The 288358-nt window shown below is 48.0% G+C and overlaps 4 protein-coding genes across 7 annotated transcripts; 2 read left to right on the top strand and 2 right to left on the bottom strand.

The window, feature by feature from the left end:
- Window positions 1-62002: 62002 nt before the first annotated feature.
- On the bottom strand, window positions 62003-142978 carry RGS9 (regulator of G protein signaling 9; the record flags this gene model as incomplete). The annotated part of the gene is made up of 17 exons (XM_079725139.1): window positions 62003-62177; window positions 64631-64716; window positions 66309-66447; window positions 66931-67018; window positions 70411-70526; window positions 73824-73937; window positions 75761-75822; window positions 76554-76583; window positions 85887-85949; window positions 92646-92727; window positions 98572-98648; window positions 100258-100316; window positions 100571-100622; window positions 100819-100925; window positions 102274-102324; window positions 105855-105951; window positions 142922-142978. 17 exons carry the CDS (start codon window positions 142976-142978, stop codon window positions 62003-62005), a joined length of 1455 nt encoding a protein of 484 aa, XP_079581265.1.
- Window positions 142979-168178: 25200 nt separating this feature from the next.
- Window positions 168179-205370, top strand: GNA13 (G protein subunit alpha 13; the record flags this gene model as incomplete). Of its 2 annotated transcripts, XM_079724959.1 has the most annotated exons (4): window positions 168179-168461; window positions 171097-171323; window positions 199596-199646; window positions 204735-205370. In XM_079724959.1, the coding sequence occupies 4 exons, from the start codon at window positions 168179-168181 to the stop codon at window positions 205305-205307; spliced, it is 1134 nt and encodes a 377-aa protein (XP_079581085.1). In that variant the 3' UTR covers window positions 205308-205370. The 2 variants fall into 2 exon arrangements, with proteins under 2 accessions (XP_079581085.1, XP_079581086.1); XM_079724960.1 differs by lacking the exon at window positions 199596-199646.
- A 30847-nt stretch (window positions 205371-236217) lies between these two features.
- On the top strand, window positions 236218-244408 carry AMZ2 (archaelysin family metallopeptidase 2). Of its 2 annotated transcripts, XM_079725241.1 has the most exons (8): window positions 236218-236306; window positions 236597-236686; window positions 237228-237510; window positions 237821-237994; window positions 238150-238278; window positions 241241-241404; window positions 242726-242902; window positions 244157-244408. In XM_079725241.1, the coding sequence occupies exons 3-8, from the start codon at window positions 237228-237230 to the stop codon at window positions 244310-244312; spliced, it is 1083 nt and encodes a 360-aa protein (XP_079581367.1). In that variant the 5' UTR covers window positions 236218-236306; window positions 236597-236686; the 3' UTR covers window positions 244313-244408. The 2 variants fall into 2 exon arrangements, with proteins under 2 accessions (XP_079581367.1, XP_079581368.1); XM_079725242.1 differs by lacking the exon at window positions 236218-236306 and having other exon boundaries at window positions 236514-236686.
- A 19042-nt stretch (window positions 244409-263450) lies between these two features.
- SLC16A6 (solute carrier family 16 member 6) lies at window positions 263451-278011 on the bottom strand (the record flags this gene model as incomplete). Of its 2 annotated transcripts, XM_079725982.1 has the most annotated exons (6): window positions 263451-263701; window positions 264894-265709; window positions 267978-268106; window positions 268950-269093; window positions 271467-271705; window positions 277968-278011. In XM_079725982.1, the coding sequence occupies 6 exons, from the start codon at window positions 278009-278011 to the stop codon at window positions 263451-263453; spliced, it is 1623 nt and encodes a 540-aa protein (XP_079582108.1). The 2 variants fall into 2 exon arrangements, with proteins under 2 accessions (XP_079582108.1, XP_079582107.1); XM_079725981.1 differs by lacking the exon at window positions 277968-278011.
- Between the last annotated feature and the right edge of the window lie 10347 nt (window positions 278012-288358).

Genomic DNA, 288358 nt, shown 5'->3' with positions numbered 1-288358 from the left:
CCCAATTTCCTCTTCTTAGAAGGACACCAGTTATGTTGGGTTAGGACCCACACTAATGACCTCCTTTTAACTTAATGACTTTTTAAAGGAGCCGTCTCCAAATACAGTGATGATCTGAGGTCCTGGGGGTTAGGACCTCAACGTACAAATTGCGGGCGGGAGGACGGGGGCACAATTCGGCCTGCAACTCCAGATGTAATATAGGGGGGCATGGTTGTATTTATCACGTGGTTGTATAGCATGCATTGTTGAAACCGAATCTGGTGACAGCCCAGTACCTTCTGTCATTTCGCAAGTTTTCCTTGCTAGCAGTCAGCCACACGTTTCATGCCATACAACGTGAGATGAGGATGTTCTCGTAAAGGGCACCAGAAAGAACCTTTGCTGTTGGAAGATCGTCTGAAACAGCATGAGACTGACTGCTGGAGCTGGAGCCCAGCAAGAACTGAAGCGGGTTACATAACTTCTGTGCTGGACCTCATTTGCAGGCAGGGCTGTCATAGGACTGTGGTGATGATGAAATGGGAGGATGACGATGCAGAGCTCTTAACAGAAAGCTTGGAGCATCCTACGTGCAGGACCAGGAGCTCTAGTCATGGGATTACCTGGGATGAGGGGCACTTGGGATTGCTTCTGGCCAGGCCCTTGGATGAGAGCCATCGATGCAAGACAGTCAGGCTAACGTGGGGTTTGTGCGGTTTGTTTGTGGAGTTGAGCTCTTCAGACTCTCCCTGGCTTTTTCCATGAGAAATGGTTCCAATTCCTTTACCCGTGCCTCACAGGCCCTTGTTTCCACTGCTTTGATCATTTCTGTGACTCCTGCTAGACACCCTCCAGCCTCCCCCACCCCTTTCAGGAGGGTGACACAGACCCAGCGCAGCGGCCTAATGAGGAGCTGACGAATGCGGACCCGAGAAGCTGGCTAACTTGGGGGCCGGGGCATGTCACGGGCCTTTTATGCGTGTGGAATCCAGCTGGCTTTGAAGAAGGCGAGGCGCTCTGTTGACTACGACCAGATGCCCCGGAGTTTCCAGGACGGGCTTTTTGGAGATGGTTCAGATTTCAAATATTCTATTTGATGGTCCCCATAAACCTGTAAAATGTCCCAGAACTTCTAAATTTTCTGTCCACACTGCAGGCCCCAGAGTGCCTCCTACACAGGGATGTGACACTAAAGTGTCCCCCAGCTTGGCAGGGGACAGATGACATCCTCATGTGGCGAGGTCACATGATGGCGGTACTAGATTTCAAAGACCCTTCCCTGGAGCAAACCGAGAGTTATTCTTCATGCCAGACCACTCTGTGAGGAGTCTGTATTCAGAAAGTGTGGTCACTTGGACAGCGATCACCACTGGGCCTTTTTCTCCATCCCCGTGTCTGGCCCTGATCCGTAGCTCAGGGTAAAGCACCTAGTGGGTGCTCACCTGGTGTCGGTGACCCACTGGGAGCTGGTCCTGTCTTTCATCCTCCACATATGGTGGCTGCTTTCAGCCTGAAATAGATCCCTGTCTAATTGTACTGTTGAGTTTCATCCGGTTTTTGTAGGGTCGTGTTTTCAATTTGTCGTGGTTGTTTTGAATTTTATTCTTGGCTTTCTGAGCTGGAGCCAGTCCACCAAGTTTAGCATCATGTGAGGATCTGATGAGTACAACCTCCATCCTTTTGTTTAAGTCATTAGTAAAGAGAGGCCCGGCACTTAATCCCCAGAGGGGCGGCATCCTTTCAAGCCGATGCCGTAGTACTGATTATGCAATAAAGCATGGCTTTCCTTGCTGGCCCTAGAAAGTGCGTTCATTGTAGAACATTTACAAAGTGCAGATAAGCATAAGAAGGAAATAAAAATAACCTGTAATCCCACCATGCAAGTGTAAGTGCTGTCTTTTGGTGTGAGTCCTTCTTGTTTTATATATATGTATACACACACACATTAATCAACGGGGATTAAACGATACACATTTGTGTTTATTTGCGAACTTGATCGTATAGCATGACCTGAGAGCTAGTTACTATTCATACTCAGCTACTACACAGACATGCCCAAATCAAAAGCTTTTCTATGTAATGTGTACACAAGCACACATGCGAGTGCAACCCAAACTACAGCTGACCCCTGAACAACACGGGTTTGAACTGCATGGGTCCACTTAGACAAGGATTTTTTTCAGTAGTAAACAGTACAGTACTATATGATCCGTGGTTGGTTGACTCTGCGGATGGGAGGACCCCGGGATGCAGAGGAGCCGTCGACACGGAGGAGACACAGATAGGGAGGGCGAACTATAAATTATACTCCAATTTTTAACTGCATCGTGGGTTGGCACCCCGTAAACCCTGCCTTGTTCAAGAGTTAACTGTATACTCCATGAATACCTCCATGAAATGGTCCAAGAAAACAAGGGTAGCATTGTTAATTCCTTTGAGAACGGCTTTTCACTATACTGGCCTCTAGGAGATTCCCAATGTGTGTACACATAGTAAAGGCTCTGAGAAGTCCTGTAGTAAAAAAAAAGAAAGAAAAATCTATGTAATTTTTTCAAACTCAGCATTCCCCAAATTTAATAATCTATAAAACCCTGTTTCTAGACACACCTATTACTATTTCTTCAAGAAACATTTGTAGAGATGCTGTTATCGATTAGGTCTTGACATCAGGATGAAGAGTAATAATAATTCTTTAAAGCACTTGCCTTAAGGTCAGGAGACCAGGTCCCACCTTTGCCTTTAATGAGCTTATGACCTTGGATAAGTTACTTTTGTCTGAGCCTTGGTTTAGCAAAATGCTTGGATTTCCCTGTTAACCCCAATGTGCCCTGTTTTTGCCTTAAAGCGAAGATGAATTAAGTTAAATCGGTCTGGGATCATGTGCTCTTCACAGCGTCATCTGGTTATTTCCTCCATCTCATAGTAACAGGCATCCTTTATTTAGCACTTCGTAGGTTAGCTCACTGGGTCCTTAGGGCAGGTAGAAGGAACTGGAGGGGTTAATGCACTTGCCCGGTGGCCATGTAATCAGTGCGGGAATTAGGATTTGAAACCTAGGGCCCCTGCTCTTGTCACTAAGCCGTGCCACTCCATTCCTCCTGCCCAGATGGTGGTTGATCAGTTCTAGCATCTTCCCAGGAAAGCTTCAGCCTGCTGGTCACTGGGTAACAGGGCTTCTCTGCTCTTTTCCTTCTTCAGAGGTGAGTAGTCATTTGCCACATCCCACTCTTGGGCCCCCCCGTCCTCCGTGATGCCACTAGGATAACAGGCCCACCCAGGCATGCACCAGTCCCTCGGGGATCTCTCAGCTGCACCTCCACAGGTCCTGCTGGTTTGAATAAATCTGGCCTCCAAGTTCTCCACTGTTTTCTCCCATCTCCAGGGGAGCCTTCCTTTATCACGGAGACTTCATCTAATCCCCTGGTGGTATCAGCTCTCTGTACTGCCAAAGGGAAAGGATCATTCCTGTTCACTGCCCTATTTTCTTGCCTTCCTCTTCCTGTCTTTAAAGGGAGTGTGTGTGTGTGTGTGTGTGTGTGTGTGTGTGTGTGTGTGTGTGGTGGGGGGAGGGTAAGTTTGCACCAGCCTCTCCAGCCTGCCTATTCTATTTAATAATAAATAGCTAAGGGGGCTTCCCTGGTGGCGCAGTGGTTGAGAGTCCGCCTGCTGATGCAGGGGACACAGGTTCGTGCCCCGGTCCGGGAAGATCCCACATGCCGCGGAGCGGCTGGGCCCGTGAGCCATGGCCGCTCAGCCTGCGCGTCTGGAGCCTGTGCTCCACAGCAGGAGAGGCCACAGCAGGAGAGTCCACAACAGTGAGAGGTCCGTGTACCGCAAAAAAAAAAAAAAAAGAAATAGCTAAGGGACTTCTCTGGCTGTCCAGTGGTTAAGACTCTGTGCTTCCAATGCAGGGGGCCGTGGGTTCAATCCCCGGTTGTGGATTGAACACAAGCCGCGTGGTGTGGCCAAAAAGAAAAAAAATAAGAAAAAAAAGCAATAGCTAAGATTCACTGAGTGCTTACTGCATGACAGGCACTGTTCATGTGGGCTCTCATCTCAAGAACCCTATGAGGTGGCGTGTCTTAAATTTATGGATGAATCCATGGAAACAGAGAGGTTGAATCATTTACCTAAAACCACACAGCTTGTAGGAATTCGAGCAGAGACAAACCCAGACTCAGCCCTTCCTCCAGGGGCTGTGCGATTAACGCCTCTGTAATAGCACCCCGTTTCCGCCAGGCCCCTCCCCTCCTCCCCCACGTCCTGCCCGCCTGGTGCTGAGGGTGCGCCCACTGCCCCCAGCTTCTCCTCCACTCTGCACAAACCTCACTCTCCCCGGTCTCTCCTTCGAGTCACACTTGCTCTAGTCCTCCCAGCCTTCTCCTAGTCCCTAAAATGCCCTCTCCTGCTTCCTGCCAAGAAGGGAGGACCTGAGGAACCCCCAGAACATCCCTGGGCAAGGTGGGTGATGCAGTTTGGGCCAAGGGGGAGGAAGGCCTCTCAGCATCCGCTTTCTGGTGCCCATCCTCCTGCAGGACCCGAGGGGACGTGATCAGTGTGTCACAGAGCCACCTACCGGCGGCTCTGAGAACAGGCCCTGGAACAGGCTCAGGCCTAAGGCAGGTGGACACAGCTACTTGGCAGGGTTTTCTGTCTGTCCTGCCCCTTCTCGGGCCAGGCTAGACTCCCCGAGAAGGCCCGGGAAGACCCAGCTCTCTTCCTCTTGTCCTGCTCTGAGGACAAAGCCAAAGGGAAGGGGTAACTCTTATGGCAAAGCATCAGCCCCTGATGATGAGAGGCTGCTCACAGCTTAGGTGTCAGGAAGAAGAGGGCAGGGCCATTTAGAGCCAGATAAACAAAGGGTGGTTCTTCCGTCATATAAATGGCGGGACAGTAACCGCTCTCGCAGGTCGACTGTACATGAAGTGCGCTATTCAGGAAGGACCGTCCTCCTCGGCTGGCCGTCTCGCTTTGAGTCAGGTTTATAACCCCACCTCCAGGGCCCGGCACTATTTGATGCAGAGAAAAGAGGCCCACCATTCTGGTTAATTGCCATAATTTGCCAGTTCAGATATTGAGCTGTAAGGTGGCTGTAAGGAGGAGAGGATCGCCACTTCCAAGGAAATCACTGACTGAGAAGACAGCCAGGGAGATTGCCCCTCAGATGCTGTGTCAAAGAACGCGGGACGCCGCTGCCAGCCACACCCCCTGACCCTCTCCCTGCTCAGAGAAGAGCATCAGAGGTGGGGCGATTACACACGCATATCTGAGTCATAGCAAAGAGGTGGCAATACATGTACCCAAAGCATCTCCAAGGTTCTCTCCTGCCTGAACCCCTCCCAACTGATTTGTTCTTCTGAATGGGGGCCTTATTCTCCGGCCAACATTTGTGAATACTCAGAGGCACCTTGCACAGTATTGGGGTTTTAGGAAATGGCAAGGGGCTTCAACGCGATCACCATCCATCTCCAATGTAAGAGGGAGAGCCCTCATATTTAAATATCGGGTCTAGTTATTCTCATGAGTATATTCCTAGAAGGCAAGTCCAAGGAATTTACAAACTCTGTGCGTAAAGAAGATCTAAACCCAGGAAAAGCTAAAGAGGGATACAGTCATTTAAGAATAGATACCAGAGTTTCCACAAGACAATCAGATGACTGTTCCCAAGTACTTGGTGCAGATGTGGTCTGATAGTTGGAAAGGTGACCATGGATTGTGTAGACGTGGAAGGCTTCTTAGAGGAGGAGAGATTGAAAAGGGTCTTAAAGGATGAATAGGCTTTGGCAGGAGGAGACAATGCCAAGGGCAGAGGACATACGAGGAAGTAAACCCATTTGTTTGGAACAGGAAGGAAACCCTGTGACCGAAAGTCCCAACCCCTGAAGTGGATCATGGCCAGTTTGCAACAGGTTTTGAACACCCAGCTAAGGGGTCTGGGCTATCTCGGTGTCATGAGGCAGCCATGTTAGGTTCCTAAACGGGGGAATCAATAGGATCAGAGCAATGCATCTGGAAGACTGCAGCAGGAAAAGCGTTAAGAAACTTTGGAATGGTTCCAGAATGGCAAAAACAGTAGAACCCCATGACTGGGGCACACAAGAATGCAGATGCTTTTGAGGGCAGGGGGAGGTCCCTGCATGCCCAGCTGGGACAGAGGAGCAGGCCTATTGGGTCCTTCTTCCCTGGAGCTATTGACGGGGTGAGGTTTCAAGCTCGGGGTGTTTGGTTTTGTTTTGTTTTTTTAACATCTTTATTGGAGTATAATTGTTTTACAATGGTGTGTTAGTTTCTGCTGTATAACAAAGTGAATCAGCCATATGCATACAAATATCCCCATATCTCCTCCCTCTTGCATCTCCCTCCCTCCCACCCTCCCTATCCCACCCCTCCAGGTGGTCACAAAGCACCGAGCTGATCTCCCTGTGCTATGCCGGTGCTTCCCACTAGCTATCTATTTCACGTTTGGTAGTGTATATATGTCCATGCCACTCTCTCACTTCGTCCATCGGGTGTTTTTAAAGGGGCTGGGCCTGAGCATGATCTTTGGGTGTTCAGATGCAGCAGGGCTTTCCCTGGGATGGGGCAGGAGGGGGGCCAGCGTAAGACAGAGGCAGGCCCAGGACATCCATTCCATAGTGTTACCTCGAGTCCTGGATGATGGGGGGACAGCTAGCCTCGCGCTCTCCAGCAGAAAGCGCAGTCAAGACTCACGTGTCAATTTTAAATTTTCTAGGGGTCACATTAAAAAAAAAAAAAGTAAAAAGATGAAAAGAATGTTATATTTGGGCTTCCCTCGTGGAGCAGTGGTTGAGAGTCCGCCTGCCGATGCAAGGGACACGGGTTCATGCCCCGGTCCGGGAAGATCCCACATGCCGCGGAGCGGCTGGGCCCGTGAGCCATGGCCGCTGAGCCTGCGCGTCCGGAGCCTGTGCTCCGCAACGGGAGAGGCCACAGCAGTGAGAGGGGCCCGCGTACCGCAAAAAAAAAAAAAAAAAAAAAAAAGAATGTTATATTTTAACCCTACCTATCCAGAATATTGTCATTTTAATGTGTAAACAAGGCTTTAAAATTGTTATGGAGATTTTTGACACTCTTTTCAGTTTGTTTTGTTTTGTTTTGTAACGGGTTGGCCTAAAAGTTCGTTCGGGATTGTCCGTAAGCTGTGTTAGAAAAACCCAAACTAACTTTCTGGCCAACCCAATACCAGCTCTTTGAAATCTGGTGTGTATTTTACATGCAGAGCACATCTCAGTGTGGACCGGTCCCATTCCGAGTGCTTGAGAGCCACGGCTGCTACCATCTAGACAACACTGAGTTAACCTCGAAAGCATTGCTTTGCAAATCCCAGGTGATCTTCTTCCCCAGGGGACATTTGCTAATGTCTAGGGACAGTTTTGGTTGTATCTGGGGGTAGAGACCAAAGATGTGTTAAACATCCTTCAAGACACCAGGCAGCACGCCCACAGCAAAGAATGACCCGGCCCAACCCGTTGATATGAGCCACAGGACACTGGGCGGAAGTGGGCACTCAGGGCCAGGTTGTCAGGGCGATGCCACTGCAGACACTCCCGCTAGAGCTCAGGCCTCGCCTCAGACCGGGCAGGCTTCCAGGCGCCAGTGTCAGGCCTTCCTGGTGCTTTGTGATATGGCATGGACTACACCCTGAGCCACTCAGATAAGACAGATTGTGTGTGGAATGATTATAGTCCTGCAATTACCCTCACCCCACCCCACCCAAACCTCAGCATTGTGGTTGCTGGATTGTGTGCTTCCCGCTCAGGGCAACCGTGCGATGGACAATCATGGGAATGGCCACCCCTACAGTTGTGCAGTGTGCAACCTATACAACTGTACGAGGCAGCTCCACTTCCAGAAGCCAGGGAACTGTGTCTCATTATTGCAGCAGCCTCTTCTGTTTTTCTTCTCTGCCATCCCCACGTTTAGAAGCCACAAAGTAGTAGAGCAACTGATGATGGTGTATGTAGTAGAAGAAGACTCTTTCCATGTGGGAGCCACAGTTGAGAATCGAAAGTACCACTGAATTTCTGTCCAGGGTTCCTGCTCTTAAGACAGGGATCCTGCTTTTTTTTATAAAGACAACTTTCCCTCCTTTTTTCCTTCCTTCCCTACCTACAAACATTTATTACAGGGCAAAGTTGTGAGCTCATGGGGGTTGGGGTAGGTCTCTGAGCAGATCAGGGCAGAAGGATCACTGCTGGCTGCAACGACATTTCTGCGGGAAATTAAGGTAAACTTGGAGCCAACTGTTTTCGATGGAACCGGCTCAGTCGATGTTCGTAGGTGATACGATTTTTTTTTAAATCCATCATCCAAAAACAAAGGCAATTTTGACTGAAAGCAAGAGTATATACAGCATTATGACTATGCATAGGCTCTCGGGCCAGGCTTCTCTACTGGCTCACTGTGCTACATTAGACAATTACTTACATGCTCTGTGCCTCAGTTTCCCTGTTTGTAAAATGGAAAGATAATAATACCTACCTCAGAGGGTGGCCATGGGAATTTTAACAAGTCAATATATGTAAAATGCTTAGAATCATGTTTACCACAGAGTAAGTGTTCAATAAATGTTAGCCTGGAAGATAAACAGATTTTTTGTTTTTTTTTGTTTTTTTACTGCAGAATTGCTCAGTCTTTGACATGCTTACGTGCTTACGTGACTCCGGAAGCAGGGAGTGGGGTAAAATAGGTAGCATTTCCTAATCTTATTTGACCACTGTTTTAGACTGGGCCCTCTAGGAGACAAAGAAGAAAGTGCTGATGCTTTATTTGTGAGGATGAAGGCAGTAGGGATGAAGGGAGGAGAAAGGGGGCAAGGAGAGGTGCAAAGCATCATCACACGATGCGTCATCTCCCTGGGTACCACTTGACCACGAGGCTGCCCAGCAGGCGTGCTTGCTGGGCACACAGGATTTCTCCAGACCCCTCAGCAGTGATTCCAGATTCCATATCTGGAGGTGTGAGTTTCCCTCTCAGTCTTCAAGAAGAGCAAGGACGCCAGCCCAGAGCGGGGAAGAAGACAGGCAAGGCGATCTGAGAGCGCCCGTGGCTTCATGGCAAGGACAACCACAGAGCCCATTCAAGGGGAGTCTTCTTTTGGTAGACGCTCTGGGAAACAGGCTGCAACCTGCCTGCAATGGCTCCGAGACCCACGGTCCTGAATCTGTCCCTCCAGGGACCACAAGGAAATTGCTCCAATAGGAAAAATACATGATGCGTTTTGGGAGGACCCCACCTGGTGAGGTCGGAAAGTGAGGTGTGATGCAGGAGGGGAGAGGCCGTGTCCACGCAGCAAGTACTAGTTCCCTAGGGCCACTGTCACAAAGCACCACAAACGGACGGCTGGGAACAACAGAAATGTATTCTCTCACAGTCCTGAAGTCCAAACTCAAGGTGTTGGCAGGGCCAGGCTCGAAGGGAGGAGACTTCCTCGCCCTTATCCTCACTTCTCGTGGTGGCAGGAGAGCCTTCAAGGTCCTGGGCTTGCAGCCGCCTCACGCCAACCTCTGCCTGCGTCTTCCCTGGCTTCTCCTCTGCGTGTTTCTGAGTCTCCTTGGGGCCCTCCCTCCTCCAGTAGGCCTACAGCTTAACAAATCACATCGGCAACAACCCTACTTCCAAAGAAGTTCACATTCTGTGGTTCTGGGAAGGACACAAGTCTGGGGGAACACGGCCCACAGGAGGGACAGCACGCACAAAGGGCAGGAAGAAGAAAGGGAAAGCCAGGCCACAGAAAGTGGCTGGAGCGGCGACGTGCCTCCAGATATCAGGAAAAGCAAAGATGAGGCTGGGGAGACAGGCAGGCGGGAGTGCCAGAAGCTTGGAATGCCCGGGGCTTAGCCTGACCCAGGAGTGAGCCTTCTCATCAGAACTTTGCTCTAGAGAGAACCTGGGCCCCCATGTGGCCTGCAGTTTGAAGGGATCTGAGTTGAGCAACGTGATATGATGATTTATAATAAGAAATGTATATTTGCTCTTTGTCCCTCATCTGGCCCGGAGCTCCTAAAACCCTTGGAATTTCCTAAGTGATGAGAGCAATCAAGGTGTCTTTTGTTATGTTAATGAAATGACTTTTGGACCCGCACCTAAGGATCGGGGCTGGTTGCCAGGAGACCCAACCGAGTTATTAGACTGTTGGAACTTTCCATCCCATCCCTCCACCCCCTACCCCAAGAGGAGAGGGGCTGGAGGTTGAATCCGTCGCCAGTGGCCAATGATTTAATCAATCCTGCCTAGGTAATGAAACCTCCATAAAAACCCCAAAAAGGACGGGTTCGGAGGGCACATGGAGGTCTGAGGAGAGTGTCGTGCCTGGAATGGGCGCGCAAGCTTTCCCCATACCTTGCACCGTGCATCTCTTCCATCCGTCTGCTCATAAATCATATCCTTTTACAATAAACGGGTAATCTAGTGAGTAAAATGTCTCTCTGAGTTCTGTGAGCCATCCTAGCAAATTAGTTGAACCCAAGGAGGGGGCTGTTGGACCCTCGGATCTGTAGCAATTCGGTCAGACACGTGGGCGACAATTTGACAATTTGAACTTCAGCTGGTGTCTGAAGGGCAAGGGGCCGTCTTGTAGGACTGAGTCCTTCGCCTGTGGGATCTGATGCTGTTTCCGGGTAGACAGTGTCAGAGCTGAGTTGAGCTGTAGGACACCCTGCTGGTGTCGCAGAGAATTGCTTGGTTGTGGTTGGGGGAAAACCCCACATTACTGGAATGGTGTCAAAATCTGGAGCAGGTTAAGCTGGGGAGTCTTCAGGATGGTTGTGAGATCTGGGCTAGGTCTTGAGCAGGCGATGGATGGGCAGGGAAGGTGGGCACAGAAGGCCCAGAGCCCCAAACAAGGTGTACGTTGGTGCCATACGCATTTTCGATTCAGTCCTGATGGAGACACTGTGGCGGGAAGGGAGCCGTGCGGGGTGGCCTCGGAGGTCAGGGTGCGGGGTCCTGCTGTCTGAGGACGACTCTGCCGGCCCATGCAGAGCCACAGTCCCATGGCCCCTGGCCCCAGACATCCCCTGGAGGACCCCAGCCTCTCATGGCAGCTTCTGGAGCCTTTCCTAGAGATGGGCTTTCGGAGGCACAGCCCCAGAGGACCTGCTGCTCCCCGGCCCGTCCCCCATGAGGGCGGGGCGCTAAAGTCTGGTCCCTCCCGGCCTTCACCCCTCCTTCCCCGACGCACCAGTAACCACGGAGGGGAGAAAGCAGAGGAGAGCAGTGCTGGAGAATGCTGGGGTCAGGAACTCGGGGAAAGAATGTCAAATATGAGAGGCTCTGCTGACATGACTTAAGATGTGGGTGGCTGGAAGCTGCAGGGGATTTTAGATTAAAAGAGTTTCTGAAGACACTTCTTCAAGGTCAGTGACAGGAGGGTCCAGGCACATCTCCTGCCTCCTGCCAAAAATTCCAGAGGCCAGGACCCTCTTCTGGGAGCCGAGGTTGGAGACTTTCCCAGGGAGCCCCCTCTCAGGGGCAGATTCCATCTTTCCCCATTTTCTTCCTCTAGAATCAAAAGCTGAGGGACACCTCAGCTTGAGGGACCGGGGGCAGGAAAGAGGTAGACACGGGTATGAATTCCATCTCTCCACTGATGAACTGTGTGATCTCAGGCAACTGACTTAACCTCTCTGATCCTGTTTCTTCACCTATAAGAGTAGATGTGAGGTGAATTGAGACACTGAGTATAGTGCCTGGAGTAGGTGGTAGATGTTCAATGTCATTTTCCTCTTCAAAAGATGGCTAGTGGGGCAAGATTGCATACGTGAATTACACTACCAACTGGGCTGCCCAATCAGATTTCATGCATGCATGTCACGGATAGATTGAGAGCTAGTACCTGTCAATCACTGTCATGGGCACTAGGGATTTGGCAGTGAACAAAACAGGATCCCTAAAAGCTTGCATTCTGGTGGAGGAAGACAGAAATAAATAATCTGATAAATAAATCCAATAGACCCTTGAACAACACAGGTTTGAACTTTGCGGGTCCACTTGTATGCAGGGTTTTTTTTTCCGTCAATACTACGGTACAACACAGTCCACGGTTGGCTGAGTCAGCAAATAAGGAACCTAGGATATGGAGAGTCGACTGCAAAGTTATACACGGTGGCACCCCTAAACCCCGCGTTGTTCAAGGGTCAACAGTATTTAATACATCAATTAATGTTAAGTGCTAAGAAGAAAGAAAGCAGCCCACAGGGGCCAGAGTGCTGGAAATGGGGACACATAGGAGGACCAGGGTGGAATTTGATTGATTGATTGATTGATTGATTGGTTAGCATTTTAAATAAGGACACCAGGGCAGGTCTCAGATCAGATGACCTTTAAAGAGAGACCAGACTCAAGCCAGGCAGAAGCAGCTACAGATGCAAAGCCCCTGGGCAGATGCAGGGGACAGCCATGAGGTCAGAACAGCTGAAATGCCAAGAACAGAGGGGTGAGGGGTCAGAAGTGAGGTCGGAAAGAACTGGGCCCGTATCATGGAAGGTCTTGTTGACCACGGCAAAGACTTCGGGCTTCATTTGCAGCGAAACAGGAGCCATCTTATCAATCCTATTTTTTTCATAACTCGCATTCGTTGGTGCCAGGCCTGGGGCGAAGCACTTTGCATACAATTAACTCTTACAAGAGCCCCTGAGGTGTGAGACCACTAGCCTCATGTTACAGGTGAGGCAGGAGGCTCAGGCGTGGAAGCATGAGTTGATTGCCCAGGCCTAGATGTCCCTGACTCCATACCCTCCTTCCGTCTTGGACTACCTTTCCCACTGGGCCTCCAACTCTCCAACTTATTTCCTTGTTATCCAAAGGAGAAGGTCATGTCAAGACCCGTGTGAAGAAAAACACAGACTGAAGCGAGGCACCCACAAGCCATCGAACGCCACAAGCTTGGAGAGAGACGTGGAATCTCCTTCTGGAAGGAACCTACCTTGCCAGCACCTTGATTTTGGACTTCTGACTTCCAGGACCGTAGAAAGAATAAATTCCTGTTGCTTTCAGCCACCAGTTTCGAGATAATTTTCATGGTGGCCGCAGGAAACAGATACAGGTGTGCAGCATAATGGAACGAACCCTGAATTTAGAACAAGAAGACCTGGGTTTGAGCCCGGGCTCTACACCTCCTAGCTGTGTATCTTCGCTCAACTCCTTTACTTTCACCCAGGCCTCAGTGTCTTCCTCTGTAGAATGGGTATACTAATACCTGGCTTCCAGAGTTGTAGTGAGAATAACACGAGATCTAAGACAACATGGGTAAGACCTGACAGACTCGGCAGAGCTCCTATGGCATAGAAGGGTGGGCTTGGGCAGATGAGATGATGAGCTGAATCCCTGCTGCTCAAGACAGCACTCGGGGCAATGCCTAGAAGCAGGAACGCCTGAGCACTTGCTTCCAAACGATCTAGCATGTTGTTGGCAACGTGGCTTCTCCCTGACGTCACCTCCTGAAGAGGAAGAGTGCCAACGCCCTGGCACTGGATCCTCAGCCGGTGCTTCCTGCCAGGAATCTGGGTGTGTGCGGGGGGCAGGAGTCCCGTGCCAAAAGGGGAGTCTTAGGGCTTCAAAGCCCAAGAAAAGACAGTTAAGTTTATGGCGGACTTAGTCAGGAAACTGTAAACCTAGGACATGGCCCCCGTACAGAAGATCCTTTTAGCACCGTCTCAGAACACACAGAACAGTCTAGGACCTGGTTCCAACAAAACTGTCTCTTAAAAATAAATTCAGAGTCTAGACAGGGTCATCAGGACATCTTTGCCACCCCTGGGTCTTCATACGTCAGCAGGTTGGGGATCGTGCCCAGTGATAAACCAAGAAATTCCAAGTCCTGGGCCCCCAGCCCTAACCCAACCCCACCCTGGGTCTGGCTTTCACGAAGCCCCTCCCGGTGGAGAAACACGGGAAGGAAACTGGAAATGGTACCTCGCATAGCCCATCAAGGCGGGCCAAGTATAAAGCTGAATCAGCCTCCCATCAGGGGCTGACTCAGTCACTGCAGCCTTGATTGGTGAAACCAAGTTTATGCAACAAAAATGTTGCCTTCTGGGCCATGCACCAGAGATAAACAAAATCGTTTCATAATGATAAATGGATCAGTGAATCAAGAGGACATAACGGTCCTGAACATTTATGCTTCTAATAACAGTGCTTCAAAATCCATGAAGCAAAACCTGATAGACCTGAGAGCAGAAGTAGACACATTCCCATTATAGTTGGAGATCCCAGCACTCCTCTCTATATCATTGATAAATCATGTAGACAGAAAATAAGCAAAAATGTAGTAGATTTGGACAACACTATCAACCAACTTGACCTAATTAACTGGAAGTAACCCAAATGCTCATCCACAGGGAATGAAAAAACAAATTGTGCTATACGCCTAGAGTGAAATGCTATCAGCAACAAAAAACAATAAACTATGAATCATTCAACGAAATGGATGAACCTCAGAATTATTATGCTTAGCAAAAGAAGTGAACCAAAAAGGAGTACATACTTTATGAATCCTTTTTCTTTTTAAATCTTTTGGCTACGCCGCATGGCATGTGGGATCTTAGTTCCCCGACCAGGGATTGAACCCGTGCCCCTTGCAGTGGAAGTGCAGAGTCTTAACCACTGGACCGCCAGGGAAGTCCATGAACCCATTTACATAAAGCTCCAGAAAATGCAAATTAATCTATAAAGACAGAAGGCAGATCATGGTTACTTGGAGAGAAAGGTGTGGGGAGGAGAGAGAGGGAATATTAACAAGGGGCATGGAGAAACTTTAGGGGAACAGAGAGCTGCTCACTCTCTTGGTTGTGATGATGGCTCATGGATATAGATGTACGTCGAAATTTGTCCAATTGTACATTTTATGTGCAGCCTATTATATGTCCATTACACCTTAAGAAAGCTGTTGTTTAAAATGTCTTAAGGCTTTCCAGAAGGCAGAGGAGAAAGTCTCCCCTTGGAACCTTGTTTTCCCAGCTGCACAATCTGCCTGGTGCCCAGGCTCCTGTGTTCTGCTCCTGAGACATTCCTGGTTTAGAGAGAGCATCTCTTAAGAGGCCTAGTCCGGGGGCCGAGTATCCCAGGTGAAACCCCTCCCAAGAAGAGAAAACAGACAGGTACACTTTGCAAGAAATGACAAAGATTTCACTGGGACAGAGTGACTTAGGGTTCTTGTTTGGGCCAGTGCTGGGCATCAGGTTCTCCTGGCATCTGGAGCTACAACACCCAACTCCACAGCTGTCTATTTCCATCTGGGACCTGAGGGACTGAGGGTCTCTTGGGGAAAATCTTCTTGTACACAACTGTCGTTCAGTCATTGGCAGATGTATTTGGCAAACATGGGGCAGTGGTACTGAGAAGGACTGGGTCATCTGAGAATCAGTCGCGTTGGGAAAAGGACTTTAGCCAGAGGGTGGCAGACGTGGCCACAGAACCTGAAGATCAGGGCTGAGCGTGGCTCGGGACGGAGCGTGCTGGCCGGGCCTTGACCATGTGAGCCTGGGAGGGAAGTTTTTTGTGTGAGCTCAATCATCCCACTAACCTGTGATCTCAATGAGATACCATATTGACTCCCAGAACAGGTGTCTATAAACCACAGGCCAAATCCGCCCTATTGCCTGCCTTTGTAAATAAAGTTTTATTGGAACACAAACCACCCCATTCGTTTCTGCTTGGTCCATGGTGGTCATACCACCACGGCAGTTATATAGTCGCGTGATTGTGGTAGAGAACATAATGGCCTATAAAGCCTAAAATATTTACTATCTGGCCTGTTAAGGAAACATCTGCTAACCCCTGGCCCTATTTGCCAGGCTTTATTACGGTGCGAATAATCTGTTTAACCAGTAAGTAAGTTTAAGACATTTTATTTGAAAGAAACAGGTATAGATGAATGGATAACACGTAGTGTGTACACACACACACACACTGGAATGTTCTTCAGCTTTAAAAAAGAAGGAAATTCTGACACATGCTACAACATTGATGAAACTTCAAGACATTACGTGAAAAAGCCAGTCACAAAAGGACACATACCATATGATTCCACTTATGTGAAGTACTTAGAGGGGTCAAATTCATAGGGACAGAAAGTAGCAGGTGGTTGTCAGGACCTGGGGGGAGGGGGTATGGGGAGAGTTAGTGTTTAATGGGGGCAGAGTTGCAATTTGGGAAGAGAGGAAAGTTCTGGAGGTGAGTGATGGTGATGGTTTCCCAGCAGTGTGAATGTACTTAATGCCACTGAAGCTAAAAACGGCTAAGATGGTCAACTTTACGTTATGTGCGTTTTATTACAATTTTTTTAAAACAAGAAAGAAAAAAGAGAAGCAGGTGATGAAGTTGAATGTAATTTTCCAGGAAATTTCTTCTTTAGATAAAATAGAACACTTCAAAGAACTTTGGGACATCTTCCTTTTCCTCTGCTGTTCAGGACACACAGGTGGGCGGAAGCTGTCCCCAAGCACTGCACGTCCAGGGTCACGTGGTAGCTGTCCCAGGTGCTCTGAGGGAGTCATGTCCTCTCCTTCCTCTTTGGTCGAGGCGGGTCCCCTCAGTTCATGGGGCCCACAAAGGCCACTGCGCCCAAGCGGGCTTCTCAGGGGAGGGCGCCGGGGAGCAGGCTGCCCGACACGGTGGGTGGGGTCCCTTGGGGGACAGGTCAGCAGGGAAGAGAGGCAGTGCCAGGACTGTCGTCTCCCCCAACCACGGCATCAGAGATATCCGGGGAGAAGCACACAAGATAACGGAAGTAGATGTGGAAAGGCTCTCACGGGTTGAAAGCACGTGACGATGGTTGGCTGTTTCCTCTGCCTCCAAAGGGTCACGTCTGTTTGTACAGGTGGGGCAGGGGGACAGACCTGGGCCGAGAGCTCAGAGGGCCTCCAGTCGGGCCCAGCTCCGAGACCTCCTGGTTTTGTGACCTCTGGCGAAGAACCTCGTGAATCTGAGCCTGTCTTCGGGGGTGTAGATGAGAAAACTAACACCTCGAGGGCCGCCACGATGAATCGATGGAGGGTTTATGGAAAGCAGGCACGCGCTCTCCCGAAACTGGACTGGACGCCATGGCCCCCCCAGCCTCAGCTCAAGTTCCCATTCCCCACAGCCAGCCCACAGCACAAGGCAGCAGATGGGTCGCCCCAAGTCTTCTCCAAAGACCGGCCTCTCCTCCCTCCAGCACAAGGGGGCTCTCCACTGGGAGGGTAGTGAATGAGGTTATCGGACACCTGCTTGGGCGCCGGAGAGGCTCACGTCTGTGTCAACCTGCCCATCCTGGGCCCCCAGGCCTGTCAGGGTGTTGAATGAAGCTGAGAAACCTACCGCTGGGCCGACTTCTAAGTCCAACTGGGCGGCGTGGCCTGGGGCAGCGCTGATTATTTTGACAAGCTGATGGACGGGCAGAGCCGTGCGGTGGCCGCCACTTCTGTCAAGATGGAGCCTTCTGTGCATGAAAGGCAGAGGGAATAACAGCTAGAGAGCCGGGGACCATGGCCCTGAAGGAGGACCTTCCGAAGCACAAGATGCCCTCCTCCTGGCCACCCGGGGGACTGCGCCTGTCACAGCCCCTGCGGGGCTCCCTGTCTGGGGGTGGCCAGAGCCGACCACTCTGAGTGGGAACCCCCCACCCCGTCACCATCCTTTAGGGGCAGCGCTAGAGAGAGCTCAGCCAGCCGGATTCTTGCAGGACTCGTGCAACGTTGCCCTTGGACACAATCTAGACCTGGGGATTTGGCTGCGATCGGCTTCCCCTCCTGCTGGAGCTGGGGAGAGGGTGCGTGGCAGGGGGCTGGGCGTGAGGGCGGTGATGGAGACCCAGGAGAAAGGGCTTGACTTGCTGCTCTTGTGTTAGGAACTGCAGACACCTCGGTCTTCTTAAAAAAACTCGCGTTGACCCCCTTCACCAAAACAGCAGTTAAAACCTAGAAATGAAAACAATAATGCTTCTGTGCAGGTTTTTTAAATTAAATAAAGGGTGAAAGCAAAAGATAAAATCAAGTAGGTGGCTCTGGGCTAATTCTTCTCGTCTGACTCTCAAGTCAGGCTACACGTGTATGAAAGGACATTCACTTTTCTCCTCTTTCTGAGCGCGGTGGCATTGTCAAATGACACTTTGTTGAAAATATTAAAACCTAGAGGTCACGCCAAACCCAGCTTGAAAGCGGGAAGACATTCTTTCGTCTGAGCACCAGTGCATATTTGGAACTGTAGATGCAAATTCTTTGGAGACAGACTTGCTTTCCTGGCGGCAAGCACAGACAGCACGTTTGAAAGCAGGTCTCACTTTAATTTTTGACAAGCGTTAGGAAGACATACCCTTCGCAGCTTGAGAGAGATGGAGAATGAAAACCAGCTTGCGGGTCAGAGAGTGGGGAGGGAGGGCGGGGAGAGGCGGAAGTGGCTTCTGGAACGAACCATCTGACTCAGTTTCCACGTCCACCGAAGGCTCTCTCTGGTGTTAAGGAGGGGGTGGCAGGGAGGTCACGAGGGCAACTCCAGTGACATCATGGCAGCCGTTGCAGTGGTGCAGGTACCTGGGAACCTGACAAGGAATCTGAATTTTTCTAGGGGGGTGGGGAGAGGGGGCAATAGAAGCTTGGATTCCTGAAAACTCATGGGTGTTACCTAGTTTATAGTGGTTTGCATCCAGCCCTGAGCCTTGTGGTCCAGCTGAATCCTTGTAGGGCTCATGGGAAGTTGCCCTCAAAGTCTACACCTGAGGGATTTGGAATGGGATTGTTCACCATCCTTTGGGGGCAGCCCTAGAGAGAGAGCACAGTCAGCCGAATTCTGACATTGCCCTCAGACAAAATGTAGACCTGGAGGATTTGGCTGTAATCAGCTTCCCCTCCTGTTCAAGAGGAGGGGGGATTATAACTTGTCCCTTCACCCAGCCTTCCTGTACTCATGCTCGGTCACATATAAACAAGGCCCTGGGAAGATAAAGAGGAGGGACAAGCAAGGCATTTTGGATACGCACCAGGTGCCCGGAGCTGCCATTGTATCTTCCCACCAACCCACGATGGAGATGAGAAAATGCAGGTGAGGGCAGCCACGTAACCTGCTGAAGGTCCCCCAGCGAGCAAAGGGCAGAACCAAGATGCAACACAACCTTGCCTGGCTTTGAAGCTCTAGTTCCTTCTTCTGTACGGAGCCACCTACGTGTATAAGAGAAAATCAGGAGATGTCCAATGACCAGATTAAAGTCCCTTAGCAGTGGAAGAAATGAGACCAAAGCATGCATGTCTCAGTCACTTAGTTTGGGCCGCTGTCACTACGCATGAGTGACCCCTTGCATGCCTCACTGATATTTGATAGTTAAGGAAAAACCCTAGTGTGGCCAAGAGAAATGAGTCTTGTTACCTCCTAGGCTCTCACGTGCCCTCTTAGCTTTCCTAAGCCATTCCCCAAATTCATCCCCATGGCCTTTAAAAAAAATTGAGGTATAATTCATGTACCACAAAATTCACTCTTAAAAGTAGACAATTCATGGGCTTCCCTGGTGGCACAGTGGTTGAGAGTCCGCCTGCCGATGCAGGGGACACGGGTTCGTGCCCCAGTCCGGGAAGATCCCACATGCCGCGGAGCGGCTGGGCCCGTGAGGCATGGCTGTTGAGCCTGCGCGTCTGGAGCCTGTGCTCCGCAACGGGAGAGGCCACAGCAGTGAGAGGCCCGCGTACCGCAAAAAAATAAATAAATAAAATAAAATAAAATAAAAGTAGACAATTCAGTGGTTTTAGTATGTTAACAAAGTTGTGTAACCATCACCACTATATAATTCCTCTAAAATTATAGAGGAATTTCATCACCTCTAAAAGAAACCTTGTACCCATTGTCCTTTCTACGCCATCTCCAGCCCTCGGGCCTTGGCAATCACCAGTCTACTTTCTGTCTCTATGGATTTGCCTATTCTGGGCATTTCATATAGATGGACTCGTATAATATGTGGCCTGCTGTGTCTGGCTTCTTTCAGATAGCATAATGTTTTCAGAGTTCATCTTTGTTGTAGCATGTATTAGTACTTCATTCCTTTTTATGGCTGAAAAATATTCCCTTGTAGGAATAACTTGTATCTATTCATCAATTTGTCCACATCTTTGCCAACATCTGTTACTGTCTGTCTTTTTTATTGTAGCCGTCCTAGTGAGTGTGAAGTGCTACCTCACTGTGGTTTTTACTTGCATTTCTCTAAAGGCTAGTGATGTTGAGGGTCAATCATATGCTTATTGGCTGCTTGCACATCTTCTTTGGAGAAATGTCCAAATCCTTTGTCCATTTTTAAAATTGGTTAGTTGTCTTTTTGTTTTTGAGTTACAAGAGCTCTGGATATGAAGCCCTTATTAGATATATGATTTGCAAACATTTTCTCCCATTCGGTGGGTGGTCTTTTCACTTTCTTGATTGCGTCCTTTGAAGCAATTAATTTTGATGAAGTTCAATTTATCAATTTTGGGGGGATTTCTTTGCCTTTGGTGTTATATCTAAGAAGCTGTTGCCCAATCCAAGGTCATAAAGACTTACACCTATGTTTTCTTCTAAAAGTTTTAGCTCTTACATTTAGGTCTTTGACCATGCTGAGGTAATATGTGTATATGGTATGAGGGAGGGGTCCAACTTCATTGTTTTGCATGTGGATGTCCCATTGTCCCAGCACCACTGGTTGAAAAGACTATTCATTCCCCACCAAATTGTCTTGACACATTTGTCTAAAATCAATTGATCATAAGTATATGGATTTATTTCTAGACTCTCTATTCTATTCCATTGATCCACAGGTCTATCCTCATGCCAGGACCAAGCAGTCCTGATTCCTATAGCTTTGTATACATTTTTGACTCTATGTTTTGAAATCGAGAAAGCATGAGTCTTCCAACTTAGGTCTGTTTTTTATTTTATTTTATTTATTTATTTTTGGCTGTGTTGGGTCTTCGTTGCTGTGCGCAGGCTTTCTCTAGTTGCGGCGAGCAGGGGTTGCTCTTCGCTGTGGTGTGCGGGCTTCTCATTGTGGTGGCTTCTCTTGTTGCGGAGCACAGGCTCTAGGCGTGCGGGCTTCAGTAGTTGTGGCATGTGGGTTCAGTAGTTGTGGCACACAGGCTCAGTAGTTGTGACATGTGGGCTCAGTAGTTGTGGCACACGGGCTTAGTTGCTCCATGGCATGTGGGATCTTCCCGGACCAGAGCTGGAACCTGTGTCCCCTGCATTGGCAGGTGGATCCTTAACCAGTGCGCCCCCAGGGAAGCCCCTAGGTCTACTTTTTAAAGATTGTTTTGTCCATCAAGCCCCTGACCTCGGCCGCCTTTACAACCACGCGGGTAAGAAACCAAGAGCTACCTCCTCGCCCCAACCTCAAACCAAATCCTATTCAGTTGCCTTGACAAGCCAGGCCAGCCAGACACATCCGTCCCCTTTCCAAACTGACAAGCGTGGTGCGTTCACGCTGGATCACCGTGGACCAAGGGGGTGACCAGCCAAATCTTGAAGGCTCATCCCTCTTCTGATCATAAATCCTTCCAGGCTTTGAATTTGTATCAAAAAAAAAAAAAAAAAAAAGGAAAATACATTGCCCAAATCCAAGCATCTTGTGTCTCCTTTATACCTTGCCTCTGCAGTGTAAGAGCTGCCCAGAAAGCCCACCTCTACCCGCTTCCTTCCTTCCCCTCCTCCCCTTTTCCCACTACTCCCCCCACCACCCCCACCCTTTTGAGCTGGGTTGAGTCAGCCTCGCCTGTGTCCCGCCCCTGCGGTCTCCGGCCCAAGCTGCCCGCCACCCCCTGGGCAGTTCCTTGGCAGAGATTTGAAACGTTTCTATTGAAATGACATTTGAACAAACGCGGAGGGGTTCAGTTGTACTTCAATCAAATTCCGTCAGATCCAGTTGGGAGCCGGGTCCCTGTGGACAGTGCACACGGAGTTCCCTCTGTTTTCTGATTTGAATTGCTTTGTTCTTGGTCCAGGAAGGGGGAAAGAGGGGGATGCATTTGGCCTAAAATGAAACATTTCCCTTTTAAGTCAAAAACTTGAACGTGGCTTGAAGGAGAGAGTTTAAGCTCCATAATCCCCGGTCCTGAGCAAAGCAGTAACAAGCCTGCCGTTTCCTTTCTGAAGGAGGGGCGTCAGGGCAACAGCTATTGGGTAGAGCAGCCTGGCATCCCCGCGAGCCTGCCCGGAGTGGCATTTCACATGCTCCCGGGGCCACCGCTCAGAAATCGTGTCCCGCAAGGCAGCTGGGCCTGTTTCCTTTCCCAGTCTAGGCAGAGATGCTCTGTGTTTCAACTGCTGGGGGAAGGAACCCCAAGGCAGCTTTTCTGTGGCTCCCAGCTCTTTTCTTCCACTTTGGCTGCCTGGGCGGGTTCCCCCCGCCCCCCCCCCCTGCACCATCACAACAGCAGCTGCCACTGGTCTTTAACCAGCCCTGCTGCCTGTAACCAGCAGCGGTTCTGGCACAGTCTTTCTTCTCTCCCCGCCCACCAGCCATCAGCCAGTGATGAAGTCATGAGGGAGTGGAGTGGGTGTCAGGTCTTTGGGTACCAAAAGTTTGGTTGTTCTCACCCCAGACGTGAGAAAATCGGACCAGATAACACTCTAAATTATCATCCATTTTGAAAACCATTTGAATCGTCATGGAATAGCCTCAAAGGGATGTGAGCAAGTAGCTAGTTAGATTTTCTCATTTTTCTAATGAAAAAGAGGGCATCTGCCTGAGTCCCAGCCTCCAGGCACGGAAGGCTTATTTGACTGTGACTTAGTGCTTCAAGCCCTCTCCCTCGTGACACCTTGTGCCGGTTATTTATTTTTTAATTTAATTATTTTAATTTAATTTTTATTTTATATGGGAGTACAGTTGATTTACAATGTTATGTTAGTTTCAGGTGTACAGCAAAATGATTCCGTTATACATACACATATATATCCATTCTTTTTCAGATTCTTTTCCCATATAGGTTATTACAGAATACTGAGTAGAGTTCCCTGTGCTATACAATAGGATCTTATTGTTTATCTATTTTATATATAGTAGTGTGTGTATGTTAATTCCAAACTCCTAATTTATCCCTCCCCTAACTTTCCCTTTTGGTAACCATAAATCTGTTTTCTATGTCTGTGAGTCTATTTCTGTTTTGTAAATAAGTTCATTTGTATCATTTTGGTTAGATTCCACGTATAAGTGAGATCATATGATATTTGTCTTTCTCTGTCTGACTTACTTTCTTGTGTCAGTTATTTAAACTCAATTGATATTTGTTTAAATAATGGGCAAATGCAGAGATGGATGGATGAATAGATGAACGGATGGATGGAGATGCTATCAGACTAACAGATGCTTTCTCTCCTGCCCAGGGTTCCATATCACAATAAACATGCTGAGGAGCGTGTTTAGAAACACAGCAGAACCAGCCCAATGTGCCCCATCTTTCTTTTCTTTTTTTTTTTTTTTTTTTTTTTTTTTTTTTTTTGCGGTACGCAGCCCTCTCACTGTTGTGGCCTCTCCCGTTCCGGAGCACAGGCTCAGTGGCCATGGCTCATGGGCCCAGCCGCTCCGCGGCATGTGGGATCTTCCCGGACCGGGGCACAAACCCGTGTCCCCTGCATCGGCAGGCGGACTCTCAACCACTGCGCCACCAGGGAAGCCCCGCCCCATCTTTCTTTAGCCATCCAAGTCTCACTTAGCTGCAGGTTCCTTTCTTCCAGGCCCCAGCCTTGCCTCTGTTTTGTCCATTCGGAGGAGGAGGAGGTGATTTGATTTCCTTGGAACCTTGAATCTTTTTCCAAGGAGCATCTTGCAAACTTCTGATCCAATTTCTTCATGTTAATACTTATGTACAAAGCTTACTATGTTAATGGAACACTTTGGGTTACAAGTGCCAGAAACTCAACCCAACCCGGCTTAAGGCCTGAGGGGAATTATTGGTGTATGTAAACCAAAACTCCAGAGGTGAATTTGCCTCTGCCTATAGCTGAAACCAGGTCCATAAACGATGTGATCAGAAATCTTTCTCTCACTTCATCTCTCAGCCTTGCTTTCCTCAGTTCTGGCTTCCTTCTTAGGCAGGCTCTTACACATGGAGCCTTCAAAAAACATGCTGCCCAAGTAGCTGCAAGCCTGCTTGGTCCTTAGAGCCAATGATCACAGTGAAAAGAGTAGGACTCGGCCAGTAGTTCTAGCTAAGTTCCCAGGGCTGACTCTGCTAGGCCTGCCTTGGGTCCCTTGACTGTTCCTGAACCAATCACTGCGATGGCGGTGGGGTGGGGAATGGAATAAACCCTCTGATTGGTCAGGCCAGGTTAAGCAGCTGAGGCTGAGGATAAGCAGAATGGAAAGGTGGCTTCTATGTCCAGAGGGAGAGATGTGGAGAATACAGAAATGCCAGCTGGCCGCTACACCCACTCACCTGCTCTGTCTCAGGCTGCAGCTGTATTTTTCTCCACTTCTCCCTCCGATACGTTTACCTTCATGAAAGCCCTAGGACTTGCGAAGTAGTTCTGAGGCCCAGGGTAAAGGATTCTGGCCGATGGCATTTTCCAAAGATGGCTGCAATAATGTCTTCTTTCCCCACATGCTCTTCTAGAACCTTGGCATCCCCCTGCCCTTGAACCAGGGTGGGCCTGAGGGCTGCCTGACCAGTAGAGGATGTAGAAGTGACACCATGTGGTGTCAAAGGCTAAGTCATAGAAATGCCGTGCAGCTCTGCCTTGCTCTTTTGGGGTGCTCCTTCTCTCCCCTCCCCCACCCCACACTTCTCTAACACATCTGTTTATGCTGCGGGGTTCACCTCAAAAATTTCCTCCCCAAGAAGGTTTCCGTGATCTGTCCCACCTTCGACACCCACCTCCTTTCTCCACATCCTCAGCCCTCTGCACGTCTGGGACATGTCCTGCTCCCAGGTGTACACTGCCTGACAGTGGCTGAAGGGATCTGATCATCCTGCCCAAGAAAAAATCCAGGGGGACGTGCTTCTGGGATTGGCACAGCATTTCTACGAGGCCCTCTAGGAATCAGGTTCTCTCTTTCCACGTTGTGAAACCCAGCATTTGACTTTCCATCCTTGGTTTGATCCCAATCTAGCTGCTACCTCTCCAAATGTCGTCTCTATACACAACCATTCTCAAGTCACAAAGACGTGCGAGCGCTCTGCACGAAATTCTCCTAGTGTCTCATTGGCCAAATCTGGTCACATGACCACCCCCTAAACCAATCCGTAGAACTGGGGATTACACTTGGCTTGTCCAATCACGGTTTCTCCCTTGGGTCTGAGAGAGGCCCATCTATCCTGACCATGTGGTCACAAGAGAGTTTTTTGTCTGTTATCACTTAATGTGAGACAAATATCACTATCTTCCGGCCAGACTGAGTTTTTCAAGGATAAGAACGATATCTGATTTACCCCTTTGTTCGGAGCAGCACAACCAGGGCCTGATATTTTAAGGAACTCAATGAATATTGCCTGAGTATAGACCAAGTTCATCTTGGAGTCAAATCCCTTGTGACTCCCATTTTCTTATTACTCCTGGCTACTCAGGGGGGCCCCTCTGAGGCACCTGGGGAACTAGCTTTTGTCTTCTCAGCATCGCTCCCTGCCTGCAACTTCTCACGAAAAATGCCAGCTCCCTGGTTGCTGGGATGGACACATTTGCTAGGATGATCTAATCATACACCCCATACCATGGTGATGAACGGGACCCCAGAGCTACCAGCAGTCATGCTCTCTGCTTGAGAGAAAGGAGGTGCCCCCCCCAGGAAGAAGCAGACATGGGAGCAGAGTGAGAGTCTGTGACTCTGAGGTCCTCAGAGCGGCCCTGTTACCCGCTCGGTATCCTTCGAATCAAGACCCACTTTCCCTTAAGCTGGTTCGAGTTGGCTTCTGTCACTTACGATGCTGACTAATACAGCCCCCTGCCTAGACTTGGCCTCCTCCGCAGGGCTCAGTTCTTTGAAAACGGTAGGTCAGCTTTGTCCACTGATGTGTCTAGTTCCCAGAAAGGTGCCCATGCCATTGGCAAGGATGCCATAGAATGAATGATGACAACACGACAGAGGTGGGTTCAAATCCCAGATCTACCGTTTATAAGATGCAAATTACAGGAGCCACTGAAATGTACCGGAATTTAGCCCCCTCCTTTTTAAAATGGAAATAACACACTGTCTGTTTCTCTCCTGTAAATGTTATTAGAAATAACATAAACATATATGAAAAGTCTCCCAGCCTCAAGTGCCTCACAAGAATTCTTTCTGCCATGTCTTTCTCCCTGTGGGCCCAGCTGATCTGACTAACTGGAACAGCACCCATGCCTTGTGATGTCTTGGCCTATGGGAGAGGCATCTGTGTGTATCGGATCTTCTGCCACCATCTCCTTCCAAGCAGAGTGATCAGAAGTGGTGCCTATGCGTGTGTTGCTGTGTTTTGAACCAACTGATGCTGGCACAGCCAACTGACATGAGCAGTGGTCTTGGCTGGCCAGTGGCCCTTGCGGAGCTTTGGTGGAAGAGCTCTACTCACCAGGAGTGACCTACAGTGGCCGTCCAATCAGATTCTCTCACTGAAAAATGAGGCTTGTAGAGAAAAAGAGAGAGAGGTATGATTATAGGGTGGGGGAAGCCACTGAAAGACACACAGAGAGAAGAACACAGGAGATGTCATAGATGGTCTGAGACTTAGAAACTTAACATGGCAACATCCAGGAAACGGGAAGAAAGAAATCTGATGCCACTATGTCAATAGCAGCAGGGACCTACTGGCCAGGCAGCAAACAGATGCCTTCTGCTCAAAGGGCAATAGTATGACCAAGTCACTCTGCTGGATGACTGGCGTTGCCATGGAAATACCCTAACTCTTGAAATGCCCTATTGAAAAACCTGGCTATCAAAATCCCATAACTCCTGTTATGGTATAAGATGTTCCCGTTCTTTGTGGGGCATGGCTATGCAGCTGGTAAGATGTTTGCTATCTTTCTAGATTCCCTGGGTCCCCTTATCATAAACCCCATTAACACAGCCTGAACACACCCCTGTTCCATACAGTTTAAAAGAACCTATCATACCTTTCTCTCTGCCTAACATGTGCAGGTCTTACCTCAAAAGAAAGTTTGATGTAGACATTCCAGGCATTAGTGAAAAGACTAGCTGGTACATATATTTTAAGTAAGGAAACATAAAAAATCATACCACACAGACCACAGTGTCCAACTTAATCGACAGAACCAGAATTATACCACAAAGGACTGTAGTAATTATTCTTTAAAATAGCACTCTCTACAAAAGACTTGAACAGGACTTCACACACACAAAAAAAGATATCCAAATGGCCAATAAACACATGAAGAGGTATTCAGGTACTCAGCTTCAGTAAGGCAATGACATACCACTACGTGCCCACTGAAATAGAAAATACCAAGTGTTGGCAAAGAAGCAGAGAACAAGAAGCTCTTACACACTGTGAGATGGGATGTAACCTGGTACAACCACTTTGGAAAACTGTTTGGTGGATTCTACCAAAGCGGAACACACATAGACCCTATGACCCAACAATTCCACTCCTAGGTATATGCCCCAAAGAAACACATTCACCAAACAACATGGAAAAAATTAGAAACAATCAAATGCCCATCGGCAGGAGAACGGGTAAAATCTACCGTGTAGACTCACAGTTGATAAATGTAGTTACTCGGTGGATACTGTATGTCAATGAGCTTAAACAAACTTTAGATAAACGTCATGGACAAATCTCATAAACATACTGTATGATCCATTTATATAATGTTCAGAAAGTTCCATCCACATAAAGTTTAAATCAGGCAAAACTAACCTAAGGTGTTAGAAGTCAGGGTGGTTATTTTCTTTATCAAGGGGAAGGAAACTGGAAGGGGGTACCAGGGAGGCTCCTGGGGTTCTTGAAATGCTTGTGAAAATCCATCAAGCTGTACCCTGGTTCGCTGTGTGAGCCTCTCTATTTATGTCAAACTTCAATAAGAATGTACCTTAAAAAAGAAAAAGACTGCCTGGTTCAAAAATTACACTGAATAGATCAATGTTGATGTGATTCATGTGCCTTTGTCTTTTAAAAACAGTTCAATTCTTTCAAAAACGATTCTTTCATTGTTGCATCAATATAATTCATCATGGCAAGCTTTCCTTTCACACTGTACAGACAGCTGTGTCCTCAGGCCCCATGCTGGCCGGCCCTTTGTGCGGACTCATCTCGTTTATTGGCAAGGCCAGCTCTGCTCAGCACCTGTGCTCTCTTGGAACCTCTAACCCCATCCCAGATGCTTTGGCTAATTTTGCGTTCAGCAGGGAAAAAAGTTGTCTGATAGACAACAGGGTAAGATGTAAAGAGCAGAGAACCAGATCTGCTTCTGTGGAGCCAGGTCTGGCCGATTAACACATTTCTGCTGCTTCAGGTAAGTTGCTTAACCTCTCTGAGCCTCAGGTTGCTCATCTGTAGAATGTGATGATGGCAGTTGTGAGGAATGAATGGGGTGATATAAAGTAGTCAGCCCCATGCCTGGCGTATTGAACTTCCTGAGTAAATGGGAACCCTTACTGCTGTTGTTGGAGAAAGATCTGAAATAAGTTTTTTTCTAATTTCAAAATTAAGGACGTTCTATTGCCAAAGACACGAAAACCACAGGAAAGCACCCAGAAGGAGACAGAAATCGCTCAGCGAAAACCCCCGAATCGTAATTTTATTTTTATTTTTTTATTTTTATTTTTTGCGGTACGCGGGCCTCTCACTGCTGTGGCCTCTCCCGTTGCGGAGCACAGGCTCCGGACACGCAGGCCCAGAGGCCATGGCTCACGGGCCCAGCCGCTCCGCGGCTTGTGGGATCTTCCCAGACCAGGGCACGAACCCGCGTCCCCTGCATTGCAGGCAGACTCTCAACCACTGCACCACCAGGGAAGCCCCCGAATCGTAATTTTGTGGTGTGTCCTCTTACTCCTTTCCTGTCCATACACCCTGGTCCCCAGCTTCAGGTGGGCAAGAAACAGATGTTGATTTCCTCTCGTTCAGCTTGAATTCTGTAATAAGCCCATCCCCCTGCAGGCAGGAATTCACCTCATCAGTTCAATCCCCTTCTTGTCCCTGGCGTCGTATCCAAATTCTCAGGGTGGGTGGAGGAGAGAAGGAGGAAGATGAGGAAGACCTGGGGGCCGGGGGATCTGGTCCATGGGTCTGGGCATCCATCTATGTGCTTTGCTGCCCACTGCCCCTCACTCCCATCTGCAGGCCCCGCAGGTTCCCTAGAGTTGGGGGCAAGCCGGGGCATGCCATAGAGGTGGTCTGAGGTCCCATCACAGGAGCCTCTCCACAAAGCACCCTCTCTCTGGGGTCAAAGGCCTCAGAGGAATTGCCTCCGATGCCCTTGGTTCTCAGAGCCTTTGAAGGATCCTCCACCTCTGCAGCCCCCGGCAGCCTGGGCCTAAGTGATGAGCAAGGCTCAGGGTTTTTTCTTTTTCTTTTTTTTGGCCGCGTCTCTCAGCGGGATCTTAGTTCCCCCACCAGGGATCGAACCCGTGCCCACGGCAGGGGAAGCACGGAGTCTTAACCACTGGACCACTGCGGAAGTCCCAAGACTTTTTCTCAGGAGCCCTCCAGCCTCTAAACTCTCAACCTCTCCCCCTCCCCAACATCCCTCTGTCCCTCCCCCACGCCAATCTTAACCCCAGAGGACATTTTCTGGGGTGGAGCTGGGGGAAAGTTTATCCATCATGCCTTCTGTTGTTGCAGCCCTCAAGACCCTTCTGTTTTTCAAGCCCCAAACCCTGAGACTCTCCTTTTCCACTGCTTCCTGTTTTACATCCCTTCCCTGAGGCAATAAGCACCAAAGAGCTGAACTTTAATTCTGAGATAGTGGTCTGGGAGGAGGTTCAGCAAAGGGTAAAAGGAAATGGAGATACAAAATTATCCCTTAATGCTTAAAAGATATTGTCTACACACACACGGGCGCGCACACATGCACCCCAGGAGGACGCAGCTTTGTGGCCTAATTTTTCCATTTAGCGATGACTTATGGACCCATGCCTGTGTCATGATGGCATTTTTATTGACTTCATGCTGTGCCATTATATGGGGTGCAGTCACTTACCTTAGTGCACCAATGTTGGAGAAATACATGACACATCTTCCTTGAGTTATGATGGGTTTACATCCCAATAAACCCGCTGTAAATTGAAAACATCTTAAGTCAAAAATGCATTTAAATCACCTCACCTACCAAACATCATAGCTTAGCCCAGCCCACCTTAAAAGTGCTTAGAACACTTAACGTTAGCCTGCAGTTGGGCAAAATCATCTAACACAAAGCCTATTTTATAATAAAGTGTTCAATATCTCATGTAATTTATTGAATCCTGAACTGAAAGCAAAAACCAGAATGGTTGTCCGGATCCAGTGTGGTTGTCAGTGTGTTGGCTGTTTACCCTTGTGATCGCCTGGGCGCCGCAGTGGCTGCCTCTGCGCAGCTTCAAAAGGGAGGATCGGACCTCATATCGCCAGCCCAGGAAAAGATCCAAAGGCACACCACCTTAAAGTTGAGAAATCATAAGTCAAACCACTGTAAGTCGGGGACTGTCTGAATCTCCAAATCTTTATTACCGTAAATAACATTGCCACGTTCGTCCCATGGGCAGACCACTCTCAGCTGTGGGTTCTAAGACAAGGGTCATTATCTCTCTAAGCCTTAGTGTCTTGATTTATAAAACACTGGCACTACCTCACAGAGTCGTTGGAAGAATTAAATAAGACAGTAGATATAAAGTGCCCAGCAAAAACGTGTTCATTCAAGGATGATGAAGATGGTGATGATGGTGAAGATGACAGTCACACAACTTCTTACAAATCTCTATTTTTCTCAGGATAAAAACCTAAAAACAAAACTGCTGGGTGAGAGGTTCCTTAAAAAACTAAAAATAGAGTTACCATATGATCCAGCAATCCCACTCCTGGGCATATATCCATAGAAAACTCTAATTCAAAAAGATACATGCATCCCAGTGTTCACAGCAGCATTATTCACGATAGCCAAGACATGCAAGCAACCTAAATGTCCATCAGCAGAGGAATAAAGAAGATGTAGTATATAGATACAATTGAATATTACTCAGCCATAAAGAAGAATGAAATAATGCCTTTGCAGCAACATGGATGGACCTAGAGATTATCATACTAAGTGAAGTAAGTCAGACTGAGAAAGACAAATATCATATGATATCACTTATACGTGGAATCTAAAAAGAATGTTACAAATTAACTTATTTACAAAACAGAAATAGATCCACATAGAAAACAAACTTATGGGGCTTCCCTGGTGGCGCAGTGGTTGAGAATCCGCCTGCCAGTGCAGGGGACACGGGTTCGATATCTGGTCCAGGAAGATCTCAGGTGCCGCGGAGCAGCTAAGCCCGTGAGCCACAACTACTGAGCCCCCGCGCCACAACTACTGAAGCTCGCACACCTAGAGCCCATGCTCCACAACAAAGAGTAGCCCCCGCTCGCCGCAACTAGAGAAAGCCCGCGCACAGCAACGAAGACCCAACGCAGCCAAAAATAAGTAAATTTTTTAAAAAAGAAAACAAACTTAAGGTTACCAAAGGGGAAAGAGAGGGGAGGAGGGATAGATTAGGAGTCTGGGATCAGCAGACACACACTACTATATGTAAAATAGATAAACAAGGGCCAAGAAAACAAAACCGCTGGGTTAAACGATAGGTACGTTTTCTAAAATCTTCTGAGAACTATTTTGATTTACCCTCCATGGCCCCTGCCCAGAACCCCGTTGCCAGCCTGGTGCACCTGTCTCCCACCTGTTGGGTGCGTTGACTGCACAGGGCTCACAGCTGCACTGTCATTTGGAGCGTCGCCCTCTGGCCTATGGGAGCCACCCACGTGAGAAGTGCCTGGCATGTTAGCCCGCCCCCAGGGCAGGCCGCAAACAGTGGCTGACTGACACGGGGTGCAAAGGCCAGCTCCCTGGCCTCAAGGTGGGACAAGCCGTGGTTCCATTCCTGCTCCCAAGCTCCCCACGGGATCAGGTTAAGACCGGACTTCAGCTGAACCACTTCGTGGCTGAGTTTCTTCCTCTAGCCCACTTACTTCACTTCCTTAAAGGCTTTTCTCCTAAGAGCCTTCCTCGATCAGTAGATCATTTCCCTGGGAATCCCTTCCAAAGAATCCATCTTGAAACACCCATCCAATAGCAGTGGGGGCCGTCAGGTGGGGGATCTTAGGTGCATTGTGTGGTTGTCACTCTTTAAAGCGCGTGACCACACTCACAGCTAGGCAGCATGAGCGTGTGTGCTGGTAGAATGGGGGTCTCCATCCCAGGACACCCTGCTCTGAATGGACACATCTCCCCAAACACACATGCACGGGCTGCCTGCACCCAACGAGCCAGTGAGTCTCGAGGCGAAGTAGGAACAGACAAGCCGTGCAATAACAAACAAGCCAGCGCTACGAGAAGGCGGCGTGGAGCTTCACTGTCCTTCACGGAGAAAGGTCGAGGAAGCCGGCAAACAGAACCTGGGGGTCCAGGAGCGGTGAGGGAGTGGGCAGGCTGAGGCAGCTGAGACAAAGTCCAGAATGGGGCCAAGGTGAGAAACAGGCACTGACCTCGTTCAAGTACACCCGTGCAACAAAGATGCTCATTGAATAAGCAAACCACCTGATGCTTGCGTGGTAGGAAAAATAATAATAAAACACCTGGCACTGCCTTTGGGTTGATCAGCCAATATCTTTATTCTCTCTCTCTGTCTCTCTCTCTGTCTCTCTCTCTGTCTTGGTTTCTCTCTCTGTCTCTCTCTGTCTCGGTCTCTTTCTGTCTCTCTCTCTCTGTCTCTCTTTCTGTCTCTCTCTCTGTCTTGGTTTCTCTCTCTGTCTCTCTCTGTCTCTCTCCCCCTTGATGACTGAAGTACCCACTCCGTACGGCCTTCTGCTCAATCCACACTGGTAATAGTGACAAGACTTTGATGTACTCCTTATTCAACAGAATGTTGTTTAGTTCAAAGTGAGGAACAGAGGCAATTCTTTGCTTTTAAATTATTAGCTCTCTAAGTCTTCTGTAATGATGTAGTTTGACTGAAGTGTGCAGTTTATTAACTACATAAAGACGACATTATCAGAGCGGAGAAAGGCGGCGGCGAGCCCTGCCATTCAGCCCAGCAGCAGGGGTTCTAGGTGCTTTGATCTCAATCAATGCTAAATGTCTTTGTGAGATAGAGAGCGAGCTGAAATTATCTTTGGCATGGCAGCAGCATCAATTATTCAAGTCCTTTTCCTTATGAATTAAAGTGTTCAACTTCCACCCCATTTGTGGGTTTGGGGCATTTTTTTTTTCTTTTATTGTTGTTTTTCCAGTCAGGAAAGGCTCTTGGAATAAACCTCCGAGCGTCTGCTAATCATACCCCAGCTGATGACCTTTGAAAGGTCACATCTCCTCCTCCTCACTAATTGCTTCCCCACCCTCACTCCGAGCCCTGGTCCTCTTCGAGGTGACCCAGAGGACTGCAGAGAAAACAGGGGCATTGTTTCTATCTGGCTTCGTGCCAGGATGGTCAGCAGAGGCCAATGAAGTAGCCCCTTGACAAGAAGTGTTGGTTTGAAATCTGATGAAACGGAGGCGTCCCCAGTCTGTTAGAACACCCCCGCCCCGCCTGACCTCAGCTGCCCACTGTACCCCCCAAGGAAGAGGTCAGCTATCAAACCGCCCTTCTGATCAAGACCCAGTTCCTTTGAATACACCCGCCCTCTGGGATGGTGATTTTTCCATCTGCAGGCTGAGACCCATGAGTGAGTCATCTAATCAATGTAGTGGATTGTGTCCAGCAGAACTGAAGAGAAAAGAAAAGGAAAGATCAGAATGCATTGGATGTATTAGGCTAAGTATTGTTCCTTGAAACTCTATTTCAGATCTGCGTGCCCTGGGTCAACATACAGCATCACCACCACCACTTCCTCACCGGAGAAACCCTGAGACAAGGATCTGGGGGCAAGTCGCTTATTTGGGGGGGGTGATTTCAGAAAGTTCTGTGCTAGGCAGGGTAAATGAGAGAAGAAGGAAGAAAGCCAATGAACTGCATGTTCATTACTGGGCTGCCACCATGGGCCACTGGAGCTCCGTCCCTCTGGGGACATTCTGAGTTGTCCCACCAAAAATGAGGGAGCTGAAACCTTGGTCCACAAGTGCTTGTCCTCCATCGGTCAGGGTCTCGCCTGGGTATTAGCTCCCTGTCGCTTCTAGGATGTTCCATATGTAGACCAAACATGCCCCCGTGGTCAGAGAACGCCTTCAGGCGGAGGGATGGGACAGAGTGGAGAGAAACTGCCTGTGATGACGCTGGGGGAGACCAAGGGAATGTACATGGAGCACAGCAGCATCTGCTCCACCACATAAGATGTATTTTGTACCATGGATGTACCTGTCACGACTGTTATCATTACCATTAAATGATTATTTAGCTGAATGAAGAATAAGTCGAGAGTAGTTTCCTCTCTGCATTTCAGATATTATTTCATCCTTCCGCCCTGTCTTGCTGCTGATGAGAAGTCCAATTGTTGTTATTTTATAGATTTTCTTCTCCATTTCACTTCCAAGAAGAGGTCTTTATCTTGAGGGTCCTGCAGCTTCCCTGCCGTGTGTCTAGAGGTGGGCGTGCTTCTGTGTGTCTTGCTCAGGATGGTGTTTCTTCAATCTGAGGAGTCGTGTCTTGTTTCCATTCTCAAAATTCTCATCCACTGTCCTTTGAATAACGTTCCTCTGTCCTCTTTCGGCAGCTCCTATTATATGTTTGTTATACCTTAGGGAGAAGTCTTGTCTTTTATCTGAGCCCCCTTTTCCTGTCCTGGGCAGCCCTTCAGGTATTCCAGCTTGATGGAGGGGACCTAGGTCTGATCCGCCAAGTCTCTGAACCTCCTGTTGTTCTCCCCCAGGGCCTATGTAATTGTTATCTTCATTTAGTATTATTTCTGCATTTTATAACAGAAGGGTGTCCGTGTTAGCTCAGCTGTCCTGTTGCTGGAACTGGAAGTTCATCCGGGGTCTTCTTTTCCACTGCAGCACAGCTGTCTGACATATATATATATATATACATACACACACACATATATATAGATAGATATGTATATATATTATATATATGTATATATACAATATAACATATATAATATATATTATTATACACATATATTTATAAGTATACATTTCATATAAATTCTCAAATTATACTATTTCCCTCTCTATTGTAGCTCCATTTAAACAGGGATCTCTGGCTCAAGAAAATGCATCTCCAAACTTAGAACTGTAGGCACCTCAGCAAGCTGTGGATGTAATTTGGTGGCAGGGAGATTTATACGGAGCGTCTTGTGAGGCTGACTGTGTCTCTGGCCCTGCCGTAAAATGCTTCTTTACTCTCCACCCCAAATGCACAGATGAGTTTATACCATCCACTTTCATCATTCCATCCACCCATCCACCCACCCGCCGCCCATCCATCCACCCACCAATCCACTCATCCATCCATCTATCCAACCATCCATCTGATAGTATCCACTTGGACCCACCAATGTGATATGAAGCCTATTTTAAGCTGAAAATATCTGAACAAACAGCAGTAGCAGCAAAAACCTTACCTGATTTTTTTTTCTTTCTGACTTAAACAAAGCCTGAAAAATACAGCTGCCATAAATCCCCTCTCTGGGAGGTTTACAGCCAGAAAGGAGATGGACCACTTGCACCTGCATGAGAAATTACATAAACAAAGACTTATCAAAACTTTCCATACCCTGTGCTTGTTTCTCCTATTTGTTTCTCATTAGTTTCCCACCATTTGCTTTCCCTTGAAGTCCTAACCTCCCTTTTGATTAAGATGACATATAGACCCTTAACTAGTTGTTCAGGAGCCATTTCTTTGTGTGCTCTCATGCTCATGAATAAACTTTGTCTTTTCTCTGTCAATCTGAGAATTAACCTCCCTTAATTAATCTGTTAATCTGTTCTTTTGTCAGTTAATTTGCAGGCCCCCAAGCAATGGACATAAATTGGTAGAGGGAAAAGGTTTTTCCTTCCTATCATTTCCATCCATCCATTCATCCATCCATCTATCCATCCATCCATCCATCCAATTTCATAGAAGGCCAACTAGGCATTTGGTATGTTGCCATGAATAAAATTAGGTCCTGCTCTCAAGAATTTATAGTTTAGTTGGGAAACGTACTTTCAAACTAAGAATTAGAATACACTCTATTAAGAGGTGGGGCAGAGAGCACACTGCCTGGTGCACAGCACCTCAGGGCAGATCCAGGTTCTACCCTTTCCTAGCTGAGTGACCTTAAACATTTAATAAAACTCTCCAAACTTGGTTCTCCCATCTATAAAATTGGGATCTGTGTAATACCTGCCTCATACAGGGGTATGAAAATTATGGGAAATTTTATGTTAAAAAAACCTCCGTTCAGTGCCTGGTACCTAGTGAATGCTCGATGACTATTTGCAATTTTTACAGGCAAGTTTGTACTGATGCAAAGAAGAGCCTTCATAAAGTGTTTCTGGCCCCAGAATGTGGCTCTCTGTGAGTTGGGCTTCGATGGGGAAGGATTTTGTCCCCTTGAGGAACATGTGAAACATATCAAAATAATCTCAGAGCACTGACCTTCAATAAAATGCAAAACAACATGGTGAGATGCTATCCATATAAAATGAGAAGGCATAGAATGAAGGAGACACCCATCTCGGTGAAGAGCTGGCCTAAGACACCTTCTGGGATCCAGTTTCTAGAAGCCCAGGGAAGGAGGACAGACCAGAGCCTATTTCAGCCAGCAAGGAAGCATGGCTACCTCTTCTGGGAGGAGAGCAAGCTTCATTCCCAGTAGGGCGCAAACCTTTGACCCAAGCAGTTAGCTTCTATTATGTATTGATATGTTATTAATTAGATGTTAGAGAGACCTGGGTTATGGGTTTCTACTTTCCTTGCAGCATCCCTGGTGCTGGTCCTTCCCTGTATGAATCCTTTATACTCTCTCATTCTTGGGCTGTGAGGTCAGGAGAACTGGAAGCATCATTACTCTCACCTCAATCAGTTTCAACAAAGGGAACTTCTCCAGGGCAGGAGTCACGTCTATAACCTCATCTTTGTACAGACCCCAAGGCAGTACCACGCTTAGTTTGGGGTTTAGGGGGTTGAGGATGTCGGCTCACCTATTGAAATAAAAATCTCCTGATGACACAGCAAATGTCCAGATATGTCACTACACATTGAGACTAATACTGTGCATTGAGACTAATACTGTGAATTGGTGGCCCTATTATTACCTCACTTTTACATCTCATATTACTTTCTATTATTTTTGTTGAAATAGGTGAAAAGTCAATGACTTCACAGCAGTTACGAGTGTCCAAATTTTTGTGTCTTTAAAAAAAAAAAAATCCCGGGACTTCCCTGGTGGTCCAGTGGTTAAGACTCCATGCTTCCAATGCAGGGGGCACTGGTTCGATCCTGGTCAGGGAACTAAGATCCCAAATGCTGTGCCGTGCAGTCAAAAAAACAAAAAAATTCCTAATGGTGAATTTACTGAAACGTTAGTCATGCTGGATTCAGTTGGGCCCTAAATCCAATGAATGGAATCCTAAGAAGAGGAGATGAAACAGAGACACACTGAGGGAACATGAAGACAGAGGCAGAGACTGGAGCGATGCAGCGACAAGCCAAGGGATGCTGTGAATTGCCAGGGCAATCAGAAACTGGAAGAGGCAAACAAGGACACTCCCCAGAGCCTTCAGAGGGACACTCTGCTCTGAAAAAAGGACACTGACCTGCCTGCACCTTGATTCCAGACTTCTAGCCTCCAGAACTATGAGAGAATGCATTTCTGTTATTTTAAGGCCCCTAGTTTGTAGTACTTTGTCACAGCAGCACTGGGAAACCAATACATTTAGTTTGTATCATGGTTTGATTATTCTCCTGTAGAAGAACTTTAAGTTGTTTCCAAGTTTTCATGAAAACAAACAATGTTGCAACCAACACCCTGGTGCATTCCTCTCTGGGCACATCTGCAAGTACCTCTCCAGGACAGAAACAAAAAAAGAATCCCTGGGTTAAAAAGTATGCATATTTTAAAGACCAGTCCACCATAACAAATTGCCTTTTATTTTTATTTTTTTTGGCTGCAGTGGGTCTTCATTGTGGTGCACGGGCTTCTCATTGTGGTGGTTTCTCTTGTGGAACACGGGCTCTAGGCACGCGGGCTTCAGTAGTTGGGGCGCGCATGGGCTTAGTTGCTCCGCAGCATGTGGGCTCTTCCTGGACCAGGGATCAAACCTGTGTCCTGTGCATTGGCAGGTGGATTCTTAACCACTGTGCCACCAGGGAAGTCCCCAAACTGGCTTTTTAAAACTATACTAATTCAGATTTCTACCGACCTGAAGGTCTGCGGGCAATCATTTCCTTGCATGCTAGCCAGAGCTGATATTGACACTGTTACATTGTCTGTGCTGCATCTACTCAGCGCTGAGACCACCTGGGCTCGGGCACTTTTTTCTAGAGTCTAGGGCACGAGGCCAAGTGTGCTGGGGCCTCAGTCTCTCTGAGCACCCCTGACCCTTGGAGGACAGGACAGTGGGGACGGTCACAGAGACTGAAGGACATGTGCCTCCCTGCCTGTCCTCTGGGGCATCCCAGCCTCGCTGGGGCTGTGGGTGTTTGTTGTTTGGTGTGACTGTCACCCGGGGTCCCAGCCTACAGCTTAACAGGAAGTGGAAGAGCCTTTATTATGACCTCAGTTACAACGCATTTTGTGTTGTTTCAATATGTGGTTTATTTTCCCTAGAAGCGGTGACGTCCTTGGGATCACGTACACATCAGTCATCTTTGCATGGATGCAAAAGATACAGAAAAGTCCGGTTCCTGGAGTGTAGAGGAGTGAGAATTTGTTTTCAGCCTGCTTTTGGGTGTTTTTCTTCCCTTGAGGCTGCTGGTGCCTCCACATTTTCCCCAGCAACAAACTCTATGTCTGGAGACGTGAGTGTGATCCAGACGTCACACTTAACAGGTTCCAGGATATCAATTACCAGGTTGGGCCGTCCTGACCCCAGAAAGTGACTCAGGTCCCTCAAGTGCACCCAGCATGCTCATAGTGGGAAGACCCACCCAGGAGAGGCTGGCTTCAGGGTTGTTGAAATAGGAGAGGCGGGTTCTGCCAATGACTGCTTAAAATTCATGTTGCCATGGCAGCGTGGCATTAGGCCACGGGTGATCCGGCTGCACAGAGCTTTCATCTCGGGGAAGGCAGGGTTTCTTTTGCTCTCGAGCTGGTTCCGAAGGGACTCTGCCTTGGGGTCAAGCTTTGGCTTTGCTCTTGTGCCTGGGGGTTGTTCCAGAAGTGAAAAGCTGGGGACGAGAAGACAAAGAAAGAGGCCCTAAGAAGTCATCTAAGCCCTGAGACTGAGATTCTAGTCTGTGGGTGTTGGCTGGAAACCCTCAGAGCAAGAGATCTGGGTCTGAAGAGAGAGCAGTTGGGCGGGTCTGTAATGAGGGATGCGTCTGCGCTGCTTGACTTGTGAGGAAACGCCAGTGAGATGGCGTGTGTGTGTGTGCAAACGCCAATGAGATGGTGTGTGTGTGTGCTTAGCAGCAGAGCCAAGGAAGAGAGTTCTTTATCCACACATGTGGCCTGGCTCAGCAAGTCTCAACAGCCTGAGTAATTTAAGGGTTCACTGAACACCCGTTATGAGGATTTACTGCATGGCTGTTGCTGGAAGATGCAAGAATGGATCGCATGGCCTCAGCTCTCAAGGACTTTCTGGGTAGTCAGAGTGCTAAAACCTTCATTAAAATGATACAAAGCAGAATGGGATCAATTGCCTAGAGAGTACAGAGCTTCAGAGAAGGGAGAATCACCCCACTGGTGCCATCAGCGTTTTCATAGATGAGCTTAGGTTGAAACTTAAATGATGGGAAGAGGAGAAGGAAAGGGTTCCAGTTTTGGAGGGACCCACAAGGACAATGCGGTGGCCAGAGGATAGAGGGGGGAAGCCTTCCAGAACAGTGAGGAGCCCCGTTTACTAAAGGGCCAGGAGGAGATGATATTGTAACTTAGGTTGACCCCAGAGCTGAGCTCAGAAGGATGGACTTAACTTGATAGATGACAGGAGAGTCACAGGAAGCTTCTGAGCCTGACAGTGGCTGATCAGAGCCACATTTTGGAAGAATAAATCTGGGGACAGGGTTTGGGATGGATAGAGCCACAGCAAGCTTGTGAAATCTCCATAGGGCTGGAGAGGTAAGGGGACTGCACAAGGGTGACAGCAATGGGACTAGAAAGGAAAGAGCAGCCCAGAGGTCAAACAGGCATGGAACATGTCATCAGGGGAAAGGAGAGGGTGAAGGCAAAGGCTCTGAGACTGGGGAACCCGGTGAGTTAGAGAACGGAGCTGCCTTTGACAGGACCAGGAAACCAAGAGGAGGAAGTGGTTTGGGGGAGATAAATTCATGGCGTTGAGTCTGAAGATGCCGAATGGGTTCCTGGGAGAGGAGACGGGAAGGGTGATGTAGCTTTTGTGGGCTTCCTCAGAGACATGATGGGAGCATCGAAGGCCTGGAGGATATTGAGGGACAGAGCAGAGGGAGAGAAGAGAAGAGATTCAAGCACAGAATCTGGAGGAGAGTGAAGTGAGAAAGGACCAGAGGAATGCGGAGGGTGCCTGGCAGCGTTGAGGACCCCCTGGTGGTTAGAGACCATGAGTGCACGTTGATGGCGCCCAGGGAGGATGTGTGTTGTGTGGCCACTCGACATCACAAGAGTTTTCATAGGCAAATGCCTCAGCCCCACCACTTACTTATGTGTCTGAATATGTGTTCTTTAGTCCTTTCTCCCTGTAGGCTGACTCTACACATTTGACCTCATAAGCCACATTTTTGGTGACTTTCAACTCTTTCTTCTTTTTCCCAAGACATAGTTGAAATTCCCTGGTGTTATCACTCCTATGTAGAATACAGAAAAAAATGCTTAGTCCTCAGACAACTTTTTCTTTCACCTTTCTCTTCACCCACGTGACCCACCATGTATGATGTATACAGGTATACAGGTAATAATATTATTTTTTCCTTCCCTCATTGGTATTTATGATCATCTATGTTCTGTGTGTTTCTCAGTGGTTCTTAAACTTGGCACTAAAGACCTTTTTATTATTCCACCGACATCCTGGTGTCCATCAACAGGAGAATGAATAAACAAACTTTGGTATATTCATACAGTAGAATGCAATAAAAAAGCAATAAAAAGAAATGAACTATTGATATATGCAACAGCATTTCTAAATCTTCATATGAATTTAGAGCTTAAAAAATTTCTTACAAAGTAATTCCACACCTAGGAGTCTAGTTGGAGGAAATTATCTGAAATGCAGTGTTATTTCCTAAAGTAAAAACAAACAAAAATCCCCAAACAAACAAATAAAAACTCCCTAGCACTTTAAGTACTTCTGTAATGTTGCCATTAAAATTATTTTCATAGGTGACATTTAATGGTGTTAGAAAATGCTTGTGATAAATGAAAATAGAAGATAAAGCTGACTGTACAATATGCTTTTAGCAATAGAAAAATGCAGTTAAAAGGTAAATTGTGCGAGGTAGTTTTTTGGTTGGCTTATTTAAAGAACATGCCTTATTTTTCCCTTTCTCTGCATTATTTCCCCCCATACAACAGTGGTTGCAAATTGTTAGTCATGGGTTGAATTTGGCCCACAATCATATTTGTTTGGCCTGGTGTTTTAAAAACAAAAAAGATTTCCAGTATTTAAAAATTGAGATATTTTACATATAAATTCTGATTTTCAGGTCCTCTTGAAGATCTGGCAACCATGTTCCCACATGGCAGCTCCTCATTAGAGCTGTGTAGTGGCTCCTACAGGAAATGCGCCCTCCGATCATTTTTGTTCTCACTGGTGCCTCGTTTACACCACCTTGCCTCCACAGGCATCTGCTTGTGCAATCCCTGATTACATGCTGAATTTAAACCTTGGATTTTATCAGAGCATCTTTTCCTCAACCACACCATTTCAGCTCTTTGCCTTCAGCTTATGGACTTTGTTACTGTAATCACTGCAGGCAGTTGTTGAGAAGGTGGCTCTCTGCAAGTCACAGGGTAAATGTTTCTCTGCATTCAATGCTAGAACATGCCTCTGCTTCTCTCCAGCTGTTTTTTTTTTTTTTTTTTTAATCCCATGGATGCCTTGAATCATGTGACCAATCATGGCTCTCTCAGCACTGGCTTCTAGGAAGATTAGAGCCAAGTTGTCCATAAAGTACAGCATGTCAGAGCCGTGCAACACATGTTGTATGTATAGAGAAAAAAAGGGAAGGAAATGCATTTGAGCATCAACAACAACGACATAGCTGTTTTCCTAAAAGCAGACCCTGAGATGGAGATTCGTGTGCAGGTGATTTTCTACGGAAGTGCTTCCAGGAGAACCTGGTCAGGGAGGGGGAAGCAAGATAGGGATGGGGAGGAAGCCAAGTCAGAATGCAGTCTCAGTATAGTTAAGAGTAGCTCCAGTCTCCTCCCACAGGGAAACTCAGGAGTGTAAATTATGCCTCACCGCATGTTCTACTCCTTCGCGTGTAGTCTGCCCAGCCACCTCTCCCTCTCTGCACATTTGGGCAAAGCAGCTCCAGGATCCTGAAGGCAGCCCTTCAAAGAGAGTCACAGGTGCTTGTGGTGAGAAGCAAAGCCACACTGGACCCAGGAGAGGAGCTCCAGAAATGATCGAAGGAATCTGTGGGCTCTCAGTGGAGCACCAGAGTCCACTCCCCAGTAATCATTTCTGAGAAGCAGGCTTATGTGTGATGATTGCACTTTTTGTACATTTTAGTAATGTTCAGATTTCTACATGATTAGAATATATTATTTTAGAATTGGAATAAAGACTAAAATAAAATGTTAAACCATTTCTTGATACTGTTTTCCTCTAGCCACTGGTCTTTCTTCTTTCCCTCTTTGATAAGCTCCCTTTAAAGAACATTTAAGATAAATTTAAGAAAATTTAAGATAAACTTTATTTTTCTTATTAAAAGCACGACAAAAGTACTCCACAGTCATTGTAGAAAAGATAGAAAATACAGTTAAGTAAAAAGAAGAAAATAAGTGCCCCTGATCCTACTACACAGAATAACCACTATGATCACCTTCAAATATATTCTTCAGTGTGTATGTCAAATATCAGTACAAATAAAACAGTACTGTAAATATCTGTTTTTTAAGGTATTTAGACAAACTTTTACATTTGAGAATAGTTTTAGATTTACAGAAAAGTTGTGAAGTAGTACAGAGAGTTTCCACGTACCTTTCACCCAGTTTAATACCTACTTTTTTCACTTAATTTGTCATGAACACTTTCCCATGACAATAAATATTCATCTCAACATCATTTTAAATAATCAGATTGTATTCAATTGTAGGGAATATAGCATATTTATTGAACTAATCCCATTTTGTTGGCTATTTGGGATATTTCTAATTTTTCACTTTTACAGGCGTTTCTTACCAAAAAATTCCTAGAAGTATTGCTTGTCAAGTGAGCGGAAAAATTTGAATGCTCTTCATACCTGTTGGTCATTTGTCTTCCAGGAAAATACTCTCAGCAGAATATGTAAGCACCCATTTCCCCTACTGTGGGCACTACAATTTTAAATGTACATTTTTTAAAAACACCACTTTAAATAGAGTTTGGTTCCCTAAACCCATCATGCCACTTCCTTCTTCCAGAAATTTTCTCACACTCTTTTATCATCCTGTCTGGTAAACACTCATCCATTTTTCCAAGACTCATTTCCAGCAGTACCTTCTCTAGGAAGATCTTATGTACCTCTCTTCTCTCCTCTTCCAGCCCCCTACTTGGCCTTCTTCTCCTTTGTGCTCAGCTCTTAAAGTCACCTTAGGCAAGGTCAAGTTCTCAGCTTCCAGTCTGCCAACATTTAACACATGTGCCATAGGTCCCTAAGGTGGTGGGAAGACAGAGTCTGGTTATGTGTTGAGTGCAGTGATCCAGGTAAGAAGATGGCATGGATGGGATGGTGTGGGTGGGAAAGAGGGATTGATTCTGGAGATAATAAAGAGGTGAAACCAAAGAGTTTGGTGACTGGGTTGTTGGGGGTTGGGGGTGAGTGAAAAGGGAGAATCTAGGTGTTATTAATCAGTGTTCTCCAGAGAAACAGAACCAAAAGGAGATACACAGATAGGTATGTAGGTAGGTAGGTGATAGACAGATATCGAGAGAGAGATTTTAAGGAATTGGCTCACATGATAGTGGAGACTTGGTGAGTCTAACATCTGATGGGGGAGGAAGGCTGGGGAGAGCTGCAGTTTGAGTCCAAAAGCTGTCTTCTGGCAGATTTCCTTCTTGCTCGGGGGGAGGTCAGTCTGTTCTTCTGAGGTCTTTGATTGGATGAGGCTTATCCACATTATAGAGGGCAATCTGCTTTACTCAAAATCCACTCATTTACATGTTCATCTAATCCCCAAACACCTTCACAGAAACATTTAGAATAATGCTTGACCAAATACCCAGTTACCGCGATCCGAACCATCACACAGGGACAAGTCCTACTTCCTGACTCAGTCTTTGACTGCCTGTATGATGTTTTCCAGCTGGTGCTTTTTGCTGAGCTTTGTCTTCTGATCAGATCCTCAGTACCTCAATGCCCTGATTGCCCACAGCACCAAGCACCATGTCAAGCATTCAGTAGGTACTCAGTGATCCACCCCCGTGGTTCATAAACTGGTTTCAAATTCAACTGACCCTTTGTTGAGTAGCCATTCCAGGCCAGCACTCTGCTGGGCTCATTGACCTACATGGGCTTCTGCTGTGCCAACATCACTAACTTGTAAGGTAAATGTAGTAAGTTAGTGAATGTAGTTGATACAGAGCTTTCAAGAAAAGTCTAGGGCTTCCCTGGTGGCGCAGTGGTTGGGAGTCCACCTGCTGATGCAGGGGGTGCGGGTTCGTGCCCCAGTCCAGGATGATCCCACGTGCCGCGGAGCGGCTGGGCCCGTGAGCCATGGCCGCTGAGCCTGCGCGTCTGGGGCCTGTGCTCCGCAATGGGAGAGGCCGCAGCAGTGAGAGGCCCGCGTACAGCAAAAAAAGAAAAAAAAAAAAAAAAAAGAAAGTGGACCTGGACAGAGGAAGTGGGATCCTAGGGTGACGGTGAGCAAAGAGCTGGGTAAACATGTGGTTGAAGCTAAATCAGCATTGACTATAATAAACAATAACAACAATCACAATGACTCATTTGTTTAAAACCGTAATGGTACTAATAATAACATCAAGGTTGGCAAACTTTGACCCCGGAGCTAAGTCCAGTCAGCAGCCTGTTTTCATATGGTCCTTGTGGTAAAAATGGTTTTTCCATTTTTTTGTGTGGTGGTAAAATACATGACATAAAAATTACCATTTTAACAATTTTTAACAGTTCAGTGGCGTTAGGTATATTCACGTTGTTGTACAACCATCACCACCATCCATCTCCAGAACTTTCTTCATCTTCCCACACTGGAACTCTATCCCATTCCCCTCTGACCCTCAGGCCCTGGCAACTACCACTCTGCTTTCTGTTTCTATGAATTTGAAGACTCCAGGGACCACATATAATTGGAATCACACCGTATTTGTTCTTTTGTGACTGGCTTACTTCACTCAGTGTAATATCCTCAAGGTTCATCCATGTTGTGACCTGTGTCAGCGTCTTCTTCCTTCATAAGGCTGAATCATATTCCACTGTATGGATAGACCACATTTCAGTTATCCATTCTTCCACTGATGGACACTTGAGTTGTTTCCACCTTTTGGGTCTTGTGGATAAAGATGCTATGAGCATGAATATGCAAATATCTGTCCAAATCCATGGTCTCAATTCTTTGGGGTATAGACCAAGAAATTGAATTGCTGGATCATATGGCAATTCTGTTTTTGATTTTTTGAGGAACAACCATACTGTTTTCCAGAGCGGCTGCACCATTTTACGTTTCCACCAACATCACCTGCTCAACGGAGGAGCTGACAAATCACTCAGGCTGAGGAGGGGGAGATGAAGGGGGCTTAATCAGGTTGCGTTGCCAGTAGTTGGAGCTGGACACGGAGAGATGACCCTCAAGGGGAGGAATTCTCTTGGCCATGGTCCACAGGCCAGCGAGGGAGTTTTCTTTCTGCACGAGGTTTTCGGCAGAGTCTCAACACTTATCCGAAGCCACTAGAAACAGGGCACAGGCCCCTCATCCCCTCAGGGCACAGCAGCCAGGAGACCCTGCGGCGACCCGCCCCCAGGCACCCCCCACCCCCAGCCACCATCAGCTCCCACCTCGCCGGCTCCGGGGTCTCTGGGGCTGAGGACGGGGTGCGTGGGGAAGCCCAGTCCCCTTTGCTCCCCACGCCACCCCAACCCAGCTTTCCAATAAGGAAAGGACTTTCTCCGCAACAGGTCCCTGAATCCCTAAGGGGAAAGCCCAGCCGCCTCTCTTTGGGGAGCCATGAGCCTGGGACGCCCCCTTCTGGTGAAGTGTGGGGAGGGGACTGTCCCCAGAGCGGAGGGCGGGGCCTCTGAGGCTGAGGGGAGGGAGGCCCCGTGTCCCCAGACACACAGACCCCCGGCTCGCCTTCTCTGCACCCTGGGACCCCAGAGCCCTCGGCTGACGCAGACGTCACGATCCTTCTTCCGTTTCCTAAAACTAGCAACGGGCAGCACTGTCTCCTCTAAGGATAAACGACTTCACAGCCTCCAGGGGGCCACTAAGGGTCCCCTCCCCAGAGGGCCAAGGGACGGACGCCTGAGGACTCCTGGAGAAATGGCCCTGATGGTCAGTTTTCAAAAGGAGGAAAATAAGCACATTCCCAAAACTCTGACAAAGGTAACGGGATTCTGTCTCTGTTTCTGCTGTGGCCCCAAAGACTGAGAATAAACTGGTAGGTGCCCACCACTCGCCCAGGTCCAGACAAGGTGCTGGACAGGTGTGCCCACCTGGTGGACCAAAAGGCATCCTTGCAGTCCAGCCTGTTGGGGAAGACGGGTTGTGCCCTCTCTTCAGTTAAGTGAGGGGGTGTCACAGGGCCATTTGGGGGGGCTTGGCTTGTGCTCCAGAGTGAGAAGGGCAGGACTGGAGGAAAGTGAAGCTCAGCTGAGGCCACGAAACAGAGGGGACGGAGGGAGGACCAGGTGCCTGTTGGGGCAAGGATGCTGGCGTCGGAGGGGCTGCACTGAAGGGAGTGGCTGCAGCCATTTGAATCTCGCCCCAGGCAACTGGAGATGTGACCACAACTAAGATGTGGACCAGGGGACGCTCAAGGGCCCAGAGAGGTCCTCATGCAACGAGCAAGGGGACTTGTGGTCCCTTCTGACTATGGAAGCCGAAGCCAGAAAGCCCTCAAGAATGGAGGAAACTCCCCACCTAAGTAAGAGTCAGCAGGACCGGTGGTCTCTGCGTCCGTCAACTAAGCGCTTCCCTGTTCTCCCACCTCCCCGCTCCAGGGGCCAGAGGCTCCACAATGAGTGGGAAAGGAAGAAAAGAAGAGCAAGGCAGACAAGAGAGAAGAAGCTGACCCCTGTCTCCGCAGCCCGGGCAACCGAGGCGGTCCAGTATGGAGCAGTGCAGGCTGCAGGAAGGAAGGGGCTTGACCTCTGGATGAAGTTCTGAGTTCGCTCATTACGCTAACATTTGAACTGCAAACAGAATTAGATCGGGGTGGTTTTTGTCACCGACAGTGCTTGGAGGATTTGTTTTCTGAAAGGGACCAGAAAAGATACGGGACTTGCCAGAGCTTTCATTCAGGGTTAGGAAAAGAAAGAATGCACAGTGTAGGTTTAAAGGGAGAATGGGGTGTGTGTGTGTTGGGGGGGAAATACAGTTGTTTTCTTCTTGCACCCTATAAAGTTCTGAACAGACAAAAAGTTACATATGTATCACCTCATTTTATGTATCTCCAAATAACCCTAGGAAGAAGGTCAAATGATCACCTTGGGTTCACAGAAATCAAGGAGCTGTCCCAAGCTGGAAAGGGGCAGGGGGAGCTCAAGCATCTCACAACGCTACGATCCACCAAGGACCCACAGACCCAACTTCCCCACCTTCTTCTGAGCAAGAACAGAGCTCCATAGATAAGCAGCTTTCCTACCCCCTTTCTTGGTGTATGGCACCTCACAGGCATTCCATCTGAATGAATGAAAAGCCACCTGGCCATGGAATAGAGCATGGCTGCATTTCATAGATATTTACAAACTATTTGGCTACATAAAAACTAATCAGCACTCCAATCCTCTCCTGCCCCACCTCCTGCATCCTCCCATTTTCCCATCCCCCAACCAAGACAGTGTAACCATTCCAGTGTGGGAGTGCCTATGTGGCCACCAATATCCATTCTCCCCACCTTCCTTCCCAGTATTAGAACCTCCAGAAGTTCAGCTAGTCACAAGCTGGACTAACGAAAGACTACAATTCCCAGCCTCCTTTGCACCCAGGTGTTGCCACGTGACCAAGTACAGGCCAATGGGAGGTGGGTGGAAATGACACCCACCCCTTCCTCTCTTCCCACTGTCTTCCCAGGCATGACCATGGACATGGGGCTGGTGAATCAGCTTCAGTCACTACCCCAGGGCAGTGGTTGTCCACCTTGTCTGGACCTTGGGATCACCTGGGCAAAGTCTCTAAAAAAGCCCTCTGATGCCAGGGCTCCACCTCCAGATTCTGCCTTGATTGGACCAGAAGATTCTAATGTCCAGACAAGACAGAGAATAATCATACCAGAGCCGAGGGGAGGGGTGGAGCAGCAAGATGAAAACATCTCGGTCCCTGGATTTCCACTCTTCCTTGGAGCCCACTCACCCTGGGCCGCCTCCTGCCTTTGAGCAAGGATGTGACAGAGGCAGAAACTCCTCCACGTGTGAACCACTGCCTCCCTTCCAGGGTTCTTTGTTACTGCTCTTTGGCCTGGACCTCACCTAGTCCAACCAGGGAATCCTCCAGTCTCCCATAATTGATGCTGGGAGCCATGTGGGCTTGGTTTCTCCGTAGGACCCTGGGGGCCTAGGAGTACAGCCCCCTAACACAAGTATGCAAGTCCAGGGTTGAAATTCTTCTCATTTCCAGACACACTGGCTGCTGGTAGGGTATGGATTTGCCTTTAATCTCATTGTAGACGAGCTTTGCAAGTAAAGGCATCAAATTAATTGGCCTGCTCGCCTTCCAAGAAAGATCTGGCAGATTTTGCTTACTTTCTGGGAGAAATGTTTCCTTTCCCCTAGACGAGGGGCTCTTGTGAGCCCCAAAGAGTGGATTCTGTAGAATCTAAGATGAGATACTCTTTCAGTGGTGAAGCATCTGTGTTCCCTGCAGGGGCAGGGAGTCCGGGTCTTGGGCACACACCTACCTGCGTTCATCTTTAGAGGCGTGCAGAGAGATGGCTCAGCGGCCCCAGTACTTATGGGCTAAATAAGGTAAGTTGTCTGAGGTTAAAAGCAAGTGAGGGGCTCCTACCTGCTAGTTGGATTCTGATGAAGCTGAGGATTAAATGTGAAGAGCATAATGAGTGTTCGGCAAATCACTTACTATCTTTTTTCCTATGAGGACTTTCCAGGCAACTTTTAAGAAATGTTTTATTCGCCATGTAACCCTTAAGCTCAACCCACTGTCCAATCCAAGTATGAGCCCAGCGGGACCCTTTGGGGCAACACTTCAGGGCTTTGGGCAGAAACCAATGACAATATCGAGCAGCACAGGGCGTAAAACCCGCAACTTCTATTCCAGGGCTTCTCCACAGCGGCACTGAAATTTTAGACCAGATCATCTTCTGTCGTGGGGCGTGGGCTGCCCCGTTCACTGTAGGACATTTAGCAGCATCCCTGGCCTCTGCCCACTCGATGCCAGGATCACTCCCCGCCCTAGTCATGGCGTCTGCAAATGTCTCCAGGCCCTGCTCAACGCCCCCTGCGGGCAGAGCTGGACCCTGGTTGAGAACCGTCGCTCTAGATGAATTCCACGAATTGAGAAGTCACAGCTGCATCCACGAGGGCTCAGCGCAGACTGCACTCATAGGGGGTGCTCCGTCAATGCTTGTTGGGGCTCCATCAAGGCGTGTTGAGTTAATAACTGGAGAAGAGGTGGGCGGGGTGCATCGAGGCCCAAACCTCCGGAAGTGCCTCCTACGTTCGTGCAGCGGACGTGAAAATGTGCGCTCAGGGGGCAAATGGACTGAGGGTCCCCAGCACGTCCACACCAGGGCCAGGCTGCCCACAGGGGCTCCCAGCCAATGACCTTGCTTGGTGGGGGTCCTAAGGCAGAACCATTCTCACAAGACACAGGCTCAAGGACACCCGGGCAGCCTGGCCAAAACTTTCTTGGAAATGCTGCGCCATCTGAGACTCCCTGCCCACCGCCTCCCCAGAGGTCAGCCCCGCGCCGTGGTCCGAGAGCCCTCACCCTGCTCTCCAGCCTCCACCCATCATCCTTCACAGGCGTCTCCCCCAGCAACCCCCTTGCCCGCCTCATCCCATCTTGGCCTCTGCTTCTGGGTGGATCGGAGCACACCTGGCATTCTAGAAGGACGCCTTTCCCCAGCCCCCTCTTCCTGTGTGATGCCAGAGCCAGGGGCTTCCTCCCGGGGGGCTCCGTTGATGAGAGCATCACATAAAAACCAGTTTAGACAGGGAGGGAGTTCTTTGAAGTGATTCAGTTCCCTTTGTCCAGAAAACCAAAGAAGACGAGATTATCTCATAAATAGCTAATAAAACCAGACACACACTAACACTGCAATCCAAAAACACTTTGACAAGGTAACCTTTTATCGGTTTTAAGGCAGCAAGTCAAGTCCTCTGGTCCACATGCCTTTCTTCTGACCAAGGGTCAGGGTCGAGGGAAGGGGTTGGCCAGGGGGAGCCCAGCCAGCCTACTCTTCTCCATCATCCATCCATCTTGTCTCTCCAATCCCCAAATACGATCTTAATGCACTTTGGTTTAGAGCAAGCATGTCCCGCGGCCCCATCCAGCCGAGTGTGCAGGAGCGACTGCCTAGCCCGGGGCCCCGGGCTCAGCTAGCTTTGCCCTCGGCCAGGCTCTCCCAGGGGCAGATGACCTCCTTTTCTATGGCCTGGTCGCTCCGTTCTCCCGTCCTCGTGTCCTCCGAGTCCATCAGGCAGGTCCCGCTCCCCATAGGCACATCCATTTTGATCTGGAAGAAGCTTCAGGCACAAGAGGAAAGCAGGTGTGTGGGGATAGGAGGTCACCAAATTCCCAACTCACCCTGACATCCCTGAAGGAGCGTGGACACAGGTGCATTTGCCAAAAGCTGTGTGTGCAGGGATTGGCTCGGTGGACCCCTTTCATTGGGGAAGGAGGGAGGCTCCTATTTTCCTGCTGAATGAAGGATAATTCAGAAAATGCTTTACTTTCATTTTCAAGGGGCTTGAGTTTTTATGGTTTTGATGAATTCAGGATGTTCCTATAGGACATGCCAGGACTTAATCCTCAGCCCCTTTAAACTGCCTTCTGATGAAGTGGTGGCCACTGAGAACAGAGGTTTTAAAAGCCCCAAGCCTGTATGTGTGGCCTGGCTGTGGCCACAAAGCTAGAACATTCCCTCAGCAGAGCCAGTTGGGAGGAATCAACAGATATGTTCACCCTGGATCCTGACCCCTCCCCTCCCCCATCCCCGGATGCACAGTGCACCGCAGAAGCCAGATACTTGGGTATCCATGGCAACCTAAGACCGCAGCAGGCGCCTTCTTTCAACAAGACCTGGCAGGGCCAGACGCAGGAGCCTGTTGGTTGGTGCAAGGTTGCCCCCCCACCTGCTGTCTCCCCCCGAAACCAAATAAAGATGGGGGCTGATTCTTTGTTTTGCATTGTCTGCAACTTTTCTTTCTGCCCTGGTCCAAGAGTGATCAAGCGCCCCTCAGAGCCTCTGTTCTGCACCCAGAGAGCTGCTTCGGGGCAGGGAGTTCTCAGAGGTGTGAGCAGCACCACCCACGATGGGGTTTAGAGGGGCCACCCCTGCGCAGAGACTGGACACTGCCAGCACCCCTGCAGCCACCGGGCAGGTGTGCGCAGGAAGGGGTGGGGGAGGGGAGGGAGTGCGGGGCCCCAGCACCACCTGTGGGTCCCACTGCTGCCACTGAGCTTTCCAGCCCTTTTAAAAATGCGATGGATTCATTAGATTAACGTTTTGGGGGTGGAGCAGGGTGTGTGGAAGAGTATAAAAAGGGGAAAAGAAGATGGAAAAGAAAGACACTCTTCTCCTTTTCCTCAGAAAGACAGGAGAGGGCAGCACTGAGTGTCTGGAAACTACCCAGAGGCCGAGGGATTTAATGGGCCTGTGGGTTGTGTCTGTTCTCCCAGAATCCTCCTTACCCAGCCCCCTACTGCCCCCCTAGCCCAGCCCCCAGACCACAGAGCCTCGGTCCTCACCAGACATCCACGCAGGCCCGCGCGTGTGCACACACACACACACGCCTCCATCACACACACACACACCTCCATCACACACACACACACCTCCATCACACACACACACACACACACACGCCCGCGCGCGCGCACACACACACACACCTCCATCACACACACACACAAGCCCGCGCGTGCACACACACACACACACCCCTCCATCACACACACACACGCACGCACACACACACACACACACACACACACCCCTCCATCCTTACTTGGCTGCTCTCCGGGACCTCGGTCGTGGCAGCTGCCGGCCCGCGTCCCCCAGCGGCTGCACCTTCCCGTGGGGCACAGGGGGGCACCTGGGGGAGAGCCTGGCAAAGACCGGGGAGGCCAAACAGCCTCGTCTCAGGAACCGGCCGAGGGACAGGGTCACGCGGGCCTTGGGAGGGGCCCGGGGCCGGGGCTGGTCCGCGGAGGCCCCGCCGGTCTCAGCGTCCGAGCGCCCGCGGGCGGCCTCCCGCTTCGGCTCCTCGCCCGGGGAGCCCTCCAAGGCCACCTCGATGGGCGAGGGGCAGACGGTGCTGCTGGGCCGCCGGAGGAAGCGGCCGGGCGAGGGGAAGGGCCTCCGCGGCGAGCGGCAGCGCGGGGAGCGGGGGCTGGACGGAGAGGGCGGCAGGTGGGCCCCGGTGTACACGGCCAGGTGAGGGCTGGGGGCCGCGCGCTGGCCCGGCTGCAGAGAAGGAGGGAGAGAGCGCCGAGTGAGCGGCGTGGCTGGTCCACGGCCCGCGGGCCGCGCTCGGCTGACTCAGCCACCTGAGCCGAGGGCACGCCGCACACAGACCTCCCACCAAGGGGCCTGACCGTCCCCAAGCCCTGGCCACGTCTCCAGGGCTGGGGGATTGCATCCCAGGGCACAGACGGCCCTTCTTCCAGGCCTGGGACACGGGGTGTGGCCAGGCTGGATTTCCAGTCGGCCTTGGACTCCGCCCCCAACGAGCAACGCCTGCACCCACGGTCCGTCCCGCCCTCCCTTCTCCATCCACGGTACCGCCTAAAGTCTGGAGTTATCTAAGACCCTTTTCACAGAGCAGCGGAGGTGCCAGGGGGAGAGCTGATCCTTCCAGGCCTGAGACCACCCGTCTTGTCCTGAGCCCCGACCCATGTCCACGGGTCACCCCTGGGGATGACCGGGCCCACCCTTTCCCATGCCCTTCCCCGCAGGCAGCGCAGCAGGACCTGGACCTTCCGCGGAGAAGGAGCCTGGAAACACAGACAAGGAGGTTATCGGTGGGGAAGGGGGAAGTAGGTCAGCAGGTCAGCAGGTCAGCCTCCCTGGGCCACGGGGGCCGACCAGGGGGCAGCAGCATGGGTTCAGGCACGCTGTCGGGAAGGCGCCCGAGAGAGCTTCCTCTGAGCTAACGGCGGAAGTGAGGATCCGGATCCTCAGCAGGAAGGCTCTCTGCTCTCACCTCTCCTCGGCCTGCTTTGTGTCCCCCCACGTCGCCCCGAAGGCCTGCCCTGGCCACGTGCCACATCAAAGCCCAGTGTGGATGGAGCTGGGGGCTGTGCTGGTCCTGGCGGGGAGAGGGCTCCTGGGACAGCTGGACCAGCACTGCCTCCAAGAGAGAAATGCCTTCAGGGAGGAAAAACCCTTTGAAACTGTCACAGCCACACAGATGTCCCGCTTAGAGGGGGCCACCTGCCCCCAGGGGCCTGGGCACTGCCCTGGAGCCCAAGGAGGGCAGCTCCGGGCGCTGAGCTGGAGTCTGCTGGCTTCTGAGGAGGGTGCTGGTCCCGACCTGAAGAGGGAAGGGCACATCCGAGAACAGCCCTGAGAGGAAAAGCAAGGCCAGGGGGCCACAGGGAGCTTTGCTGCCGGGGTGGGGGAGGGCGGTCTCTACTCTCTTCCACCAGCTCCCTGAAGCTCAAGCAACACTCGGTTCTGAAACAGCAGCTTGGAGGCACTGATGCTGTTCCACTGCTCAGACAGGCCGACAAACCAGAGCCAAGGCCCAGAGCCGAGGCCACTGGGTTATCATACTAATCATCATTGTGATTATTGTTAATATTCAGTGACAACTTAGCAAATGTGAGCTTCTGGGCTGAGCACTTTATGTGGACTATTGCATTTATCTCCCAGAGCCACTCGGTGAGGCAGTCAACTCTTATTATGCCCATTTTACAGATGAGAAAACTAAGGCTTCCAGAAGCCAAGCCCCAGGAACGCGGGGAACGGTGAGCAGATTTTGCAAAACGAGGCTCACTGGCTCCGTAGTTTGCATCGCGCAGGGTGCCCATTACAAATGCAGATCCCAGGCCCACCCCAGACCCACTGGAGGAGAACCTCACGGGGGGCACTCAGGGAAAGCAAAGTCTCACAAACTTTGCTTGTGAGAAGGAGATGCTTTGCAAGTAAGCAAGACCCAGTAAGTTCGGGGAGCTGTGCACTGCGCTTCCGACACCTGTCTCCTACAGGGCACAGTCTGCAAAGGAGAATAACAAGAGGGACGGCTGGGCCCTGATGAAGGGTTTGGGAGATGACTGTCAGGTGTACGGCCCTGCAGTTTATGAAGCACTTAAGATGTGCCAGGTGCACAACGCATCTATTACCACCCCATTTTAGAGACCAGAATACTGAGGACCAGAGGGGTTCAGTACCATCCCCAGGCTCCCACCACAGACCAGTGACTGTGGAACACAGAACTCTAAGGTGGCACCAAGATGCCTGCCCCTGCCCTTCGGATGGGTGTGAGCTGTGGGTGTCACGGGGCAGTCATCCCCCAAGGTCAGGCTATGGCATACGGCATAGGCGACTCTAAAAAGGGATTATCCCGGCGACCCTGATCTCATCACCTGTTCCCTTCAAATCTGAGTCTAGAAGCCAGAGAGACAGACGTCAGAGAGGTTCGGAGCATGATTAGGAATTCAACGAGGGAGGTGTTCTCCATGGTTGGCTTTGAAGATGGAGGGTGTGGAGCACACAGCAAGGAGTTCGGGCGGCTTCTGGAAGCTGAGAGCAGCCCTCAGCCGACAGCTGGCAAAAAAAATGGGGCCCTCAGTCCCACGACAAGAGACGGAATCCTTCCAACGTGGAAGAGCCTCCAGATGAGAACACACACAGCCTCGCGACACCTTGACTGTGTACCCTGAACAGAGAGTCCTGCCCAGTCCCACCTGGCCAACTATGAGCTGGTAAATGGTGCTTGTCGGTGCTAATTTGTCCCTGGGGGATCGCTAACTAATCCAGTGACCAAATGAGACTCTGACTCCAGGTCCTTGTAACCCCAAAGCCTTTGTTTTTCCTACTGATCCACGCTGCCAGCCCATTGCCTGGGGGCTTTGTACAGGACTTGGGGTCCTGGGCCAAAACGCCAAACTAGAAACCAGGCTTTATTCAGAGAGATGGAGAGGCCTCAAGTTAAGCGAGGACACACCCACCCCCAGTTCGTTACCTTAAATCCCACTCACTCAGAATTTGCGGTCAACTCCTGCTATAATCCTCACTTTACAGATAAAAAAACAGAGGCTCATGGAGATGATGCAGCTTGACCAAGACGATATAGCTTAGCACAGCCAAGCCCCGCCAAGCCCCGCCACATCCCCCCGCCCAATTCTGGCCCTTCCTCTCCACCCCACTCCTCCCCCCAGCACCTGCTTTTTTCCAGGATGAATGACAGGACACGTTAGGAAGGTGGCTACTGTCCTGCTTCACTTACCTGGCCTGAGAAAGTCCCTTCTTCTGGGCAAACAGGCATCAGCCCAACTGGCCCTGGACACTCTGAGCAAGATGCCTTTTGCTACCCACTCCCACCACGACCCTGGCCCCTCCCATACCCACCACGGGTGTGAAGCAGCAAAGCAGCGGCGTGCGAGGCACGTGGCAAAGAAATGACACAACAGAGACACAGTGAAGGAATGCTTGGCTTTGTTTTATGCTGCTGTTTTATTCTGCTGCAGAAGGAGCATGACATGGAGTGCGTTCAGTGGCACGAGAACATGAGCACAGGCTTTTAATGAAAGGCAGAGCAGATGATGCAGAGACGCAACTCACTTTCCGTACAGAAACTGGCTGAGAATTTGCAGGAGACCCTGTGGCCACTTCCTGGGAGCAGGTAGGCGGAGAGGGCCGCCTTCCGGGGGCCGCATGCCATGCACCAGTCCCCCCTTCCCAGCCCCTCTCACTCACCCTCTCCCTGCTGCCCCCAAAAGCAAATGAGCACAGTTGGCCCCGTGGGGAAAAATCCACGTGGGCGAACACCCCATTTCTCCTACTGCTCAGCTCATCTGCCACCGCCCAGCGCAAGACCTTCCCATCTTGAACAGACGAAACTGGGGACCCACAGACTGACCAGTCACTACACTGCTGCTGGTCAGCCCTCTCCTAGGAACTGTGGACATACAACATGACATCAATTCCCCACTCTCTTCCCCTCAAATATATCCTAATGGTCCCTGGAGAGCTAGACTCTGAGAGAGAAGAGAAAGTAAGACGGTTTGGGTCAACAAGGCTTTCAATACACCTCAGGAAATGCCCTAAATAATAAAGAATAACGAACCACTGTACTGGGCAACACTGACAAATGCAAGGAAGAACAAGATTACTTTAAGACCATGAAGCTACTAGGGTTGGTGATGATGATACTGATGACAACAATGACGACAGTGATGGCGATGATGGTGATGATGGTGATGATGATGGTGGTGATGATGGTGATGATGGTGGTGATGGTGATGGTGATGATGGTGAGGATGATGATGATGGTGGTGATGGTGATAATGATGGTGATGGTGATGGTGAGGATGATGATGGTGATGATGGTGGTGATGATGGTGAGGAAGATGATGATGGTGGTGATGGTGAGGATGATGATGGTGATGATGGTGGTGGTGATGATGGTGAGGATGATGATGGTGGTGATGGTGATGGTGATAATGATGGTGATGGTGATGGTGAGGATGATGATGGTGATGGTGAGGAAGATGATGGTGGTGATGGTGATGATGGTGATAATGATGGTGATGGTGAGGATGATGATGGTGATGATGGTGAGGAAGATGATGATGGTGGTGATGGTGATGATGGTGGTGATGGTGATGGTGATGGTAAGGATGATGGGGATGATGGTGGTGATGGTGATGGTGATAATGATGGTGATGGTGATGGTGAGGATGATGATGGTGATGATGGTGAGGATGATGATGATGGTGGTGATGGTGATGGTGATAATGATGGTGATGGTGATGGTGAGGATGATGATGATGGTGAGGAAGATGATGATGCTGGTGATGGTGATGATGGTGATGATGATGGTGGTGATGGTGATGGTGATGGTAAGGATGATGGGGATGATGGTGGTGATGGTGATAATAATGATGGCTGTGATGACGATCACGGCAGCTAGCATTTACTGAGCACTTACATGCCAGGCATTTTCCTAAGCACTCTACTCTACTCCCTAGCCCTTGTATTTCCACTCAACCCTCACAACAAAAGCAGTCTTTTCTCTAAAAGCCAAGCCTGAAAATGAATTCTGGTACCTTATGGCATAACTTATATTCTAGCATCAGATATACACCACATGGGTAGAGAAACTCAAGCTGTTTGCAATATGGCATTAATGGAATTAAGATGGTGCCTAAGTACGTGGCAGAATAGAGAATATCATAGTAATTTAAATGTATCAATACTATTGTCCAAATAAATACTATTTTCACACCATTTGAGATTCAAATGGACCCTGTGGGGCTACTGTTAGTGCATCAAAGCTGGCAGGAGCAGGTACCAGTGGCTGGAGTCTAGAAGCAGACACACTTCCAAAACTTCAAAACTGGGTAGGGCTCCTTTCTACCAAACATGAGAATTTCCTGGTGGATCCCCCTCGACCCCCCAGGCCAGACAATACTCCCCCATCTCTGTGCTCCGCTAGTGTGTTGTACACCACCCAGCCTAGATCGCCTCCATGCACCCTTGTCAGCCCCTTGAGGGCAGAGAACACCTCGTCCATTTTTGCATCTGTGCCATAGCACCCACCATGGGCTCTCACACAAAACAGGTGTCTAGGGCTTCCCTGGTGGCGCAGTGGTTGAGAGTCCGCCTGCCGATGCAGGGGACACGGGTTCGTGCCCCGGTCCGGGAAGATCCCACATGCCGCGGAGCGGCTGGGCCCGTGAGCCATGGCCGCTGAGCCTGCGCGTCCAGAGCCTGTGCTCCGCAGCGGGAGAGGCCACAACAGTGAGAGGCCCGCGTACCGCAAAAAAAAAAAAAAAAAAAAAAAAAACAACAACAAAACAGGTGTCTAAAATACATTTGTGGATGGAGATTAAGAGGTACAAACTACTAGGTATAAAATAAATGATACCAGGACGTAACGTACAGCACAGGGAATATAGCCAACGTTTTATAATAAGTTTAAACGGGGTATAAGCTATAAAAATATTGAATCACTATGTTGTACACCTGAAACTAATATAATATTGTAAACCAACTATACTTTAATAATAAAAAATATATAGAATACACTTGTGGAATGCATCCAGAAGTGAAGCCATGTGTCATCTCCCTTCCTTCAGATGGGTAATGTGGTAGCACTCATCCGTCCAATAAGGAACGATAACCTACTTTGTTGACATGTCTGTGCCTCTCCTTTGACTGGGGATTCTTGTGTGTCTGACACTGAGAAGGTTTCCATCAATGTGTGCGCCACACCTACTATGCGTCTGACACAGAGCACTGGGTACTCTGCAGGAGGATGACAGGCACATGAAGCAGACATGTCTCATGAGTGAGGAGTGGGCTGGTGAATCGCTGAGTCAAAGATGAACAAGACATACTCTGTGTCCTGAAGAATTCAAGGTGCATTTCAACTCTCCCACCACCCTACCACCATTTTGCTAGGTGTGTAACCTCAGCTCATACAGGGGTAACTAGGATGGAGGGCAAATACCTGGAGTTCCATGCTTCTCAAACTTTCCCACAGAAGTAAGCCAAACAGCAGAGAACTGGGCAACCATGCTCTCCCAGGAGTCTGAGGGCAAAAGCCTGAATCTGCCACAGCCAGGCATGAGATATCTTTGATGTCTCAGCTTTTATCTTAAAAAATTCATGTACATCTTGCAATCTAATTCATAATATATTCATGATTATTTTAGTGTGAAAATTTTAAAATTATCTAACTTCCCTCCCATTGCAAATCTTCAAGTAAAATTGATGCCCCAGGCTGGGTATGCTCCTGGAATTCACTGAGTCTGGTTTGAGAAACATGGATCTGGTCCCAACCCCTCATTTCAAAAATTAAGAAGCAGAGAGGTGAAGTGACTTGCTCAAGACCACGTGGCTAGCGACAGAATGAGGACAAGAGCCTAAGAGGCCTTCTCCAATCCCAGGGCTCTTTCCACCCATCCATCCATCCATCCATCCATCCATGTAATATGTTTATGCAGAATTCACTAGATCTAAAGCATCAGATTCCAAATAGTGAGTGAGATACGGTCCCTTCCCTCATGTCACTCAGTTTACAATGGTTCATCACCTGAAATTTCTGCTTGAGGCGCTCCCCTTGAGTTGGAGGACTCCAACATTCTTCAAAAGAGAGATGAACAAAGCATCTCTCTAGCTGCTCTTCCAGAGTGTAAACTAGTCTATGACTGGGGAAGACGGGGAGAGTAATAGAATCCCTTTGCTAACATGAAACCAAGAGCCTCAAACCTCTTACAATGGCCTGGAAAGCCCTCGATGGCCTGCCCTGCCCACCTCTTGTACCACTGCCCCTTTGTCTACCAGCCTCCTTTCACCTGGCCTTTCAGTCTGAGCCATTTCCCACCTCTGGGCCTTGGCTCATGCAGCTCCCTCTGCCTGGAAAGTTCTTCCTGCCTCACCTGCACTCCTTCTATGGCCAAATCTTTTTCATCCTCTGCTTATCCGCCGCCACCACAGAGAGACCCCCTGAGTCTACACACGCCGCATCCTCCCTACTACGGCACCATATGCATTAAAGCACATTCTATGGGTTTTATCATAATTTTGTTTGAGTTGCCGATTGCAAGGATGGCCTCAGTTCTTCAGCCCTCCACATCTCCCCGTCTTTTGCCAGGAGACTTTGAAATTTCTCTCACTGAAGAGGTAGAATCGATTTCCCCAGCCCTTGATTCTAGGCTGGATTTGTGACTTGCTTTGGTTATTAAGATGAGGCACCAGTTCCAGGCCTTCATCTCAAGAATCTTACGTGCTTCCACTGACTCCCCTGCAATTTTGCCATCCTCATAGGATCATGCCCAGGCCAGGCTGTTGAAGGATAAGAAACATGTGAGCAGAATCCTTCAACTCATCCCGGCCTAGGCTGCCACAGACCAACCCTCACCAGGCATGGGAATGAGCCCCACCAAGATCAACAGAACCACAGAGATGACCCTTTATGCATAAGCCATGAACACTTATTCTTCTATACCACTCTAGTTGTGTGCTTGTTTGTTACACAGCAGCAGCTACCTGATACACTTGGCTTCCTTATTTTTTTGTCAGTCCTGGACTATAAGCTCCATGAGGCAGGGACCATGTCTATTTTATTCACCAATGCCTGGCACATAATAGGTGCTCAGTTAATTTGCTGAGTGAGTCTTCTTGATGTAGAAGGTCGGTACCTTGCTCATCCACTTGCTTTATCTCTTTTGCATTCTTACACAGGTGTACAGGAGCAAACCCAACTTCAAGAATTACCTTTAGGCCTCCAAGGTCAGAGCTGGAACTGTCCTGACCACCCCCACCCCCACCCCTGACCACAGGCTGGCCTAATCTAAAGCTACGGAGGAGGGAAGGACCAACATCTAGATAATATCCCAAAGAGTACTATCTTTGACCCTGACTCATTTAGAAAATGTCACAGACCTCTAACCATCCCTCCTCCCATGAATGAAGACATCGGCACCTTCGTCCTTTAACCAAAAAGAGGCTCCATTTTACCTGGACTTCTCTGGAGGCCTCTGGCCTAAGTCCTTCATTCCTACAAGCTACCAATCCTCCTAGCATCATGTAAAAGGGGGATGGGGAGGCAAAAGCGAAGAAGACAGCCCACCAACCCTCAAAACTTAGGACTAAGAACAAGCTCAAAAGAAATGTCTCAGCAGAGCTTCTCCAGGCAGGTGTGACAGAGGGGCCCCAGGAAAGGGCATCTACAGGGGAGCCCTGCAGCCAGCCCCTGGTTGGGGGGCCCGTCCCCGGCTGCTTTAGAGGCAGAGTCTAAATTGGAGAGACGGGAGGAGGAGCTTCTGGAAGCTACTGGAAACAAACATGCGGAACGACGCCCTGGGGGTAGTTAACCACGCCCTTCTCGCCAATGGGGGTTCACGAAGCAGCTTTTCTCTCTGGTTCTCACCCCCAAGGACTCCGGGGGGTAAGACAGGCGATGTCACAGCAACGGAGCCAGGTGCAGCCCCCCTCTCTCCCCCTCCCCCGTGCCCGCCCGGCCCCTTGGCGATCTGGAGGGGTAGGAGGAAGCCCAAGACAGGGGTCCGAGGAATTGGGGGTGAACCCGACTGGCCCACCGCCCCATGAATGGGGAGCAGAACCCTCTAGACTCTCCCCCACCCCCAGGAATAAATAAGTAACTGTGGATTTATTTGGGAGGCAGCTCTTTTCTGAGTTGGCTCCTGCGGTCCAGCCTGCTCATGACCTGCGTGATGTCCACCATGTTGGCCGCTTCCCGAGCCTTGGCTTCTTCTTCCAGCTGCCTGAGGACGACGGGGCTTGGGCTGGAGCGCAGGGTACGCCGCATGAACGGGAGGTTCGAGCTGAAAGGGAGGAGAGAACGGTGGTCGGTGGAGGGTCACGCGCTCCCCGAAGCGACACTGGCACATCTGGCGGGAGGTGAGGCCGGACTCCGGATCGGCCCCTTATCCCCGCGGGAACCTCAAGGGGGGCCCTCAGAGGCACGTCCAGCCGTGGCTCTTTTCTCCCCGCTGGGAGGATGGGACCAGACTGAGGACCAGCTGCCATCAGATCTTAGTCTTAGACGCGGCCAGTAAGACTCAGATGGTGCCAAGTACAGACCACCTTTCATGAGGTTTAGAAATCAACGAGGCATCTTATCTTCCTGGAGGCCCTTCCAGAAAGAAGCGGACAAGGAGGGTCTGGATACTGGAAACCCAGGAGTTCTTGCCTCCAGGGAGAATTGGAACGCTTGTTTTCAAAAGCCAAGGTTCTGGGGCTTCCCTGGTGGCGCAGTGGTTGAGAGTCCGCCTGCCGATTCAGGGGACGCGGGTTCGTGCCCCGGTCCGGGAAGATCCCACATGCCGCGGAGCGGCTGGGCCCGTGAGCCATGGCCGCTGAGCCTGCGCGTCCGGAGCCTGTGCTCCACAACGGGAGAGGCCACAACAGTGAGAGGTCCGTGTACCGTAAAAAAAAAAACCAAACAAACCACAAAAGCCAAGGTTCTGCAAAGGAAGGAAAGAGCGGGGCCATCGAAGAGCGAGCCTGCACGGGCAGAGCAAGGGGAAGGGTCCTGAAGAGGGTTGATGAGCAGGCGAGCGCTGTGCGTCTGCGCCAGACCCGGCGGACCCTTCCTCCAAAGCACTGTGCGCATGCGCGAGCCGTCAGCCCCTTCCACAAAAGCCAATCGTGGATCCCCGACCCCAAACTCTCCACCAAGACCTCGGGAGCCACGACAAAGCTCCAGGTATCTGAGTGAGGCAGGCGATGGAGAGCAGGCTTGGAAAATAAGCATTTCAGCAGCAAGGGGAGACTTAAAACCTAGGACCTCCCCAAATTTCAGGACCACGTCAGCCCCTGGAACTCTAGCATCCACCCTAGGGAGGAAGAGGGCTCCCCTACCCGTAAGTCAGGGCTCCCACCAGCCCTGCCTGCCTGGAGCTCCATTTAACTTGTTCTGGAAAAAATTAAGTTTTGTGCACTGTCTCACGCCTGAGAGTCACGGGACAAACTCATACCCGCCCTGCCATCCCCACATAGCTCCGGGCCGGGCTTCCCACGTCCCACGGGGGTGTTCTCACTCCCGGTAGCGATGACAGCATCACCGGACCGTGGTACCCGACCTCACAGACGAGCACTGCACCTGTGGTCTAGTGCCGCCCCAGCCAAGCACCCGGATGCCCCACAAAAGATCTCAGCTGATTTCTCAGGTCTGTGCCAACTTAAAAAACATCTGGAGAGAGACGTACGAAGCTCTCCTCCCTTCCCCACTACTTTCTGGCAGAACTTCTGGAACTATTATGGCCCTTTCTTGTGGCTTAAAGAAAAGCTTTCAAGTCCCCAGGGACACTGAACTCCCTTCCTTACGCCGTGAACCTAGAAGAATAGCACCACAAAGACCTCCTTTCTCTCCTTTTCATAACAGGGCCATTATCCTCAAGAATGAAACCAAGTTGGGTTTTTTTTTAAGCTTCTTTGACAAAGGCTCTGGTCCAACCACCCCTCTTTTGAATTGACTGGAGACTCTGGAAAAAGAGCCCAGCGTGGGCTGAGCTGGCAAACGGGGTGGGGGAACATCTACTAAGGGGGGGCCGGAGGAGGGGGGGACAGGACATGCGCTGGCGCTGGGAAAACCTCCGCCAAAGTCCTGCGCCTTTGTTCAAGCTGCGTTTGGCTACTCTTTTGAATCTTCAGTCCCTGTAGAGTTTTCTTTTTCCCCCAAATAAGGAGTTCAAACTGCCCCGCAGAACATTTCATCCTTTGCCCAAGGGCTTTGCCAGATGGGATGCTCCATATCTCCAATGAGGAAGGTGAGAATGAATAAAGAAGGCAGTCCCCCGGGGTCAGCAAGAATACTTAGAGTTTCCCTGTACATTTTCCCTAAGAGTCTATATTTTTCTTGGGGGGCAATCTGCTCTTCTCTCCACGGTCTTAGGCCATTACAAAGGACATTACCAGGATGTAGCTAAATTAATTCTTACACATCAGTTTGGAGGTGGAGAAGTGTAGCAATTAAAAAGCCAATGAGATGCTTCCATTTGTAATAAAGGTCATTATCCCAGCTCATCATCAAAACTCTTTGAAACCAGTGTTAGGGAAACAAAACTTACTGGCAGCAATTACTATGTACATCTTGCCAGCGTGATTTCAGAGCACGGTGAAGACAATAAGGCGGTCAGTCCCTAAGAAATACTTCCCCGTCCCCAATATTTTCATCCAGCAAATATCTTGATAATAGCCATTTGGCTGAAAGAGACCCTCCTTCCCCTGTAAACAAAGCAGCAGGCAATGAGTGATTGCAACCCATTCCACTTGCCTTCTCTTGGTGGTTCCCTGAGGTTCAACTGCTTTGGCCAGCATTTCCTTATAGACTGGGGATTTTAAGTAGCGGGCATAAGAGTCCTAGCGGGAACAAGAGAAAAACAGTTATTATGAGAGGGAAAGTGTCACATCAAACGAATACACTTGCCGTTTCCCCAGCCTTCCCTCGGCAGTGAGATTGCAAAGTTAAGAGGATTTGTATCCTTGTGTGCAAGGCATTCAGATGTGTGTCTAAAGCCATGGTGCTCAAGTGTGGTCCCCATGCCGGCAGCATCCATTTCACCTGGCCACTTGCTAGAAATGCACATTCTCAGAGATCCGGGGTGTGGGACATGCTGAGTCTTGGCCAGATGCTGCTGCCTTTCACACTAGAGAACCCTGGTCCATAGCCGCCCCTGAAGAATCTCGAGGGCTCTTCAGCGAAGTACGCATGGAACAGCAGACCCTTGCTTCCAACCTTGCCCACCCGCTACCTCCACTTCAAAGCCCATTCACAACCCCTTCTCCCCTGAATTTCAGTAGAAAGGCAAGAGGATACCAAACCCAACCCAACCAAAAAAAGCCCCAGGCTCAGACTCCTCTTGTGTGGCTATTTGCTGGGACCCTCGTCAGGTTCAGGGAAGTTGCTTCCTGAACGCTTGCTCCCCTCAAGCCGACTGCAAACTCTAGTCATAACATACACGGGACAAAGCCCACAGAAAACATGTAGGAGAATTTCTCAACAACCAACTGAGAATTTTAAAAGATTTATTGAAACGGTACCATTCTAAAGACTAAGTCGTAGCAGTCAAAGTCATGAGAACTGCGGGCAGAAGACCTAAATAGACATTTCTCCAAAGAAGACATACAGATGGCCAACAGGAACGTGAAAAGATGCTCCACATCGCTAATCATTATAGAAATGCAAATCAGGACTACCGTGAGTTATCACCTTACACTGGTCAGAATGGCCATCATCAAAAAGTCTACAGATTACAAATGCTGGAGAGGGTGTGGAGAAAAGGGAACCCTCCTACACGGTGGGGGGAATGTAAATTGGTGCAGCCACTATGTCATGATGGTCTATACGACGACTGCAGAGTGAGAAGCCTTAAGAAGGCACGCAGGGGCTTCCCTGGTGGCACAGTGGTTAAGAATCTGCCTGCCAATGCAGGGGGCACGTGTTCGAGCCCTGGTCCGGGAAGATCCCACATGCCGCGGAGCAACTAAGCCCGTGCACCACAACTACTGAGCCTGCGCTCTAGAGCCCGCGAGCCACAACTACTGAGCCCATGTGCCTAGAGCCCGTGCTCCGCAACAGAGAAGCCACCGCAATGAGAAGCCCGCGCACTGCAACAAAGAGTAGCCCCCGCTCGCAGCAACTAGAGAAAGCCCGCGTGCAGTAACAAAGACCCAACACAGCCAAAAATAATAAATAAATAAAAATAAATAGATTTAAAAAAACAGGGCACACAGCCTCTGCAGGCAGCCCTCCCTGGCCAGAGGGCCCAGGAGCACAAGGAGGGGCTAGCCCAGCGGGCAGGAGGAAGAGACAGCTGACAGCCCTGCATCTAACACCGCAAAGCAGTAACCACGCATTCTCTCCCTTTTCCCCACATCTAAAGAACCCTCCTGGTACCTGGGGAGGGAAGCGCTTCCAGGCCTCCGTGCACCCTCACCACGGCCGCGCCTACCTTCTTCATGAGCATGTAGATGTGGGTCTGCGCGGCGTCCAGCACGTAGCGGTGGGGATGCTTCAGCCCCTTGACTGTGATGTCCATGGTTTTGCCGTCTATGTTTATCCACCGCCTCGCCCCTGGGGCCAGGAACAGCCTGAGACGGGGAGGAAGATGTCAGCAAAAGTAGCCAGACCAGGTCAGTGAATGAGAAGTTCACAGCTGCTTGGGAGCGAGGGGTTGACAGTCGTGGGTTGGGTCCCCCGGGGTGAAAGTCGGCCTTTTTAAGGAGACACTAAAGCAGTTGAACAGGCCGTCAAGCAACGTTTCCTAGAAGCAAGAAAACAGCCCTGCCAGCATCGGGAATGTGAACTTGTGTTTGACTTTGGAATTCCCAACCTCTGGCAGAGAGAGAGCAAAAAGTGGGTGGGGTGACCCTCCCCCAGCTTTCTCCCAGGACCTCCAGCCTCCCGGAGCAGGGGTGAGGTGTCCACAGCGCGAGGTGAGGTGACTGATGGGGACCAGAGGCGTGGGGGGCCTCCATCCAGTCTCTGACCTCAAGCGTAACCGGGGGGTGGGGGGTGGGGGGGCAGCTGGGATGCCGGGGGGAGGCCTCCCCACCAATCTGGCTCATCCTCACTTGTAAATCTCCTCCGCTTTCTCCTTGACCTTGGACTGATCTCCGTACTTCAGATCCTCACAGGCTTCCCAGAATCCCAGATTCTCCCCTGCGCGGGGTGGGGGGGGGGAGGGTCCACGGGGACAGCCGGACAGGAGACCAGATGGGAGGGGAAGGGAGGAAAGAAGAGAAACGGGTCAGCTGGGGTACATCCCATCCTGGAGCAGCGACCACGTCGGGGGCGGGACCACACGTCCTCCGTCCAGAGCCCGGAGAGGCTTGTTACCCCAGTGAGCGCACCTACGTGCTCCGGGGGGACACGTGCCGTGTGTGCAGCCTACGTGTCTGCAGGAAACCTGCGCTTTCCCCCAGGGCACACAAGTCAGAGTTCAGATGAACCCCCAGAGGCGGTCTCATTCCTCTTCATCCAGGATGTCGCACACCTCGCTTGGACAAGTGACATCTGATTAGCCTGGGACGCATGCGTCGCTGCTCTGTAGGTTTGCTCCTTGAAGGGTCCTGGTGACTTTGCTCCTGGTCGATGACGCACGTGACTGCCACCTCCTTTGTGCACAGAGAGCCTGTCTCTTAGGGCTCCTTGCAGGGCGTATTTCAGCCAAAGACCCTCACGGAGACGCTGCCGAAGCGGCGATGCTGACGGGCTGGCTCTCAGGAAGGCCTGGTCACCTGAGCTGGAGAGTCTGCACCTCTGGGCCCAGGAGGAAAGCCAGCTGCTGCCCCACCCCGTTTCCTTCCAAATTCTCTAACTGGAAGGGGGGTTCTCCCAGCCCCCAGTAGTGGGAACACCTAGGTGCACCATCCCAGGTGGCCAGTTTTCGCCTGAGAAAATAAACGGGGTCACTCCAGTGGGAGAGCAAGAGCTTTTGTGTGCATGTGTATGTGTGTACATTGTGCGTGCGCATGTGTCTGTGTATTCGCGTCTGTGCATGTGTGTGTGCCTGTGTGTGCATGTGGGGCAGGGGGGAGGTGAGTCATGGAATGCCACAGTGGGCGGAAATGGACCAGACCATCCCCTCCTCTCCATTCCCAGTATTCTCTGGAAGGCTCCCAGGTATTTTAGACTGGAAAAGTTTGCACGATCCTAAGCTAGTTGACCTCTGTCCCATAACTCTATAGAGATCCTTCCTCTTCAGCATAAAATTCAGGGTGTTCTTGGGACCGAGATCACAAGCATGAGTAAACAGGCCAGCAGTGCTCTTAAGTGACAGCCATTGGTCTTACAGCAAGTGCCCTGTAGACCACCTTGCCCAGGGCAAGACAGTTAATTGCTTAAGGGTAAAATTAAATGAGCAATTATTCACGCTAGTCAAAAGGCAGAAACAACCCACACGTTCCTCAGCAGATGAATGGATAAACAAAATGTGGTGCATACATACAATGAGTATTATTCAGCCTTAAAAAGGAAGGAAATTCTGACATAGCTACAATGTGGATGAACCTTGAAGAGAGCATGCACAGTGAAACAAGCCAGACACAGAAGGACAAATACAGTCTGATTCCATTTATATGTGGTCCCCAGAGTAGTCAAGTTCACAGAAACAGAAAGTAGAATGGTTCCCAGGAGCTGGCGGGGAGTGCAGGGGTGGGGAGTTAGTGTTTAATGGGGATAGAGTTTTGGTTTGGGAAGGTAAAAAAGTTCCGGAGACCGATGGTGGTGACAGGTGCACAGTGATGTTAATTTCACTGAACTCTACACTTAGAATGGTTAAAATGGTAAGTCTTACCTTATGAATATTTTACCAGGGTAAAAAAAAAATTAAATGAGCACAGAAAAATGTGTATGTGAATGTTCATAGCAGTACTACCCATAATAGCCAAAAAGTTGAAACAACCCAAATGTCCACCACCTGAGTAGATAAACAAAATGTGGTATCTTCACAGAATGGAATATTATTTGATCATGAAAAGGAATGAGGCACCGTTACATGCTCCAACGTGGACGGACTTTGAAAATACTATGCTAAGTGAAAGAGGACAGAAAGCCACATGTGGTGTGCTTCCATTTATAGGAAATGTCCAGAATAGGCAAATCCATGAAAATAGAAAGTAGACTAGTGGTTGCCTAGGGCGGGGAGTGTGGGCCGGGGAGTTGGAAGCAGAGGAATACAGAGAAATAGGGAGGGACTTCTATGGGTCAGGGGTTTCTTTCTGAGGTGGTGAAAAGGTTCTAGAATTATATAGTGGTGATCGTTGTGCAACTCTGTGAATCTACTACACGGCACCGAACGGCACACTTTAAAAGGGCATGCGAATGATACGGTCTGTGAATTTATAGCATGTGAAGCATATCTCAATTTTTAAATTTTAATTAAATGAACTGATTATTTACGTGTTCTGTTCATACTGGAAGCCTCGGGAATCTCATCCCGAGATCACCAATAGCGCTCTTTTAATAACGCAGGGAAATCTTGGGGATGGATTCTTAACCAACACTAAGGAACGCCTGGGTGGGATAAGCTCAGGGTGTAGTTTGTTAACTGACCACTAGATGGCGCCAGATCCACTTATTCACCAGTTGCTTCCGGCCTGTTCTAAAAGCAACTCCCTTTCCCATCCAACTATTCTGGGTTTTATTACCTCATGGCAATTAGGCTTAATCAGAAAAAGCGATTTTCAAGAATCCATCTTAGCATGTAATGTGTGCGGCCGGCAGTCAAACAGGCTCATGGCAAGTCCCGTGGGATACTTTCAGGTGCAACCTCACACGCCAGTGGGTCTTGAGGAGCCAGGCTGTGTCAAGGCTCAAATGCAATGCTCCCCACGACTGGGGACTTGAAGAGAAATAAAGGAACCTCATAAAAGTAAATTTTTCAGGGAAGGTGGTGAAGCCCATGGAATGCTCCGCCTAGGGAAGTTGGTCCTGATCTGGGCTTTGCTTTTCCCAGGTGTCTCCCACTGCAGTGTATTTACGAGGCTGCAGGGGCCTCCCATGATGAGCCGTCCAGAGCTGGGGTATAGAATATGGCCCCCTCCATTCCATTCAAATCCTCCAAGGAAGCAGACCAGGAGCTGAGACAGTGGCTCTCGATCATGGCCACATGTCAGAATCACCTGCGGGGGTTTCAAGACTTCAGAGATTCCGCCCCAAACCAATTAAAAAGGAATCTCTGGGGATGAGATCCAGGTGAACTGAACGGGCGGCCATGGCAGAGGAGCCCTGAGCTGAAGAAAACCAGGCACATGGCGGCAGCAGACCTGGGAGCTTGGGGGTGGGAGACCCAGGGATCAGGGTGAGCCAGTGAGGGCAGCCAGAGGGGATGGAGCCTTGGAAACCTGAGTCATGTCCACGTGGATTCTGTGAGCAAAGCAATTCCCCCGACTGTGGGGCACCTGGGAGCCAATGGAGAGACTGGGTCCAGGATGAGAGTCAGCCCGAGCAGAGCTATGGAAACACCGGCCAAGCATCCTCGGAGCCCTAGGCTAGACATTCAGGAATATTTCTAAAAGCAAATACTTTATTAAAAAAACTCAGAGACCCACCACTGAATTCTTTCTTGAGAAAGTACTGGAAGCTCTGTCGACCCTTGGGGTCTCGGATCAGCTCGCTGAAGTTGAAGGCCCATCGTTCCACCCGCATCTTGGTTGGGATTTCCACCCTGCAAGGACCACGATGTGTAAGTGCTCCAGACACTCAGGCCGCACCCAGGGGGCCTGCGTGCGGCGAGGGGGCTTCAGACCCTGCTAACCTCCACGAGTCCCCCGGCCCAGGGCACGACCCAACCTTCCCCTCCCCCATACCCGCACAAACAAGCCGAGTAACCCCCTTGCTTGGAAAATGCAGCCTCAGACATGTCCCCTGGGCCTCGTCTCAGGATCTGGCCTCCCCAGCGGGGGGAAGGAGGCCCCCGGCAGAGAGCCTCACACTAACCCTTCAGGGCAGAGGGACATGCACGCCTCCTCCAAGGCCTGTGGAGACCAGGGGGCCAGCCTGCCACACCAGACCAGAGAGAATCCCAGAATGGCCCCCGTGATGGGTGCTGTGGCCACTGCCACCCCCTCGACACCTCTTTCCCATGGGAACGTCTGGTGACCCTTCCTGCCCTGCTTCAGGCCCCGTGCCCCCAGGCAGACACCCCACAGGCCCTGCCGGCCGTGCACCCTCTCCCAGAGCCTCCCCTATGATGCCAGGCCCGCTCCACCCCCGCTCATTCTGAACATGCTTCCATCTCAGGAAGGACACGCGAGCCCAGCTTGCATGGGATGGGCCTCACGGGCTAAAAAATCCAGAAAACTGTTGGCTTTTCTCCTATTCCTATGGAATTCTCCGTAACCCAACACAGCCCCTGGGAAACAGGGGTTCCCAAGTCCCAGACACCACGTTGCCCACTGGTGCAACAGCTGAAACCATGACTGGGTACAAGTGATGTCTGTGGGATCTCAAGTCGGTCAGGCGAGCTTACACTTCCCTAACATCAGCGTGGAAACAATAAGAATCCCAGAATAACAGCTACCACTTAAGGAGTCACCATCTGTGATGCGCTGTGCTTTACACACACACCCAACGCTGCGTCCCTAAGGGAACACGGCCAGCTGGATAGCATCATCCCCACTGTATTTCCAAGATGACGGAGGCTCAGAGAGGGTAAACCCTTGCCCAGGCCCACACAGTAAGAAGCAGGGCCCGGCGTCAAACAGGTGTGCCAACTTCAGCGGACATCAGAATCCCCAGGGAGACTCATTAAAACACGGACTGCTGGGTGCCATCCCCCAACTTCCTGATTCAGTCTCAGGTGCGGCCCAAGAACTTGCATTTCCCATGAGTTCCTGGAGGATGCTGATGCAGCTGGTCCATGGCCAACCCTGGGAGCGGATGCTCCGAGCCAGGCTTGTGAACCCTCGCTGCTCACTGAAATCAGTGGGCTGATGGGGCTCGGGAGGTAAGCCAGGCCAGCTAACAAGAGGCTTTGGAGATAAGGGCTGGATACTGGGGTTTTGTCTGCTTTGTTTTGTTTGTTTGGCCGCACTGCGCGGCACATGGGATCTGAGCTCCCAGACCAAGGTTTGAACCCGCGTCCCCAGCATTGGAAGCGTGGAGTCTTTACCACTGGACCACCAGGGAAGTCCCTGGTTTTTTTTTTTTTTTTTAAGCTTCCCATGTTAATATCATTCTAAAATCTAAACCATTAAGAAGAAGGCCTCCCATTTTTGGGGGTGAGGTTCATCTGGCATCCAGCCAGTACCCTCTGATCAAGGGCTCCTACATAAGCATCACCTCTTTTCTTCACCAGCAAATCTCTACCTCAAGCTTCCATACTCCACTCTCCATTTCACGTAGCATCTGGCAGCATCCACGCCTCCTTCCCAAACCCTCTCAGGACAGTCCCTGTCCTGGCCAGGTGGCCCTGCCTTTTCCCCCACCAGAGCCGACTTCTGCACATCCTTGTGTACAGGGAGGTGCCGGCTGCCTCTCCCTTCTGATAACTGTGAGAGAGACACAAGCTCCAGAAAACCGTCCTAATAACTGGAGGCCGTGGAAGACTCCCCAGAAGATGGTTCTAGAGTCTTGGGCTCTGCGGTTGACCCCCGACTCCAGATGAGCGCCCTCCTTCACCTGTCCGCTGCCCATAGCAGGCTACACAGAGGGGGTGAAAGGCCTCTGCAGCTACGCCCGCTCACCTGGCCGGATCTGTGCCACCTGGGTGTTCCTCATGCCTTAGGTGGTGATGGCCTTGGCGTTGACCCAGCTGTGGCATGCACCTGACGCTCTCTGTTTTTCCAGTCCCCCCACCCACCTCACACGCTCCTTCCAGCCCCTTCTGCCCTCTCCTGCTCCGGCTTTCCCTCTGAGTTTGCCCTCCTCTTCCTCCTCCCTATGTTAGCTTGGGCTTTTCCCTTCTGCATCTTGGCCTTTGCCCCCTCTTCCAGACGACAGATTTATGCAAGCACAGGTAGCAGCAACAGCTGTTCAAATTTCATAAACAGCAAAGGAGTGAGTGGTGTAACTCCCCAAGGCAGGTTTAGGGCTCTGCCTTCCAGGAACTTATTTTTACTCTAATCAGAAGTCAAAAATGCAAAGCCATAAAGATGATTGTTTTCTTTTCAAAAACGATCTATGGGCTTCCCTGGTGGCGCAGTGGTTGAGAGTCCGCCTGCCGATGCAGGAGACGCGGGTTCGTGCCCCGGTCCGGAAAGATCCCACGTGCCGTGGAGCGGCTGGGCCTGTGAGCCATGGCCGCTGAGCCTGTGCGTCCGGAGCCTGTGCTCCACAACGGGAGAGACCACAGCAGTAAGAGGCCCGCGTACCGCAAAAAAAAAAAAAAAAAAAAAAAAAAGTGATCTATGTATTGTTAAAGCAGAGTTACCACTTGACCCAGCAGTTCCATTCCTAGGTACATACTCCAGAGAAATGAAAAACATATGTCCACATAAAAACTAGCACACGAATGTTCACAGCAGCATTATTCACAATCGCTAAATGGCAGAGACAACCCAAATGTCCATCAACTGATGAATGGATAAACAAAATGTGGCATATGCATATCAATTAATGTTTTTCAGCCATAAATCGGGATTGAGTATGAATACCTGCTTCAGCATGGATAAACTTTGAAGGCATTATGCTAAGTAAAAAAAGCTAATCACAAAAGACCACATATTGTATGATTCCATTGATATGAATGTCCAGAATAGGCAAACCTATAGAGACAGAAGGTTTAGTGGTTGCCTAGGACTGGAGGGTTTGGGGGGAGGGGGATTTGGAGGGTAATAGCTAAAGGGTAGGGGGTTCTTACTTGGGTGATGAGAATATTTTAAAATTGTCGTGATGGCTGCACAATTCTATGAATATAGTAAAAACTGTTGAATTGTACACTTTAAATGGGTGAATTATACGGTGTGTGAATTCTAACTCAAAAAGTTACTTTTAAAAGGACCCCGATATCTCGAATACATACAGTTTGGCATTTAAGTCCCAGAACTGGGTGTCATCTGTTACCCAAGGATTGCTAGGAAGGCAGCCCGACATGATGGCGTCGTTGGACGAGAACTGCTCACTGTACTTGACGATCCTGAAAAGCAAACGGAAAGCCATTTCCTAGAAGTTCAACAGCCCAGAGACCAAATCAACACTCAGGTTGATCGACCAGCCTGCCCTCCTTCAACGTGATGGATTTAGTTACATACTTGTTACTGACTTCTTAGAAAAACGCTCTAACAGCCCTCAGGATTGGCAGGTGTTAAACAAGATCTGTCCTATTCTAGTTGTGAAATGAAACGTCGTCTCCCAAACCAGTTCTTTGTGACTAATCTGTACGTATTTCATTAAAATACAGCCTCTTTACATTTGATCATGAGTTTTCAAAATGCAAAGCTGACTCTGTTTGCACGTGTTCAAACAGGTGTCTTGGCACCATCTTGGAAGCACAAGGTCGCCACGGACTCGGTGAAATTCTGTTGCCACCCTGGGGTCTACCCTTGGTCAAATAATGCGTGCATTTGGGAACTCAGACCCAGTATTCAAAACGGTGGTCTCACTGAGACAAGTGTGGGCAAGAGCTAATTCCTCCTAGTCGGGTTAGACCTTCTGAGTCAACACGTGTCCTGGTATCTGGCAGTTTGGAAAAAACCTGGCATGCCTTCACCCTATAGGTGGGGATTGCATCCGGAGTATACACGTAAGGCACCTGCCATGAAGTCTGCCCACAGCCATGAGAGTTTGATAGAACAGGACCATGCCTGAGAGATACACCAGAGCTCCCGGTTTACAGTTCTGTGCAGAACTCAAGCCCCTGGGCTCCATTTCCCCCACGACCTTCTTATTTTTATCAGACCTTTACAGTGGAGCAGCTGAAGGGAAGTGGAAAAAATGCATCCACAGGTCCAAACACTATAATGATGTCAAAATTATGGTAATGAGGCTCTGAGACAAATAAAAATTGGAAAGTGGGCCTACGAAGCCTCCAGTGTAGCCTTTGAACCTCCTCTAATGGACTTTCTATTTGGTTTCATGAAGATGGGTTTCTGGAACATCAGAGTAGATGGGTCTGACTTTATCACAGAACAATGAGCATTATTATAACCCAAAGTGAGCGCCCACTGAGCACCCGGGTGCAGACCCATCTGTGACTCAGCAGCCACAGACAGAAGTCACTGCAAAAGGTGGGTGAGGTCAGGGCATGTATCTTCGGGCAGGTGGTAGTTTTGCAAACTACGGGTTTGGGAGGATGTCAAAAGATATTTGAAGATTTTTACAAGGGCCTAACCCTAACCACACTGGAAGAAAAAGGCACTGGACAAAACACAGCATCTCTCACTCCAATCGGTACCTGTGGTCAGAATAAATGACTAGTCATGTCGTGTGTCCCCAGAAATCAGCCAAGTCCATTTTCAAGTGTGCAGAAAAATCGCAGAGCTAGAAAGGTGAGCCTCCAAGGAATTCCACATTTTGAAAGGGTAATTGCTTACATTTGGGGGGCACTAAACCTTTTCATGTCTTCCAAATAATGCCCTCTGGGAGACTGGATCAAAGTAGCCTGAACATTCAAGAATCAAACATAAATTTCCAGTTTCTCCCAATGGGATTTTTAATCAAACATTAACAAGGGATACTTATCAGTACATTGAACACAGAATCCAGCCGGTGAACTTCTGACTCTTCCCACCTTCCCATCCACACAGACAGGCTTGTCTAGGACCTCACCCAACCCTGATTTTGCCTAGCCCGAGACCTGGAGACTGAGTGAAGAACCAGGAACTAAACCCCCAAGAGACTGCTTTTGTCCCTGTGAGTCCTTCAGGCTCTTACGTCAACCTATGACTTGTCAAGTTCGCCTTGAAGCAGTTCCCCTCCTATTGTGTAAACCTCACCAAGACCAACAAAGCAGGGACATACCCGCCAAGGGACACAGAAGACTTCACCGTGGACCTCATTAAGGCCTGTCGGTAATACATGATCTGGAAGAGACACAGTTGTTAGATGTCCATCTGCCCCATGGGGGTGTCGCCAATGCCGACACATATATATGGCTCCAAACCAGAAGCCATGTCCCCATCAAAGCACCCCATTCCGTTCCCTCAAGCCAGCCACCCCAAGACCAGCAGGGCTCAGGTCTGCAGCAGATGGGTGGCCCCCAACTCCAAATAAGGAGCCTCCTTCACTCATCTCATCGTGTGTTAGTCTCAGAAAAGGCACCAACTGGGAAAAAAAAAAGTTCTAAGGTGCGTTAAAGTGAGACATGGGATAGACACAGAAGCTTAGCTTTTCCCCCAAATGCCTCTGACTCACAGAAGCAGATCTAACTAACCTCACGGCCAGCACTTCCCAGGGCTCTCTGTCTTGCACCCCGGATACAAGATTTGCCAACAAAGGTCGCTTGTCACCCTGGACAGATGCTGAGCGGCCCTGTAACTGTAGCAGCAGGAACCAGGGTGGATGCAACCGCTCCACGCCCCTCCGTTCTGTGCCTACGGAGGGCATTTCACATCCTGAGCCTCAGCATCAGCCCCAGCCAGATCTTACATGAGATGCTTTGGCATTCTGTGCCGTCCGTTAATTGGGAAACAACTCTTTGAACGTTACATATGGTTTTCATTTCATCACTGAGTGCAGAGCAAGAAGCCAAAGTACATATGATTTGTTAGAGGATTAAAAATCAGACTTCCCTTGAAACTGGGAGACTAATTACCTCTTTCCTGACAGAAACCACTGTTTGTTTCTGTAAAACAAAGAAGCAAAAACCATTAAACAGATGTCATGAAATTATTAAGGTCCAATTACCCATTTGAAAAACAAAAACCCTTCCCCAAGAGAAAACTGCCCGTCTCTTTTGACTTAAAAGATAGAATTTCCCCATCACCACCCCTTCCACCCTGTTCTACACAACTTCTAGAGAATAAGATCAGCTAAGAGGTTTGCTGAGGGAGGGGATGCTTTACCACTGTAACTTTATCCTACTCTCCTAAAAGCCGAGATGAATTGAAGACTAGGTTTGGGATTGCTCCCAACCCACCGTAGAGCCTACAGAAGGTCTGAAATGGAATGGGGGGCTGGGGGGAGAAACTAGCAACTTGACCAATACCATGTTGTGGGGGGAAAGCCACGCTGTCAAAGCACACAATTAAAAGACCCAAGAGAAGTCTCCACTGCAAGCTGAGTCCAAGAGCTGAGCTGTAACATGGAAGCGCTCACACCGGGCCCTAACCTCTCTGAAGCCGCTGAAGCAAGTTCGCGTCCTCTCTCTGGACTTTTCGACTCATAGCCGAGGAAGGATGGCTCCAAGAGGGGTGCCATGTTTAGGGTCTTGGAAGCTCCTGGAAACCATTCAGACCTGTCTCCTACTAAACTCTCCTACCATCCGACATGCTTCCCTGGTACCACTTGTCTGCCCCATGCAAATCTTGGAGGCTGGGCACGGTGGGTGATTCCAGTTCAGTTTTCCTAGGTCTGGTCCAGGGGCTGCCTGGTGCTGACTCTTATACTTCAAGCTGAGCATCTAATTGCTGGCTGCTAAAACCCATGCTGCTGAGTGCAGCCAGGTTTGCGCTTGAAATAGAGTCAGAAGTCCAAGGAGGACACGATCTCCCTTAGCCAGTTAGTAAAGTAAGTACTGGACCAGAGCCCATTAATGAGGAATGAAGGAAGGTCTGATCTGGAACGTCATACGCAAGTCTCTCCTTTCTAATCCACACTGGGTTTCATTTTGCATCATTAGATTTTTTTTTTTTTTTTTTTTTTGCGGTAGGCGGGCCTCTCACTGTCGTGGCCTCTCCCGTCGCGGAGCACAGGCTCCGGATGCGCAGGCTCAGCGGCCATGGCTCACGGGCCCAGCCGCTCCGCGGCATGTGGGATCCTCCCGGACCAGGGCATGAACCCGCGTCCCCTGCATCGGCAGGCGGACTCTCAACCACTGTGCCACCAGAGAAGCCCTAGATTATTTTTATGTGCTTGCTTTTTGCAGGAAATCCTTCCTCCTGGGTGGGGTAGGGAGAGTTAACTCAGAAAGGTAATGCTCAGGTAGGCCTCTCTTAACTGCCGCCCCCCCACAAACTTCCTTCTTCATAGCACTGATCACAAGTATAATTAGATATTTGTTTGTGTGACTCTTTGTTTAATCTATGTATCACCCATTAAGCACCATTAAGAGCAGGAAGACCATGTTTATCTTCCTGAGCATAATGTATGGCACAGAGTAGATGCTCATTAAATGTCAAACAAATGATGACTGCAGTGTGCTTGGAGGCCCAGAAAAATGGAGATGTATTTTAAGGTTGACAGAATATTTTTCCACTTAAAAAATTGAGAACACTCCCCAAATATTTTGGCAATCACACTGATTATCTGTTCCAATTCTCTAACAGCCCTAACATAGGGCTGTTTTAGAAGACACATGTTTCAGGTAGAAAAGAACCCTGGGGTCAGAGTAGGGAAGCTGGACTTTTGTGTAATAATAACCACCAAGCAATAGTACAAAGCAATTTACACCTCTCTGAGCCCTTACAGAGTCTGAGGGAGGAAGGTTTTATTTTTCTGATTTTCAGCTGAGGAAACCAAGGCCCTGACATCTCCTGGTCAGTAACTGGCTGAGGCTGGATTCAAACCCAGATCTGCCCTTTGCAAAGCTGAGGAGTGATCCAGGAAAGACAGAAAATGATCTGCTCTCTCCACCAATGCCTTCCTCCTTGCCCTGAAGCTGAGGATACCGCCGAATGAAATGTCTTCTCTGTCCGGCCATTTAGTTTAAAATTAAAACAAAAAAAGAGTGCTAGGGTCCCAATCACAAGAGGAAGCACACACACAGAAGACACTCTGTAATTAACACTACTGATGGTAAAACACACTCCCAGCTAGAAGGGAAATAAGATCTGGGGACCTAAAGCACAGCATGGTGACTATAATTAACGATACTTGTGAGTTGGTCAGAAAGTAAAGCTTAACTGTTATCGCCACAAAAATCGCAATTACGTCAGGGGATGGAGGTGTTACCTCACCTCGTTGGCAGTAATCATTCTGCAATATCTACACGCATCCAATCACACATTGTACACCTGAAACCTACATATGTGATACGCCAATGATACTTCAATGAAGCTGGAGTCCGGAAGCACGAACACTGGTATGAAGATGGCAACTGTACTATCAAGCAGACACCATCCTAAACACCCTCTTTTGAAGCGCCCAGGCCCCAGGATGAGCCGTCCTGGGGGGCCACTGTCCTCTGGCCTCGGGGACCCTGCGTGGACGAACACAGACAAGACAGGCAGACTCTCAGCCTGTCCGATGGTCTCTGGGCTCCCCGGGGAGCTGTCCTTGCAAACCGGTCACCAGCACACCCATTTCTAGTCTACTTAGCGTGGTCTGACTTCGGCTTAATACCTTTATTTCTGGGGTCATTATCTCAAGCTTCAGGGTTTTAAAATTTTTATATGTTAACTCCCTCCTTGACTTTGCTATCCTTTTAGGGCTCTGTGTCGAAGGTGTGGTTTGCTGTGGGTTTTCTGAGTCACCAAATTATCAGCTATCTCCTGGGAATCAGACTGCAGTGGATTTGATTGAGTCTAAGAGTTTGCCCACCTCCACCCTGGATGGTCCGTGTGGATTTCAGCATTTCTAGCTTTAAAAACAGCTGTCCAGGGACTTCCCTGGTGGTGCGGCGGTTAAGACTCTGCACTCCCAATGAAGGGGGCCTGGGTTCGATCCCTGGTCAGGGAACTAGATCCCACATGCATGCCTCAACTAAGAGTTCGCATGCTACAACTAAGGAGCCCGCGAGCCATGACTAAGGAGCCCACCTGCTGCAACTAAAGACCCAGTGCAACCAAATAAATAAATAAATACTAAAAAAAAAAAAAGCTGTACATAGGATCTGCCTCCTGTGGATTGACATACAGGGTATCTCTGTGCTTTTAGGAGTGCATGTGTATCTGGGCAGTGAGGGAGAGGGTTCTGGACTTTTCTGAAAGACGGAGAGAGAATTTGATGGGGTGGGAGTCGTTAGAAGAAAGAGTATCGACTTTGGGCTCAGAAAGGTCAAAATCCCTGCTCTGTCACTAATCGGGGACCTGACTTTGGATGACTTATTTGGCATCTCAAAGCCTCTGTTTTCTCATTCGTAAAAGGGAATAGAAAAGGGGGGGATTAAATGACAGAATCCTTAAGTGACTGGCATAAGGCGGGGACTCAATGTACCCTGGCTACTGATCAGGGTTCAGATACTGCTGCTGAGAAGATACAGGGTACGGCATTAGTCCCGATTACGAGATAAAATACAGGATGCCCAGGCAATATTGGGGACATATTCACGCCAACAAAAGTTATTTGCTGCTTATGTGAAATTTAAATTTAACTGGGCATCCTGTATCTTACTTGCTAAACCTCACAAACCTACTTTCAATATGATTATTACCTAGCCAAAGGCCATAACATTAAAGTGCAGTTATTTAAAAATACACACACACACACACACACACACACACACACACACACTTCTAAGCAATTCAGAGAAAGCCACCTCATGGTAAAATAAGAAATAAACATTTGTCGCACCTTGGAAGGCATGCACAAACCCCGGCTTTCTCAGCAGCTGGTCCACCTGGGATGAAGTCACTTCTTTATCCTTCATCCCAGTGACACATTTCGCTATAACAGGAACCCTCCGCCTAAGGAATTGTCAAATACTCTGCATTCTTGAGATTCTGACTTAGGATTTTTCGCTTGCAGAGTTGCCCAAATAGGGACGCATCCAGATCTTGTTTACACAGCTCTGCAGCCAGCTTGCTGGCCCTGAAACCCAGATGCAGGCTGCAGACGACTGTCACAGGGCAGGAGGGGTCAAGGCCGTGCCCTGGGAGACCCTGGGGTGACAGTGGACAGAGGCGCGAGAGCCTCAGAGAGGGGTGGGCAGGGACCCTGGGGTCAGGCAGCCAGGCAGGAATCTGTGCAAACAGGGCTGAGAGCCGGGCAAGCCATGGAGTGAAACGCAAGGCGGGGAGAACCACAGGGAATCGGGGAACACAGGCCTTGAGAGCAGAGAAAGGGTCAAAAGCCAGAAACCAGGAAATCCGGGAACTGAGGCCGTTAATGCAAAGCAGACAGGAAAGAGATGGGGGCAGCCGGCCAGCCAAGGAGCCGAGAATCCGAGGCTGTGAGCATCCGAAGGAGGTCTGTCCTGCCATGTCCTTCCCTATCAGGCCGGGGGGGGAATGACCACACAGCTTCTAGGGCCCAAGGCAAGATGAAAATGCCCGGCCCCGGTCCGAAAAAGTAGTAAGAATTCTAAGACAGCAGAACATCAAGGCAGGTGCGGACCTGCTGAGCGTGGAGCTGGGGGCCTGAGCACAGGCCGTCTGCTCCTGAAAGGGGCCCTGGGTGCAGGACCGAAGGGTGCAGTCGGGGAGCAGAGGTGGTACCCGGAGGACCTAAATGTCCCCCTGGCTGGCCCAGCCTGGGCAAACGGCTCAATCTGTCTGTTTCCGTTTTTGACCTCTGAAAAAGGGAACTTATATAAGCCTCACTTCCCAAGCTGCTGGGAGAAGGTAATAAAATCCAGCAAAGCTTCTAGAAGCTGTGTGACAGACATCAGGGCACGTCAGCAGGACGCGGAGTGGGCTCAGGGGCCTGTCCGCTGGGGCCCAAACCCCAGCTTCACCGTCTCCGAGACGTGTGACTCGGATACGTTGCCTGGTCTCTCGGCCTGTCTCAACTGTGGAGCAGAGATGCTAAAGCTTCTACCTCGTGAGCTGCTGAATCTGCACAGAGCCCTGACCAGGGGTGAAGCAGCCGGCCCCGTGGCCGGCACACAGAGAGCTGTGGGCAAGCCTCAGCCCTCCCCCTGCTACCATCGGTCACGCATGAGCCCCAGGAAGACAGCCGTTTGTCCCCAGCTGGGGGAATACATGGCGGGAGGGGTTATAGCTCACGGAGGGCTCCAGGCCGGGGGCTCTGCAGAGCACAGGACTTCCTGCTGTGCAGCCACACTTCTCTCCTTCGCCCAAAGGCCGGTGTGGCCGCCAGTGTAAACAGTGCTGTTCTCAGCAGCCGTTCGAGGCACCAGGCAGGGGTGTGGACACTGGTGTGTACCTGCCTCCCCCCAACCCTCAGCCAGGGCAGAAGGATGAGAAGAGACAAGGACAAGAAGGAAACTGGCGAGGGACAGTCCCCCAAGCAGGGTCGAGGGCCTCCAGACCCCATAAATGCTCTCTGGCAGCAGGGAGACAGTTGTAATGACAGTGAAAGCTGCAGTGTACACATCGGATCCCGTTCTAGACGCTTCACATAAATGACCTCACTGAGGCCCCTGAAGAAGGAACTATTCTTATTCCCATTTTATAGATGAGGAAACTGAGACTTTGAGCTCAAGAGCTTGTCCAAGGTCACAGGTCCAGGGGGTGGCGGAGCTGTACTCACTCTGGTGTCAGAGCTCCCTCGAGCACACGGCACTGGCCCTCGTCACAAAACGACCCTGGTGACCCTGTCGGGGTCAGGGAGGGAGGGCCTGCCCCAGGCACTGCTTCCCACAGCAGGCTGGGGCCCGGCCACCACTCAGTCCCTCCCTGCAGGGCCAAATCCTCTCTGAGATAATGGGAAGGTGGCCCCCCACCTCCAGGCATCAGGACTGAGAGAGGACACGCTCCCTATGTGTCACCCTGGCTCTGGCTGGCTCCTCCCAGGGCTGGGTGCCCCAGTGGCCAGCGGCCATCAGCTTGAGGAAGCGGGTCACCCAGGGTCGTGGACACCTGCCAAGCCCACAGCCTCCTTCCTGTGCTCAATGGTGTTTATGGCTCTTGGATCATTTGCCCCGTTTAAGGAAAAAAGAGATCTTTTCAAGAATTTACGAATTCTTGGAAATGGGTCATCTCTTCAAACCGGCACCGAGAGATCTTCTCTAAACGAGGCAGCAATCCGACACCTCTGCACCCCCAAGGCCTCCTGGACACACGCCCCGTCCTCTGGACCTTCTCCTCTCAGGCCAGATAAACAGGGGACACTGGGTCCCACTGTGGGGAAGGTCACACAGGTAAAGCCCAGCCCCTAACAGCTGGCTGTGACCCGCACTGGCCAAGGGGAGGACGGAGGGGCCCCGTGCGCGGGAGGATTACGGTTCTTTGTTCTTCTTAATGCACCAGGGCAGCCAGAGTGCAGACAGGAGAAAGAGAGCTGGTGGGAGAGAGACACAGAAGACAGAGGTTAAACGGCAGTGACAGCAGCCTGGTCACACAGCACCGCGGCCGCAGCCTCACCCCGCGCCCGTGCGCAGACTCCAGGCTGAGAGCATCGCCCGCGTCTGCCAAGAAAGGGGCTCGGAGAGCAGGAGGCATCTCGGCCCCAAGCCTGCCCGCCAGGGAGCCTGGATACACTTCCACAGCGGCGGGGCCTGGCCGCCCTCCTGGGAAGGCTCCTCAGATAGCGCCCGAGAGGAAGTGGCTCACTCAGCATCTGCACTGTCGTGCCAGGGCTGAAGCTAGAGATCCCGCCCCACGCACACTTGTGCACACACATGTGCACAGGCGCGCACACAGACACATGCATACAGCACACATACACACACAGACGCGCGCACACAGACACACACATATACACAGACACATACACACACGTACACAGACACATACACATACATACACACAGATGTGCACACACAGACACATACAAACACATACACACAGACGCACACACAGACACACACACATACAGACACACACACAGACACACACAGAGACACATACACACATGTACACAGACGCATACACATACACATACACACACAGACACGTGCACACAGACACACACAAACACATACATACACACACACACATAGATACATACACAGACGTACATACACAGACACATACACACACGTACATACACACACACAGAGACACATACACACACAGATGCACACACAGAGACACATACACACACACATACACACATAGACACATACATACACAGACACACACACAGACATATACATACACACACAAATGGACACATACACACAGACGCACAGACACATACACAGACGTACACAGATGCATACACATACATACACACATATGCGTGCACACACACAGACACACAGACACACACAGAGACACAGACACACACATATGCAGATACACATACACACGCATATACACACACAAACACATACACACAGACACATACACACGTACACAAATGCACAGATACATACACACATATGCACACACATACGTACACATACACATACACATGCACATACACGCACAGGCACACACATACACAGACACACACACACACAGCAGCACCTGGTCCGAGCGAGCGCCGGGCCTCCTCCTCCCCCTCCCCCCGCCACCACAGAGGTTCCCACAGCTGCCTTATCTATAATAACTGCAAATCTTCCAGCTGGTTCAGTATTTTCCTCGATGACTCTGTTTCCTTGGTAACCAAGCCTGACAAGGCCCTGGCAATTATCTGTTATCTGACGAGGGGGACGTAGGAAAGGCCGCTGAAGGCTGACAGTGCCAAGCGTGCATCAGTGGAAGGGTGACTGAATTACGGACGAGGGTCCCAGCAACGTCCCCGGGGGGGGGATGCCCTCTGGGGACGCGACGTCCCCTCCAGGTGGACTCCAGCCGAAACCAGGGCCTCTGGCCCACACACTGGGGGGTCCCCAAAGCCATCCTGAGTTCCAGGTCCCGGTGGGCAGCATACCCAAGTCAGAGCCTCCTGGCCAGCTTTCGCCTGCTCTTTCCTCTTGCCCCTCGACTTCCTTCCTCCTCCCTTCCGGGCTCACCCCCCACCCCCCGGCGCCCGCCCAGGGCATAGGCACTGGCTCACGGATGACACGCTAGGCTAACAAGGCCCCCGACCCCTTGCTGCCCAAAGACAACGGTAGACAGAAAGCAAGGAAACCGTCTACCGCTAGTTTACATGGGTTTAGGCTGGTTTACTGGCATCTGTGGTTCTCAGCTGGGGCCATCTCGGCCCCCCGGGGGGCACCGGACAAAGTCTGGAGACAGTTTTGATGGTTGGGACTGAGGGGCAGGCAGGGAAAGGCTCGGAGCTACTGGCTTCCAGGGGGTGGAGGCCAAGGGAGGCTGCTGAACTCTCCACAATGCACAGGACAGCCCCCAGACCACGGTCTGGCCCCAGGTAACAGCGCCATGGTCGGGAAGCCCTAACCGGGGTGCCCACTCTTTCAGCAGCTTCTGCACCATCTTCCTTTTTTTTTTTTTTTGCAGTACGCGGGCCTCTCACTGTTGTGGCCTCTCCCGTTGCGGAGCACAGGCTCCGGACGCGCAGGCTCAGCGGCCATGGCTCACGGGCCCAGCCGCTCCGCGGCATGTGGGATCCTCCCGGACCGGGGCACGAACCCGTGTCCCCTGCATCGGCAGGCGGACTCTCAACCACTGCGCCACCAGGGAAGCCCTGCACCGTCTTTCTTCAAATAAAAACCCATCTTAGGAAATCGGCCACCCATCATCAGTGGTGGCCTACTGGGGGGAAAGGGTCCTTTTAAAATAAAAAGCGCAGGAGAATCTTTGCAAAGATCCCACCCAACGAGATGCAAAAGAAAGTGGGACAGTCCAGGTCCTGTCACGCGGATTAAGGTTTAAACCCAAAGTTGATTCAAGGGTTGTGAGCCTGGAGCCTATAGACTTTGGGGCGGGGGAGGGGGACTGGAGGAAATTGTGGGCGAAATGCCTGTCTGTGCACCTCTGGGTGAAACGGGTTCATAACTTTCATCAGGTTTTCAAAGGGGGAAGTGACTCAGAAAAGTCTGAAAACCAACCATCTAGATCCCATTGGCTCTGCCCTGCACGCGGCCGACTCCGGCCTCTCTTGCCCAGAACCCCTGCCATGGCCTCCCTGCTCTGACACCACACAGCCCACAGGCCTCCCCTCTTCGGCAGTCTCCAAGGGGAGGTACCAGTGCCCCACAGACACAAACAGACAACAGACATGTGGACACCTTCCCAGCCTGACACCCTGACCTAGGCCCCTCCCAGCGTATGCAGCAGAGACCTACCTGTTTTACCTCAGCGTCACTTGGATCGGTCACTCGGTCCAGGCCATAGTCCAGCACGTCATTCATTCCCGGCTTAGTGGGAAAACAAAAAGAAAAACAACATAAGAACCGCTGCTGGGAGAGTCTCCAGTTTCTGATTAACTTTGGATCTTGGTCAAGCTGCCAACCGTGAGACCAAGCTGAGGGTCGTGGCCCAGCCTGTGGGGAGCTACAGGGGTGTGTGCGATTCTCCAGGTGAGCTGGTGAGTTTCATGGGGCTATTCCACCACCACAGCATCCCCAGAACCTAAAACAGAGGGATGGAGGGAGGGAGGATGGATGGATGGATGGAGGGTGGGTAGGTGAATGGATGGATGGATGGATAAGTGATGGATGGATGGATGGATGGATGGATGGATGGATGGATGAGAGGGTGGGTGCACAGATGGATAAACAAAATGCAAACTCAATCAGAGTTCACTGGCATTAGCACGTGGGACCCCCGACTCCCTTCCCGCTCTACAGTTCATTGTGTTGGAGAGTCCAGGCTTCCGTCAGGCACGCAGAGGTTCCAATCCCGGTTCTGCCACTTCCCAGCTGTGAGGAAGATCTTGGAAACTACTCCTCTCCGCCTTCCCACCCCTGAGAACTGCAGACGAGCCCTCCTGCCTGTCAGGTTCTTGTGAGGATTTAGCACGATGGAGTGTGAAGCTCTCAGCAGAGCATCACTGTTACCAAGCAAAGGCTGTGTTCATCGTAAGGGCGCGTGTGTGAACACCTGGCCCAAAGCTGGCCTTGGTGTCTGCCTGTCTCCATCAGGCCTCCCCAGCCAGCCCCGCTCGGTCTCTCAGCCCCTCGAGGCCAGCAATTCGGGTCTTCCACCTCCTCTGTGTGGTGTGGGCACCCATCTGGTACAAAGAAATCCCCCCAGGGTGACGGAAGACAGACATCACACACACACACTCGCATATTCCCACACTACTCACATGTACACACTTACTCTCACACTCAAAGACTCGCTCACGTGCACACACCCCCTCCCACTCACAGCTCACATCATCACTCTTTCGCACTCTCACAGGTATGCATTCACACCCGAACGCAGCCACACGTGCTCACATTTGCAGCTCACACACGTACGTACCGGCACAGCCACACACACACACACACACACATGCACACACACACGCTGCCCCCCTCGGGGCTCCTGCCCCTCAGCAGGCCCTCCAGCCTCAGGGGCTTCTGTGCAGTCGTCTGCTCGCGTCTTGGACCCCTTCTCCAACTCTTGGCTCTGAACTTGATCCACACTCTGATGTGAATTCAGCTGCTCCACAGTGCGCCTGTGTAATCGGTGCAGGACCCTGAGCTGGAGCCACCCGGGGGCCTTGTCCTGCCGGCCGGTCCCCGCCGGCCCCTCCAGCCTCCTCTGGCTGCCCCGTTGCCCCTCCTCACCTCTCAGCTGCTCCCATGGAGCTGCAGTCCCACCCCGGGGCCCTCCCTTGAGACCACTCCACGGGGCTGCCTTTCTCCTGTTGCTGTTTTGGGAAACTCCCAGGCTGCATTCGCTCATGCACTCATTCATTCATTCTCTCATTCCCTTATCCACTCATTCATTCACTCACGCACTCCTTCATTCATTCACTCATTCCCTTATCCACTCATTCATTCACTCATGTACTCATTCATCATTCACTCATTCATTCATGCATGCATGCATTCACCCACTCACTCACTCATTCACTCATGCACTCATTCATTCATCCACTCATTCACCAGGTAGCATGGGGGTCTCTGTTCTCCACCACAGTCACCAGAGCCACCGCTGACACAGTTTCTGGGATGCAAGAGGCAGCTGGAACGCAGATACTGCAGAGCTGACGGTCAGCGCACAGGACACAAGGGCCACGGTGGCCTGGCGGTGGGCTGTCAGCAGACAGGGAGCTGTGCAGCCGCGTGCAGCCCAGGCCAAGTGCAGGAAGCCCCGCCTTCCCAGAGACGCCAAGCCCACCACCACCCCCTCCAGCCGGAGGAAGTGTGAACGCCAAGGCATGGTGCCCGAGAACATCCCTGACGCAGAAGCCGAAGAGACAATTTGCTAACGGCTCCTTAACTCAGGTTAGGAAAGGACCCTCATACCCCCAAGGGCTGCCCACGAGGAGGGGACAGTCCCAGAGCCGGCATCCAGAGCAGGGCCAGGGTGGGCGCTAGTGCCACGTCCCGGTGACATATGGCTGCACCGCATCCCTCCCGTCCCTTGTCTTGTTCTCTCCTCTTCTCACCATGACTCTCTCCCCTAACGTACAGTTTGGACCTTTTTGGTGTGCGGCACAGAAAACAAAGAACAAATAAAACACCAGATGGTTTTAAAAACAAAACAAAACAGGGGACAGAGAGAGAGATGAGGTTGACGCAGGGAGAGACAGAATTAGAGGGAAGGGTTGGAGGAGCCTGATCTTGGCGTGAACGTTACTTCCGCGGAGAGCTGGTCCCAGACCCCTGATCTGAAGCAGGACCCCCGCCCCTCACAGCTGTCCCCTCATCTGTACAGGGCACATCCATCCGTGCAGTAGTTCTAGTCTCAGTCCCTCCACCAGACTGTAAGCTCCCCGAGGGCCACGTCTGTCTCGGCTCCCAGTGCAAAGACCCCCATTGCCTCCTAAAGCCCATGGCACAGAGTGGAAATTCACAAAACAGATGTTCGGGGTTTTTTTTCTTAATTTGGATCAGGTCAATGGACTCTCCCATCCTGTTTTAATGGTAAAACGTTATATGTCAGACCACTTTCCTAGGTTCATAAATGGCCTTTGAAAATATTATTTTCAGGGCTTCCCTGGTGGCGCAGTGGTTGAGACTCTGCCTGCTGATGCAGGGGACACGGGTTCGTGCCGCGGTCCGGGAAGATCCCACATGCCGCAGAGCGGCTGGGCCTGTGAGCCATGGCCGCTGAGCCTGCGTGTCCGGAGCCTGTGCTCCGCAACGGGAGAGGCCACAACAGTGAGAGGCCCGCGTACCAAAAAAAAAAAAAAAAAAGAAAATATCACTTTCATATTGTCCCAGTGTTCAGTCATGGAGCTATAACTTAATTTACTTTGCCCCTCTCTGGACATTCAGTCCAACCTCAGCAGGAAGTGTAGGACAGTCATCCTCTCGGGTGAGTGTCTGCACTTGTGGTTGAAACAGAGACCGTTTAGCTCGACGCTCAGGCCAGCAACCGCCTGACTCAGAGCACACGCGCCACAGGCCGCCTCTGTTCCCAGACCACATCCTTCTTGTACTCATGGTCCACGTGTCAGCGGCCTGTACCCTGGGGAGACACAGATGCCACAGATGGCACAGCAACAATGCACGGGAGGCCCCAAGACGACTTTTCTAAAGGAACCATTTCTCCTTCCATTCGTTTACACGATGAACCTTTGTTTGCATTGTGCCCAGATCTGTACCCTGTTCCACTGGGGAAAAATGTGAGAGGAACATCGTCTTTCTTCATGACAGGATGCCTCCCACGCCCTGAATCCATCCCCCCTCGCTGTGCCCCTCACACTGAGGTCTCAGCTCCAGGAGGGCATGGCTCACCAGTGTCAGCAGTTTGGACTTGGAGCTGCTTGAGCTGAGAGAGGGGCCCACCCATGGGTGCACCTTCCACGGCAGCAGCATGTCAGACAGAGGTGTGTTCACGTCCCAGCACTGCCCAGGCCGCTGTGACTTCCTGAACCTCGATGTCCCCACCTGAACGACGGGGCAATGACACCCCTATGTCACAGCATTTTCGTCAGGTCCATGGGACCAGCCAGGCCCAGAGCTCAACCCAGGCACGTGGCAGGTGCTCAGCGGCCTTCGGCTGTTACATCACGCCCAGCTCCCGGCTCCCCGGCTGGTGCAGACTCGGGGCCCCAGGAAGGTTTCGTGGATCCAGGGACAGAGAAACGAACAGGGGATGAATCTGCTCAGTAAGTAGGGCACCTGGCTACAGTCACCTCCCCCAGCCAAGTGCTTTGTCTGCCCGGCTGGCTCCTTCCCACCCAGCTGACAGTGTGTCTGGGGCCCCTGACGGTCTGACAGCCCCCAAGCGCCTGGGCTGCTGCGTTGTCAGTCAGATTGCTCAGTTTCCAGCCAAGACAGACTTCAAACCGGATGCTCTTCAAACAGGACGCGTCCCTCATCCTGACGCTCTTGGGCCACCGAGAGGCTGAAGGCTTTACGAAAGTCAGGGAGAGAAGGAGCCAGGGCCACCCGGCCCCGTCCCCGACTCCTGGTCCAGTTTTGGGCTAGGGGATTGGCAGTGAGTGGCCCGGGGCGGGGAGAGAGGTCTTGTGTCCGGGGAGCTTCGTGTCTGCTCCAAGCACAGCAGGCTTCCTTCTGCACATGCCCCACCCCCCGTGCCACCACTGAGGGACAGGCACCTCTGAACCCGGCACCATGTGCATGAGAGTGGCAGCGACCACGTGATGCTCTAGTGACCAAGGAGGTGACCAAAGGCCTTAAACACACAATAACATCCTGTGACACTGTCACCGGAGGCAAAGGAGCATGGAGACCAGGAGGGAAGGCTCTGCAGTCTGTGGGTCCAGGTGCCCCGGTGCTCACTCACTGGCTGTCACTGGCAAGTCAGCAGCAGCCCTGGGCCTCTGCTTCCTCATCAGCAAAACGGGACTAATTACGTAGCCTCTCAGGGAGGGCCGCAGAGGTGGAACAAGGAAGCGCGTGCAGAACGATGCTTGGTGCACAGCCCGGGGCACCGTAAGTTCTCCACTCAGGTCTGCGGTGACGGTGACCATGACAACGCAGGTGATGGAGGTGGGGGAAGTGGGGACCGTGCGGGAGGTGGTGGTAGAAGCCACTGTCAGGGACACACTGTTGAACGTCTGTGCTTCTGTATCACACAGGGAAGAGCCACTCGGCCACCTGCCCGGCGTCGGGGCCGAGAGCTGCCCCAGGAGGCCTGGGAACAACGCGGATAATCTGCTTCTCGTCGTGTCCCTGTAGACCTCCTGGCTGCAGGGACAGAGGGGAGGATAGGGTCCCAGGGCAGCTCGCGTGCACAGTCAGACTCTGTCGCCTGGCAAGGGATGCAGGCACATGGGTGTCCCACAGCACGGAGCCTCCACAGGTGATACGGAGGCCGTTTTCCACCCTACAAGGAGGAGGACCGCCTCGGTCATGGGTGCCACAGGGCACCAGTGCCTCTTACCACCTGAGAGGCTTATCCACCATTCGCCATTCTCCTCACCAAGGGTCCCCACCCCGCCGGCTTCAGGATGATCAGATGACAATATGGGCTGAGCAAGGCCTGCCTCCCTCTCACACAAAGATCTCACTCCTGCGCTACCAGCGGGACAGCGGGTGTGGGCTCTGACCTCCAGGACCCTGTGCTCGGTCAAGCAGCCTTCCGCTCAGGCCCCCAGGGACCTGGGTCGGCATCGGCCAAGTGGTCTAGCTGGAGGAGGTGCCCTGAAACAAAACAAAACCAAACACGCCTCAACCCCAGGGCCTTAACCTCAGCAACAAGGCATCCAAACCAATGCCCTCGCAGCTGGAACACCTTACGGGCTGCCTGTCTTGAATGCAGAAAGTAGCAAAACGGCCCAAATCTGATGGGCCCCAAGTTCAAAACTCCAGAAGCTTTGGCCCCGTGAGGGACGCAGTTCGCTCTCTGGTTCTGAGAACTTGGTTCCCGGTCAGGCAAGACAACTAAAGGGGGAAGATGAGGAACGTGTGTTCCGAATGCTCCACTTTGCAGAATTCCTTCCACTTCTCCCACCTCCAGTGCCCGGTAGGCAGCACACGGGTCTGACGCGGGAGGGAACCGAGGTGGCAGAGGCCCCCGCGGTGGGTGGCGGTTACAGCCTGCTTCTCCGCGCTGGGGATGTGGCTTCCCTCCCAAGTAATGAGCTGCTACAAGTCGCATCTCGTATGTCCAGTTTGTGCCTCTAGGCCACCTAACGTCCCAAAGCCAGAGACGCCACGTGTTCTAAGCCATGAGGCTGAGCACACGTTTATCCCCTGGCCCCCATCTCTGCCGGGGACCGGATCCAGAGAGGAAAAGGAGGGCAGCAAGAGACACACGGCATGGCCGTGGCGAGGCCGGCTTCCGGTTCCCTACACGTGTGATTTTTCCTGCCGTGGAGCTTGTGTCCTACTTTTTTCTTCTTACATTCTCTTCTAAGGCATCGAGTCCTAGGCCTCACTCACACAAGGCAGACTTATTCAGGCTCCTCCACTATGGAAATGCACTCAGTCCTAACAGCAATGGATGGGCCACGGGCGAACTCCATCCAGATGGTGAATTTCCTCTTCCAGCCAGAGGCCCTTGGATGTTAATCAACAGTGAGCAGTGGGCTTCCCTGGTGGCGCAGTGGTTGAGAATCCGCCTGCCGGTGCGGGTGACATGGGTTCGTGCCCCAGTCTGGGAAGATCCCACATGCCGCGGAGCGACTGGGCCCATGGGCCACAACTGCTGAGCCTGCGAGTCTGGAGCGTGTGCTCCACAACAGGAGAGCCCACAACAGTGAGAGGCTCGCGCACCGCGATGAAGAGTGGCCCCCGCTCGCCGCAACTAGAGAAAGCCCTCGCACAGACATGAAGACCCAACACACCCAAAAATAAATAAATAAACAAATAATTTAAACTGACATGTCATTTAAAAAAACAAAACAAAACCGTGAGCAGCAACTCCTGCAGATTCAATTCTAGCTCCAGGCAGAGATGAGCCACAAAAGGCGGATGGGGAGCAAGGTTGGGAGTGGTCGGGCGCAAGAAGAGATGGGTGAGACCAGGGAGGACGGCACTCACGGGGCATCGGTGGACCAGCCAATACGCCTTCTCCTGGCAATCCAGTGCGTACCTGTCCGCTTTATTCCTTTCCTTTCCAGCCCTGAAAAGCCAAAAGCCACGTTAAAGGCCAGTAAGGTTTTGCATCTTTTGCTCACTGACGGACCCCCTTCCTGCTGGACCCCGTTCCGGACCACTCTCCCAATCTGCCCAAATAATCTGTGCTTTTGCCATAATGAGAATCATGAAACTAGCGAACATTAATATCATACTTATGTGCTAAATACCCTGCTAAATACTTTTATACATATTAACTCGAACCCGCCCAGTGAGCAATTCTCAATTTGCAGTTCAGGGGCTGAAGCAAAGAGAGGTTGAATGTCCCACTGAGGGTCGTGCTGTCACCAGGGGGCAGAGGTGGGACCTGAACCAGGGATCTGGTCCCAGAGTGAAGCTCCCCGTGAGAGCACCAGCGTGTGATGCGATCGTGCCACCATGACCAGCCCGAGGATCAGACCATCTCCACCAGCATCTCCACTGGAGTGAGCGTGAATGACATTCTGGGCCCACCTGGCTTCCGGATCTTTCCCTGCTCTGATAAACAACATAATCAACACCTGAGTCAGGAGGCAACAGCAATGCCAGAGCCTGGGATGGGGAAAACGCGGGCCCTGGGGAGTTCCGGTTTCTCTCTAGCCGTCAGTTCCACTCTGTCACTTCAAAGAGTTTGCACCAAGTCAGGGTTTCTCTGAGCCCAGCTGATTACCGTGAAAGGTTATTCACGCTCCCTCTCGTCTCTCAGTCTCCCTCTTTCCCATTACAGGTAGGAAATGACAGGGGTGAGGGAGTGCTCATTACCATACCCCATCCAGCACCATTGCCACGGCGACCTGCGCTCTGCTCGGTGATGCCCAGGCAACGCAGGATGACGCACACGCCCTCCTCGAGACAGGGTCGGCGGATTTATATGCCAGCTCATGTATTGTGAATAACATAATATCCAGAGAGCCAGGTGGGTGGAGAGTGCCCTTCCGGAGGGGTGTTTTGCAACCTCCTCTGGAAATTAACTATAAACACTGTCACTCCAACTTCCCCCTTGCCAACTGAAATGGATTTTCTACCGGGTTAACTACCCCGTGTCCTCAGGAAGATGGGCTGCAGATGGCCTGAGGCACTGTGGACTTTCCATAATGCTGGACCACCTTGGCAATAGAGTTGATCGCTAATTTACTGCAATGCCCTTTCTGGCTTTGCTCTGTGCTCTTGTGTGACAGAGGTTATTGGAGGAGAGTGGTGATGGACGGCGTTCAAGAGAACCAGTAAACAAAGAATTATCTTAGTTTGTCATGTTGTGATCTTTATAGCAACAGTATCCCTTAGCCAATGACACTTTGATTCAATCATGTATTTACTGATCTCCACTATGTTGCAAACACTGGGAGAATTCGGGCGAACCAAATAGACTGTAATGGACTGAACATTTGCGTCCCCCCAAAACTCATACGTTGAAGCCCTAACTCCCAATGCGACAGTATCTGGAGATGGGGCCTTTAAGAAGGAATTAGGGTTTAGAAGTAATTAGATGAGGTCATGAGAGTGGGGCCCTTATGACAGGAGTAGTGCCCTGGTAATAGGAGATAACAGAAGAGTCTCTCTGTCTGTCCATCTCTCTCCTCCACTTGAGAGCACAACAAAAAGGCAGCTGTCTGCAAGCTGAGAAGACAGTCCTCATCAGAAACCAAACCCTGCCAGAACCTTGATCTTGAACTTCCCCCGCTCCAGACCTGTGAGAAAATATATGTCTGTTGTTTAAGACACCCAGTCTATGAGACTCTGATACGGCAGCCTGAGCAGACTGACACACAGACATATTTCCTGCCCTTCCTTGAGTACCTTTAGGTCTAAACATTCCACAAATAGTCAAGAAATAAATATAAAATTACAAATTGTGTTGTGAGCCGTGAGGACACATTCAGTGTCCTATAGTGCAGAATCAGGGATGGCCAGTGTGGTACTTTTTAAATAGTTATGTCTACAGTCCTGTGACCCTCCTTCCATTGCCAGGTGGGTCTATGTCTTCCCCCACTGAGACCAGGTGGGGTTTGTGGCTGTGTTGACCAACAGAGTATATCACAAATGGCACTGTGTGATTTCTGAGGCTGGGCCATCGAAGGTGGGGAAGCTGCCACCCTCCTCAGTGAAGTATTTGCCCTTGGGGCTTCCAACCACCTGTAGGCAGTGTTATATGCCTGGTGCTGTGAGGAAGCCCAAGGCAGACCTTCCAGCCCTGTGGCTGCAAGCACTTGAGAGGCTCTGATCCACAACTGCGCAGCCCAGCCGTCCCAAACTCCAGACCCACAGAACCCTTGAGAGATAATAAAATACTGTTGCCACTCTGAGCCATGGAGTTTCAGGATGATTATGTGCAGAATAACAGCTAATCAGAAAAGCTTATTTGATTGGGGTTGATATACACACACTTCCGTATATAAACTAGATAACTAATAAAGCCCTACTGTACAGCACAGGGAACTCTGCTCAGTACTCTGTAATGACCTGAATGGGAAAAGAACCTAAAAAGAGTGTATATGTGTCTATGTCTAACTGATTCACTTTGCTATACACCCAAAACTAACAAAAGATTGTACCAACTATACCCCAATAAAAATTAAACAAAAAAAAAAAGAAAGAAAAGCTTCTTTGAGCACATGACATTTGAACTGAGGGTTCTCTCTCGAAAGGGTGAGACAGGATCCTGTTTGTGTTTCAAAACTGGGGGCATGTGGGAGCAGAGGATGCTGCCATGGCCCAGCTGACAGCGAGGTTGGCTCCAGGGTGATGGAAGCAGACAGAGGGGGACAGGTGTGGCAGAAGGGATTCTGCCAGCAGTACCAGCGGGACTGGATGACTGAACACAGGACACGGGTTGGGGAGAGGTGAATGGGGGTTCGTTGTACGGACACGCGTTAACGCTGAAGGGAGAGAAGGCTTGGGGAGAGAGGGGAAAGCATTCAAGTTTGGACAAAGTCAGGCTGAGGTGTGACGTCAACGTGAGATGTCGAGTTTATAGCTGAGATGCTGAGTCTGGGATTCAGGAGAGAGGTCTGTGTGCAGAGACTCAGGGGAACGAAATGGGTGCCTCATGAGCCAGACTACACGGCCAACCTGATTTTGTGGTGAGATCTTGTACTTGCATTAGCTAGGCTTCTCCAGAGAAACAGAAGCAGTAGGAGAATACATAGAGAGAGACAGAGACAGAATTTATTTATCTCAAGGAATTCCCTCACACGATTGAGGAGGTTAGCAAGTCCAAATTCTGCAGGACACGCCAGCAGGCTGGAGGACTTAGGGAAGAGCTGATGCGGCAACTCAAGTCCAAGCCCGTCTAGAGGCCGAATTGCTTCTTCCTCTGGGAACCTCAGGCTTGTAACGCTTTCAACTGTCTGGATGAGGCCCGCCCACATTGGGGAGAGTCACCTGCTTTACTTAAAGTCTATTGATTCAATACTAATCTCATCTAAAAAACACCTGCACAGTGACATCTGAGATGGGTATTGGACCAACTCTCTAGGCACCGTGGCCCAGCCAAGCGGACACATAAAATTAACCATCACAGATCCTAAACCTGAAATGTGAGGCAGCCTTTGAGTGAAGCAACAGAATCCGTGGGGAAAAGCCAGCATCTCAGGAGGAGAGTGGCTTTTAGGAAGTGCTAATCCCAAGGTGTCTAGAAGCGAATGGCCAAGGGGCTGCCCCATGATGTGGGCAGCTCAGAGCTTTACCCAGGCTGGGGCCAAGGCCTGAGTGGTGGGGCTTGTGGGGGCCACTGGAGGTACCTCTGTGCTGCAAGGCAGCTCGGGAGTCCACAGTCCTCTGGGTCATGGGTTCATCCCGCTTGGAGCAGAAAGGCAGAGGAAGATGGAGAGGGTTCAGGGGTGGGGCGGGGGCACACCCCAGTCAACTCTGTGTCCCTGGGGCCCGGCCCAGTGCTGGAGCCCAGTAGGCACTAAAAACCGCCCACTGAGTGGGAGTAACACTAGGCCAGGCTGGACCACGACCTCACCAAGTGACCTTGGCCAAGTATTCTGACCCCTCTAAGCCTCCGTTTCCCCAGTTGCAGATGTGAGGGGCGACAAGAAGTACTGCTCCAGGCATTTCCTCTCCCCAGTGTGGGACGAGACAGTGCACAGAACCCACCCCGTGGAGCCTCACACACAAATGCACGTGACAAAAGATTAGCAAACTGCCCCCCCTCTGCTCTGTCGCAAAAACACCCAGGCAGAGGCACGTTCACGGTGAAAGGGCAGGGCCAGCTCTCCCCACAATGCCCCTCCGCATGAGTTCAGGCCTGAGAACAAATTTTCCCCACGTGAGCAATAGAGCCATCCTGCCTTCCGGATTCCTGTTTTGCCCGGATGGCACTCCTGTGTAACAGTGCTCACCATTGGGTATGGTTAATTTTATGGGCCCGGGGTGCCCAGGTGATTGGTCAACATTATTCTGGGGGTGTCTGTGAGGATGTCTTCGGATGAGGGTGCTTTTAGTTGAAGACCTGAATAGAACAAAAAGGTTGATCCTCCTGCAAATAAGAGGAAGTGCCTCCTGCCTGGTGGCCTCGAGCTGGGACATCGGTCTCTTCCTGCCTTCAGGTTCCAGCTGAAACATCAGCTCTCCTGGGGGTCCAGCTGGCTGACTGCAGGTACTGGGACGGCTCAGCCTCCATAACTGTGTGACCGAATTCCTTGTAATAAATCTCCATCTCAATCTCTCTACTCTCTCTCCCCCCGCTCCTTCCCCTCTCCACCTCCTCCCTAGCTAGATCAATACACAGAGATTCTGTTTCTCTGGAGAAGCTTGACTCACCCACCACTACTCTTCTTCCAGGGCTGCTTCAGGAGGACGGGGTCTCCACCATCCAGCCCAACCATGTGCCAGCCACTCTAGACCTCCCGAGGTCTGGACCTGCCAGGGTGAGTGAGGCCAGGCCAGCTGGAGTCACGGTTCTGGTGGTCACTGGTATTGGTCCCCAGATATTCCTGACTCTCCTGCATCTCAGACACACAGGAGTACTGCACACCCCGTGCACCCTCCTTTGAAGCAGGCATAACCACACAAGTTGCCTTGGCTAGTGAATTGTGAGCAGAAGTGATGTGAGTCCTGGAGTGGCTGCAAGCATGTCAGGGCCCCAGCTGACCCACGCTGGACACGTGACACGAGAAAGAAATGAGCCTTGTGGTTTCATGCCTCTGATTGCTGGGTGACGTTTGTTACGACAGCCTAACCTCGTCCTGACTGATACACGCTCCCCAACATGTACAGCTGGCCCTTACAGACAAGGCAGGGCCCCCAGGGGGAACTTCAGGTCCAGTTTTGAACGGGCAAATGAGGGCGAGCAGTGAGTGGGCTCTAACAGGTGACTCTGATGACAGCTCTCCCATGTTTAAGATCCTTCCATGGCTCCCCACGGCCCTGAGCACAAAACCTTCTCCCAATCTGCTCCTGCTAACACATCCAGCCTCACTTCCGCCAGTTTGGGGCTTTGCACTCTCTGTGCCAGCTCCAAGGGACGGCATCAGGTGGGCACTCCCATGCCCCCAGACTCTGGATGTCTGCTTAGAGCACCCTCCCTCCCACGTCTCCTCTCCTCTCCTCTCCTCTCCATCCACCACCACCATCCCTCACCTGGATACACCCTCTGCAGCCTCCAGATTCAATGCTGTTTCTGCAGCTCCTTCTCCAAACCCCGACGTGGGGCTCTCAACTCACTGAGGCAACATGGCCTGTCTGCTTGTCTGCCGGGCTCCCTAGACGATGCCTCTACCTTCCCTATGCCTCACCCACTGTTTAACATGTAAACACCCAATAAAAGTTTATTTTATTAAAAAAGAAACAAAGAAGGAAGGGAGGAGGAAAGGCAACCAGGGGACCAACAAGACCTCTGACTCACCGGTACTGCTCTTTGGCCTGCATGATGACAAAGTCCCACTTGTAGTTAATTTTTTTGTTCAAGAAATTATAATTTTCCTAGAGGAGGAAAACAAAATGAGAACACTGAGCCCCACAACCTATGCTGTGTGCAGAGGGCAGGAAGCCTTAAGTCAACGACGAGACCCAGCCAAACGGTTTCCCAGCCCAGCTGTGCAAAGGCAGTCATTCAAAGGGTAGCACCGAATTCTCGACAAGCCTTCACAACAGAAGCCACAAGTTGGCTTGGTTTTTTTTTTTTTAATAAATGTATCCCAAATCTGATAAGGAAGAGGGGGGTAGTGTGGAGGAGAATATGAGAACTTAATATTCAACAACAGAGCACAACAAATCCACAAAGCTAAGCCCTAACATTGGTGTGATGCTGGCTTTCTGAAAACATGTCTGTAAAAAGCAAAAAAACAGCAAGATTGTTGCTGTCTGCCCAGAAATCTAGCCTTTTGAGGGTTAGGGTGTGTTCTTTGAGAAATATAACTCATCCTGCCTAAAACAAAAGTCTGCACTCTTGTTTTCCCATCTCAAACTCAAGTTAAATTTGTCCATCCTGTAATATGCATTATCACACATATTAATTAAGTCCTATTATTTTGGGACAGCAGAAGGAAAGTGGCAGCTACTGTGTGCCCAGTAGTTACTGAGGCAAGGGCTTACGTTACAGCAGGAGAAACTGAACCTCAACATGGAGGAGAATTTACTTCAGCCGGCTGCTTCTAAATATATGGATGGATGGATGGATGAGGGATGGATGAGGGATGGATGGATGGATGAGGGATGGATGGATGAGGGATGGATGGATGAGGGATGGATGGATGGATGGATGGATGAGGGATGGATGGATGAGGGATGGATGGATGAGGGATGGATGGATGAGGGATCAACAGACAGACGACAGATGGATGGATGAGGGATGGATGGATGGATGAGGGATGGATGGATGAGGGATGGATGGATGAGGGATGGATGGATGAGGGATCAACAGACAGACGACAGATGGATGGATGAGGGATGGAGGGATGGATGAGGCATGGATGGATGAGGGATGGATGGATGGATGGATGGATGGATGGATGAGGGATGGATGGATGGATGAGGGATGGATGGATGAGGGATGGATGGATGAGGGATGGATGGATGAGGGATGGATGGATGGATGAGGGATGGATGGATGGATGGATGGATGGGTGGTTGAGAAATGGATGGATGAGGGATGGATGGATGAGGGATGGATGGATGGATGGATGAGGAATGGATGGATGAGGGATCAACAGACAGATGACAGATGGATGGATGAGGGATGGAGGGATGGATGAGGCATGGATGGATGAGGGATGGATGGATGGATGGATGAGGGATGGATGGATGGATGGATGAGGGATGGATGGATGGATGAGGGATGGATGGATGAGGGATGGATGGATGAGTGATGGATGGATGGATGGATGGATGGGTGGTTGAGAAATGGATGGATGAGGGATGGATGGATGAGGGATGGATGGATGGATGAGACATGGATGGATGAGGGGTGGAGGGAGGGATGGATGGATGATGAGGGTACATATGAATCGATTAATGGGGGGAACAGCGGAAAACAGCTCAAGACTATATTCCACTCAATTATAAGAACCTATACTTGAAAGCATCTCTATACCTTTTCATATTCTTCTAAAATCCCTTTCTTCTTGATATTTCTCTTGGCCAGATAGATGGCTGGAAAAGAAGAAAATGACATTTTCCATCATCATCATATTTCAAAACCCCTGTTTGTGTGAGACTGATGTGCTCAGCTTAGTGAAGAGAACACTCAGCACACCCAGTCCCTCCCCTGGGAATCACTCCTAATACAGAGGAGAACTGACATAAAGGTGGTGATGACAGCAAGACAAATGTCACCAAAATGCAGCAAGTAAATAAGCAGCATGGTAAGCCCTCCCCAAGGCACAGGAGGAGGGGCGGAGTTTTACCATAGTCTGTGTCTTCAGCCGGCCACTGCTGGGTGGGCCAGAAATACGGTGTCTACAAGAGAAACCAGGGAACCAGGCTTACACACTGGGCTGTGAACCCCTGGCCCCCAGCCCTCTAGCTTAAAACGTAAAGCTGCCTTAGCTCCCTCCACTGTTTCTAAAGATCTGTGAGGATGTGAAGCCAACCAATCATCTTTTCAGATGACACTAACCCCCTGTTAACACCCAAGGTCAAGGCCAAGGCTCACCTGAAATCGATAGAGGCTGCTGTCAGGCTTGAGAACGAGGTTCTTGGGGTCTTGCAGGGGGTAAATGTAGCCGTACTTGACAATTAAGTTGCCCAAGTTCTGTGCCTCTGGGGAGAAGCGGTTGAGACAAGGAAGTTAAGAGCAGGGGGCCAAGGGCAGCAGCTCACGGCCCCACCCCCACAGAGCACCCCAAACTCAGGGCAGGTACCCCCATCCTAACAGCACTTCAGCCAAGAAGTGGGGACAGTGGTTCCTGAACTTAGCTGTGGACAGGTATCAGCTGGGTAGCCAAGGCTAAAAGGAGGGTCCCCCAGCCCAACTCCCAAATGACAACTCAGTAAGTCTGGAGGGCAGTCAGTGACCCCAGTGTTGACGGTGCCACAGGTCATCCACTGCAGGCGTTTGGGGTGACAGGTGGGGAAATCCTGGAGGAGCATCGCTGGGCCCTTTGGGTCTGGAGAAGTCCAGAGGAGCAGGGAGAGAACGTCTCTGCTTGACCAACAGACACCTCTTCATCCCGAGAGGGGCAGGAAGGTGAGGCTGTGTTTATGGTCAACTTCTACCCCAAGCTCAGCTCTGTCTGCACCCTGGGTCCAGATCCCTGGCTCCTCCCCACGTCCCTTCAACTCCCACCCCCCTCCAGTCTGCTCAGAAACCCAGTCTTGGTTCTGGATTTGCACCGATTAAAGGAAAACTGTCCTGGTTCATTCTCAGAGGCACCAGTGAGAGCAGGTGTCTTTCTACTATCAAGAGAGAATCCCAGCCCTCCCATCCTGCAGGCCCAACGACCCAACCCACATCCTATCCCACAGCTCAGCCTCCCAGGAGCGGGGAGGCTTCCTCCCCACCCTCCCTCCTCATATCTCCCTCCCTCTATCAGAGACCAGACCCTCGTACCAACAGCCTTTTCGCTAGTGGCAAGTCAGGTCCCCGAGTCTTTCTGCTCCAATCCATCCTTCAGACTTCTACCTAACATCCCAGCTTAAATCTGATGACTGTACACACCGCCACGCTGCAAAACCCTCCATGGGTTACACTGTCTCTCTCCCAGATAAAATTTGGAATCCGAGAATGTACCAGGTGCACCCCACCCGTCCACTGCCCTGCACACCCAGCTGAAGTCACTACTCCCCATCTCCCCTGTTACCGCTCCATTCCTCGTTCATTCCACGTTTACGTCTTTGCTAATTTCCCCGCTGGGAAGACAGGCCCTCTGAGCTTCTTCCCTCCAGGATTCACAGGCATCACTTGTTTCGGGACCAAGGGTATGTATGCATCACCCCCTCCAGGAAGTCCTTCTTGATTACCCATGAAGTTCTCATCTCTCCAATTAAAATGTCAATTCCTCAGAGACGCGGGCTGAGCCCCCCGTTTAGCTTCTACCCTCCAGAGATGCCCCCAGGGTGACGCGCATACAGCAGCCCTTGGTCTCAGAGGAAAAAGACGAGCTCTCACCCAGACTGGAGACCCACAGCCGCTGGGCGATCCACTGGAGAACATCACTCCCTGCAAAGCAGAAGCATTTGGCCACCGTCAGAGCCTCCCCGACCTCCACGCCCTCCTCCACACGGTCGCCCAGCTGGCCTCCTCCCTGTTCAGCTGTGATCTCGTCCTTCTTCTGCTCAAAAGCTTCAGGGATGCCCCTACCCACCTCCCCACAACAAAGTTCAGTCCGAACCCTGCAGCCCATAATTCAGGGCCGTCCATGATCCGACTCTGGCCAGATTTCCAGCCTAACGTCCGCTACACCCTTCAGGCTTCACCTCTCTTGTGATACTTATTCTCTTTCCTTGCAATAATTGGTGCCTGGACTGTCATTCACCGAGCAGGAAGTAAACAGACTAAGACTTAACAATGAAAAAAAAAAAAAACAGACCCAAAGCAAGCTGTCCATGGAACTCTGGATGGAGCCTGGACCCAGGGGAGTAAATCAGAGCCAGGGATGAGAGGGGAAAGGGGTGTGCCAAGGGCAGGGCTGGTTCTCCCACACCCCCAAGTTCCCAGGCAGAACTCTGAGGGGTCAGAGAATTCTAAATCCAAACCTGGCTTTCCAGGTCATTGTAAAGATGCTTTTGTCAAAGCAGGAAGATGAGACACGTTTTTAGGAACACTTTGGGGGTTGATTTACAACTTCAGACCATGGATCGCGGGCTCCGTGTGCCCTCTTGCCCTGGGCCCTGCGAGGCCGAGGGGCTGGCCTGGGAACGACGCAGACTGCAGGCCGGCGTGGAAGAAATCAGGGGAGGCACACGGGGACGAGATCAGGAGGGGATGTGCACCCCTCCGCCCCTAACAAGTGTTCAGATTGATCTAAGGGCCAAGGAAAGCCGGGTCCCACCAAGTCCAGAGCTGACGCAGGACCCCAGGGAAGCTGCGGCCTCCTCCTCGGCCCGGGCCCTCTGGCCCCATCGGGAGAACACACTCCTCATAGGAGGCGGGCGGGATCATCTCGGGAGAAGGATGCACCCCAACTCCGACGTCATCTTGCAAATGCCAACAACTATATTTTCCAGCCACCCCGGCCTGCTTTCCAGAGGTCGAGCTGGGTCCCCTGCCTGCGTGGAAACCGGCCCACGAAACACACCAAGGAGGAGGGTCAGGGTCTGAAACCCCGCTGCCTGTGTCCTTGTAGCTGGACTGTCGCAAAGGTCACTTCCTCGCTTGCTTGGGGGTGGCGAAGGGGCGTTTCTTCTGACGCCCGCGGAGGGGTGGGAGGGCTTAGGGCCCCTCCCCCACTCTCTGGGCTGAAGGCGCTGCCCGCAGCGTGGCTGGGGGTGGACCCCCTGTACCTGCCCTTCCTGCGCACGCCCCGGGCCACAGATATCCAGCTATCAGCTCTCCGCACCCACGTGCCCACCGCAATGGCTTTCAGAGGCTCCCCTGTGGCTCCTGGCTTTAGTCAGCGCTTTGCTTATTCAAAAGCAAAATTCTTCACCTAAACCCCTACGTAAAAATCCCAGGACTGGGTGTTTTAGACTTTCCACGCCACCCCAAGCCTCTACACGGTGGTGTGCAGACCAGGAAAGAGAGCCCCCGGCGGAGAGCAGACAGGTTAGCGCTCCCCACCAAGGGGCTGAAGGTTTTCTCATCCACTTGACCGCTTCCTGAAATAGATCGAATGAGATTACGGCCCCCCCACCACTGTGTCCACCAAGTGATGTGTGCTGACAGCACCACAGGCTGCTCAGAGCCCACGTGGGCCAACGTCGTCCCCTTAAGTCCTGAGTCACCTGCCCTCTGAGGAGTCGGGTGGCACTGATTCAGTTTGCTTTGATTAGTGCTGATACTGCAGGACAGGGCTCCTCCTGGGTTCTGACTGCAGCTGGGACCAGGGGCCCCATGTGCCAGGAAGGAAAGCAGCTTGCAAACCCGGACGGGGGATGAGAGCACGGACGCTGGAGCAGTGTAGCCGGGCTCAAGCCCAGGCTCAGCCCTGGATGCGTTTAGTGACCTGGGGACAAGAGGCTGGAACTCTGTGTCTCCGTGTCCCCAGCTGCAAGAAAGGGCTGGGGGGGTCACATCTCTCCCTACGCTCATCGTGGGTGACACAGTGTGGGACACTGCCAGCTATGGGCCCCGTAGAGCGTCACTGAGCACCGGCCACGTGCACACTAGAGCCTTGTCTGGTTCCTGCGGGCATCCCCTGGGGCAGGGATCACTACTTCTGCTTGTCAAATGAGGAAATGGAGACTAGGGTTACACAGCAAAAAAAAAAAAGAAAAAAAAAAGAAAAGGCACCCAAAGGATTCAATCCCAGGGTGTCTGACTCAACATCCAGCGCCCTTTGGACAGTTCGAGACCAGGATGGATTCATGCACTCGATAAACTTTTATTAAACTTCCACCCTGACCCCCAGCTGCCCTAAGCGTAGGGGTTACTCAGATGAGCTAGACGAGATCTCTCCCCTCGAGGGTTGCCCAATCCAGTGGAGAATTCAACCAGAATTCTGACGACCAGGAACTGAGAGGGGGTGGGGTCAGGGGTCAGAGACAGCCTGCAACGTCTTGGGGCACCCAGGCTCCTCTGGGCCCTATTCTTTCCCAAGTCTAGACCATTGGAGTTTTCTTTTCTTCTGTGAGCTAGCCTATCGCAGGCCAACCCCTTCCTCTACTGCTCCCACCAGCCAGAGCTGGCCTCCTGTCGCTCACACTCAGGGAACCCAAGAGACGCTGCACTGGCTGGGACACGCCTCCTTCATGCCGGCTCGCCTCTGCAGAGACCCCAGTACCTCGAGTGACAAATACTCAGGTCATGGATGAGGTCAAGCGTGAGGGCTCACAGGGGACTCAGCACAGCGCGAGTCCCAGGCACGCGCTCTGAGAAGCTGCCCCCCTCTGCCAACAGCACGACTTGGTGGAAAAGGGACTCTTTACCGCAAAACCAAAATCACAAAACAAACGCAACGCACTGATCAAAATGCATTCTCATTTGGGGGTCCAGCCCCTTCTGCCGATATCCTGAAATGACGCCCTTTATCCCACCCCCAGAGAAAGGAGACTAAGGTGCCCTGCCCTTGGGGGAGTCTAGAAGGGTCTGAATGTTAATTAGAAGACAGGGAAGGATGGAGAAAACAAAGGCCAATTCTTTTTTTTTTTCTTTTGCCAAATAGTATTTTTTCTGCTACTTGATTTTATTAAAACAAATCAAACAAGACAATCAAATAAAAAACAACAGTAAAGGTTTTTAAAATGACCTCCTGGGGAGGGGGAATGGCTTCACAAGGTGACCTACTGGATTCTTTTCTCTTTCCTTTCTGACTCCTTGCCCAGAAGGAGCCTGTGGTGCATGAATCGGCAAGTAAGCAGTAAGTATATTCGGCTGTGTGGGCCACGTCACAGTCTCTGCACAGCTATTTAACTCTGCCATTGCACAGTAAAAGCAGCCACAGACAATACATAAATGAGGACGTGTATCTGTTCCAATAAAACTTTATTCACACATACAAAACCCGGGGCACATTTGGCCCACGAGCTATAGTTTGCCAACCTCTGTGTAAGGTCTGTTCCAGGCCAAGACCAAATCACAAGATACATTACCTGTCATGGCGTGAGGGACGCTGATGACCGTGACCTTCTGGTTCTGCATTCTGACCCCCATTTCTGGGTCCTGCATGTCCTTGACAAGGGCTTCAATCTGCAAGACAGAACCGCCAAAGCTGGCTAAGCAGAACCATCTCGAAGGCTGAGTGAGGCCCTTCTGGCAGCACCGAGGGAGCAAAAAGGACCACAGGGCACTTATAACCAGGAGCCCACTGCCTAGATGGGCAGTGCGCAGCTGTCAGGCAACCAGAACTAAACGCGCGCATCGGAGGCGCAAACACCTCCCCAGGTGTGAGAGCTCGGACGGATTCATTCTGACAAGGAGATGCTGCAGAGGCTTTTAGGAGAAGATGGGACTTAGCAAAAAAGGGTTTTGTTGGATAGAAAGTGAGAGAGCTACAAGTCACGGGAGAACAACAGCGCCCAGGGTGGGAGCGGGACGGGAGTAGGGGAGGGGCCGGGTCTCAGGGGGCCTCGGATGCCCCCTCCCCCCACAGAGGGTGGGCTCTGTCCCAGCAGCTCTGGCTGGGGAGCAGTGTCATCGGGCCCGCACCTGAGAGAGGCGCATCGAAGCATGAAGAAACCCGCCCCAACAGAGAAAAGCAGGGGCCTGTTCAACACTATTGCGATGGTCCGGGCACAAGATGATGGGGCTTCCACCCCTCCCACTTCCGCCCCTCGGTCTGTCCTCAGCAGGGCAGCCCATGCGAGACTTTCAATTATTTTAGGCTGTATCTCTCCTCCACTTGAAACTCCGCAAGGGCCATTCCACTCAGTCAGTGGCCAAGTTCTCCTACTGGTCTACATGGCTGGGATCACTTCCCCCCGACTCTTCCCCTAATAGGCTCAGGAGCCACACCCAGCTGCATCCTACTTCGTGCTGCAACCTCGAACTCCCTCCAGCCCCCCGCATTCCTATAGCACTCACCTTCCAACGTACGAAATAATCTACCTGCTAATTATAACGTTTGCCATGTGTCTCCCTCGCTCCTAGAAAGTAAGGTCTTCAAGAGCAAATCTTCTTTTTTTTTTTTTTTTAATTTTTTGGCCGCGCTGCACAGCATGTGAGTTCTTAGTTCCCTGACCAGGGATCAAACCCGTGTCCCCTGCAGCAGAAGCACAGAATCTTGACCACTGGACCGCCAGGGAAGTCCCAAGGGCAAATCTTTTGTCTGTTGCTGTTTGCTGCTGTATTCTGACTGCCTGGAACAGTGCCCAGCGCATGGACAGTACCCAGTAAACAGCCAGCGCATGAATTAATAAATAAATAAAGGCAGGGGCAGAGAAGATGATAAGAAGGCATGGCTTTTAGAGCCCTTGTTCTGACTCTAATTACCTAGAATTAACTGTACATACGAGTGACTGACTGGTTCAGTAAGGGTGGTGAAGAATCACGGCAAAGTTTATAACTTATACGATCGGAGTTGCCAGTTACCAAAATAGAAATTTCAAAAGGAGGAGCACTTTGGGAGAGCAAACACTTTTGCTTTTGGAATGCTGACTGTGAAGGGCTGCTGAGATAGCCACAACGTCTGGAAGGTGATTGGAAACGAATGTCCCAACTTCAAAGGACACGACGGTCAGAGATCAGAACTCGACTCACGAACATCGACGAGAGAGTTGACACCAGAGAGAATCCATGAACCATCGGAGGAAGCTGAACTGCAGGAAGACACCCACAAGGACAGCCCTGATTGTCTTTAGATTATTTTTTTTAACATTGACGAATACAAAATATTTTTCCACTTGAAAAAATTAATAGGAGTAAAATTAACTGAAGGATATTTTAAAACAAACTGGATGGGTTGGCACAATTGAAAAAAGACACCCAAGCACTTCTCTGGCCAATGCTGATGACAGGCATCGACAAAGCCTCACATGCAGACGCTTCAAAGTTCATGCTCCTCCAGGAAACTCCTCGCGAGGGGGATACCGTGCACACCCCCAGCCCCCCAGGTGCTTGCAAATGATCAGTCCGTCATTCAACAGCCAGGCAGCCATGGTGGACTCAGGGAACCAAAGATAAAGAGATCTGGTCCCTGAGCTTAAGGAGTTCACCGTCTAGTGCAAGGATATTACAGGACGATATGGGAAGTACAGTGACCAGGGTGAGGCCATGGTGTCCTGACAACACACCTGTGCCAGGCAGGAGGTGGCCGGGAGAGGCACTCCTGGAGTGGTCATAAAAAGACGAATAGGAATTAGGAGGCAGAAAGGGCAAAGGATGGCAGGCGAGGACCCTAAGGCTCAGTGAGCAGCAAAAGCAGAAACACAGAATACAAACGAGTAAGTGGAAACAAAGACCTCTCCTGTCCTCCTCCGGCTGGAAGCCCTCTCCTGAGGTCAGGGCAGCTGCGCACGGCTGGACAGATGCTCATGGAGGGTCGCCCCTCACACCCAACCTGTCCACGTCCCGACCACGACCCAAAGCAAAACGGCTCACTGAGCCACTGCTTCCCCCAGTTTAACTAGCTTGGTTACATGATCCTTTTTCTCCTGCTGCTTCATAAAATAACTCATCCTCACACTGTACAGGCCTTTACCATTTCCAAAGTCCTTTTAGAGTTTGTGTGTGCTTGTGGCCCAGAGAAAAGGAACCCAAGATTCTCATGACCTCAAAGTTCTCTCCTAACTGCAGGAGTCCACTCAACCTCTCTGAATTCCCTTCCTCTACCATAAAACAACAGTATATTCACAATTGATAGCATTTTGTTACCTCTTAGAATCTAAGTAATTGTGTAAAAACGCTTTGTAAGGGGCTTCCGGGGTGGCGCAGTGGTTGAGAGTCTGCCTGCCGACGCAGGAGACGCGGGTTCGTGCCCTGGTCCGGGAAGATCCCACACGCCGCAGAGCGGCTGGGCCCGTGAGCCATGGCCGCTGAGCCTGTGCGTCCGGAGCCTGTGCTCCGCAACGGGAGGGGCCACAACAGTGAGAGGCCCGCGTACCGCAAAAAAAAAAAAAAAAATGCTTTGTAAGGACAGATATATAAAGATATATAAGCAGGGGCTTCCCTGGTGGCGCAGTGGTTGAGAGTCCGCCTGCCGATGCAGGGGACACGGGTTCGTGCCCCGGTCCAGGAGGATCCCACGTGCTGCGGAGCGGCTGGGCCCGTGAGCCATGGCCGCTGGGCCTGAACGTCCGGAGCCTGTGCTCCGCAACGGGAGAGGCCACAACAGTGAGAGGCCCGCGTACCGCAAAAAAAAAAAAAGATATATAAGCATAAAGATATATACTTTATAAGGAGAGATATTTGTTAGTGTTTGTGGGTTAGAATCATTAACATCAGTAGTGTTCGTATACTCAGTGCATCTTTAAAATTTTGCATGCAGAGCTGTCTTTAGATGCCTGGGAATAAAAATCCTGCTCTACCAATCATCCAAATATATAGATATTTATTGAGCATGTATTAGGTGCCCAGCCCTGGCAGGGGGGTTGGTACAGTAAGGTAAAAGACAGCCTCCCAGTCCTCAGAGAGTTGGGAAGATATTGGTATGAAGATAAACAAATGAACTAAGATAAACACTAGGGATCTGGGTGCGAAGAAAGTTCAGTTCAAATCCCCCTCCGATGAGTAGGCGAGGTAAATCACTAAACTTCACTAAGGCTCATCCTCTGTAAAGCAGAGATGAGCACAGTACCTACATCATCAGACGGATATTGTGAAGGTCAAAGGAGATGAAGCATTGAAAGCACCTAATACCATGCTATGCACAGAGAATTTATTAGACAGCAACTGCAGACTGAATTATGCACCAAAAAATAGGGAAAGCAGTGATGGGAGTAAGAGCCGGGAGAAGAAGAGGATGGCTGAGATGATCCCCAAAAATCACACACAGAGAGTGAGAAGGAGTCTCCCGGCCGGCCGCTGTACTGCAAGGGACGGACGGTGCGAGGGGCCCCGCGCTGCCTGACGCAGGAAAGTGAAAGGCTGAGCTTGGAACCCTCAGGCACGGTTGGTGGGAATGCAAAATGTATGCAGGTTCCTCCCAAAATGAAAAATAGAACTGAGACAGGCTGGGACCTGGGGCCCTTTGCTGCAGCACCCGCACCTGGACACACGTCGCCTCAAGCAACAAAATACAAAGAAACTATAAGGGACGAGAAATGACTGTGTGCATGCCCAGTTGGGGCAAATTCTGGACAACAAGATACAAAAAAGGCCCAAAGAACCCAACTGCCACTTCCAAAGAGCCGGGAGCAACAGCAGGGTGCTGCGCAGGCCCCCTGCACTCAGCACCACCAAGGGGTGGGCAAAGCACGTCAGCCACCACTCCCGCCCGACCCCCAGACGCACCCCTACTCTCACCCCATGTAAGGAGCCAGCTGCCCCCCGCCTCAGTGAACGAGCAAGGGGACCTGTTGTTTGTTCTCACTCCCCCTGCTGCAGCAGGGGCCCCAGTAAAGCCTCGCCTGAATTTCTTGTCTGGTCTCTAGTCAATTTCTATTGCTCAAGGAGGCCAAGAACCCTGGTCAGCGACAGAACTACCAGATGATCCAGCAATCCTATTTCTGGGTATTTATCGAAAAGAATCAAAATCAGGATCTCAAAGAGATATGAACACTCCCAGGTTCACAGCAGCACCGTGGTCAACAGCCAAGGTGTGGAACCACCTGAGTGTCCACGGGTGGATGAAGAGGTAAAGAAAATGTGGCACATCCAGGGATTATTACTCAGCCCTAGAAAGGCAGGAAATTCTGGAATCTATGACAGCCTGGATGAACCTGAAGAACGTTATGCTAAGTGAATAAGCCAGTCTCGGAAGGACCGCACGATTCCACTACCTAAAATCGGCTAATTCACAGAACCAGTGGAAGGGCGGTTGCCAGGGCCTGGGGGAGGGGGAGACGGGGAGATGCAGTCACTGGGCATGAGGTTACAGTCAAGAAGATGAAGTAAGTTCTAGAAACCTGCCCTGCAACATTGTTTCTATCATTAACAACATTGTGAATTATACACTTAAAAAAATGTAGGAGGGTAGTTTCTTGTGTGATGTGTTCTCACCACAATGAAACAGAATTTTTTTAAAAAAGAGAGAGAGTGAGAGAGAGAGAGAGAGAGAGAGAGAGAGAGAGATGGCCAGGCTGCGCTGGAGGTGAAAGGTCATGCAGGGAGCCCTGAACTGGAGACACTCCACCCGCCACCCCGGACGCTGGCAGGCCCCCCACGTCCCCAGGACGGGAGGCGGGGTGGGGACACACGACGCCCTAGGTCAGCGCCAAGGGCTGGGCTGTCCTATTTCCACCTGCTGCTAAACCAGCACCGGCAGCAGAACCACAATCCTGAGAAGCGGCCGAGATCAGGGGCAAGGTCACGGCCGCTCCGGGCCCAGCGCCAGCCCCTCAGCTGCCCGCGGGACCGGCTGGGGCCCAGGGGCACCCGGGGCTCCTCGTGCGAGACCCACCACGAGCCCCGTCCGCACAGACGCGCTCTTGGCTCGCGGGATCCTTCTGGAACGGAAATGATGCGTTTCCGCTCCACTCAGAGCTGCAGTGCTTGGCCTCCTGCAAGGTCGGGGCCTGGGGGCATCTCGGGCCACGGGGGCACCGAGCGGCTCCCAGCGGAGAAGGGGGCACGGGGACACCCCAGGAGGTGGCCGGAGGGCGGCTGCTTCCCCCGGACGCGGGCGGGGACCGAGGGGCCACGGGCGGCAGGGGCCCCCTTTTCTGGAGTTGTTTTTTCTAACTGAAGCGCAGTTGATTTGCAGTGTTGTGCCGGTCTCTCCTGTACAGCAAAGTGACTCAGTTACACACATACAGACATTCTTTTTTATACACATCCTCTCCCGTTATGCTCTTCTGGAATTCTGGGCTGACCGTGAGCCTCGGATTCACCTGCTCCTCCAAGAAGTGCCCGCCATTCTGACGCGGAGGCCCGGGCCTCCCCTTTCCCGGGGTAACTGCCAGAGGAAAGTCCACATTTGCTCCAAAACTTTTATCAGCTGAAACAGCAGCATTTCATGGCGTCAGGGCGCCCATATATTGGAGAAGAAAGAGAAACCCCCGTTATGAGTTAGAAACCTGAGCTTCTCCAATAGAAAGTCAGGGGATTTGATTCCTTCTCTCTGCGTTAGAAAAAAAAAAAATCTAGTTATAAAGAGTTTGAAAATAACCTTCAGAGGAGGAATAATGAGAGTTATTTTAAAAACACAATGAGGGGAGTCAGATTTCTTTCTGGCAGGTGTGTCACCTTCACAGAAGAGAAGGGCTGGGGGCAGCAGGGAACATCACAGGGGCCTCGAGGACAGTTTGAGGGAGTTCGGCCCATTGGGTTTTGGATCCATTGTCTCCAGAACTTTCCCTGTATCAGTTCCTCTGAGGGGTCTCCCCAGGCACCCAACAAGGAAACCGTAGGACTCTGGCCGCCGGTCCCGTCTCTGAGAGGCTCTGTTATGGGCTGGATGGCGCCCACCCCTCACATTCATAGGTTGGGGTCCTACCTAACCCCCAGGACCTCAGAATGTGACTGGATTGGGAGGGAGTGTCCTTGACAAGGTAACTGAGTTAAAAGGAGGTCACCAGGGTGGCCCTGTGACAGTGTCACTGGCGTCCTTTGAAGAACAGGAGGTGAGGACACAGACGCCACGGGGGGGCGAGCAGGTGAGGAGGACACGCGGAGAAGACGGCATCTGCAGGCCACGGAGAGGGGCCGCCAGAAGGCACGCCGCGCACACCTTGCCTGGGCCCGGCGGTGCTCAGCCGTGGCGGCCCCAGCCCAGTCATACAGGCTCTGGGCTCCAGCTTTGCTTCCAGCAGAAGAGCCCCTCTGCCCATCACAGACAGGGGACAATCCGCGTTGTGTCCCCAGGTCCCCAGAGGGTGAGAAGCCCTTGCCTTTCTGCTCCCAAGTGCTGCCAACCCTCACGCCCTCGTCCTCGTGCCTGGTGGGCATCCCCCAGAGACAGGGAGGCACGGCCACCCCCGCCCCAAACGTCAGGCCCTTCCCGCCTCCCACACTCAGCTCCCTGCGATCCTGGGCCGCACGAGGACGGCGGGGTAACCGGGCGGTGCTGAGCCCCGGGTGACCCCGAGCTGGGGGCGGGATGGGGGCGTCGGATGCCACGTGCTCCGCGTGACCGCAGGCGTGTCACCAAGGAACAGGAACGCCGGCTCCGAAGGCCTCGACGTCCCACCTTCCACGCCCACGCTGCCCCTCGCTGTCACTCCCTGCACAAGATCTCGGGCTGGGATTTTCCTCTGAGCTGGAGAAGGTTCCCCGGGGGATGATAATAATCAGTACTTTTCTGTACAGAGAGGGAGCAAGTGACCTGGAACCACGGGGTTGTCTGGCAAACAGAAGGGGTTTCCCACTAAGGGGTCTGTCCGCCCAGAGGCCAGCGGAACCCTGGGCCATCTCACCCCAAAGCCTCTCGGACCCTCGCGGGCACCACACACGCTCTGATCGGTGCTTAGGCCACCCCAGCCAGAAGCCCAAGAAGCATCCTCCATGACCCTGGCCAGCTTCTGCGGACTCTGCTTTTGTTTCTGACCTGTCTCCTAAGAGGCCTCTGTGGCACGTCTCACCTCCCTCCTGGACTGTCAGGCCCGGCTCTCCCGGCCTCTGCCTTGGGCCTGGCAGGTCCCCCGCCTCCAGGGCGCCCTCCAGTGGTGGTGCTGTTGACATTTGGGGCCGGCTGTCCTGTGCACTGTAGGTGTCTAGCAGCGTTCCTGCCTCTTCCCTCCAGCTGCCAGGGGCAGCCCCCTCCCCAGCTGGGACACCCCCAAATGTCTCCAGATGTCGTCAAATGTTCTGGGGCTTTCCTCTGGGCTGTGCATTCAAATCACCTGGGAAGATTTTCTGTATTTGATTTCATATATAAATATATATATATGTTTTTTTTGGTCGCACCGCACAGCATGCAGGATCTTAGTTCACTGACCAGGGATGGAAACTTTGCCCCCTGCAGTGGAAGTGTGGAGTCTTAACTACTGGACCGCCAGGGAAGTCCGTGGGAAGCTTTTCTTTGAAAACACCAATGTTTTGGGACTTCCCTGGTGGCCCAGTGGTTAAGACTCCACACTCCCAATGCAGGGGGTTCGATCCCTGGTCAGGGAACTAGAGCCCGCAAGCCGCAACTAAGACCCGGTGTGGCCAAATAAATAAATAAATATGTTTTTTAAAAAAAACCAATGTTTGGACTCCATCTGACTTGACTACTTAATTATCTCCTAAGTAAATCAGAAACTCTAAGGATGGTGACCTGATAACAATGTTTTTTAAAGTGCAGCCAGGGTAGAGAAGCACTCCTACCCTCTAATCAGAATCATCTTTCTAACATGGGAACCAACTCGTTTTATTCATCCCCTATTTTAAAACGTCAAATGGCTTCTCAGCGAACACAGAAAGCGTCAGACCCCCGGCTGGACGTGCGAAGCCCCCAGTTCTGGAGCCTCGTTCACTAGCAGCCTTTCCATCACCAACTTCCTGCCCACCCCTGCCCCCCAGCCAGCTACGCCAACCCCTGAAGACTCTCCCACGGCACAGCGCTATTCCACACTGCCAAGCTTTGCATTCCCCCAAATGCCACTCATCTTCCCATCCTCCTGGCAAAAAAAAAAAACACCTACTAACTTTACACACCCCCACTCAGTTACAAGCCCCCCTATGAAGGCTGCTGGTCCCCACCCCAGATGGCACTGACCACTCCCTGCTCTGTGCTTTATTTTATTTTATTTTTTTTTGCGGTACGCGGGCCTCTCACTGTTGTGGCCTCTCCCGTTGCAGAGCACAGGCTCCGGAAGCGCAGGCTCAGCGGCCATGGCTCACGGGCCCAGCCACTCCGTGGCATGTGGGATCTTCCCGGACTGGGGCACGAACCCGTGTCCCCTGCATTGGCAGGCAGACTCTCAACCACTGCGCCACCAAGGAAACCCCTGCTCTGTGTTTTATATACGTGCATCTCCTCTAACGACGTCTCCCACGACCTACAGAACATTCTTCTTACTTATACAGCGGTCCTCCTCTATTAGATCCTAAGCTCCAGGAGGAAGGGGCCGTGTCCTAATCCCACAGTGTCCCCAGCATCAGGCACAGCGCCCAGCACAAACGCGCACGATTCTGTGCACGTGTTGAATGAAAGAATGATACAAGCGAAAGATCCCGTGCTCTGCCCGGGTCTCCTCACTTTTGTTTCTGCACTCCCTTGCCCCGCAGCAAAAGGAGACGCCAGACGCCACACAGGAAAGCAAAGCAGTCGAGGCTTCTCCATGAGGCACCGAGACAGTCAGACCTGAGGTGCATCCCAAGGGCAGCAACTGCTGCTCCAGGCTGGTATGGAGATCTGGACATCACGGGGGAGGGGGGGATGGAGAGGGGACGGGCCAGCACTAGGACAGGAGCTCACAGGGGCCACAGGAGGCAGTCCACTGGGCGGCATCCCACACACACACACACGCACGCACATGCACTTAGCACACGCCGTTCCTCTGCCTGGAACAGCCTTCTTTCTCTCTGCCTAGAACCCCCCTTTATCCTTCAGTTCTCAGCTCCACGTCCCCCAGGCACCTTCGGTCAGGCCTTCCCACAGCCTCTCCTGCCCCCAACATCACAGGAAAGCTCACAGCACTGGATCACGTTTGGCGACAACCTGTATTTTTCCTGGTTCCACCACTTAGCAGCTACGACTGGAGCGAGTGACTTTATCTCTCTGAGCTTCCTGCTCTGTAAAATGGTGATGATAACTCTGTTGCATGGAATAGATGAGAACACGCATGTAAGGGCCCCACTGGGGACACAGCCTACTTCAAAAATATCCATTGAGTGTGGTGGGTGACAGTTGCACCCAAGTCCACATTCCTTAGGTCTGGGTCCCTCTCCAAAGGCTGGGCACCTCGTTCAGCTGCTTCACGGTCGTTGGCCCCTGGCACAGGCTCTTGGGACCTGCTCTGTGATCTGACCGAGGACCTCGGAAGACACAGACAGACGGGGGTCTCCCCCCATCTAACAAGGCAAAGGGAAAGAGCAGTGCTGAGGTGCGGGCAGGGTCTGCAGGGCAGAGGGGGTGGGGAGAGCCGGCCAACACAGCGGAGGGGCCCCCGAGCGGGGCCTGGGGGTGGGGGGGATGGGCGCTCGGCCGGTGAGGAGGGGAAGAAGGGCTTTCCCAGTGGAGGAATCTGAGGCTTGAAGGGCACAGGGTTCCTGGAAAGACGAGGAGGTCGTTGAGGCCAGACCCCCCTGAGTGAGGGGGGCTGCTCTGTTCTGTGTCCCTGCAGGGCAGGTGTGGGAGGCCGGCGGGAGGTCAAGCCAGAGGGGTGGGTGGGAGCAGGGATCCTCAGTGGCCGGGCTGGGAAGGCTGGACGTCACCCGGTGCACGGGGGAAACCAGCGGAGGGTTTCAGGGCGAGGGGATCCGTGTCGGTTTGGGAAACAAACCCAGCATGTCGGTGAATGGTATTGTGGAGGCCGGCAGGTGGGATGGAAGACAGGAGGCTGGGGTGGAAAAGAGGAGGCAGGGGTGGAGAACGGGAGGCTGGAGTGGAAAAGAGGAGGCAGCGGTGGAAGACAGGAGGCTGGGGTGGAAAAGAGGAGGCAGGGGTGGAGGACAGGAGGCTGGGGTGGAGGATGGGAGGCTGGGGTGGAAAAGAGGAGTCAGGGGTGGAGGACAGGAGGCTGGGGTGGAGGACAGGAGGCTGGGGTGGAGGATGGAAGGCTGGGGTGGAAAAGAGGCTGGGGTGGAGGAGGATGGGCTGGAGACCAAGACACCAGTCAGAAGGCCCAGGTAAAGACAGGAATGTCTACCACATCACAGTCATGATGAAACACAATGTCTGAGGCTCAAAAACAAACAGAATGTCTCCAGACAATTGCTCTCAGAGCCTCAGCACCAGAGCTGCCCTGTCTGGGAGAAGAAGGCAGTCCCGGGAAATCCTGGAAGATGACTGATGGCTCTCAGAGATCCAGTCTGGGCAGTTTTCTCTGATTTTAGGAGGTGGTGTCTGCAGTAGAGGCTCTCAGGGTTCTTTCCGAGCGAGACAACACTCCACCTCTGTTTTATATCCTCACACCTCTACCACCTGGAATACGCACAAGCTTATTGAAGTAGGTGGACCGAGGGTGACCAACTGTCCCAGTGTGCCCAGGACTGTCCAGGTTTTAGCGTTGAAAGTCTTAGACAAATCAGGACAGTTCTGACTATGCCAATTTGCTGAGCTCCAAGGGCTCAGGGCAGGGCTCTTACTGTCACAAAGCATTCAGCTAATTCTACTCAAGACAAGCCTAAGACGGTGGACACCACCTGTGAAAAGTGGCTGCAAATGGGAGGAAGGGCGGGCAAGTGACCCAGGACCTAATCCTCTGCTGACCTCTTCTGATACTGATCATCTCAAAAGCCCAGAACAAAATGAGTCATTTCATCCCCAAATACATCACCACACAAAGTGCGTTCCACCCCGCACAAGTCCCCAGTATGGACACCCCCTGTGCCCAGCCACTTGCTCTGAGAACGCCTTTGTGTGGGGAGGGTCCTGACTTCCGCTGCGCACAGAGAGACCTGAGATCCACAAATACACACACTTGAATAAGGAATCTAGGGGCGCTGCAAGTGGGGTGTCCCTTTAGCCTGCAAATCACACCGTTTTCACGGTCTATGTGTACACACTCACCACACACACACGCTTTAAAATACTGCAGTGTTGAATCAGGAAAAACAGCAAACATGTTAATTTAACATCTGGGAGCCTCTAATAGTATCAGGAGACTGTCTCAAATCTGACCCAGCCTCGCTGAACTGCCTTCCTGCGCCTGCTCTCCCAAGTTAACAGGTTGTTTTCAGCCTCCAGCCGGCAGTCGCCCTCGGCTGCAGATTCTACACTATAAACAGGTAACAGAAAACCTAATCATTGGAGTCTTTAAAAGACGGACAGACAGAAACACAAGGCAAATAAGTCACTTAATGACTTAATCAAGCGGCTGTCCCCCCGGGACGGCTGTCCCCCCGCCCTTCCCCGCATCGCCGCCGGCACTTCCCGGAGTTGGTCCCCGCGCCGCTCCCGGTTCCAAGTGATGGGACCGCGCTCACCTTCCGCAGAAATGCCATCCTCGGCCTGTGCTGCTGGCCTTGGTGTCCGATTGTCATCCTGGACCCTGGCGGACGCAGAACCTGGACACAAACGGAGGGAAGAGGAAGCCCCCGGAGAGCGCGCCGGCGTCCCCGTGCCCGGGCTGGGTGGTGCTGCTCGCAGCGCCCGCGACCCGCGCGCCCGCGCCCTCGGGAAGCTGCCCGAATCCGCGCCGACCAATCAGCGCGCCGCCCCGCGGGCCGGGCGTGCTCTGCGCCGGCGCCCACCTGCCGCCAGGGGGCGGTGTCAGGCCCCGCCGGGGCCCGAGGAGCCGCAGGTGAGCCCCGCGCGACGGGGACCCGCGTGGGAGGCCCTGTGGCCGAGGGCGAGCCCTTAAGGAGGATGGGACTTCGGTCAGGAAGGGCGACAAGGCACGGGAAAGGGGGGGAAGGGATAGATTCAGCGTTTGGGATTAACATATATACACCACTATATTTAAAATAGATAAAACGACTATACTCCAGTAAAAATTATTTTTTAGGAAAAGGATATTTATGGCAAAATAAAAAGATAATCCTGAAAGACCCACTGTACAGCACAGGGAACTCTGCTCAATATTCTGTAATAACCTAAATGGGAAGAGAATTTGAAAAAGAATAGGTACATGTATATGTATAACTGAATCACTTTGCTGTACATCTGAAACTAACACAACATTGTAACTCAACTATACTCCAATAAAAAAATTAAAAATTTTTTAAATGTTTAGAAGTGTTTAGGGGAAAAGCAAATTCTACGTGGAACTGGTAAGATGTTGGTTAACAAAAGAAAGGACGTGAAGAATAAAGAAGGAAAGGTGAAGTCCCTGCTGGGCCAGCTGCCTGGTCTATTTTTTCAGTTTCTTTTCTGTTATAGGTTATTACAAGAGATTGAATATAGTTCCCTGTGCTATACAGTAAATCCTTGTTGTTTAAGATGCTCTATATCTGGATGGGAGTGATGGTTATACACAGGTAATCATGATTGTCAAAACTCATCCAACTGTACTCTTAAAATTGGAGCATGACATTGTCTGTAAACTATACCTCAATAAAAAGACTGACCCAAAAAAGCAAGTATTATCTTGCAAGACGGCAGAGGGACATCGTGCTAAAATGAAATTCTCCTGTGACTCGGTCAGGTAAGTGGACATCTAATCATCATCACCACCATCACCACCATCACCATTGTCATCACTATAGTCATCCACAGCCTCCTCTTCATCAACACAGAGGTGTGATTCGGGACCTATATTGGGGTCCTGCTGCCCTGGATACCATACAATGGGATCTCCATGAGCCTGGCCCCTGTAGGACAAACCTCATCCAAGCACAATGATATGGTCATTTACACAGCAGTGCCCTTTAAACCCCAGTTCCAAGGTCACCTCCCAGGAAAATGTCCCAACACCTCTGGTCAACTCAACAATTAAGTTCAGTCCACTGTGCTTAGTGCTCAGGAGATAAAACTTAAAACGTCCTGCTCTCAGCCCTTGTGCCCTCCTCCCAGACTGGGAGGAGGGGCAGAATCACCCACAGTTCATCTCTCCATGATGGATGCCTCAGACTGCCTGCAGGCAGAGACTTTCTTAGAGGGGTCAGGGTTAGAGCAACCGTGGGACACCACTGCCCTCACCCAGGCCCGAGGGATGGCGAGCCGGAGCCCTGGTGGGGGGCTGCCATGCAGGGGCTCTCATCCTGGAGGGACACAGCCATGGCTAGAAAGGGTGATGGTGGAATAAATACCCCGACTCTCTCTCCTCTAAGTGCTCCCCATTTGTCAGTCCTGACGGGAAGCCAGAGGGTGATAGAGGCCCGGGGATGCGGCCGGTCAAGACCAGCCTCCCAGGGCACACAGCCAGGCAGAGAAGGGCAAAGGATTGGGGGTGGCAAGGACTTAGGGGAGGCAAATCGTGAAGAAGCAGCACCATGGGTTAAATGTCTTCGATAGCGTGGAAGCCCAGAGCACAGATCTTGGAGTTGATTCTGTGTCCCCAAGCACTCTGGACAGCTCGGTGACAGCACCACCCAGCCCGCACAGATGTCTCCCTGACTCAGACAGAAGTCATGTTGAATTCACCTGACTCCCTGGGCCACTGCCCGTGCTCTGGGCCATGTTTGCACTTCATATAATTCTGTCTCGTTTGCATTTTGTCACAAGTGTGTATTACACTGGCGATTCTAAAAAATCATATATATATAAAAAAATCTTAGATGCATGAATGTTTCTTCCTAGCTCCCCTGAGGGAGGCAATAGCTCATGAAAACATATTCTGGGAGGGAACTCAGAGGGCCTTAATTTCCACGCAGTGAGCACACTGGGCCCGCGGACAGACCCTCTCTGCACACCCACTGGTCAGCGCCAGTTCAGCAATAAAGGGAAGGAAGTGTGGGTGGAGCCCTACGCAGCCCACACCTACGTTTCTCCCTGCCTTTCACCTTCTCCACAAGAAGCTACTTGAGACCCTCAGAAGCTGACCACACCTGGTGTGGCTCTGAGTGCTTGACCCGGGAGAGAGGGAGAAAAAGAAGAACTTTGGGGAACTTTTCTGGAAGGTTTCCTGCTTCTTCATCAACTGGGGATTGTTCGGAAACTATTTTGGCCCAGCAGGGGCTACCAGGTACCACCACCAAGTACAGTCCTAGACTAAAAATCCCATCCTTATCTTTTTCCTCCTAAATGAAATGAATTGGATGCATCCAGAGGTGATACTTTTCCCAAGCATGGCTAGAGATAAACACAGGAAAACAGAACAAGATCACGCCTCCCTCTGTCCCCACCCTCTTCCCAACTCCGTGGGGTGCACTTCTGTCTACCTGTGGAGCAGGTCAGGTTGGAACTAGTAAATGGCATCTGCAACTTTTTTTGTTACCTTAACAGTACTGTTTTTCATTATAGCAGCACTGTTTTTCATTATAGAAAATTTGGAGCTATGGTTCTTTTAAAAATGACAATTATGTAAATTGGTACAGCTACCATGGAAAATAGTATAGAGGTTTCTCAAGAAACTAAAAACAGAACTACCATAGGACCCAGCAATTCTACTCCTGGGTATTTATCCAAAAAAGAAAAACAAAGAAACTCCCCCAAAAAACCCTAATTCTAAAAGATACATGCATCCTATGTTCATAGCAGCACTATTTACAATAACCAAGACAGATGAATGGACAAAGAAGATGTGGTTTATATATTCAATGGAGTACTACTCAGCCATTAAAAAGAATGAAATGCCATTTGTAGCAACATGGATGGACCTAGAGATTATCATACTAAGGCAGAAAGAAAAAGACAAATACCATATGATATCACTTATACGTGGAATCTAAAATATGACACAAATGAACCTATCTACAAGACAGAAACAAACTCACAGACAGAGAGGACAGACTTGTGGTTGCCAAGGGGGAGGGGGGAGGGAGAGGGATGGACTGGGAGTTTGGGATTGGTAGATGCAAACTATTACGTTTAGAATGGAGAACAAGGTCCTACTATATAACACAGGGAACTACACCCAATCTCCTGGGATAAACCATAATGGGAAAGAATATTTAAATAAAGAATGTAGATATGTGTATAACTGAGTCACTTTACTGTACAGCAGAGATTGCCGCAACTTTGTAAATCAACTCTACTTCAATTTTAAAAAAACTAAAAACAGAACTACCATATGACCCAACAATTCCACTCCTGGGTATTTATCCAAAAGAAAAAAAACCCACTAATTCGAAAAGATACAAGCACCCCTATGTTCAGAGCAGCACTATTTACAATAGCCAAGATATGGAAGCAACCTAAATGTCCATCAACAGATGAATGGATAAAGATGATGTGGTACATATATACAATGGAATATTACTCAGCCATTAAAAATGAATGAAATTTTGTCATCGGAAGCGACATGGATGGGCATGGAGGGCATTATGCTTAGTGAAATAAGCCAGACAAAGAAAGAAAAATACTGTATGATATCACTTATATGTGGAATCTGAAAACTACAACAAACTAGTAAATGTAACAAAAGAGAAGCAGACTCACAGATACCGAGAACAAATTAGTGATTCCTAGTGGGGAGGGGTGTGAGGGGAGGGGCAATATGGGTAGGGGATTAAGAGGCACAAATTATTAGGTATCAAACAAGCTACAAGGATATATCATACAATATGGGGAATACTTTATAATAGCCAAAATGCTATAATAACTACCAATGGTGTATAACCTTTAAAAATTGTGAGTCACTATATTGTACACCTGTAACTTATATAATATTGTACAGCAACTATACTTCAATTTTTTTAAATTTTAATTCAAAAAAGGAAAAAATGGCATTACTGGAAAAGGCATTTTCACAACTTGAAATAGGCTTTCGTTTTCAGACAGCTGAGGGCTCCGGGGGAAGTGTGAAGGCCTCCAGGCTGTGCTGCGGTCTCTGCTCAGCCTCTCACCGGATGTGAGACTTTTTTCTAACAGCTTTATTGAGGGGTAACGGACATACACTACACTGCATGTATCTGAAGTGCACGCTTTGATGAGTTTCGATATATGTATACCTCCATGAACCTACACCCACGGTCAAGATGGGGAGCACATCTGTCACCCCCCCAAGTTTCCTTATGCCCTTTGTGATCCCTCCCCCCGCTGTCCCCAGGCAACCCCTGACCTGCTTTCTGTCACCGTGAATTAGTGGGAGGGGTGAATCTGATCACGTTACCTAATCTCTCCAAGTCTCTACTTTCTCAGTAGTAATAAGAAAGAGCCCGACTCGATGAATTCAAAATTCCCCTCCAATCTGAAAGTCACATGACTTTAATAAGTGAAGGTAAATAAATACACAGCTCAATCAGCCTGAAGGCTGGCAGAGTGGGATTTAGCGCTCCGTGCAAAGCGAGGCCTCTCTGGACTTAGACCAGCCACCACAAAACGGGATTCCACGTGGCAGACATTCAAAAGAGCCGAAGAGCTGAGTGCCACCATGGACGTGCCCCCAACCATTCCTGCCCCACGTGATCGGGGAGGGTTGGGGGAGAGGGGCAAGAGGGACCCACCTTAGGAGAAGAGACCCCAAGAAAATGTATTACTTGGTGCACCCCATCTGTATCAATCTTACCGAAATCCTTCTCTTTTGTCAAACATGCCCATCCTGCGAAGGATTTTTAAACCCAAAGCATGCCAGCGAGGGTCCTCTACTGGTGCTCAGATGCTCCCCCTGCCGGTGGGGTGGCTCAGCCTCCAAAACCCTGGGGTCCCAGCCCCTCATCCTGCCCCCAGCAGCCACCTCTGTCCACGGAGAGCAGGTGTCTTTCTTAGGGCTTTCCAAAGCAAGGGATTTTCCAAAGTTCCTGCACATTCTGCTCTTTCCCTTGGTTTCCCCAGGAACAGCAATGTCTGGAAGGGTACAGGAAGATGATGCTACAGGAGATGCCAAGGAAATAAAAATATTAGCCCATGCAAGAATTTTCTTCTAAGACTATTCTTTCAGGGATCATTTCTATAGTTCGTTACTAGGGAAGTTTCTCTGAAAGAGATATGGGAACATATGTATATGTATAACTGATTCACTTTGTTATAAAGCAGAAACTAACACACCATTGTAAAGCAATTAGACTCCAATAAAGATGTAAAAAAAAAAAAAGAATTTTCTTCTGACATCCATTGCTTCCACGTCACCCAGATGCTGCATTTGAAGATCAACTTCACCCGTGCTCTTTGCTCCCACGTGTGGGTCTAATATTGCTTTCTCTCTCTTCTCTCTCTCTTCTCTTTCTAGGTAGGTAGGTAGATAGATGATAGATAGATAGATAGATAGATAGATAGATAGATAGATAGATAAATAGATAGATAGATAGATAATGTCTGGTTACATCACCTGAACCTTGGAAAAGCCAGTTCTGCTCTTTCCCTTTCCCTCTTTATGTTTGGTACACAGCCCTCCTGGGTTCAAGCTCAAGTCACTTTACAGACAACCATATTTGGTGTTTTGTAAAAAGTGCAAAACTTTAGGGGAGGAAGGAGTGACTGCTAATGAGTATGGAGTTTCTTCTTGGGGATAATGAAAATGTTCTGGAATTAGACAGTGGTGATGGTTGCGTGACCTTTTGAATAGACTAAAAGGGCTGAACTGTACACTTGAAAACAGGGAGTTGTAATGGTATGGAAATTATACCTCAAGTTTTTAAAGTGCAAGCTCAGAGAAATCATTTTCCCCAGGTTTTGCTATTACAAGGCCCCCTCTCTTTCTCAAAAATCTTCAGCGGCTCCCCATCACCTCCCTAAAAAATTCATTCTCTCCCACTCTGGCCCGATCTAAACTGTCTCCTGTAGTGTCACTACCCCTCGACATGGAGTTTCTTTCTCTCGCCAGCCTTCAAGTCTGCTTTTTCACCAGCCTGTGGTGGATTTTCGCCCCCCAGGTCTTTCCCACCAGGTGTTCTGCTGACACCTCCCTCCTCCCCATTCCTTCACCACTGAGTTGGTGCCATCCCTGTGGCATTTTTCCACGCACAAATTTGGGTGGGACATCATTGGTGTTCATCTTACATCCCCTGCTAATCGATGAGTTTCACCAAGAATAAGGTCAGCCAGCAGCTTGTGAGCAGCGGTCTCTGGGTTTTGGTTTTGGTTCTGGCGGGGTGTAGATCTGATTGTGGCACTGCCAATTTCTGAGGTGTAAATACTCCTGTTAATATGACATCAGTGACCACAGAATCACTGGACGGGAGGTGAAGGTCCTTCTGTATCTGTTGGATTCATTTTGCAGCAGCAAAAACTGCTAAGGATTAGCAAAACCTGAGCTGGAGCATCGTTACATAAAGACTGAGCAGAAAATTTTATAGCAACTAGAACTGTTCCAGAAACTTCAGAGGTGATCTCATGGACCAGGGAACTGGGAGTCATTGTAATATTCGCAGCTTAAGAGGCCATGGTCTAGGATGTTGTAGACAAGATCTACACTACACTCAATGGTTGCATCTCTTCCAACTCTGAGAATTATTGAGTCTCAGATGGGTGTGGCTCCAAGGGAGTCTTGTATGGCTGGTATCACTCAACCAATATCACCTTCAGAGGCTGGGCAATCACCCCTTAGAAAGGGTTTTCTGGCTGCCCCGATCCACCTCTTCCATGCATCTAAGGAAGCCTGCCCTTTTAAGCCCACTCTTCACTCTGCATCGTATGTGTGAAGTTTTGCACATGAACGTTGGGCTTGCAGGGCGGTATCTGATATGTTGCGGGTAGATTTGATTTCCTTGAAGGCGGTGGTTATTTCGCCTGCCAGTCCCCAAGGGAAGAAATAGGTTCTAAGGCAGAAAAAAGAAGCAGGAATTCAGAAAGTCAGTCTTGGGTACCAGTCTATTGCTGGAACTCACCTGCCCACCATAAGAGAGCAAGTCCAGGGCCAGGAAGAAACGGAGTCTGCAATCTCCAGGGATCACACCATTTTTGTTAAGAAAATTGTTCTAGTTTCATGTGGTTTTTGCCATTTCCCTTTTGTGTCTCCTCTAGGATTCATGACATTTTCATTCATTGTTCCAGCGTTCTCTACTCTGTGTCAGGGAGTATTCAGTTTTGTTCAACAAACCTTGACAGAGCACCGTTTCTGGGCTGGGAACCATGTCAAGCACCCATGGTATAAAGGTGACTAAGACACAGTCCTGCCTTGAAGATGTCTCCAGTAGAAAAGAAAGACATAAAATATAATTCTGGGATAGTGCAGTGGATGGTGTGGGAGTATGTGGAAGGCAAAAAAGAAAAGGAAAGAACAGAAACGTGGTAAGAGCCTGCTCAGATGAAATCATAATGGTTTCACATAACAGGCCTTAGTGTACCTGCCCATTCACTGAGGGCTCACAACAACCTAGTAGTTGTCTATTATTAAGACCCCCAGTCAACAAATGAGTAAAGAGAGGGGAAAGGTTGGGAGGGAGATAAATTAGGAGATTGGGATTAACACACACACACTACTGTATATAAAATAGATAAGCAACAAGGACCTACAGTATAGCACAGGGAACACTACTCAATACTCTGTAATAACCTGTATGGGAAAAGAATCTGAAAAAGAATAGATGTACACATATGAATCACTTGTTAAGTCAACTCTACTCCAATATAAAATTAAAAAAAATTTTTAAATGAGTAAAGAGAAAAAATAACAAGCTGAAGTTTTTGCCCCTATTAAGAGCAGAGCCAGGACTGGGACCCAGGCAGCCTGGCCTCTGACTTCACACCTCACCTCCATGCAATGCCAGGGTCCTCGGATCGGCCAGGAACTGTGTCCTGTGCCCGCCTCAGTCGTGAACTGAGAGCTAGCTGGTTTCCCACAGAAAAATCATGGTGTTAAAACCAGAAAGAGAGAAAACTGGGTGCTGGGCAAGCAAAATCAACAGCTGTCCATGGTAGAGTCACTTCAGAAATGCAGCTTTTCCTCTCTCTCGGATTGTTGGTCTGGGATGAGCTTTCCACAGATGGTTATCTCACGTGTCAGAGTCTGAACTTACTTCTTCAATGGCTTCTGACACAGAGCGCCAGGTAGTTTTTCTTCAATGGCTTCTGACACAGAGCGCCAAGTAGTTTTTCAGCAGGATTGCATATTTACATTCCATTTGCCCAGAATGAACTAATTTCACCACGCCCTTGTTTGTGTTGGGTGCTATTACGTTTCTTATACCTAGACAATTCTAATTTTTCTAGATTCTGTATTTGCACGTGCATAGTTTTCCCTTTTTAGACCAGAAAATCCATATAAGAGGGTACTATCTCAAAGTTGTTAACGTGAGGCTCTGAATCCACAGGTCAGCCAGAGGGGGCCCAGTGGGAGGGAAGGACAGGTGTGCCCGTTCATCCTTGCCGTTTTAGGGGTGAAGAGGGCTGCGTTTGGGAGAAAAAAACAAAAGCAGCAGGTCCAGCACCCAGGCTGGGGTTCACGTTCAAAAGGCACTTCAGTGTAAATCCGTTTTTAAAAAAAAATTATTTAGCGTCATTTCAGCTGTGTGATTGCATAAAAGCTAGACTTTACGTCATTAAAAAACGGATGTGCGCCTGCACTGGTAAAAACCGGCTAGAAAACTGATAGGGAGTTTGGGGGTACCCTACTGTGTTCCTGCATCTCCATTTTTAAACATCGTGATGCGGAGAATTTCCGCCGCTCTGCTAGCACTGCTGCCAGGTGCGCACAAACACGAAAGGACAGGGAAAGGTTCCGCGGTCCCCAGCCCCCCTCCCTTCCCGCAGAGGGGCCGGGCCCGGCCCCAGACCATAGAGGCGCGGATACCTCCAAAGTCCTAGGGAGGAAACGCAGGCTCCCGGAGGCGGTCTTCCGCCGGCAGCCATGTCCGGCCCCGCCCCTCCGGGCCCTGGCGCCTGCTGTGTGTGGGTCTGCTACGGGGAGCTGGTGGGGGAGTGCGGACCCCGGAAGATTGGGGCCCCTTCCCCGAAGTGGGGGGTCGGGGTCGGCCCCTGAACCCCCAGCGCTGTGGACTTGTTTCCTCGTTATAACTCCTCGAGCCGTGGTGAAACCCGCCCTAAAAATATGTGATTTAGGCTTGTCTTGGTGTATCTGAGAGAACGACCGGCTGCCTGTGTGAAAAACAGTCAAGTAGCTAAAACAAACAAGTGTGTCTTCGTGTTTTGTCGTGTGCAGATGCGGGGGGAGGACTTGGGGCGCAAGACGAGGCCCTGCGCCCTGGAAGGAGCGGGGCGCCGGGGGACAAGGCGGCCCGGAAGATCGGCACGGCCTCCCCCGGGCGGGGGGCGGGGAGGGTGAGGCGCAGAACTGAGCTCTCGCCCGGAAGTGGGCCTGGCTATTAGATCCCTGCGGAGCACTGGCCGCGGTTCTTCCTCTTCAGTACCGCGCTCGCTACAGGTGCTGACTGCCTAGACTTTTGTACTTCCGTGTCCTCGATTTTATTTTATTTTATTTTATTTTATTTATTTCTTTTTTTTTTTTTTGCGGTACGCGGGCCTCTCACTGTTGTGGCCTCTCCCGTTGCGGAGCACAGGCTCCGGACGCGCAGGCTCAGCGGCCATGGCTCACGGGCCCAGCCGCTCCGCGGTATGTGGGATGTTCCCGGACCGGGGCACGAACCCGTGTCCCCTGCATCGGCAGGTGGACTCTCAACCACTGCGCCACCAGGGAAGCCCCCGTGTCCTCGATTGTAAAGTGAGGATGGCATCGGCCATCCTGTCCTACTGTGGGATCCTGTCCTACTATGTATCATCTTATCCTACTGTGTGTGATTGTACTGTGGCATATATTCTTTAGTGAACCGGATTTACCTTCTCTGACACTATAAGATTGTGTTGGAGGAATGTTGCATAGAAAGAAACTTTCCTGAGGGGAAAATAAAAGATGGACAAGTTTGGGATTTGAACTGCGGTCTCTTGCCACAGTTACTGACAGAATATTAAATTGTTCTGAGAAGCTTTGCAATAATGGAACTCACCTAACTCTGTTTAGCCGGGCGTTTCTCAAGCATTTGACCACAGAAACTTGAGTAACACCCTATTAATAGCTCCCCAACGCGGTTTTGACCAGAACACATTTTTGGGAGACGCTGACATAAAGAAATCATTCACGTGAGCACAGACCTGTGCAAGAGTCACTCTCACTTCTCAAAAGACATTTCAGAACTACTTTTTGAAAATCACCTGACTGGATTTCAGTAAGGATAGTTTCAGTTTTACAGACATTGGAGAAATTGGTCCATAAATAATGAAGTACTACAAGCTGTTAACATTTGGAAAAGGAAGTGAACCTTCCTCACCCTTCCTCCTTTGTACATCATGGACAGTAAATAACATCTTAACATCACTGCGCCAGTATTATCAGCGTATTATCAGCATATTATTCATAAAGCAATAGGAATAATTACTTTGAAAAACACGGATCGTTCCAAGTGGAAATTCTACAATTCAGGGCTTCTGAATGACAAACCTTGGACATTTGTTCAAGGACCTACTTTAGTAAAACATGATTAACATTTCCTGCTATAAATAGAATGTAGCTAAGAAACGCTTAAGTATGTTGTATGTATATATGAAGGGACATTCACTCGAAACTTGCCCTAACATTATAGAATAAAATTTAGTACACGGACTGTCTTCAGCTTTACTCACGATGACTTACTTAGCTGCTGAAGTAACAATAGAAGCTCTTAAGGCAATTTCATGTGTTTGGTGCAAACCTCTATCAAGGGGAGCTTTGAAGTGACTTACTAGTATGTTACTAAACTTGCAGTTTCAAGCAGGACCTGCCTAAGGATGACAGTAACAAGACGTTACAGTGTCCTTGTTCCAGTGTCTGGTCCTCCATCCTGTTGGGCCAGAAACCTACACCGTTCGCACAGAGATAACCAGGCTCCAGAGGACACACTAACGCTAACCAAACTCAAAAGGGACCAATGTATAAACCCGGAGTGTAAGGTAATTCATTTCTAGTGAAAAATGTAACTATCAGGCAGCTGGCAAACTTTATTCACCAACAGTGTGTTCCTTCTTGAAAGAAGATCTACATGGGAGTCCAGATTCATATACTATGGGTATATCATATAGGAGACACATGGCATGGAATCAGAACAAGAATGATACCGAAGTTTAATGGCATTGGGTGTCTTCACCCTACAGGTGTACCTGTCAGGTTAGCTAGATCATTTTCCTGGGTAAAAGCACTCTCATCCATGGTGCTAGAGACAAGATAAGCCATTTTGTCTCTTTGAACATCTCTTTCAGAGATGCTTTCCCATATTCTTTCTTGATCTGGAGTACAATGCAATTGACTTGGTTCAATCTTTTCTGTTTACAGCCCCCATCCAGCTGGACCTCCGTGAAGTTGCACCTGGGGCAGAAAGATAGGCTACTGTGTGGTCACACAGAGACTTTCCTCCCTGGGGGCAGAGAAAGCCAGAAGCCTGCTTGGGAGACCCTGTCTCTGTCTGCCTGAAGCACAGGTGAACTGGATTGTGGAGGGCACCTTGACAAGAAGAAAGATCACAGCTGGGGCAGTCAGGGAGGTCTGATGGAGAGGGCCACATAGTGCAAAGTCACACAGGTTTCTTCAGGAAGCCATCTGCTTGAACAGTGAGTAACGTGTGCCTGCGATGCAAAATTCTGCTTCTTTAAACAGAATTTAATGATTTAAAGTATATGCACCACATTCTGTTTGTGAAAATCATGGTTGTGAAAACATGTTCGAAAGATCTGTATATGTTGTCTTTTCTAAGTGAACATTTTATTTCGATTAAAATATACGTACATATAACATGCTAATCAAAATGCGTTTTACTTAGTTCTCCCTCACCTTCAATCTATTGATATATTCTAAATTGATGTTTTTCAGGCCCTTGACCTTCACCCCATAAGAGGCATTACAGTGTTCCCCAATTTTATGATTGAGAATGGTCTGAATAGGGAAGGGGCATAAGAGAAAGGCCAAATATAACTTTTCTGCTAATTAATTTCATAGAACAACCAGCAAAGATTTTAAAAATAATTTCCTGGTCACAACAGGAAAGAGAGAATTCATTGTCAATAGGTCTGCAGAATGAAAATGAATCATCCTTGGGACTTCCCTGCTGGCGCAGTGGTTAAGAATCCGCCTACCAACACAGGGGACACATGTTCGATCCCTGGTCCGGGAAGATCCCACCTGCTGTGGAACAACTAAGCCCATGCGCCACAACTATTGAGCCCGTGTGCTGCAACTACTGAGCCTGCATGTCTAGAGCCCGTGCTCCGCAACAAGAGAAGACACCACAATAAGAAGCCCATGCACCGCAACAAAGAGTAGCCCCTGTTCACCGCAACTAGAGAAAGCCCACACGTAGCAACGAAGACCCAACACAACCAAAAATAAATAAAATCATTAAAAAAAAAAAAAAAAGAATCATCCTAGTCAGAAACATGGAAATGCAGGAAGGAATGAAAAATACCAGAAAGGATAAAAATATGGGGAATTAGTAATAAATATTAAATGTCAACCTAACAATTATCATGTCTTATGGAGATAAATTTATGTGTAGAACTAAAAATGTATGAAACAACACAAAAAGAGGAAAGGGATAAACTTTTAGGAAAGCTAAAGTTGTCTAAGGTTCTAGCAGTACTGGGAAACTGGTAAAAGTAATAAATTGTATTAGACAGAAATAAGACAAGAGTACATATTGTCTAATCTCTAGGATAACAACTAAAAGAAAATAATGTATAATAACAGAACATATAACCTACAAGTTTGGGGTGGGGAATAAAGTAAGAGATAATATTGTATTAATCCACAAGAAGGCAAGAAAAAAGAAAAATGGAACATAAAACAGATTAGCCAAATAGAAAAAAAAATAGAAAGTAGGAATAAATCCAACTATATCAGCAGTTGCTTTATATGTAAACGGACTAAATAATACAAGAAAAAGACTAAGATTGTCAGATGGGATAAAGAAAACAAAACATGTAACTTCTAAGAGAGACACTTTAAATATACAGAGACAGAATGATTAAAGTAGAAGGATGGGAAAAGATAGATTACACAAACCCTAGCAAAAAGAAATCAAGTGTATCTGTATCAGTATCAAATAAGACTTTAAGGCAAGAAGCATTACTAGAACTAAAGAAATATCATAATGGGTCAATCCAACAAGAAGATAACAAGTCACAAATCTGTACATAGTCAATGACATAACTTCAAAATACATACAGCAAAAATTAAACAAAGAAGAAAGAGACAAATCCACAATCATAGCGAAAAACTAACACACTTTCCTCAATAGTTTATACAACCAGCAGATAAAAGACCAATCAGGATATAGAAGATAAAACACACAATTAACAAACTTGACCTGGTGGCTATACGTAGAATTCTGTACTCAACAATGACAGAATTTACATTTTTAAGTGTAAGTGAAACATATACCAGAATTGACCATATAGTGGATTATAAAGAAAGCCTCAACCAATTTCAAAACATTGAAATCATTCAGAGAATTTTTTTTTTTTTTTTTTTTTTTTTTGCGGTTCACAGGCCTCTCACTGTTGTGGCCTCTCCCGTTGCGGAGCACAGGTTCTGGATGCTCAGGCTTAGCGGCCATGGCTCACGGGCCCAGCCGCTTTGCAGCACGTGGGATCCTCCCGGACCGGGGCACGAACCCGTGTCCCCTGCATCGGCAGGCGGACTCTCAACCACTGCGCCACCAGGGAAGCCCCAGAGAATGTTATGTGACCACAGTGGAATTAAGCTTAGAAATCAGTAAAAAAAAGATTATATGCATTGTCTGGAAATTTAAAAATATATTCCTAAATAATTCATAAACTAAAGAAAACCCCCAGATATTAGAAAATATTTTTAATTGAATGATAATAAAGACATAACATATAAAAACTCACAGGATTCAGCTAATGCAGGGCACAGAGAGAAACTTATAACCTTAAAAATGTACACATTAGAGGGACTTCCCTGGTGGCGCAGTGGATAAGACTCCGCGCTCCCAATGTAGGGGGCCCAGGTTCCATCCCTGGCCAGGGAACTAGATCTCACATGCATGCCGCAACTAAGAGTTCACATGCCGCAACTAAGAGTTCACATGCCACAACTAAGGAGCCCACGAGCTGCAACTAAGACCCAGTGCAACCAAATAAATATTAAAAAAAAAAAAAAGAATTCAATGGAAGAAAGACATCCAAAAAAATGTACACATTAGAAAAATGGTAGGCTGAAAATCAGTGATTTATTCTTCTATTTCAAGAATATTAAAAGAACAGCAAGTTAAATATAAGGAAAATAGAAGGAAGTAAATGAGAAAAATGATAAACAGTGAAGTAGAACACAAATATACAACAGAGAAAATCAAAAGTTGGCTCTTTGAAAATATCTTTAAATGGTAAACTCCAAACAATACTGTCCTACAAAAACAAAACAAATGCCCAGTATTAGAAATGAAAAAGAATGTCACTACAGAGCCTACAGACATCAAAAGGATTAATAAACATATTACTTTTTAAACTTTACACTAAAATTTTGAAATTTCAGATGAAATGGGAAATTTTCTTGAAAAGTGCAGCTTTCCAAAGCCCACTGAAGAAAATGAAAATTTTAATATCTAATATCTAATAAATAAATTGAAGTTATTCAAGAACTTCCCACAAAGAAAACTCCAAGCGTATCTGGCTTCACCACCAGTTAATTCTTGCAAATATTTAAATAACACGAATCTTGCACAAACTCTTCCCGAGAGTAGAAAAGCAGAGTATACTTCCCAACTCTTTATGTGGCCAACATAACCTTGATAGAAAATTGGACTAGAATCTTACAAGAAGGAAAAATCACTGGCCAGCCACTCACGTTGTGATATAATAAAAATGAATATTTGGCCTTTGTCCAGGTTCCTGGCACACAGCTCTGAACCCCTTGGAATCTCAGGGTAACACAAGTGTCTCTTGTATGCTGATGAGGTGGCTGGTGCCTGGAGGCCCTTCGGGCTGGTCACCAGAAAGAGAGGCCTGATTAGAGGATTGAAACTTCCAGCCCAGCCCCCTAAACTGTAGGGAGGGAAGAGGGATGGAGATTGAGCTAATCACCGCCGGCCAATGAGTCAATCGATCGTGTCTACATAATGAAACCGCCATAAAAACTCCTAAACGGCAGGGTTCAGAGCGCTTCTGGGTTGGTGAGCACATCAAGGCACCAGCAGGGTGACTTGCCTGGAGACAGCATGGAGGCTCCAAGCATGCCCTCACCCCCGTATCTTGCTCTATGCCTCTCTTCCATCTGCCTATTACAGAACCCTGTCATTTACAATAAACCGGTAGCAGTAAGTAAAGCACTTCCCTGAGTTCCGTGAGTCGTTTAACGAAATATCTAAACTTGGTGGGTGGGGTGGGGGGCAGGTATGTGGAAGCCCCCAGTTTACAGCCAGTTGGTCAGAAGCACTGGCGACCTGAGCCTTGGGACTGGTGTCTGAAGTGGGGGTGTTCTTGTGGGACTGAGCCCCCTACACCTAACTCCAGGTAGTTAGTATTTCAGACCAAAAAAAGTGGCCGGCCATTTCAGCAAGCAAAGAATGGTGCCCAGGGCCAAGTCATCAGCGACTGCGGCCACTTCGGCCACCCCGGTGGTTTGCCCTGAGGGGAACGCTGGATGCAGAAAAACAGGCTACTGGCCCCAGAGGGTTAAGATGCAGATCTAAGGAATTTCGATGAGCTCAGACCCTTGCATCTTCCCATACACAGAAAAGGACTAAAATCACTTACTTGACGTGTCTGTTTTTTGTGATTAGCAGTAATCTTTTGACTTTCGACTACACAATTTTTTTTCAGCAAAAACTCCTCTATATCCTGACTCCTTCCTTGCCTCTTTGGAATGTTCTCCAGAGCTATGTGAGAGGCTGTCTCCCAGGCCATAGTCCTCAGTAAGGTCCCAGAATAAAACATAACTCACAACTTTTAGGTTGTGCGTTTTTTCCTTTCAGTCGACAGTGTCAAAATTGAGTTGAATTGTTAGCCACCCAGTTGGTGTCAGAGAATTAGAGAACTGGTTGGTGTCAGGAGAGGGAAAAAACCTCACTTGTGAATATTAGATGCAAAATCCTAAATAAATTACTAGCAAATAAAATCAAGCATCCAGCTAGGGTTTATTTCAGGAATGCAAGTGATGCAATATACTAAAGTCAATCAAGGTAAGTCATCACATTAGTAGAAAAAAAAATCATAAACCATGTTGGTGCACACCTAAAAATGATGACGTCAGGGAAAGTGGTTTCAAGAAGTAAGATCAGATGCATCTTTCCTTCCTCCCTCTGAGTCCTACCCCTCCAGTCTGAGTTAATTTGTAGGAGAAAACTGCAGTCTGTTCCAGGCCTGGCCTGGCCTGAACTACAGGCTGTATCACCTGTTAAGTCACAAGGACCCCTGATTACAGGACCCTCTGGCTTTGCATTTTGACCCCCATCTCTGGTTCTGCATGTCTTTTACTGATGCTTCAATCTGCAAGACAAAACAGAAGGAGGCTAGCAAGCCGGTACTATTGAACAATTAATTATTGTACCAGGTGCTCTGGCAGGTCCTAGAAAAACAAACATGAATCGAGGTCCTGGAAGATTAAGTAACTCATCAAAGGTCCCACTGCTGATACATGGCAGGGCTGAGATATGAACGCAGTCAGTCTGGTTCCCGAATTCATAGTCTTATTCATTCTGTGTCACTAACTCTATGTGTGGATCACTAGGCATAATACTAAGCTTTAAGTGTCAAATTGACATGTTACACATGCTGTGAAAGTGTAAAGGAAAGAGATTAATTTGACTGGGGGTAGGTTGGTTTAGAAGAGCTTTAAAGAAAGAAGCAGCATTTAAACTGGAACTTAGAAGATGACAATTTTAAACAGCAGAGAAAGTGTGTTAGTCAGGACAGACTGGGTTATGCTGCAGTAACAAAGGTTAAACACAACAAAGATTTGTTTCTCTTATGCAAATGCTAATTCATTGTCCTGGCAATGTCCAGGGCACTCCCTCAATGCCATGACTCAGGGATGCAGGCTGTTACCATCTATGGTCCACATGCCTTCACGAGCGCTGTGCAGGGAAGACACCAAAAGTGGAGAATTTGCACCTGCCTTTCAATGCTTTCAGCCTGGAAACCACACGTATCACTACTGCTTGTAGCCTGTTGGTTCTAAGACAGCACATGGGATATAGGGTGAGAATTTTTTGCCTCTGCCACTGAGAAAAGGGGCGTTCCAGACTGAGGAGCGAACATGTGCAAAGGTATGAGAGGATAAAAATGCATGGTATGCAACGTAAGAGCAAAGAGACCTAGGACCCAATAGGCCTTGACGATCATTTCATAGGTGTATTAGTTTGCTCGGGCTGCCGTAACAAAATACCACAGACTGTGGGGCTTAAACTTCAGAAATGTATGTTCTCACAGTTCTGGAGGCCGGAAAGTCTGAGGTCGGGGTACCAGCAATGTTGTTTTCTCCTGAGGCCTCTCTCCTTGGCTTGCAGACGGCCCTCTGCCCACGTGCCCCTGGTGTCTCTCCGTGTGTCTTAATCTCCTCTCATTAGGACACCAGACAAATTGGATTAGGGCCCAAATGAGTGGCATCACTTGACCTTAATCACCTCTTTACAGGCTTTACCTCTGTTACAGACTGAATGCTGGCATCTTCCCCAAATTCATATATTGAAGCCCTAACACCCGGTGTGACTGTATTTGGAGGTGGAGCCTCTCAGAAGTTATTAATGTGAAATGAGGTCATAAGGATGGGGCCTGGATCTGGTAGGATTAGAGCTCATGAGGACAGAGACCAGCGAGCTTGCTCTCTGGGAACTTTCTCTCTCTGGGAACTCACAGAGAGGTGGCAGCTGCCTACAAGCCAAAGAGAGATGCCTCAGAATGAGACCCACCTTGCCGGCCCCTTGATCTTGAACTTCCAGAACGGCGAGAAAATAGATTTCTGTCATTTAAGCCGCCCAGCACATAGCTATCCTGAACGGACTAAGACAGTCTCGGAATACAGTCACAGTCTGAGAAGCTGGGGGTTAGGGCTTTGACACGTGAAGCTGGGGGACACAATTCAGCGCATGGCAATGGGCACGTGGAAGCTGTCGGGGAGGAACGTCATAGTTTGCCTTGATTCACAAGATCACAGAAGGCAACAAAAAGGGGGGCACGCAGAGGTGGGAGCCCAGAGAGCGGGTGAGTGCGATAGTTCAGGCGGCAGCCCAAGGACTGGGAGGATGGAGACTGGGGGGATGCTACTCCCTGGAGACTGGATTCGCCTTGGGGAGGGGAAGAGAACCTAACTGCAAGGTGTCCAGGCTCCAGCGCAGGAAGCACAAAAGCAGGAGCCTGGGACTTCCCTGGTGGTGCAGTGGTTGAGAGTCCGCCTGCCGATGCAGGGGACACGGGTTCGTGCCCCGGTCCGGGAAGATCCCACATGCCACGGAGTGGCTGGGCCCGTGAGCCATGGCCACTGAGCCTGCACATCCGGAGCCTGTGCTCCGCAAGGGAGAGGCTACAACAGTGAGAGGCCCGCGTACCGCAATTGAAAAAAAAAAAAAAAAAAAGCAGCAGCCTGTTTTGGAAGAGGAAGATTTCCGTTTGTGCTGTGCTGCTGGATCGGCTTCAGAATGCCTAGGGGACGACTGGAGACAGTGCCCCCAGCTCCGGGGGAGGAGGAGGGCAGATGGGCAGCCAGGGGGAGGGCAGAGCAGAAGCAGAGGGACGGGGCTGGAGGTGTCAGCGCGTGTGCAGACGACCGCCCTCGGAACTCGGGTCTCCCTTCCCACCCCCCCTCACACCACTACCTCCTGCTGCTACACGTCCACCGGGGGCCCCCAAATGTGACCAACGCCCTGACTCCTGCCCACCTGGTCCAAAGCCGTCCAGACAGATTGCTCATCTCACTGTCTCACTCTAGCGATTTTCCTGCAGTTCATCCGATTCCATGTCACCTTGTATAAACCCTCAGTTCACAAAGCCCTTTTACAGGCATGAAGGTACCCGTGGTCTGAACGGGGCAGTGGTCTTCCCAGCCTCGCGGAAGCTTCTATGTCAGCTCCGGGACCCTGGGCCTGTCATCTAACCTCTCTGGACCTCAGGGTTTTCATCCACTGCAGAAAAAATGCACTACCCGCTTCCTCTACTTAAAAAAGCAGTTGTGAAGATCAAATGAAAATACTGAATGTGGAACAGCTTTATCATCTCTAAGGCAACATAGGAACAGTGACATCTGGGGTGGGAGTGGCAGTGATAGAAGTTATTGTCACATGATGCCCTTTAGGGGTCAACAAATAAGGTTACATGAGAAAAGCTCAGCCAGACAACCAAATCCAAAGAGAGCGACTGAACTGAATGCTTCCTCTGGAGCCAACTGTATGATTGCTACAAATAAACAACATAATCCTCGTCCTCTGGGAGCCAGGGCAGCAGAATACGGAGACAGGGAGAGATGAACACACAGCACAGGATAAAGCGTGTCGCAGCTGGGCGTACGGGTCCTGCACAGGAGCTCAGAGGGAGCGGAGATCTTCTGGATGGTCAAGGGGTGCTTCCTGGAGGGAGTGGACTTTGAAGGGAGCCCACGATGTGGCCAGGCCGGGGTGGGTGCACACTGACCTGGCTGCGCTGGAGGTGAAATGTCATGCAGGGAGCCCTGAACTGGAGACACTCCACCCGCCACCCCGGACGCTGGCAGGCCCCCCACGTCCCCAGGACGGGAGGTGGGGTGGGGACACACGACGCCCTAGGTCAGCGCCAAGGGCTGGGCTGTCCTATTTCCACCTGCTGCTAAACCAGCACTGGCAGCAGAACCACAATCCTGAGAAGCGGCCGAGATCAGGGGCAAGGTCACGGCCGCTCTGGGCCCAGCGCTGGCCCCTCAGCTGCCCGCGGGACTGGCCGGGGCCCAGGGGCGCCTGGGGGTCCTCGTGCAAGACCCACCATGAGCTCGTCTGCACAGACGCGCTCTCAGCTCGCAGGATCCTCGTGGAACGGAAATGATGCATTTCCACTCCACTCGGAGCTGCAGTGCTTGGCCTCCTGCAAGGTCAGGGTCTGGGGGCGTCTCGGGCCACGGGGGCACCGAGCGGCTCCCAGCGGAGAAGGGGGCACGGGGACACCCCAGGAGGTGGCCGGAGGGCTGCTTCCCCCGGAAGCGGGCGGGGACCGAGGGGCGGCAGGGGTCACTCCTTCCCCAACAAACACACACACACACACACACACACCTGTTACGCTCATTTCTGATGGCAGGGCTTAGAGCTCCATCCTGTCCCTCACAGCTTTGCAAGTTATACACAACTCTTCCTGAAAATACTGTACTTCGCTGGGTGAAGCCACCAGCTTCTTAGTAGAGAATCTGGGGGAGCTAGTTAGGCATTTTACCTGCTTTGCCAGTTAGAAATGTAAACTCCTCTGATGAAAAAAAAAAAATCAGCAGGCTCATTCCTTTCCCTTTGTGTTGAAAAAAATCAATCTACAAAGAATTTGAAACCCTTCAAAGGGGATTAACAAGAGCTATTTTCAAAAACCCAACAGAGACAAATTTCTTTCCAGCGGGGAGGGCCCACTTTGCACAAAGGGTTTGCCAGGAAGAGGGAGACATGTGTGCACCATGTATGCTCTTAGGGAGTTACCATGGTCTGAATGTTTGTGTCACCCCCCAGATTCAACCTAGCCCCCAAAGCAATCATCTCCCACAGCAGGTGGGGTGACGAGGGTGGAATCCTCATGTGTGGGATTAGTGCCCGTATAAAGGAGACCCGGAAGCTCCCTCGCCCCTTCTACCATGTGAGAACACAGCCAGAAGTCTGCGACCAGGAAGAGGGTCCTCACCAGAGCCCAACCCTGCTTGCTGGCACCCTGATCTCAGACCTCCAGCCTCCAGAAGAGGGAGAAATAAATTTCTGTTGTTTGGAAGCTACCCAGGCTGTGGTATTTTGTTATAGCAGCCCCAATGGACTCAGACAGGAGTCTTCCCATTAGGTCAGAGAATAATTTTCCTCTGTAAATTCACTTAAGTGGTTCCCTTTTAAAAAGTTATAATAAATGTAAAGTGCAAACAAAAAATACGAAAAAAAAAAATACGACTGACCCCTAGGATCTCAGAGAGGCAACCTCAGCCATCTCCTTTTCTTAAGCAGAAACTCTGTCCACCAACCACAGAAAATCTGCCTTGATTTTAAAGCTCTTCAGAAAGGATGCTGCTGTGGCCTTTCTCCGAGCCCCCGATCATCTCTGTGTTCTGTGTGCATCCCTCTGCGGGTCTCCTTTCATCAGACACAGGGAAGACCCCCTGGCCCTTTCCCAACACACAGACAGACAGACACACACACACACACACACACAGAGAGAGTTGACCAGACCACAGCTTCCCGGCTATAACAAGAGGTCATCGTTGGCCTGTCAGACCCCACAGTAGGCCTAGCGTCTCCACTCTCACATTCCAGCTCACTGAGGTATGACATCAAGCGTTTCAAGGAATCCAGTCACTAAAAGTATCAGAAGCCATGGCTTCAACATCCGTCTGCCCACACTCATGGTTTCTTCTCACATTACGTGGCTGTCACTCTCCACGAGATCTCAGCGAGTGGTTCTCCCATAAACCAGAGAGGGCTCCCTGCCAACAGGACTCATCACGTCCTTTGCTGTGCAAAGCTGTAAATAGTGATCTTTCTTTCCTCATAAGGGCTCGTGTCCCAACTACAGTGCTGCCGTCCACAGCCCAAATGCCCAAGCCCCCCACCATGTGGCCTCCTAGCTGCATCCAGCCTCGATATAATTTTTGTTACATCCCCAATAACCACTGAGAACCACTGTCAAGTCTTCCAGAGCCTCCCTCTAGAAAAAGAGCTGCCTGTTGGCCATCGTCATTGGGCTCCAGCCAACAACAGACAGGCAATAGATCCACGGCTCTATGCACGTCCCTCCTCCTGTGTCCTGGTCCTCTTCCGGCGCCCCATCGGCCTCAAGAACGTCCTCCAAGCTCCAGCTAAACCACCACCAAATCTTCCAGAACCCTTCTGTGACACTCCACCCAGGATAAAGTGAATGCCTGCAAGGGCGCTTCCTCTACCCTCCAGGCATTTGCCATTGCACCTGTGATGTGCCATAGGGTTGGTGTACATGACCACCTCCCACTACTAGACTAGAAGCCACTTGAGGACAGGGACCACAGCCCCACTGTCTTTGTTATCCAGCATCTAACGATGTCTGACACATAGTAGGTGCTTAATAAATGCTTGTTGTGGGAAGATTGTATACATGATACTAGCAATTCTAAATCAGCCTAACCCTATACTATAATTTGAAAAGATACATGCACACCAATGTCCATAGGAGCACTATTCACAACAGCCAAGACATGGACGCAACCTAAATGCTCATCGACATAGGAACAGATAAAGAAGATGTGGTGCATATATACATATGTATATGTATATACAATGGACTATTACTCAGCCATAAAAACGAATGAAATAATGCCATTTTCAGCAACATGGATGGACCTAGAGATGATCATACTAAGTGAAGTAAGTCAGAAAGAGAAAGACAAGTATCATATGGTATCGCTTATATGTGGAATCTTAAAAAAAGAAAAAGATGCAAATGAACTTATTTACAAAACAGAAATAGACCCACAGACATAGAAAACAAACTTGTGGTTACCAAAGGGGAAGGGGAGGAAGGATAAATTAGGAGTCTAGGATTAACATATACACACTACTGTATATAAAATAGATAAACAACAAGGACCTACTGTACAGCACAGGGAACTCTACTCAGTATTTTGTAGAGTAAGGGAAAAGAATCTGAAAAAGAATCTGAAGAAGCAGGGTCAATTCGGTGTGTGTCTGTGTGTGTGTGTGTGTCTGTGTGTTGGGAAAGGGCCAGGGGGTCTTCCCTGTGTCTGATGAAAGGAGACCCGCAAGAGGGATGCACACAGAACACAGAGATGATGGGGGGCTCGGAGAAAGGTCACATGTGTATATATATGTGTATATATATACACATATATATTATATGTATGTATCACTGTTCTGTACACCTGAAACTAACACAACATTATAAATCACCTACACTTCAATAAGTAAATAAATAAATCAGCCCAAGCCTCATTATGATGCCTATTCCTTGCAGTCCTCGCTGAGGACCACCTGTTTCCCTAAATCAAGAGGAAAGCTTTTCAGAGGGCTGCAGCAAGTTTTTTCCCACCTCCCCCTAGATGGTCAGGGCTGCCGGGACACAGGAAATGACAGCCTGGACCGGGAACAGAGCCCTGCGGGTGCCGGAGGCCACATTCTTCAGACCAGTGTGTCATCAGCTAACTCCAACAGGTGAAGCTCCTGGCTTTGGATGCTCCACCTCTTTCTGCCACATCTTAAGCCCAGGACCCTCCGTGGTGCGCGCCCATCACCAGGCTGTGCAAAAAGAAACCAGACGTGGGGCTGGTGGTCACGACCATGTAGGGGTGGCACTGGGCCCGAGATGGCAGCCTGCGAGCCACAGGAGAAAGAAGGGCCCTTCTGACCAGCACCGTTCCCCCCAGTCCTGTCACAAGCCTGTCATTTCCTAAGCAGCTGGACTTGGTTGGAGTGGACACCGGAGGACGCTGAGCAAACTCTCTAAGCTCAGGGAAAAGTCACCCCATCCATTGCTCTGGCTCAAAGCCGAATGGTCTTTTGAACTTGAATCTGACATTGCTTGCCTGCTCCAAATTCCTCCGTGGCTTCTTTTGGGAAAAATCAGACCACCTTTGAAAAGCACAGGAGATTTTTACCATGTATCTTTGCCTGCCTGTCTGACCTCACACTCCCCGTGTATAAAAATCTCAGCAACAAGGAACAACTTGCCTTAAACACACCAGACTCGCACACACCTCTGCTCTGATGCACGCTGCTCCCGCTGCCTGGGTCCTCCTTTCGCCTCTTCTGGGCCCAGCAGAAGCCCCTATGCAGCATCCTTCAGTCTTAGATTCAAGGGTCTTCCTCTGCTGGCTCCTGGAGTAGAATCCGAAGCCCCTGCCCACTAGACTCTGTACTTTATGTTCCTAGCATTGTAGCGAGACCAGCTTCACTGTATCGCACCGACCGTTCTTCCAGTACTGGTCCTTACTCGCCTCAGTTTCCTTACCTGTAAAATGGGGATAATTGTCAAACCTATCGCTGTAGTGTCAGTGGGAGGAGACTGACGCCCGGAAGTGGCCGTAGGGGTTGGAAAGGGAGCCGGGGAAAGAAAGAAGGGCAATACCCACTGCATTCCTGTGCAGGTGTGCAGGTCCCCCCCCCCTCCGTGGGTCACTGGGGTTACGGGGAGCCTCTGGGAGCAAGGGCATGGAGGGCAGAACACCCCCAGGACAGTACGGCCCCAGTGGGGAGGAAGCTTCTGGTAACGGGCTCCTCACCGCCCTACATGGACCAAAAGGCAGCCTGGAAACCGAGATCCTGTGGTTATTAAGACCACAAGGGCTGCCCCCCGCCCCTGCCCACATCGCCGCCGGCACTTCCCGGAGTTGGTCCCCGCGCCTCTCCCGGGCCCAGGTGATGGGACCGCGCTCACCTTCCGCAGAAATGCCATCCTCGGCCTGTACTGCTGACCTTGGTGTCGGATTGTCATCCTGGACCCTGGCGGACGCAGAACCTGGACACAACCGGAGGTAAGAGGAAGCCCCCGGAGAGCGCGCCGGCTTCCCCATGCGCAGGCTGGGTGGCGCGGCCTGCGGCGACCCCGGGAAGCTGCCCGAATCCGCGCTGGCCAATCAGCGCGCCGCGCCGCGGGCCGGGCGTGCTCTGCGCCGGCGCCCACCTGCCGCCAGGGGGCGGTGTCGGGCTCCTCCGGGACCCCCGGAGCCGCAGGTGAGCCCCGCGCTACCGGGACCCGCGTGGGAGGCTCTGCGGCAGGGGGTGAGCTTGGACCGCAGCACCAAAGCCCGGGGAGCGAAAACAGTGCATCACGGGCCTTGGACCCCTGGCTGAGCTGCCACCAGCTCCCTGCGTGGGCCTTAGCAAATTGCTTAGGAGCATCAGTCTCCTCATCTCACGGGGGAAAAGCAAGTGAGTGGGTGGGAAGTGACACCTGTGTGTCAGGTGCTCTGAGGACGGAATGAGTAACCGGGCTAACCGGCAGTGTGGTTGGCGGTGAAGAACGCTGCCCCGCCCTCTCAGACGGGCTGGCTCCGGACCCGGAATCTCCACTGGCTGTGCGGTCTCAAGCCAGTTACGGAACCTTTTCCCCATCTTGTCAATGAGGATGGTGTATAGTCCCTGTGCTCTTTCTTTGTGTGTGTGTGGGGGGTTGATTTGGGTTTAACATTATTGAGCTAATACATGTAAAAAGCACTTAGACAATATCATATGATCTCACTTATAGGTGGAATCTAAAAAAAATGATACAAATGAACTTATTTACAAAACAGAAACAGACGCAGAAAACAAACTTACGGTTACCAAAGGGAAAGGGGTGGGGATAAATTAAGAGGTTGGGATTAACATATACACACTGCTATATATATTAACAAAAGAGATGATCAACAAAGACCTACTGTAGAGCACAGGGAACTGTACTCAATATTCTGTAATAACCTATATGGGAAAAGAATCTGAAAAAGAATGGATATAAGTATCTGTATAACTGAATCACTTTGTTGTACACCTGAAACTAACACAACGTTGTAAATCAACTATACTCCAATATAAAATAAAAATTAAAATAAAAAAAAACAGAACCGTGACTGACACATGGTGAATGTCAAATAAACCATAGTTTCTCTTATGTCTCTTGGGAATCTTAAAAATTACCATCCCTAGTGTCTTCTTTATCCCCATAGTCCGAGTCCTATATTATCTCAGAATAATACAAGAAGTCTTGGAGTAGTCAGTGGAGGTAAGAGTACACGCTCTGGAGTCAGATTACGTAGGATCAAATCTCAACTCTGCTATTTACTAATGAACAAACTGTGTGACTTTGGGCAAGTTACTTAACCCCTCTGTGCTTCAGTTTCTGTAAAATGGGAATGGCACAATGACCACCTACATAACAGGGTTGTTAAGGGGAGATAAAGGAGTACACAAATCAATAGATATCAGTTGTTACTATTATTAATATTAGTATCATTAAAGATAGTGTAGGGCTTCCCTGGTGGCGCAGTGGTTGAGAGTCCGCCTGCCGATGTAGGGGACACGGGTTCGTGCCCTGGTCCGGGAAGATCCCACATGTCGTGGAGCGGCTGGGCCCGTGAGCCATGGCCGCTGGGCCTGCGCCTCCGGAGCCTGTGCTCCGCAACGGGAGAGGCCACAACAGTGAGAGGCCCGCGTACCGCAAAAAAAAAAAAAAAAAAAAAAAAAAAAAAAAAAAAAGATAGTGTAATAGAAAGAGCACAAAATGAATGAAAATAGTCTCAACTTGACAACTACATCATTCCCCTTGTCCTCAATTTATTCATCTATAAAGGAGAGACTAGAGCTAACCAGTCTCCCACAGGGTGAGACCTCCCAGGTCTAACAGGCAGGATTCTCAGGACCAGGGACTTGCCTGTTTTTCCTTCTAGAGCTGGGCGCCCAAGCGTGGCAGATAACGCTGACGTCAGAAGAGGGCGGGTGGGCAGTTGCCGTCAGAGGGGCAGTCAGCAAACAAGTCTTCTGATAATCTGGTTCCCACCCCAGCGGAAGAGCCGAGTTCCTGCCACGCCACTCTGACATCTTAGCTCTGGGTTAAAGTGCTAGAATAAGCGTTTCAGAAACCAGACTCTGAGGTCCGGTCGATTCACAGGGAAATGACTTGCCAGAAAGCAATGAGATGCAGCGCCAGCCCCGGCGAGGAGACCGCGATGGCGCGTGACAGAGGGCGAGAAACCGCCCATTTCATCCAGGTTCCCAAATTCATCAGGACGGGCAAAGTAATTTCAGAATAATTTTAAATTGGTGTGTGTCTGTAATTGTTTCCCCGGTCTCTTATCTTGTTGATTTGGGCTTTCTCTCTTTTTTCTTAGTTAGGTTAGACGGTGATTTGTCTATTATGAGATTGTGTGTGTGTGTGTATGTGTGTGTGTGTGTGTGTGTATGTGTATTTACTTAAGAATCAGATTTTATTGAAAAGCTAGAGCTTTAAGATCATCTAGTCATTGGATATTTATGCTGTGTAAGTTACTTAACAGATGTGAGAGGGCTCTGTAAACTAGAAAAGAACTTTAGGTATCTAGAGTGGCCACCTGTATCACTTTGTGTCACCTGTGCCTTGCCTGATGTCCCCCAGTGGATCAGCAATGGGATCAGAATCCAGGTGTCCCGAGTCCCAGTCATATTCGTGTCCCCCACCCTACAATGTCTCCCTCATCTAGGACACTTGTCAGTCATGGTTCTAAGTGCTTTTTTTTTAATTTTTATTTTATGTTGGAGAAGAGTTGATTTACAATGTTGTGTTAGTTTCAGGTGTACAGCAAAGTGATTCAGTTATACATAGACATATAGCCATTCTTTTTCAGATTCTCTTCCCAAATAGGTTATTACAGAATATCAAGTAGAGTTCCCTGTGCTATCCAGTAGGTCCTGGTTGATTGTCTATTTTATATATAGTGTTGTGTATCTGTTAATCCCAAACTCCTAATTTATCCCCACCCCTTTCCCCTTTGGTAACCACAAGTTTGTTTTCTGTGTCTGTGAGTCTGTTTCTGTTCTCTAAATAAGTTCATTTGTGTCACGTTTTTAGATTCCACCTATAAGTGAGATCATATGTAGTAGCTCAGTAATCTTAAGACCAAAACCAAAACCAACTCCCCCCAAAGAAGAAGCACAAGGAGGGTGAGGTATCCTCATTGATAAGATGGGGAAAAGGTTCCACGACTGGCTGGAGATGGAAGAACGAGTGGCGAATCCAAGTTCAGAGCCAGCTCACCTGGCGGGTCTTTGATTGCTTGCAGGACTTGAACCTCGTCGCGAGGAAAATGGTTTCACCTACAGGTCCCTCCACAACCCTTCCCCCCACTCCCTGGCTCATATTTTGGACCATGTGACTTGACCCATGGCTAACTGGACCAGGGGCATGGGAGCACCTGACCCAGGCCACCAGTCCATAGAAAGGCCAACAACCTGTAACATGGCCAAATGTCAAATGATGAACTGGACCAACCAGATTATCACTCTTGGAGGAACCACGTGAGCCAGTAGTAGAGGCGGCCAGATGTGAAAAGAAGCCCCGAGGTGGAATCAGGCCCATGGTGGGGCAAAGCCATAGGTGAGCTAAAGTTAGGAGGGGGACAAAGTCTGAGCAGTGGAAGGCAGTGGAAGCCTGGGGTAGAAATGAGAATGGAACAGCAGCACAGAGCAAGACAGAGAGACCCCAAGAGCTCTTACAAACATAAGTGAAGGCCCCTGGGGACCCTTGTTGGCAAAGAGCAAATTGCACTGTCTCTAGTTAGTTTTTCGTGGAGGTAATGGGCTACAGCTCAGGAGAATGATGGAGATACAGTATAGTTGTGTTTCAGCAAGACATTTGTGGTCCACAGGGGAAAAGTGGACTTTATCACTGCCCGACCCCCAAAGCCCAAAACAAATTTGCAACCAATCTGTAGCAACAGTAGGATTGTATTGCCTTCATATCTGCACTCTGTCCAACCTCACCCTATACCCACCCTGGTCTTGACTCCATAGTTAATGTTTTCCTTGCCCTGATTTTTAATTTATAGCTGACCATTTTATATTATGCATCTCCTGTATGCCCCATTGGTCCAACTGTGAAAAGAGACATGGTATAAATGAATACATCGTTCAGATGAGAACTAGCTTAAGTGGACTCGTGTCTGAATGACCAAATCTCCAGTTCTTCCTGAATCATGGAGATAGGTCTATAGTTGCAGGTCACAGGATTTACCCAAAATTGCATCCTATTAAAAATCATAATGATTTGGATGACAACACTGGTGACATAATGTTTACATTTTCAAAGTTGCAAAATAAAAGAATGGCTAATACATTAGAAAATAGCCTTTGTCTCCAAAAATTCTTGCCAGTCTGAGCTTCCTCCAGTGTGCTTTCAAACGCCCACACTGAATCAGCATCTCTGGGCAAATCTGCAGCGTTAGGGTTTTTGACTATTACCAAAAGTCATTATTGGAATAAGTCATATGAATTTCTTTTTGAAAAAATTCTGACTTGACCCCAAACAGTTGTCAAGATAGTGTCCATTCTGTCTCTCTACCAGGTAGTGTAGGAGAAATTTCTTTCCAAGCTTAGCACCAAGAAAAGCTAAGTCTTCCCTGAAAAAGAAAATCACAATGTATCCTTTTCTCTGATCAAGAGAGATGTGTATCCAGTTTCCTTTTTCACCCTGATCAGCAAAACACTTCAAATCTGGCATTAGGGTTCCTTGGAGCAACTGGAATGAACTTTTGATTTTTAATTTTTTTCTCCAATCTGTTTTCCCATTTGAGTTCATATATCATCGGTTTTATTACCTGGGTTTTGTCATTTGGTAAGCCACAACAACTCCTTTTTGGAATGACTTGGGATATAAATTAATTACATAAATTATATCTGAGTAATGAGTGGAAGAGACAAGGTGGGGGAGAAAGGAAAAAAGTGTGCAATCTCAAGGATCTTCAAGATATGTGACTGTATTTATCCAAATATTTGTCCAATCTACACTGTTTAATTAGAGCCCAAGATAACGTGTGAGAGGGAGAACAGTGTGGTGAAAACGTATTCGAATTTGATGAACACCTTGCTTTCCTTACGAGACAATTGATTAGATCACGCCTGTCCATCTAAACTGATCAGCTCAGCTGGGAAGTAAAAGGATGTCTCATTCCTGCAACTTGAGATCTCCTCTCTCGCCCCTGCATCCACATAACTTCCAGGTGAGATGCCTGAGCAAGTGAGGGAGGGAGGAAGCGGGGAGGAATGGAGCGAGGTGGCTGGCTGCCAGGACTTCAGGGATTTCACACAGAATCATCTGAGCTAAGTGAGACCTCCTAGTCACCCCCAGTTCGTACCCCCCCCAATAAGGAATGTTTCCCTCCATCCTCGCCATCCTAAGGAGTAGAGTCCCTGCAGTGAGTCCAGGGCGGAAATTTCCCAGAAACACTTGCTAGACGCTAACAAAGACAAATAGGGCCATACTGTCCCAGCCTCTGTCCCCCATAAGAAATCACATTCTACCTCCTTCAAACAGGAGTCAGGTGGATTCTGCTTCATAATATTGATGCCTTTGCTTTTACAAGTCTCTTTCTCCCGCTATAAATATATGCTCACTACTGAAAATCTGGGAATAGAGAGAAGTGAATTTTTTAAATTTTGATAATAGCTAATCTGGGAAAAGAAGTGTGAGTGACTGGGGAGGTAGGACGGAAAGGGCGGACTGGGGCCATCAGTGCTGCTTGCCTGGGCAACTAGGATGCTGTCTAAGGGGGATGATGCTCTCTCCTGACCCCCTACCCGGCCAAACTCCAATCCACTCCTCCCACTGTGACAGGAGCCATTTTTTGTTTTAACTCCATATCTGGACATTTTACTCTTCTGCTTCGAGGGCTTCTGTTTCTTAGGAAAAAGCCCATCTGTAATGAGTGCTGCAAGACCCCTCAGGTGCGCCCCGTCGCCCCCTTCATCACTATGCCCCTGTCACACCAGCCCCCTTTCCATTCCTAGAACAGCCCGAGCCTCTTTCTGTCCTAGGGCTGTCACGTGTGGCCAAAACGCTTCTTCATTTACTTTTTCACCTGGCTAACTTCTCATGTTTGGTGTTCCAGCCAAAATGTCACTTCCTCAGCCGAAAACCTTCCCTGATTCCCTCCCCAGACTGGGTTAGGTCCTTCCACACTGCCTCTTCTTGGTCCACTTTCCACAACTATAATTCTTTTCACTTGTAAAAGGAAAACGTTGGATTTGCACACCCAACTTTTTTTTTTTTAAGGAATCCCTTTATTTTTATTATTTATTTATTTATTTATTTATTTTTGGCTGTGTTGGGTCTTCGTTTCTGTGCGAGGGCTTTCTCTAGTTGCGGCAAGCGGGGGCCACTCTTCATCGTGGTGCACAGGCCTCTCACTATCGCGGCCTCTCTTGTTGAAGAGCACAGGCTCCAGACGCGCAGGCTCAGTAGTTGTGGCTCACGGGCCCAGTTGCTCCGCGGCACGTGGGATCTTCCCAGACCAGGGGTCGAACCCGTGTCCCCTGCATTGGCAGGCAGACTCTCAACCGTTGCGCCACCAGGGAAGCCCCCACACCCAACTTTCATAGTAGTGTCAGTCAGAGTAGCCCAAAGGTGGAAACAACCCAAACGTCCATCAATGGATGAATGGGTAAATAAAATGTAATACATGCATATAATGGAATAGTATTCAGCCTTCAAAAGGAAGAAAATCTGGCAAGTGCTCCAACATGGTTGATCCTATGTGAGTTTCTCGGTACTGTCTGTCTGTCTGTCTTCCTAACAGGACCCTCAGCCCCATGAGGGCAGGGACCTGATTCTCTTATCCACATGCTATTTCCAGCACTTGGGGTAGAGGAGGCTTTTAGTCAATATATGAGAGAAGAAGGAGATTCAGAAAGACTCGCAGAGAACAGAAATGAGGGAACCCAGGGCCCAGGAGTCTCAGTTTCTGTCTCTTCAGCTCTCAAAGGCCCCGCTGTCCATTGATTTTGCTGCCTGTCCTTGGATGCACGGACATGTCATTGCAATCACTTTACGTAAGGTGGCACAAGGGCCTTTCTGTTCCTGCAGTGCCGGAAACCCCCCTGGAAACCTTCCAGATGGTAATAATGATAATGACAACAAAACTCATAGGGCCAAGCTATCAGGAGCCCGGCACTGGTGTGTTTTTTAAAGACAATCTTCATGTCAACTGGATACCCTGCCCACCATTCAGGGGAGAACCTAGAGGCCCCGTGAGGCCTGGCACAGAACCAGGAAGTAGCAGACGTAGGATTCCGGCCTAGCAGTGCAGCACCAAAGTCCACAGAGTAACTGCTATACTGCATTGCAACTCCCCCACCCCCACCCCGTGAAGTGTGGCGTAAATGTTTGTGGAATAAAGATGCAGGAGTAGCTGAACAGAGAAGGCTCCTCTCCCCTCCAGGCTGCTGCTCCCCGGCACCCCCCTTCCCATCCCGGCTCCACCCCTTCACTCCCTCTGCCCTGGAGGAGGTGGGGTGACTCGTCTGATGGGCAAGCCCTTTCCTCCTAAGCCCTGAGCTTCCTGCAGGCGGCATCTCTTTTGCGTTGCCCACCCTGAGGAGCCCTGCCCTGGACCAGGCGGGAGATCCTGTCTCGCTGTGGCTTCCGCGGGCCCGTTTGACCCTCAGACGAAGCTCAGGTCTCCAACTTAGCCCCTATCAGAAAGAAAAGGCGTTATTTCCACGTCCTTCTAACTGTGACTTTCCCAAGTCAGGGATTTTCCAAAGTTCCCACCCGGCTGCCTTCTGGCTCTGATTTTCCTGGGAAGAGCCCCTCTGGAAGGGCTCAGGAAGCTGACTGATGCAGGAGAGCGAAGGAAATGAAACCAGAGGCACCTGCGAGGATTCTGTTCAACATCCACAAGTTTCACTTTCTTTCTTTAGACGGGGAGTTTCAACCCCCATCTCCCTCGCCCTTCTCTTTGCTCCCCGTGTGGATCTCAGCACCGCTTCTCTCCCTCCCTCCTGTTCCTGCCCTCCCCACCCCTTCTCTCTCTTTCCCCAGTGACAGTAGTGGGCACCTTGACCTTGGAAGCAGCAGTCCTACCCTTTGGTCTCCTTTCTCTTCTTGGGTAGGCAGCTTTTCCAGGATCAACGCCAAGGCTGCCCTGCAGACACCAAACTTTTTTCTCTTTTTCAATCCAAACTCAGAAGTTATCTTCCGCGGGGACTGCTAGCATCCCGTGCCTCCGGGAGGAAGCCGGCGCCCCCTCGTGGCCGGCCCGGGATCTGCGCTAGTTTTCCAGCCATTGATGCTCCCTAACCCTCCCGAACACACTGTTCTTTGGTCATTTCAGGCGGCCGCCTTTGTCCTGGGCACTCGTCGAACCAGTTGCCTGGCTGAACTGGTTTCCTCCTCCTCGGCCTGAATCCCCGCCCGCACGTCCACATCTTTGACCGCTGCTGCGGCCCCGAAGCCCCCTGCGCCCCGGTCGGAGCCACGCTTCCTTCCTCTTCGCTGGGCTGGCTCGTGCCTGCATGTGACACACAGCTTCCCGGGGCACCCTGTCCCCTCTGGGACAGCTTCCCGAGACCCCTCGTCCTGCCCCGGCATCGCACACTCTCCACCCGCGCCCCCATGGGACCCCCTTCCTAAGCAGACTGCCCTCCGCCCCCCAGAACTCCACCTTGAAAGGCAGCAGCCCTCGAGGGGCCACTCCCTAGCTGCTCCCCACCTGCCCGGCCCAGCCCAGCCCGGCCCAGAGGCCCCTCCTAGCTTCCCCGGACACGCCCGCGCTCAGACGTACAGGCCCCGCTCCTCGGGGGCGCGCGCCACCCAGCTCCGCCTCTTTCCAGCCACGCAGGTACCAGCATGGCCGCCAGGTGTCTTCCCTGTGTTCAGCGTCTTGTGCTCAGGCCCCTGGGTGACCCATCGCACTTCCCCACCTCACAGACCCCCAAGGACCCCTGCTGCCCCTTCGCTCCGGCCACCCACCCACCCCCAAAGCCACACCCTGGACCCTGTCCTTACCCAGAAATGTGCTGCCTCCAAATCCTGGATTCCAGCTTCTGGCCCTGCGAACCGGCTTCCGGGCCCTCCGGCTCTCCCTCCCTCGCTCCCCTCGCCAGGCCCAGAGAGGCCAGGGCATGCCCCGCCCAGCCCCTTGGGGCACCGGGCCCCGGCGGCCACGCTTCCCACCTCCTTCACGGGACCCCAGGTCAGCAGGTGAACTGACTTCTCAGAGCCTCGTGGGCCCTGCCGCCCACATTCGTGCCTGTACATCCCCCAGGAGAGCGGAAACCTACATGCAAGAGCATAAGGGAACCTGAGGAAAGCCCGGCTGTGACACCCGTCAGCCTTGTCACCGAGGCTACCAGCTCACTTGAGTCCTCAAACTTACACGTCCCCCCTTGAACTTGGCGGATCCCTCTGCTGCCCTTTCCCACGCTAGAGCTCTTCCCCAGTGCCCGACCAGACCTCCACCCCTCCCGTTTCTGTAGGCAACGGGGCTGGAGGATTCTGCCAGAGGGTAAGGGGTCATTTCTCCTGTTCAAGGCCACCACATCCAGCTGTGTGTGCTCTTTTTTTTTAATTAATTTTTATTGGAGTAGAGTTGATTTACAGTGTTGCATCAGTTTCTGCTGTACAGCACAGTGAATCAGCTATGCATGTACATATATATCCACTCTCTTTTAGATTCTATTCCCATGTAGGTCATGTGTGTGCTCTTGAGTCTGTTTCCTGCTATCTCCTTCTTGACCCTGCTCCATCCTGTCTCTCTGTCTCTGTCCCTGTCTCCCTGTCTCCTTCTCCCTTGGCTACTGGGCTTGCCAAGAATAGCCTGGTGAGACCAGTGATATGAGTCCAATTGTGTCCCCAAAAAAGCTATGCCCAAGGGCTTCCCTGGTGGCGCAGTGGTTAAGAATCCGCCTGCCAACGCAGGGGACACGGGTTCAAGCGCTGGTTCAGGAAGATCCCACATGCCGCGGAGCAGCTAAGCCCGTGCGCCACAACTACTAAGCCTGTGCTCTAGAGCCTGCGAGCCACAACTACTGAGCCCGCATGCCGCAACTACTGAAGCCTGCGCGCCTAGAGCCTGTGCTCCCAATGAGAGAAGCCACCGCAGTGAGAAGCCTGTGCACTGCATCGAAGAGTAGCCCCTGCTCGCCGCAACTAGAGAAAAAAAAAAAGCTCGCGCGCAGCAACGAACACCTAACACAGCCAAAAATAAATAAAATTAATTAATTTTTAAAAAAAGAATCACATTGAGCATATTAAAAAAAAAAAAAAAAAAAAAAGAAATGCCCAAGTCCTGACACCCACTACTTGAGAATGTGACCTTATTAGGAAACAGGCTCTGTACAGAGAAAATCAAATTAAAATGAGGTCAGATGGACCCTAACCCAATATGACTGGCATCTTTATAAAAAGAGGAAATTTGGACGGAAGGAAGATGATGGCCATGGGAGCGGAGTGATGCGTGTACAAGCAAGGGGTGCCCAGAGTGCTGGCAAACACCAGATGCTGGAAGAAGCAAAGGATCCTCCCCTAGAGCTGTCACAGAGAGCGTGGCCCTGGCCACACTTGAATTAGGACGCGTAGCCCCCAGAATGGAGACAGTGCATTTCCATTGTTTTAAGTCACCCAGTGTTGGTACTTTGTTACAGCAGCAGCCCTGGGAAGGTCAGACAGCTGGGGAGGCCATGCCACGGTCAAGACCATCAAGTAAAGGTTCGGGATGCTCTGGTGGGCTCTTCAGACTACTTCCCAAGGGTGACTCACAGCTCCCTGGAGAGAAGCAGGCTGGGACTCAAGGGCCTGGGCTTTCTTTTCCTTTCTTCTGTGTTTCCAGGAAGCCCTTGGAACAGATGTAGAAACAGCTCTTTCCATCCAGCCTGGCATCTTGCTTCCAGAGGCAAGAGGCTGAGCAGGCCAGCAGGTTAACATTTAAGCAGCCCTGAGCACGGTGTTCTCATGGGAAAACTGGGGCCTGGCAACTGGCCTCCTCCCCATCCCAATTCCCCATCCCCCTATCCCCCCACCATCTCCCCATCGCCCCTCCCCGCCAGGCCTTGAAAGAGGTCTGAATTATATATTCAGTCAGTATTCGTCGCTTGCTGTTAGCACTTGGGAAGCAGGGACCCTGTCGTATTCATCTTTCTGGTCTGGGGCTCTGCTCCGAGGAGGAGCTCCCCCGGTGTTTGGTAAAATGAATTTGTAAAGCAGTTGTTGAGTCATCCGTCAGGTCCACACTGGAGCAACACGACACAAAGGACCTTTACTCTGGGGAGGGTTTCTAGCCACCTGTTCTAACAGGCTCCTTCCAGCAGCCCCTGGCAGTAGCCGTGTGGTAACAAGGATCCCACAGTTTTGCAGGAGACCCACACCCTCTTTTCTCCCAAGCTCTCACCTCCCGGACTCCCAGACCCAAGGCAGGGCCCGAGGGGGCGGATGTTGATGTGGGACATGAGCAACTGCACTTTCAAGTGACCTGTGGCTGTCGGAGCATCTCCAAGCCAGCGTCTGACAGGTAAATGCAAGGTGCTTTCCATGTTCCCAGGGCCACAGTCGGGGCAAAGTACCCCGATGGGAGGGACAGAAGCGTGGAGGGTCGAGGAACATGAGTGGCCTCAGGTCACATCCCCACACGGGCCATACAGAGTCCTTGTCTTGGTCTCTCCGTGTGACAGCAGTTCTGCTCCCGCCTGGAAAAAGCTTTACCGTATTTACATGTGATAAGGACATTACCGTATTTACATGTGATAAGGTCGTTGCCGTATTTACAAGTGGTAAGTGCCACCCCGACTGGTTGAATGACTGAGGGCTGAGTGGGGATCCCATAGATCCTTAAGCATTTATTGAGCCCTTATTATCTGCACACTGTGGTGGGGAATCAAAGGCAAAAGGCACAGTCACTAAAAAAAGAGTCAGCTTGTATCAGGGAGCCAAGGCTCACGCAGACCAGCACAAACAGTGTAGGGAAGAGGGGTTGGGGGTGCAGGCTTTAGAGCCAGACTGGGTTCCAGTCCCAGCTCTGCCACATCCAAGCTGTGTGCGCCCTGGACACATGACTCAACCTCTCTGTGTCTCAAGTTCTTTAAAAGTAAGATGGGAATGATACTAATCACCATACCCACTTCGTTGACTGAATAGAATATGCGTGCAGCACTTAGTTTCTGGCACTTTACCAGTGTTAACTGTGGTGGTGATGATTATGATTGACTATACTGTTAAGTGAGATATTATATATAAAGTGCTAAGCAGTGCCTGGCATTTATGAAACACTCAGTAATATTAATTGCTATTACTATTATGATTACTATCATTTTTATTTTTACGTTCTGAATTAGTTTTCTATGTCTGTATAACAAATCATTCCAGAACTTAGCAGCTTAATACAACAAGAAACATTTATTATCTCACTTATTATTAGTTTCTGTGGGTCAGGAATTCGGCAGCCACTTACAGCTGCCTGGTCCTAACTCGGGATCTCTCCAGAGGCTGCAGACAAGCCATTACCTGGGGCTTGACTAGGATCTGCTTCCCGGATGGCTCACTCACGAGGCTGGCAAGTTGGCACTGGCTGTTGGCAGTGGCCTCAGTTCTTTCCCACGTGGACCCCTGCATGGGGCTGCTTGAGAGTCCTCACAATATGGCAGCTGGATCCTTGCCTGCAAAATAATCCAAGAGATTATTTTGGACGCAGAAGCCAGCGTCTCTTATTGTTTTTTATTGAGCCACAATAACCTACTAGTTATGGGGGTTGACCCTGTTCATTTTGGGAGGGGCTACACAAGGGTGTGAACACCTGGAGTAGAGACTCATTGGAGGCTGACCCCCACCACGTCCTAAATTGTGTGGCAGAGACTATAACTTCCACAGGAGTTCAGATGAGAGGGAGAAAAATGAAGGTAAGAGGGCTTAGGGAATGCGTGGAGTTTTTACAGTTAGATCTTGAGGGGTGTCCGTCGCCACTTCTTTTTCCTCAAATTCCTTATTTCTGTGGCACTTGGACAGAGAGGAGGGTAGGGCTTTGATAATCAGAAGGGCAAAGGGGAGACAGGGGAAGTATGAGGAAAATTTTAAAAGAGGTGAACGGGATTTATTTAAGGGATAGTAAAAAGGAGACTAACATTGGGAAGGAAAAAACTCTAGAAATAGGGTGAGAGAGGCAGCCTGGGCTGCCTTTTGCCAAGGCGGGTTGCAAAAGCCAAGTAAATAGGCGTAAACTAGCTGGAGTAGAAAGTAAACGTTAAGAGCATAAGGCTTTGGAGAAACATTTTCAAAATGCTTGCAGGCTTGTTTGATGTGGGACATTTGAGGCTAAAGAATTTTCAAAGGTGAAGAATGTTCTCCTCTAAGGGGGCATTCACTTCAATGCAAGCATAGCCTGGGGGGTCAAGGCAATACCAGGAACCAGACTTTAATAGCTTCCTTATATCAGGGTAGGAAGCTCAAGTTGATAAGAAAGTTGGAATCGAGCATCCCAGCTGGAGGGGGAGCCTCCCCGAAGGAAACGTTGGAGTGGGAGATAGTCTATGTTTACACAGTGCTCGGGCCATGCCTGCAGTTTACACAAACTGCATCCTCGAGCCGCCTGACCTAGAAGAACCCACATCTGGTGCCCAGCCAGTGCCCAGAGGAACTGCCTGCCCAGCCCCAACCAGCCCGTGAGTGCAAAGCTGCTTGGACGCGCCTGGGGAAGAGGACTGCTCTGCACACACTGGGGCCATGACGGTCACCTACGTGTCCCCTTCGTGTCCCACACAGAACTACCTGCAACCCCTCCAGTTAGGTTCATTCATCAGGACAATAAGAAAACCTCAGAACGCCCACCTTCCCGTTTTCCCTCTTCCCTTTCCCTTCTTTCAGAACAACTCAGATCCCATTCACCTGCTTTCCGAGGCCCCAGCCGAGCTCCCAGGCTGGTAGATGTGCTCTAACACATCAGCTGTCCCTGTTCCCCACTTAGCACTGTGATGGCTACTTGGCCACTTGGTCTCGCCCACTGCAACCTTCCCGTAAACGCCCTCCCTTTCGTACCCCACAACACGCGGCACAGTGCCCAGCCCATGCAGACGCTCCCCACGTGTCCAGACAAGGCAGTGCTGGGCTGGCTTCACCCTCCATAGGTCAGTCCCTCCCTGTGTGCCAGCAGCCACAGGCTTGCTTTTGACCTGGACCATCGCAGGAGGAGACTGGACATCACGGTGACTCAGGCCACGGGAGGATTAGAGGAGCCCGGGGGGGGCGGGGCGCGGCGCGGAGGCGGGGTGGGAGGGCGGAGCGTGGAGGGGGGGCCGTGGAGGGGTGGGAGCGGAATTAGGTCGGGGGCGGGGTTAGGTCGGGGGGCGGGGTTAGGTCAGGGAGCTGTCCTTTCCCTTACAACACAGCAAAGCCTCAAGTCACGTTAGAAGTCATGCCTTCCCGGGGAGGGTGTGAGGGGGACGAAAAACTAGCCAGGGAGCCGTTGCAGCCTTGACTTTTCCTCCAACTTCTGAAGTCTTTAATTCGGCTCCAGCCTGGACCCAGCACCTCAAGGAGTCCCCTAGAATTAAGGAGTGTCTTTCACAATCTCAGAGACTCTGGGCAAAGTCCAGGGTCACCGTGTGATTCAGAGGGTGGAGTGGATGCTGTAAATTATGTATTTGCTTTAAAAAATAAAAAATAAAAAAAAAAGAACAACACTCTCCTGGGCCTGGGCTCAGCCATCTGTCTTGGGCAGTTGCTTTCTGACGGGCAGAAACACCCTGGTTCCTTGAACCTCTCAGGGTCAAGCCAGTCTCCCAAGCAGGCACGCGGTCCCCAAGTCTCCTAGCATCTCTGCCTGTGTCCTTGCCCTCACACTAAAGAGGCTCGTGGCTTTCCAAGTCCTGTGGAGGCTGCCTCTGAGGAGTCTCCGGATGGTTCTGTTCGCTCTCACGCCAGCCAGGTACTGTCACTACACACCTGAATTACTGCAGCCACCTCCAAGCTGCTCTTCCTGGCTTGGGCCCCTTCTCTCTCGTCCCCTCATGGACACCAGCGCCAGGTGCATCAGACTAAAACTGCACATGGCGCCCGCCCCCTGCTCAAGAGTATTACCGTGCTTCCTGCTCAGCGACGGAATAAAATCTCAACATTGTGACCTGACACCACCATGCCTCGTCAACCTAACCTGGCTGATTCTGATCAAACGGATGGCTCCCACGGTGTCCTGGGCACATGCCGGGCACCTGCCTGCAATGCCCTTCCTTTCTTTGCAAACAATCATTCCAGGCTTCCGTCTGCTTCCCATGGTTTGGCCCAGGAAACAGCCACTAGCTCCAAGTAGCTTTTGAACACTTCAAATATGGCTCGTGACACTGAGGAACTTAATTTTAAATTTTATTTAAATTTTAATTAATTTAAATGTAAAGACTGAAAAAAAATTCGACTCAGGTACTGGGAAATGTTTAAGTATGTTGGGAACAATTTGGTTTTGTGACTCTGTTTTTTCAACTGTAAATTTTATGAAATCTAAATACAGGCCAGATGTCCTCAATGAAAAATTTAGCATCTGAGTTGAGATCGCTGCAAATGTAAAAACAGACACTGGATTTTGAAGACTTAGTCCAATAAATAATAATGTAAGATATCTCTGTAATAATCCTTATATTGATTACATGTTGAAATATTTTGGATATAGTGGGTTCAATAAACTCTATCGTGAAAATCAATTTCACTTTTTTTTTCTAATGTGGCTACTAGAAAATTTAAAGTTACGTCTGTGGCTTGCATTATATTTTTATAAACAGCCATGTTCAAAACTCTAGATTCCTGAAGCAGTGATCAGTAGAGTACATTTAAAACTTAGCATACACAACTTTGTATTTTTAAAAAATCTCCATATTTATATAACAAAATCATTAACCACCTTCAATCCCCAACACCTAGCAGCAAACGCTACATTATCTGACACCTATGTGGGCAAGGCACTTTGTCAGGCACTTTACATGTTACCATCATACTGAGCCCTCTCAGCAACTCAGTGAAGTGTGGGCATAATTAGCTCCATTTTTCAGATAACAAAAATGAAGCTCAGGGCTTCCCTGGTGGCACAGTGGTTGAGAGTCTGCCTGCCGATTCAGGGGACACGGGTTCATGCCCCGGTCCGGGAAGATCCCACATGCCGTGGAGCGGCTGGGCCCGTGAGCCATGGCCGCTGAGCCTGCGCGTCTGGAGCCTGTGTTCTGCAACGGGAGAGGCCACAACAGTGAGAGGTCCGCGTACCGCAAAAAAAAAAAAAAAAAAAAAAAGAAAGAAAAAAGAAGCTCAGAGAGTTTAGGTGGTTTTTGCCAGGATTCTCATGGCAGGTACATGAAGCAGCAAAGCTGGGATTTGATCCCACCCCTGCCTGGCTCTCGCTATTGCTCTTTGCGACCCCAGCGCATGTCTGATAGGAGTGGGCAGCCACGAAGGATCTGCTGCTGAGAAGGATGAGGGCTCAAGTTCTAGTTTCTCCTGGCCCACACAGGCAAACCCTGCCATCCTGCTTGCCTGCTATGAGCAGGCCACTTGATTGATGTGCAGAGTGGGACGGTGTGTCCTAATCACCCCACGCCATGCACACCCTTTGGCTAGTTCAAGTCACTTAACTCATAACGTGGTAGTATCTGGCAGTGCCAAGTTAGAGCATGTAGCACGATCTGGGACCCTGCTTCTGACAAGTGGGGCTGAGCCATGAGTCCCTCTAGTCACCGCACACGACCCTCCAGTCCTGGAGGGCTGCAAATCCAGCTGGCAGCCATCAGAAATGTGGGAAAACAACCTGGGAGCAGGCAGATGGTGCCTACTGATTTAAATTACCTACTTTTAGGGAGCCTTTACCATACGACATGCTAGATGCTGAAGGTACCAGGGAAGTTGGCTGTGTCCCTTGTCTCGGGGGGCCCACATCCTGGTGCAGTGGGTGAGGGAGGGGACAGTTACAGTCCGCTGTGACCAAGGCTGGGATGGGGGATGGTGGGTGAGGTTGCTGTAGGACCTCAGAGGCCAGGTATCTTGATCAGCCCGGGGAGACTGAGAGGGGAAGGAAGGGAGGGAGGCAGGGAGGGAGGGAGGAAGGAAATAATGGGCCGGGGGGATGGAGGGCAGGGAAACAGAGGGAGCAGGGGAAGAAAAAGAGCTGAGACAGAGGAAGACAGCCTGCGAAGCCAAACAGGGAGAACTTTGGGCGTTTTCTCCCACTGCCAGCCAATCGAGAAAAATGGCTGGCACGGGTTTGGGATGGGCATGAAATTCACCAAGAGAGTAATTTGTCAAAAGAAACATCTCCCTAAGAAAATGCCATTATTCTATGAGAGGATTATGCTGGGAGATGGTGGGAAGGCTTTTCAGAAACACCCCTTAGTTCCTGGCTATTGATAAAGTGCCCGCTACTATTTGTTCCCTGGTTTATGGAGAAGATTAAATAGTTAAGAATAGGGCCAGGGAGGGCCAAATCTTTTGGGAACCCAAGACGTAAATGGACGTACATCAGAACTCACCGTGCTTTCCCTGGGGAGTTAAATAGCTCCCCAATCCCAATTCCTTAACTGGGATTATAACAAATTATCCAAATGTCTCTGTGATCTGCAGGATTCTTACTGAGAAAAGCATCTAGGGCAATAGGTGTCAGTCTTTTAACATCCGAGCCCTTCGCCCTTTCTGCCCTCCAAAAAGCACACACAGAGCTCCTAAATTACAGAGGATGAGTTTTGCTTGAAGGGCCTCACATCCTGCCTGAGGTGGTCCCACGGAACCCCATGTCCCCTTGGAGCTGGGTTTAATTTCTTGGGGTCACTTCCTTTGCTTCCCCTCAGGCCCTGAGCAGAAATCCAGGGTAAGGGAATAACTGAGGTTTGGGCCAAAGCACATGGTGTGTCTGCTGTTCTACAGAACACTCTTTGACCTCTTGCCCGGGGTGGCCTTGGGAAGGATGGCGACGCCCCAGAACCTTGGCAGCTTCTGCCAGAGGAGCACAAAAGTCCCCAGCCAGGGACTGGCTAAGGGATGACTTCTACGTGGTGTTTCGGCTGAGCATTCATAAGTTTCCCTGTGGGGACCCAGTTCAAGGGCCTGGAGAGTTGGAGGTTTTTGAGGTCTAGTTTAGGCCCCATGTCTGTAAAATGGGGCAATTTAGATGGTATCTCATTATACCCTCCCAGCCAGTACTGTCCTAGCTCCGAGCAAGAGAAGTCCCCTTGCCCCCGACCTGTGCTTTAGAAGGTCCTGCTCTGACCCTCTTCTGCTGCAGGCCCTACTCACAGGGTGAGGCCAAGGGACCCACCCATAGCCTGTGCTCCCACACACACCAAATGCACCCACCCCTAGGGCGAGGGGTGTCCAATGGAGGCTGTAGGGAGGGGTGTGAACAGAGCATGGTGTGTGGGATGAGGCATCCCCTCATCCCCGTGACCTTGATGGCGCAGCTGTTGCTTTATCAATTGGACAAGCAAATACTTTTGACAGAAGAAAACATGGTGACACAGACTAAAAGCCTGCTCTGTCATTTTATATAATGCCCCCCAAATACTCTGAGATTATTGCACCCAATTTACAGATTAGAAGACAAAGCCCATGCTCTGAATGCACTGTGCTGACATCTCCACTTGAACCTCTGCCCTCTGGTTGAGGTGATTCCTTACCTGACACTCCTGGTGCTGGTGAAAACTAATAAACCCCGCCCTTCTCAGAGTTCAGATTTGGGGGACAACATCCAATATGCATGTATTTTTCTCACTGTTGTTATCAACAGACACTGTTGGGGAAGAGAGACATAAGCATCTGTGAGTGAATCTGAGCACAGGAAAGAGAAGAGATTTTTTGTGGTTGTTCTCTTCTCTCTTTCTTTCTTTTTTCCTTTTACTGAAGTGTAGTTGATTTACAATGTTGTGTTAGTTACTGCTGTACAGCAAAGTGATTCAGTTATACATGTATATACATTCTTTTTTTTACATATATTCTTTTCCATTATGGTTTATCATAGGATATTGAATATGGTTCTCTAGAAGAGAGATGTTTCAACCATAGAAGGAAGAGCTCAGGAAATACCTGGGATGACGTTCTGACCAGCACAATATTGCTAAACCTTCAGAAGATTTTTAAAGAAGTTTGGTAGCTTCGTCCTCAAATAATCTAAAACTGAATCTCTCATGTATGGGCTGAGATGGAGTGCATTTGTTCTATAATTTAATCCTCAGGACATAACTTTAGGTGTCAATACTCCCATTTTACAGATAGGAGAGGCAAGGCTCGGATATGTTAACTGAGTTCTCCCCAAGTTCCCATACTCTGCTCCCTCTCTGGGAAACGAAACGACTAGCAAACAATCTGATATGCTTCCTATGGTTTAACCAGAAAAGCAGATGACCTCAACTTGCTGCTTGAGGGACTTTTTCCTATTACCATTCTGTGTATTAGCAGAAAAAGGGAAAGCAATCACAGTACAGAACTGCTTGCCGCACAAAGAAATGCTCTCTCTTGCTTTTATCTCCTCCCCATCTTCTCGTGTGTGGGTCTGGCATAACCCTCCCCCGGCTAGGGGACAAGCAGCAACCGAAGCGAGAGAAGGACCTCTGGGGCCGGTGCTCATCTTCCAGACCCCTGACTGTGATTCTGATTCAGCAGTGGGTGCCTTTCCCTGAGTCCTGCGGTGAGCTAGCCCTCCTTTTCCTTAGCAGCTGACACAGGAGTTTGGAGACAGATGCATTGATGACATTATTTGCTCCAGGGAGCCAGGCTGTCAAAGTCTGACAAAGGCAACATGGACTGTTTCTCAGTGCCCCTGGGTGAGCCCCTTACTGCATGATGGTCAACACGTCCTGGCATTTATACTGAGGCAAAGGCTAGGTCTATAGGCCATGACGTGTGATGATGCCCAGCTAGTCAGCTAGCCAGGAGCGTGGTTCCTGCTACTCCATGTTCCGAGGGAAAAAAAAACCGCAGCAGCTGGACTGGGGGCAGAGGATGTTAATTTACAGGAATCAGCTGAGATTTTGCACTTAAACTTCTTCGGAGAAACAGAACTTACGTTAGAGGACCTTTACCTGTTACTGGCAAGGGGCAGTCCATTTACAGGCAATAAAACATAAAAAGGCATCCTCACCTTGAAAAGCTGTAAGGGAAAAAAGAAAGGTGAGAGATTGAGCTAGGATGTTGTGAGTTTCCCAGAAAGAGCTTCAGATTTCCAAGCAAAGCCTTGTGTTGAGTGTTATATAAATAGACTGCCCATAAATGAGTCCAATGCAGTAAGCAAGGTGTAAGGGTTTCTACGAGAGCTGGTGTATGTCTTTCAGACACAGGCTTTTGACTTTGGAGAAGCTGAGTGAGGTCACAGCTTGTCAACACCAGCGCATGGATCTTTCTCGGAGGCTGAGAAAAATACAACCAGTAATTAAAATCATGTTCTCCCTTAATAACAAGAGCAAGAAAACCCACTGACAGTGCAATTCCACGTGCCGAGTTTCATACAAAACATTCCCCATGAGAGGCTTATCCTGGTAGGGGCACCATCGCATTTCATAACAACAAAAGTTGCCTTTTCATATGGAACTCACGTTAAGGGAACATCTGGGGCTTCCGCCACCAAGTAAATATTGCCAGAAGCGTGGCTCCTTTTTTCTTATTTCTACATCAACCACCTGGAACATTTTACAAACCAGAGCCTGAACTCCATCAGAGAACAGCTTAGTAGAATCAGCCTAAAAGCTGGTAAACTTTGAGGTGGCAGTTAGCCTGAAAGGGGCTGGAAAAACAGACCAAGCAACCACCCAACAAATAAACAAACAAACTTAACTGTTTGTTCCTTAAATTTGATCTTCATACACTTGGGCACTCGGGGAACTACCGCTTTTCGGCATATCAGAAAGAGCCCTGGGTTCAGAGTCCAAAGGGGGGATTTCTTAGTTCTGGCTCTGCGTGTGGCCAGGCTAAGGGAGGCTGTGAGCAGTACATCACTCAGACCTTTCTTCCCTCAGTTTCCTCCTGCTCTGGGAGTGAGCTTAATGCTGGGTGTTCCTGTCAGGCTATTGTGAGCAGAGAATGAGATCAAGTAGGTCAAAGTGCTTTGTGGCAGTTAAAGCATTACACACACACACACACACACACACACACACACACAACTGTAAGGGATTTGTATTATGGGAGGACTAGGGAATTCCCTTCCTTTCCTGGGACAGAAAGGAAGATACGAAAAATCCGTGCCTGTTTTACCTGTAAGAAAGAATTAGAATCCACCTATTTATAACACTGATGATGACACAGAAGACAGTTCAGTAACGAGAACCATGGATGTGTCGTCAACCTTGTTAGAAAATTAACACATGGTTTCACCATCCAGTAATGTGACTGATTTTTTAAATAAACATATTTAAATGGGTGTGGTCCTGTCCTGAATAGTGAGTAGTCACCTTGGCAGGTGAAACACTTATTTAAATTATATGTCCCATCATTCCAAAAAAAAAATTTTTGTTTTTAACTCTTCTTTTGGAATTGTTCCTAGAGCCTCTGGCACGTTCTTTCGAGCATGTCTGAGGGTGACAAATTTTTGTCCTTTGTGGAAAATACTGATTTTTGTAAACAGCCCAGAGTTATTTGGCACGGAGTTTGGTAAACGGGCTAAGTAATGCCACTTTTTAAAAAACTGTGACTATAAGATAGGAAAACTTTCTTTCAGTTCCAACAGCAACTGACAAATGGTTGGAGTTCCCTGGTGGTCCAGTGGTTAGGACTCTGTGCTTCCACTCTAGGGGGCATAGGCTCAACCCCTGGTTGGGGAGCTGAGATCTGCAAGCCAAGCAGCACAGCCAAAAAAAAAAAAGAACAAATAGTAGATTTCAGGAATCGACCGTGTTGCTAGAAAGGATCCTTCATAAGGTGCCCACATTAGAGTAGAAAAGCCATCTGGAAATGCATTTCTACAATTTTAGTCACACCTTCATTATTTATCTAGCAAGACTGTTTGCCACTAGACTTAGAGTTTCCAGAAAGAAAAGAGCACTGCAACTAATTAACTGTTTAATCATTTTATCACAGCTCCTCTGGGCATCTGAACCCCTCATTTGCATATGGATTAACTGGCTAATACAGATGTTTCCAATGAATTCACATCTGGGTCTATTGAAAATGGAGTAGCCAGCCAATCCAACTCCAGCCAACAAACTCTATATTCCCTTAAAAAGTTTAGAATTTTTTTTGGTTATGAAACTATCTGAAAATTAGAATATTACTAATATAATTACAACGTAACCTGAAGCAACAGCTAGAGTGGATTTGCTTCTGGTGCAAATAATTTAAACTGTTAGCATTACTTTAAAATAATCATAATCAGGGAATTCACTGGCCGTCCAGTGGTTAGGACTCTGCGCTTTCACCGCCGAGGGCCCAGGTTCAGTCCCTGGTCAGGGAACTAAGATTCCACAAGCTGCACGGCCAAAAAAAAACAACCCAAAAACCATAATCACACTTCTATTCACTGAATATTGCACAATGTTAAATGCATCCAAAGACTTTTATGGAAACTATTGTTTTCCCTACTTCATTTTTTTTTATTGTGGTGAAATTTACACAACATTAAATTCATCATTTGACCATTTTAAAGTGTACAATTTGGGGGCATTTAGTACATTGCCAATGTTCTGTGAATAAACCATCACCACTATCTAGTTCCTAAACATCTTCATCACCCCAAAAGGAAAGCCTATACCCATTAAGCAGTCACTCCCTGTTCTCCCCTCCCCCTGCCCCTGGCAACTACTAATCTGCTGTTTCTATGGATTTGTCTATTCTGGGCATTTCATATAAATGGAGCCTTACACTGTGTGGCCTTTTGTGACTGGTTTTTTCATGTAGCATAATGTTTTCAGGGTTCATCCACGTTGTAGCATGTGTTAGTACTTCATTTGCTTTCACGGCTGAATAATTGCGTTGCATGGGTACACTACATTTTGTTTATCCATCCATCCATCGATGGATCTATGAGTTGTTCACCCCTTTGGGCTATTCTGAATAGTGCTGCCATGAACACAAGTGTACATTTTTTTCTTTGAACGCCTGTTTTCAATTCTTTTGGGTATATACCTAGGAGTGGAATTGCTGGGTCATATGGCAATTGTATGTTTAACTTTCTGAGGAGCCACCAAACCTCTAGCTCATTTTAATGCTCATGTTTTCAAGGTGGCCTGATGACCAGACAGTTAGAAGCAGTTGGACAACTGCAGCCAGACTCCAGGCTGGGCCCAAAGAGGTCTCTTTTTTTCAGAAACACTGATTAGAGCAGCTGGGCTTGATCTGAGCCAAGCTTGTTCCAACAGAAGGTTACAGGCAGGGCTTGGAACAGCTTTCTCTGTTGGTCTACGTGTCACAACATGAACTGGCAGGGCGGGAATACCTTCCTGCCTCCTAGAGATCCTTGGTTCTCCAATTATGTTGCACACACTACTGGAAAAAGAAAAAAAGATGTTAACTGATAGGCTTCTCTCTTCCTGCTTTTGTAAAATTCAAATTAGCATCTGAAGTCCAGGTAGAAATGGGTGTTTGGGGGTCAATGCTATACCCCTGTCCTGGGCAGAGGTCTGTCCTTTCATGGTTGGAGAACAGAGCTTCCCAAACACTAGCTGAGGCTACAGAGAGATCTTGCATCCCGGGTGGACTTTTACCATCTATTTTGCCTGAAGGCATGGCCTAGTGATTCTGACCCTATCAATCCACAGATACTGGAGTTGAACCGACCCTACTTTGTATATTGTAGCTTATCCACCCCTGTGGGCTTGGCCAGGACAACAGGAGATAATCCTACTGTAGGTATTGTTTACTGCAGCCAATTTACCGAGTCATGAGGCTCCTCAGCCATTAACCCAACACGGCCAGTAAACTGATTAGCACTGATTTTTAAATTTAAACGTGTTCATGAGCCTCTCAGAGTGCTGACCTCCTTCTCACCTCAGTGCCTGACACATAGAAGTTTCTGAGCCCCAGAAGCCCCAGTCAAGGAGCATTAAGGCTGCACTGCCATAAACAGAGACCGACCCAAATGCCTTTTTCCACTTGAAACTAGAATACTAAGAGAGAAGAAGTTGGCTTCCGGGGTCCTTGCGATGCAGTCTCTCTGCCAAGCCAGCTGTCACTTGTCGCTTGTCTCCTGGCAGCCCTTCAGGTGTCCTGGCCTGAATCCTCTATTAAGATAGAAAAAAAGTCCCTCGGCTGGTCATATCCTCTGCAATCTGGCAGGAAACCTAAAATTTGCCGGCTCTTGTCCTCGGTCTGTTTGCTTATCTGCTTCCTTCTAGGGAAGAGCCTGCATCACAGTGTCCGGTGAAGGGGGATTTTCACCATGACCTCACCCTCCGGCAGCTACCGTCCAGATTTCAGCGCGGCAGCTCGGGTGGAAACCCACATCAACGAAACATCAACAATCGCTCCTGGCACATCTCAGAGGAACGGCAAGGTCTGAGAATGACAAAGAGAGCTGCGGGTGGGGCTGGGGGAGGATGGATGACGTCTGGTCACCATTCTGGGCTTGGGAAAGCAGGATGTCAAGGAACCCACTTTAAGAAAATGCACCAAAAACTTCCCAAGCTCGCGCTCGCTGTTTGTGTAACTTCGAACCAAAGACTTCGAAATTAGGTGACAGCCGGCGGCGGGGAGGAACCAGGAGTAAGAACGGCGGGAGCGGGGGAGCCCAAAGGGCAGCGCCCGCGACCTGGTCTCCGGCCTCCCGGGCCATCGGAAGTAGCCCTTCTGCACCTAAGTGGGTGCAGCCAATTCAAGGGCAACCGAAAGTCCTGCTCCCCAGGCGCCTGCCGCCCGGCCCCGATGGAGGTCACGTGACCACAAGACCCCGCCCAGCCGACGCCTCCCCGCGCGCGCCCGGCGGCGGTCGCGGGCTCGCGAGAGAACGTGAGTCTCCGGCCCGGGGCGCGAGTCGGGGGAGCGGCCGCGGCGTGCGCGCGCGCCCCCGGGAGGCCGCGGGCGCGCGCACGCCCCGGGGCCACCGCCCCTCCCGGGCCCGCCCTCCTTCCCTCCCTCCCCGGCTAGCCTGGCCCGCCCTGCCCGGCCCGCCCTGCGAGTCAGTCCGCTGGCTCCCTCCCTCCCCCAGCGCGCTCGGGCCGCCGCAGCGCTCCGCGCCCTCGAGCCGCCGAGCCGGAGCCGCCCGCCGCCCGCGGAGGAGGCGGAGGAGCCGGAGGGGCCCGCCGAGGCGGCGGCGGCGGCAAGATGGCGGACTTCCTGCCGTCGCGGTCCGTGCTGTCCGTGTGCTTCCCGGGCTGCGTGCTGACGAGCGGCGAGGCCGAGCAGCAGCGCAAGTCCAAGGAGATCGACAAATGCCTGTCGCGGGAGAAGACCTACGTGAAGCGGCTCGTGAAGATCCTGCTGCTCGGCGCGGGCGAGAGCGGCAAGTCCACCTTCCTCAAGCAGATGCGCATCATCCACGGGCAGGACTTCGACCAGCGCGCGCGCGAGGAGTTCCGCCCCACCATCTACAGCAACGTGATCAAAGGTGCCGGGGATCCCGGGCCCGGGGGGCCGGGGGCCGGGGGCCGGTGGCTCGTTGGGCCCGGCCTCGGGCCGCGGCGCGGGGCCGGGCACCGCCCTCGTTCGCTCTGTCCCTGGCGAAGGACCGGGCCCGGCGGGCGGGAAGGGGGCGCGGCCCGGGGGAGAGGATGCCCGGGGGCGACCCGTTTCCTCCCTTGCCGCCCGGGCTGGGGGCGCGGCGGGTCCCCCACCCCCAGCCCCGCCGCTGGCCTCGCCCCCTGCGAGAGGGAAGTGAGGCGAGCCGGGTGCCCCGGAGCGTGGGGTGACCTCTCCTGTCCTCCCTCCGGACGAGCCAAACCCAGACTGTCCATCCTCACCCCACGCCCGGGCGCTGCCCGCCCAGCCGCGCCGCCCCGGGTGGTGGGTGACCCGAGTCACATGGGGTCGGGGCTGCTCCCAACTCCTGAGCCGGGGAGTTCTGGAACCGCCGCATTCAGGAAACTTGTGCCCCAGACCCTGGTCAAGGGCGAAGGGTGACAGCTCTTGGGCCCTTTGGGGCAAGGATATGAAACTTGAGGGTGTCCTATTTACTGTGCTGCTATCAGGAAAGAGTACACCATACAGTCAGCCTAAAAAAGTTAGCGGTGGTTTTTCGCCCCAGTGTCACGGTTGGGCAGGATGTTTGCCTGTAATCACCATGCAGCACGTTCCACTCTCCTTTTGCTTAATAATTGGGGGCGGGAGGGAGGGGGTACCACACTTGTTTCTACTACTTAAATGAAATCGTGTGTTGATGCAAAGAATCTTCGGCCTAAATGTGATGCGGAGCCTGTACAGGTTGAGTCAATGAATTAGTGTTGGCTTAGACCATAGGCTCTGCTGCTGTTTGTGGGTATTTTTAAAATTGAGGGTAAGCTTTGTTCTCAGGTGAAAAACACACAAGAATTTTAGTTCTGGGCTTTCAAAGAATTACAGAAGAAGGGATTTTATTTTTGTCATTGGAGCGATAATTAGCACTCATTTTTCTTACTAGCAACTATTTTGTACTTTATAAAAGGCATTTTGGCAGAGTTGAGATACAGAGCCTCGTACTTCAGGTGCATGAGGGTTCTCTGTTGCATCTGGGTAGCAGTTATATAGGAGCTGGGTATAGATTTCAAGCCTTTCCAAGCATCGTTTTTTTTAAGGGTTTTTTTTGTTCAGGAAGTACCTAAGTCAGTCTTTGGTGTCACTTTTTACTCCTGGGATTGAGTAGAGGAAAACTGCTTGGGGGGTGGGGTGGGGCGGGTAAGGATGGGGGAAGGGCACTAGGCCAGGAGCTCACAGACCACAGCCAGCCCTAGTACCTCTGAAGTTAAACTGTAAAAAGTGGTTGTATTTATCCTCTCTTCAATTAGAACCAAACTAATTAGAACCAAACTAATTAAGGTCTCTTTCAAGGCCGAAGACGGGCTAGCCAATCCTTAACCGAAGGTACCTTTGTATCCCCATGCAGCTGAACGATGCAGCTGAACGGAAGGGATTCTGTCAGTGAATAGAGCCAGCATGTTAACTGATAGTCAGCCAGGTAAACACCTGGTTCTTCATGTGCACGGGCTCCTACGTGTGACCTACTTCGAGCATTGATGATGAGATGCAGTCACTAGCCATCTGCATTTTTTGAGTTGGCGTGATCAGAAAATTGACAGCAAAACGGTTTTTCAGTTATCCAGACAGATGACCTAATAGTCCTGTGATTAAGAGGGACTAAAGGTAACAGTCTAGTGTTAGAAATAATGGGTTTGATTTAATCTCTGTGGGTTGAAATCTCAGCTTCTACATCATTTTTTTTTTTTTTTTTTTTTTTTTTTTTTTTTTTTTTTGCGGTACGCGGGCCTCTCACTGTTGTGGCCTCTCCCGTTGCGGAGCACAGGCTCCGGACGCGCAGGCTCAGCGGCCATGGCGCACGGGCTCAGCCGCTCTGCGGCATGTGGGATCTTCCCAGACCGGGGCACGAACCCGCGTCCCTTGCATCGGCAGGCGGACTCTCAACCACTGCGCCACCAGGGAAGCCCTCTACATCATTTTTGCACTTGGTCTTCCTCCTTCTAGGGAGGTCTGACTCCATTCTCTGCCTTACACTGATTTGAAGCTTGAGATGGGAGAAGTTTCTGAGCTTTGAATGTGTTCCTGGAAGACTCAGGGTTAAGCAGGGTGCTCAGGGACCAAGCAGATCACAGGGTGATAAGTTTGGTTCTTGTTGTCTCATAAATAAAAGTCTCTTTGAGAGACTCATAAAATCTTGCTTGCAGATCTTTCTTCAGAGCCTGGACATCAGGCTATGCAGCATAATTTCTTTTTCCTTTGCTAGTTTTGGTTCTCTTGTGACTGCCTTCTACCCAGGAGTTATTTTATAAATTAGAACATGTTAAAATCCTTTAGGAGGAGCACTTGTGTTAATTGTATTTGCTTTTCAAGGCTCTAATTTTATGACTGAACAACTGTTAGTTTTTTTTTACACTCTGAGAAGTTACTCCTGTTTGTCTTGATGTTGGTCTCCAGTTTTGGAGGCACCAGGCCTGGAGTACTTAAGAAGTTTAAGGAAATAATACTAGAATCAAATCTCTGAGAATATCTAACGACTCCCATCACACTTTTTTTTTTTTTTTTTTTAAACAAAGGTATGAGGGTGCTGGTAGATGCTCGAGAGAAGCTTCACATCCCTTGGGGGGATAACTCAAACCACCTCAATGGAGACAAGCTGATGGCATTTGATACGCGGACCCCCTTGACGGCCCAGGGAATCGTGGAAACTCGAGTTTTTTTACAGTATCTTCCTGCTATAAGAGCATTATGGGCAGACAGTGGTATACAGAATGCCTATGACCGGCGTCGAGAATTTCAATTGGTAAGAGATTTGGTTTTTTTTTTAATGTTGTGATTTTATTTTAACGGCATTTATTAACATCTGATTCTAACACACCTTTTTCACTGACTTCCACAATATAATGTATCTATCCAGAATTTTAGCCTCAGAAACTTGGATTGCTCTCTATAGATGAGCTTTTTAAACTGAGCAAGATAAAAGTAAGGTAAACCCCATAGGTTTGGTGAAGTTGTTATAATTAGTTGGTCATTTTTCCTTTTTTTTTTTTTTTTTTTTTTTTTTTTTTTTTTTTTGCGGTACGCGGGCCTTTCACTGTTGTGGCCTCTCCCGTTGCGGAGCACAGGCTCCGGACGCGCAGGCTCAGCGGCCATGGCTCACGGGCCCAGCTGCTTCGCGGCATGTGGGATCTTCCCGGACCGGGGCATGAACCTGTGTCCCCTGCATCGGCAGGCGGACTCTCAACCACTGCGCCACCAGGAAAGCCCCATTTTTCCTTTTTGAAAGTAAGATCATAATGATTTTCTCAGGCACTTTCAAATTATTAATTTTTTTCTCCTTTTGGAAGTAATCTCCTCTCAATTCCAGCAACAATATTGATCTTTCTAAAAACTGACCTTTTACTCTTGGATTAAGAGTTCAGTAACCTGATTGTTCAAATGTGCTCTTTATCTTTAGTCTTTAGAGGTATTTATTTCATGATTCAGATTAATGTAATCTATAAAGAGGTTAAAGTCCTTAATAATGTTAAACAGTCATGCTTTTTGTATATTTGCATGCTGTGTTTTTTTTAAGGCTTCTAAGCACGTTTTACAAAATGTTCCTTCTTAAAAAACAAAAATAATCTGTTTTTTTTTATACCTCTGTTTCACGTGGGAAACACCTAGAATTTATTTTACATTTATTATATCTACTTTATCTTAAACGAGACTCCCATAAGACTTTGTAGCTATTACACAACATTGAAGAGAGAGTGGAAAAGGATCTGATCTAGGTTAAAGATACAAAAATAATGATTGAAATAGATTTTTTTAATCAAGTGTTTTGTAATTTAATTGTGAATGCTTTGATTGTATTTGGGGTTTTATTTGCCAAAGACCGGAAAGATCCCAGGAATGATAGCCATCTCGACTGTATGCAATTTGGAGGGAGTTCAGATCTGAAGTGTTTTACTGTAATGGGATCAAAATAAAGTGACAGTTAAAAGTAAAACTGCTTAGAAAGTTGTTTGATGATGTCACTGGCATTAAAGCAATTCACATTTCTGGGTGTGGCTGCAAAATGATGTGCAGCCAGCAGTCCTTGCTGTTACAGTTTGTACTCAGCAGCAGTCTTGGCAATTAAAAGTTGTAGAAAAGTGTTCACGTTGGCTCTTGATAAAACCGAGACCTGAATCTTTCCTTTCTCTGAATTATGGCCCTGGTGTGTAACATACAGCCTAGCACTTGATTATGTATTGTCTGGTATAGTTCTCTTCTTTAGTGTGTGTATCTTGTTTGTTAATTTATCCATTAATGAGAGGCAAGGGCAATCTCACATAATCGTTAAAATTGAGTAGCTGGCAGCATTATATGTTGAAGATTATGAATTAACTTGACAAGTGACCTCCATCCAATTCTCAGACTTGAGCTTAATTTTTGTCTTCCACACACCCCTTCTCATCTCCCTTTACCCTCCCTCCTGTTTTTAAGTGCTGCTTATTCTCTTCTAAATTCATTTTCTCAACAAACCACACTTTTCACTATGAATTTTCTCAGGATGTTTGTTATTCGTCCTTCCAGGTCAGGGAAAAAGCATCCATCTGTAATAGCACACACTACATATTGATTCAGTGAATAAACAAACGGCTGTACTGTAAAGTTCTCTGTGGGAAAGTTCCATAAGTCCATTTAATTGAGGTTGGACCTTACTGACACTTATTGAACTTGAACGTTCACATCTTATAGTCTCATGGCCATCGTTGTTGAGAAGGCATTCCTGAGGATTTATTCGCCATTAAGAACGAATGGGTAAAACCACTCAGACTGAGGGCCTGCAGGTTCTTGACTGGAGCCAGCTGATGCTTTCAGAGCAGAGAAGGCCTCACAGACAAGGAGAGACGAGTTCCAGAAATACTTCTTTTCTGATGAAAAGTAGAGACCCAGGGAAAGAGGAGCAGGGAGAGATCTCGTTTTAACTCCTGGAGGACAGGGATTTTTTTTTCGCGTGTGTCTCCTCGGCATTGCTCATGGTATACCTGGCACAGGTAGTAGGTGCTCAGTGGCTGGATCAGTGGCTCTCAGACTTCAGGATGCTCCGTGGTGCTTGGCGTGCTGTTGACCCTGGGAAGGCACTTTGCCTACTTTAACTTTTCCTCGGAGTCCTCTTTGCTTCCTTCTCCCACCCACACACATAAAGCCCCGAGTCCTGTCTTTTCTGCCCCCAAAAGTCTCTTGCATCAGTCCCTCCTTTCCACCTTTCCATGTCCTGATACCTCCTGCTTGGACTCCCAGGTGGTCTTGTCCAGACACGGCCAGGTCTGCTCAGAAAGCTCTGCTTGTTCTCCACAGCTTCTGGAACAGAGTGCAACCTCTCGGTGTGAGTCCGGACTCTAACTGGCTTGCCTAGGATTCCACTGTCATTAGACCACATCACATACCCTATGACCTCTCAAATCCCACGTGCCCTGGGCTTCTGCATCCGTGGCCGTCTTCACAGAGTCCCTCTGCCCGGGTTCTTCAGGCCCGTATCTGGTTACTAGGTCTCCCCCTTCACTTAGAACAGCGCCAACCAGATTTTAATGTGACTGCATGTGGTCCATGGGCCCCTTGCAGCAAATTCAGCTGGAATCATTGCTTAACCGGAACAGAACAGTTTCCTCAACTCCCTTCCTTGCCTGGGGAGCCTGGGAGGAGCCCCGTGGTCTGTATCTGTGGCAGGCCGCAGGCCGTGGGGTGGGTTTGCTCCGGGGCCGCCGTGCTGCCGGGCCCGACCTCTCTTGCGGGGAGCCTTCCCTGGTCCTCCCGCTGGACAGGGATGCCTTTCCTTAGCCTGCCTGCCTGCCTGTGTGCCGACCCCCATCTAGTGCCTCACCTGGTGTTCCAGCTCTTTGGTTTGTGTTTGCTTCTCCCTCTAAAGCAGAATCTCCTTGGGTGTGCCTTTTTTTGGTCTTTTTCTCTCTCATTAGCATAGGGCCTGACACATTTTATTTCCTCATTTTTTTTAGACGATCTGAATTATAATATTCTTCTAGAAAAAAAGAAACGGTCCTCATTTTTTTCCTGGGAAACGTGAGTGTTTCTGTATGCTAGTTTGTTAATTTTCCAGGAGATGGGAAGTTCTTGTATTACAGAATCAATTTTTCTTTTTTGTTATGTTTAACAATATAGTATATTCTTGAATCTTGGATAGAAAAAGTAGTCATCGGGGAAATGAGAGGAGTTAGCAGATAAAATAAGAAAAATTAGCCTTTTTGGTTTCAACTAACCCTTGATTGTTAAATTTATTAATGCAAATTTAAATGCAAAAAATGGGGGCAGTTTTTAAGCCTCCCTATGGCTTTTTTGCTTAAGATGAATGACCGCCCTTTAATCAATTTTTGGAACGAGGGTAGGGTAGTGATATCACAGCTTTGGTTTTTAGTTTTTAGCAGGCCGTTCGTTTGTTAGTAATAACTTTGGGTGCAAACATGAATGTTTTCTTTCCCTAGTTCCCAAAGGCAAACATTTCCTTTTCTGGTTAGTCTCATTGTGGGTAAGCTAAATAGCTTACTGTGGAAAAAGAAAAGTCTAAAGATTCAAGTTGTTGTTACAGCTTATGGTGCCTTTCTCGTTCGTATAAGCTAGCACACTGAGGACAGTATATCCTAAGAAGTGGTCTCTTCTAGGTCTCAATTCAATGTTTGTAATGCTCTGCCTTGGCTGTACATTCACCATACCCTGCCACTGTACTGAGGAGATACCCTCTCTTTAGAAAAACTCACGTGACTGTAACTAGGGAATTTGCTAACTTAGAGGACTAAAGAGATGGCTGGGAAGCGATGCAACTGGGGACATGTAGTAGGAGTCACTGCCAGTTAGATTGTTCTGGACTGTGTAACAGAGTTACTTATTCAGGAATGTAAGCAGAATGCATAGACCTGGTTACACAGGACAAGAAAGTGTGCGACCCTGGGAGGAGCACTGCTGCGTTCTGTACATACTGTAACGTTGTCAGCACTAATACAACTTCCTGTGATGACCAGGCTTTTCTTTGCAATTCCTGCGACTGAAACCATTTTCTTCGTTATCGTGGTACCTTGGGTTAGACTTAATTTTTCTTACTCAAGTAGTACAGTTTGTGCTTGAGGATAGTTACACTTCTCCAAGCTGATGAGCTAGTTTTTTCATTAAGACAGCCCTTCCCTCAGTCTGTGTAACAAAGTAACTATTTAGCCGCATTGCAGTGGCCTGTAAAAAGGAGCTGATCGCTCAGTAAAATAGGAACTTCCCTTTGGGCTGAGAGATTTGTTTCTTTGTTTGCACTGCAGTATGGATTTGAAATACTACAGAGTTAGAGGCATTTGTTTGTTCTTTAACACTAGAAAGGATTTGCTTTAAAGGGTGAATTACTACTTTCAGTTGTAAACTATTTTCAGTTTTCTGTTGGAGAAGGGTTTTGTCCATTTTCTTTATGAATAAAATCAAAGAAAGACTTTGACTTCAAGTTGCTAAAAAACCTCCTGATTCTAGGCTTAGGGTGAAATATTTCAGCCTATATAACAAGGATTATATGTTACATTAGGAATTGTAGAGATTTTTAAATTTAGGTCTATAGAATTTGTTTTTGGTAAACTTGATCCAGTGTCAAAATGGTTATATGTTATCCAAGCCTTGGAAACCCAGAGCTGTACTACTGTTTACATTGAAAACAAAGAGGTTGTTCTGGCATGTGCTTATAGTTTTAATATAACTTTGTGAGATTTTGTGTGTGTGTGCATGTGTGTAACACATATACATGCACACCTAAGTAGATCTCTTGATTTGTTATATCAAGTTGATGTGTTCATGTTTACATGATTTTATTTTTGGTAGAAACTTGACTAGCTGTGGGATATCCGAACTCTGGGTGCTGAAGAGGGATTGTAAAATACTGTGCTGCCTTTTTTTTTTTTTTTTTTTTTATTTATTTATGGCTGCATCAGGTCTTCTTCGTTGCTGTGCACGGGCCTTCTCTAGTTGTGGTGAGCGGGGGCTGCTCTTCATTGCTGTGCACAGGCTTCTGACTGCGGTGGCTTCTCTTGTTGCGGAGCACAGGCTCAGTAGTTGTGGCGCACAGGCTTAGTTGCTCTGTGGCATGTGGGATCTTCCCAGATCAGGGCTCGAACCTGTGTTCCCTGCATTGGCAGGCAGATTCTTAACCACTGCACCATCAGGGAAGTCCTTGTGCTGCTTTTTATATTACCTTTTATTGCTCTCTTTACTAGAGCATGGACCTAACTCAGGAGAGAGACTTGTGAGCTTGCTTTTAGGAAAAGCATAATGGCCCAAGGACTTCGTGCGTTGCATAGTCCCTGTTCATCTTCCACAGATAAGCAGCAGCCCAACCAATTTGCCGAATCTTGTCATATTAGCCCCAAACAGGTGCCAGCTTCTTTCTCCAGAAAATTACTTCAAGTGCTGATAATTAATTACATCACTTTTTAATACCTTATGTTTTACAAAAATTGCTTTGTACTTTTTGGAGTACATTAATTATTTCTACCACATACACTGTCATTTAATCCTTAAGTAAAAGAAAACAAATGGAATGTGGACTGTTGTCCTCATTTCACAGATTAAAAAATTCAGAGGCAGGGAGGTTCCTTCAGCTCACAGAGGTAGTAAACGACAGGATAGACCCTGGAGCCTCCGCCTGCTGACTGCCTGTCCACAGGGTCGCATTTCGCAAGCCCTCCAGGGCTCTTTCCTCTTCTGAGCAACACCCTGCACTGGTAGTTAACACTCCCCTAGTGAAGTTCTAGCATGTCCTTTTAAATATATGTAAGGTTTTCTTACAAATACATAGCACTGCACCGGTACGCACACAGTTGTTTTTAATATTCTGAACTTTCCATAGTTTCCTTGTGCCATTCCTTTTTTCCTTTATGAACTTAGATTATAGTTACAATGGTAATGGTAATAATCTTAAATGTAATGGCAAATTTACTAAGTTAGAGAGATACAGTTTATCCTAACCACCATGCATTAGAGTGAAGGCTGTTTGAATGTTCACCTCCTTGAAAACTAACTACTAGTGACCCTCAATTGATGTCTCATCAGTGAACATGGTTTTTAATGTACCCTGAAACATAGAAGTTTAATGGCAACCAGTTATCTGAAAAGCAGCCATATATTTTTTGTAGGAAAGTGACGTTTTGAAATGGGCACGTATCTGGTATACAGTTGCCCAGATTTGTTCTTGGTTTGGAGGAGATATCAGAGCACTCTTATTGTTATTTTTATGAATTCCTTTGCAGTGTTTCTCATGTAGTTGTCACATATTTCATTCTGCTTATGAGCATTCCAGATTGTAGTTTGTTGCAAGTTTTTGTTCCAGTTAGAAAGTACCTATTTCTGGAAATTAACAGTGATTTTTATATCCTTTTTTGAAAGTATTTTGTTTTTTTTCTAGCTGTATGATACAATTCACTTCAGTCTTTGTTGTGAACATTTTTTTTTTTTACGAGATGCCTTTTTTTAAGAGATTTTGTTACATCCACATTAGCAGAGCATTATTAGAATGAGCTGATAGGGATCAAGGAAATAGTTTTGTTTTGAAAACTGGACTTTAGTGGCCTTGGCTACATTTACCAGTCTCTTTCAGCGATGGTAGTTGTTTATCTTAATCTTTAAAATTTAATCTCTCTTCTTTTGGCAAAATGAATAAAAAAGATTTTTTAAATCACTGCAGTGGGTGAACTTTTTCATACATAACTAGTCTACAACAGAAGCAGAATACTTTAGTAGAATTACCCTTCTCTGATTTATTTTGGTTTTTGGTCTAAGTCATAAGACTTGTATACTTGGTTTTGCTACATGGAACTTTACTTTGTATCTTCCAAACAAATTAGAAAATAACCATGTTCAAATCTATTCATTTATTTTCCATATTGTAAAACATTATTACAAATGGTTTTAACCTGGGGACCTTAAAATGTGACGTGGTTTTCTGCTGTGCTGTGCGATAAAGTGGAACTAGGTGGCCAGAAAGAACTCCTGTCGGTTCTGCCTCTCAGTGTGTGAGACTGAGCGAGTCCTCCAGGCTCTCTTTCTCTTTCTGCAACTGTGAAATGGGGATGATTCAACTGCCATTGTTAGTCGTTGTAGGGATTACATGAGGTAATCCATGTAAAGCCTTTGACACAATGCCGGACACACATTAATCATTTTATTATCGTTAGCCATTAACAGGCCTAGTATATATGCCATATCCATGAGCCGTAAGTAGTTTCCTAAGAGATAGAGTGCTGTAAACTTCGATTTGATTAACTCTGTGAACTTGATTTCCCATATAAAAATCCTGAATTGTAAACAGTGCAGAATATGACTTACAGTCTCATTAGACCATTTGGCATATCTAATGAAGGCAACACTAAAGAGAGGTTTGAGGTTTTCATTGCTACGTCAGTTCTTGTTTCCTTTCCAACGTCACCGTGCTTTGTTTCCAGATCGAAAATTCGTGATGTGGCTCTTCATTTCTTCATAGTACCTTTTTAACATTTTGTGAAAATGGGGATGATATGTTCTCAACTTTTAACATTAGACACATTAACCCCAAGTATCCCACCCAGCGTGACGCCCATTTGAAAGTCTTCTCTCTACTTATTTTATATTGACTGTTTTTCTCATACATAAATTACCATACTGACCCAGATTAGCTAATTTTACCTTTACCTTTCACTATATTGACTGTATAGTTTCCATTTCCTTGACAAATATACAAACTTTTTAAAAATGTTGCTTAATCTGTCTTCCTGACAGCTTTAGCAATGTCAGTTCAGAAAGCCCTTTGCTTACGTATTTATTTTCAACAAAAAACATTTTATAAATGACAGGTCTATATCTTTATGGTTAATCCTTGTATATATTTGTAAATGATTTTTAAAACACAAGTCTAAGGAATCAAATGTAATAATGACGATTAAAATGCTTTGAAAATAAGGCAGTGTATAGATGTATGGTGAAACTCAACCAGTACTGATCTTTCCCATTTGCACTGTGAGATTTCTAGCCAGAAGTATTTAATTTGGAGAACGTGCTCCTGAGACGCTTCAGATGTGTGGTCTGAATTAGCCAAAGTTGTCTTCCTGCCAGCGGCATCGTGAGGTCACCGCAGCGTGGGCGCAGGTGCTCTGTGACTCTCGCCAAATGTGCCGCTTTCTGTCTTTCCCTCTCCCTGCTCGGCTGTTTCTGGCGCCCCTCCCCCTGCACACATGTATCCTCTTTCCCTTTTTGCCGTTTCCTGTGCCTGTGGCCTGGCAGAGGTGTTGTGAGGACTCACGTTGGGGAGGGTATTTGGGCTGCTTCTCCAACCTAAAAAATTCCTTATATTCATAAAATACTGAATCATTTTTTTTTAAGATTTCATGTTACCTTTTGTGAGATTTTAGAACTACTGACCATTTTGTTAAAAAAAAAAACCAACTGAAAACATTAGTCTAAAAGAATAATGGAGCAAAATAAACAAATTTCAATTTTGCTCCCCTAAAGAAAACGAAATTTTAATTTTGCCATTTAAAAACAATGCTAGCCAGCAAACAAAATTCTTGTATTATCACCGCCGTCCCCCAAAATAACCCAGTGTCTTTGGGTTCTTCCAACCAGTGCAGCCTGTTAATAGGACATTTCTCTTCTCCCTTCCAGAAAGGTTAAACAAGAAGTGCTGGGATAAAGAGTACTGTCATGGGGGTGAGAGGCTTTCGCTTTCCTTTTCAATATCCTGGTTACCATTTTGTGATCCCTGGGTAATCTTTTAAAAATTATTTTCCTGTTAGATAGAATGAACTTCCTCAATAGAAACTGTATAGAGACTCTGTCCTCTTATATCATGTGGCTTGCATTTAGGCTTCACGCTGTGTAGTGTGGTGGTTTCCATTTATTGATATTAAGTAAAAGAAAAACTCACAGAAGCCGCTGGCAGTGAGCAGTGGCACTAGCTTCTCCAGGTCGCTAGCGAGTTGCTCACAAGGGGTTTCCTGGCCAGCTTGGCTCCGCGAGGCCTCACAGATGACAGGATGCACACACCTGTACTTCAGACAGGTAAACTTGTCTGCTATTCAAATGTCCAATGGTCTCTTAAAATTCATTTTTAGTGATTTTTTAAAACCTAAATAATTAAATGCTTCATATTCACAAAGCTGCAAATAACATATATTCTAGTTGAAATATTTTTAAAAGAGTGATGTGATTTAGCCTACTGAGTTAAAATATTGCAGTACAAATGATTTCCCATTTTTAACTGGTACAGACTTGCCACATTTGCAGTAAAACTGCCTTTATTAGCTACAGCTTCAAAAATGATGGGGGGGCTTCCCTGGTGGTGCAGTGGTTGAGAGTCCGCCTGCCGATGCAGGGGACACGGGTTCGTGCCCCAGTCCAGGAAGATCCCATATGCCGCGGAGCGGCTGGGCCCGTGAGCCATGGCTGCTGAGCCTGCACGTCCGGGGCCTGTGCTCCGCAACGGGAGAGGCCACAACAGTGAGAGGCCCGTGTACCGCAAAAAAAAAAAAAAAAATGATGGGGACGTTGATTCGTCATATAGATTATATACATTTCAACTCTAGGCTAGGGTAAGGAGAATTATACTTAACTTTTTTCTTGACTTTTTAAACTGTTATGATCAAATGCTGCAATCAATTTTAAGACGGCATTACAATCTAGTAAGAAGCCAAGCTTCCCATCTCTTGTATTTTGCACATTTGGCCTTAATGTAAGATAGCTTTCTTTTGAAAAAGGTGCTTTATTAAAAAAAAAAAATTCATTCTGTAGAACTTTATTCTTTTGAAAGGAATATATATACATATCCATTTGATATTTTTATATGTAACTGTATTTTATACTATGTGCAGGTATTAAGGTTTAGGGCATTACTTCAGCAGTATCTGTTTTCCATCGTGATAATATGAATTCTTTTCTTCTCAAATGTGAAAACTGAAGAGCAAGTGCAAAAGAACAAGAAGGCCTTGGGTAGCACATTGCAGGAGACGTATTCCTCTTTAACAAGAGTTAAAACTTAGTGAAATCATGGTACCTGGCAGCTTTCAGCAGCTGTTCAGGGACATGTTACCGGCCACCTGTTAATGAGTCAGGTGCTTTTCTGCAGGCTGGGTACTTGCTAGTGAACCACATGAGAGTAATCTTTGTTCCCGTTGATCTTGGATGCAAACAAGTAGATAAACCCACCTGTGATAAATGCTCTGGAGGAGAAGAAGAGGAAGCAACGAGAGAGCAAGAGGGCAGTCAGAAGAGGTGACATTGAAGTTGAGACCCCAGGGATGGGAAAGGGTCGGCCAGGCCAGGAGAGGGGAGAGTTGGACAGGCGGAAGGAGCGCCACGTGTACAGGGCCTGCAGCGGGCCAGGGCTCGCCTGAGCGCGGGAATCCGAGGGAAGGGAGGAGAGCCTTTGGGCTGTCCTGGGGGCCGAGCAGCCCCAGGGCTGGGAGGCTTCTGCAGAAGGAGCCCTCCTAGTCACTGGTCGCCATGGAGATGCATCAGGGACACTTGGTAGGGGAGTCACGGGGCTGCCGATGGTTTGACTGAGGGGAGGGAGAAAAGCATGAGTAAAGAGTGACTTGGATTTCTGGTTTGACAACCAGGTGGGCAGTGATGCTTCTTGCTGAAATGAAAAGACCGTGTGAGAAGGAAATTTGAGGGGAAAGAGTAAGGCTTTAGTTTGGGTTTATTAGGTTTTGAGCTCTCTGAGACATACAGGAGGAATCAAGTAGACAGTTGGATATATATGTCTGGAATCTAGAACAGAGCTTTGTGCTAGAGGGAGAAATTTCAGAGCTGTTTGTATTCAGATGATATTTAAAGTCTTTAGAATGCGTACAGTTACTCAGGGAAAGGGTGTAAAATAAATTAGGGCTCAGGAAAGAGTCTTAAGGAACCTTCAAACTGTTTGGGACCGTTCAGAGGAGGAGATGCTAGCGGAGATGGCCAGAAAGGTAGAAGACGTTCAGGAACATGTAATGCCGTGGGGGCCAGGAAAGGTTTTTTCTTTTCTTTTCTTTTTTTTTTTTAAAAATAAATTTATTTATTTATTTATGGCTGTGTTGAGTCTTCGTTTCTGTGCGAGGGCTTTCTCTAGTTGCGGCAAGTGGGGGCCACTCTTCATTGCGGCGCGTGGGCCTCTCACTGTCGCGGCCTCTCTTGTTGCGGAGCACAGGCTCCAGACGCGCAGGCTCAGTAGTTGTGGCTCACGGGCCCAGTTGCTCCACGGCATGTGGGATCTTCCCAGACCAGGACTCGAACCCGTGTCCCCTGCATTGGCAGGCGGACTCTCAACCACTGCGCCACCAGGGAAGCCCAGGAGAGGGTTTTAAAGAAGAATAAATGCTCAGGAGCGCCACGTGCCACTGAGAGGTCTCGTGAGGTGAAGACAGGTGTGTCCATTGATTCTGGACAACAGGAAGGTTACTGCTGACTGTGGCAGGTGATGTGAGGGAGAGGAGGTGAGGAAGTGGAGAAGGTGCTCTTGAAATCAAGCTGACTGTTCTCATTTCCCTTTTGCAGTACTTTCAACCCACCTGACGTACTAGGTTGGGTTTTTTCAAGCCTTTTTAAAGTTTAAGAGTATATTGTATTTATATTAACCAATTTCTTTGAATCTCACTCTCAGAAGAAGAGTTAATATCAGTTAATGATAGTGTTAATTAATCTTTTGGGCCAGGCAAACACAAATAATGTTTCCTTGAGACCATTGCTTATGCAGTGAGGGCAGTAACTCAGCAGCGATGCCACGTGGCGCTCGTTTGCTCCTTCCCTCCTTCAGCAAGCGTGTGTTGAGTATCTGCCCACACCGTGTTCTGGGATGAGTAGGCCCTGGGACTCAGGAGCTGCCTGGCTGGCCTGCCTTCACGGAGGCTCTCGATCCAGTGAGGAGCAGATAAGTCACCCAGCGGTGGCTGCAAATGATACAATAAATGGTGTAGAGTGCTGCATTTGTAGCCTCTCTTCCAAGAGTGTGCAGAATCAGCAAGTGTTTACTGACTGAGAAGAGGCCTAGGAGGGCAGGTAGGCCAGTTCACTTCGTTTTGTACATAAAACCCGGGTCCATCGAGGTTAAGGTCGTAGCTAGTTTGGGTGTGAGAGTCATAATTACTGCTGTGCTTCCCTGTGTCCCTTAATAACACACTTAACCCCGTAGTGACTTAGAAACAGGAATTGATACTCCAGCACACGTTACGAGCTGTTACCCACATTCATCAACATGTAAAACATTCACAGGCTGCATGTCTTTGCTGTCTGACCTGATTGATCGGAGGTGAGGGGTGGCGTGCGGAGCTTCTCTGCTGCCAAGAGTTTGGGGTGATGGCTTGAACATGAAATCCATCAATGTCTGGGTTTTCCTGTCACCTGCTGTGTGATCTTAGGCATAGAATTACTTTGTTAATGAACGTGGATTATTGCGTAACGTTTGAGTTGTGGGGATTTCAAGATGCGTTGCAGCACATCAGCCCAGAGCAGAGCTTTCCATCTGGTGTCCGTTCACAGGGACTTCTGGGTGTTAAAAAGTGCTTGTATGAGCCCCTCTATTTAGATAGCAGGGGAATTGAAACTATATTTGGGAAGTTATGTCTTATGTTGGAAAACTGCACATGCTTTTTTTTTTTAACAATTGAGGTCATTTCTTTTAGAATTCGAGACATTTCTTTATATGCTGTTGGGATTGTGTATGATTGACCCTTTTCAAAAAAGTATTTTAACTTTGAGGAATTTTTCAGGGTTCAAAACTCTAAGCTTTGGGCTTCCCTGGTGGCGCAGTGGTTGGGAGTCCGCCTGCCGATGCAGGGGACACGGGTTCGTGCCCCGATCCCGGAGGATCCCACATGCCGCGGAGCGGCTGGGCCCGCGAGCCATGGCCGCGGAGCCTGTGTGTCCGGAGCCTGTGCTCTGCAACGGGAGAGGCCACAGCAGTGAGAGGCCTGCGTACAGCAAAAAAAAAAAAAAAAAAAAAAAAAAACTCTAAGCTTTTTAGTGTTATCATTATGTGAAAACTGAAAAACAGGGAAGTTGTTTTTGTTTTTTGACTTGAAATAGGCTCCAGAATCTAAATTAGCTTTTTTTTTTTAATTTAGATTTTAAAACGTGTATGCCCATTGTAGAATATCATCTAGTTAGCCACCATACCTCCACCCCAAGACATCTGTGTTGACAATTGGGTGTATTTTCTTCCAGTATTTGAATACAATATTGGCTGTTGAGTTAAACTTTTCTGTAGTTTCTGTACAATTTTATATCCCGTTAATTTAATGTTGTGCCATTAGCACTTCTTGGAGGAGGTGATTTTTCTCAGAGGACTGGTAAGGCATTCTTCTAGAAATGGATGTGAGTTTTTGACTTATATGGAAAATTCTTTCATATATATGTATTTATGAATAGTAGGGTGGTAAATAGTAACATGGAATAAATAATTCGGTAAATCATACCACGTTGCTGCCGTAGTAATGCCGTAGTGAGCAGCATCATACACCATGTCAGAGCTAGCCCGCCTCTGCAGTGTTAAGCTCCTTCCTCACACTTAAACTGTGTATTTAATTTTTCAGGGAATAAGATTTTATAAAGAAATGCTGACTGCCACTCTGAAACCTGTATTTTAAAGGAGGGGCTGTAATTCTTACATAGGGTCTTGAAAATAATTGGTACTTTAAGATAAGAAAGTTGAACATCATATAAGTGTAAGACGTAAGCACCTATAAATGCTTATTAGACACATGGCCAAACTCTTTCTTCTGTCTCTTCAGGATGAAGCATTTTATATAGAGTACAATCCCTCTTTTGTTTTTTTTTTGTTTTTTTTTTTTTGCGGTAAGCGGGCCTCTCACTGTTGTGGCCCCTCCCGTTGTGGAGCACAGGCTCCGGATGCGCAGGCTCAGTGGCCATGGCTCACGGGCCCAGCCGCTCCGCGGCATGTGGGATCTTCCCGGACCGGGGCACGAACCCGTGTCCCCTGCATAGGCAGGCAGACTCTCAACCACTGCGCCACCGGGGAAGCCCCAGGATGAAGCATTTTAATAAAATAAAGGCCTTCTTTTTTGTGACATCTGTAGTAGAATTATTAAACTGCACTTACCTTTTGTGTTATATGTCAAGTGGAGTTTGGTGGGACTGCAAGAGTCCTCTTAGAAAACTAAGGTCATTAGCTTTAAATCATTTTGGTGATAAGTCTAATTAGAAAACTTGATACAAAAAAAGAATTTATTAATTTGTGAGCAGTGGCAAGAAAACGGCAATTTACAAAATAAAGTGTTAACTTCTTTCCAAAAATTTCTTATTACTAATATTGTGCACTAGTTTGTTTTTATAGCTCATATGCAAGAAAAATCTGAAACTAACTGTTCAGAGGTATTCTTTCTGAAATTCTGTTTAGGCTATTATAAACTATCTTAGTTTGGAGAGGTATTTAATTTGAAAAATCTTTTCAAATGTTTGGATGGTTTTTAGCGTAACTAATTTTGGCTCTTTCGGGAGCTTTGAGTGATGTACGTAGAAAACGCCAGCAAGAAATTTGAAAGTGCATTCAGTTGGAGTCTACTTCATTTTGACCTATCTACAGAGCAAAAGAAAATAGCCTGTATTTCTTTGAATATAAGTAAATACTGTCTTTCTCCTTGTGAACCAAAGAACAGGCATGAGTGGTAGTACTTTCTGCTTCGGTGATAAAGATGACAGTATCCCCCTATTAAACATGTGCTGTGTGTCACTTCAGTACCTTACAGTGTTTTTGTCCAGAGAAAAATGAATAGAGAAAGTCATTAAAAAAAAAAAAAAAAAGGTAGGTCATCTCAAAGATAAGAAATAGTAAAATGGGTCCTTTGTGAAGACCAGGCAAAACAAGAATGTTGGAAGGGCAGGTGAATGAAAGCAGAAGTGAAGCTGTTCATGGCGCGAGCCTGAGCACCAGGAGCAGAGTTTCCTGCCCACCCTGTGTGTGGAGCTCGCCAGCCTCTCCACTGTATTTTATTTTGAAATAAAAACTAAGGAGGAAAAAAGACCCAGAACCCATCCAGTAAGAAGTATTAGCTTCTGTCTTTATTACTAGCCACATCCTTATTGAAATGAGTCTTGATTCATTAACCAGCTTTGACCTCAAATGTTTCCATTTTGTACCTTACTTATATTTGGCATTTAATTTTTGCTGTAAACCTTATATATAAGTAAATGCTAGATGCAAAGGCTTATATTACACAGAGTCTATTCATAGAATATTTAAAGCCTCCTTATTTAGATGTGGCTTCACCAGGATATCTGCAGGGCTGAAATTACAAGTGTATACAAAATATGAGTTATTGATTAAAAAACAACAACCACCGTACTTCTAGGTCACCTTTAAAGGCAAGTTAATTAGCTTCCTATTGAATAGATGTTCTCCAAATATATGCATAGTGAAGCCTGCCTAATGAATATTCAGAGAACATTTCTACATGGCTTAGTTTTGGGATTATAAGACTGATGAAAATTAAAGGCATGTTATAGGTATACAAAAACCTTACGACGGCAGTCAAGGCAGCACCATATGGCAGTTCAGTTCACAGTTGTAATCAGTTTAAGGAGTAAACAGAGATTTGTAATTTTATGTCTTGATTCTTGGAATATTCTAAACTTGCAAATGGAAGGACTTAATGTGCATGGCAAGGGTGTGAACCACTTTAAACCGTTGGATTTAGCTATTTTAGAACACAAACCTCTGTTTTGTAATTTACTAGTACTTCAGGAAGTGTTTGCTGTTTGTAGAACTTGGCTAGTGGTTGCTTCTCTATATAAAGAGAAACTGGATATTAACTTCGAGTTATGCCATCATTTTCAGAATCACATGTATACTTAGATTTCAAAAGAAAATTTCTCACTGCTTAATTGTCTTGGTAATATAGATTTTCTTTGAATTTTAATGTTTCTTGTGCTCTCAAGAAATATGTTTACTCTTAAAAAACTATTTTAGGTAATGCTAATCTCATAACTAAAAGGGCCTCCACACATAAAAATGGGATGCTTTTTTAAAATTATTTTTGGCTGCGTTGGGTCTTCGTTGCTGCGCGTGGACTTTCTCTAGTTGCGGCGAGCGGGGTCTACTCTTCGTTGCGCTGGGCAGGTTTCTCATTGCAGTGGCTTCTCTTGTTGCGGAGCACGGGCTCTAGGTGTGCAGCCTTCTGTAGTTGTGACTCGCGGGCTCTATAGCGCAGGCTCAGTAGTTGTGGTGCACGGGCTTAGTTGCTCCGCAGCATATGGGATCTTCTCAGACCAGGGCTTGAACCAGTGTCCCCTGCATTGGCAGGTGGCAGGTGGATTCTTAACCACTGTGCCACCAGGGATGCCCGGGATGCTTTTTAATTCACTTATTTTTTTCTAATTGACTTATTTTTTCACAGTGAATTTTCTGCCATTTATAGACATACCTAATCAGCCTGCAATTAAATTCCAGACATTTTACAAGATTAAGCAACAGTAGTTCATTTTAGTAGCAAACTAAAATCCACTGCATTACTTATAGTTTGCATTTGATTGAATTTTGTTACCTCTTTTTTCATTCCAAAGTGTAATTTTCACCTGTTTACCAGGTGAAAAGATAGTGCTCCTTATGTGCTCCTTATTAAACACTTTGCATTGCTTTATTTACCTGTCATGCAAAGTTTCGGTGTCTGTTGCAGAAGCAAATTAATTTTATGAGTTTAATTGAGGTTTTAAGTTCCTTAGGGTCCTATTGCTAAAATATAAGTGGCAGTTCTAATACTTGTTCTCATTTATGCTTTTTATAGCTGCTTAACAGTGTTACAGCTAGAGTACCAGGTTCATTAATTTTTAACCACAAAAATCTCTGGGAGTTAAGCTTTGAAGGCTGTGGACTGTGTTGGACATTTGAAAATGGGCTCCAGGATATGGAGAGAAAGGCTGCTAGAACTGTAGTAACACAGGAAATAAAGTGTGTCTGAATCACCAAATGAGTTTTTAAAAAAGAGAAAGAGGGCTTCCCTGGTGGCGCAAGTGGTTGAGAGTCTGCCTGCCGATGCAGGGGACATGGGTTCGTGCCCCGGTCCGAGAAGATCCCACATGCCGTGGAGCGGCTGGGCCCGTGAGCCATGGCCGCTGAGCCTGCGTGTCCGGAGCCTGTGCTCCACAACGGGAGAGGCCACAACGGTGAGAGGCCCGCGTACCACAAAAAAAAGAAAAAAAAAAAAAAAAAAGAGAGAGAGAGAAAGAAAGCTATTTCTAGACTTAATTCTGCTGTTTATGTCACAATTCAAATATGTCAAATGGAGGCCTGATGCTTTTCATGTGAGACCTAGTTGAACTCAAGTAAATATTGCTTGAAACCTACTTTTGTAATAAGATGAAGCTAAATAAGTTTCTGATCTGGATTCTTAATATTCTTGGCATTTTTACAAAGCTTTTAAAAAAAAAACCCTAGCTGATTTGATGTAATCAGTATCAAAAGGTAAAATTAATATATGAAATCCAGTTTTGAATAAAATCTGCTGTCTGTGCAGATCTGAGCTGATGCTAGAGCCGGCCCCTCAGAACCACATCTCGTGGGCCTTCGGAAAAGTTTGGTTTGGTGGAATTGTGGTGTGCCTGGGGATCTTTGTCTTTAAGGAGCACGTTAGGTGGTTCTGATGCACTGCCAAGATTGAGAACCGCTCGGCTAGCACAGGAGTCAGAAAACTTTCTGTAAAGGGCTGGGTGGTATGATATTTTAGACGTCACATGCCAAGAGACAAAATCAGTGTAACAAGAGAGAATTCAAGTTTGCACAGATTTTTTTATTGACGCAATTCAGAACATAATAAAGTTGTCTACGGTTTTTTGTAGTATAGGTTTACTAATGAGAAGAATTGGATTCTTTTGGAAGGGGGTAACATTTTGCTTAAGTAGGGTTCAGGGTTTTGGTGTTCCCTGTTATCACAGTCAGGTGCAAATGTTCATCCATTAACGATTTTACACGTTCCACCCTTGGAAGTGTCTTTGCACACAGATGGGTACTGCCAAGTGAGCATTTGTGGGGGGGGGGTTGTTTTGTTTTTAATTTTTATTTATTTATTTATGGCTGCGTTGGGTCTTCGTTGCTGCGCGCAGGCTTTCTCTAGTTGCGGCGAGCGGGGGCTACTCTTGTTGCGGTGCGCGGGCTTCTCATTGTGGTGGCTTTTCCTGTTGTGGAGCACGGGCTCTAGGCGTGCAGGCTTCAGTAGTTGTGGCACGTGGGCCCAGTAGTTGTGGCTCGAGGGCTCTAGAGTGCAGGCTCAGTAGTTGTGGCGCACGGGGCTTCGTTGCTCCGTGGCATGTGGGATCTTCCCAGACCAGGGCTCAAACCTGTGTCCCCTACATTGGCAGGTGGATTCTTAGCCACTGCGCCACCAGGGAAACCCAAGCATTTGGTTTTAATTGAGCTTAGACTTTGCTTGGAAGACATTTAGAGAATTCTGTTAGCTTCTTCCCGATGTTTGCCTCTGGGCATGTCATTTACATTGCAGGTTTACCATTTCCAGTCGTTGCACAGTTAAATGGATTTTGAAGTATGGACTTTTTTTTTTTTTTACACTCTGAATTACGGTCTGAAAGATGTTGCTGGAACTATAGTTTGATTTTAGAAATGTATATCTGCTGCACATTTGCATGAGAATGGAGGCCTACTGTTTTAACCTGACAGCAAAGAAAGGGTATAAAGCAGTTGGACATTGCTTATGATTCCAGTAACACTAATTGTCAAAATGATTCTACCACAGTATAAAGTTTGCAAAAAACTGTTTTGCCTTTTAGTTTTGGATTGAATTCATTCCGAAATGTAATCAAGTCTTCCCTAAAGCTGATTTTGAAAAGCCATTCAGTGTCCTGCATTTAGTGGTTGAAGGTGGTTCTTGTTCGGAAAAAATTCGATTTCATCCATTAGTTCAAAAAATCTCAGTAAAAACTTACCTCTGCTAAGACATCGAACTGGTGTAATAGGGCGAGTCAGCATATTTAGCTTCTGTTTCTGACAAAAATTCACGGAACTGGTGATGGTCAAGTCCATGAGAGTGAATTAAATTCGTCGTTAACAATACTGGTTCAGTAACAATATAGATTTAATGTATTTCCTACAAAGTCCCTGCTGGTGAAGAATACATGATGTAACCATGTTCACAGTCTTTGTAAATTTGTCCCTTTTCTGCTCCACACATTTTTACCACCGTCATTTGTAATACACATCCCAATTCAGGTTGTGCTGATTTAGTGTTTTCTCAGCTTCCTTGAAAATATTCTCATCTGTAGTTCTTGCGCACAGCCTATTCATACAGGCTTATTCTTCAGTCACTGCACCCTTGGCATTGACCCCTTGAGTACAAACCGCTGAGCAGTCCGTGGCAGTCCTTGCTTGGCTAACAAATACGAACTCCTTGGAAACTTGTCAGCTATCAGCTGCAGTCTCATTTTCATTTTTTTCCTCTTGTGAAGAAATTCTGTGATGAGCTATTCCATTTAAAATTTTGTAATTTTTCTGACTATTGCTTTTCTGTAGGAGTTGGGATTATTTTGTAGAGCGCTTAGTCTGGTAGTATTGATGTCCGTGTGTACTTTTAGCGCAGCTGTAGGGTCATTGCATAATAAACACAGGGCTTTGCCATATCATTTGATATCAGAATTATCCACATTCCATTGTGCCTTAAAAGCGTGACACATAAAGTCCTCTTCTTTTCTGCCTCTTTTGGTGGACGTGCACTAGTAATAATAAAAAACAAAAAGTCGTGGTATTGCACTACTGATGACACTTGAAACACTTTCACGTTATAACTGCGTCCGTGCAGTTCATGGTGCAGAATGAAGAGCACCACGCGTAGCCTGTCACGATGCTCTCCTGGCGGCGGCCGGGAAGCAGCTGTAGACAGTAAGGACATAAACCGATGAGCACGGCTGTGCTCCAATGCGGTGTTATTTATGGACACTGAAATTTGAATTTCATATCATTTTCAGATGTCATGAAGTCGTCTTTTAATTTTTTTTTTTTTCCAAACTCCTTAGATGGGCCACACAAACACAGACAGTGGGCTGGGTCTGGCCTGCAGGTCATAGTTGGAGGACCCTGGTCTAGAATATATGAAACACAATAAAGGAATGCTCCAGTGGCTCTCGACCAGCCTCTCCCTCTGCCGCAGTATCGCTCCGCTCCTGTGCTGCTCCTGCAGCCCTGTGGCCTGGACCATTTCTAAAGCCCCTGTTACAGATTACCAAACTGCTTTCTAGAATATGTATGCCTTGCTTTTAAAATATCTGAAGTTGATCCTTATCTCTATAGACTTTAGAAACTTAAATAAGACCTTGAAGTTAAAATCTCTTCTAGATTGTACCTATATTGTTTAAGTGGAGTTATCCCCTTCCTGTTGCTATAAAGCTGCCAGTAAATGAGTATATTCTTCTAAAAAAGCAGATAATTTCTTCTTGTGTATTCTTTGGCTATCTAGCTTAAATTCTGCATCTTTTTTTTCCTTTTTTTAATTAATTTATTTATTTTTGGCTGCTTTGGGTCTTTGTTGCTGAGCACGGGCTTTCTCTAGTTGCAGTGAGTGGGGGCTACTCCTTGTTGTGTTGCGCGGGCTTCTCATTGCGGTGGTTTCTCTTGTTGCGGAGCACAGGCTCTAGGTGTGCGGGCTTCAATAGTTGTGGCACGCAGGCTCAGTAGTTGTGGCTCGCGGGCTTTAGAGCGCAGGCTCAGTAGTTGTGGCGCACGGGCTTAGTTGCTCCGCGGCATGTGGGATCTTCCCGGTCCAGGGCTCGAACCCGTGTCCCCTGCACTGTCAGGTGGATTCTTAACCACTGTGCCACCAGGGAAGCCCCTCCCATCCTTTTAAAGTAGTACATTCTAAATCCCGTCCTTTATATATTTTAGCCGCGCAGAAGAGGGTGTTGAATAAATCTGTCACTTGTTTGATAACTGGGCCAATAAACTGCCAAGTATCCCTATAATTACACATTTGTTTAATAGAAGTTATTTTCTAATTTGTGTTCTCAGCTTTCTGTTACCTTCAAACTCAGGGCCCCTGACCCATTTTGTCTCTGTAAGCAAAGACAATCTTTCTAACACATGACTCTTGTAAATGGGGACAACATTGAAGCCATTCCTAGTTTAGGCTCAGCTCTGTAAAGCTGACACAAATTAATTTCATCTGTCATTTTATTTTATCCTTGAGTTAACTTCACCAGGGTTCCCTGGCTTTGTCAGTAGCAGAGCCTGTCTTGCGAGTAGAACCCACGCCCACTGGCTGCTCTGCCCTTGTTTAGGCAGAACCCAAATATCCACAGGTTAAAGAAATATGGAAAACTTTAAGGGTGCCATGCCACTTTGGACTCTTCAGCCTTGCTTCAGTAACCTAGAAAGTTATCTCAGTATTTCAAACAGAGAACAAAGAACAAGGGATGACCCAAAACATCTTAAACTTAAAAAGCCATAAGTGCAAAATGGCTTTTCTTTGGAATTTTATTTAAAATTCCCTTCAGTAACATAAAACATACTGAGGAGAGTTACAATAGCTCTCAAGTCATAACCAACAAAGAGTGAGTCTTAAACCCATGGTCTTTCTTGCCCGATACATGAAATTGTTTACTTCCGTGTTAGCCAGGAGACTAAGCAACACAACCTGAATAATGAGTCACAACAAAAGTGGCTTCAAGGGTAACAGGCACATAGAGAAAGGAAAGGAGAACTTACATTTAAATCAGTTGTACAAACTGAAATTGTTGCCTAGGGCAGACAGCGCTCTGGTGATTATGCACCGAACCACGCGACTTCCTCGTTTTACTGACGGTTAAATTGAGGCCCAGAGAAGTCTAGAGACTTGCAGATGGCTCAGTGTTAGGGAAGGGACTAGATTTAGTGTTAATATTAGACAACCAGAAGACTTTCTATCACCTCTGAACCGGTTAGGGAAAAGGATTTGAGGGGAATCACCCCCTGGTTATTCACACTTCATTCACCAGACACTTGGGGAGGAGGGAGCCAAGCCGCCAGGTGCCAGGCACTGAGCGAGGTGTCCGATTTGCATGAGGGCCTAAGGCTCAGACAAAAGGCCAGGGCCGAAGCTCTCGGTTACTGAGAACAGAGATGCCCTTATTCACTTTCTGTGTCCTTCATGGTTCAATCGCAAATAACACACGTTTTATATTTTTTAGTTTGGTGTGTTTTTTTTTTGTTTGTTTTTTGAGGTTGTGAAAGATTTTTCTCTCTCTCTCTTTTTTTTATTCCAGTAAAGGTCTTTAAAGCTACTGTAAGAAATTTCCCTTAGGGCTTCCCTGGTGGCGCAGTGGTTGAGAGTCCGCCTGCCGATGCAGGGGACACGGGTTCGTGCCCCGGTCCGGGAAGATCCCACATGCCGTGGAGCGGCTGGGCCCGTGAGCCATGGCCGCTGAGCCTGTGCGTCCAGAGCCTGTGCTCCGCAGCGGCAGAGGCCACAGCAGTGAGAGGCCCGCGTACCGCAAAAAAAAAAAAAAAAAAGAAAAAAAAGAAATTTCCCTTAAATTACTTAATTCAGAAAAGTATTCATCCTTTTATAGCATGTGTGTGTTCGCATATGCACGTGTGCGTTTGCATGCGTGTGTTTAAAACTGTTTTGTTTCAGAATAGGTTCATTTGGCTAAACTTCATCTCTTAACAGTATGAGTTACCACCACGTGCATTAAAAGATGATTAAGATTATTCTTATGTCTCCCACTTTCAGTTTTCTCACTAATGCAAGGATTAGTAATATCACCTATGATGTAAATAGCTTTTTTTTGACTGAGGAGTTATTTTAAACCAAAATGTGTTTTTCATAGGAATAATATTTTAAAGCATTTATAATCCTTGAGTCCTGGCCGAGTGATGGGGGAGAAGGCAAAGGGCACTTTATTTAGTGCCACTTTATTTTATTTAAAATATTGGGGATAATCCACACATTGAAATGTGTGAAATGTACTAAAATGCTTTTATTTAGATTTTATATAGTCTCAAGTGCACAAAGGACTTTGTAAATTACACTGATGAAACTTTCTTCAATAGAAGTTGAAACTTAATAACAGGAGCATGTGCATATTTGTGTTATATTATTTGATTTTGGTGAGATGACGAATTCCTAATAAACAAAGGTATGTAATAATTTGAACCCCAAAGATCTAAGATTCCCTCTTAGGGAATGCAGTTAAATCAGGAAGCTTCAGTGAAAAGAACTTTTTAAATACTTTTTTATATTTGTATTGTAATACCAAGAGAAGAACAAATACGGATGATTTTTCCTTTTTTACTTTTTTGAAAAGAGAATATAGTCACTCACAGAACTGCAAAGTTACCTTGTCCATATTTTAAATAGCGAAAATCAAAGCATATGTAATGAAGAACTATTCTTATCATAAATCCCCGAGACCACATTTATTAAGAATTTTTTGGATTACAGATAGATAATATAATGCATGTACTGTTTATTACATAATCTCCACACTTCTCTTTTTTCTATTTACTTATTATTTTTTATTATTATTATTATTTGGCTGCATCGGGTCTTAGTTGCGGCATGTGGGATCTTTCATTGCGGTGCACAGGCTCTTCGTTGTGGTGCGCGGGCTTCTCTCTAGCTGTGCTGCACAGGCTCCATGGCGCCTGGGCTCTGTATCTGTGGTGCATGGGTTCCAGGGTGCGTGGGTCCTGTAGTTTGCGGCACACGGGCTCTAGTTGAGGCACGCGAGCTCAGTAGTTCTGGCACGTGGGCTTAGTTGCCCTGTGGCATGTGGGATCTTAGTTCCCTGACCAGGGAGCAAACCCGCGTCCCCTGCAATCATTGCAAGGCAGATTCTTTACCACTGGACCAGCAGGGAAGTCCCTCTACACTTCTTTTGCAGCAAAACATTTGAACAGTTTCACTAAGTAGGAGAAATAAAGACTATGTAAAGAGCCTCAGCCACTTCAGGTCAGGTTTTGCTGCCAAGTGAGTGTAGGGGTGAGCATACAAGCAACGTGTGGGTAGGGTGAGGGGTTGCGGAGCTTAGCTTTGGCAACCCCTGCTTTAATTTAGCTCTTAATGGCATACATATTTCATATGTAGCGATTATATCGAAATAATTGTTACCTGATGATTTATACTATGTTGTTATGTTAGTGTGCCAAAATTTATTAACTCATTCCCATAATAAGTGGAAAAATAAACTTCCAAATCTTGCTATTATAGGTAGCATCAAGTAAAATATCATTTTGTTTGTGTCATTTTACGTTCAGTAAATTCCTTAGAATGTGCAAAAAGTTCATTAAAAGTTTTATGAAGTGTACTACTCATAACTTTCTAAAAAGTTTGTGTGAATTTGCAAGGTCGCTAGAATGAGTATACCAATTTCCCGATACCCTCAGAAATGATGGGTTCGGTGTAAGCATTTAGTTTCTAAAGGGGGGGAAAGAGGCTTGCTGCTTTTGATAATATGTTCATCTTAGGGTTACTTTAACCTTCGTTTATTTGACCATTAGTTAAACAGCAATATTAATTGAAATAAATGTTTGTGTAGTTGAACCTTTATTGTCAATTTGGACATGGACCGTGTTATTTTCTCTTTTACACAGAGTTCCTTTGCTCTGGGGTCCCTGAAGTGATAAGCATCAGCCAGCACAGTGTGGGGCCTCTGAGAGTCTGCATTCTAGCTTATTACAGAAGCATCTGTAAAACACTCTCCTGTGATCTTGTCTTATTTTTTGTCCTCACAGTTTCACTATTCATATACTCAGTGTTGTAACTGTTGTGTAGGAGAGAATCAATAGGACCTGTGTGTCAGTGAGTAGTAGGCGTATTAAAAATGTTGGATCTCTTTGCCTTAGTAATTCTTCTGAGATCACTGAGAATGAAATTCAAGAGCACATAAAGCTGTTTACACAACATTATTTATTTTTAAAATATTAAAACCTTATTTAAAAGGTGGAAATAACTCAGATATCCAATATTAGATTAGCAGTTTTAGTTAACTTTTTAGCATGTAAATACTGGGAATTATTTTGACCATTAAAATGTCCTTACAGTTACATAAGTGAAAAATAAGGATGCAGATTTGTCTGTATTGTTTCAACAGTGTTAAATATACAAAAAGTGATTGGAAGGCAGTCTCTTCAAGCGTTAACTGTAGTTGTTTCTGGGCGGTGGAATTAATGATTATTGCCTGTTTCCTTCTTTGTTCCTTTTTCTAATTTTCAAGTTTTCCACAGTGAATTTTACTAATTCTAAAATCAAGAAAAGTCAATTAATGCAACATATAACACCAGTCAAAAAACACCTTTTCGAAATGTTTTAAATTTCTTTTAAGGTATTTAACATTATGTAAGTATTCAATATGCACATTACTGAAAGGGTAACAGTTCTGTAAGTCTTACTCATACAGAAGCAGAGTGACTACTTTTTTATCACATTTGTCCAAGAGACTCTACCATGTATACTTCAGTGTAACAGGATTGGTAATATTCGTTTGAATTTTACTTTTTAAAGTACTTTAAATGTATAACCTCATTTGGGTTGTACAAACAACTCAATAAGTAAATATTGATGTTATTTAAAGATTAAGCCCAAATTCCCTTTGGACTATATATATGTTATCCATCATAAAAACAAAAATATTATGTTTTTCATTAAAATGGATGAAATAATGCAAAGTACCCGTACAGGCTTGACCAAATAATCTCTTCTTTACCCCAGAATGAATTTTTTGGAAGCTTTTTCTTTTCCCTTCTCTTAAAAATCATCTTTAGGTGCTATAAACACTGTACGAATATTCCACGTCCAGAAAAAAGCAAAGTCATCTGCCGCTGCTCCTTTGCAGTCACGAGGAAGTCACAGCCAGGCCTCCCCACCCCACCATGCCCACCACAAGCACACACACCTGTGTACGCGCTCTCCACCACGTGCTTTAAGGCAGCAGTTCTCCAAGTGCGGTCCGTGGACCACTGGGGATCCCAGAAACCCTTTAAAAGGAGTCTTCATGTTCAGCACTCTTGAGAGTGTCACTTAAGATGTTCTTTCCCTTCATTAAGCTGACACTCGCACCGATAGAACAGAACAGCAGGGCTGCAGTTGCCAGCCAGTGCCTGAGCGCAGATGGGGTATCAGCCCCCAAACACACTACTAGTTGGTGTATTCATCACCGCTCTGCGTCTGCAGTTTAAGACACACACACCAGTTTCACTGAAGAGATACTTGATTAAGCAGTAAAAATTGTTTTAGATCTCAATTTCAACAGCTCTGTACTACGCTGTATGATGGCTTGGGCGGCACCCTGAAAACGCTCCTGCAGCAGGACCGTGGACTCCGGGGAAAGCACTTTTGTGACTGGTTGTGTCGTGAGCTGAACTAACTGTATATTTCATGGAACACCATTTTTACTTGAAAGAAACAACCAGCTTACTCAGACTTAGGCAATTGACAGGTATTTTTTTAGAAAATGAATGAAGTTAGCCTGCCAGTTCAAGGAAAGTAACAGTATTAGTTGCCATTGATAAAATTTGAGCTTTCAAGTGAAGATCAGAATTTAGGAAAACTTGTATCTGCCCACCACTGTGAGGTTGTCAGCTTCCCAAGCCTTAAGGCTTCTTATGAGATCATTATGATATTAATGAATATGATTTTCTTAATATTATGAAACATGCCAACATTTGGAAGATCTGTATACTTAATTGCCCACCATGTTCCATGTGATCAGTGCTTGGTGTTACAAAATTATGGGTGGGTGAAAGACCCATTCAAAGTACAAGGTAGACCAGTGAATTTTAGTGTCTGTAACTAAAGTGCAAAAAGTTCATTAGTAGGCTTTCCATTCCACAGGGACATCACTTTTAAGAAACTACCATTTGTCAAATTCTGGTGTAGAAACAAAAATATCTATAGTTACAGAGGTTATTAAAATGCTCCCTTTTCCAATCAGCATTCTTTGTGAGGCCAGATCTTCATATGCTACAGCTGAAATGACCTGTAGTAGCAGTTCAGATGCAGAAGCACAAGTGTCTCGCTGGCTTTTATTAAGCTGCACTAAAATATGTTAACATGAATGGGTTTATTATCGATATTTTTAAATGAATTAATAAATAAAATATTTGTTACAATGTCTCAGTTTTACTTTCTAATGTGGTAAGTATTGGTAGCTATAACCCACTTAAACAACGTCTTTTCGGGATCCTGAAGAATTTTAAGATGTATGAAGGGATCCAGAGACTAAAATTTTGAGAACTGCTGCTTTAAGGCCTCGTGACTCAAACTGTGGTTCCAGAAATCACCTGAATTGCAGAAATTACGTGCCCCCCCCCGCCCCCTCAGAACCTCCAGTCAGACAAGATCTTCAGGGGATTCTCTTCTGTACTGCCTTCTGGGGCTTGGGGTAGCAGTTTCGGGCAGGACAAGTGCTGCGCTGGTAGAAATCCAGCAGGAGAGGGAGAACCCTGGGAGGCTCCAAGATGCAGCCCTGCTCTCCGCAAGCGGTCCCTCTTGCCTGCCTGCCCTTTGTTCCAGTATTTCCTCTTAGGAATGGATTCTCATGCACTTTAGATGTTGGAAATTGCCTGAGGTCTGACAGAAATCTGGGCTCAGAGAGAGTAGACTGATCGCTCAGGTAGAGAAGACCTGTTGGAGAGGTGAAGCCTGCAGCATTATTCAGGGCTCAGGAGCAAAAAGGCGTGTCTGTCTAGGGACTTGCCTCTTAGGTGTTCTCGCCTCATCCCTGCTGCGCTCTTGATATAACCTTGATTGAAAAATGTAGACAGAAATAATCCCACCTGAATTGTAGTTGTATGTGTATCGCAAAAGCAGTTTTCACCTTTTAAGTACATCTTCCCTTTGGATACACAGATATATCGGAATACGTACATGTGATCCTGTCTGAATGGATGAGTGCTTGGGGTATCGCTTCTGTAAAGACTCTGTGAGCCTCACCAGGCTGTAGCACTTTGACAGAGGCAGACATTTTATATGTCTTTAGTGGGGTTAGCTGCTCAGTCTGAAATTGGTGACTAAACAAAGTATGTTTGGATTTGGATTAAGTGTACAACCAGACAGTTTAATATAAACTGTTGTAACAAAGTCTTCCATTTCTAAGCCCTAATAACTATTTATTTTCTTCTTGTTTTCAGGGTGAATCTGTAAAATATTTCCTGGATAACTTGGATAAACTTGGAGAACCAGTAAGTTTTCAGACTGAATGTTTATGTTTATTGCCATTTGAAAGCAGTAGTTAGGATAAGGAAACTTAGAAAAATTATGTATTAAGCTATATCCTTTTTCCTAGTGGCAGTATGCTGATTGTTCCTGCTTCATTTTTTCTCCCTCTCCTGTCCTGACCTCTGCCATTTCCTTGAGCAATGCCCTATCCACTATTTTGTGAAAGTAAAACTCTTTATGGAAAGAAGTTTATGTTTGAAAATGAGATGGCACATCAACTAGCCTACGTCAGTGTCTTTTGCTCTTCTGTAAGTGGAAACCGAAAGAACGCGGTGGGCTGATTGATTTCAGAAGTTTTCAGCAAACGGTATTTTCCAGTTCAGGACCCCCGTGTGTTGGGCTGGAGGGTAGGAGGCTGGATTCTCAAGGCCGTGATGTGGGAGGAGTCGCCCTTGCAAAGGAGCTGGACCATTGGACTGTCCTGCAGTGCATCCCTTGAGGCCGTGGCCGACTGGTGAGGGCTGGTGCTGGCCGCTCTCCGTGTTGGACTTGTGCAGGGACTTCACTGGAAGGAAGCTTTGTGCTGCTTAGAAAATGCTCGAAAGCCGTTGCCCTAGCGTCAGTGGTGACCCATTCAACTGAGTATAGCTTCATATGCCTCCTCTTAAACCAGATTTCTGTTGTAAAGTTTAATGTGGTTTTATGGGTTCTTTGAGATGTTTAACTTTAAAAATAAAACAGAAGGAAAGCACAAAATGAAACCTATTGCAAGTAGGAAAGTAGCATATGTGTGTCCAGACGCTAAGTTTTGCATTTTCCCTTATTTTTTTGTATTTTGCTAAATTGCACCTGCCTGCCGTTCGTTCAGTCAGTATGTGTTTCTCCCACCTGTTTCGTAGACACAGGTGCTTTAGAAGTTAGGGTCTCTGTATTTGTCTGTTTTTGTTCACTCAGTCCACATCAGTGAGACTTTGTATTAAGACATTTCATTGTCACTTTTCCATGTGGTCAGATTGCAATAAGCCTTTAAAAAAAGTTAAGTATAAGCCAAATGGAGAGAAGCTTTAGCAGATAAACTAATTTTTTAAGAGTTATTTCATGTTTTCTGATCCAAATAGTGTGCATTTGACCCGTTCTTCTCAATTTGCCTTTTCGGATAGGCCTTCCTTGAGCAAACCATTCAAAGTGGGTCCCCTCCTCTTGTTTTCAGCATCAGCTCTGGCTCTTTTCAAGCTTGCTTGTTCGTATTACAGTCGGTCTCTTCATTTATAGGTTTTGCTGGTCTTTCCCCCGCCCCTTTCCCTAAGGGTGAGGACCTCGGGTCTTGGTTGTGAAGGGCTGAGTTCTTGCTGCCCGGTGACAGTGCCTGGTGCCTCGTAGGCACTCAACAAATAGCGTCGGAACGAGTGACTCGGAGCCAGCCCCAGTCAGTTGGTACTGGCTGCTTAGAGTCTTAGGTTGAGAACAGTTTTGAGGCCACATCTGGAATAAAAACAAAAACGTGTTTTTGTGATCAGTAGGTAGTTGTAAAGGCGAGGAGAATAAATGTGGGTGTGCTGCAGACTGGCCGCCCATTCTGTACACATCAGACAGGTCACGGGATTGCGTTTGTTTCGCCATCTCTGACTGAAGTTCTAGGACCATTGAATCCCCGCTGTGTGCCAAGCCCCATGACCCTCTGGGAGATGGAACCACAGGGGTCAGGGACAGGGCTCTGCAGCCAGACCACCAGAATTCCAATCCCAGGTCCATCGCAGACTGGCTGTATGACCTTAGGCATCTCTAAATGTTAGTTTCTTCATCCATGTCATGGGCATAGTAAGAGAACCATCCTCGTCGGGCTTGGGGGCGATTACATGAAATAAACCCCATGTCTCAAAAGTCTGCTCAGGCTGCCATAACGAAATACCACATACTGGGTGGCTTAAATAACAGACCTTTATTTCTTGTAGTTTTTGAAGCTAGAAGTCCAAGGTCAAGTTGCTAGCATGGTCGGTTTCTCGTGGGGACTCTTTTCCTGGCTTGTAGACTGTGGCCTTCTCGCTGTGCCTTGACGTGGCCTTTGCTCAGCACACACACGTGCAAGAAGTGTATGGCCTCTTCTTTTAAGGCCACCAACACTTACCTGATTAGGACACCGCCCATATGACTTCATTTAACCTTGGTCGTCTCCTAAAAGCCCTGTCCCCAAAGACAATCACACTGAGGGTTAGGGCTTCAGCGCATGAATGCAGGCGGGGGTGTGCGGGACGGTGCAGGGATGCAGTTCAATCCATGGCACCCAGTAAGGTGTTCAGATTGGTGCCTTTTGCTGTTGTAATAACTGCTTGTCATTAGCTGTTTGGTTCTTTGACCTCCATGTTTAAGGAACTCATTCTAGTCAGAGACAAAACTAACATACATAAAACAAGCAGAGGACGATGAAATGAGACAGATGGTGAAGATGGTATTAGTTCATGGATGGAGAAGCTGGAGCTAGCCCTTGAGAGGACGTGAGCCTGGGCGGCTGGGGGGAACGAGGAGACGTGCACAGCGGGCCATGCCTGGGGTCAGGAGGCACATCTGTCTGACAGAAGTGCTTGGCTCTAACTTACAAGAACAGATTTCAGGAAGGCAGTCACCAGGGTCTGGATGCGCTGTTCGTTGCACAGTCATGCATCACGCTGACCGGACACGCAGCGGTATCGGGATGTGAGGCTCGTGCAGCTCTCCACGCTGGGCTCTGGGGAGCCTGATGGGGTGGGGCAGAGTCTGCCGGTTCCAGAAAACAAGGAATAAGGAGGGTCATGGAAGCCCGGTCAGCGAGGTTTGGTCTGATGCAGGGAGGGGCCTCACCGCCAGCTCTGAAGGCATATGGTGCAGGAGGGGTGGTCTCGGGGGCTTAGAGGTGGACCCAGGAGGTGCGGAGGACCAAGGTCCAAGATGGTAATCCAGGCTGAGACGTTAAAAAATGGGGGCGGTGAAAATAAAGAGGGGAAAGAAAAGGTGAGGAAGGTTCCAAGGAGGAGCAGCGGGATTTGATATAAAGTAGGAGGTGACGGAGAAGGTCCACCGTGATGGGGAGGCTTGGGTTGCGGGCGGGGCAGGGCGTGGGCGGGAGAGCGTCCTGGTGGCCGGGGCTGGGGAGGAGGACGGTGAGCGTTCGGCCTGAAGAGGCTGCATCCGTGGAGGGCTCTCAGGTGCGCACGAGTAGGGGGGCCATCGCTGCCTTGGTTTCCCTCTCTTGGCAGCAGTGGTGGCAGCAGTGGTGACAGTGGGAACCGCTAGACAGTAACACACGGGCTGTGTGCCAAACCCGGTTCTTAAGCGCTTCACCCACTTGCTGTGTTTAGTCCTCACAGCACCCCTGTGGGTGCTGTTGTCTGTGTTTTTCACAGGTGAGAAAACTGAGGCGCAGAGAGGTTAAGTGATGACTTGTCCCAGGTCACCCAGGTAGTCTGTGGGGAGCTGGCTCTAGAATCCAGTCCTAATCACCATGACTCTGCCAGACCCTTGAGCGCTTGATTACCTCGTCCTGTGTTTGTGCTTTATGTGAATTAGCCCTGAGCTCCTAACTAAGGCAATAATAAAGAACTTTTTATTTTTATGAAATTAGAAAATTAAAAATTGCCCCTCGGGGCTGGCCTGTTTCTGAGGCGGCTGGCACGCACGAGTGCCGTGAACCGGCCCCGCCTTTCTGGAGAGCAGGTGGACGTTAGGTGTCCCAGTCGTGAAAATCTTCACAAGCCTTGACTGCATCATCATCTTATTCCTGGTTATTTGGTTTCAGGAAATAGCCCAAAAGGGGGGAAAAGAAGGATGTGCGTGAGAATTTTAATTGCAGCATTTATATTAAGCAAAAAATTGGAACCAACCTAAATGACCACTAGTGGGGGAATATTTATGTAAATGCTAGAACGTTAATCCATTTGATGTATGTTCTGCTCGTTTAAAATGAAATACAACCATATCAGCATGTGAAACAGTTCATGATTAAATGTTCAGCCAGAAGCTGGGGCCGGGCAGAGAATCGGGGCGGTGCTGATTACAGGTGAGGCAGGTGCGTGTGCGTTTGCGGGAGCTAGGGGGACACGTGCGAACCCCAGCGTGTTTCATTAGAGCCCTGTGGGCACTTTATACATCGCTGTGGGTTGCAGACAACTGAGAACTGCTGTTTTTTTCTCTTTTTTTTTGATTCTTAGCTACACTATTTTAAGGAGATAAGTATTCACACTGTAATGAAATTTCAAAATCATAGTATTTGGAAAGGTATAAAATGCAGCACTGTAACAGTTGGCATTGTTTTAAAATCTTGCCTTGATTAAAAAGAATTGTGACCTTGGTGATGAGCATTTAAAGCCTTCCTGTTCAGTATTGTCAAAAAGCTCCATCAAAGTTCTGGAAAAATACTAAGCTGAGAAGAAAGAACCAGTTTCACTGCCCAGGGGTACTCACTGTCGGCCGCAGCGGGGGGCTCGGGAGGCCAGCAGCTTCTGTCCGTCTGTCCAGGGTCTTGGTGTAGACCCTCCCTCCAAGGCACCGCTGTGTCCGGGCATGGGTGCCGGCAGGGGAGAAAAGCTGGAGCCCTGCCACGGAGACGGCCCCCCGCAAACAGCTGGGAAGCCCCACAGAGTGAGCTCGGTCAAGGGGGCAGAGCAGAGGCCGCGTCGCAGCAGTGAGAACACAGGCAACCCGGGTAGAGCTGTCGGTCCTGCAGGCAGGGCCGCGGAGCAGGGGCCTCGGGGGGCGGAGAACCTTGACTTGGGGCCCCGCCGCTGTTGACGGAGGGGCGAGGAGCAGTGACCGTGGCCGTGGACACGCAGCGGCGGGCGACTGCTGGCACGGTGGGCGTCACGCATGGACGGACACTCAGGTCGTCCGGCAGGCCGAAAAAATCATAGGCGCCTTCGTTTGCAGCGAATCTCGAACCAGTGCTTACACTAACATTGCAGTGTATCTTGCTGTTTTATGATGAGAATCACAATAGCATTGATGCTTTAATGTTACCAGAGGATTGTCATTTAAAAGATAATTTTGTTTGCGTATCCATTCACTAGCCCAGTTAGTAGTACATTAAAAATTCTCATTACTCCTGCATTACTGAGTAGGAAACGATTTTTTTTCTTTTCCAGGATTACATTCCATCACAGCAAGACATTCTGCTAGCCAGAAGACCCACCAAAGGCATTCACGAGTACGACTTTGAAATTAAAAATGTTCCTTTCAAAATGGTTGATGTAGGTGGTCAGAGATCAGAAAGAAAACGTTGGTTTGAATGCTTCGACAGCGTGACATCAATACTTTTCCTTGTTTCCTCAAGTGAGTTTGACCAGGTGCTTATGGAAGATCGTCTGACCAATCGCCTGACAGAGTCTCTGAACATTTTTGAAACCATCGTCAATAACCGGGTTTTCAGCAACGTCTCCATAATTCTCTTCTTGAACAAGACAGATTTGCTTGAGGAGAAAGTGCAAATTGTGAGCATCAAAGACTATTTCTTAGAATTCGAAGGGGATCCCCACTGCTTAAGAGACGTCCAAAAATTCCTGGTGGAGTGTTTCCGGAACAAACGCCGGGACCAGCAGCAGAAGCCCCTGTACCACCACTTCACCACGGCCATCAACACGGAGAACATCCGCCTCGTCTTCCGCGACGTGAAGGACACCATCCTTCACGACAACCTCAAGCAGCTCATGCTCCAGTGATGTACAGAAGACTTGCTGTCTTCATATCTTTTTGTCTTTTTGATTGTTTTCGGTTTGTTTTGTTTTTTTAAATAGAAGTTTACAACAGGAATTAGAAAAATCTTGATTCTGTGTTTAACTTCTTGGAAATCTTAGTCCTTCTTCTGCGGCCTTCGGTTGTGGCTGAGAGCTGCTGAGTAACACACGGCCAATATCTGCTGAGGCTTGGCTTTGATCTCTTTCACTCCGGCTTCCATTGGAGCGGAGTCATTTCCTGCCAGACCTCAGACAAGGCATCCCTCAGGCTTTAAATTCTTCCACTTTTCAAACTGAATTCTCCTGTAGTGCCAAGTATAGAAGGTGTCCTTAATATTTGTAGGTCTGAGGTTAAGAATGTTTAGTTCTAGAACGAGTGAGATGCCTTTTGTTCGCCCTGCAGGTAGCAGCCACACTTGCGCCCAGCTTCATGGTGACCTGTTCTGAAAGGGCCACTGGAAAAATGTGTGATCTAAGGAATGGCGTTCTGTAGCTTCACCCAGATTTAGCCTTCACGGTTTTCTGATTGCTTATATACACAACAGTTGTTTTGTTTTTCAAATTTCTGTGGTTTCTGAAGGCAATATTCTGGTGTGTTTAAAGTTTACATGAGGATCTCTGGTCTGATGGTAATGAAAGCTCACAAATGGTCCAGGGGAGCACAAGGCAGGCGCATGCCATCCGTAGTGTTTTGATTAAAAGTCATAAGTGAAATGTAATTTGCCCTTTTCATATTTAAATATCATGTAATCGATGTGCCATACGGGAAACATTCTGGCCATAGCAGCAACTAAAAAAGTGCAAGCAACCTCTGATAACAGAACTTTCTAAATGAATACACCCTTTCCCAAGAATATTATGTGTTTTACTCTCAGACTTTGAAATCCTGTCTCAGATGATGTGTGTCCTTACGGTGGGATCACTGCTGCACCATCACAAACATTGTTCTTTCGCTCTCCTGTCTGTTCCCATCAACTCCAGACGGTGGCATTTATGGGACTTTTTTGTTTTTTTGGAGCTTGCCAAGGGCAGTATTTTCCTGTCACACTATTCACTATTATTTGAGATTCTTATTCATTCTTGGTGTGTCTCTAAAAGAGTATGTATGTGTTTGCAACATTATTGTTTACGAAATTCCAGCTTTCTTGAGGTACATTTTGAAGGTTTCAAGGATACTTCCAAGAATAAGTAGTAATTTTTTTAGTTCATACTGAAAGGTGATTACATTTGACCTCCTCCACTACTTACCAAATTAAAATGTACCCATGAAGTAGCTTTGCAATTACAGATACATTCATAGTGAACTCATCAGAGTGGCTGGTTTGCAGTACTAAAAATACTGCCCTGTAGGTCATACGTAGTGTCAGAATTGGATTAGAGAAACAGATATACAAGACTGGTGACAGTTTGGAAAGTCTGACGGCTTTTCTTCCTTTCCTGAAAATTGTGATTAAGACTGTGATATCTTTCACTTTACTGTATAGCTGACTGTGTTCTCGGGTATTTTATTGGCTAGAAAGTCCTTGAAAGATTGGTCAACATTCTGGATCATCCAGCCTTTCCAAGACAGTGGCTCTGGGTCTGTCTTGCTGTCTAGTAAGAATAGGGCTTTGCAGTGAACTGACCAGGGATTGTTCTCAATGTACCTGACTTTTCTTGCATTTGAAACTCCCACCATCATTACACCCATAACTGCCAGTGTTTTCGTGTCTTGGTAGCACCTGAGCTACTGACATGTAGCCCTACGTCCTGCTGCAGGCGTCCATAGTACAGCAGAGTTCATGCACATCGGAATGGTTCTCTATCTCGTGCTTCTTACCAAAAAGAGTGCATTGTTTAATCCACAGAGTTAGAACATTTCAGGGCTGAGGAGTATCTCAGTATGTGCACAGTAACATGGAGACTTTTGGTGGAAAGTCTGTGTGTAAATTTAGCAGATGGTCCTTTTGAATGGCCGAAACATCATTTCACTCCAGTGTACGTACAAAGAGGAAGGATACTCTCAGTTAAGTTATATTTCAGATCTGAAATATATGATATGAACCATAAATACTGCCTGACAAAGCACCATTTTGACTACCACAAAGAAATGTTAAAACACCAAATAGATAGGATATTACTTTGGGCATTTGAGATTTCCTTTCCTGACGTGTGTGAAGTCGCAAAGTCGGCTTTCTTTTAAAATAAAACCTAGCCTATATTTTGAGGCAGTAAATTACTTAGATTTAATGGCAGGCTGGTTTAGACACTCAGTGGAACTTTACATTTCAATTTGAAGGCTTTGAAGGAGTCCTATACCTATAGCGTGAAAACCAGACCCTTTTGAAATACCGCTGTGTGCAGAGGGAGATGAGATTCAGTGGACAAAGTTGAAAGGGTGCTCATAGTTTTCCCTGGCCTGTTTCCCCCCAGTCTCTAAAAATGTAATTTGGATCTAAAGCTGTTCGGTGTGTTTGATTTTCTAAGTCTTCATGGTTATGATTTGGAATAAAATGTGCCCAATTCTCTATTACGTTCTGTTCTCAAGTCTGAATGTCTTCTTGCTTAATTCTTAAGAAATGTCACACAAGTGTCTTCATTGATCTTGAAGAAATTTATAGTATACAGAGTTGCCTTATAAATCAAAGAACAGCACAGATTTTTGCCTTGATTATTTTATAGGGAAGAGGTTTTGTCAAATGTTTTTCTGAAGATCCAAATAATTTAATGCCTCTGCCACTTAAATATTATTTTTAATAACCCGTATCATTGCTTGCTGCCAAATATTACATTGCATTGAAATCTTCTTTTCAACTGTATTGTCTGGAAAGGGCATTTGACAGCTAGAGCACAGCAGCAACCAAAGAAGGCATCGTGGAGTGAAAATGATTTGGCTTGGTTTGGTTTGGTTTGGTTTGAAGCTGCACTGGCGTGTATTTTACATGGTGAAGGTCCTCTAGTTAAACTCCCAAGGGAGGTTGTTGAGGGAGGTCCTTGTTCAGTTGTTGGCAGTGGTCAGTATAAAGTAGAAGAAAGTAAGATTCCCTTAATACCAGAAGTGATTAGAAGTGTTGGTTCAGACTCACAAAAATCATATGCCCCAGAATTGTTTGTAAGCGGGAAGGAGTAAATCTGAACTTCCAATGTAGACCCAAATACTTGTATTTATGCTTTTGGTAAAATGTATTTGCAGCATTAGTACACATATCCGGTGTTATGCCTTATTTATGTGAAGAATAAAGTTACCAAGTTATGTTCTGTTATGTTCTGAAACTCAAATCACTATTTGAGAAACCTTCAAATTGGTGCTTTCATTATATAATGATACATTTAGACAAAACCCCAAACCAAGCCATTTGAAACAAGATTCTCTTCATTGCAATTTGTAGCAATGTTATTTCTGTATATGTAATGAGAAGGCTAAAATATCAGTGTTAACTCTTAATTTCTTGTTTGAATCCATGAAATCATGCCTGTAAAGCTCAGTCAAACATTTGTAATAAACTCCCTAATAAATCTAGAGACAGTCACTGTTACCTTTTCATTTCTTTTAGTTTTAATTGAGGAATCAAGAACAAATTTTGCATGTCTTTTTTCAGTTGGAAATCTGAATTTATCTCTCTTTCCCATCATTTGAATACATAAAGTTACATTGATTACAGATGATCTGTCCATGTGTTTGTGCTGCTGGACAGAAAGTACTGGTTTTTTTTTTCTTTTCTTTTAGTGATAGGACCCAGGTTGGCTTTTCAGTGTAGTAAACATGAGGAAGGGAGGGACTTGTACGTGAGTGGTGTGTACATGTCCCCCTGTTCCAAATAAAGCAAATGATAGTACATACCCATTATTTTATGGTACGAGGTTAGGGCTTAATAAATTTATAGAGAGATTAAAGTACAAGTCTAAACCGGAACATTTTAAACAAGTTGAACTTTCTGGCCTTTTCAAGTACCATCAAGTTGATACTAGCCTTAGGCTGATAAGTGATTATTAACATAATTTGAAGTACCAGTGTTTGTACCACTAGCATTCTTATGTCTGTACTTGAATGTATAGTTAGCATTTAAATAACTCTGTTCATTCTTGTGGCATCTAGGTCTAACCATCTGATTTCTAATGCCAGAGCTCGTATGGAACAAAAAAGTGTTAATGATAGGGCAGTAATTTCTGGGTTGATAAGAGATTCTGCGACCTTTCCAAAACCACATTACCTTTGATAATGATGAGAATGTCCAGATGGATGGAAGTAGGGACCCCGTATGCATACATCATCAATCAGTGAAGGTCATGACAGAAGTGTGCTACTTACTTGTTCTCTGATTTGGGTTTGTCTTTGGAAGGCTTGTTTATAATATTTCTTGCCATAGTAAAAGGGCTGCATTTGTTCTCAAATCATGCCTATTTGATGGCTCTAGGAAAAAAACAGAGAGGGGGCAGGTAGGGGTTAATTCTTGGAAAGTATATGTAACAGTGCAACAGACGATACCATTTACCCTTTCTTCACCTCTTACTTGAAAGCAGAATCGCAACATGTTTAATGGCTTTTCTCTACTAGTCTAAAGGTGGAGCTCATTTACCACGGAAGCCTTATCAAAAAGTCTATTGCGTAACAACCTCATAGATACTGTACCTAACAAAACATGATTTGTATTAGCTCTGTATGAAAGTATTTGTGGCTTAGGATTTTTTATACATATATCTTTTTATAACTTTCCCAGAACTGAGCACATTATCTGATACTGTTGTAAATTTTTTTTCTGTCAGTGCTTTAGTTCAGGATTGGCAATAAATTATTTCTACAGGAGGTCTGAAAGTGGAAAGAATGGTTTGATTTGATAAAATGAGTTGCTAGTCATCCAGGCTTTTTACTTTTGTACATATTTTGCAAAAATTTTGCCTCTTGCTATTAATATTTGCTTTGTAAAAATTACTGACGTTTAATAAACATTTATAAACTATTCCATACTATGATGTTATTTAAATCTGATTAAATGTCAAGTGTAAAGCAGACACTTAAAATTTTAAAGCAGAAGTTTCACCCAGTGACTGAAAGCACAGAAATCGCTCTTTTGTCAGATCTCCAGCAATACTTTGACTTAATACTAGTCTGTAAACGTTTCCTCACTGAAGACGGAGATGTGGGCTTCAAGAACGTTCCCAAACACTTGTTTTGATGTGGGGAATGGGGAACACCCACTTTTCTCTCTGCTCCTCTTAAAATCGCTGAAATTGCCCTAGGGTGTCTCTGGGCTCACGGTTTGTCCACCTGCAGGAGTAATGCTGCTATGTCTTTTGTCGTCAAAATAGCGTTTTAAAAACAAACCAACATGTTACACTCCTTTTCTTGTTTCAAGAAACTTTAAGATGATGATTTACAGAAAAATTGCAAAGATAGTAGTTTCCCTGTACTCCACACTGTTGGCAATAGTTTCCCCATTTACCATCTTGCATTGTACTAATTAGCATCTTGCATTATACTGATTCACCATATTGGTTCAAAATTAATGAACCAATATTGGTAATTTATCCTTAAGCCCATACTGTATTCAGATTTCCTTAGTTTTTTCCTGTTGCCCCGTTCTGTTCCAGAATCCATCCAGGACACCATCTTGCATTGATTTGTCCTGTCTGAGCCCCTCTCGGCTATTACAGTTGCTCAGGCTTTCCTTGTTTTTGATGACCTTGGCTGTTTTGAGGAGGAGGAATGCTGGTCAGGTATTTTGTAGGTTGTCCGTCCGTTGGGATCAGTCTGGTATTTTCCTTGTGATTAGACTGGATTCTGTGTGTGGGGACCACAGAGGTAAAATAACCACTCATGAAATCACGTCACTCGTCTTTTCCCTTTGCAACTTCAGCTAAATTAGAAGTTGTTAAATAACTTCTGGTATGTTTATACCTTTTCTTTAAGTGGCGTTTGTGGGAAGCTGAGCGTGTACTTTTCTTCCCCAAAGCAGAATGAAGGGCCTTTTCCCACAATCAGAATTGCAAAGCAGGTGTGAATAAATGTTCAGTGGTGGTGGCTATAATCCAGGACTGGTTGGTTCCAGGCCTTTCTGGCAAAATAAAAATTGTGTCCAAGTGCTCACCTTTACAGTGAGATTTCACTGTTGGTCCCAAGAGAAACTGAGATAGAAAATTTTGGGCTTAGAGATATTTACAAACCTACAAATACCTACAAATCTGTAGATTGGAAACAGGTCATTAAATTAGCCTTCGTTAGACTTAAGATCTTTTAAAATGGAAACTAAACTCACTTGAGCATTTGAATCCTCCAAAGGAAACCAAGAATTCTTTACAAAAAAAAAAGAAAGCTTTTCTTAGGCTATTGTTGGAACAAGAGAATATTGATTTGTCGGTGGAAACAGCTAAAAAACTATTGTCCACTAAAGTGCTGGGCACCATCACAGAGCCTTGGCATGAGATGCTCTCAAAATGACCTGTTCCGTTGCCCACAATGTGGGTTGTTGAAAGAGAAAAGAGACTTTGGTCTCTTGAGAATGCAGGAAACTCGCAGTTCATAGGTTAAACCAGAGGTTGGTTTGGTGACGGGAAATTTGGCAAGTCCTCAGAAAAGGAATGACTTGGGCATTGTTTTAAAAGACATATTGTAACTTTGCCTCAGAAGTGAGTGGGGCCCCTGGAATACAGCATCGCAGCTAGAGGAAGGGATATCTACCGAACTCTGTCACCTGCACTTCCCGAGCAACCATTTTCCGAGTCCACCAAGATGACAAAAGGTTCAGACAAGGGTTCCATACAAAGTAACTATTCAGGGCAGAGGGTTAAGCTTCTGTGCTGGCCCCAAGGATACAGAGGGAAGTTATGTCCAGAGTGAACATTTATACTGAGTGGAGGAGTGTGTTGATTTATCTTTTCCCCGTGAAGGTACATGATAGGAAAACAAGCAACAAAGTCTTTTTAAAAGTCGATCATTCTTTTGTAATTAAGTCCACGGCCGCTTTAGACTTGGGCTTGATTTTCCTCCCCTGTCAAACGTGGAAGAAGAGAGTTAACTCATAAGATGCTGCGAGGTCAAACACCACTGACCTCGGGAGAGGAAAAGTAGAGTTGTTTTCTTTTTCTATTATTCTCCATGGAAAATCCCAGTGCTTGTCGACTTGGAGATTTAAATCACTGGTTTCATTTAAGGCCAGAATGAGTATATTGAAACTTTATCCCCAAAAAAAGAGCGTCACAGCACCCAGGGCTCAGCGGTACTGATGAAATTCCACATTCGAGCTAGTGTTGTCCAGGCTGCCCTTGCATTTCTGCAGCAGGTTATAGTTTGGGGGAAGATACTATAAATCAATGTAAAGGAGGATGACATTCCAGACCAAGGGTGGATGCCCAACTTTATGGCAATAATGACCGTCAGTGTAACACAGGTGCACTGGACAGCACAGCCCTCTCGAAAGTGCATGAAACAGATGTTCAAACCCCTGTCCAACATTCAAGGCATCAACCTCCCTCTCCAGCCAGCCTGCCCTTCCAGTTTCCTTCACACCAGCTGAACTAGGTAGCTGTTTTCCCCATGTCTTGCCTCTCTGGTTCTCTTGGCCATGGGCCAAATCCTGCTCACCCTTTAAGGCCTCGCTCTGATGAAGATGGCAGGATGTCTACCACCCCGAGGCTGGAGCAATTTCTTCCTCTGTGTGCCCCTCCCATCCTACCCCTCTCTCAGGGCACTTAGTGTAGAGCGATTTACGTTCACGTCTTAATGCTTCTGCTCGACGGTGACACGAATCCGACATTGTTACACAGATGCTTTTGCTAAGCTCCCTGTGTGCCCGGCTGACATGTCTGACTGTTCCCAAGAGGCACCAACACAGGGTCTCCTCCTTAGGAGACTCACAGTCCAGTTGTGACGGGAGCCTGAGTGGAACCAGCCTGAGGAGAGGTGGAGAGAACTTGTCCCTACTGTGTGGACAAGTGGCCCTTGAGTGGACACGGTCACTAACTTAAGGAGCTTAAGATTAGACCAATTATCTGGGAAATAAGGAGCTTGAGCTCAATGGTTTCCATGTTCTTTACTACTTTCAGATTCTTGAAAGCCTTCTAGAATATTCCCACTTGCAACAAAAATTGTTCATAGCGTAATATAGTATTATAGTCTATAGTACAAAATTCCGGGAATTCCCTGGTGACCCAGTGGTTAGGACTTGGGGCTTTCACTGTCAAGGGTGCAGGTTCAATCCCTGGTCGGGGAACTAAGATCCCGCAAGCCACTCGGCGAGGCCAAAAATAATGATAATACAAAATTCCTATGATAAGGTCTTCAAATTTTCCTGAAAAAAAAAAAAGTAAAGAGAGGGACTTTATGGGGAAAATTTTAAGGATGTGTCTTTGAGGACCCTAAGGGGAACTCAGTAGGTTTTTGGAAAAGTGGCCCCCACAGTGTGTTATTTTTTTTCCTGCACTCTTTTCCTCATGGGGAATGTCCTTGTAACAGGCCATAGATATTCAAGAGTGTGGTGTTAGTCTTTCTGAGGTATTGAAAGTCAGGATCTGATAGCCTCCAAAACTCACTGGAGTGTTCAGATATGTGAAGGTCAGATTCATTCATTTTATGGTCATTATCTTAGTTCAGCCTGCTATAAAAAGTACCATAGACTGGGTGGCTTACAAACCACAGAAATACATTTCTTAGAGCTTGGGAGACGGGGTCAGAGACCAGGGTTTGAGCAGAATCAGGTTCCAGGGAGAGCCCTCTTCTGGTTTGCAAACTTATCTTCACTTAGCTGGCCTCTTCCAAGGGCACTAATCCATTCATCAGGGCTCCACCCTCATGACATTAATCACCTCCCGAAGGTCTCACCTCCAAATACCATCACATGGGGATTAGGGCTCTGACATATGAACTTGGAGGGGATGTAAATATTCAGTCCATAACAGTCATCATCAGGATTGGTTTCAATCCAGCTTGATTTCTGCCTTTTTTTCCCTCTAAGCAGGACCTGTTTTCTGTTTGTTTTCAGTGATCAGTGCAGGGATAAGAATCCAGCAGCTCCTGAATATCTTCTGTCTAACACCTTTTTTGGTATCAACTTTCTCCATATAATACCAAAAACTTTTGGTAAAAAGAAAAAGAATCTCCCCAATCTTACTAGGCTATCACAGCCACTGTAAATCATTTTAATGGTTCTGTCTAGTCAGTTTTCCCTATATATGATTCATTAACATGTCATTAGCTTAAGTCCCAATGATAACTTTTTTATTTTTAAGAAATTTTATTTATTTATGGCTGCGTTGGGTCTTTGTTGCTGCGTGTGGGCTTTCTCTAGTTGCGGTGAGCGGGGGCTACTCTTTGTTGCGGTGCGCGGGTTTCTCATTGCGGTGGCTTCTCTTGTGGATCATGGGCTCTAGGCGCGCAGGCTTCAGCAGTTGTGGTGCATGGGCTTAGTTGCTCCATGACACGTGGGATCTTCCCAGACCAGGGCTCGAACCCGTGGCCCCTGCATTGGTGGGGAAAGGTGGGGAGTTTGAGGTCTCAGAGCCCCCCAACAGGAGAGCAGCCCAGAACAGATAAGGCAGATTGGGGAGGATGCTGTGATCCAGGAGATTAAGACACTGGGACCTGGATGCCTCAAAGGAGATGGGAAGATGGAAAATAAAGTTAACCTATGTTTAAACTGTGCTCAGAGCCAGGGCTCTATGGGGAGAGCAGGAGCTGACTTGTTTTCTCTCTCCTGCACTGCAGACAACCTGCCCTCAAAAACTCAGAGCCCAGGTACAGCAGGGGTTGGACTGTGTAGTGAAGCTGAGAACCCAGGCACTCTGGGAAGACAGTTTCTAGGGGAAACACATCCTGCATCCCAAACACCCAGCTTATAAATGATCTTCTGGACCCTGTCCTCCTTGCAAAGCAAGGCTTGATTTGCCTGTAATGGGCCAGCTCCGGCAGTGCCAAGGGAGAGAGGCCATTAGCAGAAAATGAAAAGCAAACTAAAATCTTTTAGTCCATTAGGTTAAAAGGGGATTTTTCTAACTTTTATTATTTATGATTTGTGACTTCAGTTACTGTTTCCCGGAAAAAACAAAATGTTACAGTTCTACTTCAACTTACTGGAGCAAATAGATGCTTATCATCAATCACACTGCAAATTGCGAAGCAGTCCGTCACCACGGCCTTTTGTGCTGTGGCCTCTTTCTGTAGTTCTTTGATGTCTTGTCGGGCAAGTTATTTTCTGAGCCTCAGATAGTTTCCAAAAAGCTGCCACAATCTGTGTGTGTGTGTGCGCATGCACGCATATATATACACACAAATGTGTGTCTATATCTATCTTGCAAATGAACATAAGCAAACTCAGTGAAATGAGCAAACGCAGACTTTGGTTTTTACTTTAAGAACGTCACTCCCTGAAAAATAGGAATTGGGGTCCCAAGGATCTCCTGTGGGTGGCATTTAGGATTCCGTGGGTGGGAGCTAAGAAAGTGAGCAGGAAGGGAGGAAGAAAGGTCGGGTCCACTGACCTCGGGACCCCTGGAGGATGCCGTGATCCCACTCCCACCCTGGCCACCCCACCCATTGCTCCGGCCTCTGCTGAAGACGGTCACACAGTCTCCGTGCTGGAGCTGCATCTGAAATTTACAGTTTTTCTTTCACGTTCCCCTTTTTCAGTCTCCAAGAAGGTGGGGGGGAGGGGATGAATGAGACACAAATGAAAGAGGAAGTGTCTCAGCACTAAGGAGACATCCAACACCCTACTCGACCAGTGACCTCGGTGGAAATACTGAGGACATCCTCTGTGTCCTCTTAGACCTTCTGGGGGTGAGGGCAGCTGCCGCCCAGAAGCAACCAGCTTCCCCCCGGACAGGTCATCGGGGTCACCTTCCTGGAGGTAGAAGAAACTCGGGGGGGGTTGCGTGGGGCATTGGGGCCAGATGTGCCCGAGGCGCGGAGGCCTCCTGGCCCCCGTGTGACCCTCAAGGCTTCTTCCCCACGAGCTGCAATCCACTGAGCTCCCGACATGGGGAAACCAGGCTGTGCCCATGGAAGTGCCATCCGAGGGGGACCATGAGTCCAGCTCGCTCTCCAAGTTGGACAGCTGCCCACCCCCCACCCCTCCCACATGAGGGCAGCTGGTGCTAACTTAGGGGGACTGACAGCCTCTGAGGGAGAGGACAGATGTGAAGATGGAGGGCAAAGGCTGGTGCGGAGGAAACAGGAAAGAGGGCATCGCCAGGGTGATGCTTGAGTGGTGGAAAGCACACATTTCTTATGCCATGTAAAAATACATTTCTACTGGAGTCCATGTAACGAAAGACAGTGGTGAGACGTGCTTAGAATAGAAACATTCGAAAGGACAGGAGAGTACACGAAGGAGGAGAATCACTCCCGGTTCTGCCCAGAAATAACCTGGGTGAACATTGGCTGAAACTTCAGACTTTTTCGTGCTGTGCGTTTTTCAACATAATTGCAACCATCCGGGACCTCTAAACTGGTACAGACTGGCTTTTCCATCCATTTCTTTCTTTTTCCAGAAAGAATTCTCTGCCTCTGAGGATGTGCATCACAGCACTGTTTATAATCCGGAAAACCTGAAAAGCGAATGTTCATCGTTAGTGTTTCAGTCAAGCAGTTATAATCTCCCAGTAAAATAGAATGCAGTCATTAAAAAGGTTGATCTCGGGCTTCCCTGGTGGCACAGTGGTTGAGAGTCCGCCTGCCGATGCAGGGGACGCGGGTTCGTGCCCCAGTCCGGGAAGATCCCACATGCCGCGGAGTGCTGGGCCCATGAGCCATGGCCGCTGGGCCTGCGTGTCCGGAGCCTGTGCTTCGCAACGGGAGAGGCCACAACAGTGATACCGCAAAAAAAAAAAGGTTGATCTTATGCTGTGATTCACATAGATGGATGTTGCCAAGATCTGGCTGAATTTTTTAAAAAGTTTTCAAAACGGTATATATCACTTGAGCCCATTCATATAAAAACGTAGGTGTCTGTGTGTGTAAGGATGTTTGCCAAAATATTAATAATGGTTCCCTCCAGAAGGAGGCCTGTCTGGCTGTTTACTTTGTATATTTTTTGTACCATTTACATATTTTTTTGCAAGGAACATTTACTAGTTTTATGCTTTTTAAAACTATTCATTTTGAGAAAAAAATTTAGGTAAATCTACACTTACTGATATCAAATATATCCACTATAAAGTGAGTGAGGGAATTCCCTGATGGTCCAGTGGTTAGAGCTTGGAGCTTTCACTGCCATGGGCCCAGGTTCAACCCCTGGTCAGGGAACAGAGATCCCACAAGCCATGTGGCACAGCCAATCAATCAATCAATCAATCAATAAGTAAATAAATAAGTAAGTAAGTAAATAAATAAATAGTGAGTGAAAATGAGAGGAGATAGAAAACCTATACACGATATGGTACCATTTTGGTATTTAACATTTCTATACACAAATTGGCATATTTTATATATATAATCTGCGAGTACAAAAATATATACATTATAAAGGTTAAGTATAAAATTTACATATCCACTTTACACATATATAAAAGCAAGTTGTTTATTTTTAATAAATTTATTTATTTTTGGCTGCATTGGGTCTTTGTTGCAGTGCGCAGGCTTCTCACTGTGGTGGCTTCTCCTTGCGGAGCACGGGTTCTAGGCGCACGGGCTCAGTAGTTGCGGCTTGCGGGCTCTAGAGCGCAGGCTCAGCAGTTGTGGTGCATGAGCTTAGTTGTTCCGTGGCATGTGGGATCTTCCCGGACCAGGGCCCGAACCCGTGTCCCCTGCGTTGGCAGGCAGATTCTTAACACCTGTGCCACCAGGGAAATCCCTAAAAGCAAGTTTAAAGACTTGTTATTGTGGGTGCTTTTTTATAAAATCATGACACTGTTATATCTTAAACAATAACGATATTTCCACTGTGAGGGTGGGCAGTATTTCAGGCTGAGTCTTGGAGGAGGAGGACTGGCCAGTGCAGGACAGTCCGGAGTGAGGGAACAGCACGTCCCCAAGGAAAGCACAAAGTCACAACAAAGCGGGTGCGTTTGTCAGCCTATCGCCCCTGGCATCTGAAACCACGGAGCGCTCCCTCCTTCTGAAATTTCCTCCTGGCTTTTCTGGGTCACTGTCTTCTCTGGGCTGCAGTGGCTCCAGTCAACCATACAGGCACTTGGGGCCCTGAGGGAATAAGGCACTGGACAGTGACCTTGGTTGTGTCGGGTGGGGACTCTGTAGAGAGCAGGAGGATTCAACCGACCTCATTCATAATATCCTGGAGGCTCAGGCCTGGGCACCACGGGAGAGAGAACCTAGAATCTGGGTCAGTGGACTTGGGCTCAAGGTGAGACATCCCCCCCTCCCCGCCATGGCCTGTCTCAGATGAGATACACTGCCTCTCTGAACCTCAGTGTCATATCCATAAAATGGGACAATAAGAACCTTACCCCATAGGGTTGCTGAGAAGGTAGTATCCAAAGAAGCTGATTCCAGGAAGGACAGACAGCCTGAAAAAACCCCAAAGGCCAAAACGCCAAAGCCCTGACATTTCAACAGGTCAGGTTTTGCTAAAAAACCCACGCTCACGACAAGTCCTTGTGATACATCCTCGTGGTCAGACTTGTCAGTCACAGGTTCTAATTATGGAAACTCTCTGACAAAACAGCCTGTTGACATGAGTCACCGCGTGGTTTAAGTCTCAAGGCCAAGGTCTCTCCTAAGAATGGGTTGCAGATATGTACATTCTCGGGAAAAGACAGCAGTGGTTTGTAATCATTTTCATCCAGGAGGATGAATTTACAGTCCAGAAAGTAACAACCTTCTGAAACACCAGGTGGTAAATATAACGTCCCAGGGTCTCCCTACTCTGACTTTCCTGAATTTCCTTCTCTCGTATTTGCTTCTGTTTGGAGTCCTTTCTTTTACATACACACCTCTGTTGATTCAGGATCCGGCCTGGTAACCTGGGTAAATTTCTTCAAATGGTAGTTCAAATAACTTCAGTCCACTTGTAAAACACAAATGGGAGAAGAGTCTACTTAAAGTAGGGGACTCCACGAAGGGACCCCAGAAAGGATTAGGCTCTGGTCGATGGGCCTAGGTGGGAAAGGGCATGAGAACGTTACTTTCTCTCAAGGGCGAATATTTCTCCTTCCTAAATGTTTGCATTTCCTCTCTGGAGGCTTCTTGAGCTTGTTTTCCGAATTGTCATGGTGTTGGATCACACTGAAGGCTCTTCTCTGCAGGATTCTGTGGCCTGGCTGTTAGAAGCACAGACATAGAAGATTCCCCAAGATCTGGCTGAATTTTCTTTTAAAGTTTCAAACAGTGTGTGTGTGTGTGTGTGTGTGTGTGTATATATATATATATATATATACACACACACACACACACACACATATATATAACTTGAGCTTATTTATGTAAAAACGTGGGTGTACCTGTGTTTCAAGAAGTTGTTTGCCAAACAAGAAGCAGACTCACAGACCTAGAGAGCAAACTAGTGGTTTCCAGGGGGCTCTGGGAGGAGGGGCAGTATAAGGGTGCGGGAGTGAGAGATGCAGCCTATTGGGTGTAAGACAGGCTCAGGGATGTACGTACAACACGGGGAGTATAGCCAGTATTTTGTAGTAACTGTAAACGGAAAGACCTTTAAAAATTGTATAAGAAAATTTAAAAATTGTCCTAAAAACATGTTGGCCAGAATGTTAAGAATGGTTAATAACCATGGGAAGCAGCCACGGGTTTAAGTCCCAGCTGTACCCCTTGTGAGGGGTTAGGAAACCTTTCTATTTCTTTGTCTCTGAAGCTGGATAGAGAGTTAGTGTGACGATTATGGAGCATAAAGGAAACACTCCATCAATGCTGCCCTTGGACCTTGAAGAAACGGAGACGCTGCCCTTGGCTGTAGCAGAGACCCAGAAAACAGAGGGCACTAGTTGAAGTAAAACACGACTTACTGACATTGGATGTCCCATGGGGGTGACCTGGCGCGTGGAGAATGGATCAGAGTCAAGTTCACAGAGAGAATGGGGCAGAAAAAAAACCAATGTCATTTAGCTGCCTCCCTCAGAGGTCATAGTTCCCAGGTCAGCACATTCACTCCCCACAAGGTACAAGAAGCCAAATTCTAACAATTCTTCCTGGGAAACCCGGGGAATCTGTTGGACGACCCCCGTGGCCCCTGCCACCCAGAGACATGAGGGACCAGAGCTGCCCCGGACCTCAAAGTTGATTCTCCTGGACAAACTTGGAGACAGTGACCAAAGCTTGTCTCTTTGACCCTCCACCTTCTGACTGGCCCATTCCTAAGCTATGTTACAAGAGAAGGTTTAACGTGGTTTTGTCAATATGCTTTTCTTCTATTCTCCAATTACATCGTCTTGCTGAAGGACCCACGCTGACTTCTTAAGGTGACTTGACTTTGCTCGAATCTGCACGTGTTAGTTTCATACGTTAACTCTCCAGGTAGGGTTGCCAGATAGGAGACAGGGTTCCCAGTTACATTTGAATTTCAGATCAACAGCGAATAATTTTTCTTGTATGAGTATGTCCCAAATATTGGATGGGATGTATTCAGACTAAAAGATTATTTGTTGCTGCTCTGAAATTCTAATGAACTGGGCATCCTGTCTTTTTCTTTGCTGTATATATCTGGCAACTCCCTGTCCATGGGAGATCTTATTCCCCTCCACCCAAGTACTAGCCAGGCCCGACCCTGCTTAGCTTCTGAGATCAGAAGAGCTTGGTCTGGGCATATTCGGGGTGGTATGGCTGTAGGCAATCCTACTCCTGGGCATATACCCAGAGAAAACCGTAATTCAAAAAGATACATGCATCCCAGTGTTCACTGTAGCCCTATTTATCATAGCCAAGACATGGAAGCAACCTAAATGTCCATCGACACATGAAAAATAAAGAAGATATGGTAATATATACAATGGAATACTACTCGGCCATGAAAAAGAATGAAATAATGGCATTTGCGGCAACATGGATGGACCTAGAGATTGCCATACTAAGTGAAGTAAGTCAGACAGAGAAAGACAAATATCACATGATATCACTTATATGTGGAATCTAAAAAAAAGATATAAAAGAACTTATTTACAAAAGAGAAGCAGACTCACAGACATAGAAAACAAACACATGGTTATGGAAGGGGAAGTAGGGGGATAAATCAGAAGCTTGGGATTAACAGATACGCAGATAATAATAGATTGTTATTATCTATATATAAAATAGGTAATCAACAAGGACCTACTGTATAGCACAGAGAACTCTGCTCAATATTTTGTAATAACCTGTATGGAAAAAGAATCTGAAAAATAATGGATACATGCATATTTATAACTGATTCACTTTGCTGTACACCTGAAACTAGCACAACATTGTCAATGAACTATACCCCAATATAAAATAAAAATTAAAAATAATTAAAAATAAAACAAACAAATAAAAATCTTATTTCCCTGTCTCCAAATTCTTGGAGGGGGTGACCTCGGGGATGCTTCTATAACATATACACAGTCCTGGAAAGGTAAGCACGGTCATTCTTTATGCACAAAGGCACATTTCCACACAAACAGCAAGTATCTCCCCACGCGAGGCACAGCTTTGCTGGGTGGCTCCAGGAGAGAAGAGGCTGGTGGATCACAGTCTTTGCCGTCAGGGAGCTCACAGAGTAGACCATAGTGCAAATAACCGCAAAAACCAGAGCAGGGCACAAGAGCCCTGCGGAGGTCTCCACGCCTTGCCAGTTCAGAGGAGAGGACATGGCATTGGCTTGATGGGGCCATATGGAGAAAGACTCCTTGTTGGGGTGGCATTTGGATGCTCCTCAATGTCACTGAGTGGAAGGAGTGACTTAAATGCATGCAAAGTCGAGGGAGAACATCATGCATACTTGGTGGCTTCTTTGGGCAGAATGTAGATGACATCAAGAGACAAAGAAGGGGAAGTAAGTCTGGAAAAAGGAGGTGAGGTTCAAGAACCACGCAAACGGAAAACAAGCCAAGGAAAGAACCCAGAGTCACCCCAACTTTTTGTGCGTATACTTTTCAAATAAGGAAGTATTCCCAAATGTTCTCTTGGGAGAGGAGGTGGGGGCTTACCTGGTCCTTCGAGGAGAAGGTTTCATCCCATTGAGAGTGAGTTCCTTTCACAAAAGGTTGCTTCTGTGGGTGAACTCATTCCTGGGGTCCAACGAAGGGTATGAGAGACAATCAGGTCTGGCCAAGTGACATCTAAGCAAAGGTGGCCGTGGAAGACCACATGGATATCGCTTGCTTGACAGACTAGATACAGTCCAGGAAACGAATTTCTGAAAAGTAAATTTATTTCCCAATTTTTCAATTAAAAAACTAGCGTCCTGGGCTCTCAAACCTAATTTGCTCATTTCTTATGTGACCTTTAATTTAGCAAGTGTGTGAGCTAAAAACCCTGCTGAGACTCAGTTTTCTCATCTGTAAAATGGGAGTGTGGCCCAAATCACTACGTTTTCCTCCAATTGACCCAAAAGAAAGCTCTTGGTGAGGGAGGGGTTGGCAGGATAACAGGCCCTCTCAGAGGGCCCCAGGGCACCTGCGGTTCCCTTAGTCCCTCCTTGATAAGACAATGTAGATGAAGCAAGTCCTAGGAGCAAGCCAGCCCACAGGAAGTGTACTGAGGGGGAGAATAGCCCTCCATCCGCTGAAGAATTAGGCTGCGCCTGGAAAGATAAGGCACATAGAGTGCTTGTGACAGTGAACCCTACAGGCCTGCAGTGGACCACACCTCCTGGTATTCAGGTATTCATGGCCTCTTGATGTGCAAGGTACCCATCCTTGAATCTGGGCTGCTTCAAGCAATAGAACGGGACAGGGGTGACTCTGTACTGGCTCTAGGCCAACATCTTAAGGAAGCTCGGGGGATTCTGCTTTTGCTCTCTTGGGAGACCTGAGCTACCACATAGCCTGAACCCTGTATCCTGTTGGAGAGGCCACGTGGAGAGGGAGAGGCCCTGGGCTCCGTGGAGAACCGAGGACCCAGCCGGACGTTTGCCCCTGTTACAGGCCACCCTGCCACCCCTCCCACGTCCCCACCCACCTCCACTTCTCGGTCACCTGACACGGGAGCGGAGACAACACCTCAGACGTTCCACCCAGACAGAGAACAGCCACCCAGTGGCCTTGTTTAAATTCTCGACCCACAGGTTTGTGAGCAAATAACATTGCCGCTATTTTCAGCTCTGATGTTTTGGGTACAGCACTGGGTCATGAAATCCCACACTCACAGGAAAGGTACACCATCCCCCCCAAAAAATATGTCAGGAATCTGTGCTGTCCAGCTGGTCGGGTTTCTCGGGGTCAAAAGAAAGGATGTGTACAGTTTAAACCACAGGCAGGAGCACTTCCTATTGGGGACCAAACAGGAATTCCCTGAGGACCCCAGGTTCCTGGACTCTGGGCTGGGAATGGGTGACAGCCCCCGGGGGGTTTCTCAGCTCTTGTTCAGAGCATCCCTGGGCTGAGGGACCCGCCCCGGCTTTGTTCAACCCTCGCTGTGCTCCCCCAGAGAGGCAAGGACACGGGGAGCTGTGTTCTGGGGAGGTTTGGTGGGGACCAAGTCGAGGAGCCCTCACCTCCTGGGAAGCAGCAAGAACGAAAAGAGATAGGAGGGGGGAGGTGGGAGTGGGGGGAAACCACCCTATTTAGCAGCAGAGGCAGCTCTGGGGGCTCCTTCAGTCACCCAGGACAGGAAGCAGGACGGAGAGTGGCAGGAGGGGACCCACCCGGATGGGGCCTACGTTCAGGGCCTGGACTGGGGGCCGGGGCTTCCCGGGCAGGGGCAGGCCTGGGGCTCTGAAGGCGGCTTACACTTTCACGGGGTCAGGAAGGGGCAGGATGCTCTGCAGCCAGGGACACCCCCGAAGGTGCAGAAACAGGAGCACGCTGCCTGGGACAGGGGGACAGGTGAAAAACGAGAAGGCCAGGCCAAGGTGGCATAGGGACCAGACTGCGCTGGAAGGCAGGGCCTCGGTCTGGCCCATCACTGACTGTCCAGCAGCTAGCACCCAAGAGATGCTCAATAGATGTTTGCTGAATAGAGCCACAGAGAAAGGACGGGGGATTGTCCTCAGGAAGAACCCGACCAGGATGAGCAGCTGTGGTAGGAGGGCATCTCCCGGGCCACGGGCTCTGGTCCAGCCTGGGCTTCACATCAACAGGTGACGTGGGCAAGTGGCCGCCTCTCTGCAGGGCTCAGCTCTGTGTCTGTGAATCAAAGGTGTTAGGGGAGAAGTTTCCCTTCTGCTCAGGGACTTGGTGTCTCTGAGATCTGGTGACTGATGTCGTGTGTGGATAGAGTGGTGTCAGGAAGGGAAGGAGATGGGAGGATCAAAGACAGTCCTGAGGAGGGGTATGGAGAAAATCAGGCAGCTGTCAGCAGAAACCAGAAGTCAGAAGGGAGAGCTGGGCGGGGGGGGAAAGATGACATGTTTGCCGTTAGGGAAGTTTAAAGGGGACAAGGGCACATCTTCAAATGGGCAGTGGAGGCAAAAAAATCACAGCTAACTAGAACATTCTCTCCACGGCCCCCCAAAAGACAGCCAAGTCCTAGTCCCCCCAAACTGTGAATGTCACCTTACATGGAAGAAAGGTCTTTGCAGATGTGATTAAGTAAAGGTCTTGAGATGGGAGATATGCTGGATTATCGGGTGGGTCCTGAATGCCCTCATGTGTGTTCTCTCTCTCTCTCTTTTTTTTTTTTTGGCTGTACTGGGTCTTTGCGGCGAGCAGGGGCTACTCTTCGTCGTGGTGCGCGGGCTTCTCATTGCTGTGGCTTCTCTTGTTGCGGAGCACGGGCGCTAGGTGTGTGGGCTTCAGTAGTTGTGGCTCGTGGGCTCAGTAGTTGTGGCTCGTGGGCTCTAGAGCGCAGGCTCAGTAGTTGTGGCACACGGGCTTAGTTGCTCCGCGGCATGTGGGATCTTCCCGGACCGGGGCTCGAACCCGTGTCCCCTGCACTGGCAGGAGGATTCTTAACCACTGCACCATCAGGGAAGCCCCACGTGTGTTCTTATAACAGGGAGGCGGAGGGAGATATGACACCCAGAGGAGAAGGTGATGTGAAGACAGAGCAGAGAGAGATTTGAAGATGCTTGCCTTGAAGACTGAGGGACACCGACCACAAGCCGAGGAACGACGGCCGCCCCCAGGAGCTGGAAGAGGCAAAGAGCAGATTCACCCCTGCAGCTGCCAGAGGGGGTGTAGCCGAGAGACAGTGTTTTCAGACACCCAGCCTCCAGGACTCTGAGACAAAAGACTTCTGTTGCTTTAAGCCACCAAGACTTTGCGGTAATTTCTACCAGCAGCCACAGGAAATGAATACATTGGGCGTCCCCTCAGTCACGGACTCTTAACTCACCGCCAGGTCCCTCACCTGGGCCCCAGGTTAAGTGCTTTGGGTATGTTATCTCTCACCCCTCTGAAGAGCCTGTGAGGCAGGAACTGTTAGAATCCCCGCTTCCCAAAGGAGGAAGATGAGGCACAGAGGTCGGACAACCCTCCAGAGGTCGCAGAGCTGGCGAGTGACAGAGCTACACAGAGGTGGGTGACTCCAGGGGTGACCCTCTTAACCACTGCGCCAGTCTCTGTTCCAGCTGAACACATGCTTCTAAACATGACACCCACACAAGCTTGCAGGTCCTGGTGATGGAAGTGGTACCTTCTGCTTTCAGTGCCCTAAGTTATAAAGCTACTACGTATCACAACTGCACTTAGAGCTTGTTAGTCCCATAATGGGGCTTTGAGCATCTATGTCATGAGACATGTCACAGGGCAACAAACTGGGACCCTAAGAGGCGGTGGCTTGTTCACCACCTTAAAGCTGGCCCCTGAAGTTAGAGCCAGAATCAGAAGCTAATTCAGAATGTTCCCACCCAGCACCCCGGATATATTTTAGGAGCAAATTAAGCAGCTGAAATGTGAAAAGAAATGCTGGCTTGGTTACACGACCCTCGCTATCTAAGGCAGACCCAAGACCATGCTCCAGGACAAAGATCTGAAGTCAAACACACTCTCCTGACACACGTGTTCTGGGCACGTGAGGTGTGATGCTCGCCGCCCACCAGAAGGTGCAAGGGAAGTGGGACTGGGCACTTCCCGGATGACTGATTGCACGGGGTGGGGGGCACCTGCCAAAATGGGCCCATCCACTGGCTGGCTGATGGCCCATCAGGGTGCCCTCCTACTGGGCAAGCAATTGGATTAACCAGAGCAGCTCCCTGGGGTGAATTGGAGAATGTGGAGAGGATTGACGAGAGACAGACAGACAGACGAGACAGAGCAACCAATCTCCAGAGCTCACTGCATCCTGGAAACTTTCCCGGAAGAGGCGTGCATACCGTCACCCCTGACCCCTAAGGCAGCCTCAGCAACTCTCCATTCTTCTGGGTGGATCTGAGCCTCCTGGGTAGCTCACAGGGCACAAAACAGAGGCAACCTGACACAATTAGCGGTATTCACCCCAGTTTTTGCTTTGCATGTTTGCATTCAGATGTGTACGTCTTTTTTCTTTTTTTGGCCATGCCACGTAGCTTGCGGGAGTTCCCTGACCAGGGACTGAACCCAGGCCCTCAGCGGTGAAAGCTCGGAGTCCTAACCACCAGACTGCCAGGCAATTCCCAGATGTCTACATCTTTAATTCCTTTTTAAGGTGATATTCTTTTTTTTTTTTAATTTATTTTATTGCAGTTTAGTTGATTTACAATGTTGTGTTAATTTCTGCTGTACAGCAAAGTGATTCAGTTATACATATATAGTATATATTTTTTCATATTTTTTTCCATGATGGTTTATCACAGGATATTGAATATAGTTCCCTGGGCTCTACAGTCAGACCTTGTTGTTTATCCATCCTCTAGATAATAGTTTGCATCCAGTAATCCCAAACTCCCAGTCCGTCCCTCCTCCACCCTCCTCCCCCTTGGAGGGGATAGTCTTATAAAATGCCTTCCTGAATTAATTTTGCTGCCTGTCACCCTAGCGAACCCACCTGGGCAAGTCAGATTTGCAAGGGCGTCCTCTCTACTGAGACAGGTCCCAGGAGGGCCCTTAATGGAACCAGCTTCAGGCAGAGACCACACTGTGTTCCTCTTTTTTCACGCTCTAGGGGCCAAAATGAGATGGGGCAACCTGGGACCCCGTTTTTTCTATACACTCTTGTCTGAATTAAAAATGTTCAAAAAATGAATGTTAAACCCTTCACCCGTGGAGGAATGTTTAGTACCTGCCTGAACACAATGCTAACTTGAAAAAAATACCTATTTTGTACTTGCGCATAGTAAAAATAGAGCTGAACTCTATGGGTCATTGGTCACTGATGTAGTACGGGTTGGTACTTGTGTGCTCAGCCGATCGCAAGATCGGGGTGCGCGTGTACTGTGCTCATGGGTCCCATTCATGTAAGGCTGAACTTCACGAACGGGCACCCTCCTCCCCACCACCCGCCAGTATCGACAGGACTCCTCTCTCAGGGGACCTTGAGCTCAGGTGTCACCTTTTGGTGACAAAAACGGCATCACAGACTGATAATTTTTTTTTTTTTTCCGGTACGCGGGCCTCTCACTGCTGTGGCCTCTCCCACTGCAGAGCTCAGGCTCCGGACGCGCAGGCTCAGCGGCCATGGCTCACGGGCCCAGCCTCTCCGCGGCATGTGGCATCTTCCCAGACCGGGGCACGAACCCGTGTCCCCTGAATCGGCAGGCGGACTCTCAACCACTGCGCCACCAGGGAAGCCCCAGACTGAGAACTTTACACATTGGTTTCAGGTTTCTTCGGGGGAAAATTGTCAAGGTGAAAAACAAAGGAAGCAAAAAGGAGGGCAAGAGGGAAGAAGGAAGACAAAGAAAGCCAAGCGAGTGAAAAGAATAACATTAAAAACACGAAATAAAAAAATAAAAGATAAAAATAGTAATAGCTCCCCTCAACTCCCACCTGGTGCCTGGCCCTGTAGCAGTCTCTGCATGGAAGGTGTAACCACACACGTACCGCACAGGTGTTCTAGATGAGGCTCCCAGTGCCCAGAAAGGCCAAGGCACCTGCCTGAGGTCACACAGCTTAGGAAGCACAGAAGCCTGCATTTGAATCCAAGTTCATCTTACTTCAAAGCCCGTGTTCTCGTTTATCAAGCACAGAAGCAACCTCTAGTCAGTCCTTAAAAAATCTTACAAAACAGAAGGAAAAATCACAGGAATTCTCTGGAAAAGTCATAATCTAGAGTTGAAAGGTTGGGTGAAAGTGTACCGAGTATGTCCTGGGCTGGCACTGGCAGTTTGGACCTCTTGTGTTATTGAGCAAAGAGGCCATTAAATAAACGAATCACACAAAGGCTGGCGGGCAAAGCACAGCCCCTGGGGGCTGCCTGGTAACCGGGCCACGTGAGGACCGTGGCTGAGATGAGAGCGTCTTGACATCATGGAGTTGGCCTAACTCAGCCCTGAACGCCTCCTGGTACAGATCCTACTCAAGTCTCAGCTTTGAGGCGGTTTAACACCACCCCCATGAGACTGTGATCTCTTTATTTTTTTCCAAACTTCTACTATGAAAAATTTCCAAACATACACAAAATTTTAAACGAATAGCACAATGAACAATTCACATTTTGCCATTTGCTCTATCTCTCTCTCTGTCTCTGTCTCTCAGAGACAGTTCCTGCTGCCACCCGCTCCCCCCACCCCGCCCCGTGAGTTCAAGGTCTCAGTGCCTTTGCACGTGCTGTAGCCTCTGCCTAGAACGTCTTCGACATGCTCATCTTGTATCATAGCCTCCCACATTTTGTTCCCCCTACTGGGCAGTGATCTTCTGGGGTGGGGATGGCAAGGGAGCTGTTTCTCCTCTTTACTTCTAGTGCCTGACAGGAGAAGGCCCTCTCATTTCTACACTGTTCAGTCCATCCAGCAAGCAGCCGTCCTGCTCCTCGTGTCCAGATATAAGTCATCTTTGAAGGCTCAGCCCAAGTACATTCTCTTCCACAAAAGCATCCCTGGTTCCATCTAGATGGAAGTAATTGCCTTTCTCTGAAGGCCCCGTAGCACTTTATCAAGTCCCCTTGAGTGGTTGTTATTACTGTGCATCTTGGTTTATTATTTATGCACCTATATTTTCTCCCCCACTAGACTGGGAGCATCTTTTTTTTTTTTTTTTGGTGTACATTGAACATTTATTACAACTAATTGGCGATGTGATAAGATGTGCTCATGTGGCCTGAATATTGGTCACAATCACAACAAAGCTTAATCCAGCCCAGCAGATACAAATGAAAGTGTAAACTGTGAAGACATGTTTACATACATAGAAGTATGTATAAAAGTGACATTGAAACAACTGTATATCCTTAAAAAATATAGAGCCTACTAGTGCCACTTTACCTCATTCAGATCACACTTTCATATGAGAGGTGGTATCTGTTTTTATATTTATGACTTCCAATAACTAGGCAGTGCCATAGAAGGGAAGGAAGCTGCCCTAAAGTTTGCTGCATTTCTAAGTGGAGGGAAGCAATAGGGGAGTAAAATAAATTTGGCTGTAACAAGCACCCTGGAAGGAATATTCGTGCTTTAAACAATGACTTATGCAACACTTTGTGAAGGGAGTAAAACATTTTCCGTAACATACTGTTATTAAGAATCCCTGGTAAGTCAACATTTCCATTTTATTTTGGGGGCATCAAAAAGAATACAACTAAGTGACTAAATGACTATGACAACAAGAAACTTATCTCAGGACTCAATTGTTCCTTGGCCTTAAAAATAACGTGCTTACTATTATGAAACAGCTGATCTCTGTTCCTCGTCCCAGGTCTGGAATGCCTAAGAAATAATTTTTAGTGTAAAACAGCATCATTCCATTAGTCTTTTGTGTATTCCCTTTGTTTTAAGGTGTTTAGTTTCTAATAAGCGTCTTTGGTATACATTTGTTTTTCTTCTAAAGTTTCAACATAGAGCGAAATTTTTATTCATTTGATATGTGACATGTCAATTCCCTTTATTCGCACATATACTAAAATGCACTAGTCTTTGGTTTCATAAAACCAGGTTTCACATAATTTAACTTTTTTGCCAAAGACAGTAATTAATAAATGTATATTGCCTGATTGTGTCATATTCATCGATACACATAATCAAGGTAATGATAATAATCTATTCAAGAGAAACAGACCTATAAACTTTAAAATAGCCAGGAAAAGTACCTTTCTTTTCCTGCATTCGTTCTAATTTGTATTTAAGTCCCTTATTATCACTTGATTAACCAAAGTTCCCTTTAAAAAAAGATTGTGTAGGCCTGAATGAAGCAGCTTAGCAGAACAGTAATACTGACAAGACGTCATCTTACACCATTAGCTAACATGGACATGAAGGCAGTGACCATCTACAGTGTGTGAAATGCCACAAGAAGTCATCAACAGGGGAGGAGAGTTATGTCAGTCCAATTTCTTCAAGAACGCTACGTGGGGTTTCAGCTTCCTCCTGTAGTAGATCAGCCTGCTCAATTGCTTTAAGGACATTTTTCTTGGATGTTTCCTGAACTTCTCCTCCCAAAAGAAACTCATCCAAAATAAAATAAGCCTTCTCAAAATTAAAGATGATATCAAGTTCACACACACTGCCAAAATACTTGTCAAGTAATTCCACGTAACGATGAATTATTTCCAGGGTAATTAGTTCATTGTCCTGATCCTCAATAGCACAGCAAAAATGCAGACTGGCATATCATTTCTGCAGTCGAAGCTTTCCCTGACGACTAAAAAGCAACATAAACTGCATGGCGGCCGTGGGCCGCAGGCGCGGCGGGGCTCGGCTGGCGGCGGCGGCGGCTGAGGGGAAGCCCCTTTCGCTGAGCTGAGGAAGAGAAGCCGTGTTCCTGTGGGGAGAGGACCCGGTTCGCTGGGAGCATCTTAAAATCAATTCCATAAGTGGATCATTTTTCTTATCACCAGAAGAATCTTGCGCATAGGTGACATAGTTGACATTTAAGAAATTCAGCTAAATTGTACAGATTTTTTTTTTGAGCACTTATATGGGCATACAGAGATGAATAAGGCAGACACAGCAATCTCTGCCTTTTGGGAGCTTACAGTCTATTCTAGAAGTCAGACTGGAAAGCAAGTAATTATGATGTGATGATGGGTGAAAGGAGAAATAGATGAACTGTTTCAAAGCAAACACAGGGGACTTCCCTGGTGGCGCAGTGGTTAACAATCCGCCTGCCAATGCAGGGGACACGGGTTTGAGCCCTGGTCCCGGAAGATCCCACATGCCGCGGAGCAACTAAGCCTGTGCGCCACAACTACTGAGCCTGCGCTCTAGAGCCCGCGAGCCACAACTACTGAGCCCGTGTGCTACAACTACTGAAGCCTGCGCACCTAGAGACTGTGCTCTGCAACAAGAGAAGCCACCACAATGAGAAGCCCGCGCACCGCAACCAAGAGTAGCCCCCGCTCGCCGCAACTAGAGAAAGCCCGTGCAACAAAGACCCAACACAGCCAAATATAAGTAAATAAATTTATAAAAGAAAAGAATATACGTATATATATACATTTATATGTGAATCACTTTGCTGTACAGCAGAAATTAATACAACATTGTAAATCAACTGTACTTCAATAAAATAAATTTTTTAAAAAAGTAACACAAGAAAATCTCTCAGAATGTAAGGATAAGTATCTCAAGATTGAAGGGCCTGGGACTTCCCTGGTGGTCCAGTGGTTAAGACTCCCATGCTTCCAATGGGGGCAGGGGTTCAATCCCTGGTTGGGGAAGTTCTGCATGCCGTCGACTGTGGCCAAAAAAAAAAAAAAAAATTGAAGGGCCTAATGAGTGAGCAACAAAATGAATGGGGGAAAATGTCTCAGGCCAGGACACATCTTAAAAAACTTTACAAACTAAGAGTTCTTCAGCACTCTTAAGGATAAAGAGAAAATCGTAAGATCTCCCTTAAAAAAAGCAGGTAACATACCAAGGATTAGGAATCAAAGTGGCATTACTGGAAGTGAGAAGAAAATGGAACAGAGTTTTCACAATTCTGAGAGAGAATGATTTTCAACCTAAAATTCCACACCAATCCAGGGAAACTCTCAGTCAAGGATGAGGGTAGAATAAAAACACTTTCAGATATGCAAGATTTCCAAATCTTTACCTCTATGCACCTTTATTCCCAAAGGTTCTGGGGGATGTGCTACAGCAATCAAAGGAGTGAGCCAAGAAAGAGGAGGACAGAGAGTTTAAGAATTTAAGAAACAGGGGATCCAACAGAGCAGAGTGTAGTTCCAGGGTGGTACCTATGTAGCAGTCCTAAAGGGGACCAGTTCAGACTGAAACGGGGATAGAGTGCTCCAGAATAAAGATTCCCAGAAAAAAAAAAAGCAACTAATGTGCTATGTAGAAAATATTATTGGCAAATGTATAACAGAGATGATGACGTATTTAAAAAAAAAAGAATTAGATCATATGAAACTAGACAAATTAATCTTTTATAATTTAAAAAAGAAAGTAAACCAAATAATAGAAATGAAATGATTATGAACTCCAGGCAAAAATAGAGTTCTACAGGAAACAAAGCACGGTCATAGTACATACTTGACTTTGTAGTGAACAGCGTTTGCATAATCATCATAACGTAAGCACTGACTATAGATTAAATCAAAAGTTGTGATGTGCCCACATCAAGAGGAATGGGAGGTGGGGAGTGTGAGGATGAACAAAGAAGTTAAGTCCCCATCTATCATGGCAATAAGTCAGTAGATGCTACCTTACATCAACAGATCAAGAAATCTCATTACACACACCCCGTTTACACATATGGAGATAAATACCAGGGAAAACAGCTGAGGAGCTGAGATCAGGAGCCTCTTGGAAGCTGGTCAACGGGGTGGGGGGTACTACTTCTCATTACAATCCTTTTAGTACTATTTGGCTTTTAAAGACATGTACTTGAAATATTTTCATAGGTTTAGTGATTTTTAGATAAAATCAAAGAAGTAGGAAAAAGAACTATAGTTGATTGTTAATGCACATGGATCTCTAGTGGAATGTCAGGGTGAGTAAAATTCAGAGATGGTAAGGAAGATGCACTGGGGAGAGGGTGAAGGGGTACAATTAAAATATGAGTCCATACTGGTATGTTTTAATTGTCCTGTGGTTATTTATGAGAATTTACTTGGTTCTAGAAAATATATACTGAAGTATTTAGGAGTAAATGGACATCATGTCTGCAACTTACTCTCAAATGGTTCAGGGGGAAATATATTATATTATATTATATTATATATAATAGAGAGACAGAGAGACACAGAGGGAGAGAGAGAGAGTGAAAGTAAATGAAGTAAAATGTTAATTGCAGAAACTGGCTTAAGATTCCATAGGGATTCTTTATACTATTCTTGACACTTTTCTGTAAGCTTGCAATTCTTTTTTTTTTTTTTTGCGGTACGCGGGCCTCTCACTGTTGTGGCCTCTCCCGTTGCGGAGCACAGGCTCCGGACGCGCAGGCTCTCTGCAGTTCAAACCCCTGTTGTTCAAGGGTCAACTGTAAACAGTTTTGTCACTTGATCGATAAGAAAAAAGTATTGGAATGGTTTTCATTTTATTTTGAGTAAAGTTGAACCCTTTTATGTTAATGCATCATTCAAAGTACCTGTTCTTTGCTCGTTTTCATGTCATGATGTCCATCTCCTTAAAGTCATTTAAAAATCCTTCATCTGCCATATACTTCGCATTTCTTTACCCTTTTCGTTCTGCAATCTTCTAAGCTTGTTACAAAATTTTTAAAAACTTGTTTTTATTATTTATTTATTTTATTATTATTATATTTATTTATTTATGGCTGTGTTGGGTCTTCGTGTCTGTGCGAGGGCTTTCTCTAGTTGCAGCAAGTGGGGGCCACTCTTCATCACGGTGCGCGGGCCTCTCACTATCGCGGCCTCTCTTGTTGCGGAGCACAGGCTCCAGATGCGCAGGCTCAGTAGTTGTGACTCACGGGCCTAGTTGCTCCGCGGCATGTGGGATCTTCCCAGACCAGGGCTTGAACCCGTGTCCCCTGCACTGGCAGGCAGATTCTCAACCACCGCGCCACCAGGGAAGCCCACAAATTTTCTTTTTGGACAACTTGGATGATTCTAAACATGAGAACCTCTTCCAGAGGTTGCTTTGCAGCAGTAGGACAGGGGCTTAGAATGAAAAACAGGACTTAGGAGTATCTTTGAGTTAAGACTGGAAGGGCAGGAGTCATGTCTGGGGCTGGCTCTGGGACAGCTGGGCATCCCTTTAGGTGAGGTCGTGAATAAGGGTTTGAGGAAACAGGATTACAAAGGGCCAGGTGTTCCCCAGGTTCCTTCCTAGGAAGCCTTCAGGACAGAGGGGCTGGTGAGCGCGGTGAGAACCTGGGGAAGAATGACGGGAGCTGGACAGAAAGGAGCAAGTCGGAGGCGGGGGCTTGTTCGGAGGCCGCTGCCTCGAAGGGAGGGGGATGCTGATGGCGCGGCGCTGTCTCCTTGGCAGCACTCCGTGGCCTCGGCCAGCCAGACCATCCATGCGTCCCGACGTTGAGATGAGCGCTGGCCGCATGAAAGGGTAGCACACGGATGAGATGAGGGATCCTCCGCTTCGATCCCGCAACCTCCCAGGGCTGAAGGGGGCCTTCGGGATCGGAGCTGTCCCCTTCCGTCCCGCACACAGAGGCCGCAGAGCTGCTTCAGTCCTACCGCCCGCGGGCGCCTCTCCTACTTCCCAGCCCGTCTCCAGCGCCGGGAGACACCAACGGGCGCATCCCGGGAGAAGAGAAGCCCCGCCGAGCCGCGTGTCCCGGACGCCCCCTCCGCGCCGCCCGCCAGTGGGCGCATCTCCGCGCCGGGCTGTGAGTCCACCTGCGGCCGCCGCGGACTCGCTTCCGCGCCGGTGGACTCTGTCACGCCGAGAGCTTTGCTCACACCCAGGGCCAGCCGAGCACGTGCACGAGCAGCTGACCCCGGAGCGGCGCCCCGGAGAGTGGCGCCCCGGGAGGTCAGGGCAGAAAGGCCGAGCGCGGGGCTGATCTCAGCGCCTCGTGGCCCCCTCGTGACCGCGCTTCGCCCAAGAACCTGGGGCCACGACGTCCACTAGGACTCGGGTCCCGAGCCCTCGAGACTGGCTTGCGCGGCCGGGCGGGGCGTGGAGCGCGGAGAGCAATGTGGGGCGCGTGGGCGGGGCGTGGAGCGCGTGGGCGGGGCGTGGAGCGCGTGGGCGGGGCGGGGCCGTGACACAGCATCAAGGGGCGTGGGCGGGGCGCGTGGGCGGGGCGTTGGGCGGGACGGCCAGACGTGGAGCGCGACAGCGGGGCGTGGAGCGCGGCGGGGGCAGGGCATGGTGCGCGGGGCCGTGGCAGGGCGTCAAGGGGCGGGGCACAACGGAGCGTGCGTGCTACGGTGGGGCGTGGCGTGCTCGAAGGGGCGGGGCACGGCGTCGGGCGCAGGGCACGGCGTCGGGCGCAGGGCACCCGGCGGGCGGCGTCAACGCCCGGTGGGATGACGGTGACGGGTTGAGGGTGATGGGGTGAGGGTGGCGGCGCCGGGCTGGAGCCTCCGGGCTGGGGCCTCCTGGCCGGGCGGCCGGCTGGTAGAGGATGGGGACGGTCGCGGTCGGTGGGCAGGGAGGAAGATGTGGGAGGAGCAGTCGTGGCGGAAGCGGGGAGGACGGCGGGGGCGGGAGTGTCTCGGGAGAGCCAGGCCAGGCTTCCTCGGGTGGAAAAGACAGTCCCCGGGGATCCCCCAGGCCGCCCCCTACCGGGCCGGGTCGCGCTGGCGCGGGGCCGAGCCCAAGCAGCGAGTTGCTATGGACACCCGGCCAGGGTGGCCGTCCGCTTCCGGTCCCGGCGCGCTGGCAGCTTTCGGGCCCCCATCCCCGGAAGTGACCCCCACCTGAAGGCCTCCTGACTTTTGACACCGCCTTTTTACTGTTAGGGTGAAGGCACCACGCGCTTCCGCCCAGGCCCAGACATGCCGGTCCTTGTGAGGCAGAAACTTGAGAGGGAGCCGTCTTCTCCCTGAAGGTGGGTAGAACGACAGGACGTTGTCCTGGAGGAGAAGTCGCATTTCCGCCCATTGTGGAGCAGTGAGGACGAGCCTCTGCTCACAGGAGAGCTTTGACAAGAGACAGCTTCGTTTTGGGGATTTCTTCCACACTCTGGAACGCCAGAGTTCAGATGTCCATCCGGGACAGCCATTCGCTTAAAGTTTCCCGTCAATTGCCTGTCGTTAAACTGGAGGAAATGTAGATAATTAGAAAATATGATAGTTCCAGACAGTGACGTCCAGTTTTTTCCTTTCCTCACTCACAAAGCCTCGCGGTGGAACAGCTGTCTGACCCGTTCAAAGGGAAGGATGAAATCTCTGCGCAGGCACGCGATGTGAATGGAAGAGGCCTGTCACTGTGAGTCTGGCTTTTAGTTACCTGGCGTCTTCCTCAGGGTGACACGACCCGGAGACAATGAACTTCAGTGGCTGAGATATATTATCAGCCTGCAGTTAAGTCACAGAAACGGCAAGATTTACATTAGTTCTCGTTCCATTTGGTCGTGAACATCTTTGAGTCACACTGGAAAGGATGAGTATTTTTCATGTGGCCCTAATGAGTCAGTTCATAATATTATTACCCCAATGGCAGAAGGAAATGGGAAATCAGGTCATGTCTTATGGTTACCACTAGTTTTTCTAATAGGAGCAGGTTCCCTAAGAGATGGAGGAATGAATTTCATGGTTGTCTTTTCACTCTTTCAGAGACCCTCCCCAAGAAATTGATTAGAAATGGGCAAAGCAAACAGTAATTTGGAGTGATCACTCCAGGGCATTAGCAATCAATCAGTCATTCCATGCTAGGGAGAAATAAAAGATGTCTGTGGAGGCTGTACATAGATTAAAGTCACCAGTATGGATATGCATTTTATATTTGACTACTTGTGTCTTTCTGGTAGATGCAAGCAGTACGGCACTCTGAACACACACTAAAGACAGCTCTCATCTCAAAGAACCCAGCGCTTGTGTCACAGTATGAGAAGTTAGATGCTGGGGAAAAGCGTCTGATGGACGAAGCCTTCCGGCCAGACAGTGATCTCTTTGGACCCATTACTTTGCATTCGCAGTCAGACTGGATAACCTCCCATCCTGAGGCTCCCCAAGACTTTGAAGAGTTTTTCAATGATCCTTACAGAAAGATACCTTCTCCACAGAAGCACAGTATTTATATACAGTGCATTGGTATATATTGAATTTGGTTTGGTCTTGCAATGGTGCTGTTGCCAGGGATAGTTTGGCTTGTCAATCTCATTCAGGCGGGCAGTTTTTATAATCATTTTTGACATTCCCAAGGTGGAAGTTTTGTAGCCAAACTGCCTTAAAAGAGGATGTTTTGTTTCTTTCTAATTCATATTCACCTCAGTGAACGATAAAGGTGTATTGAAAATTTACAGTTGGTTTGTGTCTAATTCCAAATTTCTAATTGTAGACTGAGGTAAAGGCTATTTTAATCATCTTATAGTCTGTCTTTAAATTTTCTTCCATGTTATAGGATTGCTAGGAAACACCAGAAGTATCAGTGAAGAATATGTGAAATGGCTCAAGGGCTACTGTGAAGCATTTTTCTATGGCTTGACGGTAAAACTCTTAGAACCAGTTCCTGTCTCTTCAACGAGGTGCTCCTTTAGAATCAATGATAACACGCAGAACCTACAGATTCATGCAGGTGACTTAAGCAGCTTTACACTTTGAATTGAGTTATATATATATATATATATATATATATATGTGTGTGTGTACACACATATATATATATACACACACGTATACATGTGTGTGTATATATATACATATATCACATGTGTGTTTCTTTTTAAATAGGGCAGATCCTGAAGTTCTTAAAAAAGAAGAAACCTGAAGATGCTTTTTGTGTTGTGGGAATAACAATGATCGATCTTTACCCAAGAGACTCCTGGAATTTTGTCTTTGGACAGGCCTCTTTGACAGATGGTATTCCTTTTTGACATTGTTGGTAGACACTTCCTCAACTTGAGACTATTTGAAGATTTTGAAAGAGGGAAAAATTCCAACCAATTACAATTTTGATACTTAAGACTGTATAGTACTTCTGCTGCGGCATCCTGCCATAAAGGGAAGGATGCTGTTGATAGACCCCTTTGATCTGGGTTTCTCCACAGGTTGGCCGTTCACTGCCTGTGTGACCTTGAAGCTAATAATACCTATTTCACAGTGTCATTTTGAGATAATTTACATAAGAGTGCTGATCCGTAAAAAGTGTGTACATATGCCTGGCACATATATAGGCATTCAGCACAACAGGTGGTAAATGTAGATAATTCAGTGGCAAGGTGAATTAAATAAGGATATTTGAATTGTCATTAATGTAAGCGAAAATCTTGCTAATTGTTTTTCAGCTCTTTTAGTAGTCTTGCACAGATGAGGGAGCTGTAGACTGATGTACAAGTGTGCTTCATATCCAGTGTCTCAGGACACTTTGTTATCTTCTTTATGGTCAGTTTCAGTCTTTGACTTGAAGTAAAATAAACTGACTCATTGCAAACCCTGCTTGATAACACTGGGGGTGGGACAGGATACAGAAGCAAATCATATTTTTGCCTATTTTGTTTTTCTTTTTGCCTTCTCCCCACCCCTCCATTTTGGCTCTTATTTTTCTACCCTTTCCCCCCAGGATCTAAAACAGGTTTCAAGGGGAAAAGTCCAGTAAACTGAGGGGCATGATTGTCCATTAGTGTTCTAGGGATGGGGAGCAAGTAGCAGGGCCTGTATGAGTACAGAGGTTATAGACTGGCTGTTACATCAGCTCCAGGGTTTGTTGGGGTGGGAGCTCTCGCTAACAAATGTTTCTTTCTATTAGAGACACACCTCTCCTCCCCGTTCATCAGAGGTGGGGGCCTAGGGTGCTTTGGAGCCTCTTCATCCTCTCCCACTGCTTCATCCTCTCTCACCCCTTCATCCTCTCCCACCCCTTCATCCTCTCCCACCGCTTCATCCTCTCCCACCCCTTCATCCTCTCCCACCCCTTCATCCTCTCCCACCCCTTCATCCTCTCCCACCCCTTCATCCTCTCCCACCCCTTCATCCTCTCCCACTGCTTCATCCTCTCACACCCCTTCATCCTCTCCCACCCCTTCATCCTCTCCCACCCCTTCATCCTCTCCCACCCCTTCATCCTCTCACACCCCTTCATCCTCTCCCACCCCTTCATCCTCTCCCACCGCTTCATCCTCTCCCACCCCTTCATCCTCTCCCACCCCTTCATCCTCTCCCACCCCTTCATCCTCTCCCACCCCTTCATCCTCACTCTCCATTTACATTCTTACAGCGCCAGCCCCCCCTGCCCCCATGACCTTACTAACACACTCTCTCGGAGACCTGGGTCACTGCTGTCCCCCTGAGTTTTTGTACGAGCTTTCTATCAGGAATAAATTTGTATGAGCTAAATCTTTATTTCCCCTTTTATTATTAACCTGATAGAGATAGAACCATTAAAAAAATTTTAAACAATGTATTTATCTAGATATCGTTAACCAGTCTATCTTATGCATTTGAGGAGGTCAGGAAGCACTCCCCCCAAATGTTTCTATTTCTTTTTTTTTCTCAGTAAGTTTCCTAAATACTGTGTGATGCAAGAGAAGATGTAGTAGGAGAGCAGGGCTGATTGCTGTGCAGTGAGACAGTATTGAGACAGGTTGAGACAGCAGTGAGACAGTATCCTACTCCAAGTGACTTCATTCTCTCCAAGTTTATAAAGATTGGTATTTTAAAATTGAGAAATATTTAATTACAAAAGGAAATACTCTCTTGGTAGGATTATTAGAAGAAAAAAATGTTCTTGCTGAAGGTATTACAGTGAAATACACCCACACTTGTTTGGTCAGAGGAGGTCACTTGTGATGAGAGTAGGTTTAGTTTTTTCTTAACTTACAGAATGCTCTCTTCCCCTAAATCTCAAATACCAAGGTGGGGTGAGGTGCATTCTTTTTGAATCAAATTAGGTTGGACAAACTTACTATGAATTCACTGCCTTAACACAAATATTCCTTACTATCGAAGAGCAACTGAAAGAGGCATACATGAAAGCGACAGTGTAAACAAGTGGAATCATAAAGCAGTCAGTCCCCTTTAGAACGAGTGGTGCGTCAGTCTGTTCTCTGTGCAGAGATGGTTGAAGCTACCCTAGGTGTCACAGGAAGTCAGTTACAGGGGTGTTTGTTCTGGTCACGGGCACAGCTGCAGAGAGAGTTGTGCTGAGTTTACAGGGGGGAGGACAGGAGAGGTTCTTCTCTCTGAAGGCAGGGTCCAGGCATGGTCACCAAGGCAGTGGGGCAGTGGCCGGATGTCTTCCTGTATAGCAGGGCACGAGGGAAGGACGGGACCCTCAGTGACATGCACGGCACCGAGATCTGTTTACCGTGATCTTCCAGAGTGAGGTCATGAGCCTGCGGTTCAGTCACTCTGTTGCTTCTTTTGGAGTACTTTATTTGGGCTATTTAAGAAAATGACTTCTTTTTTTTTTTTCTTTTTTTGCCACTTGGCTTGTGGGATCTTAGTTCCCCAACTAGGAATTGAACCCGGGCCCACAGCAGTGAAAGCGCAGAGTCCTAACCACTGGACCGCCGGGGAATTCCCCCCAAAATGACTTCTTTTGTGGGGAAAAAAACCCTCTGGAACTTAAAATTTCTCAAGAATTTGACGTCAAGATCATTGAGTTTTACAGAGCAGAGCAGGTTGGTTAGCAGAAGATTCTGATCGGGAAATCTGGGGCAGAAGTCTCCTTTGTCTGGGCGAACCTTAGCCAAGCTTAGTGGGGCTGCAGACACTCACTAGGACAGACGGGCACTCCCCAGCCAGATGCCCAAGCGGGCTCTTTTTTAGTCTTTTCTTCAGGGATCTTCCTCTTATTCCGTCATTGCTTGTCTTCTTTTCCTAGGTGTGGGGATATTCAGCTTTGCCAGGTACGGCAGTGATTTTTACAGCTCACACTACGAAGGCAAACTGAAGAAGCTGCAGAAGAAATCTTCAAGTGACTACTCAGTTTTTGATAATTATTACGTTCCTGAAGTGACTAGTGTTTTGCTGCTTCGGTCCTGTAAGGTGAGCTGTTCAAACAATCCACCAGGAGTGTTTTTTCAAGAGATCTTGATCCCCTGAATTTATATATCCACAGTCCTTAAGGTAGTTTTATAAATGACTTTGTGTCATTTGTATACTTTTGGTGGATACTGCTTGACTGAAATTATCAGTAAAACCAGAATGTAAATGGTACCTTCATACTGAAATGTACAGTATCTGTGACAGTTTTTTGTCCTGTTAGTTACATGCGGCCTTGGCTGTACCCATCTCCTGACCATTAGCTTAATTCCAGAATTCTGGGCGGATAGGGACTCTGTGCTTGTCAAGTCAGGCTAACTCCCGGGGGCCTGCGGGACCCCTGTGCTCCGGCTCCTGGCGGGGAATGGGCCTTTCCCTTAGGCTCCGGGCTGCCTACTGCAGCTGCTGGTTCTGCTGCTGGTTCCTCGTGTCTCCCCCTGCCCTGCTCTGTGGAAAGCCTGTCTCCTCGTTTCCCCCTTTCTTCGTAGCCAGACGGGCTTTTCTGCTTTCACCACTGCTGCGTGTCGGGGGTAGAGAATGACACCTGGTGGAATGACGGTTTCAGAGTACAGCTGACCCTTAAGCGACATGGCTTTGAACTGCATGGGTCCACTTACGTGTGGTGTTTCTCACTGGCACCACAGGGCCAGTGAGAAAGGCAAGGGCCTGCGGAACTGCGGATGCAGAGGGCTGACTGTGAAGCCAGAGCAGGTTCTTGACTGCAGGGGGGCCGGTGCCCCACCCGCCCCTCGTTCAGGGGTCAGCTGTACCTTCCCTGCATTAATGTGCTTGTTAACATGCAGTTCAAGCTGCTCCCCTCTTACCAGCTCGGCGTCTCTGGGGGAAGGGCCTCAGAATCTAAATGTTAGCAAGCATCCCACTGGTCCAGAGCAGTGGTCTCAACCAGGGGTGATTTTGCCACCCAGGGAATATTTGGCCGTGCCTGGAGACATTTCTGGTTGTCACAGCAGGGGAGGGGATGCTACTGGCATCTAGTGGGTAGAGGCCAGGGCTGCTGCTCAACACCCTAGAGTGCACAAGACACCCCTCCCCGACCCCGTCAAGGAATGATCCTGTCCAACATGTGAGTGGTGTCGAGGTGGAGAAACCCTGGGGGGGGGGAAGTACTGAAGCCCAGAGAGGAAGGCAGTAAGACATTCAGGGAAATGAGGGACTAAGTCTTTGGGCAGATTGAGGTTTTGGTGGTGATGGTAAGGGAGCTCATTCCTGTGAACTGGTTTCTTGCAAGAGCATGCAGAAGAAGGGGGTGTACCTTGTTGCTGATGGCCATGGCACTGTAAGCCTCCACATGAATGTCTTGCAGACTTTAACCCATGAGATTGGACATATCTTTGGACTTCGGCACTGCCAGTGGCTTGCATGCCTGATGCAAGGCTCCAACCACTTGGAAGAAGCTGACCAGCGTCCCCTCGACCTTTGCCCCATCTGTTTACGCAAGTTGCAGAGTGCTATCGGCTTCCACCTTAAAGACAGATACAAAGTAAGTGGGGGAAGCCATAAAGGGGGAAGTGGTTATTTAAGTAGCAAACTACCATTTTCTATTAGGCCCTTCTCTGGAGGTGATTTATCAGAGGAAATTAGTGCAAAGGTAAGCAGGAAGCTGTGGTTTTAAAAAAAATGCAAAGAAATATCTTTCTTAAAAACTTTGACTTGCCTTACACTTAGAATTAAATGAGAAATGGTGGAAGAGGTTTCTGTGTCTCCCGTTCATTTAGGGCCAGAGAGCTGGACTTTGCAGAGCAGGATAAATATTGATAAGCAAGGCAAAGTTCATGTTTAAAAACTCTATGAAGGGACTTCCCTGGTAGTGCAGTGGTTAAGAATCCGCCTGCCAGTCAGGCGACACGGGTTCCAGCCCTGGCCCGGGAAGATCCCACATGCCGCGGAGCAACTAAGCCCATGCGCCACAACTCCTGAGCCTGCGCTCTAGAGCCCACGAGCCACAACTACTGAGCCCACGAGCCACAACTACTGAAGCCCATGCGCCTAGAGCCCGTGCTCTGCAACAAGGGAAGCCACCGCAGTGAGAAGCCCATGCACCACAATGAAGAGTAGCCCCCGCTCGCAGCAACTAGACAAAGCCTGCGCAGCAACAAAGACCCAACACAGCCAAAAAAAATAAATAAATAATAAATTTACATTTAAAAAACCCCAAAACTATGAATATGTGGAAGTGATTTATCTTTCCACATATGGGACAAGGGTATGATATTCATTAGGAGGAAGGCATGATTTTAAGAAGGAGGGAAAGTATTTAATCTCGATGTGCAAGTGAATGTCTGTGTGTCCACAAACGTAGCGACTGCAGTCCATGCCTACATGTGTGTCTTCACATATCTATATCTGCCATGCCTATGTGTACACTTAACAGGTGTATACATATCCCCGTCAAATTACAACCACGGTATAATGCCTTGTGGAACACTTAGCAAGTGGAGAAAAGAAAATAATTATCCTCCCACCTTCAAAAAACTGTGAGGACTAAGTGTAATTCTTTCTAATCTTCTCTCCTGTGCATCCTCATGACTGTCCTGTGTGCTCACAGCTGGCGTGTTTCTGATGCATGCCCTTTGACAAGCGTGGTCTCACCCTTGTGACCTTCTTTATCAAATGGAACATCTCCGTGGGGTAGCATAAGTCACCGATGTAGATAACCTGATTTGGAAGCTATTGTTTTTCTCTTGCCTAAGTCTATTTTGCTGGGATTTGTTAAAAGATGAATCTGTTTTTCAAGGCGCTGGTGAGGTGGGTTGATGCTGAGTCCACTGACACACCTACAGTCACTCCAAAACGTAGCCGTGAGGAGCCTCTGAGTTTGCCGAAACCTGTGGAAGCCTTTAAAGAATGGAAAGAGTGGACAACAAAATGCCTTGCTTTTCTCCAGAAATAAGAGCCTTCGAATAGGAGTAATTAAAATAAACACTTGCACGTTGTGCTTTCGTTTGGGTGGAGTGCTGTACTGCATTGGAATAAACTGTTACACTGATTCTGCGCTGTGTCAAAGTAACAGTGGAATTTTTTTTTAAAGCACTGGAACTTGGAACTTGGAACTGAGGCTCATTTACAATGATAAAAACTCGGGGGCTTCCCTGGTGGCGCAGTGGTTGAGAGTCCGCCTGCCGATGCAGGGGACGCGGGTTCGTGCCCCGGTCCGGGAAGATCCCACATGTGGCGGGGCGGCTGGGCCCGTGAGCCATGGCCGCTGAGCCTGCGCGTCCGGAGCCTATGCTCCGCAACGGGAGAGGCCACAACAGTGAGAGGCCCGCGTACTGCAAAAAATACAAAACAAACAAAAATTCACAACTCCTTCTCTTCTGTCTTAGTAGCCTGGTCTGTGGCAGCAAGCACAACATTTCCAATCTTCAGATACGTTTATGTCTCCTGAGAGAGCTAGGGCCAGCAGTAACTAGTAAGTAACAAATCCTGTAAAGATAGCTCTCCCCAGTCCTGAGAAAGGATTTCCAAGGAACATAATTTCCAGAGGATGATTTCTGGTTCAGTTTTTAGAAAGAGGTGCTCCCGGTCTGCTGACCGGGCCAAGTCACTTTCTCCATTCACACCCCTTCTGCTTTTCTGCAAACTTTTCCACCCTTGGGGGCTGCCTTACCTCTTTTTTCCCTTTGCTGATTGTTAGCTCATCCCTGAAAGAAACAACAGCTCACTTCAGTTTTTAGCAGCTTAAAATATGTCCTCAAGAATATTTTCCAGTGAAAATGCCAGTGGTACTTGCACTACGCCATGCTTGTGGGAACATTGCAATTCTCAGCTTTCACAGAGAGAAGAACCCTTTGTGAGGGGTCTTGCAGATAATTTGTTGTAGTCGTTACGGAGTCCAAGCTTGTACCCCCGGCTAGCACAGCAGGTCAGTAAGTCAGGAGGCGAGTTTTGGGGGCAGGGAATAGTGACCTTATTCAGAAAGCCAGCGGACCGAGAAGATGGTGGACTAGTGGTCCCAAAGGAGTTAGAATTCAGGCTTTTATACTAAAAGGGACAGGGGCATGGTTGGTAGAATTCAGGCTTTTATACTAAAAGGGGCAGGGGCGTGGTTGGTTGTTGCGGACTTCTTGGTGTCAGAATCCTTTGTTCTTGCAGCTGTCCCCGTAGGTCAGGTCACCGTGTTCCTGTGAACCTCCAACAAGATAAATGTTATTCTGTTCTGCAGCTTTTCCTCTGTATATGAATGGAAAAGTGTTACACCCTTCAAGGTCAGAGCCTTGAGAATGGGCTCTTCTGTATGTTTCAGGCTCTAGGCAACATTCTTAAATTGTAGCAAAAGTGGTAGAACAGGAAGGTTAAAGTGAAAGACACAGATCCAGTATGGAGTCAGGTTTGTTCTTCCCTCTTACATACTGGTCCTTACGGTTGTGAGTGTTGCGCTTTTTCTGTCGCATTGTTTCTTTGAGAGCGTCGGGTGGGGTTCCCCGTGGGTGTGCCAGGAATGCCCATGACTGGCCTGTCCGGCTGGGAACATGGGCTGGATTCCCACCGTGGGGAACAGGGCGAAGACCTCAGACCTGAGAGCCCGAGAGCCTGCCTCAGCTGGATCCGAGTCTCCTGGAAATCTAGAAATTAGAGCAAATCACATGACTGCATGCCAAGCATCCCACTTCTCCTTTAATCTTGAGGGTGAAGCTAAAGGTAATTTTTTAACTTTGATGCCTAAATCCTTTCAGTTATTATTTATTGCAGTATGATTTAAAGCACATTTTAGAACTGAATCAACGGTTTCTCTTCCATTCACTCTCCTACTCGATTAAACCTCCCTGAGTCATTTAGAAAATGGTGGTTTGCGGTAAAAACTAACTGGAGGGCAGACACTTGGTCATTCTAATACTGCAGAGAGAACCCAGTGCAGCGTGGACTTTTATGGATTGTATTACGGGTTGTGTATCTTCCTGGAGTCGCGTGCTTTTAACTCTTCTCCATTCCATTCAGTTTTCTTTCCTTTTCCTACAGGGTAAGCGCAGTTTTAGTCCTGTAGGTCAGCGTTAGTTCCAAGCCTAAAAGAACTCAGATTTGGCTGTGTGTGTCAGTGGGGGTTACAGCTATTTGGTCAAGATAGAAGCCTGTTTGCACCGCCTTTGCACTGTGAGACCAGGAAAAAGGTCTATTGAAACAAATCATTCACTGTTGTCACAAGCTGGACGAGCAGAAGTTTTAGGTCATGGGCACTTATTCAGAAATCACTGAAGTGTGTATAACCAATTATTGCATTGCATTTACTTTTAGAACATTTCTTAGGGTTAAGTTAGATAATTTGTTTCCTGCAGCTAAATTTATACACTGTAGGTAAATCTTTGTAGTTTTTAAGAATGATTTTCACTTAGTGACAAACAGAAACCTGTGCAGCTTTTGCTCTGCAAATGCTGAAGGAACAAGGTATTTGGGAGTAAAGAGAGCAGTTTTCCACGGGTGAACACTATTCTAGAAAACAGTGAAGCTGGAGCCTTCACGCTGGCGCCCAGGGACTCAGCAGTGTCTCTCGGGTCAAGGGAAGGGTTACGTTTTCAGTTCAGGCCGCAGAGACTAAAGCGGGAGGCCGAGCGCGGCCCTGGCCCCGCAGCAGAGATGCCCGCGCCACGAACGAGCGCGCTCCCATCCCGGTCCCCCGACCCCCCTCCTCCCCCTCTCCCTCCTCCTCCCTCTCCCCCGCAGGAAGCGCCCGGCAGCTTCCGCCCGGGGCTCCCCCGTCCGGACCGACCGGACCGCAGGGCGCAGCGGGCCTCCTTTCCCCGGGACCGGACGACCGAGCGCAGCGCAGCCACGTGGGCCGCAGGCGGGGCTGGAGGCCGGCCGGCGAGGGGCGCGGGCGCAGAGCCGTGAGTGCATCCGCGCGGACCCAGCGGTGCCGAGGCCTGTGGAGCCTTAACCTCATTCCTTGCTTCGGTTCCGATGAGTGATCAGAGCGGCTCCGGCCGGTGTAACACGAGCCACTGTAGCAGGGCATGTTTCTAGGAGCCCCGTGAGCGCGTACAGAGAGAAGCAGGTGAAATTAATGTAATCGTGTAGTCTGCGTACTCCAGTACGTCCAGAATATTACCAACGGGTGATGGGTATAAGACTTAGACATCCTTGCGTGTGTGTGTGTGTGTGTGTGTGTCTGGGAATAACTAAGACCTAGTCTCCTGGCAGGTTTGATGTTTATAATATGGTATTGTTGTCTGTGTCATCCCTGTACTGTGCACTCATCTCCAGGATTTATTTATCTACTGGTTGAGAATTTGGATCCTTAAACCGCTTCGCTCCTGTTCGCCCTCCCCCAGCCCCTGATAACCACCATTCTCTTCCCTATTTGTGTCAGTTCTGCTCTTGTAAAGCCCACGTGTATGTGATGTCATACAGCATTAGTCTTTCTCTGACTTACCTCACTTCACATTATTTTCACCTACTAAGTCTTCAAATTCCGCGTGTATTTTACTGGGGCAGCGCCTCTCAGTTCCCATTGGCCGCATTTCAAGTGGTCAGCAGGTCCCACGGGTCCTGGCTGCTGTATTGGACGGGGCGGAGCTCAGTTAGGACCGATTTCTAGTCCGCATGCAAAGATGTCCCTGTGAGGCTGAAGTAACAAGGGAGTGAGGCTTTTGAAAGGAAAAGGTCACGGGGTCTTCGGACATTGTGTACAGAGAGGGTTCACATTCAGACTGAAAGGTGGGGAACACTGTAAGGGCCTCTGGATTCCCTGTAGATTTGCTTCGGGCTCTTGCGGTTATTCCCTGTGGCGGATGGTTTTTTACTCTCTCCTCCCATTGCCAAGGGCCTGGTGCGTCCTTTCCACTTTTGGAAAGCAGAGCTGGGAAGTGTTAATGTGCAAACAAGCCCGCAGTAGCGAAGTAAACTCTTGTGTAGTTAGTTACACCAATGGCAAAAATGGGACCAGATCGCCCCAATTTCAGGTTCTGCTTTGTTGTCACTGTGCTGTATGACCTCATAAGAAGTAAAATACCACAAGCCAGACAATTAACCAGTTTTTTTTCACATTGTTTATAGAAGAGCTTATAAGATTAAACTTTCTTTCAAACCTCTTTTCTATTCAAGTTGGGCCATCTGGGGTTGCTCAAAGTCAGAGAAATCACAGTGCTTTGCTTTAGCACCAAAAAGAAAAGAGACTCAATATATAGAAAAGCACTTGCTACCAGTTGAGCCACTGGGGGAAAAAAAAAAAAAGCATTGTGAGGGAATTCCCTGGTGGTCCAGTGGTTAGGACTCCGTGCTTTTGCCGCCAAGGGCCTGGGGGCAGGGAACTAAGATCCCACAAGCTGTGTGCGGTCCGTTGCAGGTGAGGGGGGAGGCATCATGAAAAAAAAGTCTACTGGAAAATAGGTTAAGTTAAAACAAATTCTACACCAGCAGTACGTTCAAACTCACAGCATTCCGTTCGCATTCAGTCTCCCTGTATCTGCAGGAGAATTGGTTCCAGGACCTGCCCCTGCCCCCAATACCAAAATCTGTGGATACTCAAGTCCCTGATATAAAATGGTGTAGTATTTGTATGTTACCTATGCACATCCTCCAGTATACCTTAAATCATCCCTAGATCCCTTATAATACCTGATACAATATAAAGAGTTGTAAATACAATGTAAATGCTATTTAAATAGTTGCCAGGCGTGTGGGAAATTCAAGTTTTGCTTTTTGGAACTTTCTGAAAGCTTTTTCCCCCAAATGTTTTCAATCCTCAGTTGGGTGGCTCCTCAGATGTGGAACCAGCAGATACGGAAGACTGACGTACCTACCCTAGTGGTGATTTCTTCCCACTGTTTGTTTAGTCTCCGATGGATTTATGTTTTCTTCCTCAGAGCTGACCTGCCCATATAGGACCTTACTGCCCTTTGAGACTCATCTCAGATGTTGGACCAGCAGGGTTTTTTTTAACAGATTTATTTATTTAGTTTAATTTATTTTTGGCTGCGTTGGGTCTTCATTGCTGTGCAGGGCTTTCTCCACTTGTGGTGAGAGGGGGCTACTCTTTGTTGTGGTGCGCCGGCTTCTCACTGCGGTGGCTTCTCTTGTTATGGAGCACAGGCTCTAGGTGCGCGGGCTTCAGTAGCTGTGGCATGTGGGCTTAGTAGTTGTGGCTTACGGGCTCTAGAGTGCAGGCTCAGTGGTTGTGGTGCATGGGCTTAGTTGCTCTGCGGCATGTGGGATCTTCCCGGACCAGGGCTCGAACCCGTGTCCCCTGCATTGGCAGGTGGATCCTTAACCACTGCGCCACCAGGGAAGTCCCTGGACCAGCAGGGCTTTTTTTTTTTTTTTTTTAACATTTTTATTGGAGTATAATTGCTTTACAATGGTGTGTTAGTGTCTGCTATATAACAAAATGAATCAGCTATACATATACATATATCCCCGTATCTCCTCCCTCTTGTGTCTCCCTCCCACCTTCCCTATCCCACCCCTGTACGTGGTCACAAAACACTGAGCTGATCTCCCTGCGCTATGCAGCTGCTTCCCATTAGCTATCTATTGTACATCTGGTAGTGTATATATGTCCGTGCCACTCTCTCACTTCGTCCCAGCTTACCCTTCCCCCTCCCCATGTCCTCAAGTCCATTCTCTACATCTGCGTCATTATTCCTGTCCTGCCCCTAGGTTCTTCATAACCTTTTTTTTTTTTTTAGATTCCATATATATGTGTTAGCATATGGTATTGTTTTTCTCTTTCTGACTTACTTCACTCTGTATGACAGACTCTAGGTCCATCCACCTCACTACAAATAACTCAATTTCGTTTCTTTTTATGGCTGAGTAATATTCCATTGCCACATCTTCTTTATCCATTCATCTGTCGGTGGACATTTAGGTTGCTTCCATGACCTGACTATTGTAAATAGTGCTGCAGTGAACATTGGGGTGCATGTGTCTTTTTGAATTATGGTTTCCTCAGGGTATACGCCCAGTAGTGGGATTGCTGGGTCCTATGGTAGTTCTATTTTTAGTTTTATGGCTGTTCTCCATAGTGGCTATATCAATTTACATTCCCAGCAACAGTGCAAGAGGGTTCCCTTTTCTCCACACCCTCTCCAGCATTTGTTGTTTGTAGATTTTCTGATGATGCCCATTCTAACTGGTGTGAGGTGATACCTCATTGTAGTTTTGATTTGCATTTCTCTAATACTTAGTGATGTTGAGCAGCTCTTCATGTGTTTGTTGGCAATCTGTATGTCTTCTTTGGAGAAATGTCTATTTAGGTCTTCTGCCCATTTTTGCATTGGGTTGTTTGTTTTTTTAATATTGAGCTGCATGAGCTGTTTATATATTTTAGAGATTAATCCTTTGTCTGATGATTCATTGGCAAATATTTTCTCCCATTCTGAGGGTTGTCTTTTCTTCTTGTTTATGGTTTCCTTTGATGTGCAAAAGCTTTTAAGTTTCATTAGGTCCCATTTGTTTATTTTTGTTTTTATTTCCATTACTCTAGGAGGTGGATCAAAAAAGATCTTGCTGTGATTTATGTCAAAGAGTGTTCTTCCTATGTTTTCCTCTAAGAGTTTTATAGTGTCCAGTCTTACATCTAGGTCTCGAATCCATTTTGAGTTTATTTTTGTGTATAGTGTTAGGGAGTGTTCTAATTTCATTCTTTTACATGTAGCTGTCCAGTTTTCCCATCATCACTTATTGAAGAGACTGTCTTTTCTCCATTGTATATCCTTGCCTCCTTTGTCATAGATTAGTTGAGCATAGGTGTGTGGGTTTATCTATGGGTTTTCTATCCTGTTCCATTGATCTATATTTCTGTTTTTGTGCCAGTACCATATTGTCTTGATCACTGTAGCTTTGCAGTATAGTCTGAAGTCAGGGAGTCTGATTCCTCCAGCTCCGTTTTTTTCCCTCAAGACTGCTTTGGCTATTCGGGGTCTTTTGTGTCTCCATACAAATTTTAAGATATTTTGTTCTAGTTCTGTAAAAAATGCCATTGGTAACTTGGTAGGGATTGCATTGAATCTGTAGATTGCTTTGGGTAGTATAGTCATTTTCACAGTATTGATTCTTCCAATCCAAGAACACGGTATATCTCTCCATCTGTTTGTATCATCTTTAATTTCTTTCATCAGTGTCTTATAGTTTTCTGCATACAAGTGTTTTGTCTCCCTAGGTAGGTTTATTCCTAGGTATTTTATTCTTTTTGTTGCAATGGTAAATGGAAGCGTTTCCTTAATTTTTCTTTCAGATTTTTTTTTGTGTGGTTTTTTGTTGTTTTTTTTTTGTGGTACACGGGCCTCTCACTGTTGTGGCCTCTCCCGTTGCGGAGCACAGGCTCCGGACACGCAGGCTCAGCGGCCATGGCTCACGGGCCCAGCCGCTCCGCGGCATGTGGGATCTTCCCAGACCGGGGCACGAACCCATGTCCCCTGCATCGGCAGGCGGACTCTCAACCACTGCACCACCAGGGAAGCCCTCTTTCAGATTTTTCATCATTAGTGTATAGGAGTGCAAGAGATTTCTGTGCATTAATTTTGTATCCTGCAACTTTACCATATTCATTGATTAGCTCTAGTAGTTTTCTGGTGGCATCTTTAGGATTCTCTATGTATAGTATCATGTCATCTGCAAACAGTGACAGTTTTACTTCTTCTTTTCCAATTTGGATTCCTTTTATTTCTTTTTCTTCTCTGATTGCCGTGGCTAGGACTTCCAAAACTATGTTGAATAATAGTAGTGAGAGTGGACATCCTTGTCTTGTTTCTGATCTTAGAGGAAATGCTTTCAGTTTTTCACCATTGAGAATGATGTTTGCTCTGGGTTTGTCGTATATGGCCTTTATTATGTTGAAGTAGGTTCCCTCTATGCCCACTTTCTGGAGAGTTTTTATCATAACGTGGTGTTGAATTTTGTCAGAAGCTTTTTCTGCATCTCTTGACATGATCATATGATTTTTATTCTTTAATTTGTTAATATGATGTATTACATTGATTGATTTGCATATATTGAAGAATCCTTGCATCCCTGGGATAAATCCCACTTGATCCTGGTGTATGATCCTTTTAATGTGTTGTTAGATTCTGTTTGCTAGTGTTTTGTTGAGGATTTTTGCATCTATGTTCACCAGTGATATTGGTCTGTAATTTTCTTTTTTTGTAGTATCTTTGTCTGGTATTGGTATCAGGGTGATGGTGGCCTCATAGAATGAGTTTGGGAGTTTTCCTTCCTCTGCAATTTTTTGGAAGAGTTTGAGAAGGATGGCTGTTAGCGCTTCTCTAAATGTTTGATAGAATTCACCTGTGAAGCCATCTGGTCCTGGACTTTCGTTTGTTGGAAGATATTTAATCACAGTTTCAATTTCATTACTTGTGCTTGGTCTGTTCATATTTTCTGTTTCTTCCTGGTTCAGTCTTGGAAGGTTATACCTTTCTAAGAACTTGTCTATTTCTTCCAGGTTGTCCATTTTATAGGCATAGAGTTGCTTGTAGTATTCTCTTAGGATGCTTTGTATTTCTGCAGTGTCTGTTGTAACTTCTCCTTTTTCATTTCTAATTTTATTGATTTGAGTCCTCTCCTTTTTCTTTTCTTTTTTTTTTTTTTTTTTTTTTTGTGGTACGCGGGCCTCTCACTGTTGTGTCCTCTCCCATTGTGGAGCACAGGCTCCGGACGCGCAGGCTCAGCAGCCATGGCTCACAGGCCTAGCTGCCCCGCGGCATGTGGGATCTTCCCGGACCGGAGCACAAACCCGTGTCCCCTGCATCGGCAGGTGGACTCTCAACCACTGCGCCGCCAGGGAAGCCCTCTCCTTCTTTTTCTTAATGAATCTAGCTAATGGTTTATCCATTTTGTTTATCTTCTCAAAGAACCAACTTTTAGTTTTATTGATCTTTGCTATCGTTTCCTTCATTTCTTTTTCATTTCTGATCTGATCTTTATGGTGTCTTTCCTTCTGCTAACTTTGGGGTTTTTTTGTTCTTCTTTCTCTACTTGCTTTAGGTGTAAGGTTAGGTTGTTTATTTGAGAGTTTTCTTGTTTCTTGAGGTAGGCTTGTATAGCTATAAACTTCCCTCTTAGAACTGCTTTTGCTGCATCCCATAGGTTTTGGATTGTCGTGTTTTCATTGTCATTTGTCTGTAGGTATTGTTTGATTTCCTCTTTGATTTCTTTAGTGATCTCTTAGTTATTTAGTAACGTATTGTTTAGCCTCCATGTGTTTGTGTTTTTTTTTTATGCTTTTTCCCCTGTAATTCATTTCTAATCTCATAGCGTTGTGGTCAGAAAAGATGCTTGATATGATTTCAATTTTCTTAAATTTACTGAGGCTTGATTTGTGACCCAAGATGTGATCTATCCTGGAGAATGTTCTGTGCACACTTGAGAAGAAAGTGTAATCTGCTGTTTTTGGATGGAATGTCCTATAAATATCAATTAAATCTATCTAGTCTATTGTACCATTTAAAGCTTATGTTTCCTTATTAATTTTCTGTTTGGATTATCTGTCCATTGGTGTAAGTGAGGTGTTAAAGCCCCCCACTATTATTGTGTTACAGTTGATTTCCTCTTTTAGAGCTGTTAGCAGTTGCCTTATGTATTGAGGTGCTCCTATGTTGGGTGCATATATATTTATAATTCTTATATCTTTTTCTTGGATTGATCCCTTGATCATTATGTAGTGTCCTTCCTTGTCTCTTGTAACATTCTTTATTTTAAAATCTATTTTATCTGATATGAGTATTGCTACTCCAACTTTCTTTTGATTTCCATTTGCACGGAATATCTGTTTCCATCCCCTCACTTTCAGTCTGTATGTGTCCCTAGGTCTGAAGTGGGTCTTGTGTAGACAGCATATGTATGTGTCTTGTTTTTGTATCCATTCAGTAAGCCTGTGTCTTTTGGTTGGAGCATTTAATCCATTTACGTTTAAGGTAATTATTGATATGTATGTTCCTATTACCATTTTCTTAATTATTTTGGGTTTGTTTTTGTAGGTCCTTTTCTTCTCTTGTGTTTCGAACTTAAAGAAGTTCCTTTAGCATTTGTTGTAGAGCTGGTTTGGTGGTGCTGAATTCTCTTAGCTTTTGCTTGTCTGTAAAGCTTTTGATTTCTCCATCAAATCTGAATGAGATCCTTGCCGGGTAGAATAATCTTGGTTGTAGTTTCTTCCCTTTCATCACTTTAAGTATATCATGCCACTCCCTTCTGGCTTGTAGAGTTTCTGCTGAGAAATCAGCTGTTAACCTTATGGGAGTTCCCTTTTATGTTATTTGTTGTTTTTCCCTTGCTGCTTTCAATAATTTTTCTTTGTCTTTAATTTTTGCCAGTTTGTGTCTTGGCATGTTTCTCCTTGGGTTTATCCTGTATGGGACTCCCTGCACTTCCTGGACTTGGGTGGCTATTTCCTTTCCCATGTTAGGGAAGTTTTCAACTATAATCTCTTCACATATTTTCTTGGGTCCTTTCTCTCTCTCTCTTCTCCTTCTGGGACCCCTATAATGCGAATGTTGTTGTGTTTAATGTTGTCCCAGAGGTCTCTTAGGCTGTCTTCATTTCTTTTCTTTTTTTTTTCTTTATTCTGTTCCGCAGCAGTGAATTCCACCATTCTGTCTTCCAGGTCACTTATCTCTTCTTCTGCCTCAGTTATTCTGCTATTGATTGCTTCTAGTGTATTTTTCATTTCAGTTATTGTATTGCTCATCTCTGTTTGTTTGTTCTGTAATTCTTCTAGATCTTTGTTAAACATTTCTTGCATCTTCTCGATCTTTGCCTCCATCCTTTCTCCGAGGTCCTGGATCATCTTCGCTATCATTATTCTGAATTCTTTTTCTGGAAGATTGCCTATCTCCATTTCATTTAGTTGTTTTTCTGGGGTTTTATCTTGTTCCTTTATCTAGTACATAACCCTTTGCCTTTTCATCTTGTGTATCTTTCTGTGAATGTGGGTTTTGTTCCACAGGCTGCAAGATTGTAGTTCTTCTTGCTTCTGCTGTCTGTGCGCTGGTGGATGAGACTATCTAAGAGGCTTGTGGAAGTTTCCTGATGGGAGGGACTGGTGGTGGGTAGAGCTGGCTGTTGCTCTGGTGGGCAGAGCTAAGTAAAACTTTAATCCACTTGTCTGCTGATGGGTGAGGCTGGGTTCCCTCCCTGTTGGTTGTTTGGCCTGAGGTGACCCAACACTGGAGCCTACCCAGGCTCTTTGGTGGGGCTAATGGCAGGTTCTGGGAGGGCTCATGGCAAGGAGTACTTCCCAGAACTTATGCTGCCAGTATCCTTGTCCCTTGGTGAGCCACAGCTGCCCCCCGCGTCTGCAGGAGACCCTCCAACACTAGCAGGTAGGTCTGGTTTAGTCTCCTATGGGGTCACTGTTCCTTCCCCTGGGTCCCGATGCCCACACTACTTTGTGTGTACCTTCCAAGAGTGGAGTCTCTGTTTCCCCCAGTCCTGCCAAAGTCCTGCAATCAAATCCCACCAGCCTTTAAAGTCTGATTCTCTAGGAATTCCTCCTCCCATTGCCAGACCCCCAGGTTGGGAAGCCTGACGTGTGGCTCAGAACCTTCACTCCAGTGGGTGGACTTCTGTGGTATAAGTGTTCTCCAGTTTGTGAGTCACCCACCCAGCAGTTATGGGATTTGGTTATATTGTGATAGCACCCCTCCTACCATCTCATTGTGGCTTCTCCTTTGTCTTTGCATGTGAGGTATCTTTTTTGGTGAGTTCCAGTGCCTTCTTGTCGATGATTGTTCAACAGTTAGTTGTGAGTCCGGTGTTCTTGAAAGAGGGAGTGAGAGCATGTCCTTCTACTCTGCCATCTTGACCCAATATCCGGGTCTTGTTTTTGTATCCACTCAGCCAGTCTGTGTCTTTTGGCTGGAGCATTTAATCCATTTACATTTAAGGTAATTATCAATATGTATGTTCCTATTACCATTTTCTTAATTGTTTTGGGTTTGTTATTGTAGGTCTTTTCCTTCTCTTGTGTTTCCTGCCTAGAGAAGTTCCTTTAGCATTTGTTGTAAAGCTGGTTTGGTGGTGCTGAATTCTGTTAGCTTTTGCTTGTCTGTAAAGGTTTTAATTTCTCTGTGGAATCTGAAGGAGATCCTTGCTGGGTAGAGTAATCCTGGTTGTAGGTTTTTCCCTTTCATCACTTTAAATATGTCCTGCCAGTCTCTTCTGGCTTGCAGAGTTTCTGCTGAAAGATCAGCTGTTAACCTTATGGGGATTCCCTTGTATGTTATTTGTTGTTTTTCCCTTGATGCTTTTAATATTTTTTCTTTGTATTTAATTTTTGATTGTTTGATTAATATGTGTCTTGGCGTGTTTCTCCTTGGATTTATCCTGTATGGGATTCTCTGTGCTTCCTGGACTTGATTGACTATTTCCTTTCCCATATTAGGGAGGTTTTCAACTATAATATCTTCAAATATCTTCTCAGTCCCTTTCTTTTTCTCTTCTTCTTCTGGGACCCCTATAATTCGAATGTTGGTGCATTTAATGTTGTCCCAGCGGTCTCTGAGACTGTCCTCAATTCTTTCATTCTTTTTTCTTTATTCTGCTCTGTGTTAGCTATTTCCACTATTTTATCTTCCAAGTCACTTATCTGTTCTTCTGCCTCAGTTAGTCTGCTATTGATCCCATCTAGAGTATTTTTAATTTCAGTTATTGTGTTCATCATTGCTTGTTTCATCTTTAGTTCTTCTAGGTCCTTGTTAAATGTTTCTTGCATTCTCTCTATTCTATTTCCAAGATTTTGGATCATCTTTACTATCATTATTCTGAATTCTTTTTCAAGTAGACTGCCTATTTCCTCTTCATTTGTTAGGTCTGGTGGGTTTTTACCTTGCTCCTTCATCTGCTGTGTGTTTCTCTGTCTTCTCATTTTGCTTATCTTACTGTGTCTGGGGTCTCCTTTTTGCAGGCTGCAGGTTCATAGTTCCCCTTGTTTTTGGTGTCTGCCCCCACTGGCTAAGGTTGGCTCAGTGGGTTGTGTAGGCTTCCTGGTGGAGGGGACTGGTGCCTGTGTTCTGGTGGATGAGGCCGGATCTTGTCTTTCTGGTGGGCCAGGACCACATCTGGTGGTGTGTTTTGGGGTGTCTGTGACCTTATTATGATTTTAGGCAGCCTCTCTGCTGATGGGTGGGGTTGTGTTTCTGTCTTGATAGTTGTTTGGTATAGGGTGTCCAGCCCTGTAGCTTGCTGGTCGTTGAGTGGAGCTGGGTCTTAGCATTGAGATGGAGATCTTTGGGAGAGCTTTCGCTGTTTGATATCACATGGTGCCAGGACGTCTCTTGTGGACCAATGTCCTCAGCTCTGCTCTCCTGCCTCAGAGGCTCAGGCCTGACACCGGGCTGGAGCACCAAGACCCTGTCAGCCACATGGCTCAGAAGAAAAGGGAGAAAGAAAGAAAGAAAAAAATTAATAACTAAAATAAAATAAAGTAATTAAAATAAACAATAATAAAAATTATTAAAAAGTAAAAAGTAAAAAAAGAAAGAAAGAAAGAAAGAAAGAAGAGAGCAACCAAACTGAAAAACAAATCCACCAATGATAACAAGCACTAAAAGCTATACTAAAAAAAAAAAAAAAAAGGACAGACAGAACCCTAGGACAAACGGTAAAAGCAAAGCTATACAGTTAAAATCACACAAAGAAGCATACATATACACACTCACAAAAAGAGAAAAAGGAAAGAAATATATAAATGTAAAAATAAAGGAAGAACGCAACCAAATCAATAAATCTACCAATGATAATAAACTCTAAATACTAAACTAAGATAAACATAAAACCAGAAACAAATTAGATGCAGAAAGCAAACCCCAAGTCTACAGTTGCTCCCAAAGTCCACCACCTCAGTGTTGGGATGATTCGTTGTCTGTTCAGGTATTCCCCAGACGCACGGCACATCAAGTTGATTGTGGAGATTTAATCCACTGCTCCTGAGGCTGCTGGGAGAGATTCCCCTTTCTCTTCCTTGTTCGTACAGCTCCTAGGGTTCAGCTTTGGATTTGGCTTCTCCTGTGCGTGTAGGTCACCTGAGGGCATCTGTTCTTCGCTCAGACAGGACGGGGTTAAAGGAGCAGCTGATAAGGGGGCTCTGGCTCACTCAGGCAGGGGAGAGGGAGGGGTACGGAATGCGGGGTGAGTCTGGGACCAGCAGGTTTTGAGCACAGTGCTTTCAGGCCGTCCAGCTGATTGATAGAAGCACCAGACTCTTGAGTGTAATCGTAAATAGGTACCATTTTTTTTTTTTTGCTCTTGAAAAAGTCAATGAAAAATGAGGCACTCATTAACTCATCCATTTAGCAATATTTTTGGAGCATCACCTACAATGTGCCAGGCCCTGCTCAAAGCTTTGGGGATATAGTGGTGAACAAAAAACTGCTATGCCTTAATGATAATAAGTGAGTAAACAATACTTTTAAAACATCAGAGTAAAGGGGTAGAAACAAGTGCTGTTTTGGATAGGATATTCTCAGGCATGCCTCCTCAGGGGGGTGACTTTCGCGGGGGGGACCAAATTGAAGGCTCATGTCATGTGCACATCTCAGGGAAGCGAGACCAGGCAAAGGGAACCACAGATGCCAAGGCCTGAGGCGTGTGATTTCAAGGAACAATAATAAAGCCGGTGCAGTAAGAGCCGGGCAGAAAGTACTAGGCTTGGGCATGTGGTCGTGTACGACTCATCCTTTAAAAGGATTGTTGCAAGGCTTCTGTCCGGAAAACGAAGGCCAGGGTGGGCTGGGGTACATGTGTGGCGAGAGCGGAAGTGGGCAAACCTGCTGGAAGACGATTGCAGTGATCGAGCGAAGATGACATTGACTCGCATCAGGGCTGCTGGCGGAGTTGGCAAAGGCAGTCAGGTTCTGGATATATTTAGAAAGCAGAGCCAGTAGGATGTGGGGAGGAGGATCAAGGCTTCTGCTGAGGACAGGTTAAGGTGGCACTGCTGCTCTCACACAGTCGGGAGATCCGCAGTGAAGTCGGGACTTAGCAAGAGAGTCCCCAGTGTAGAGAAGGTAGGGTTTGGGTCGAATTCTAGGGGAGTAAGTTGCTAGGACGGTTAGCATGCTTGTTCTCTTCCTGAGTTGCCGGAAAGGTAGATAAATAATATAAATTCATGGCCACAATTTGTATTTTTTTCCCATAACCTTGGGTGAGCTATATTTTAAAAGCCTTTATAGATAAGTGTTCTGGGGTATCAGTTTTGCTGTCCCATTTCCCCTCTAGGAGATCCATAGTCACTGTGGTCATTGTGATTTGGCCGTGAGAGTTTTTCGTAGGTGAAAAACGAAATTTTGCAAGTTCCTGACCTTGGCACTTTTCTTGTTCAGCACCCTCAGGCGGTCATGACAGACACTGAACACCAGGGGGAGCTAGTTTCCTTACTTATGCAACAGAGTCTGGCCCACCTGTTGGAGACTGTAGGCCTCCTGTGTATTAACCATAAACCTGAAACCCAGGACAGCTTCTCTTTTTGCTGTGCGATGTATACTTATAGGAGTGATCTTTTAGCGTGTACCATGTCTGAATTGTCTTTAAATTGGTCGTTTTAATGAATGCTCATAACCATTTAAAATTTTAAGGGCAGTGGCTTCTAAACTCAAGGCATATTAGTGAACCCCATATCTGGGAGCTTTTAAAAATAAGGATTCATGGGACTTCTTTGGTGGCCTAGTGGTTAGGATGCGGCACTATCACTGCCGTGGGCTGGGCTCAATCCTGGTCGGGGAACTGGATCCCACAAGCTGCGCAGTGCGTTGCGGCCAAGAAGAGAAAAAAAAAAAAAAAAAAGAAAAAAGAAAGAATTCATGATCATTTCTGATTTATAATATTTGAGAAGTACCAAAATCTAAATGTAATAAATACCACAAGTGACTTGAATGGATGGCTCGGCCACGGAACTCTGAGTTAGAATCTATATTTTATCACCAGGTATTGAGCTAAAGGAAAGGCAAATAAATGTACAAAAGCTACCATAAACATTATTGGAGTCGAAAATTGATAACCTGGTTAAAAAGCTTGGAAACATTGTATCTGTTAAGGATGCATTTGTCTTAAAAGAACACTTGATCTTATCTCATTTTTACAACTGGAATGATTTTATTTTGGGAAGGGAAGTGGTCTACATTTGTAGTGAAATTATTTCGTCAGTAACGTGGAAGCCAAATCTCTTTAATCACAGGCAGTGAAACCTGATAATGTGCTAGCAGCTGTTTGATCTTTCCTATCTTTGGCACCTGTGATCTAAGGATCACTTTGACCACGATGATCCTTTCCCATCAGTCAGGACAGCTAGTTTACAGTTTTGCTACTGGTGGTACCTGTCCGATCAGTGTCCCAGGTACGTGGAGCAGTGTCCCACAGGCCAAATCCAGTTCACTGCCGACTTTTCTTGACTGCCTTCAAACTAATAATGATTTTTACATTTTTACGTGGCTGAAAAAAATCAACAATATTTCATAGTGTGTGAAAATTTTATGGAATCCAAATTTCAGTATCCAAAAATAAACTTTTATTGAGACAGCCATGCTCATTCATTTACATTTTGTCTATGCCTGTTTGCGCCCTACAGAGGCAGAGCTGAGTAGTTGTGACCAAGCCTGTGTGGCCCGCAAAGCCTTAAATAGTTACTATCTGGACCTTTACAGAAAAAGTTTTTGCAGACCCCTGGCATGGAAAGTCCGTGCTGTTTACTTACAGGTTAGAGCAGTTCTTAGGCCTGTTCTGTAACCACGTATGCTTAGTCTTAACTATTTTCACTTATTACTTTTGATAGGCTGAGCTATCTCTCTGTGGCCACCAGGATATCATTTCATTCATTTATTTATTTTTTAATTTTTTGCCGTGCTGTGTGGCATGTGGGATCTTAGTTCCCCAACCAGAGATCGAACCCGTGCCCCACTGCAATGGGAGTGTGGAGTCTTAACCATTGGACCACCAGGGAAGTCCCCATTCATTTATTTTTCATTTATGAAATAATGATGTTCAACTAACACGTCTTGAAAACGTTTATGTGTCTCTAGTGCAGTTAAAAGATTTTGCACAAAAGCTTTTAAAAACGTTATTTGACATGAATCTTCCTTGAGTTTTTATAACTTTAACTGGATCCAACAATGAACACCAAGGAGTCAATAAAAAACCGAATCACTCTCTTTAAATAAAAAAGCCATACATTTATTGCAAATCTAGAAGTACCAGAATGTCACAGAATACAGAACAAATCAGCAATCCTGTTTTCATTTTCTGCCAAACATTTAAAACCTTGATTACTGACATACTGAAATTGGCATACATTTTATTTTCCATGCAATTAACAGAATGGACGTCTTAAGCAGATCGCTCTGAAACCAGATATAAATATTAAATTGTATTGAACATTCATAGTAAAAAATGCTGTAAAGTGCTGAAGTCATGAAGTCTGCAAAAGTGCCACAAGCTCCAAGTCCTTCTCTGGTAGTGACAGAGATTTGCTACATCCAACTTGTTCTAGGTGTGTCTGTTTTTGACAGACACGTTGTCATTTCCTCCCCAGCCCCTCCCCAGAGTTTTACGGATTGTCCTATTTCTATGGCTGGTCAAACACTATACAAAAACGTAGCAGGTGGTGATGAACTATGCCACTTTCATTTCAGTGCAGAGAAATATTCAAGCTTGTGTGTACCTGTAACCAAACTAGGCTTGTTATATATTTTTTCCCCCTGAGTTGTCATAAATTAACAGTAAATGAATAAAGATGGAGCAGCAGTACTGACCATCACCTGTAGAGTGAGATTCAGGACATTATGAGTACGTAGCCAACCTGTTACTCTCATACTTGCCCTTTTACAGAAAAATGTGCACATGAGAAATACTATACATGTCATGTAACTCCAAAAAAAACAGTGACCAGTTAACCCGATAACTCTGGTAACATAGAGCAATCAAGGTTTATATGATATAACTCATGATGGTAAAATAAATGTCTCTGCTATCCCACGTGAAATACAGAAATGCTTCAACAGTGAGATTAAAAAAAAAATCAGAAATGTTTCAACAATTCAATGAAATATAATTCTGATCAAAGAAGATCCTCAAGTATTCTTAGGTGATAAAACAAATCATTTAAAAAAGCTAAGGCGATTTGCTGCTCATCGTTGCCCCCCCCTTTAGATGACGCGCGTTGTCTTTAATCAAACTGAAGAATCCTTACAACTTGGCCTTTTACGAGAGTCACTTTACAAGTTAAGAAGTATTCTTTGAGGCATGTAAAGGATTGCAGAAAGGGGGTAAAAATTCTGCTTATGTCTCAGATTTTCTTTCTTTTGATTACTTTATTCATTCTAGAATAACTTAATAATAAATAGTGGTTTAAATTAAAGACACTACAATCACATATTTCTGAATAATTAAAAGCAATAGGAAACACATTTTTGAATGCTATGCTGTGTATTCTGTATTGAAATACTTCTGGTAGTGACTGGCCATAAAAAAAAGTGGTCATCTTCACATTTATGAAGTTCAAGTTACATATATTTTTTAAATTTCCGTTTACTAGCCAAATGTTTGGTCTCAAACTGTACTTCATTTTCATGAACTATGTGGAAAATTCAGAGGCCCTAATTTGTTAATGGAAACCTCAGTATTTTTCAAAGGGTTTTAAACAATTTGTTCATATTTCTGAAAATGAGAAATGTTTTAAATGATGTAAGATTTTTTTTTTTTTTTTTTTTTGGAATGGCCAATTTCATTTCAATGGCCTCGGCCAGATGTCCTTTTCCAAGATAGTAGTTTATCACATGTGAGAGCTCTTAAAACCACTTTGCCAATTCATGTCACTCTTTTAAAACCGGAATGCGAACCCGAGAGTCCTGTGCATCTTCGTATTGCTACTGAATACAGCCAGGTTGATGTACGGAAAGGGTGTTCGGTGGTTTTTGTTTTGGCTTAAAAAACAAGCGAAAGGGAAAACTTACAAGAAAAAAAAGAAGGATGTTGGTAGTGGTGTTCACGCATACATTCCCTTTAGAGTGTAGTCTGGAAAGCGGGTGGGTGGTCCACATCTCTGCTGCCCTGGGTCCCCTCTCCCCCACCCCCTCCAGCCCCCAGGGAGGCTGGTGTGAATGACAAGCGTGTCACACGGGCTCCGTTTTCATAGGAGCTCTGTGCTCAGTCTTCCCCAGGTCCATTTCAAGAAAGTCTTCTGGGATGTCTTGTAAAGCTTTCCCACGGTGACTCTCGGCCTTCCCTTCCCCGGCTCGGGGACGGCGGCACAGCCCCCTTTTACAGGGTCTCACGAGGGCGAGGCACACAGCGGCCACAAGCATCCCAGCGGCGCAGGAGTAGAAGGCTCTGCTGTAGATCTTGCTCTGGTCCACCAGCAGCCCTGCGGGAGCATCAGCACATTAGCCACAAAGACCACCCCCCCACCCAGGCTCCCCCAAACTCAGCCACTTCTCCGGCTCTTTGCCTTCCTTGTTTTGTCTGGGGGTTTTTTGTTTGCTTTTTTTTAAGAAAAAAGCACGTGGAAGGTAGGAGTCTTTTCTAGACGGCAGAGAAGATGTAGACCAACATAACCTACTAAGCATCTGAGAAAAATTCTGTCACTCAGATCTTTGTGGGCTGATCCGTCCTAGCTGGCAATCTAAAACTTGGCAACGGTGAGATGCCCACTCCTTTGGGAAGCTGACATCCTCTCCTAAGAGGAAAGAGCTCTTTTATTTTCACTCGAGTTCACTTCAGGTATCTTTTCACATGGGGTAAGATTTCTAATCACAATAACCTCAAGGACTTATTTCAGGGCTAAGATGTAAAACAAACCCATGTCCTTCCTACAGGGAAATATTCTATAGTGATTAGTGAAGTTCTCTGCAGAGTGCTGCTCTAGGTTCAGTTCCCTAAAACCCCTCCCTAGAAGGGAAGCTGGCTTACATAAGACCCTTAGTTCTGTTACCCCAAAAGTCAAAGGGGAATGAGGTCAGAAATCCAAGCGTTCCCCACCCCCGCTGCGAGCATTTTTCAAGGCCAACTGGTAGAAAAAGCCCGGGCAGCTTGGGCTGCAGACCCAGGTTCTAATCCTGACTTGGTCACTGATTTACCATTGGGCTGTAGGCTGACATTCTCTGGCTTTCACTTTCCTCATATTTAAGTCAAGAGAGGTGGCTCGGGTAACCTCTATCCCGGCACCTCTAAAATTCTCTGCAAGTATAAAAATCAATAGTTTTTTTTCCCATTCGACTCGAATAGGAAGCAGGCACGATTAATAAAAGGACAGTAACCTGCAGGTGGAATCTAAACTGTGACACAGATGAACTCATCTACGAAACAGAAACAGACTCACAGACTTGTGGTTGAGAGAACAGACTTGTGGTTGCCAAGGGGGAGGGGGATGAGGGAGGGATGGAGTGGGAGTTTGGGGTTAGCAGGTGCAAACTATTAGATACAGGATGGGTAAACAATAAGCTCGTACCGTAGAGCACAGGGAACTATATTCAATATCCTGGGATAGACCATTGTGGAAAAGTAAAATATTGTAAAAGGATAGCAGACAAGTGTTTCACTTTGTGTATTTAACTTACCTGCAAGGGGCGGTCCAGCCAGTCCCGCGATGCTCTGGAAGAAGACATAGACGCCGGCCGCGGAAGACATCTTCTCGATCCCCACGACGTCGTCCTCAGCGAGCAGCGGGATGTGGGTCCCCGCCACCGTCCCAACCATGATCCCGGAAAACACGCTACAGGACATGAGACCCCAGAATTCAGTGGCAAAAGTAAAGGCAAACAGGGACACGGTCAGTAAGACGACACAGATGAGCTCGATGTAGATCTTGCGGATGGGCTCTCTGTTCAGGACCAGCCCAGCCCCGATCCTCCCGAACACTTCCGCGATCGCCATCGCCGATAGTAGGAAAGCAGCGCGGTCCCGGTCCAGGCCCAGACTGAGGCCCAAGGGAATGATGTACAAGGACGGGGCGAAGAACCCCAGGGTGACGAAGAGACCAAAAAACGCGTAGCAGATAAAACTTTTCTCTCTCAAAACGGAGAAGTCCAGCAGCGGGGCCTTCTGGCAGCCGGGCTTGGAGCCGGGCTGGCCCAGGATCTGCTGCAGGTCGGCCTTGGGCTCGAGCTCTACAGTCGTGTGACCAGGCACGTTTTTAGGTGAGGTAGTTAGTTCTACTCCTGAGTCAATGGAATCTATCGAGGTGCGGGTTTTCTCGTTCTCAAGCATGTATTGCACTTCTTTCCGATTTTCGTGGGCGGTGGTTTTGGGGGTCCCGGGTCCTCTGATGATGATAGGTCTGAGCAGCGCCCCGCAGACCACGAGGTTGAGCTGCAGGAGACCCACGAAGAGGAGGCTGTACCTCCAGCCGATGGTCTCCTTCAGGGCCGTGATGGCTTGGGTGGGCAGGAGCGAAGGAGAAAGAAAAGCCAAGGTCAGAAACGAACTCAAGACCGGGGGCGGGGGCGGGGTGGGGAGAAGAGCGAGGAGAAACGCGGACTGGGAAACAGGTAAACAAAAGTTACTTGGCCGTGGGAATGCAGTCGACAGGCACTACCCTTTCTTCTAGGTTCTGGGGGCTTTTAGGACTCGAGAAGGAGGAAGGTGCGTAAGGATGAGCAGAGATACACATTTGCAGCCCAGGCCTCTGAGAGAGCTCTGGTGGGCGCCTTCCGCCAGGCAGAGACTCGAGGTGAACTAAGTCCGTGACCCACGTCGAGGCTCGGCAGACAGCCGTCTGCGGGCCAAATCCAACCCGCTGCCTGTTCTGGATGGTAAACCTTGACTAGAACACAGCCGAGATCATTCTTTAATGTCATCTACGGCTGCTTCTGTGCTGTCACGGCAGAGATGAGTGGATCTCACAAGGACTCGTCCGTGAAGCCTGAAATACTTCCTCTCCGGCCTCTTCAAAACAGAACTTCCACCCTCTGAGCTAGATCGTTCTCCATCCACTCCTTCAACCCTTAGTCGTAACAGATGAAGGAGAAGATAAACTAAGAATCTAAAAGCTCATAGGATTATCCTGGAATTAAGACAGTTATTGTGTGGATACAGTACAGTCCTGTGCAGTATTGCTACAGTTCTCCACTTTCTTTGTGGAATGTTCTAACTGCCTTCCTGCCAGCCCAGAGGCAGCCTGGAGGGGAGGACTGGACCCTGGCTGGGGTCCTCTGGGGGTTGGGCGGTGTCAGGCCAAAGGGGGCTTCAAGACCCATAGTGACAATAGGATAATGCAGGCCCCATGAGACCTTCAGGAATTTTCGTCATCATCCCACAAAGGTGAAATGCTCATTAGAATTTCATTTCACTAGATTCTTATTCTCTGAGAGCTGACAGTCAGGTGTAAGAGACATGGTAAGCTGGTTCCCGAGAAAGAAGATCAGCTTAGCAAGACAGCCCCGAATTCCGGGGCACGTGGTCTCCATTTACTTTTGTAGCATGCTTTGCTCACACCTCTTTTCCCCCTGTTAATATGGAAAACTCAGAATTGAAAAATCTTTCAGGCTTGGGTATTTCAAAGTGCTTTACCCTCCTCTGGCAATGATCAGTCTGCTCTTCTTTTCTCCAACTCACATTCCTTGAGTGCCTGCCTACCAGGTGCCAGGGATGTGCTAGGGAACAAAGCCGACCAAGATGCAGTTTCTACCTTCAGGGCGTTCACAGGCCACTGATTCTCCCCTCAGTGTTTTGTTCTGAAAAATTTCAAACGGACAGAAAAGTGCGAAGAATGATACCTATCTGCCTGCCCACACTATCGCAAATTTCAACAGTTAACATTTTTTCCTGTCTGCCTATTTATAGGCAAGCATACATTAATTTTTCTGAACTATCTGAAAAGCTTCAGACGTGACACGTCATCCCTAAATACTACTACATGTATCTCCTTTGAACAAATCCGCCGCGATCCACTGACACATTCACCAAGAAATGGCAGAGTAAGAGGTTAATCTAAGTCTCTAAGGTGATTTGCCTACCACTGGCTAGTGAAATTCACAGGTTCTCATTAAGATGGGGAAATAAACCAGGGATAAAAATCTCCCAGTGAGGGCTTCCCTGGTGGCGCAGTGGTTGGGGGTCCACCTGCCGATGCAGGGGATGCGGGTTCGTGCCCCGGTCTGGGAGGATCCCACGTGCTGCGGAGTGGCTGGGCCCGTGAGCCATGGCCGCTGGGCTTGTGTGTCCAAAGCCTGTGCTCCGCGGCGGGAGAGGCCACGGCAGTGAGAGGCCCGCATACCGCAAAAAAAAAAAAAAAAAATCTCCCTGTGAGATTATCCACACACCATTCACGAAAGGGACTTTACTAGCACAATTTAAATCCACATTTGAATATGGCTCTTTTGACCAAGGAGAGAAATAGAATAGGAACAATCCGAAATCATTAAATCATCTATTTTGGAATGGCTGTTTCAAGCCTTACCACTGAATATGTGCCATTGTATATTCCTATTTATGTAAACTTGGACCAGTATGAAAATGTTTGAATTCCTAAAATCGGGGTTAGGGAAGACAGATCCTGAAAATGTGCTGGAGAAGAGAAGACAATTGACCTTTCCTTCTGCACGCAGTCGAAGCTGTCAATCTATTAACTGACGGTTGGCAAAAGTTAGTGTAGCAAGAAGAGCTAGTTCACGTGAACACGTAGACTGTAGTCGTCCACTTACCTGGTGCAAAAGCAAACATAGCGAAACATTCTCCTGTAGAAGCAACAGCCGTGACCACAGAGCGTCTTCTGTCAAAGTACTGTGACAGAATGGTGACAGTTGGGAGAAAGCTAAAGCAGTATCCCAGACCTGTGATGGAAAGTCAAAAACGATAGAAAGGACCACATCCTCATTGATGCCAGAAGAATGCATTCAAAGATCTGGGATTTTTGTGTTCAAATTTAAAATGATACGTTCTGGGAGCCCAGAAATTCATTCTGGAAAATAGTGCTGTAGCAAAAAAAACAAAAAAACAAAAAAACAAAAAACAGGTTTCATCAGAGGTCTGGAGAAACTGCAAGAGCTGTTTTGGAAAGCTAGGAGTTAAAAAAAAAAAAACCTGTTTTCTGTTTTTTTTTCTTATTTTTCTGCAATTTTTCCCCCAAATTTATATAATCCACAGTGGACAGAACTCTTATCGAATATAGTTTTTATTTAAGACTTCTATTTGGAAATAAATGAGCTTTGGTATGTGTAGAAACATATGAAAAGATTTAAAGTGTTTTGAAAGGGAAAAATTTTTCTCAGACCCCGAAGAATTAAGTCCAGCACAGACCCCTCCCCTACAGCTCAGGATCCTCACAGCCTGACTTGGAAAATCTCAGCTAAAGAAATGCAAACCTTGCTTTGTGAAAATGATGTCTTTTGGCTGCAAACTATCACAAAAGAGAAGTTCTTTCTCATTGGTAAATATTAAAAAAAAAAAAATCAGACAAAAAGTCTTGGGCATTGATTGAGCAGAGGTTCCCAGGGGAACACCCTGGAGCCCATACAGCCCAGTTCAAAACCACTGATCTGGGACATTATTAATTTTAAAGAAAAAAGAGAAAGAAAGAAATACACTTTGGATTTGATTCCCTCCTTACCCCCCCCCCCACATTGTTCTGGAAGCTAAGTCTCTGGAGGATGAGCGAGCCCAGGAGAAGCACTTACCAGAGATGATGCCGATGGCCATGTACATGTGGTAGACCTTCTGTGAGAAGGAGGCGATCACCATGCCCACGCTGACCAGCAGCCCCCCGACCATCACCACCAGACGGTGTCCAAACCCAATGCTCAGGACGGTGGACACAGGAGCTGCAGCAAGACCAAAACGGGGTCTCAGCTCCCAGAGGCGAAAGCCTTAGCCTCCCCAGGACTCCTTTTTAAAAAAAAATGTTTAGCATCTTTATTGGAGTTTAATTGCTTTACAATGGTGTGTTAGTTCCTGCTGTATAACAGAGTGAATCAGCTCTACATACCCTAAGATTCCGTCTTGTTTAATTTTACATTTTCTAACGTTTAGTGAAGGGTAGTTGGTTTACCACGTTGTGTTAGTTTCAGGCGTACGGCCGAGTGATTCGGTTATACATACATGTATACACACTCGTGTTTTAAAACTATTCTTTTCCCGTATGGTTTATCCCAGGATGTAGAATGCAGTTCCCTGTGCTACACAGTGGGGCCTTGCTGTTTCTCCATCCCGTATACACTCATTGGCACCTGCTCACCCCATCCTCCCACCCCATCCCTCTCCCTCCCCTTCCCCCTTGGGAACCACACGTCTGTTCTCTGTGTCCGTGAGTCTGTGGTATGATTCCATCTTTTAAGCCTTTAACATGGAGGTGATGATGTAAGATACAGAATACATTTTGTGCAATGGTTCCTTAAGTCAGTTCAGGACTTATTCTACTAGTTGCACAAGCTGGACAATATATTTTGGGGGCTCCTTGAAGAGAAATCAAGAGTCATAGTATAAAACATATCTTTCGTCTCCGATGAAAGATTTTGACTCACCAGGAGCCCCTATAGAATTGGATATGCATTAAATTTATGTTATTCTGTAATAAAAATGGGCTTTTCCTATGATTGTACGAGGCACTTTTTTTTTTTTTTCTATACTCACTGCTTTGGATTCTTTTTTAAAAGGCTCCGTTTAGGGTCAAATTCCAGCTAAGTTCCATTTGACTTTTTTGCAAATGGTATGAAAGTATGGTGAATTCTGTTATGCATACCAAAAGGAGGCTAGCTATGGGACAGATAGTTCAAAGTGGCTGATGAATTACAATTGGCGTAGCTTCTGTGCTCTGTATCCTCCCGGACATTAAAATCTGGAAGATGAGCTTCCTAGTTAGATGCTACTTAGGCTCCCACTGATACCGCCTTGAGTACAATGAGATAAGGGAACCCTCCAGAGTTGGGGGGAGGAAGAACAACATCGCACATGCTGGATAGAAAGAGCTAAAAAACTCAAAAAGGACTAAATTTTGTTGGGGTTGGTGCATACCTATCTCTTATGTGAGTTGAATGTAAACTAACATATTAATATAGCGAATAATGAAATCACTAGGGTCATTTTTAGGCAGTGTGTAGACTCAAGGCATTAATGACTAGAATAACAGCATGAAGACCAATTATCTTCTGGTATAATAGTATTAGCTGGACATTTCTTGTTGACTATATTATCTTTGGTTAGAAAACGGCTAAAAGTTCAGCTTTGGGATTTTCGTTTTATTTTGGTTACCAAATGTAAAATTTTGGTTCTAATTCATGTAAGTTATCTTTCCAAGAAAGTAAACATCCTGCCAATTAAGAAATTAAGTATCTTAATACTCACACTGGAACTAGGAGTACTTCCATGAACCGTGTAGGAGAGGGTATCAGGGCTAACGGGAGAAATTCTGACTCTACCCGGTAGCAAAGAACAATGTAGCTACCTTTGTGAGACAGTATAGGGCTGAGAACTAAGTACCTTTAAAGACAGGCTTAGAAAACTTCAGAGGCAATGGTTCCAGGACAGGATATTAGGGTAAAGTTAGGGAAGCTGAAGTTCAGCCCCGTTAACTGTCAGCGGTAAGTTCAATGGCCTTGCTTTCTCAGAAGACCCTGGCGCACGGCCCCTGACAGATGGATGAACAGTCATGAGACCTCAGAGATGTGTTGAATTAGGTCTGAATGGGACCAAGTGAAAATTAGTATGTTAAGAATTATACTACAATCCCATTCATCTGATGCTGTTGGATCTGGGAGCTGGGCAGACTGATTAGCCAGTGAAGTCCTTTAGGGAAACAGGTGTTTGGAATTCAGAATATCCTCTCTGGACACTATGAGTAGTTTTCCCATATACCCTTTTACACCTTTCATCTTTCTTCTTCATGTAGTCACATTTTCATGTTCCCAACCTGTTTCCTCAGCATGTTTTTACGAGACCAGGACCCAGGATGCCAAGAACTTTTAATGCTGCTTCTTTAGGAAATGACCACATTCCCATTGAACTGGGGTTTGCTATTGTCCTCAAAATAATCTACAGTATCCTAAGAGAGTGCATACAGTAGGTGTTTAATACATGTGCATTAAATGAACGCAGTCAAGTCTGGCAAGTAGACTTTTTCCTTCAGTACCTCTTACATAATTAGGCAGACTGAAAAAGGCATATGCTTATATAGCGCTTAAGCTGGAAGATGTACTAACCTGTAAATGTTAAGACAAACACACAAATGGATATTATCCATGAGATCCTGCTATTGGATTCATCAAAACTGTCCATTAAGTCATTGAAGAAGACACCAAATGACTTGATGATGCCATAGGTGAAGACTTCAACGAAGAAAAAAGAAACAGCTACCACCCAGCCCCATCCTCCATCAGGCACTTGAGTATAAACATTGGCTCTGGAACAAAGCTGTGATTTCTTTTGGGTCATTCTTAATCTAAAAGAAAAAGTTAAAAAAAAAAAATTAGACCAGCAATGGCATGAGGGTGGATGATTCTAATACTCAACATAACAGATAAGAACTACTCACTACATTTCTTAGGTTGATGAATATTTAAAGCATGTGCAGTTAGTATAGTCTTTGAATAATAGTATCTATCTATACATCTATGTCATCTTTTATCTGTCATCTTATCACATATCTACCATTATCTGTCTCTGTCATCTATCATCTTATCTATCCATTTTATCTGTCTAATGAACTAACTATGTTTGTATTGTATATGGAGCCCCTAAAGATTTTGGGAAGGCAGACTTCCAAGCTATGGCAGTTAAATGGAAAAACTAACCAAAAAAAACAAAGAATCTGGGCAGGATATTTAGAGGCACTTTGGAGGACAAAGAATGGCCACCAGACCAAGGATCAGTGCTGACCTTGAACCTGAAGACAAGTTAGGTAAAGGAAGATTGAGTTGACCGTAAGGAATGTGGATCAGAAATGAAGCCTAGGCAAAGAGAGGCTCAGAGGCCACCTTGCAGGGTCAGCTAAGTGCTGGAGACATCCTGCATCTCTGCCTGATGCCCCTGGTCATTCAGACCATCCTACTTCCTACTCAGCAACATTCTGATTATGGTCTGGGGTCCCATATGGCTGTACCTACGGGAATGGAATGTGACTACAAATTAAAATTTGGGGATTCTGTCTTCTTGATGTTGGTTTAGCATGAATGAGTTCCTCAAAGTCGGTCACCACGTGGTATATGAGAAATGGAATTTCTCCACACAGGACCAGTACTCTAGGATATAGTGACCAAATACGGCACTACCAATTTGCGGGGTCTGGACAGCCAGGGAACTTAAACCAAGTTACTCCTGACCTTGCTATGCTTTTCCATTCAGGTTGCAACAAACATCAGAATATCAGATCCCTGTGCCGTATCACCACTAAGGGGAAACTCTATTTAACACTGGAGGCAGGGTCGTTTTAAGTCTTCTGCGGCGGGCTCGAGCGCATAAAACGCAGACATTTTCAACACCTCTGCAATTACATACACTTTGAAACAGTCATGTGTGTTTTTAACCCAACTAAAAATTAATACCTATAAATAACAATGAGTCTGAGGTCTCTGCGCTCTTAATGGCAATGCACCTTGAGTTTAAGAATTCTCTACAATTATGCAGGTGTAGCCAGGTGAATTTTCAGGATGCGTGGATGGCCTAGCTGCGAGTTGTCATGTTCACATACTAAGGCAGGTTTTATTGAAAATGGGGAGCCATTGAGAAATAACAGGACAAAACCTCACCTAGCCAGTAGAGTTCCCAGTTTCTGCTATGGGGATCCAGTATTCGGAATTTGCTCTGAGAATCTTACAAATCAGCAAATCTGACCTAATTTCATATTGTTCAGCCTACTGATAGCATGGTAGCCTAGTACTCTGAAAGGACTATATGCTCACTTTTTACTCTCTTACTGTTGGCTATTTGGTTGCATAAATAGGGCATAAGATGCTTTAAGATGCTCCCTGCAGCAAAGGCCTCTGCATTTTGATGTGTGTCAACGTGTCATGCCTGAGAGCTAAGGGCAAAGGTGGGAAGAGCACTTAAGTGGCTCTGGGTGTAGGGTAACAATTACAGGCCAGTTTGTCATTCATGCTCCCAACACGGAAAGCAGCTGAGTTAACATGGGAACCCCGAGCCCTCCAGCAGCTGAGGTTTTCCCAAGTCCCCTCCTCCGTTAAGACTTTCAAAGTCTGCTCCCAAGATGAGGCAGCTGGGGCAGAGGAGGTGACAACGGTAGTGGGCTTTAAGATTGAGAAGGAAAAAGAGAAGTACAAGCCACTGCTGGCTTTGGAACCGTGTTCAGCCCTAGGGAGCGGGGTAGGAGGGAAGGAGGGTCAGTGCAGGGGGGAGTCCACAGCTCAGGTCACCCTCCCATCTCGCCCCCCCTACTGGGCCACTCCTTTGAGCTTCACCTTGGAAGCCCAAGACTCCTTTACTGGTCTCTCAACTGTCTGGTACGATTAATCTTTCTGAAATGCCTCATCGTCATGACATTTTTCTGCTCGGACTTTTTCAGTGGCTTTCCTCTTTCTGAAGGACAAAATCCACAAGATCAGCTTGACTTTCAAAGTTCTTCCTAATTGGAAGCACCTGCCCCCCACGGATCTCAGCAGCCTTAGTTCTTCCTGTTCTGTCGCTTGACTCGCCAGCCACCTTGCCTGTGGCGTGCCCCTTCCCCAGGCTGGAGGCCCCCCTACAGCTGGTGCCCGCAAGGGCCCGCTCCATCACATCCTCCGGCTGTATAAGGCTTCCTCTGATCCATGCGACCTAAGGAGCTCTCTTCACGGGACAGGCACCCTTTAATAATGGGCTACTGTTTACTTGTATGTGTTTATCTTATTTGCTCAGTTAAATTGTAAGCTCACGGAAAACAAATCTGGGGCCTATTTCTCTTTGCATCCCTTCCCCCCCGCCCCAGGTACCTTGCACACAGCTTTAATTATTTCCAACAAAGTAACTGCTGGGTGCCAGGGCCTATGCTAGGGGGGACAGTGACAATACAGAGATGGCCTCTGCCTCCATGGATGAAATTGTTTGTTGATGATAAGGAACCTTAAGACTGAAATCCCATCACATTTTAAAACCGTTCAGCCATGTCCTCCCGGAGCTCAGGACATTTCTGACAAGCAGTGGCAACTAAGTCCAAGGCTACACTGGCACGATCTGACGCAGAAGGGTGCCCATAAGATCTTAGCATTTTAAGAGAGGGCTCGGGGCCAACTTGAATAAAAACACATTGGGCTAAAATTGATAAAGGCCCCAAAGAGACAAACAGAAGCCCTCTCTAGCCTAAAATCACTGCAGGGCCAAGGCGCAGAATCTTTTTGTTGGGTTGCATTTTAGAGGATCAAGACTAGACTGCAGTTTCTGTACAAAGATGAGGTTACCTACTATCTGAAGGCTCTGGGCGAGGCCGGCGCTTCAGTTCTGGTGATGGGTGCCCATCTCTCTCTCTTTCTTTGCCTGTTGCCGTTGGTGGTTTGAATGTGCAAGATGGGTGGGGCTGGAGGCCCCGGGGTGGGTGGAGTTAGAATTACAGAATGTTACAACCAAAATGGGATTTGGAGCCCATCTGGGTCCACCTCCTCTTTGTAAAATCCCACTCATTTTGCAAAGTGGGGAAACCGACCCCCAGAGAGGGGAAGGGACTGGACCGAAATGGTCCAGCATCTGATCTCCTGTCTCCCTGGGGCCCCGCTGTATCAGGATGCAGAACAGCATTCTGAAGGCCAGGGAGGGGGCGTTTCCTATAGAGATTGTGAGGACTCTTTCATCGCGTCACTGTGTGACCCAGAGAAAGTCACTGCACCTCTCTGGGCCAGAATGCCTCACTCGTCAAATGAAGAGGTTGGCTTTGGGAATCCTTAAAGCTCCCCCAGCTTTGGCAGCTGACACTTCTGTATTCAGCACTGAGTTCTCAACCACCTGATTGCTCAGGTTAAACCTAGTGGCCCAAGGAGACCTGGGAGCCGGGAAGAAAGTGCAAGTGCCAGATGGTTCTTACAGACGTGGGTGTAAAGGAGCCGGACGTTGGTTAGATCTGATCTAGGACAGCTGGCTCGAAGATGGCAGCTGTCTGACTGCTTTCCTTCTGTTTACTCTCTGAGCTCCTTCTGGGTGTTCAATTCCTTTGTTTCTTTAAACTTTACATCTGGGCTACTCCCCTGAAGCTAGATCCAAATATAACTCTCACCTGCATTCTTAGGTTTGGGGAGGACAGCTTTTTTATTGTTTTACTGGGATCATCATAAAAGAAAGATGACGCCCCAGAACCCACTGATACTCCCAAGTTTACGCCTTCATCATCCTAAAGCATCCTATGCCCTGGTATATTGAGCTTTGAAGATCACAATACAGAATGATAATAGAATAACCTGGTTTCTGTAACATACGGTTGAGGACGCCTTGCACACAGGGCAGTCGGCAGCTCTTTCCAGACCCAGTGCCTGGCAGTGTGTCTGGCACGTAGTATGTGCTCAATAAAAGTTCACTAAACAAAGCATGCGTCTTGGGGCGCTCCTGAAGCAATGCACGGCTCTAGCCTCCTAAAGCCCAGTCATCAAGTGAGGAAGTCCCTGCTTGCATAATAAATCCTTCCCCTGGACTCTTTCCTTTCTACCATCCCCTCAGCAGGCCGACTGGTTTAACAAACAGGTTGGCCTCTACAAACGAAAGAGAGAAAGGCCTGTGGCTTCAAAGGCTCTAAGAATTCCAGAACATGGAAATAATGTTTTGGTTTTACGGGCATGTGAATTGCTCTGACAGGATGGGATGGGATATTCGTTTACTGTGTGGGGATACAGCCGAGCGAGGAGCGACCCTACGGCCTTGGGAGAATCACCTTGCTCCTTGGTTTTCAGTGTCAAGAGGTGAACAAGGGAGTTGAACTAGACGGAGGTGATCTCAGATCTCTTCCTGCCCTAAAAATCTACGTTTCTCTGATAGCCTTTGACCCCCACTTGCTCCAAGTTACCCTTTCATCTTTCTCAATTCATTTCTGAGTCCTTTGACACAAGGTCCACAGGTCTGTCTTCGTGAGGCCCCTGTGCGTTATTTGTTGAATTTCTATTTACCATTAACTGGCTGCATACTCATGGGGAAATGACTTTGTTCCTAAGTTTCATCCTCTAAAAGCAGGGGTGAGACACAGAGGTCTGGAGGGTAAAATGCTACGATTCTGAACGGGGGTTCCTGGCAGCCATGTCGCCTTCCCCCTAGTGTTCTCCCAAAGGAAGCAGAACTGACAAAATGCACTGGGTGGTTTGGAGTAATTTCCTATGAGCATTTGGTTGTCTAATCTTAAATAAACGAGAATTCTGCCAAGGCTTGGAAATCTGCTATAGCTGGGACTCTTACTGCGATTTGATTTCTTGAGAAAAGCTGTCCCCTGGAGGCATGAAGAATGCAAAATATTGGACTATGATAGACCATCAGGGTGCCAGTCTAGGGTCAGATCAGAGCAAAGTTCAAAATGCAGGCTCTGGATGGGCAGCGGTGGCAGCTGCTGGTGTGGCTGGTGTGAACAAAGCCTCAGCGAGCCACTGCCAATCTCCATTCTTCTTAAAGGCGTAGCCTGGAGAACAGCTTTTGACAAGTTGTTTCCAGCCCTAGTTGTCAAAACCAGTCTGTATTTAGGTGAAGCTCACTTCAATTCTCTATTTTAAAAAAACAAAACAAAACCCCCAAACCTAACCTGGACGGCAGCCCCAGCTGCTCTGAATCCCTGGAGAGCACCGATTCACCCCCTTTTACAAGATCGTGATGTAGAAACCTGTCCCCTCATTTAAGTGTCGTCCTCAGGTGTTCCACCGAGGAAAGTCCTTTTTGGGAAACCACAGAAGGAAAACTCAGGGTTGGTGGTTCTCTTAGAGAAGGAGCTTTTCCACTTGGCTGCACTGTTTATTTACATACTGGAACTATCTTGGACACTCTTAATGATGAGAAGAGGTATTTCTGTATCCACCAGGCAGGACGTATTATTGATCGCGCCTCCCCCCCCCCACCAATGACAGGGACTGGTGCTTGGACATGGGGAGATGCATCACTTAGAGATCTCTGCATAGCACTTGGGATTGTTTTTGCAAACAAGACCCTCCACCCAATCCACTTAGTATGATTTGCAAAATAATAAGATTACCGAGAAATCCCATTCCCAGGGTAGAAACCGTCTCCTTTGAGAAAGAGCTGGCACGGTGTGTCTATAACTGTGCAAACAAAACCAGCTTCCAGGATGACAAGGTGTCATTGCTTGCTCTTCCCCGGTTGGCTCCCGGGAGCTTTTCTCTAAGACTGACGCCCCCCGTGTTTGGTGACATGTTACATGCCACCTAACAAACTTCTATCACCTGTCTGTGGGAGAGTGTGGCGGTCTGGTTTAAAAAAGAAAAAGAAAGAAAAAGAAACAGAAGGAAATAACCCATTTCCTCTGCAAAACCATCCTCCCTGGCTACAGCGCCGCTCAGCTATCCGGGCGCTTTCCCGTGGCTGGCAGCCCTGGGAACCTTGGAAGTTGAGCGGGACCAGCCGTCAGCCCCTGACAGCCCTGACGGTCAAGGTGGACGAGCTGCTCTCGGCGGGGACATGCCTGCCTCCCCGTCGGCCGCCCCGGGTGCGTGTGTCAGGCGGGGGGAGGCCGGGAACCCCGCTTTCCCTGGCGCTGTCTGCGGGGACGCCCTGCGCGCGCGCGCGAGCCTGGGGACGGTACCTCTGACATTTCGCTCCTGTGACGCGCGGGCAACTTCATGCGGAAAATCCGTGCAGGGGGCTCAGCGCTGCGCCCCCCTCGCCCGACAGCCCGGCGCCCCTCGCCTGGGCCGGGGGGCACCCAAAGGCCAAACCTGCCTTTAGGTGTTTTCCGGACACCGACTGTACCCGGGCCACCGACAGGCAACTCTCGGCTGCCCGCACTGGTGAGAGCGCGCCATCCCGGTGGCCCCGGGCATTCCCAACTGTCAGAGAAGATTCGGGGGAATAACCTCTCCAAAATGTTAAGCAGTTAAGTGGTTTCCTCTTCCTCCCTCCAGCCTCCCCCCCAACACCAGCCCCCAAAAGCTCCCAACATAGCTTAAAAAAAAAACCCACCCACACCCCACCATCAAACTTTTAAACATGTAAAATGATAAAACCAACTCACCAAGTTAGAAGGGAAGAGAATAAACCCCAAAAGGCTCCCAATAAGGCGGAGGCCAGGCCGCCCCCTCCTTATAAGCCGCTCGGGAACACGAGAGAGGATTAACCCCTTAGGGCGTGGGCCCGAGCCTAGGGCAAGTTGGCTCCGGCGGGCGAGCCCAGGGCGCCCGCCCCGCCGCGCCCGGCTCCGGCCCCCCGCCCGCTCCCGCGCCTCGGGCCCCCGCGCCGCGCCCCCCGCCCCCCTCCCTGCAGCCCGCGCCGCGCCGAGCCGTGCGTGCCGCCGCCCGCGCCCCGGCCCCGCGTCGCTGCCTATCGCTTATCCTATACCGGCTGCAGCCGGTCTCCGCCGGCCTCGGGGGCGCGCCGCCGACCATGTGCTGCGAGCGCGGAGCGCCGCCAAGGAGGGGGCCGGCCCGGCGTGCGCGCGCCGGCCCACGTGGACGAGGCCGTGCCGGGCCCGCGCCCGCCCGGGGCCGGGGCCGTAGGTCACGGAAGGTAACGGTCTCGCCGTGCCAGACCCCAGACCGGCCGTGGGGTCCCGCGGGGCCGCCCCCCACCCGCCCCGGCCCCGCGCATCCTGGCGCGCCTGGCCCGACCGGACCCCGGCGCTCGGCCGCACTGTAAGCGGGGCGCGCCGGCACCCACTCTGCGGACACGTCCGGCCGGACGTGCGGGGTCCCCGGGCCGCCTCCCTTCCCGCCGGCCCCGCCCGCGCCCGGAGGGCTTGGGCTCCCGGCTGCGGCGGCTCCGCGCCCGCCCCGGGCAGAACAGGTTCCTTCCAGTTCGGGTGTGAGCTGCGCGCGCGGCGCCGCGGATCCCGAGTTCCTCCTCTCGTGCCCGCTTCCCCCGATTTCGTCAACTCGCGCACTCCAGCGGTTCCCCTTGGCGGGGGGGGGGTGCGGGCCCCAGGAAGCTCGCGGCCGGCTGCCAGGGGCGCTTTGCTTTCCCCCCTTTGCTGCAGAAGCGACAGCATCGCGTTGCGCGCGAGGGATGTGGGCGAGCAGCCGGGCTGAGTCAGCATCCCCGGCCCGGGGCGCGCGCGCATCCTCCCCGCCAAGCGGGAGGCGACGTCCACACAGGTGCCAGGCCGCAGAACTCGCGGGGAGCTCCGGTGGGCGAGGGACCCGGACGTCGAGGGGGTGCGTGCCCCTCATCCCGGAGTGTCCCGGACCCCAGGGTCACAGGGGGCTCAGCAGATGATGCTCGGGAACCTCAGTAAGGAGCTCGTCACGGGGGACAAAGCCGTGTGTCGGGTCCCAGGCGTTTCGGAGCCCGCGGGGGCACAGACTCGGCCGCCTGGTGTCCACCTCACGTTCCCAGGGCCTCTTTGAGAACTGCTCGGAAGCAGAATGCCTTATTCTCCGCGTCCCCCTGCCGACTCTGGCGCCAGCCGCTCCCTGCATTGGGTTCGGAGAATGTGCTTCTGATGTGAGAAACTCGGGAGAGCCTACTTTGGGGGTGCGTGTACGGAGGGTCTCCACCGGGAGGAGTCGGCGGTCTGAATCGTAATAAAAAACCCTTTGCGGTCGCTGCCTGATTTCTCCCGTGATTTTGGCATCGGGTCTACTGGGTTAAGTGCCATTTTGTGCTGTTAACAAGCTCTGGCGTGGGTTAGGGGAGCAGGTGTGTGGGCGCAGAGAGCCTGCTTACGACCGGGACAGTACAGCCGGGAGCCACTGATGAGCTTTGCAACCTTGCCCGAGTAGCCTAACTTCCTGGAGCATGAACTTCCAAATCTCCAAAATGGGGACAATCATGATATTCCCAGAATCAAAGGATTTAATTGACGATGCCGGTGAAGGACAGATCACAGCGACTGGCGTTATGTATGGTACGCCCTCATTAGCCAGTAGCTCTTATTGTTACTGCTGTTTGTGGCTTTCCAAGTCCAACAGCTGACTGCAGCACACATCCTGCACGTGGTCGTTTTTCGAGCTGTTCTTCCAGGACTCCACACGTTATGAAATTTAGAATGTGACTTTAACGACCGGCATGAAAGCACTTGATGCTAAAATAGGAATGCCTGGAAATATAATCTTCGCTGTTTAGGATCTTACAGTGCCTTGGGACCTGTCCCTGCTCTGAGTGTGGAAATGTCATATTTAACATGACACAGCACATACTGTACTGAGACCTGCTTAGGAACCTAGGGGTGCAGCTCTTTAACTATAGCTGAGTGACTCCAAGCGAGTCACCAAAGATCTTGGTGCTTCAGCTTCTTGGTTTCAAAAATTAGACAAATAATGCAGAAAGCCCTAGGGGTGAATGAACGTTTGGGAAAGTCACATCTGAGTGTGTGACCAGGTGAGATGACTAGCTGTTGGAGAAGCATGACTAATGATAATATAACAATAAAAATGTAATGCTATTTTATTAATTATACCTATTAGTATTCTTTTTTTGCATTTTTTCTTTGTTCCCTGTATTAGGTGCGGTTCATGTGATCTAATTTTAAGCCCATCAGCAACTTTCTACAGTTGACACTCATCTCCATTTTACAGATGAGAAAAGTTGAGGCACAGAGCACGGAAGGGATTTTCCCCAAGGTTTAGACACACTGGCTCTTTTTGCAACTGAGAGCTCTTCCAAGTATGACATTTACCACCTGCGTTCGGATAACAGCAAGGTATCTGGAAACCCAACCTCTGTCCAGTCTTGCCAGCCACAAACCAGTGACATTTGCCCACCGTGATTAGAGGCTGGCTTCACCTTGTTCCCTGAATCCTAGTGAAAACCCCTCTTTTTCTGTCTCTTCCAGGGAAAGCAAAGGAGGGAAAGCACTGCATTACCATGCTAATCAATTACCTTCCCCCCCGCCAAAAAAAAAGAAAAACAAAACTAACTGTTTAGTTCTAAATACGAACAAAAGGACCTTTAGAATCTGGAGTACAGAACCAGAAAAATCAGGAAATTAAATTCAGGGTTCAGCGCCCCTCTTAGCCTCTTCTGTTGTGTCTGTCGCAACCCAAGTGGCGGCAGAGCCCCTAGTGCCCTTCGTTTACAGGGGGCAAGGCTATAATGATGCCTTTAGAAAGTCCCACGACATCTCTGGAAGTGCATTGGCTCCCGAGAGCTGTCCCCACTGCTGTCTCTTTTCTAGCCCTCCTGTTTTGGCTCATTTACATGAGAACAGATTCCTTTGTGCAGACTTGGCCTGCCAGGTCTCTGTGGACATTCGGAGTCCTTCTAGTCTTCATGTTGGGTTGCTAGGCAGATATGACCCTGGCTTGCAAATAAGCTCCCTGCATTTACCAGCCCGTGAGAACTTCAACTTGGGGTAAGTAGACTGAAAGGAATCTTGTCTGGAGCTCAGGGAAGTATAAGCCTGCTTTTAAGGGCTGGGTCTTCAGAGCAGCCAAGGAAGAGGGGGAGCCCTGGAGGGGCTCGTAGGGAGGCCTGGACAGCCTGCCCACCCGCCCACTCTCCTCCTTCCCTGTCTCTGCACCACGTGCCTGTCTTACCATGAGTATTCCATGAACTCAAACTCTCGCTTTAAAACTTTAATATCTGCTTCTCCGGACAGCATGGAACTTCACAGACTTTTCCCTCTAGGAATCCTGACTTTCGAGGTGGAGGTGCTGGGTTTATCTTGAGGTTTACAGGATTTCCCCCAACCCTGACATTTGATGGTTTGAGGGAAGGCAGGGCCCTTCAAACAGAAATGCATGTTTTGGGGAGAATTTGAAGATTTCCCAAGGGGAAGATCTGTTCTGAGGCACAGTTTTGGGGGAATCACTTTTCAGAACATCAGCTCTTTCCTGAAGCTGATTTGTCTGAGAACCCACCATGGGGCAGGCCCGCTGTTCCTTTATTCCTGCCTGGTGGGCCTTCTCTTGCTTAGCCAGAGCCAAGATCTCACTAGGGTGCCCTGCTCTAGCTGTAAACACCTCTGGGGGGAAGATCAAAATATTATGTCAGGGAAAGCTCCTTTCTTCAAGTCAATATGTCCCATCTCCCAAGTGCATCTTGTTAAAGATGCATTGCCAAGAAAGTTACCTTGTGCTTAATAATAATTTGTCAAAATTTATAATATATGTTGTTTGATTATAAACAATTACTTACAGTAGTAATGATAGTGGCTCGACCCAGAAGGGATTTTTTTTTTCTACACTTGGAGCAAAGCATAAGCAATTAAATTTCAATTTCTACACAAAGTCTGTGTTCCAGAAAAGCAGGGTAAGGTAATTCACTACTTCTGAACATAAAGATCTAGTATATTGAGATAGAATGGAAATACAGTTTTGAAAAAAAGAGAGAGAAATGATAGAAAATTTCCAACCTAATGAGAACTCTTCTCAAGTAATTTTTTTTTTTTTTTTTGTGGTACGCGGGCCTCTCACTGTTGTGGCCTCTCCCGTTGCGGAGCACAGGCTCCGGATGCACAGGCTCAGCAGCCATGGCTCACGGGCCCAGCCGCTCCGCGGCATATGGGATCCTCCCAGACCGGGGCACGAACCCGTATCCCCTGCATCGGCAGGCGGACTCTCAACCACTGCGCCACCAGGGAGGCCCTCAAGTAATTTTTGAATGAATGATGGAGGGAATTCCCTGACGGTCCAGTGGTTAGGACTCGGCGCTTTCACTGCTGGGGCCTGGATTCAATCCCTGGTGGGGGAACTAAGATCCTGCAATTCCTCTGGTGTTTATATGACATTGGATACTTTGAAAAGCGTGGTTTAATAGTTTTGTTATAAAAGTCAACATTTATGGATACAATTGAAGTGATAACTTTTGCAGCTGTTTAGAATTGTGATGAAGCAATGAAGGTAACTTAACCCTGTGTGAGGGTTTTAGGGGCTGAATGTGCCCCTCACCATTCAGATGTTGAAGCCCCTCCCCCTCCGCGCCCCCCCCACCCCGCAATGTGACAGTATCTGGAGTTGGGGCCTTTGGGAGGAATTAGGGTTAGACAGGTCATGAGGGTGGGGCCCATATGATGGAATTTGTGCCCTTATAAGAAGAGGAAGAGAGAGAAATCTCTCTGTCTCTCTGTGTCTCTCTCTGTGAGCACACACTGAGGAAAGGCCATGTGAGGGTGCATTGAGAAGACAGCCATCTACAAGCCAGGAAGGGAGCCCTCACTAGCACCTGACCATGCCAGCACCCTGATCTCAGACTTCTGGCCACCAGAACCAGGAGAAAATACATTCCTATTGTTGAAGCCACCCAGTCTATGGTATTTTGCTATGGCAGCTTGAGTTAATACAGAAGAGTTTTTTTGTTTTTCCAGATTCTTTTAGAGGATAACCCAAGCAGAAACATTTGCAGGCCAATGAGGAGGATCCATATTAGTATGAGGACAAGAAAGATGTGGTTCCCTGCCCTCCCGGATAAGTTCTCCCTGGAGAGAGAAAACAAACCCAAGAGTCACCATAGTGGACTGTGAAAGACAAGGGAGGGGGCTGTGTAATTGAGAGGTTTGGTGGAAGATGCTATAAATGTTAAGATGCATGTGAACATGGACTCCAAGGCCCGACTTGGAATCCCAGGTCTGCCCTGGTAGCTGTGTCACCTTGGGCGAATTAACCTCTCTCTACCTCAGTCTGCTCATCCATGAAAAGGGGATGATAATAATAATACCTCCCTCAGAGGGTAGTTGTGTGGGGAGCTTAGTGCTGTGTTGCTAGGTTAACCAAATTAACCTGTGTAAGAGGCTGGGGGCGTTGAGGAAGATGGAGCTCAGTGGGCCTAGAATGGGTAGGAAAGTTCTTGCAAGCACTGGCAAGGCGGAGAGGTGAAGGTTGAAGAGAATGAGAGGAAGGTGGTGGCGGGGGAGAGTATGCTGGATTTGGGGACAGGGAGGTCACCTCGCCACCCAGGGTACCAGGGGCCTCTGGTGATCTGAATTCTCTCACGCCTGGTTACCATTCTGGGCAGTGTTGATGTATCACCGTGTGCATTGCGTTCACTCTGGAGTAACTTTTACTTGGATGTTAACACTGATATTTGTCCTTTTTTTGTCTTCGTTGTTCACTGCTCCTGGAGTTTTGTCATCTTCTCACTGCTTATAAAGAAAAAAAAATGAGAGAACAATGGCCTTGAGGAGGCTTCTATAAATGATCTCAAGCCTGTTGCAAAAATCCTAAAAACAGAACAAAACAAAAATTAAAATTCTCGGAACCAAGTAATTTTAATCATATTGCTTTCAGGAACAAATACATGTCATATTAGACTCTTATGGCACGGTTGTGAGTCATGAAGTTTTGGAAAGTGCTGGGTGTGGGACCACTGGGTTTTGTCCCCACCACATCAGGCTTCCTTTGGATAATTGTTGAAGTCCCGCCCATCATGTTCCTCAAAGTCCAAGGAATGAAAACCTGTTCTCCTGCTACGTTACTTGCCTAAAGGGAGATGCTAGCTTTCCCCGTCTTGTCTAAACATGCACAGCCTGTCCAGCTGCTCCCTGGAGCAATACACACTGTTGAGCTTCTATTTTAACCCTGTCAGAGCAGTGCATCCATGCATTTCCAGGTGGCTAGCGGGATGAGGCAAAGAAGCTAGAAGGATGCTCCAGGACTGTGTTAGGGTGTGAGGCAAGGAGGGACCCTGCCCTGCTGTGGCCGGTGGAGGGCTCTGGCCTCTGTGTTGAGCTCAAATGCTTAGTAGGGCTCCGGGGCGGGGCTGGGTACAGGGACCATCCATCCGTCCTTCCATCCCACGTCCATTGCTGCTCTATCCGGACAGCCTCTGCTCATACAGCCCACTCATGCGCACTGGCGAATGCAGTAGTTTCCCAGGCCACAAAACCACACCTCGGAGGATGTGGTCCGTACTCTCAAAGTGTTTACTCTCTAGTTTAGAATAGAAGACACATATGTGATTGTCACCTAAAGCAGCATCTCAACAAGGGCGCTTTTGCAAGTGGGAATCTCAGAGGCAGGGGAACTGAGAAAGGTCATCTGAATTTAGGGAAGTGATGAGATGAAGCTGAGTTTTCAGGGTGGAACGGAGGGTCGGCCGTAGTGGTTCAGGTCATATGCACTCATTTGGCAAACATGGGTTGAACACTTCCTGGGTTGGGTAACCAGATTATGCAGTGTGTGGAACAGATAGACATCCCTGCCCTCATGGAATTCACATCTTAGAGTTGTGGTGTTTTCTTGTTGGAGCAGTTAGCTCAGTGTCGTGGACAGATAATCCTTTTGGATGTTTCTGATATTAAAATGTAATTCCCACTTTCTTTTTAAAAAAATTTTTATGGGAGTATAGTTGATTTACAGTGTTGTGTTAGTTTCAGATGTACAGCAAAGTGAATCTGTTATACATATACATATATCTGTTCTTTTTCGGATTCTTTTCCCATATAGGCCGTTACAGAGTATTCAGTAGAGTTCCCTGTGCTGTACAGTAGGTCCTTATTAGTTATCTATTTTATATATAGTAGTGTGTATATGTCAATCCCAATCTCCCAATTTATCCCTTCCCCTGTTACCCTGGTAACCATAAGTTTGTTTTCTACATGTGTGACTCAATTTCTGTGTTATAGGTAAGTTCATTTGTACTCTTTTTTTTTTTTTTTAGATTTCACATATAAGCGATATCATGTGGTATTTGTCTCTCTCTGTCTGGCTTACTTCACACAGTATGACAATCTCTAGGTCCATCCATGTGGCTGCAAATGGTATTACGTAATTCCCACTTTGAATTGGCATCATCAGCAAAGGACGATTTCCCTCACAGCCCCTCTACATCTTGACCTTGTACTGTTACGTTGTCCAAAACCAGATTTGCTGGTAGGCAGTGTACTCCAAGGACCATGCTAGGTGTCACCAGAGTCTGCCCGGGACAGAAGGACCAGCTCAGGCTTTCCCAAAACAGCACCGACAACCATGGGATTGTGTGACCAGGAACTACAATTTGGAGCTTTGAAAATCATGCAAATCAGGATGACTCTTCACTTTCCCTTTGGCCTTATTGTAACCATAGTGTTTGTATCTTTTACCTTTTCTGGGTTCAGAATCCAACAGCCAAGAATGCTGACAGACAGTTATGACAAAGAGTCAGCCAATAGCTGGAGGGAGTCTGGTTTCACCATCTATACTCGGAATAGTTTTGCTTAATATTAATTGTAGTAACGCTTTGGCTTTGCATGGTACTTTTTCAGAGTATTCTCATATTATCTCTTTTTTTTTTTTTTTTTTTTTTGCGGTACGCGGGTGTCTCACTGTTGTGGCCTCTCCCGTTGCGGAGCACAGGCTCTGGACACGCAGGCTCAGCGGCCATGGCTCACAGGCCCAGCCGCTCCACGGCATGCGGGATCCTCCCGGACCGGGGCACGAACCCGTGTGCCCTGCATCGGCAGGCAGACTCTCAACCACTGCACCACCAGGGAAGCCCTGTTTGTTATCTCTTTATCCTCAAGCCAGTTGAGAGAGGGGAGAATAATAGTCCATATCTCTGAGCACTTATTGGGAGCAGGCACTCGTGTGGGGTTATTTCATCCTCATGTTGGGTTTGGGGTAGAGGAACTTTTCTATGGCTCTGTTTTTCAGGTAAGTGGGGAAACTGAGGCCCAGAGAAATTCCATAACCTATCCAAAGTCACACAGCTAGGAAATGATTCTTCTGAATCCTGGACACATATTTTTCTGCAGACAGGCCATCACATCCCCAAAGCCAATTCTCCAAAAAGCAGATTTGCCAAGTAACTACTTCACTGAATTGAGCTTTTTTTTTTTTTGGCCAGACCGCATGGCTTGGGGGATCTTAGTTCCCCAACTAGGGATCGAACCCTGGCCCATGGCAGTGAGAGCACAGAGTCCTAACCACTGGACCGCTGGACTGCCAGGGAATTCCCTGAATTAAGCATTTTTTTCCCCCAAGTTTTGGTCTTATCCTTACTTCTGCCCCTGCTTCAGCCTCAGAGGTTCTCAGATAAAACTTAGCTCGAGGACTTCCCTGTGGCGCAGTGGTTAAGAATCCGCCCACCAGTGCAAGGGACACAGGTTCGAGCCCTGGTCCCGGAAGATCCCATATGCAGTGGAGCAACTAAGTGGAGCAACTAACAGTGGAGCAACTGCTGAGCCTGTGTGCCACAACTACCGAAGCCCGCACACCTAGGGCCTGTGCTCCGCAACAAGAGAAGCCACCACAATGAGAAGCCCGCGCACCGCAACCAAGAGTAGCCCCCGCTTGCCGCAACTAGAGAAAGCCCACGCACAGCAACGAACACCCAACACAGCCGAACATAAACAAACAAACAAATAAATAAATTTATTTTAAAAAAACCAAACTTAGCTCGAATCTCTCTTAGCAGGCTTGGGCTGCCATAGCAAAATACCACAGACTGGGGGCTTACACGCAGAACTTTGTTTCTCACAGTTCTGGAGGCTGGGAAGTCTAAGATCAAGATGCCGGCTGATTTGGTTCTTGGGGAGGACTCTCTTCCCGGCTTTCTCACAGCTGCCTTCTTGCTGTGTCTCCATCTGTGAGAGAGAGTGAGAGAGAAAAAGCTCTCCCCTGTCTCTTCAAATAAGGGCACTAATCCCATCGTGAGGGCTGCCCCCTCAATGACCTCCTCTAACGCTGATTATCTCCCAAAGGCCCATCTCCAAATACTATCCTACTGAGGGGTAAGGCTCCAACATAAGAATTTTGAAAGGGCATCAGCATTCAGTCCATAATGGAATCTAACATATTTCTTTGTAGAGGTGCAACAGATCTGGGGAAAGGATAAATCTGCAAAAATAGAAAAGACAGTAGGTAGCATTTAAGAGAAACTTTTCCCTCTTCTCATGCAAAAGTGACATAGGAAGAAATGAAGCTTTGACACATGAACCCTGATCAGTCTTCTTTTTCTTTTTTTACAAATTTATTTATTTATTTATTTTTGGCTGCGTTGGGTCTTTGTTGCTGTGCGCGGGCTTTCTCTAGTTGCGGTGAGCAGGGGCTACTCTTCATTGTGGTGCACGGGCTTCTCCTTGTGGTGGCTTCTCTTGTTGCGGAGCACGGGCTCTAGGCAC

Source organism: Hyperoodon ampullatus (genome assembly GCF_949752795.1).
Source record: "Hyperoodon ampullatus genome assembly, chromosome: 19".
NCBI lineage: Eukaryota > Metazoa > Chordata > Mammalia > Artiodactyla > Ziphiidae > Hyperoodon > Hyperoodon ampullatus.
Note: the sequence above shows the minus strand (reverse complement) of the source record. Positions and strands in the feature narration are given on the sequence as shown.

Excerpts from the sequence above, each read along its gene's own strand:
- AMZ2 (XM_079725241.1), top strand. The coding sequence starts at position 237,228 with ATGCAAGCAGTACGGCACTCTGAACACACACTAAAGACAGCTCTCATC. Across the intron at positions 238,279-241,240 it reads ACAGGCCTCTTTGACAGATG|GTGTGGGGATATTCAGCTTT; the intron begins GTATTCCTTTTT and ends TTCTTTTCCTAG. Across the intron at positions 241,405-242,725 it reads TGCTGCTTCGGTCCTGTAAG|ACTTTAACCCATGAGATTGG; the intron begins GTGAGCTGTTCA and ends AATGTCTTGCAG.